This window comes from Pinus tabuliformis, chromosome X, assembly GCF_031772625.1.
Source record: "Pinus tabuliformis cultivar Carrire ecotype Pingquan chromosome X, CPIR1, whole genome shotgun sequence".
Lineage (NCBI taxonomy): Eukaryota > Viridiplantae > Streptophyta > Pinopsida > Pinales > Pinaceae > Pinus > Pinus tabuliformis.
Window position 1 is genome coordinate 44,639,595 of NC_142308.1, and position 288,358 is coordinate 44,927,952.

The 288,358-nt window shown below is 38.8% G+C and overlaps 1 protein-coding gene across 3 annotated transcripts; it reads left to right on the plus strand.

Annotated features, from left to right (window-relative positions):
- The first annotated feature begins 2,609 nt into the window (after positions 1–2,609).
- Positions 2,610–148,338, plus strand: LOC149138243 (uncharacterized). 3 transcript variants are annotated; one of them, XM_089448795.1, is made up of 6 exons: positions 2,611–3,595; positions 5,958–6,157; positions 6,879–6,972; positions 147,513–147,570; positions 147,693–147,736; positions 147,905–148,338. In XM_089448795.1, exons 1-6 carry the CDS (start codon positions 2,918–2,920, stop codon positions 148,052–148,054), a joined length of 1,224 nt encoding a protein of 407 aa, XP_089304921.1. In that variant the 5' UTR covers positions 2,611–2,917; the 3' UTR covers positions 148,055–148,338. The 3 variants fall into 3 exon arrangements, 1 of the variants encoding a protein (XP_089304921.1); XR_016264594.1 differs by lacking the exons at positions 147,513–147,570; positions 147,693–147,736; positions 147,905–148,338 and adding exons at positions 87,536–87,828; positions 87,945–88,189 and having other exon boundaries at positions 2,610–3,595; XR_016264595.1 differs by lacking the exons at positions 147,513–147,570; positions 147,693–147,736; positions 147,905–148,338 and adding exons at positions 87,536–87,828; positions 88,011–88,189 and having other exon boundaries at positions 2,610–3,595.
- The last annotated feature ends 140,020 nt before the right edge of the window (positions 148,339–288,358 follow it).

Sequence of the window (288,358 nt, forward strand, 5' to 3'; positions counted from 1 at the left end):
AGGCTTCTCTCCAAGTTTTTTGAGCATAGGAATAAAATCTTAAATCAAATTAAATAATTCGTTTCTTTAGGTCCGATAGACCAAAGTTTGGTCTCAGTGGATGTTAACCATCATCATCATCATCAATAGTTTTAATTTGTTGATTGTTGGGATTTAGAATTTGCATCTCTACTATTTATTAGTTTTTTGGTTCAAGCTATCCGTCTCTACTATTTATTAGTTTTTTGGTTCAAGCTATCCATCTCTACTATTTATTAGTTTTTTGGTTCAAGCTATCCATCTCTACTATTTATTAGTTTTCTGGTTCAAACTATGCGCTAATGATGAATTGCACTATGTGGTTTGAAATCGGTCCTCATTAAAATTGGTATGTCATTTTTCCAGAAAATATTTTGTATAAATCATGAATCACAAAAGCTTACATTCTAAAATTATTTTAAAATTTATTTTCGATTTTTAAATTGTTTTTAATTGAAAATAAAAATTAATTAAGTGAAAAATAAACTATTTGAAAAATTATTTCCAACATATATATATAAATTATAAATATATATATATATATATATTTTAAATAAATAAACAAATTCAAAATAAACATGGATACCAAATTTAAAAAAACATATACTTATATATTATGTCCAATATATTTATATTTAAAAATATTAAAATAAATATTTTTAATTTTAAATAAATGATGATGATGATGATGGTTAACGTTCGCTGAGACCAAATAATGATCTATCGGACCTAAAAAGACAAATTATTTATTTTGATTTAAGATTTTATTCCTATGCTCAAAAAGCTTGGAGAGAAGCCTCCCGAGTTCACTATAATTTTGGCATTGTAAAAGGCTAGGAAGGTCAGTATTGTAACAAAGGTTGTGAAATTGAGATCTAATGTGGTTGTATGCAGGGCACTCTAAGAGGAAGTGGTTTTCATCCTCGATGCTCCTATTCTCACAAATATGGCAGATCCTTTCCATCCATGGCGTTTTAGGAACTGCCTAGCGGCCAGTTTCACTATGGAGCTCATGAGAATTCGTTCTAATCTTTGCTATATTAATTTTCTTCTTTGAGCTAGTTAGAATAGAGAGATACTTTTGATCTTCAAGGGTGGGGTTGATGACCTTCTTATAATAACTTAATTTTCTTTTAGACGCTAAATCTTTCTCACACCACAATTTTTCTTTGAACTTAGAAGTAACAATATCTTTAATGTTATTTATGTTTTGCAAAGCATCATTCTCATTGATCTCCCAATAGTTTAACCAGGCCCTTGTGTCCTTATGCCATCCTCGGTTAAGCCTTAGGTGGTTTTGGCTGGAATTTAAAGCTAGCTTAGGAAGTCTATGATTGTCTATGTTATTGAGCTTGTGCTTGTACAACAGAAACCTGAGCATAGCCAGGCTCTCAATAGGAGAAAGACCTGCTTCTATAAGGAGAATAGGATAGGGTGTATTACTTTTAATTTTCAGGTTATAAGCTATAAAACGCTTCTGAATTTGCTCAATCTTCCTCCATGATTCTCTGGAGATGCTGCAGCCCCAAACTTCACAGCCATATAAGATAACAGGAGTGACTAAAGTTTCAAAGAGGAACTTCTTTTTATCCCACATTACGAGGTTTGCTGTTTTACAATTATTTTCAAGACCAAAATAAGCTTTCCATCCCCCATTGATCCTTTTCTCAATGCTATGGTTCCAGTTGAGCTTGTGATGGATATCAATTCCTAGGTACTTGTAAGAATACACTTCCTCTAAGTTATTATTGTCATACATAAAATTAGCGCAAGTGTCCTTCTTGGATTTGATAATCATAACTTTTGTTTTGTCAGTGTTAACAGTCATACCCATGGTAGAGTAGAAATCCTTAAGAAGCTTTAGTTGCATAAATAAACAAATTTAAAATATAAGTTTTAGGGGTTTACGTAGTGCATTATATTATATATCATTTTGGTATTCAACTGCTTAAGTAAGTGGGCTTGATTGTGGGGAAAACTCCACAATTAAGCGCACTTGATCCAGAGGTGATCTGGGATGGGTGACCTCTATTGACGTTATGTGATTCATTTCACTAGTTTTAATCCCACTTCTTCACCCCTATGGGTATCACGGATGCAATGAGTGCTAAGTGAACTATTCAAAATGATATGTATATTCAAAACAAATTAAACACATATACTTATATAATTTTGTTTTAATTTTATTTTTTGAAAATCATATTATCTATTGTTAATTTTGAGATTTTATTTTAACTTCATTTAAAAAACATATTATGCAGAAGTTATTTGAATTTGATAATTTGATTATTAAATTAGAGAACAAATAAAATAACAAAATAAAAATCATCATTTCCAATCAAATGTTATAATACCTCAATTAAAAAAAGCAAAAGCCCAAAAATACAAAAAGTGATATTGCCACGGTATGACACTTACCTTTAAAATAAAATAATTTTATTTTAACCAAATAAAAATACTTACACTACCTAAAAAATATATATATTTTGCCACATTTATTTAACATCAAATAAATAACATTAAAATTATTTATTGCATCACATAAATAATATACAGATGTCCACCATAGCCTATACCTGTGAACAAAATCACCAAATATTAGTGTCACATCACCCCCTACACTTTCAACAACCGGCACACTACCAGCACCGAACAGCGATTAACTTTTGACTCCTCCCACCATTTCCCAAGGCCGGAAAATGGAGATGGGGATGCGGCGTCGCAGTGATTAGAGACTGCTCACGGGAACGCTCCACCAACATCCACAGACGCAGCACAATAATAACAACATCAAGGGAGGACAGGAAATCATTACCGGCAACCATTACAATCTCAATTCAAACCCAGTGCAGAAAACGGTGAGGCTATCCTCTTCCCTGAATTGGATTGTGATAACCTTATGGCATCGCCCTCAATTCAATTCCAGAACCCCAATGAGAACCGCCCGCCCATGGCCCTCAAGAGATTAGAGACACCTAAGTCCTCAAGAGCTCACAAGGAGGCTCTCTGGCCCAACACCTCCATCGATGTCTTGCTCCTAAAGTTCGAAGACACGTGCTTCAGTGTCAGCCGGGGCCGATTCGCCGATGCTGTCAACGCTGTCTGCAGCGCTAATTACAGTGGAGTCCAGTGCAAATACAAGTGGAATCGCCTGAAGAAATCCTATAACAAGGCTAAATTGCATGGGGAGACCTCCAGGTTTGTGCACTATAAGCGTGTTGAGCGAATTGTGCAGAAGGCTTCGGGGGAGAAGCTCCATGAAGATGATGAGGAGGAGGAGGAGGAGGAGGAAGAAATGGCTTCTGAGGATGATGGTGTGGATAGCATCTGTGAAGCAGCCTCCATTGAATCCAAGCCCAGTTCGGTTTCTATGAGTGCCACCGAGGATGATGATGTGCCCAGACGACCTCAGAAGAGAGGGGTGACCCTCAAGTCATTTGGGAATAAGATGGAACAGAGCATGAACAACCTTGCACAGTCCATGAAAAACATAGAGAAGACCAGGACGGATAAAATGATGAAGCTTCTTGATGCCCAGATGGAGATTACCTCAATTCTAGTCCAAAACAACAAAAGGGTATCTTTTGTTCTTAGTATTCTTATTGTCCATTTTCAAAGTCTCTTTGTTTCCTTGCTGGGGAGTGAGAAATGGTGGGTTTGCGTGCCGTTTTATCCAAAATAACAAAATGCTATGCATAATTTTAAACGTAGCTAAAAACCATGTCTTCCCACTACTCCGGGTTCAAACTCGATTAACTCTGTCTTCACATCTCTTATAAGCTACCACCTACCACCGTTCGAGCTAGTTTGCTTTCATTCCACATGTACACGATTTCAGCATTTTCCATGTATTCGTTGAAGTCAAGTTTCCTATATCTTTGTGTTTTGGTTATAAATTTGTATTTCATTTCATTCCCTTAATAAATTCGAATCACCGTCAGTGATTCAAACCCACACTTATACGTTATTCACTGTTGGGTGATTCAAACTTGTAGGAGGATTAAAAACCTTGCTGAAGTCACATATGAATGCAAAAAAAAAAAAAAAACCCCAAATTGGAACTATTTCTGCTGACAAGGTTTTGCCAAGTCTGATTGGAACTCTTTAATTCCAGACTCCAGCCAAGCCGAGCCATGTTTTTCAACATTTTTAAATATTCATATTGCCCATTTTCAAAACATTTGTGCATCGTTGTTGGGGAAATGGATAATAGTAGCTTTGTATGCAATTCCGTCCAAAACAACAAGATGATATGTTTCAGTATTCTTAATGCCTATGTTCAAACTATTTGTGCAACATTGTTGGTGAAATGGTTTTATGGCGAGGTTGTATGCAATGGTGTCTAAAACAACAAAGTGTTAGGTTTAATTCTTTGTATTTTTATTGACCTTTTTCAAATCTCTATGCCTAAATGTTCGGTGAAGTGGGTTGGTGGTTTTATATGCAATGTTGTCCAAAATAACAAAGAGTATTGTTAGCATTCATTTTCAAATTCTCTGTGCTCCATTGTTGGGGAAGTGGGCTATGGTGGCTTTATATGCAGTGTTATCCAAAACAACAAAATTTAATTCTGAGTATTGCTACTGCCCATTTGCAAAATCTTTGTGCTTCATTGTTGTGAAAATGGGTAATAGTAATTTTGTATGCCTGTACAATATCAACATGATATGTTTAATTTTAAGTATTCTTGCTACCCATGTTCAAAATTTCTGTGCATCAGGGGGAAGTGGGGGTTATGTTGAATTTGTATGCTCTATGCAATGCCGTCCAAAACAGCAAAATGGTAGGGCTGTTTCTCAGTATTCTTACTGTCTATTTTCAAAATCTCTGTGCCTAATTTCTGGGGAATTTGGTTATGGTGGGTTTGTCTGCGATGCTGTCCAAACAAACAAAGTGGTATAGTCAATTCTGAGTACTCTCTTTGCCGAATTTTTTAAGTATTCTTGCTGCTCATGTTCAAAGTCTATGTGCATCAGGGGGGAGTGGGGTTTTGTTGAATTTGTATGCACTATGCAATGCCGTCCAAAACAACAAAATGGTAGGGCTATTTCTCAGTATTCTTACTGTCTATTTCCAAAATCTCTGTGCCTAATTTCTGGGGATTGGGTTATGGTGGGTTTGTCTGCGATGCTGTCCAAACAAACAAAGTGGTATAATCAATTCTGAGTACTCTCTTTGCTGATTTTCAAAACGTCTTTGTTGGGGAATTTGGTTATGGTGGGTTTTGGATGCACTGTGCAGTGGTCTCCAAAACAGCAAAAATGTGTTTAATTCCAAGTATTGTTACCACCCATTTTCAAAATCTCGATGCTTCTTTTTCAGGGAAGCCAGTTATGGTGGCTTTGTTTGCAATGTTGTCCAAAACAACAAAATTGTAGGTTTTGATAACGAGTATCCCACTGCCCATTTTTAAAATCTCTGTGCTTCATTACTGGGAAAGTGAGTTATTGTGGGTTTGTATGCAGTGCTGTCCAAAACAACAAAAGAATATGTTTAATTCAAAGTAATCTTACTGACCATTTTCAAAATCTCTGTGCTTCATTGTTGGGGAAGTGGGTTATGGTAGGTTTGTATGCAGTACTGTGCAAAACAACGAAAGGGTATGCGTACTTTTTAAGTATTCTGTGTCTATTGTCAGTATTGTCAAAGTCTCTGTCATTGCTGGGAAGTGGGCTATGGTGGGTTTTGATACAATATTGTCAAAACATCGAAATGGTAAAGTTTATTTCTAAGTATTCTTAATGCCCATTTCCAAAATCTCAGTTCTTCATTGTTGGGAAATGGGTTATGGTGGTTTTGTATACAAATGCTGGCAGGTAAATGAAAATATTGCTTTTGGGAAGTTAAGGGATATGAGGTGGAAGGATAGCTAGAAATTATGTTATCCATGCCCTGCAATTGTGTGAAGAGTTCATCTTTGCTACACGATGAAATTGCAATTAAAACCAAGTGACGGAGTAGCTGCAGGCAGAGCTTGGTCAATGAATGAGGCGGCTTTGATGTGCCAACAACAAGGACTGATTTCTAGTTTTGTCCCTCCGTTGAATTTTGCAATGGTAGATAAGGGGGTTTATAGATCAGGATTCCCCAACCATGCAAACTTTCCGTTTCTGAAGACCTTGAAGCTTCGCTCTATAATGTAAGTAGTATGGATTGAACTCAAAATGCTTTTCATTCTTATTGTTTTCAATGAACGTTGTCAGCTATGCTTTACTGTTTGTTTCTGTTAATAGTGAAGAATGTTCTTTCTTTGTTTGGAATTCACTAGAAGAAAATGTAAGGGTATTTGGCTATTCAGACACAGGAAAAGAGGGGGATAACTAAGATGCTCAGGTTCTATTCTTTGTGCAATTAATGGACATGAAAACAATCATGGGAAGATTCAGAGGTTTTCTATTTCATTTGGCTTTATTGACTCTAATCCATTTCTTTGAGGGTTCGTCTGTGTCAGTTTTGGTCTACCTGTTGTAACTTGTAAGCACTTTCTGTTTTTCTTTCCAACAGGAATTTTTTTTCTTTTTTTCTTTTCGTTTTTGTATGTATGTATATTCTAACCTGTGATAGAAATATACATATTACTCCCCCGGCCGGGGTCAACAGCTAAATCCCTGGTATTAGCAAAAAATGAGTCAGAGTCTTCTTTGGTTACATCTTTCCTTCATTGAGCAATATACGTTAATACTTTCCAAAAAAGGATTACAAAAAGGTCTCCAAAATTTCTGTCAAAGTTGTGAGCACTTTTGTTTTCATGACAACTACATTTAATTTTTTGTGAAAATTTAGATAATACAACATTGCAAATGGCTGACGAAATATAGAACAATATGCTAACAAAACTGTCTACATTGAATGTACGCCAGTTATCTCTGTCCCGAGCCTTGTCCTGAAATCAATATGAAGTTTCTACGAGCTGAAGAAATTCAAATCTTCCAGTTTGGAATAATATGCTATAAGGTCGGTAACTTTCAAAAACCAACCTTCTTTCTTTAATAAGAGCTGTTATATGATAACTTTCTTTTGTCTTGTTTACACGCTTCGAATGCAATATTTTTCTGTTGGAAAACATATCCAAACGTACGTTAATAACCCTGTAGCCTTATTCAAATTAATTCTTATCAAGTAACCGCATACCTTGTAAATTGGACCTCTTAGTGCTTCATAGAGTAAACTGCAAGGCTATTCTAATTTCTAACTACTGTGATAAGTAGATGCACTAAAGCTCAACTGTTATGATATGCTTTATGATTGTATACTCTAGTTTGGTAGTTTCAAGTTATCCTGAAGTATGTTCTCAATTAAAGTTGTCAGATGGATAGAGGTGCAGAGAGTCAGCTTTCACTCTCTGCCTTTCAATATTGGTTTGTGTATTTTTCTCCAGTGCTTTAAGGTCTTTGGATTTCATGGTGTTTGTGGTGGCTGTTCATCAAGTAGTTGGTTGACATATAATTTAGCAGCAATCAAAACAAAAAATGAGTCAATCACTTGCACATAAAAATATCTTTAAATGAAGTGATCAGGTGAACATAACGAACATATCAGGAGAAATACAACCACAGTTGTAAAACTAAAATTGCAATGCTGATATCAAATTGATGCCTAAGTTGCCTTAATAACTCTTTGTAATATAGATTCTAACAGTGAGAAAAGATCAAAGTGCAATTTTCCTTGTAGGTAGTATGTCTACCAAACCTTTGTGTCAATTTTATGGGAACATTTAGATCGTGTGGAGAAAGATCAGAACACAACATTTACATGATTTGGGGATCAAACACAGTTTTATATTTATATTGTGGACGTTGCTACAGCAGATTTAACATGCCGAGCGAATTAGCTTTGTCAAAATCCTACACAGTGCTCTATATTCGTGGCTGCTGTTTCTTTTAGAACTTTGTAAAATCTATAGCAAAGAAGAGAAAAATGTAAGGAGAGTTAATCTTGTCGAGAATTTCTAAGTTTTCTAGCTCCCACCCACCTTTTGGTAACTCTTGATATGACTGCCTTTTAAAGATTGCTCAGGTACCTCTGTGACCATCTTGGCTACTGCCTACAGGCTACAACTTACAAGTAATTTTTGATGTTTGTAGTAAATTTCCTCTTATGCCACAAGCACAAAATAACCTTTGAGCTGTTAAATGTTGTTTGTGAGTAGTCTACCCTAGTCTGTGTGTAAGGCACATTGACCCTAGTTTTGGAGTGTTGGCTATGGTGGCCCTAGTCTTGATGTGTAGGCTATGACATCGCTGGTCTAGGGTTAGGGTTTTGTCAATCTGTTAGTATAAATATGTTCATTTTTCCCGAAGTAGAACATCATTATACCATTATTTATCTTATTTCATTTAGAAAGCATCCTTCCTTCTATTTTGGTGTCTAGGTGTTCCCATTTATCTTTTGGGGCAAGTAATGTGCAATCCATCACGTAGAAGTAGTTTGCTTCCCCCATATTTTGCAAGATCTTTTTACATATCTTATGTATTTCAGATATTTTCTGAATAATTTGCAATGCTTTTTCTGAATTATGCAACTTATATTACTTCAAATGAACACCAAATGTACAACAGATTAACCAATTTTTAACATTGGAAACTGGAATTGGAATTGGTTGAGGGTCAGATTAGACCAGAGGCAGAAGGTGAAGTGGTTTATGAAAATGTACATAAAAAATGAAATTTTTAATAAAAAATATACGTATTCATGTACGTCAATGTAAATCTATGTTGAAAATAGTTGTTATTGATGTCAAAGGCTGTCCAAATCAAAGAAAAGTTATATAGTCAAATGACATATTTCGAGACCTTTCCAATGATATACGACATACCTTTTGGAAATATTGTTTTTGGGTTTTTGATGCCCCATTTGGATACCCTATCTTTGAATGCATTTTACTCCAATTTCCTAGCTCAAATGGGACCATAATATATATGGTTGGAAATCTTATTTTGAGACCTTTCTAATAGTATATGGCATGCCTATTAACTCTTCACAATTGAGGAGAAATGCTTGTTTGAATATTTATTATAAATTCTACCAGTTGGCTTAGCTAGTGCACAAGTCAGCCCAACCAGTGGGTAAGTTGGCCTTGCTTGTGGGGGTCAAATGCGCTATATATAGGCGTTATGTGGAAGAACCTAGGACCAATGTTGCAAACATTGCGATTGTGATTAAATCGGTGAGGGTCTAAAATCGGAAAAAATCGTAAAAACCGGGAAAAAATCGGTAAAAATCGGCAAAAAATCGGCAAATACAAAAATATTCATTTTTTTTTTCAATTTTTTTAATATCTAAAGCATCCACGACGTAAAATAAATGCATTGACACATAAATATGAAAAGAGAACTAATATATAAGATGTGTAATATCATGTTTAGTGCTACATCACACATAACAGTGAATCATGCCCTGAATAGTAAGTCTTAAGTCCCAATTCAGCCTCAAAATATCAACAAAAAATCTAATAATGTATCTCATATCATGAGTCATAATGTCATATACAATGAAAGAACCAAATAACTAATAATATTGATTTCCTCTGCTCCTCTTGCGAGAAAATGTAACAACTTTCCCTCTAGATGAAGAAGGCGGCGGGGCTAACAGTGGACTTTGCTGTGGTCTAGAAGCTGAAGAACTAGGAGCTATAGGAGGTAGACCATGTCTTCTACTGGTGACAAGGGTAGGTGGTGTCACCTCTTCCTCCTATTGCTCCTCCACTTCCTCCTCTACCCTCTCCACTACCTCATGCTCTAACCAATCAGGGGCCGACTCCATGATAGGCCTCTCGGCGTCAACCCTCCATGCAACAGTTGTGTCAATCCCATCCAATGAGATGGCCTACACATCAGGTGTCCTCTCAAGTTGCTCTACCCACAATCGAAAATTATAGTAGATGTAGACTATGTCATTAAGTCGCTGGGACTCCAACCTGTACAAGGGTCATAAATTAGTAAATTTTAAATAATAAATTAATAATTATAAAAAAATATTATTTAATGAATTCAAAAAATTAATTGGAAATTTGGAATATTTTAATTTTTAACCTATTGCACTTTTTGGTGTGTATTTTTTCAAATACACTCCAGTTGTGCTCGCTTCCCGAGGAGCTACATGTTTGGTTGAACACTCAAATGGCAAGCCTTTGGAGATTGGGTACTTACCACCATAGCTTCTCTACCATGCATCTACAACAAATAAGATAAACATAAGAAAAAAATGAAATTTGAAAGTTGAACTTTTGAGGCAAAGTATGAACTTGAAGAGACAATGAAATTTGAAACAAACTAAAACTTACCTGACATTTTAGTCTTCTTATCCACAACAATCATGTCAAAGATAAATGTGCCACTTGCCATCCTGTATATCTCCATTTCTTTGGAGATTTCTGCATGTTATGTTGGAGATGGTACCATCCTTTGAACACAAGTGACGAATCCATCTATGACCTCAATGTCAAATAAGAAACCACATGAGTAAGAAAATGCGGGGTTCAGGTAGACCCCTGCAGCATGAATGGGATGATGGAGTGTACTGTTCCATCGCTCATCAATCACTTCCCATAGGAGTTGTTTTTCAAACCGCTCATCCCCCTTATCATCATAGTAGCTCCGAATGGATTTTTTGGCCCTATCCATGGCCTCATACAAGCAGCCCATTGCGAATTTGTCTCCATCAACTAATTGAAGAACCTTTACCAAAGGTTCAGTAATGCTACACGTCTTGTACTCCCACTCAGAAGCTTTCTTGGCATGAAACTAACCTGCATATGGCCTCTCCCTCTGGCTTATGTTTATATGACAAAGCACGCTACTCTTCTGAAATGGAAGCACATTTTGTCTCCATCAACTAATTCCCAAAGGTTCAGTAATGCTACACGTCTTGTACTCACTCAGAAGCATGAAACTAACCTGCATATGGCCTCTCCCTCTGGCTTATGTTTATATGACAAAGCACGCTACTCTTCTGAAAGAAACATTTTCTTCACATCCCACATAGAATTCATGAGGGATTGAAGAGATATGAAACTGGTGGCATATTGTGTAATGGTAGGGCGCACCAACTCCTTGTTGTTGGTGAATGTTCTCATCAAATGAAGCATAAATGCATGATTATATATAAATTTTGTCATGTTTTTTTGATGATTCAACAATATGCTTGACAAAATGAATTTTTCCTATGTCCTCCAACATCAAATCAATGCAGTGTGTAGCTCAAGGTATCCAAAACAAGCTAGGATGCCTCTCCATAAGCATTTTGCCAGCAACAACATAATTTGCAGCATTTTTTGTTATGACTTGGACAACATGTTTTGGACCCACCTCTTGAATGAACACATCCAACAAATCACATAATAACTGTGCATCTTTGATATGTGTAGATGCATCAACATATTTCATAAACATTGTCCCCTTGGGACAATTAACCAAGAAGTTAATAAGGGTTCTACCCTTGTGATCGATCCAACCCATCTGACATCACAGTACATCTTGTGTGTACCCATGATTCCCTAAATTCCTCCAATCTCTTAGTGTAGTCAACCTTTTCATTTTGAGGAATGCGCCCTCTAAAGTCATCATATGAAGGGGCTTTGTACCCTGGGCCAACAATAGCAATAACATCAACCGCAAGCTGGAAAAATGGATTGCCCGTCCCTAGCAACGTTGAAAGGAATATCACTTCAAAGAAAAAACTTGCCTAACAACTTGTCAGCTTTTTCCTTCTCCCTTTTTTTAATAACTGACGAGATAGATAGTTGTGCACAAGTTGTGGTTCTAGGAGCAAAAAATGATGAGGTAGCTACAGGGTTGGGTGTAGATGCTGATGGTGAAGTAGAACCATTTCCACTCTCACGGTCACCTCCCAATCCTGACACTCTACTTCCATGCTATTTGACTCTTCAGAGCTGCCTTGGACAATTTGGTTGTCTCTATTTTTTCTAATGATTTGAGGGCTCTTCAGATGATTTCTGGATTTGTATTTGAGCAAGGCCTTACTTCATGTCCAGGAACATGTGCAAGGTGATACTTCAATCTGTATACCCCCCCATCATATGATGTCCACATAACTTGCAAGTCAAATTTGATCTGTCAAACCTTCTACCAGGTTCACAAATTCCCACAGAGGGTCCAATTTCCTTGGCATGTTTGTAACTTTGTTGAATCTTGAGTTTTAATGTAAGATTGAAGTTTGAAGTTTGAACCTAGGGCACAAGAAGAATTGCAAGTTAAACAAATGAATTTAAAATTTACATATAATATTTTGAAATTTTGACAAAAAAACCCTCAACTCAATGCAACAATAATGGCAAAAAATACACATTCAAATCCAAGCAAAAATGATGGAAAAAAACTAGGGCACAAGAAGAAATTAAACAAATAAAACTAACAATCAAGATTTTGCATTTTTGACCGTAAAGAACCCTCTCCACTAAATGCAACAAAAATGACAAAAAAAACACACTCAAATCCAAACAAAAATCATAGAAAATAAATGGGTGATAGAAACCCAAGGAAAAACAAGAAAAAAAACAAAAAAAAGGGCCAAATTTGATGCCCATACCTGAAAACCACGCTCTATTGAAGAAACTTGGTCCAAACTTGAATTTTTTTTGCTTGGGATGTTAAATTTCTTCACTTTTCTCCTCTTTTGCTTTTGTAGATGAGTTCTCCTCCTCCTTAGCTCTCACTCTTGCCCTCTGGCTACAAATTGAGCAAAAAAAACCGAATTTAGCTTTAAAAGTTTGTTGTTTTCTGCCTCAACGATTTTTTACCGATCATATTGTGTTTTTTTTGAAAAAAATCACTGATAACATCGGCCAATAAAATCCTTTCTTTGAAAAAATCGCGATGTTCGCAACAATGCCTAGGACTCTTGCTCAAACCAATTTGGGTCTGTCTAAGCAAGCAAAGGAGTAGTTATGAGCAATGTTGCGAACATCGCGATTTTTTCAAAAAAATGCTATTTTTGTGGTGACGATTTAATTGCCTGATAAAATTGGCGATTTTTTCAATTTGAAAAAATCGCGAGCCAAAGGGAAAAAATCGCTGGGCCATGCAGTAGAGCGATTTTAAAGTTTATTTTTTTCACTCATTTTGCAGACAGAGGGAAGAGGTGAGAGCAAAGGAGGAAGAAAACTCATCTACAAGGGCAAGAGAGGTGAAAAGTGGAGGAATTTAGCGTCCTAAGCAAAAAAATTTCAAGTTTGGACCAAGTTTCATCAGTAGGGCGTGGTTTTCATGTATGGGCATCAAATTTGGCCCTATTTTTTTGTTTTTTTCTTGTTTTTCCTTGGATTTTTATCACCCATATATTTTTCATTATTATTGCTTGGCTTTGAGTGTGTTTTTTTGTCATTTTTGTTGCATTTAGTGGAGAGGGTGTTTTTGGTCAAAAATGCAAGATCTTGATTGTTAGTTTTATTTGTTTAATTTCTTCTTGTGCCCTAGTTTTTTTCCATGACTTTTGCTTGGGTTTGAATGTTGTTTTTTGCCATTATTGTTACATTAAGTTGAGGGTTTTTTTGGGTCAAAAATTCAAAATGTTGTATTTAAATTTTAATTTCATTTGATTAACTTGCAATTCTTCTTGTGCCCTAGGTTCAAACTTCAATCTTACATTAAAACTCAAGATTCAACAAAGTTACAAACATGCCAAGGAAATTGGACATTTTTTGGGAATTTGGTGAACTTGATGGAAGGTTTGACGGATCAAATTCGAGTTGCGAGTTATGTGGGCATCATATGACAGGGGGGGTATATAGATTGAAGTTCCACTTTGCACAAATTCCTGGACATGAGGTAGGGCCTTGCACAACTATAAATCCATAAATTATCCGTAGAGCCATCGAATCATTGGAAGAAATAGAGACAACCAAAGTGACCAAGGCAACTCTAAAGAGTCAAATGGTAGGGGGTGGAGTCGCAGGATTGGGAGGTCACTGTGAGAGTGGTACTGGTTCTTCTTCACCATCAGCGTCTACACTCAACCTCATAGTTGTCCCATCATTTTTTGTTCTTAGAACCACACCTGGTGCACAACCATCTATCACATAAGCTCTTAAAAAAGGGAGAAGGAAGAAGTTGACAAGTTGTTGGGTAGGTGTCTTCTTTGGAGTGATATTCCTTTCAGTACTGCAAGGAACAATCCATTTTTTCAACCTGTGATTGATGTTATTGCTATTGTTGGCTCGGGGTACAAAGCCCCTTCATATGATGACTTTAGAGGGCACATTCTTCAGAATGAAAAGGTAGAATGCACTAAGAGATTGTAGGAGTTTAGGGCTCATGGGCACACATAGGATGCACTGTGATGTCAAATGGTTGGATCGATCAAAAGGTTAAAACCTTTGTTAACTTTTTGGTTAATTGTCCCAAGGGGACAATGTTTATGAAATCTATTGATGCATCTGCACATATTGAATATGTACAGTTATTATGTGATTTGTTGGACATGTTCATTCAGGATGTGGGCCCACAATATGTTGTTCAAGTCATAACGGACAATGTTGTAAATTATATTGCTGCTGGCAGGATGCTTATGGAGAGGCATCCTAACTTATTTTGGACACCTTTTGCTGCACACTACATTGATTTGATGTTGGAAGACATAGGAAAAATTCCTTTTGTCAAGGATATTGTTGAATCATAAAATAACATTACAAAATTTATATATAATCATGCATCTGCGCTTCATTTGATGAGAACATTCACCAACAACAAGGAGTTGGTGCGGTTTGCCGCTAGCTTCATATCTCCTCAATCCCTCCTGAATTCTATGTGGGATGTGATGAGAATGTTCTTTTGGAGGAGTGGCGTGCTTTGCCATATCGCTGCAAACTAGAGGGAGAGGCCATATGCGGGCGAATTTCATACCAGGAAAGCTTTTAGGCGGGAGTGCAGGAAGTGTGTAGCATTACTGAATCTTTGGTAAAGGTTCTTCGATTAGTTGATGGAGACAAGGCCGCAATGGGCTACTTGTATGAGGCCATGGATAAGGCCAAAGAATCCATTCACAACTATTATGATGATAAGGGGGATGGGGTTTTGAGAAACAACAACTGATATGGGAAGTGATTGATAAGCGATGGAACAATACACTCCATCGTCCCATTCATGTTGCATGGATTTACTTGAACACTACATTTCTTACTCATGTGGTTTTTTATTTGATGCTAAGGTCATGGATGGATTCTTCACTCGTGTTCACAAGATGGTGCTATCTCTAGCAGAACGTGCAAAAATCTCCAAAGAAATGGAGATATATAGGATGGCAGGTGGCACATTTAGCTTTGACATGGCTATTGTGGATAGGAAGACTAAAATGCTAGGCAAACTTTAGTTTGTTTGAAATTTCATTGTCTCTTCATCCTTTGCTTCAACTTTCAAATTTTCTCTTATGTTTATTTTATTTGTTGTAGATGCATGGTGGTAGAGTACCCAATCTCCAAAGGCTTGCCATTCGAGTGCTCAACCTAACATGTAGCTCCTTCGGATGCGAGTGCAACTGGAGTGTATTTGAAAAATAGACATCAAGAAGCGCAACAAGTTAAAAATATTCCAATTATTTTTTGAATTCATTAAATAATAAATTTTTATAATTATTAATTTATGACCCTTGTACAGGTTGGAGTCCCAATGACTTAATGACATGGTCTATGTCTACTACAATCTTCGATTGTGGGTGAGGCAACTTGGGAAGACACCTGATGTGGAGGCCATCTCATTGGATGGGATTGACACCATTGCTGCATGGAGGGTTGAGGTCGAGAGGCCTATTATGGAGTCAACCCCTGATTGGTTAGAGGAAGAGGTAGTGGAGGGGGTAGCGGCTGCAGAGGAGGAGGAGGAGGAGGAACAACATGATGTTCAATTTTTTTAGGGATTCATTGTTCTTTGCTTTTATAATTGCATTACACTATTAACACATTGAATTCACCCCACAACATCATAACATCATATGTAATTCTGTAGAAAGAACAAAACAACAATGCAGCGAAAACATAAGAAGAAAAGCATAGACACCAGGATTGGTCGAAGACTGGGGCAAAACCCCACAAGGGGAAAACCTAAAATTCTTCTTCTTCTTCTATTAGATTTCATCAATTGTTAAGCAGAGATACAAAGTAAATCTTTATCATTGTAAATCATATCAGGCCATCTCATGCCAATCCATAAGGGTTCACAACTACGTTTGAGAATAATATGAGATACAAGAACACTGCTTCCTGCTCTGAATCAGAGTTTCCCTTTATCATGATGCCATGCCATATCTATGTTATTCTGCCCGACCATTACTACAATGCGTGCCAATACTATTCTGCATACAATGTCAATTCAATGTACTCACATACAAACAATCACTGTAATATTGTCATCATATATAGCAAGGTTACATAAACATGGATACTGTGAGATTCTAGGTTTCGGCATATATCTAAGAGATTCCACAAAACATTAACATAGATGCTACTGTTGGAATACGTATATGCATTTATTATTCAATTTCTGAAGACACCACTATTACAAATACGATGATGTATATATGTGTGTGTGTGATATTGCTCTGGCTATACTGGAACTGTTCTACATAAACCAACATTGCTCTGGATGATGCGTTCGGAATGAAAGTGCCACAACAATGCTGTGTTCTAAATATAAGAGCCAAACCAATATGTATATAGGCTGCCAAACCTACATTGTGCTCTAATATGTTATGAGAAGCCCTTTCATATCAAATTCATACATTCTTACAGAAGACTGTATTTGATACATAATGATGATGTGAATCGACACTAATGGTGCGATTATAATCAACAAGAACCTGATGCCCATATTGTGTAGAAAAACCAACAAGAGAATGAGACATGTGAGAACCACAAATTATCTTATCTGTGAAATCATGTTGCAGAGATGTGCCTAAGCCAAATGGTGATATGTTAATGCGAGGGTTGCAAGACTACAAAGATACACAAACAATGATATTTGCAGAGATAATACAGGGATGTGAGATGAATGAGAGATCAATGGTAATTCCAACTAAAAGAGAGACATGAAACCGTTCTAGGGCAAGACAAGAGGAGATTATAGTAAGATAGATTCAAAACGAGAGGATAATTAATTACTGTGAGACTTTTTAGAGCAAGACAATCACTTTGATCAAATATACAAGATGTTATAAGGCTGATATCATATACAAGAGAATTTCTAACACAAAGATATAAGAGACCTGTAGCAGAGCGAGATCCTTGAAGCTATGTGAGAGCCTTGTAGCCTTGAAAGAGATTAGATGATTGAGTGCCCTGAGGTGCCTCAGATATGCCAAAATATAGAAGCCGGAATGCAAGACCTGAAGTGAGAGAGGAGACTTGAGAGACCTTTGCGTCATTCCTCAAAGAAATAGATATCCGAAAATCTCAGTCAGATCTGACCCAATCAAAATTTCAAATCATCCGAAGTTGCAGAACAATCTGAATCCATCATACCCAAGTAACTAAGGTATTTATAGTTGATTCAAAGTGAGGTGAGTCGACATGACCATAATTGAAGGCAACATAAATTTAATTTCGAATTTGAGGCCGACTTGATGTAATGAAGAGGGAAATAGTTAAAATTCAAAATTTTCCTCAAATCAAATCAATAATAATATTTTGTTTTAGTCAATTCTTCCTTCAAGGGTTTGCTCTTGGGGACTTAGGGTTTCCCTTAGGGAAATTCGTCCCGAGGCTACCAAATTTTAACACTCCCTCTCAGCTAGGGAGGAATTTCCACCTGCATCGGAAATTTCTTCTTGGATAACATGACTCAATATAAGAAGGCAGGCAATTGCATCATCGTTACATTTTATCTCACGCGCAATCAATTCTTCAAACCCCACTAATCTATATCAAAATTACTTCCATATTATCACATCTTGTCCTTTGATCATCCACTGAACAATCTCGATCTAAAGAATAAGAAGTATCATCATAAGGAAGCTCATACTTCCACCTCATTAACTCAAACATTATCATAGGGGAGCATTCGACTTCCTCCTTACATCAATTCGTTCCTTTAGCATGGTCAATAAGCCATATCTCATCTCAGCTCCTCTCTATCTGTTGAACAATTTGGAATCTAATAAAGAAGAAGAATTTGACATCAGGCTCAACTCACAACAACATCAGAGAGCTTAGCTCAGTTCGGGCCATCCTACTCCACCTGGAACCACATCGGGGAGCCTGGCTCAACCCTCTATCCAATATCCAATGTCAAGAAAATACAAATCTAGTATTTGTCCCATGCCTCATCTCTGCTCAATCCAAGAAGAAGGATCTCCATAGGGGAGCACACAACTACCACCCTATATAACTGCTAGCAGGGGGCCAATGCTACTACTCAGAAATCATTATCATCATTGTCATCATCAGCATCGGGGAGCCATGGATACTACCTGGAATCAAATACAATGGGTGAGATCAACCTACCCCAAGTGTAGGGATCACACTCTATCCCAAAGTCCTTGACAATAGGTGAGATCAACTTACCGGAGGTAAGGATCACACTCTACCATATTGTCTATGATCATCCATCTTAACCCTAAAGAGTCAGATGGTTGAACACATGCATCCACCAACTTGGGCGAGATCCACCTATTGCAAGGGGTAGGGATCACATTCTACCCCAAGTCCCTCTACCCATTGGCTGGATGGGAGAGGTTATCCCACAGAGTGGGCAAGACGCTAACTGGGGCATACTCTGAATCCCAGGTCTCAACATCCTATCGGTTAGAGGTATCTTGATTCTCATCCCCAGGAGCCTTATAGCTCCATTCCTCACCCTGGGAGCTCAACCAAGGGAGGAGCACTGCTCAGTGTTCTTGATCAACGAGCACCCTCATTCGGAGGGTCACATCCATCAATCCAAGCTACTCTCAGAAGACCGGGGAATGTGAAAGGGCATTTCTATATCACATTTGACATTGGCTTCAAACAATTCATTGCAATTCTTTTGAGCAACAGTTCTTTTGATTTCTGTTCTTGATCAACGAGCACCCTCATTCGGAGGGTCACATCCATCAATCCAAGCTACTCTCAGAAGACCCGGGAATGTGAAAGGGCATCTCTATATCACATTTGACATTGGCTTCAAACAACTCATTGCAATTATTTTGAGCAACAGTTCTTTTGATTTCTGTTTATGCAGGACATCAAATCAAACATTATGTTAGATACAAGTTATGAAGACAAGAATACCATATTCATCCTTTCACCCTTTCACACAGGGAGGCAACAACCAAAGGCCTAAGCTTATCTCATATAACATCATTGTTTTAAATCCATTAAGATGTCTTTGTCCTAGCGACATTAGCAACAATAATTCATCAATGCAACCCAACAAGCAATGATTCTGAAAGTACACTTCCTCTAACTGGAAGTCTTCTACTATTCTTACTCAATGAGTGGATCCTGAAGCTGCTTGAGGTATTTTGGTCCTGTCATCAACCAACTATTAGCTCTAAATATTAAAGACATACCATTAATAGGATGTTCATCAATCCAAGTTCACGAGACTTGCTCCAATTCGCAATAATGGGTCTACCACTTCACCATAGCTTCTTCATCATGGAAGAATGCCAACTTCATAATCATCTAGCAACAAGTGTTGGAACCTTATCACAATCAACTTTTTCTAAATGAGAGGCCTAGACATCATCTTTCTAAACTTAAGCCTTATGTTCCATGTGATATTGTTGTCATGCATCAAATCATGTTATTGTTAAAGCATCATTGATTAATCAGGTCATATAAAAAGAAGTGTCATATCTACAATATTTGACAAGCTTTCATATGAAAAGGTGATTACTATGTCAATAGCCATACTACAAGATTACAACCTTCTTAATGCTAAAATTATTGTAAGTTTATATCAAGGTTAGTCTATGCATCATATTGCCATCTGAATCTGATTCAGACTAGGACATTCATCACAAGCATAGAAAATACATCTATGCAGGTAGTTGAGCAAAATTTGATTTGATGCACATAAGAGTTGCTTTATCAAGTATAGCTGCAATAATCCCACTTATCAAGGGTACTTTGTTAAGATTACGAGTTATAGTTTACCCCTCTTGTATTGAAACCATCCTCCCTTTTTTTATGGTGACTATCACAAGGGTCATGATGCAGGGCTACTATCAACGTTATTACCCTATGCCATCTCTATAGGATATACTCTTGCATCACTTGTCTTTAAGACACATGCCAATATTAAAGTTATATCAAAGCTATTGCCACTTTAGTTTACTGTTACATCAAACCATTCTAGGTCTGCGAAATCAAGTCATACTTGATGGATACTTCAACAAAGTCAAGATGTATTGGATGTTCACGCGGATTATTGTAACAAGTCATTGTTACAGGACTTACTTGTAAGCTATCATATGGCAACTTCCATAGCACTGTTGTATAGTAAATCACATATGGTGATAGATCCAACATAACTACAATAATTATATATTTGAGTTTGTTGACACCTAATCACCAGGATTGGGTGAATAAATATAATTGATGTAAATAAATAATAAGAGATATGAACAGTCATCGGGAGATGAAGTGAACAGTCTCCCTCATGTATATAATAAAGAGCAACCTGAAGGAATAATATGAATTGAATTTTGTGGAGTTACTACCTGGCCTGACATGGTATCAGAGCCAGTCCTATTTTTAGTTTTCTTGCCCTTGTAACTCCATTTCTGCCTATTTCCTGTTCTGCCATATTTCAGAACTAACACCCCTGACCTGGTAACAGTGAGTTATCAGAGAGCGTTTTTCGAAAAGTGTTCTCCGCATGATTGAATGTCCTCAGCTGAAATCCTGCGCTCATCTCTTTACAGTCTACCGCCTTTGATTTCAAGATGCTGGTCGCGGTTGATCGAACTCGTGCCATAGTGTGAGTCATTTTAATTATACGCTCATCTACATCTAGCTCTACATCTCGCTCATCTACATCTAGCTCTACATCTTGCTCATCTACATCTAGCTCTACATCTCGCTCATCTACGTCATCTGCAGCCTCCGTCCATCCTGGTGTGAGAGGCCAACCAGGAATGCCTCCGCCACTTCTCGCAGCACCGCCAGCGCAGAGAGTCGGAATCGAACGTTGCTCTTCTTGAAGTCACGGGCGATTTCTTTCAGGAGTTGGGTACCCTTATGATGCTTTAACCTCTCACGCAGGGTGACAACAGTAGACTTCATCGTTGCTGCACTTTCCCTCGCACCCTTTGTTTTCCTCGGAGCCTTTGGTGCCTTCCTCGGAGCCTTTTGTGCCTTCCTCGGATCTGTATGGAGTGAATCACAAGATCTGGTTATGTATGGAGGAACGCTATGGTCTCAGAGGTCTAGTGTTGTGAACGCTATGGTCTCATGCTGTATGGTCTCAGAGGTCTAGTGTTGTGAACGCTATGGTCTCACGCTATATACCTCTGATATATACCTCTGTTGAAAGCGTTGTACAATTTTTGTGTATGTACGCTGACATATATTTAAGCTGCTCTAGAATATGTTTAGGCTGGTATATTTAGGCTGCCATATATATACACAGTTACTCATCATATATTTACGCTGCCTGCCCTATATATTCTATACTTTAACGTTGTCCAGTTGAATACGTATTGACATTTGAATTTGCTGTCCGGTCATATCAGAATTATATTTTTTCCATTAGGAGTAGAAAAAAAAAAAAATTGCAGCAAAAAGTTTTTTGTTACAGTATGCATTCAATCATATCCATTGTGGGAATAGTTCTCACTGGCAAGGAGAACTATCCTGAGTGGTCCCGGATGATAAAACACACCCTCATTTTCAATGAGTTGTGGAAATGAGTGTGCATTGGAGATAGAGACAAAGAGCCAAAACAACATAACTCAGACAAAGAGCTCGCCATTTGGGAAAATAAGAACAACAAAGCTTATGCATTAATCGTAGCATCTGTAAACGAAGAGGTGAGTCGCCATATTTCCCCATTTTCAACTGCTTTCGAAGCCTTACGAAAGCTTAAAGAACTCTATGACTCACATTCTGCACTTGAAGTTGTTCAACTCATGATTAAACTCCACTCTTGAATTGCAAAATAATGATCCTCTTGCTCTTGCATCCGAAGTAAATTCTATAATGCATGATATCAAATCCACTAAGGTTGAATTGGATATTCCTCTTATCGCTTTTCTCAAGGCACTTTATCCTACTTACTCCAATTATTTTGAGTCATTGCAAGCAAATGGAAATCTCAAAGATATTACCTTTGACTCTCTTGTGAAAAAATTTGCTGAAAGAGAGAAAGCTTTTGGAAAGAAGATAGCCCTTGAATCTTCTAAATAGGCTGTGTGCCTTCCTCATAAAGAAAAGAATCCTGCTCAAGATTCTTCCAGAGGAAGAGGTGGTCGAAGAGGAAGAGGAAGATACTTAAGAGGCAGGGGGGCAAACACTCTTAAGGAGAAAAGGCAGATTTGCACTGCATACGTTGCAAAAGAAATGGATCACATGATGCCTCTACATGCAAGTTACCATGGGACAAAAGTGAGCAGCAAAGAAACCAAAAGAAAGGTAAAACTAATGACACAGACAAAGGTAAAGCACCTGAATCTGCTCATTATGTGGTGGCACAATGTAATATTGGAGTAAATGAAGATTTATTGAATGCTTCACTTGCTTCTTGGAAAAATGATTGGTTGCTTGATTCAGGAGCAACTTGCCACATGACTCACAGAAAAGATTTTTTTGAAGAATTTATTGACAATGTTGATGGAGCAGTATACTTTGCAGACCAATCAAAAATCAAGCCATCAGGGCTTGGCACAATTAGGCTTAAATTGCTTGGTCTTCTAGACTTTCTTCTGCATCATGTTCTATATCTCCCACAACTGAATAGAAACTTGCTGTCCTTGGTCCACATCCGCCAGCAAGGTCACTCCATTCATATGTTTGATGGCAAGCTTGAAGTGAGAAAAGCATCTGACCACTCACTTGTCATGAGGGGAATAGAAGAAGAAAGGCTTCTCAAGCTGCAAGGTACCTCTGCTCGTGCACAACATTTCTCATACAATCCTCATTATGAAGAAGGTACACTTCCATCAAGTTTATTATGGCATGCTAGATTTGGACATTTGAACTATCACAGCCTCCGCTTGTTGAAGAAAAATGGTGTTGCTGGTTTGCCTACAATTCCTAGGAAATTTAAGCAATGTGATGCTTGCATTCTAGGAAAACATAACAAACAGTCTTTTCATGATTCACATTCAAGAGCACATAGAAAACTTGAACTCATTCATTCAGATTTATGTGATCCAATGCCTGTTCCTTCTGCAAATGGAAATAAATATATGATGACATTTATTGATGACTACACCAGAATGTGTTGGGTTTATCTATTGAAGAACAAATATGATGCTTTTCAAACATTCAAGAACTTTCATAAATGGATTGAAAATGATGCACAATCTCATATTGGGTCTATTCGCACTGATAATGGAAAAGAATACACATCAAATGAATTTGAAAACTATCTTCGCCAACATGGGATCAAACATCAAACGACTGTACCTTATAATACCCAACAGAATGGTGTAGTTGAAAGAATGAATAGGACAATCTTAAATATGGTACGCTCCATGCTCTTCTTAAAAAATGTAAAAATAATGTTTTGGGCTGATGCTGTTCTATGTGCTGCATATATAAAGAATAGATGTCCATCTAATGCTATCAGAAACAAGACTCCCTATGAAATGTGGTATGGGCACATTCCTTCGGTAAAGCATTTCAAGGTCTTTGGTTCCACCTGTTATGCCTTGATACCAAAAGTACATAGAAGTAAACTTGGTGCAAGAAGTCGTAAGTGTATCTTCTTGGGGTATTCAAACACCTCCAAAGCATACCGTCTCTATGATGAAGTCAATAAAAAGTTTGTTGTATCTAGAGATGTAATTTTTCTTGAATCATCCAAAACTGACAATGTTGTTGAGCGGCAACTTGATCGCTTGGATAGATTCGCAAATGCAAAATCATTTCAAGAATTTAATAATCAGATTCCACATCTTGAAGGGGGGATTCCTATACTAGATCAACATGTGGAATCTTCTTCTGAAGAACTCTCTCCCCCGCATGAAACTCCAACAACGGATGATGCTTTAAGTGATGTGATTGATAGAATTGGGAGACTCAATCTTGATTCAGTCCCAACTCAATCAACGGAGCAGCCTGGACCATCTGAGAAAGGTCCCCCAAAGTGGCTGACAAAGACACTTGAAAGTGTTCATCCTGATGAGGTTGGAAAAACAAAAACTAGAAATTCAAACCGGCAAAATGGAGTTGATATAGATGACTCTAATTCACCTGTTGATATGGATGTTTCTTATGATTGTGAATTGAACTTGTTTATAGATTTTGAACCAACTTCCTTCAAAGAAGCTGCTTTTCATGATGAATGGAAAGAAGCAATGCAAAAGGAGTATGATGCTATCATAAAGAATGGCACTTGGAAGCTGGTTGATCCTCCATTAGGAACCAAACCAATTGGCTGCAAGTGGGTCTACAAGAACAAGTATAAAGCTGATGGCTCACTTGACAAGCACAAAGCCAGGCTTGGGGCAAAAGGTTTTGCACAGAAGGAAGGGGTCGATTATGAGGAGGCTTTTGCCCCCACAGCAAAATGGGCTGCAATCCGGACACTCTTTGCCCTAGCAGCTCAGAACGGTTGGAAAGTCCATCAAATGGATGTAAAAACTGCTTTCTTGAATGGAGATCTAAAAGAGAATGTTTTTATGTCCCAGCTTGAAGGATTTGCTGTGAAAGGACATGAACATAAAGTATGCAAACTTGTGAAATCCTTGTATGGCCTCAAACAAACACCGCGAGCCTGGTATGAAAAACTAACTGAGCATCTTCTGAAACTCAATTTCAAACATTATGATCTTGATGATGCAACTTTATTTGTCAAGAAAGTTGGCAAAATAGTTGTATATCTTGTGGTATATGTAGATGATCTTTTGATGACAGGGAACAATGAAAGCTACATTGCATCCATAAAGAAGGAATTGGGGAAAAGATTTGAAATGACTGATTTGTGCTATGTTCATTACTATCTTGGTACTGAAGTAACTTAACATCCAAAGTCCATATTTCTTTCTCAAAAGAAATACATTGGAGATCTGTTGAACATGTTTGGCATGACAAAATGCAATCCTTTTACTACTCCAATGGAACAAAACTTAAAGCTCACATCTATTGAAGGAAAAGAATTTGAGGATGCAACAAAGTATAGACAGCTTGTAGGAAGTCTCAACTGCCTAACTACTACCAGACCATACATTTCGTTTCCTGTTGGAATCCTCTCCAGGTTTATGCAAAAGCCTTGTGAAGGACATTGGTCTGCTGCAAAAAGAGTTCTAAGGTACTTGAAGGGAACTCAAGACTTTGGAATCAAGTATACACAGGTGGACGACTTCAGTTTGATTGGATACTATGATTCAGACTTGGATGGAGACAAAGAAATTGGAGTATCTACTTCAGGATATGTTATGAGTCTTGGATCAGGAGCTATCTCTTGGAGATCACAGAAACAATTAGTTCCCACAGATTCCACAACAGAAGCAGAATACGTGGCAGCCGCTGAGGCAACAAAAGAAATTGTGTGGGTTAGGAAAATTCTTGAAGATTTGCAGGGAAAACAAGTACAATCAACTCCACTCATGATTGACAATACCTCTGCAATAAAGTTGGCCAAGAACCCAAAGTTCCATGATCGAACGAAGCACATCAATACTAAATATCATTTGATTCGACATCATGTTGAGGCCAAAAAAATCGATCTCCATCATTGTTCCACTAATGAGCAAATTGTAGACATCTTCACCAAAGCGCTTGGAAGAGAAAAGCTTGAACGATTCAGAATGATGCTTGGACTCACCAACATCCCTTCAGATTAAGGGGGGGAATGTTGACACCTAATCATCAGGATTGGGTGAATAAATATAATTGATGTAAATAAATAATAAGAGATATGAACAGTCATCGGGAGATGAAGTGAACAGTCTCCCTCATGTATATAATAAAAACCAACCTGAAGGAATAATATGAATTGAATTTTGTGGAGTTACTACCTGGCCTGACAGAGTTCAAGTATTCCACGCAACTTGCCTATATCTTGACATGGCTAGATAAAGTAGGATCTTGAATCAGAAGGTAACTCATGCCAACAAAAACTTAGACAGGTTGCCAAATTTACTAGGGTAATTATTTTGAAAAAAGAAAGTCATCAACTCCCTCTCCAAACTTTTTCCTGGACATTTCTTCAAAAGAAAAACAATGTTAGCTAATAACGTATGTATAAATCAAAAGAGCAAATATTAGGGTACTTATCTTAATAGAGAAGGAAGCAATCGACTTCCTTTTAACCATGTAACAAATGCGTATGGGCTGTCAAGATTTCAGATCCTTCCAGTGATCACATTGTTTCTTATTGGAGACCAACCCAACTAGGGTTTCTTAAAACAATTACTGATCATACCCTATCACTTCTTGAACATTCCTTCCAAATCCTAAATTCTTGCTAAAATGAGGTTGCCTAGGGTTTCCTTCAAACGCTAGCTATCTTTAAGGTCTTTGCCATCTTCATCTCTTCCACACTTCTTGATTCATCATCGGTGACTACAAGGGTGCGATCTTCGATGACTTTTCTTCATTTCAGCTCGGAAACCATGTTCAATTTTCTTAGGGCTTCATTGTTCTTTGCTTTGATAATTGCATTACACTATTTGTTGTAGCATTTTTTGGTTTTGATAAGATAGAATAAATTAGTCAAAAAAATGAAAATATGTTTACAAAATGTTAAGATAGGGTATGGACAAAAAGAATATATTAAATAAAATGTTAGGAAATATTTTCATAAATATGTCCATATCAAAGAAAATGTTAGGATAGATGCCCCAAAAATCAAGGCAAAAAACAAAATGTTAGGTTAGAGAGAAAAGAAAAAGAAATAAACTCTGAAAGTGTGCGAGTTCAAATGCCACTACTATTTTACTTTTTTCTGCAAAATAATGGTTGTGTGCAGCTTGTCATAAATGCCACAACCCATGACAGTCAAATAGTTTACTCTTGACTGTTTCATGCTTTAAATTTCATGTTTATAGTTAGAGAATAAAGATCTAGCCAAACTGTTTAATCTTGGCAGATCAATAGTTAGGTAGAGAATAATAAGGAGCTCATTAGTTTAATTTGAACCCTTGGATGTTATAAAGTTAGAATTAGATAGTTTGTTTGTTAAAAGAAAAGGGAAAAGAAAAGGGTTTGCTAGCTTAAATACACCCATTAAGTGAAGAAAAATGTTAGAATAGGCAAAGGGTAAGTAGAAGAAAGGTTGCTCAAGTTCACAATTGATTAGTTAACTTCCCCCTCATTTCATCTCATTTTCCACTACATACTTATTAATTTCCCCTTCCCAAATGTTCTCCAATACTAAAACCTTCAGTCATAAAGGCTCAGAGCATTTCTCTGACTTATGGTGGGACTGGACCCTCAGCTTGATGACTTAAGAAGGAAAGGTGTTAAGTTCCCTTATAAATCATTCACCCCCCTCACAAAACCCCTTTTCCTAAGGTCAAGTTCTCTTGCCTAGGAAAACCCTTTTATAAACATGTTTTATGTAAAGAACCCACCAAATACATTTATCCTAAAGTACGAAGTGTATGGAACGCACATAACATTTCATATACCTAAGTACAATACCCTTTCCGCTCATTTCACCGCATATTAACTTTTTGACTTTATTATATAAATTTCTGAGAAACCCATTGTCCCATATGTATTTAACTCCTTTATATAAATTAACTCCGCCCCTTAGTTTATTTTATAAACTATATTACTACCCCATATCCCACAAATATATTAAAACCCTGTCCACAGTCTTTAAGCCTGTATTAAAGCGTCCCTGATGAGATTAAGTCCTAAGAAAATCTTATGCTGCCGGTAATTGGACCCATGGGCCCCCCAAAACTTTATGTCTAAATTGCTGCGCAGCTTTGCCTCCCAATCACCGTTGATTATCCCTCCCCCTCATCCAACGACCCGTGATGATATCGGCCACGCCCGATGTCCATCCTTTACCTGCTCGATAAGGCGGTTTTCCCCTGGACCCCCGACGCTACGTGTCACATGATAAGTGGAATCGGGCGGCCCTTCCCAAATACCGCCCGCACCACAAAAGCGGTGCGATGGCCCTCCTAAACTGCTTCCCCCGTCTAACCGAAAAACCGCCACTGTTCATCAATCAGTGAACCCGCTAAATTTTTTGAAAAGTTGAACGTTTACCCGTTCAAACGCTAAACCCTTACCTTCGCTCTTTTTAACCGTTTACACATAAAAACCCGTATAAACCCTCCTGCGCCACCCTAAGCCTCTACAACCCATATAACCATTGTTTACCTTCCGATAACACTCCAGACTCCTTCCATAGACCTTTCAACTCGAAATAAAGCCATTTCGGCCCTCTCTGCCAACCTGTGTTTTTCTTAACGTTTGTTGTGTTTTGCAGGTGATCATATGAAATTTGTTGTTCTAGGTTTACAAGAAAATGAATTCAAAATCCTGCATACAGTTAAGGACAAACGACACAATCCAAATTACTTAATGCTGAGACATAAAAGCTAAATGATTTTCTGTTGAAATTTTACACAGTAAAAACTTGAAATGCACAGCAAAGGTAAAAGGACACAGTAAAGGATATTCACAGAGGTCAAAGTGTATCAGATAAAAGATCATAAGTGAACATCACATCCAGCGTAAAGATCAAACAGACAAGCAACTTAAAGGGAAAAATATAAAAAACCAAAGCCAGCAGAACCTAAATAACAGGGACAACAACAAGCAGTTCAATAGCTGTCTCTATCTTCTTGCATGAAGATTCTTCATTTTCCTAGAATAAATCCTTAAACAGTTTAGGATATTTTCTTATTTTTGTATAAATAACTCTCTTCTCAAGTTATCTAGGGGTTCATTGTTCGTTGGTCATTACTCACTATTCAGCTTTGAACCTGGTTGCACCCTTGATGAAGCATTTCTAGACATTTGATGTACTTGACTTTTCTGGAACCTCAATACGAAGCAAAGGATTCTGAATTTTGTTTTGCACAGTTTGTGTTTCATGTAAGTTTTTCCAGTATTACTCATTATGTTTTTCTTCATATTCTTATGACTTTACAGAGATAACTAGGTAGGAATAATTGTGTTTCAATCTATTCCTATAAGCTTTCTGAAGTGATAATCATTAAAGAGAATGGATTAATGAACTGTCTGTTTAATTAATTCCCTCTGAATCAATAAATCATCAGCATCTTGTTGTAAGCATAAGCATATTCTCTAAAACCTTCTGAACATTGGTCAGAGGTTTTCATACTTATGATTATGTAATTGTCTATCTGAGAATTATGATAATCATATTATTTTTTGTTTTCTGCTCACCACTATTCAAGCTTTATCACTGTGTGAAATTTTATAGCAGCCCTTTACTGAAATATTGATATTATTGAAAGGGTTAGGTATATCAGTTCTATATTTGTTTTATTCATTGGTTTCCCAAATCAAAACAAAAACCCCCAAAACATTTATCTCAGATGCTCTGGCATTGATAACTGACCACTATTATCTCAGAGGTACAACATTAGACTGGCCTCTGGCATTGATAGCTGACCACTATTATCTCAGAGGTACAACATTAGACTGGCGCCGTTGCCTGGGAATCGAATTTCATTAAGTTTTCCTGGGGCAACGATATGTATTCTATTCCTTTAAGGTGATTAAAGGTCTAGAAAGGTTAAAATCTTTCACCTGGCGACTCCACTCTCTCAAACTGGCACCTTTTAAGCACACCAGATCTCGTTCAAAGGGTAACCTAGTTGATCCTTTGTCAGATCCTGAAAAAATTATGAGAAAAGCTAGTTCTAAAAGGGGACATCAACCCTCTTCTTCTTCTTCTTCTTCAGTCTTGCATTCTGAAGATTTACCATCATTTGATCCTTATAGTAACATTCCATCCAGTCCAGATTACTCCCACCTATCACCTAGGGTTGCTGAACTCTTGAGGAGAGGAGTTGATTTTAAATCAGCATTCCTCATTCATTCATTTGAAACTCATCCAAAACCCTCACTACCACCAGGATCTCCTAAAACTGAATCTGACTTGGGTGTTAATTTACTAGAATATAAACCAACAAATTTCATATCCCCTACCACTTATTCGTTTCCTCCCACTTTTGGACAACCTGAAGTTTCTACTTCTGAACAACTCGAAGAGCCATTCTCAGTGTATTCAAATCCACTCTTTGAATCAAAGGAAGGTATTCATCCACAGGTCCAAAAGTTAGTTCTTGGGACTCCTTTGAAATCACTCAGGAGATCCCCTCCTTTTTCACCTCCAACTAGTTCTTCAACCCCTTAATCACCTTCTTCAACTTCTTTTTCATCTTCTTCAACTTCTTCATCCACACAAACACCTCATACACCACCTTCCACTATGGCTTTCCAACCTATTGTATAGGCTAGATATGCAGCTTTAGGCTTACCTCCTAATCTCGATGCATTCCCAGCTGGATACTTGAAATACCTTCCCAGTTATAATGGAGAGACTGGTCCTTCTGCTGAAGACCATCTTCAAGCCTTTTTAGACTTTGTAGATAACATGAATATTGAATGAGAAAACATCTACATGAGATTGTTTGTACAATCACTTGAAGTAAATGTAAGAATCTGGTTTAGACAGTTACCTGCCAATACCATTAGAAATTGGGAAGAGCTTACAACTATATTTAAAAACCAGTGGGGTATGAAAAAAGATCCTCTTTACTTTCTTGCTGAGTTTGATGAACTTAAAAGAAATTTTGGTGAACCTGTATCAGACTTCATCAAAAAATTCAATAAACTTTATCATAAAATGCCCCTGATTGTAAACCCCTTGTAGCAGCAACAAAGTCTAGATTTTCTAAAGCCTTTGATGATGATTTTGCTGTTATGCTGAGAGAGAGAACTTCAAGAACTTTTGAAGATATGAAAACAAATGCTATTGAGGTAGAAGCAAACAAGGCTGCTTCAACTACTTTGAAAGCTAAAAAGGAAAAGGCCCAAAGAAAACTCAAATCGACACCAGAGGCTCCTAGTTCCTCTAAGACTAAAATTGAAGATTCTAAAATAGATGAAATAACTTCTCTTCTTAGAAATCTATCTAATAGAATTTCCAAGATTGAGACTCAACCTAGGACAACTCAACAAACAGTTTCCAGACCTCAAAATCAAAATCAATGTCAGTATCAAAGAAATCGACCGTTACGAATTCTTCAGAGACCTAGTAATGATCAACAGGTTCCCACTCCTTTGTTGATAGATGATCAATAATCTGATGATAATAATATGACCATCACTGAAGATATAAATAATTTGGATACTTCCTCTGATCAAACAGTTATCATTCCTCTCTCACAACAAAATCAGGTTCAAGAAGATCAAGAATCTTCACAGGTTTCAAAATACCATGCTTTCTCTGAATTTTTAATTGCAGAGTTGAACAAAAGATATGACCTTAGGCCTAGGCTTGGCCTGGGAAGACCTCCTAAGGAAACTCCAGTCATTGAACCTCGTGCCATAGCTGCTCAAACTCAAACAACTTTTATTCGACCATTAGAATAGCCAATTGATATTCCTCAAAATGACAAAAATGCATTGACTACTTTTAATGTTGAAAAAGAGTTAGAAAGAGTTAAAATTCCAATTCCTCTTTCAGAACTTTCTAAGAACCCTGGGTATAAAAATTAGGTCTCCAAATGGATACAAAATACCTCGGTTGATGTTGAAGGTGATATCATTAGTCTGCAAGATGAAAAACCAACAGTCGGTTTTGGCCCAAGCTCAGATATGATAGATGAAATAGTGCCTCATTTCTATGTAACTCTTAAGACAAATGATTCCATGTTGTATAATTGTATGCTTGATTTTGGAGCATCACATAACCTCATGCCAAAAACTATCATGGATCATTTGAAACTTGACATAACTAGATCCTATCATGACTTGTACACCTTTGATTCTAAGAGGGTGCCTTGCTTAGGATTGATTAAGGATTTAGTAGTCACCCTAGCCCAAATTCCAGTGAAAAGTATAGTACTTGATATAGTTGTCACAGATATCCCTCCCAAATTTGGAATGCTCCTTTCAAGGTCTTGTTGTGCCAAATTAGGGGGAACTCTTTAGATGGATATGTCTTATGCTACTATTCCAGTTTATGGGGGAGAACAACTAAGATTATATAGGGAGGTGAGATTTGTACACACTGTTTGTAAAACAGACCAGCCAAGGAACCATCCCATTTATGCAATTGACCAAGATTTTGGTTGCTTTCAACTCTCTTCAAACCAAGTGCATGAAACACAAGTTAAAATTGAAGATGTAATTGAAAGTCCAGTACCAAATAAAACTGATATATGGAAACTATTCTTTGATGGCTCCTGTACAAAAGATGGATAAGGAGTTGGAGTAGTTTTAATATCACCAGAAAAAGAAAACATTACCCAATCATGTAAGTAAAAGAATGTTGAATGAATTAATTTCGAATGAGCAAACAGCTCAATCATAATACAGAGATATTTACAATAATAGAAACATCAGGTTTCTATGTAGAATATAGAAACACTTAGTTTCATCTAAGAAACTGCTAAAAGAATACAAATAGCAACAGCTAAAAGGAATGAGCATTAAATGCTAAATAGGGATATTCTAATACCCTCCCTTAATGCTCAATCTATTTACAACACCAATAGACCCTCTGAATTTTACAAATTTATCAGGACCAAGAGGCTTGGTGAAGATGTCGGCGGGCTGCTCTGTTGTGGGAACATATTGCAACTGAACTGAGCCGTCTTCAACAAGCTGGCGAATGTAGTGGCAATGAGTTTCCACATGCTTTGTTCGTTCATGAAAAACAGGATTCTTGGCAAGTTTGAGCACTCCCTGATTATCACAAAACAAAGAAGTAGGTCCTGTCTGGGAAACATGCATATCTGCCAGCATACGTCGAAGCCAAACTGCCTCACAGGATGCCTTAACTGCTCCCCGATACTCGGCTTCTGTTGAGGAGAGAGCCACTGCCTGTTGCTTCTTACTAGTCCAAGTAACAGCACCGGATCCTAGATTAAACACATACCCAGCTGTAGATTTACGGTCATCAACCGAACCGGCCCAGTCAGAATCAGTGTAACCACTGAGAATAGAATTGGAACTTCGAGTGTATAGGAGGCCATAATCAAAAGTGCCACGCACATATCGTAGCACACGCTTTGCTGCTTGCCAATGATCAGCTTTAGGAGCGGACATGAAGCGAGAAATGTAGCTTACTGCAAAACTGATGTCAGGTCTGGTAGCAGTAAGATAGATGAGACTGCCCACTAATTGCCTGAATAAAATTTCATCCACAAGGGGAGAGGATGACTGAGCTGAAAGTTTGAGCCCTGGTTCCATAGGAGTCGTGGCCGGTTTGCAATCCTGCATTCTGAATCTGTCCACAAGATTTTTGGCATACTTGGACTGAGAGAGAAAGATCTGATTTTCAGTGTGCCAAACTTCAACCCCCAGACAATAATGAAGAAGCCCCAAGTCTGTCATCTCAAAAGTTCTGCATAGATCTTGTTTGATCCCATGGATCAAATGTGCAGAGCTGCCAATAATGATAAGATCATCCACATAGACAACCACAAACAAGATATCATCACCAGTATGCTTGATGTACAGGTTTGCATCAGAAGGGCTCCGCTGAAAACCCTGATCTGTCAGGTACTGATCAATTTTCATGTACCAAGCCCGAGGAGCTTGTTTCAATCCATAGATTGCTTTAGCTAACCGACATACTTTCTGTTCTTGACCAGCGACCTTGAATCCTGGAGGCTGCGTCATGTAGACTTATTCTTGGAGATCACCATTTAGGAAAGCACTTTTTACATCCATCTGATGAACTTTCCAATTGAACTGAGCTGCTAGGGCAAGAACAAGCCTTATGGTACTCATCTTGGCTGTAGGAGCAAAAGTCTCCTCATAGTCGATGCCTTCCTTCTGTGAGAATCCTCGAGCCACAAGCCGAGCTTTATACTTGTCTATGGTTCCATCAGCTTTGTATTTCACTTTATACACCCATTTGCAGCCTATGGGCTTTTTGTCTGCAGGAAGATCAGAAAGTGTCCATGTGTGATTCTTCTGAAGACTCTGGAATTCGGCTTCCATAGCCTGTTCCCACTCAGATGTACCCTTAGCCTCTGAATAGGTTTGAGGCTCAAAAATACTGTGCAGGTTAGCCATAAGAGCAAAATTGACTGTAGACTGTTGTTTGTTCTTATGTCTAGAAGTTCTGCCTTCAAGGAGCTCATCATCCCGGAGATCACCAATGGTTTTAGCCCACCATTTTGGCCGAAGAGTAGAAGAAGCAATAGCAGGAGTAGAGGAACCAATATCAGGAGGAGGTGGAGAAGACTCAAGAGCAATAGGGGCCGCAAGAGGAGGGTTATTTTCTGGAGGAAGCTCAGATAGAGTATTATCAAATACTAATGCTACATCATCCCTCCCATCAGGTGGACCGACCGGAAGAAGAACACTGTGAGGCTGATCCTCAGAACACTGCTTAGAAGAAGAAGACTGAAAGAATCCTCTGTCTTCATCAAATACTACATCCCGACTGAAGCTAAGACGACCAGTGGCTATATCTATCAGCCTATAGGCCTTGTGATGATCACTGTACCCTGTCATCATGAGTTTCTGGCTTTTGGAATCCAACTTAGATCGCTTAGCAGCTGGAATCCAAACATATGCAACTGAGCCAAATACTTTGAGATGACTGATCTTAGGCTTACGACCAGACCAAACCTCTTCAGGAGTCTTCCCTGTAACAGCCTGAGTGGGTGATCTGTTAAGAAGATAAACAACAGTAAATACTGCTTCAACCCAGAATTTGTTTGGAACACTCCTGTGTTGTAGCATGGAACGAGCCATTTCAACAACCGTGCGATTGCGACGCTCGACAACACTATTTTGCTGAGGAGTGTAAGGAGTGGTTAATTGACGTTTGATGCCATGAATATCACAGAAGTTGGCAAACGCTGAAGAACAAAATTCCCCCCCATTGTCGGTCCTAAGGGTCATGATGTTACAACCAGATTCTTTTTCCACTAAGGTTTTAAACTTCTGAAAGGTACTAAGAGCATCAGATTTATTTTTAAAAAAATATACCCACATCTTTCTACTGAAATCATCTACAATAAGTAAAAAATATTTGCAAGCAGTGATAGAGGCTGTATTCATAGGACCGCAAATATCAGCATGAAGTAACTGAAGTACCTTAGATGCGCGCCAAGATTCTCCATTTTTGAATGAAGACCGATGTTGCTTTCCCGCTTGACAGGCGCTGCATACCCCCAACTGCTGAGTCTGAATATCAGGTAATCCAGACACAAGTCCCTCCCGAGAGAGCTGAGAGAGATACTGCATATTGAGATGCCCATATCGCTGATGCCATAGAGTGCTGATAGGAGAGATACGTGCTGCTAGAGCCACTTCTGGAGAGTCACCGGTGTCAAGTAGCCTGTATAGACCATGATCCTCTAGGCCAACAGCAACTGTTAAACTAGTCTCCCTGTCAATAATGGAGCACTTGTGGGTACTGAACACTACATCAAGTTGAGGAGAATTCCTCATAATCTGGCTGACAGATAGCAGATTAATTTCCATACCAGGAACATAGTATACATTCAGAAATATAAGTGTGCGCCCACCAGACTGAATTTGAACTGTACCTCTACCAACTACTGTGTACTTTTCACCTCCGCCAAATACCACGGAATCACTGAAAGGTGAGAAGTCAATAAACCAGTCACGCCTGTGAGAAAAATGACGTGATGCGCCAGAATCAATGTACCATGCAGAGGAAGGAACAGGATCTGAAGACCTTTTAGCCATAAAGGCGTAAAAGGCAGACTCTGTCTGCTCGGAATGTTCTGCAACATTTGCTGTCTGATGTGGCCCTCCCTGTTTCCTCTGTTCAGAAGCAATCCTCTGTCGACAATCTTTCTTCATGTGACCGAACCTGTGACAGTAATTACACTGCACACTTTTCTTCCGAGCAGGATCAAAAAGCTGAGAGGAGCCTTTCTGCTGAAAGGACTGAGAGGACTGATATTTTGCAGAAAATGCATTTTCCGAGGACACTGATGAAGCACTACTACCAAACTGCTGTTTCCAACGATCCTGCTGCAGAAGTTTGGTACATAAATCTGGAAACTTCAGATCAACATTTGTGGTGGTAATGTTGAGTGTTTCTATGAAGTGTTCATAGGATTTCGGTAGACTTTTCAAAGTAATAACTACCATATCTTCCTCCTCCATGGTCCGACCAATGGCTTCGAGCTGATCTCGAATGTCTTTAATTTTGTTGAGATGTCCCTGTAAAGACATATGTTCGTCCATCATGATGGAGAACAACTGATTTTTGAGAAAAAAAGCTCTGCTTTTGTCAGATGTCTCATGCAGTTCTTTCAACTGTTGCCAGATTTCAGCAGCTGTCTTGCCAGAAGGGATTTGTGGTAACTGATCATCAGCGATAGAGAGCTTGAGAAGCATAACAGCGTCTCGATTTCGATCATCAAATTTATCTTGATCGGTCCCAGCTGTACTGGGACGAAGCTCTTTGCCCAAAATGAGTTGATCAAGACGCCTGTACTCAAAAATGGTCAACATTCTTTGTTTCCAAATGTTATAGTTGCTGCCATTAAAGCGTTGATTTCCTTCTAACATCAGATTGGTGAGCGTGGCCATTTTCCCAAAGAAAATACAGAAGTCTGACACACAAGAAAATGTAGCTGCCTGTTTATCCTGGTGTAATTTAAAAAAAAACAGACTTGGTTCTGCTAGAAAAAATATTTACCAGCAAAAATATCTCTCCAGTCTAAAAACAATAGTAATACTGCTGAAACTGTCCCCTTTAATCCTGCTGCAAAAGTCCCCTTCTTTAATAAATGTGACAGGTCCAAATCATAAAATAAAGTTTGAGGTTCCTTTCTCTGTCCAGATCTGAGTTTTGTCTTAAGATAAGCACAGGTCTGAGAATACAGTTTCCCACAGGTTTGCTTCAGGTCCGTGGAGCTCCACCATAATCCGACCCCACAGCTAGCACCATAATCCGAGCGGCAACAGATAATTTCAGGTCTGAGTTTGTAATGGGAACACACTGCTGATTTGGAACAGATAAAAAACGCTGATTGGGAACACACTGAGCGGCAACAGATAAAAAACGCTGATTGGGAACACACTGAGCGGCAACAGATAAAAAACTCTGATTGGGAACACACTGCCGGCAAACACTGCTGATTGGGAACACACTGCTGATTGGAACACACTGCCGGCAAACACCGCTGATTTGGAACGCTGATAAAGCAAATACGAAGATCTAAAAATGGGCCCACGTGAGCTGTCAAAGCTTCACGTCTCAGTTACGTGGTATAGTTCCACAGGTGTATACGCTTGTTTGAAATATCCACGGTATATACGAGCTTTATATATATACACGTTTGAAATATATTCCGAGGCGTTTGAAATATATCCACGGGTTTGAAATACAATGAACCAACACACGCGTATCCACAAATATCCACGGGTTTGTTTGACAGGGTTTCAAATATATATCCACGGGTTTGTTTGACAGCGTTTGAAAATAAAAAAAAAGACAGTTGCCCGCAGATCGAATTTTCAGACCACGACTCCGATTTTCAAAAAAAAACAAATAAGTTTTGAACGAGAGAAAACACCTGGATCACGTTTGCTGAGGAATTCCACGTTGAGTTCGAGTAGCCGCCAGGCGAAGAAGAAGATAGCCAGATTCACGATTCCAAGCAAACTGGCCAGCCAAAAAAAAATTCCGCTCCCACGAAAAGAGTCACCGCCACAAAGTTATTTCCTTAAAAAAAATGATCATGCAGGGGAAGAATCCATTTCTGTATCGAGATGGACGACTGTAAGCTTTTATCACAGCGAGCAAAGCCGAGGCTAAGACTCAGTGAAGGCTGCCTGGCTTACAGAGGGCTCGACCTTAGAAAGGACTCAAGAGATTACGATGCAGAGAGAATTACTGTTCAGGAAATCTCTTAACCTTGCTCTGATACCATAAAAGAATGTTGAATGAATTAATTTCGAATGAGCAAACAGCTCAATCATAATACAGAGATATTTACAATAATAGAAACATCAGGTTTCTATGTAGAATATAGAAACACTTAGTTTCATCTAAGAAACTGCTAAAAGAATACAAATAGCAACAGCTAAAAGGAATGAGCATTAAATGCTAAATAGGGATATTCTAATAGTAAGCTCGACTTTGAAGTTACAAATAATGCGGCTGAATATGAAGCTTTTCTTTTAGGATTGCAATTAGCCAAAAGCTTAAAGGTTCGAAACTTAAGTGTTTTTACTGCTTTAGAGCTTATTGTCAAACAAGTGAGAAGTATTTGCCAGACTAAACATCCTAGACTTAGGTCGTACTGAAATGAAGTATGGGATTTAGTTGAGAACTTCTTTGATGCCTTTAATTTGACTTATATTCCAAGAGATCAGAATATTCATGCAGATGCCTTTGCTGTTTCTGCTAGTTCATTTAAAATTCTTGATCAGACTAATGTACTCTACCAAATACAAGTCAAATATAGACCATCTATCCCAAACAATCTGAAACAATGGCAAATATTTGAAGATGATGAACACTTGAAATCTTTTCTGCAACTTGTAGATCAATTTTCTCTTCTACAAATTGATGAAGATAGATCTGAAATAAATGAAAATACAAGTGAGAATGATACTTCAGATTTCAGTTCAAAAATTGCTGATCATAATATTATTCAATTGTCTAACAATTTTATTCCAAAAGGCTTGATACCTTTAGAAAAATTGTTTGATCAAAATGATGTTCTTCGAAATCCTCAGTCCATTTCTTCTGAAGAGGACATAGAGGAAATTAACATTGGAACAAATGATGATGTCAAAAGCATCAAAATCTGTGCATCTCTAGACCCTGAGATCAAAGCTCAGTATCTTAAGTTACTTCAAAATTATAAGGATGTTTTTGCATGGACTTATGCTAATCTTAAGACCTATGACACTTCATTAATACAACATAAGATTCCTTTGAAGCCAGAAGCAAAACCTTATCAACAGAAACTTAGGGGGATAAATCCAGCCCTTCTACCGACTGTAGAAAGGTAAATTAAGAAAATGCTAGATATCCAGATCATTCTCCCTCTTAGATATTCTAATTGGGTTGCAAATTTAGTTCCAGTTAGGAAAAAGAATGGAGAAATCCGGCTTTGTGTGGACTTTAGAAATTTGAACAAAGCATCATTTAAGGATAATTACCCTTTGCCCAGTAGAAAGGTAAATTAAGAAAATGCTAGATATCCAGATCATTCTCCCTCTTAGATATTCTAATTGGGTTGCAAATTTAGTTCCAGTTAGGAAAAAGAATGGAGAAATCCGGCTTTGTGTGGACTTTAGAAATTTGAACAAAGCATCATTTAAGGATAATTACCCTTTGCCCAAGATGGATTAGTTACTTCAAATGGTTTCAGGAGCACAAAAACTTTCTATGCTTGATGGTTTTTCAGGTTATAATCAGGTGAATGTTGATCCAGCAGACAGGGAAAAAAGCAACCTTCACTACACCCTGGGATACATTTATGTACGCTAGAATGCCATTTGGCTTATAAAATGCTGGAGCAACATTTCAGAGAGCTATGGATGTAGCTTTCATGGGTCAGGTAAACAAATTTTTAGTTATTTATCTTGATGACATTACTTTTTTTTTCTAAATCTGATCAGAAACATCTAAAGCACTTGAACAAGGTTTTTGACAGGTGTAGGAAATTTGGGATATCATTGAACCCTAAAAAGTCTTTGTTTGCTATTAAAGAAGGAAAATTATTAGGCCATATAATCTCAAAGGAAGGAGTGGTAATTGATCCTAAGCGTGTGTCTGCCATTGAAACATTGACCTTACCTAGAAACAAGAAAGAAATTCAAGCTTTTCTGGGTAAGATTAATTTTTTAAGGAGATTCATCCCGAATTATGCAGAGATTGTAAAAGATATAACTGACATGCTCCGAAAGGATCATGAAGTTAAATGGACTGACTCTTCCAGGCACACATTTGATCAGATCAAGAAAGCTATCTCTGAAGCTCCCACCTTGGCCAGCCCTGATTATACTAAACCATTCAATATCTTTTCTTTTGCCTCAGAAACAACCCTTGTTGCTGTCCTATTACAAAAGAATGAAGATTCCCATGACCAGCCCATAGCCTTTTTCAGTAAGGTTATGAGAGATGCCGAGCTTAAATATGACATAATCGAGAAGCAAGCCTATGCCCTCATTCAAGCCCTGAAATCTTTCAGGATGTATGTCCTACATTCACCTATTACTGCTTATGTTCCTAATGGTGCTGTAAAAATTGTTTTAACTCAACTTGACACTGATGGGAAAAGAGGTAGGTGGATCACTCAAATACTTGAGTTTGATCTAACTATCAAAACTACAAAGCTAGTAAAGGGCCAGGGATTAGCCAAGCTTCTAGCAGAATCCAATTGCAAAGTGCTTGGAATCAATTATATTTTAGAAGTACAAGGGAAGAATCCACAAGAACCTTCTGTCCTTGCACAAGGAAAGAATCCATAAGAACCTTTCCTAATTCTACAAGGGGAGAATCTACAATAACCTTCTCTTCAACCTGAAGAAAAGAATCCACAAGAACCTTTACTTTTAGATCAGATTAGCCCTTTACATATTGATGACAAATTTCTATTGTCAGATTGGTATAAAGACATTGTAAATTTTCTCCTCCATTTGGAGTGTCCAACATCATTTTCCAAAGCCCAGTGTAAAAGTCTTAAATTGAAAGCAGTCAAGTACTACATCATAAATGCCCAGTGTAAAAGTCTTAAATTGAAAGCAGTCAAGTACTACATCATAAATGCGAATTTGTACTGGAAAGATCCACTAAATATTTTGTTATTATGTTTAACAAAATCAGAAACTGAAAGAATCATTGATTAGTTTCATACAGGGTTTTGTGGATGACATTATGCTTGGAGAGCAACACCATACAAGATATTAAGGGGAGGATTTTATTGGCCAACATTGTTCTTGCAAGTAGGGGCAAAGGTTAGAGGTTGTGTTCCTTGTCAGATGTTTGCTGGTAAACAGAAACTAGCAGCTCTTCCACTAGTACTATCAATAATCTCAACACCTTTCCTTCAACACCTTTCCTTCAATGGGGATTAGATTTTATTGGAGAAATCCATCACACTTCAATTAATCAGCACAGATGGATTCTCACAGCAACAGACTACTTCACTAAATGGGTAGAAGCAATTCCAGTGAGAAATGCTACTAATTTAGTAGTAATTAAATTCATTGAAGAAAACATCTTATCTAGGTTTGGTTGCCCAACTCAAATTGTCACAGATAATGTAGCAACATTCTCTAGTGTTAAAATGATTGAGTTTTGCTAGAAATATCAGATTCTGTTACATCATTCAACTCCATACTACCCACAAGGTAATGGGCTCACAGAATCCTCAAATAAAAGTCTGGTAAGGTAATAAAAAAGACTCTAGCTGATCATAAAAAGAGCTGGGATTCTCATTTGATTTAAGTAGTATGGGCAAACAAAATTATTCCAAAGAGATCGACTGGAAAATCTCCCTTTCAGTTAGTCTACGGGAAAGATGCAATCTTCCCTACCAATTTGGCCTTCCTTGTTTTAAAATTCCTACAGGATTCAACAGATGAACCTGATGATTTTTCAAGGAGAATAAATCAGATTATTGAACTTAATGAAAACAGAGATGAAGTTCAATACAAATTGAAGAAATATCAGAATAAGATGAAAAGCCTGTTTGACAGAAGAGCCAGGGAAAGGGACTTCAGAGAAGGTGACCTAGTTCTAAGATGGGACTCCAGGAGGGAGGAAAAGGGAAAGCATGGCAAGTTTGATAATCTATGGTTTGGTCCATTAGCAATTGCTGAAGTAAAGGGTAACAACACCTTTGTGTTGCAAAATCTTGAGGGACAATATTCCACTTATCCTGTAAATGGAAGGTTTCTCAAACATTTCATTCAGTACTAAGAAGTTGGGATACATTTCATTGTAAAAATTCCGGTTTCTTTTGCTTTTCAAGATGTCAGTGTGATTTTTTACAGCAAAGACTCCAGAGCCCGAGGAGAAGGCACATGGATCTGCAGGTTCTCTGCATTCTATAGGAGAAAGCAGTCCCCAGTTGGAGCCGATGTTGTAGCATTTTTTGGTTTTGATAAGATAGAATAAATTAGTCAAAAAATGAAAAATATGTTTACAAAATGTTAAGATAGGATATGGACAAAAAGAATATTAAATAAAAATGTTAGGAAATATTTTCATAAATATGTCCATATCAAAGAAAATGTTAGGATAGATGCCCTAAAAAATCAAGGCAAAAAACAAAATGTTAGGTTAGAGAGAAAAGAAAAAGAAATAAACTCTGAAAGTGTGCGAGTTCAAATGCCACTACTATTTTACCTTTTTCTGCAAAATAATGGTTGTGTGCAGCGTGTCATAAATGCCACAACCCATGACAGTGAAATAGTTTAATATTGACTGTTTCATGCTTGTTTCATGTTTATAGTTAGAGAATAAAGATCTAGCCAAACTGTTTAATCTTGGCAGATCAGTAGTTAGGTAGAGAATAATAAGGAGCTCATTAGTTTAATTTGAGCCCTTGGATGTTATAAGGTTAGAATTAGATAGTTTGTTTTTCAAAAGAAAAAGGGAAAAGAAAAGGGTTTGCTAGCTTAAATGCACCCATTAAGTGAAGAAAAATGTTAGGATAAGCAAAGGGTAAGTAGAAGAAAGGTTGCTCAAGTTCATAATTGATTAGTTAACTTCCCTCTCATTTCATCTCATCTTCCACTACATATTTATTAATTTCCCCTTCCCAATGTTCTCCAATACTAAAACCTTCAATCATAAAGGCTCAGAGCATTTCTCTAACTTTTGGTGGGATCGGACCCTCGGCTTGATGACTTAAGAAGAAAAGGTGTTAAATTCTAGTGTTGCACTAATCGCGATTAAATCGGAAAATCGCGATTTTTTCAAATGGAAGATATTTTTTTTTGACAGAAACGGGTATGGGGTGTTTATATTCCTCTTGGGCTAAATGCCAAAAAACTGATTACATAGAGGACTTCTGTGTCCTAGTGCAAATCACTTCTGTGAGTGAGCATGCCTCTAAAACTTGTAGACTTCTTCCTTGATATAGCGTCTATATTTTCGATTTCTGAAATTACAAACAAATTGCTTTAAGAGCAAACAGTAAAACATGGCAACGATCAGATTAAGGGATGGGATCCCATGATTCTTCTTCGTCTTTCTGCTTGATCCCTGTTGAGAGGAGAGCAGCTTTATTGGCCTCTTTGTCCGCCTCTTTGTTAAGGGCTCTCAGCACATGGAAGTAGTTTAACTTCTGGAAGCCTTTTCCAAGGCCCTTAATTCTAGATATCAGTCTTGCTAGCTTGAGGTTGATATCATTGCATTTATAATAATTTGGGAGTCACCGGTTACATCAGCTTCTTCAATATTTAAGTCTTTGAGGAATTTGAGGCCTTGAAAGAGGGCCAGAGCCTCAGCTTGAACACTGGTTGTATGTCCAAGCCCCCAAGCGAAGGAATGGATTTTTTCCCCATATGGATTCACAATGACCCCTCCTACACCAGCTTTGCCCGGATTTCCCTTTGCTGCCCCATCAAAGAAGAGAGAATGCCTTGAGTGCGTTTTGAGGCAATCTTGAAAGTCATCTTCAGATTTTCTAATTTGCCAGTTTTTGATAGGGAGAACGATTATGACTACTGGTTGGAACTGCAAGTCAAGGAGGGAACCCCAAGTAATGTCCTGTTGGCTAAGGTTAGTATCGTCTTTAATATCAACTAAGCATTCCTTGATTTGGCATTTAATTTTGATTTCTAAAGCCTTGCTGTTCTGTTTAGTGCTTCTGAAAATTCTTCTATTGCGTTCAAGCCAAATCTGCCAGCAAATAATCTTTGGAAGAGTGGCCCATGCTATTTTAATTACCTGGTTTTTAGGAGGCGGACCTGGGTATCTAGCTGCCCAATTGGAGAACAAGTCCACAGTGGAACAAGGCATCAAGAAGTTGGGATTCAGTTTCTGAATGAAGGAGAGCCAGATTTGCTTGGAGAACTTGCATTCAAGTATTAAATGAGCAGCTGTTTCAGAATTTTCTTTACACAACGAGCATATGGATGGCCTGTGAAATCCTTTTCTTTGCAAAATATCATACGTTAGAATTCTTCCATGGCAGAGTTGCCAAGCAAAAAAATCGATCTTGGGCCATGAGGGTATGTGCCAAACTCCTTGCCAAGGTGCTGGATCAGGGGCAACGTATGGTCTCTCATTTAGCTTAATGTAACCCATGGAAACAGTGTAACCTCTGTCAGTCGATCCCCATCCTTTCAAGTCCTTTTTCCTCATTTGCGTGGGTGCCAGGCCGTGGAGATGCTCTAGCAGCGTGGACCATTCACTGCGCAGTTGGTCCGGCACTTCAACGCTTTTCCAACCTGCCCAAGTTGAATCGCGCCATAGAGATATGTCCCATAGAGTGCGCAACCCTTTTCTGTCCATCCAGGAGCGCAATTCTCTGCTGGAAGTTCTGTTTTCGATAGAATCCATGTTCATTATTCTGTCAGTCCAGATGCTAATGTTTCTGCCGTTCCCAGGGATCCAGAATGAGTGCGTTTTGATTAATGGGCCTGCTTTTGCATACAGCTTGAGGAAAGGCGAGTTTTGCAATTGGATCTCATTCTCTAGACATCTTAACCGAGGTCCTCTGAAATATTTTTTCCATAGAGCTAGCTGGGCCCATCCAGGTTTGGGCGTAATGATCTTCCAAATGGTCTTTGTTGCCATAGCCACATTCTGCTGACATATATTTTTGAAATTCAATCCACCTTCCCACAGCGGCTTGGTAATAGTTTCCCAGCTGATTAGAGGAATTTTCGTTTCATTCTGTTTTCCACCCTTCTTGAAAGACCTGCGCATAAACTCATCCATTTTGTTTAGAATCGTTACTGGTGCGAGAAGTCCAGCAAATTGGAATAATGGGAGGCTGGAGAGCACAAATTTTATAAGGACTGACTTGCCAGCAGCGTTGAGCCAGCGGTAGCCCCAGGTTTGGATCCTAGACTTGAATTTTTCAAGCTGAGGATGCCAGTCTTTGATTGAAAGTCTCTTATGAAAAACAGGGAGGCCCAAATATTTAAATGAGGTCCAGGAGGAAGAGGCTGCAAAACCCAGACATCTAGAGATGGCAGAGAGAATCCTGGGCGAGGTGTTCCAGCTGTATATGTGACATTTATTCTTGTTAAGAGCGCTGCCTGAGACCTTACTGAGGACATCTAGGGCAACTTTAAACTTAGAGGCAGAGGAGAGGGTGGCGCTGCCTAACAGCAGGGTGTCATCCGCAAATAAGGCATGGTATATGCTTTTGACCCCTCTAGCTATACTCAGTCCATTGATTTCCTGATCTTGCATCTTTTTGTCTAACAGAAAGCTGAAGACAGAGGCTTGGATGACAAAAAGCAGAGGGGAAAGGGGGCATCCCTGCCTAAGACCTCTCGAGGCTTTGAAAAATTCAATGGCTCTTCCGTTTACAAGGGGGGCAATCCAAGGCTTTGAGATACATGCCCGGACCCAATTTATGAAATTTGCTCCAAAACCAAATTTGCACATGACTTTTAAAAGAAATCTATGATTAACTCGATCAAAGGCATTTGCTAAATCGAGTTTGATCACCATACCTTGTTCCTTTCGGAGAAGACTTGAATGTATTGCCTCTTGAACGAGAGTGAAGTTGTCCATGATTTGCCTTCCCTGGATGAAGCCTCCTTGATTTTCCGGAATAATTCTTGGCAGGATGGGCTTCAATCTATTTGCAATGACCTTGGTGATTAATTTGTACCCAGTGTTGCATAATGAGATCGGGTGAAATTTGCTAAAGTTGTTGGCGCCTTTTTCCTTTGGTATGAGAGCTAAGAAGGCGGAGTTTGTGCTGCCTCCTATTTTCTGAGAATTTTGAGACTTTTGTATCATTTTGAGAAGGTCCTTTCAACAATCAACCAACAGACTTGAAGAAACCTGGCGGAGAAGCCATCTGGCCCCGGGGCCTTGTCCAGATCCATGTCAAAGAGGGCCTTTTTAACTTCCTCTTTGGTGATTTTGTCCTCTGTAATCTTGTTCATATGAGGAGAGATTGCTTGAGGGATAATGTCTAGCAGCTCTTGGTGATGGAGCGACTCCTGTTCATCACTGTACAAGTTTTGGAAATGAGAGAAGGCTGCTTTCTTGATGTCTGCGAATTCCTTGTGCGTGTCATTATCTTCCTTGATCTCAGAAATAGTGTTAAAGCATTTCCTAGCCTAGGCTTGCTTATGAAAGAAACCCGTGTTCCTGTCCCCTGCTTTGAGCCACAGGTTTCGAGATTTTAATCTCCAGTATTCTTCTTCGGTTAAGCAGGCATTATGATAGCTCTGTTGCAGCTGAGTTTCTTGATCTATCATCTCCTCTGTGATTGTGGCACTCCCCATGTGGATTTGATGAGAGGCAAGAGTGGCTTTGATGACTTTCCTATCTGTTGCAGGATTGGAGTGGGTTTTGGCCCAATGTTTCAGGACTCCTTTAACCCTTCTGAGCTTTTCCTCCCAAATGAAGAAGGGTGAACCTTTGACAGGCTGGCTCCAACAATCTTTGACTGTTTTCATGAAAAGAGGCTCCTTTACCCAAAGGGGACTAAATCGAAAGGGGATGGGGCCCAGATCTAGATGGGCAAGGAGCTCTAGCTTTACAGGCTTATGATCCGAGACGCTGCTAGCAAGAATGTGCATTCTGGGTTCTAGACCAAGTAACAGGAAAGAGCTTTGAATGAAAAATCTATCTAGCCTGGCAGCAATATGTCCAGGGCCTACTCTTTTGTTAGACCAAGAGAACTTACCTGATGAGGGTTTGATATCCAGCAAGTCCCAATCTTGCAAGAGATCCTCCGCCCATTCTCTTGCCGGGTCTCGGACTGCACTTCCTCCCCTTTTTTTAGTCGAGTGAAGTGTGAGATTGAGGTCTCCAGCAATGATTGTATTTTCCAGATTTGTCAGGTCTGCCTGTCGTCTTATAGTGTCCCAGCAATCCTTTTTCTCTCGGATATCAATTGGAGAATATACATTGAAGAGGCTGAAAATTTCCTTTGTGTCAAGATTCTGTATTTTTAATAGCAACCAGTGAGTGTTGCTCGCTTCAAAGATGAGAGCATATTTATTGGAGTTCCATAGTGTATCAATCGCTCTCGAGGCACCCCTGGCTGAGATTGCTCTTGCTTCACTTTTGGGCCACACATTTTTGCTTGCTTGTAGGAAGATTTTGTCTTCCAGCTTGGTCTCCTGGACGAGAAGTATGTCTGGGGCTTCTGTTCTTATTAGATTTCTTATGGCTTCTTCCTTAACTTTGCTCCCCATACCTCTGCAATTCCAGGAGATGACCTTCATTATTTATGTTTTTGGTGGGCTCCCTTGGAGCCTTGGGGCTGATTTTTCATCATCTTGGGCTTTGAGGCTAGCAGTTTTTCCAGAGTTGGTTGGCTGCCCTGTAACTTATCTTTGTAGGTCTGCTGCTCTCTTTTTTCTTTGTCTGTTTTACGGCCTCTTGTAGATCTTCTTACCGAGGTTTGGGACTCTCCTATTTCTCCTTCTTCTTCTGACTCATCGGTTTCCTGCTCTTCTTCCTCATCCTCTAGGGCCATGCCTTTGGGGTTTTCAGCTTCTTTGGGGGAAGCTGGAGGTGTGCTTTTACTTGAAGAGTCTGGTTTTTGGATTTCTACCTCTGGTGTGTCTTCTGTCGGCTGGCTTAGAGGGTCAAATTTGTTTTCTTGCACCTTTTTGGGAGGAGGCCTCTGGGCATTAACCTGGAGATTGCCTTTGCCGGAGGGTCCACCCTGTTTCTGCCCCTTGTGGTTGGCTCTTGCTCGCCTGACTTGATTCCAGCCCTCTTCATTCCCTTTCTCTGGCTCTGCATTGGTCGGACAGTTTCTAGCGAAGTGCCCATAAACGTGGCATTTCCTGCATTTGAATGGCAGCTGTTCATAATCCAAGATCTGCACATGGGACCAACTGCCGACTTTGATTTTGATTGCCTTTGGCAGACCCACCTCTAGATCTACCTCTACACAGATCCTGGCACAATCATATTGATCCTTGTTGCTTGCCCGATCTATGAATTTCCCGAGGGAGTTGCCAATGTGTTTCAAGGAGTCCCAGTTCCAACAGTGATCTGGCAGATTTGGGAGACGAACCCATACCGGAACAACCTTGGGGACATCGACCGCCGGGTCAAAATCCGGGGTCCATTTGTTCAGGTAGAGACCCTGAGGACCCATGAAGTATGGCCCATTTCGAAAGATCAGATCTTTGTGTTCTTTGGAGGTAAATTCGAAAAGAAAATACCCTTGCCCCAGAAAGTAAGAGGTAACACTTTGATTGATCAGGGGCGCACAATTCCTGTTGACCCATTGCTCTGTAGTTTTCGGAGAGGGCCAAAGTCCCGTGAATTGTCCAATAAGTCCACGTTCCGCCAGCGACAAAGCTACTTGCATGGGGGTCTCCGGAGGCAAAGAGATCTCAGGAATTTCATCGAGTTTCTTGACGAATTTTGAGGCATCACTTCTTTTCTTCGGAGGCAAACCTGCCAGGAGTTGATTAAAGGCATCAACAGCAGGATCAGAAGGCGGATCTTGGCCCTGTGTCTCCATATGGTCTGGCTTGGTGCCGGCCGCCACAAGGGCAGCCACGCAGCAGCGGCCACGCCCTTAGATCCGAGTCAGAACTGATACAGGCAGGCCCGTAGGGAGGAGAAGCCGCAGAGAGCGGGGAGGATCGCAGGTTCAGAGCCTGCAAAGAGCGGATCTCGTGGGGAGCCGAGGCTCGCAGTTGCAGAGCTCCCTGGTCGCTTCCGCTCGATTTTTATCAATTTTTTCAAATGGGAGATATTATCAGCCGATTAAATCGCAATTTATTATTATTATTATTATTTTTGTTTTGTTTTGTTTTTATCGGCGATTTTTATGAAAAAATTACTGGATAAAAATAATAATTATAATAATAATAATAATATATATATATATATATATATATATTTTTTTTTTATGAGGAGGAAGAGGTGACCCAATCTACCCCTGTCACCAGTAGAGGACGTGGTCTACCTCCTGTAGCTCCTAGTTCTTCAGCTTCTAGAGCACAGCAGAGTCTACTGCCAACTCCACTGACCTCTACATCTAGAGGGGCAAAGGAAATCAGTAGTATTAGAATTTAGTTATTTGGTTCATTTCATTGTATACGACATTATGACTCATGATATGAGATACATTATTATATTTTTTGTTGATATTTTGAGGCTGAGTTGGGAGTCATGAGTCAGGACTTACTATTCAGGACATGATTCACTGTTATGTGTGATGTGGCACTAGAAATGATATTAAACATCTTATATATTAGTTTTTTAATCATATTTATGTGTCAATGTATTTATTTTATGTTGTAGATGCTTTAGATATTAAAAAAATTGAAAAAAAATGAATATTTTTGTATGTTACGATTTTTTCCTGATTTTTACGATTTTTTTTTTTTTTGTTGATTTGTTGTGTTCTTGTTTATTTGTTTTTGTTTTGTTCGATTTTTCTCCGCGCTGAATTAATCCCAGTAACGGTTAGTGCAACATTGTTAAATTCCCTTATAAATCATTCGTCCCCCTCACAAAACCCCTTTTCCTAAGGTCAAGTTATCTTGCCTAGGAAAACCCCTTTATAAACATGTTTTATGTAAAAAACGCACCAAATACATTTATCCTAAAGTACTAAGTGTATGGAATGCGCATAACATTTCATATACCTAAGTACAATACCCCTTTCGCTCATTTCACCGCATATTAACTTTTTGACTTTGTTATATAAATTTCCGAGAAACCTATTTTCCCGTATGTATTTAACTCCTTTATATAAATTAACCCCGCCCCTTAGTTTATTTTATAAACTATTTTACTACCCCATATCCCACAAATATATTAAAACCCCGCCCACAGTCTTTAAGCCTGTATTAAAGCGTCCCCGATGAGATTAAGTCCTAAGATAATCTTATACCGCCGGTAATTGGACCCATGGGCCCCCCAAAAACTTTATGTCTAAATCGCCGCGCAGCTTCGCCTCCCGATCACTGTTGATTATCCCTCCCCCTCATCCAACGGCCTGTGATCATATCGGTCGCGCCCGATGTCCATCCTTTACCCGCCCGATAAGGCGGTTTTCCCCTTGACCCCCGACGCTACGTGTCACACGATAAGTGGAATCGAGCGGCCCCTCCCAAATACCGCCCGCACCACAAAAACGGTGCGATAGCCCTCCTATACTGCTTCCCCCGTCTAACTGAAAAACCGCCACTGTTAATCAATCAATGAACCCGCCAAAATTTTTGAAAAGTTGAACGTTTACCCGTTCAAACGTTAAACCCTCACCTTCGCTCTTTTCGCCCGTTTACACATAAAAACCTGTATAAACCCTCCTACGCCACCCTAAGCCTCTGCAACCCATATAACCATTGTTTACCTTCCGATAACGCTCTGGACTCCTTCCATAGACCTTTCAACTCGAAATAAAGCCATTTCGGCCCTCCCTGCCAACCTGTGTTTTTCTTAACGCTTGTTGTGTTTTGCAGGTGATCATACGAAACCTGCTGTTCCAGGTTTACAAGAAAATGAATTCAAAATCCTGCATACAGTTAAGGACAAACGACACAATCCAAATTACCTAATTCTGAGACATAAAAGTTAAATGATTTACCGTTGAAATTTTACACAGTAAAAACTTGAAATGCACAGTAAAGGTAAAAGGACACAGTAAAGGATATTCACAGAGGTCAAAGTGTATTAGATGAAATATCAAAAGTGAACATCACGTCCAACGTAAAGATCAAACAGACAAGCAACTTAAATGGCAAAATATCAAAAACCAAAGCCAACAGAACCTAAATAACATGGACAACAAGCAGTTCAATTGCTGTCTCTATCTTCTTGCATGAAGATTCTTCCTTTTCCTAGAATAAATCCTTAAACAGTGTAGGATATTTTCTTATTTTTGTATAAATAACTCTCTTCTTGAGTTATCTAGGGGTTCATTGTTCATTGGTCATTACTCACTATTAAGCTTTGAACTTGGTTGCACCCTTGATGAAGCATTTCTAGACATTTGATGTACTTGACTTTTCTGGAACCTCAATACGAAGCAAAGGATTCTGAACTCTGTTTTGCACAGTTTGTGTTTCATGTAAGTTTTTCCAGTATTAGTCATTATGTTTTTCTTCATATTCTTATGACTTTATAGAGATAACTAGGTAGGAATAATTGCGTTTCAATCTATTCCTATAAGCTTTATGAAGTGATAATCATTAAAGAGAATGGATTAATGAACTCTCTGTTTAATTAATTCCCTCTGAATCAATAAATCATCAACATCTTGTTGTAAGCATAAGCATATTCTCTAAACCTTCTGAACATTGGTCAGAGGTTTTCATACTTATGATTATGTACTTGTCTATCTGAGAATTGTGATAATCATATTATTTTTTGTTTTTTGCTCACAACTATTCAAGCTTTATCACTGTGTGAAATTTTATAACAGCCCTTCACTGAAAAATTGATATTATTCAAAGGGTTAGGTATATCAGCTCTATATTTGTTTTATTCATTGGTCTCCCAAATCAAAACAAAAACCCCCAAAACATTTATCTTAGATGCTCTGGCATTGATAGCTGACCACTATTATCTTAGAGGCACAACACTATTAACACATTGAATTCACCCCATAACATCATAACATCATATGCAATTATGTAGAAAGAACAAAACAACAATGCAGCGGAAACATAAGAAGAAAAACATAAACACCCGGATTGGTCGGAGACTAGGGAAAAACCCCACAAGGGAGAAAACCTGAAATTCTTCTTCTTCTTCGATTAGATTTCATCAATTGTTCAACAGAGATACAAAGTACATCTTTATCATTGTAAATCATATCAGGCCATCTCAGTCCAATCCAGAAGGGTTCACAACTACGTTTGTGAACAAATATGAGATACAGGAATACTACTTCCTGCTCAAAGTCAGAGCTTCCCTTATGATGATGCCATGCCATATCTATGTTGTTCTACCTGATCATTACTGCAATGCTTGCCAATATTATTCTGCATACAATGTCAACGCAATGTACTCACATACAACCAGTCACTGTAATACTGTCATCTTATATAGCAAGGTTACATAAACATGGATACTGTCAGATTCTACGCTTCAACATATATCTCAAAGATTCCACAAAACATTAACATAGATGCTACTGCTGCAATATGTACATGCATTTATTATTCAACTTCTGAAGACACCACTGCTGCGTGTGTGTGTGTGATATTGCGCTGCCTATACTGGAACTGTTCTACATAAACCAACATTGCTGTAGATGATGCTGCTCGGAATGAAAGTGCCATAACAATGTTGTGTTCCGAATATAAGAGCCAAAGCAACATGTATATAGGCTGCCAAACCTACGCTGTGCTCTAATATTTAATGAGAAGCTGGAGTGATCTCATTCATATCAAATTCATACATTCTTACAGAAGATTGTATCCCATACATAAAGATGATGCAAATCGACACTAATGCTGCAATTATAATCAACAACAACCTGATGCCCATATTGTGTAGAAAAACCAACGAGACTATGAGACATGTGAGAACCACAAATTATCTTATCTGTGAAATCATGTTGCAGAGATGTGCCTAAGCCAAATGGTGATATGTTAATGCGAGGGTTGCAAGACTACATAGATACACGAACAATGATATGTGCAGAGATAATAAAGGGATGCAAGATAATGGGAGATCACTGGTAATTCCAACTAAAAGAGAGACATGAAAGTTGAAACCGTTCTAGGGCAAGACAAAACGAGATTATAGTAAGACAGATTCAAAACGAGAGGATAATTAATTACAGTGAGACTTTTCAGAGCGAGACAATCACTTTGATCAAATATACAAGATGTTATAAGGCCGAGATCATACGCAAGAGAATTCTAACACAAAGATGCAAGAGACCTGTAGCAGAGCAAGATCCTTGAAGCTATGCGAGAGCGCTGTAGCCTTTAAAGAGATTAGATGATCGAGTGCCCTGAGGTGCCTCAGATATGCCAGAATATAGAAGCCCGAATGCAAGTCCTGAAGTGAGAGAGGAGACTTGAGAGACCTTTGCGTCATTCCTCAGAGATAGATATCCAAAAATCTCCATCAGATCTGGCCCATCTGAAATTTCAGATCATCCGAAGTTGCAGAACAATCCGAATCCATCATACCCAAGTGACTCACTGACTAATATGGTTGGGTATTTATAGTTGATTCAAAGTGAGGTGAGCCAACATGACCATAATTGAAGGTGGCATAAATTAAATTTCGAATTTGAGGCCGGCTTGATGTAATGAAGAGGGAAATAATTAAATTTAAATTTTTCCTCAAATCAAATCAATAATAATATTTTGTTTTAGTCAATTCTTCCTTCCAGGGTTTTCTCTTGGGGACTTAGGGTTCCCTTAGGGAAATTCGTCTCGAGGCTGCCAAATTTTAACACGAGGAGGAGGTGACGCCACCTACCATGGTCACTAGTAGAGGACGTGGTCTACCTCCTATAGCTCCTAGTTCTTCAGCTTCTAGAGCACAACAGAGTCCACTGCCAGTTCCAGCCCCAGCCCCATCGCGTTCTTCATCTAGAGGGAAAGCTGTTACATTTTCTCGCAAGAGGGGTAGAGGAAAGTAGTAGTATTAGTTATTTGGTTCATTTCATTGTATATGATATTATGACTCATGATCTGAGATTCATTATTATATTTTTTGTTGATATTTTGAGGCTGAGTTGGGACTTAGGACTTAGTATTCAGGACATGATTCACTATTATGTGTGATGTAGCACTAGACATGATATTACACATCTTATATATTAGTTCTCTTTTCATATTTATGTGTCAATGCATTTATTTTATGTTGTGGATGTTTTAGATATTAAAAAATTGAAAAAAGAACGATTTTTTTTGTATTCGCCGATTTTTCCTTGATTTTTTCCAATTTCGGACCCTCGCCGATTTAATTCGGATCACGATGTTCGCAATACTGGTTATGAGGTTCATACCTCATGAACCAATTGAAATGAAGTTGAGTTGGAGAGGTTTTCTGTGTGAAAGGTTTTTGGCACTCTTTGGGAAGGTTTTTGGTCCTAATTAGGAGAGTTGCAAAGTTGTTCTAGAGGCTGAGTTTCAGCCTTGTTGAAGGGGAGTTTTAGCCCTGTTGAAGGCCGAACTTCAATCCGGTTGAGGCTGAGTTTCAGGTCTGTCCTATGGGCCGAATTTTGGTGTTTGAAGGGCGAGTTCAAACCTAGTTTGAAGATTGAGTCCTTGAATTTTGAAGGCCAAATTCAGGTCTAGTTTGAGGGCCGAGTTTTAGTGCATTGAAGGCCAAGCTTAGGTCTGGTTTGAAGGCTGATTTCTGGTGTTTTGAAGGTCGAGTTCAAGTCTGGTTTGTGGCCAAAGTGGTAGTCTTGTTGTAGACCAAGTTCTGGTCTGATTTTTGAGGTGGTCGGGCTCTGTTGGAGAATTATTGCAGAGATCTTTGGAGGCTGAGTTTGGTTGGCTAAGGTAGTGCTAAGGGAGCTATTAGTTGAAGTAGTTGTGATGTTAAGGTGATGATAGGGCCAAGCCCTATTATGGACAAAGGTGCAGTAAGAACAGGGCTATCATGGACATTTTTTGTGGTATGCTTGTGGGTTGCATAAGGTGAGTATTTAGTGGAAAGGTTGATAGGCCATAGGAAACAGACCTTCAAGGGTGTAAAGGCCTGTTTGGTTCTAAGTTTGTTGAAAATCCCTATGTAGTAGAAAGAAATCCACAGTGTTGAGTACAAGCTGCCAGGGGTGCAAACCTTCTCTTTGAACATAAAATAAGCCTAAGTAGTGAAAAATAAGCCTAAGCAGTGATGGTTGAATAATGAACAACAAGAGTTGAGGAAGTTGAAGTGATAGATGGGCATACCTTTTTTTAATCAAGTAGAATGAATTGACATGTAGGATATCGAGTTTAAAGAGCCAAGTCAAGAAGCCTAGTTGAAGAGCAGAAAGTTAAGGTGTACAGGTAAAGTGGCTGTGATCAAGCTTGAAGGTGCAAACTTGAGGGTTGCATAGTTAGATGACAAATCACTGAAGAATTTGTTGAGGACCAAAAGTTATTGATGATAGATCCAAGGAACAACTTGAAGACATAGGTTGGTGCCTATAGTTTGTTGAGTTGGTGCTTCACTGTGGGGGATTGGTGTCTCCTGTACAGTGTAGGGTGGTGCCTACATTTGTTGAGTTGGTGCTTAGTTAGGGGAATGAAATCTCCTGTAGATTGGTGCCAACATTTATTGAGTTGGTGCTCAACGAGGGGATTGTAATCTTTTGTAGGTTGGTGCCTACAAAAGTTGTAAGTTGGTGCTTACTTTGTACAAGGAAGTTTACAAAATATTTACAAAGAAAATTTGTATAAGTGTTTCTTATGTAAAGATTTATGTTTCATGATTTATGTGCATCAAATGTTTTAAAAGATAAAATTAGTTAAAAATAATGAAATATTGATTCACCTCCCCTTTAGTATTTGCAAAAATTGGTATTGGAGCAGGTTCCTTCAAACACTGCGTAACAGCTGGAAAGTAGACCTTAGAAACATAGATGGCAAAGTAAAAAAGGTGTGACTCCAAACCCCCGAAAGAACTCTCCTCCATAGTCATGAATAGAAAATCTTTTAAAGAAGATGAAGACAATCAAAAGAGATAGTCAAACCTAGAAGAAATTTACACCATTTATTTTGAAGGCTGGAGTGAACCACTTTGCATATTTTAACTGAGGTCCTACACTTAATAATTAAATGAATATGTTGAGCCCAAATCATAAGGTACACTGAAACAAAAGAATAAATCACCGGGGCATGTGATCTAGAGCCCATAAATCAACATTGATGAGCTTCTTGCAATGGTAAAGGGAATATTGGAATCATCTAGAAGTTTTGCTTGGTAAAATTTGTGGTCAAATGCACAAATACATAAAGGAGTGTTGATTTTCTTAGTGCAATTAGGGTTAGCACAATATTTCTGAAATTTCGATAATTACTTTTGATGTAGATCTTGTTTTAGCGTATTCCAATATATCATTCAACAATTATACTTCAGAAATTCAACCATAAAGAGCAATAAAACAATAGAGATCACAACACACAAGAGAAGACAAGATTTGCCCTGGGAAAAGCCACTACGGGGAAAAACCCAACGAACTTTTCAATAGAGAAATTCTTCTTGTTCAATGAGAGACACAGCTAGACCTATGGTCAAACCTGGTCTTCTCCTCCAAGTCAAGTCACCCAATTTGATCCTGCACTTCAGAAATCCGGCCTTCCTGCAATAGCTAGTTGTCCCAAAATTTCAGCCCTGCAACAATTGCCCCAGTAACCCAGAAATTTCAGCCCCTGCAACAATTGGCCCCAGAAAAGTGCGAACCATAGAGAGAGATTCTTTCACACGTGTGAGTTGTTGAAAAGTGTGCAACAAGAAATGCTTGTTGAGAGTGCAACAAGATGATGGAGCTTAGTGAAAAGAGTCGCCTTCACTAAGTGGGCCCGCAGGCTATTTTTGGCGCAAGTCTATTTTTAGACATATGGATCATGTCTATGGATTGCAGGTTGCTGTTTATGGATGATTGATCAAGTTGGGAAAAAATAGATGGACTTCTATTTTTGATGAAAGTGTGAGTGATCACAGTGTGAGTGATCAAAGTCAAAAATAGAAAAGTCAAATATTATTATCTCACAATAATATTTGGACTATAAACTTAATCTTATTCTCTTGGAGCACTTCAGGATGAGCTACGGATGTGGTACATGCAGATCCCAGAGGGAAATACGTGGTTACCTATGGGATGACTAATATTTGCATGCATGACTTCAGTTAGAACTCAATCAGTTGAGTTTGGTGGAGTTGATGGAGTTGTGTTCAGTTTAGCTTTGTTAAACTGGTTGTATTTAGTCTAACTGATCAATAGACTAGAGATGAGTTGGGTGAATTAGTTATTAATTAATTCACAAGTTATTAACTCATAATACAACTAATGAATACATCAGTTAACTCAGTTGCATGTCAGTGCATGTTCAGTTCAGCAGGGACAGGTGTTAGAGAATCAGATTGCTATCAGTTGTGACTATAGTTGTGCACCAGATCTTGCACAATAAAGGGATTGCGTATGCCAATGAGTTTGCTCACGTATTTGCCCACATTATAGCTTGTGCTCACGTCCAACAAAGTGTGAGTGACTATTTTGCAGGTGAAAAACGAGTTTGGTGAGCCATTCTCATCAGTTCTTGAGCAGGTATTGAGCTGGAGAGGCAGGCAAGCAGTGGAATAGATTTGGAGATCAGATCTGAGGTGTATTGTGTGTAACAGGTGGAGCTAGTACTGGATTGCTTGTGATAAGCATTGTACTTTGTAATGTTACATGATTCAATCAATATAATATACAGATAGTGTGGGGTTTTTAGCGAGATGCTTTCCCCGGGATACATACTGTGTTAATGAGTTTGATTGATGCTTCTATGTGCGCCTGTGAATGTTTCTGCTTCTGTAAATTGATGATCAACGTAGAGGAGATTATGTATTATACATGTTCCGCTTATAATTGTATGATTAGGATAATCTCCATTGAATATGTGTTAAATTATTCAAAAGTTCTACATGAGTTGCTAGAGAGAGAGAAAGGAGAGAGAAAACTCACCTTCTTTTCATCCTTCTTGTCCTTTGCTTACTTGCCCAAAAATTGTCTTGTGCGAGAGAATGTGAATTGCCAAATGGAGGAAATCTAACTGCTTTTATATAGTAGTTTGTCTAGGGTGAATGGACGTGTCTCTTGGCTAGGGGTGACTTGACTTGTACATCTTTTAAAAGTTGCAATGGGACTTTGACTCAAACATTTTTTTCGTTTGACTCAAGCGTTTATAAATATGCTTTACGATGAAAAATACAATTACATCTAGTGACCAAATGTAAATTATGAAGGCCAACCATAGTTACAAATTCAACACTCCCTCTTAACTATGGATGTATTTGTAATCACTGTCATAGATGTTCTCAAATTGAACAAATTCTCTAAAGAAAAGGTTTTCCATTATTACCAGCATCATCATCCTCTAATGGCCATATCTAAGGCGGTACCAAACCCATGGCAATGTCATCATCCTCTAATGGCCATATCTAAGGCGGTACCAAACCCATGGCAATGTCATCATCATATCAGGGCTCACTCCTCTAGAGTGATAGGTCCTTGAATCCCTTGGCCTCTACCTAGGCCAAAAATGTTGAGACCCTCAACTAGCAAGCACTCGCTCACATTTCCTTGTGAGCACTCTGGGCCAAGACCTCACGCAACCCCTTCTTAGTTGGTGATCGGGTCTAGATGCTGAAAGGACCTCACTCCACCCTACCCGGTGTGTGATCAAGGTTCAAGACCTCACTCTACCCTTCCGGGTGTGTGATTAGGGTCTAGATGTCGAAGGACCTCACTCCACCATAATTGGTGTGTGATCAGGGTCTAGGACCTCACTCCACCATTTTTGGTGTGTGATCAGGGTCCTCCTCCAAGAGACACTCACTCAAAACTACTTGTTGAGCTCTGAGGGTCTCTTGGACCCATTCTCCCTTTCGGAAGAATGTCCATCCATGTTGTAGACATATCAACACTCCTCAACGAGAGGGGTAATCTCCAAGAGCCCCAACTTCTCTTTGAAGTACACGAACTTGTCTCTCGGCAATGACTTCGTCAGAGCATTAGTTGTCTGCACATCCGCTCATCAGTGGAGATGTATTCGAGTCTTATTGCTCTCCTCTACACCATGTCACAAATGTAGTGGTACTTGATCTCAAGATGCTTGGACTTGTCATGGAACACGAGATTGTCTGTAAGCTTCACACAACTTTGATTATTGCAGTGTATCATTGTTGGCTCCAACTCTTGGCTGAACAATCCTACAAACAACTTTCGAAGCCATACTGCTTCGGTACAAGCCTCATTGGCTGCGATGTACTCTGCTTCAACAGTGCTGAGTGCAATCGATCCTTGCTTCGTGCTCATCCACGATATCATAGCGGATCCCAAACTGAAGCATATTCCTGAGGTACTCTTCCTATCCTTAACACTTCCTGCCCAACCAACGTTTGTATATCCTTGAAGCTGTACATCCTTGTTTGCAACATACCTCAAGCCATAGTTCATTGTACCACGCAAATATCTCAAGATGTGCTTTGCTGCAATCCAATTCTCGTGTCTCGGTTCTACTTGGAACTGGTTGAAGGTGTTCATAGCGAAGGAAATGTCGAGCTCGGGGTTAACCAAATACATCAACATACTAATCAACCGCTGGTACATAGATGGATCTACCAATTTGGAGTCGGAGCCTCTTAACTTCTTTAAGTTAGTCACTATGGGAGCTGCCATGGATTTGCAATCCATCATAGCGAATCTCTAAAGGATCTCTAACAAATACTTTCCTTGACCAAGGAAGACTTCACCAGGTTTCTGCCATACTTCTAATCCCAAGTAATAGTACATTAACCTAAGATCCTTCATATCGAACTTAGAAGGCAACTGCTTCTTGCATTGGATGATAAGAGGCTAGACACCTGTTTGAAACAAGTCATCAACATATAATAATAATATCACAGGTGAATTCTTCACAACCTTAAAGTTTGGATCGACGTCGCTTTTAGTAAATCCCAGTCTCATCAGATCACTATTGATACGACCACACTAAGCTCTTGGAGCTTGCTTGAGTCCATATGAGGCCTTTGTCAACCTTCAAATATGAGACTCCTTTCGATATGCCTCAAATGAAGAAATTTCGACCCCCACTTCGGTTATTAGTTTTCCTTATCACTCCATGCATTTAGTTTTAAATCCAAGCATGATAAAAATTCTAAAAGCTGGAAATGACAATATTTTTCTGAAAACACAAATTTAGAGATTTCAATACTGCTGAAATTGAAGAAATAAAACATAGCAAAATTATGACAGCCACACAGAGAAAATAACACAGTGATTTTTGGTCAATGTGACCCTGGAAAAGCCCCCTACAACTCTTGGGGAAAACCAGTTTGAGAGCTCTTCTTTATTTCTGAAAATGCTTTTACAGAGAAACTGAAATACATAGTGAAAATTCCAGCAACCACAAATTACAACTTATCTCGATTTCCGTGCTTGAATTCCACCTCGAAAAGCGTGCCAATCAGCAAAAAGCCAAAATAGAAAATTTTCCAGCAATAAAACAACATTAAATGTTGTACGGTCTGCCTCGAAAAACGTGCCCAAAACTTGTTGTACAGACTGTACAAACCATACATATTTCAGCAATACGACTGCCTCGAAATTCGTGCCCAAATCTGGTTCAAAATTTCGTGCCCTTGCTGCTGTCCCTCTTCCTCGATATCTTTGTTTTTCTATAGCTGTATGGTTTTGCCTTGGGATGTGTGCCAATAAATGCTGCTGCTTAGATTTGCTGAAATGTCTTCTTGTTGCTCTCCTTCACTTCCTCACTGCTCAAAAATTTTCTTCTTGCTCTCTCCTCTTTCTCTCAAATGCTCATGAGAGAATGAATGATCTTTTCCTCTTCTCTTCTCCTTTTACTCTCTAAATGACCTCTTGGGTTACCCTAAGATCTAATGGTTGAGATTTATTTAGATCTAGGGATGGGAATAAATGTGCATTTAATTCTCACTTTCTTTTTTTTTAACTCACCCACTTAAATAAAGACCCACTTAGCCTTTTATTTCCATAGTCACTTTTTCACTTTCTAATTCTTCATTGACTTTAATAAAGTCATTTTTAAATTAGAATGTAACTTTACCACTTATAAAGTCACTTTTAAATTAGAACGTAATTCTACCACTTATAAAGTCACTTTTAAATTAAATTGACTTTACCACTTATAAAATTACTTTATGAGAAAAGTACAAATAAATTTGGACACTTTTCCCTAGGCCGAAGATCAAAGCCTTAGGGAACCACTTGTCTTTTGGTACCCAAATTTTAACACTCCCTCTTACCGAGGAAAGTGTTCCTCACCACTCCCATCTTGTCTCGGAAGTAGACATGCTTGCTTTGTGGCAAGGCTTTGGTGAAAATGTCCGTGACCTGCTCATTTGTGGAAATGTACTCAAGCTTGACAGCTCCCTTTTGGACATAGTCTCTAATGAAGTGATACTTGATCTCAATATGCTTTGACCTGTCATGAAAAACTGGATTCTCCATGAGTTTTATGCAACTCTGATTATCACAGTAAATTACTGAAGGTCTCAATGCCTGACCAAATAAACCAAACAACATCTTGCAAAGCCATATGGCCTCTCAACTAGCCAAACTAGTAGCGATATACTCTGCCTCAGCTGAGCTCAATGCAACTGACTGTTGTTTTCGGTTGATCCACGACACAACTGCCGAACCCAACCCAAAACAGCACCCGGAAGTACTTTTCCTATCTGAAGCACAACCTGCCCAATCTGAATCCATGTACCCTGCTAGTCTTACTCCATCACCCTGTCTATAATCCAGACCAAAATCCACAGTCCCCTGCAAATAACGAAGAATGCGTTTTGCAGCCATCCAGTGCACTCTCCTAGGCTCACACATGAACTGACTCATAGTGTTAACTGCGAAACATATATCTGGTTGAGTGTTGACCAAATACATCAAACAACCAATCAACTGTTTGTATAGAGTAGGATCCATCAACTTGGAATCAGAAGCGTGAAGCTTCTTCCAGTTAGTGATCATAGGTGTAGACATGGGTTTGCAGTCCTCCATGTGAAATCTGCTAAGAATATCCACAATGTACTTCCCTTGTCTTAGGAAGAAATGCCCCTCCTCCTGCCACACCTCCAATCCCAGAAAATAATGTATCAAGTCGATATCCTTCATCTAAAACTTTGAAGCAAGATCTCTCTTGCAACCCTCAATGAGTCTCTCTGCACCAGTGATGATCAAGTCATCAACATACAACACTAGAATGAGAGGCTCCTCACCCACCACAATGAAGTATAGGTTCGGATCAGCCTCACTCTTTGTGAAACCCAACTGCTGCAAGTATGTATCAATCCTAGAGTACCAACCTCTAGGAGTTTGCTTCAAGCCATAGAGTGCCTTTCTCAATCTGCATACATGGGACTCCTTCCCATGCACCTCAAAGCCCTGCGGCTGCTCAATATAAACCTCCTCCTGAATGAAGCCATTGAGAAATGCGGTCTTCACATCCATATGATGGATCTTCCAACCCATCTCTGCTGCAATCGATATAGTGGAGCGAATAGATGTATACCGAGCTATGGGAGTGAAAGTCTCCTCATAGTCAACTTCCTCTACCTGTGAGAACCTTCTCGCCACAAATCGAGCTTTGAACTTCTCGATGCTGCCATCTGCAACATGCTTTATCTTGTAGAGCCATTTGGAAATAACAACTGATTTACCTTCAGGCCTCGACACTACCTCCCAAACATCGTTATTCATAATAGAAGAATACTCCTCCATCATGGCCTCTCTCCAGACCTGTTGGCTAGCTGCCTCCTCATAACTAGAAGGCTTGGAGTCAACAATGCTTGTTACCAATGCCATGTAACTACAAAACTGCTCAGGTTGTTTACTCTCTCTAACTTGTCTCTTTGGCCCAACAATTGATGTGGCCTTGCGCAAGGTATCTTGAAGCCACTTGGGCTTCCTCTTCCCTGAGCATACTTCTCCCACTGGAGTGAAAGAATCCTCATCATCATCAGAAGCCTGAATCTGTGCCTGTAGATGCTGAAGTACTGTGCGACCTGTCCATTAGTGGACTACCCTGTGAACTGCTCTGCAGATTGCCCTGCATGCTGCCCGAAGAACCGCCCACTTGACTTTAAGAGTCACTGCTCACGGATGGACTTGACACTCTAATTGATGTACCTCCTAGTCCTTGACCACTGGATCCTTGTGACTGACTCAGCTGCTCCTGAGGGTCTGGTGACTCTAGATACTCTAACTCCTGTGACCTCCTAAAAGCTCTCTCCTCGAACTTCACATCCTGCCTGACAACCACTTTCCTTTGCGCAGGAATATAAATTTGATAAGCTTTCGAGGTCTTGCTATAACCCACAAAGATGCCCTTGTCTGCAGTGGGCTCTAGCTTGGTCTTGTTTTCCTTGGGGACATAGGAATATGTAAGGCACCCAAAGATACGAAAGTGCCCAACATCAGGCTTCTTCCTAGAAAAAACCTCCTCCAGAGTCACATTCCCCAAGGCACGATGTGGACTCCTGTTCTGCAAGTACACAACAGTGTTGCAGGCCTCTGCCGATAAAAATAAAGTTAACCCCTGATCATGAAGCATGGCTTTGGCATCCCCTACAATGGATATGTTCTTCCTCTCTGCAACCCCATTCCGCTGGGGGTTGTAAGGAACTGTGAACTCCCTCCTAATGCTTGCCTCAACACAAAAATCAAGAAACTCACCAAGGGTATAACCCCCTCCATTGTCCGACATGAGGACCTTGATCTTCCTACCTGTCTGGGTCTCCACAAGAGCTTTGAACTCTTGAAACTGCTTGAAGACCTCACTCTTGGTCTTCAAGAAATAAATCCAGGTCTTCCTGGAGTGGTCATCAATGAATAAAACATAGTACTCATAGCCACTCAAGGATACATGAGACATCTGACCACTCACATCGGTATGAATCAAGTCAAGGATCCCGGTCGCTCTGCTGTCACTGTTGGGAAAAGGGGATTTGGCAAACTTCCCCATAGCACATCCTCTGCATACATCAAGGTGATCAGAACTGAAATCTGGCACACCAGTGGTGATCTCCCGCAATGTACTCAAGGCCCCATGATACATGTGCCCCATCTTGCGGTGCCAAATCTCACACAACTTTGAACTGCTAGATCTGCTGTCGGTCCTGTCTCGGGTGCTGCTACTCAATGCCATTAGGGGCTGGAATGAGAACTTGTACACCTTGGCATGGCGCACACCAATCTCTCTAGCTGAAGAAGCTGGAGTTCCCCTAGGATATATAAGCACCTGCCCTCTCTTGAACAACACATCATACCCTTTGTCCTCAAGTGTTGAGATGAATATCACGCTCTTCTTCATTCTAGGCACATATAGAACATCTGACACTTTCAAGGGAGGTTTGGGTCCCCTATCAAATGTCAATGTCCCCACACCAACTGCTCTAACAATGCTGTCATCTCCAAGTACTACCTCCATATCAGTATCACCCTATGAAAGTTCTAAGAAGTACTCTCTGACTCTTGCCATGTGGCAGGAAGCGCCATTGTCAACATACCAAATGCTAGAAGATGCTTTGCGAGTAGCAGGGAATGCACACTCCCTCTGAACCTGTATGGCAGGTGATCCTGCACTAGTGGCCTCACAAGCTATGAACCCAAACTCCCGATCAAAGCTATCTGAGAAGCTCTCTATCTCTGCAGAAGCTGCCATGGGTTTGTCTTTCCCTTTTTTGTTCTTATTCTTCGGACACACAATAACATAGTGTCGCAACTTTTGACAATTCCAACATTTGACTTTGGAATAGTCCTTTTCCTTTCTGCTGCCATGGGTTTGTCTTTCCCTTTTTTGTTCTTATTCTTCGGACACACAATAACATAGTGTCGCAACTTTTGACAATTCCAACATTTGACTTTGGAATAGTCCTTTTCCTTGTTTTGCTGCTTGCCTTTACCTTTTCCTTTGCCTCCATTGTTGGAGGCTTGCTTCTTTGCTCTACCCTTCTTGCCTCTTGCTAACAATGCCACATTGTCATCCTCCTCCACCTGTTTGGCTGTCCCAAGATGGTTCTTTCTGATCTCATTCTGAATTCAATCATCCCACAACCTCTCCCAATCGGGAAAGGTTCCCCGTGCAACAATGCCATCCACAAAATTCTCCCAAGTCTTGGGAAGACCATTCAAATCAATCCTCACCAACTCAGTGGGTGCAATGATCTCACCTACAACTGCGAACTCATCTTTCACTGAAGTGATCTTTGTGAGGTACGCTGTAGCACTGTCAGCCTTAACCATTTTAATGGCCTTTAGTTTCTCCTTCATGACCATTTTTTTATTTTCATTTGAGTTTGAGTTCTGGTAAAGACTGGTCAAGGTTGTCCACATCTCATGTGCGTAAGCCTTTCCTCTCACATGAGGAATGACATGATCTTTCGTTCCTTCTAGAATCAATATTTTTGCCTTAGCATTCTTTTTGTTAAACTCTGCCAACCGTACAGGGTCAGCGAGTACTACTATTGGATTCTGTGTGGTATTTACCATAATGCCCCAGACTTCTGCTTCCTCAAAGATGCTCTGGATTCTCTCCTTCCATGCACTGCAGTTGTTTTGCCCATCCAACTGCTCTTCAACTCTGAAACCTAAAGACGCATTTCACTGTCCTACCAAACTGAAATTTTCAAATTTGTGGTAAAGGTTTCTGTTTTCTGTGTAAAAATCAGTTTGCTATAATTTTCACTTTGCTGTCCCAAACTGCACTTTTCAGCCAACCAGGCTCTGATACCATGAAAAAATTTCAACCCCCCACTCCGGTTATCATTTTTTCTTATCACTCCATGTATTTAGTTTTTTAAATCCAAGCATGATAAAAATTCTAAAATCTAGAAATGACAATATTTTTCTGAAAACACAAATTTAGAGATTTCACAACTGCTGAAATTGCATAAATAAAACACAACAAAATTATGACAACCACACACAGAAAATAACACTATGATTTTTGGTCAATGTGACCCTAGAAAAACCCCCTACAACTCTTGGGGCAAACCAGTTTGAGAGCTTTTCTTTATTTCTGAAAAATGTTTTTACAAAGAAACTGAAATACACAGTAAAAATTCTAGCAACCACAAATTACAACTTATCTTGATTTTCGTGCTTGAACTCCACTTCGAAAATTGTGCTAATCAGCAAACAGCCAAAACATAAATTTTTCTAGCAATAAAATAATATTAAACTCTATACGTCCTACCTCGAAAAACGTGCCTAGAACTTGCTGTACGAACCATACAACTTTCAGCAGTACGATTGCCTCGAAATTCATTCCCAAATCTGCGTCGAAATTCATGCCCTTGTTGTTGTCCCTTTTCCTTGATTTTTGCGCTGTCCCTCTTCCTCGATATCTGTGCCTTTCTCCTGCTGTACAGTGTTGCCTCGGGATGCATGCCAATAAATTCTGCTGCCCAGATTTGCTGAAATGTTTTTTTGCTACTCTCCTTCACTTCCTCACTGCTTAGAAATTATCTCCTTGCTCGCTCTTCTCTTTCTCTCAAATGTTCATGAAAGAATGAATGATTTTTTCCCCTTCTCTTCTTCTTTTACTCTCTAAATGACCTCTTGGGTTACCCTAAGATCTAATCGCTGAGATTCAATTAGATCTAGGGATGAAAATAAATGTGCATTTTATTCTCACTTTCTATTTTTTAACTCACCCACTTAAATACAGACCCACTTAGCCTTTTATTTCCATAGTCACTTTTTCACTTTCTACTTCTTCATTGACTTTAATAAAGTCAACTTTAAATTAGAATGTAACTTTACCTCTTATAAAGTCACTTTTAAATTAGAATGTAACTTTACCACTTATAAAGTCATTTTTAAATTAAATTGACTTTACCACTTATAAAGTCACTTTAGGAGAAAAGTACAAATAAATTTGGACACTTTTCCCTCGGCCAAAGATCAAAGCCTTAGGGAACCACTTGTCCTCTGGTACCCAAATTTTAACATCAAATCCTTGAGGTTGCTCTATGTACACCTCTTTCTCAATTACTCCATTGAGGAAAGCAGTCTTTACATCCATCTGGTGTAGTTCCCATCCCATGGAAGCAACAAGTGAAATGATGGATCTAATGGAGGTGTACTTGGCAACTGGAGCAAAAGTCTCATCATAGTTTCCTCCCTCTTTCTAGGAGAATCCCCTAGCCACGGACTGTGCTTTGTATTTGTCAAAACTCCCATTTGCAACATGCTTAATCTTTATATGATCTTTTGGTCTTCACATAGCCCTCTATTTAAGCATGTGCCATGATCTACATCTTCGTCTAGTCCTGATGATGAACCACACTAGCTGGTTCAAAACACGTCAGCAAAATTTTCTCTTATGTGCTAAAAAGACTCTTCTTAATGTAATATGGATCACAGAAGCCTAAATTCAGAAAATGCTTAATCTTGTAAATCCATTTGGAAGTCACCACCAACTTCCCTTCAGGCCTTGGCACAATTTCCCAAACATCATTTTTCATGATTGATTGGTACTCATTATTCATTGCTTCCTTCCACACTTGCTGACTAACTACTTCTTCATACGTAGAAGGTTCTTCGTCAATGAGTTTTGTCATGAGAGTTGCAGAGCTGGAGAACCTTTTAGGTTTCTTCACCTCTCTAGATATGCCATCAGGAGCTGCATGTCCGTTTGCCTCTTCCAATGTGGATCTAAGCCGTGCTAGTCTCTTCTTGATCTCTGGAACTATGATTGGTTCTGCTGGATCTTCAGGCCCTTTTGGCCTTCTGGTACATTCTATAGAACTTGAGTGCTCCTCGCTTGAGGCCGTTTGCTTTACTTCATCCAAGGAATCTATGGAGACTCCTTAGATTTCCAATATGCCACTTTCTCATCGAAGGTGACATCCCGACCGACCTCAATCCGTCACTGCTCTGGAATTTATATTTTGTAGGTCTTTGAAGATTCACTATATCCAACAAATATGTCTTTCTTTGTTGAAGGCTCAAGCTTGTTCCTCTTATCCTTAGGAACATGGATACATACAGGACAACCAAAGATTCTCATGCGCCTAACCTCTAGCTTCCTTTTAGAGAAGGCTTCTTTAGGAGTCACACCTTCAAGAATTCTATGAGGACTTTGATTTTGAATGTACACATGTTAATTTTAGTTAACAATGGTATGTTCTATGCTTAGCACAATTACTTCAATGTTTTTTTAGCAGCGCAATGAGAATTTCCAATAGCAATCACATTAACCATAAATCACATTGATAGTAACTTTAGATAGAACATGAACAATAAAAGCAGAAGAGAAGCCAAGACAAGAGGACACCAGATTTGGCGGATGCTAGTGAAAAACGCTAAGATGGGGAAAACTCTTTGATCAATTCTTCGTATTATTATATCAAATGTTCAATAGAGAGAGAGAGTACAAAATTGACTTGCCAAATGACGATTAAAGCAACCCTGTCAAATCTAAAACTTTCTGCAGCAGTCAACAACCCTAGCTAGAAAGTCAATGCTGGTAAAAGAAACAACAAACTGTCCTCAAAGAAGCTCGGTCATACCCAGTCAAACTCAACCTGATAAGGTGGTCAAAGTCAGCCCAAAACAGTCCTGAAAATAACGATCAAACTTGGTCAAACTCTGCAGTCAGTCCTGCTGTAAACCCTGTAATATGTCTGCGATCAAAGTCAATAAAATGCGTTGAGTCTTGTGCCAATAGATGCGGTCTGCCAAAAATGAAATTCAGGCACAAAAACTATAGTCAAAGGAGGTAAAACCACTCCTAGTCAACGCTAGTCAAACCTACAACAATCTCTGAAATTTCGGCCCGGTGATTTGTCTTGCAATTGTCCTTCTGTTGCCACTCGTGTGAGGAAAAGAGATGCCCAATAAGCTGTACGAACCAATCTGATGATGAGAGAGTAGAATGTGTGAGTGAGTGAGGTGCCAAATGAGGATGGAGGTCTCTTATATTTATACAAATCGTTGAGGGTCAAGAGACATGTCCATTGGGCTTCATGAGCCTATATGATGATGTGGCCGAACTTGACAATTTACACATGTGTGGGCATAAATTCAAAAGCACATTTCTGCCTGATGATCTTTGGGTCGGTTTTGGTTCTCGCGAAAAGAGGAATTCAATGGAATCTTCATCTCCATCAAATGAGTTGTCCAAAGTGGAATTTGGCCCTAGTTGCCATTTTTAACAACACATATGTCCATGGTGCTTCACCCCATAAGAACAATGACAAGTCCAAATCATGCATCATGGCCTTGATAGATTCTTTAATGGACCTGTTCTTTCGTTCTGCTACACCATTTTGTTGTGGATTATAGGGGACAATTAACTCCCACTTAATCCCAGTTTGCTTGTAGAAAGCAACAAGCTCGTTCAAGGTGCATTCTCCTCCATTGTCAGATCTTAGTATTTTGATCTTTCTACTTGTCAAGTTTTCCACTTTAGCTTTGAATTCCCGAAACTTATCGAATACCTCATCTTTTGTCTTCAAGAGATATATCCATGTCTTACGGGAGAAGTCATCAATAAATGTCACATAGTACAATGAACCACCAAGCAATTTTACGGGCATCGAACCACATACATCAGAATGAATCAAGTCCAAGGCTTCCTTAGATTTGTTGTCACTGTTTGGAAATGGTTTCTTGATGTTCTTTCCAAGAGCACAACCTTTGCATACACCATCATTCTTAATTTGTAGTTTAGGAACCCTTGATACTACTTAATTTAGGCAATGCTCTAAAATGAAGATGTCCATACCTTTGGTGCCATAACTCACTTGGATCTATTTCGTCATGTACTAGTGCTTGATCTAGTTGACTTACAAGTCTATATAGTCTTCCATCACGAATCCCAATGACCCTAGCATCATCTATACTAGATCCCTTTGACCAAACAAGTACTTTGCGATCCACAAAAGCAACCCTATCTCCTTTATCTTCTAAACAAGAAACAAAGACAAGATTCTTTTTCAAACTTGGTACATAAAGGACATTGCTGAGATGCATGTTGTTACCAGATTCCAGCTCTATGGAAGCCTTTCCAACTCCTTTGACTGCATAGCTGTTATTGTCTCCCAATTCAACCCTTTGAGACAATTTCTTTTCTGTCATGCTTGAAAGATTCCCACGCTCTCCAGTCATGTGCCTTGATGCTCCATTATCTACTAGCCACATGTCATCATCATCTGCAAGGGAACCTGTCAAAGTGGAATAGTAGAAGAAATCCTTTTCACCTTTAGTCTTCTTTGGTTTTTCATCTTCCTCAACTTCTGCTACAAAAGCATGTTGTTTCCATTTTCTTTTCTTGTTAGCCATATTAGGACAATCTCTCTTGAAATGTCCATATTCTTGACAACCATAACATTGTATCTTTGATAAGTCTTTCTTCTTCTTAGAGGAAGAAGATCCCTTTCTTGACTTTTTGTGTTGAGGTCCAAATTTCTTCTTTCCCTTGTTCTTGAAACGAGCTGCAAGGGCTTGAACTTCCTCATCTTGATGATCTCTAGTCATTAATCTTGCTTCTTCTTGAGCACATGATGTCCATAGTTGTTCAAATGTAGGAGCTTCCTTCCAACTGCTTATACCTGCTGCAAAGGCATCCCATGATCTAGGAAGACCATTGAGTGTTGTAATCACTAGTTCTTGATCAGGGATGGATTCTCCAATTGCTTGGATCTGATCTCTTATTTGAGAAATCCTTACGAAGTAAGAAGCCACAGTGTTGTCGTTAGTCATCCTTGTACTTCAGAGTTCATTCTTCAAGCTCATTGATTGACCCACATTCTTGATAGTGTAGAGATTCATTAGGGCATCGTACATCTTCTTTGAGGTATCAAGTTTTGCAATGTAGGGAACCAAATGATCCCTAATGGAGTCTACTATGATGCTCATAGCATTGATGTCATCTTCCTTGAACTTCGATTTTCCTGCATCATCTTCTAGTTCAATAACTTTCCCCGTAACAATACCCAAAACCTTGCTCTTGGCAAGAAGAATGTCTATTCTAACTTTTCAAAATCTGAAGTTTGATGCTCCCTCTAGCTTGTTTTTAGATGTAGCCATCGAAACCAATCTACAAGAAGAACTTGAATAAAATGCTTTTGAGGGTTTTGTCAAAGTGATCTCAATGTTCCTTTCTCCCTTCACCAAGACTCTGACACCATGTTGATTTTCTTAGTGCAATTAGGGTTAGCAAAATGTTTTTGAAATTCTGATAATTACTTTTAATGAATATCTTCTTTTAGCTTATTCCAATATATCATTCAACAATTATACTTCATAAATTCAACCATAAAGAGCAGTGGAAAAGTAAAGATCACAACGCACAAGAGAAGACAAGATTTACCTTGGGAAAACCCATTACGGGGAAAAACCCAACAACCTTTTCAATAGAGAAATTCTTCTTGTTCAATGAGAGACACACCTAGACCTATGGTCAAACTTGGTCTTCTCCTCCAAGTCAAGTCACCCAATCTGATCCTGCACCTTGCTTTTGATCTTGCACTTCAGAAATTCAGCCTTCCTGAAATAGCTAGTTGCCCCAGAATTTTGGCCCTGCAACAATTGCCCCAGTAACCCGGAAATTTCGGCCCCCTGCAACAATTGCCCTAGAAAAATGCGAACCACAGAGAGAGATTCCTTCACACATGAGAGTTGCTAGAGAGAGAGAGGAGAGAGAAAACTCGGCCTTTTTTTCGTCCTTCTTGTCCTTCTCTCACTTGCCCAAAAACTGTCTTGTGTGAGGGAATGCGAATTGCCAAATGGAGGAACTTGAGCTGCCTTTATATAGTAGTCTGTCTAGGGTGAATGGATGTGTCTCTTGGCCAGGGCCGACTTGACTTGGAGGGAAGCCGACTTGTAACTTTTGGAGCCAGTGTTTTCATTTCAAAAATTCAAATTTACATCTTTTAAAAGTCGGAATGGGACTTTGATTCAAAATAATTTTTCTTTTGACTCTAGCATTTATAAATATGCTTTACAATGAAAAACACAATTACATCAAGTGACTGAATGCACATTTTGAAGACCGACCATAGTTACAAATTCAACAAGGAGTACTGCACTGCTGTTTTGGAATCAGATCTGTAGGCACCCATCAGTTTGCTGACTTCTGGAAGGGACAGAGATTCAACTGAATTAGTAGTCTGTTTGTAGCAGCAGCTAGAAATATATGCTTCCTAAGACCAAGACTCAGCAATAAGACTTTTCATTAGGCATTCGACATATTTTCTTCAAGCCCTTCTTGCTGTGCTATGCTTAGGTCTAATCACCTTCAGAAAGTCAATTCCATCAGTCACGAGGATAGTTTGTTTGTTTTCCCAGTCCATTACCAGCCTATGTGATACACTTGGGTTTAACATGGGAATGGTTTGTAAATGGAATCTCTGCACTAAAGTAATGATAAACAGCATATAGAAGTCATATAGACTCACTTTATAAGCAGTGGGTTGGACAGACGTTGATCACTTGTCCTCGGGACTTTATTTCGATGTATATGCCTGAGTCTGCTGAGTTTTGGAGCAGATGATTTATAGAAGTGGAAAGGCTGTTTGAATCTCGTCTTCATGTACACACTTTAAAAATTGAAAAACAAACATTTGGCACGCTTCAGTGTCATCCATACCCAGGTGACTTTTCAGATCCCCAAAGGCCTTATCGTTGTTGTGTCTTATTGGGCTTGCAGTGTAAACAAGATATGCCTATCCAAGAAGGAGAACAGTTTGACATAAGGGTAACTGTGGATAAATTCAGCCATTCTGTCAAAATGTACACACTATGGAAATGGGGGCATGGAGTAAACATGAAGAGATCAGTGGCACCATTGACTTCCATTGCTTCTTGGATGTGATGAAACGAAACTTGAAGGGAGGGAGCTTCGATGTTCATCTCAGGGATGCCTTCAAAGCCCTCGACAAAGTGGGCACTGACAAGATTTCTGCCAGCGAACTCCAGAATATTCTTACCAGAGTCAGGGAAAAGTTGGAGCCATCAGAATTTGATGAGTGGATTCGAGAAATTAAGGTTGTTTATGACAGAAACATCTCCTATGAAGATTTGATCACATTTTTGTTGCAGGGTTCTTTTGACGACTTGGGTTCAAATGTTGATGATTGATGAACGCGTATACCTCTTCTTCCGGGCAACGATGTGTTGGTGTGAATTGGCCCATCACCAGTTTTGGGTTTGATGACCAGAGGCTCAAGCGGCGAGCCCCAACCAAAGTCCACCATGGCATGGTCAAGCTAGCAAGTGGGTAGCCGTTATTGTTGGTGGGACCTTGTCAAAGGAGTGGGTCAACTGAATATTTGAAGGAGGATTATTCAAACTAGAAATTCCACTCGGGGGATTGACCCACTTTGTGGGTGTTTTATTATCTTTATTCTACATGTGACAAAGCCACGTTCCTTTTTAATATTATTTAATGTTTATGCAATTATTTTTTAGCTTCTAGAAGTACGACTAGCTCTAGCTTTTTCAATGTTAGATCTAGAATCTCCATGTAAATAATGTTATTTTAATGTAAATGAAGTCCTTACCTCCTCTATATAAAGGAAGGAGTTCCTCATTTGTAATTAATGGTTGGATAGTGGGAGTATTCCTCTCACTGGGGTTTAATGAAAATATTTCTATTGAAGTTTCAGATTTATTATGTGATGCATGTTTCAACTTAGAAGGCCTTTTTTTCTTGGTTCTATTTGCAGTATTTTAACGGGTTTAAATTTGTAAGTGATTCAAAATCACCACAAGCCTTAGTGAGATAGATCCACTGAGGGGAAACATTGTCATGTAGAAGGCGGTGTCAAGGACATAGGTCTTCATGTCCCCTTTGTTGGTGTGAAGTAGTCATTGAACCTCTCTAGATAGATCTTTGTGGGGTTTTCCTTAGTAAATGCTTGGCTTGTTTCATGCCATAGTCAATCCTTGGCCTGAGGGCAATCCTATTGAGGAATCCTCTCAAGTGGGTTTGACATTGCAAGCTTACCTTGATTGGTGAGAAACTACCCATCCTTAGATGCTAGTATTTCTCCCTCAATCTGTTATTTCTGGGTAACCAACCTGAGGGTCATTCTTCTTGATATCCTCTCGTCCTTAACATTCCCTTGACTCCATCACCCTTGAATATTGGCACTGATCTTCACATCCCTCCATCACCACTAATTTCCCTTTTTCTTTAAAAACTTATTCATTCAATTGAGGTTACTTGTGGTATCACCTTGCTCCTTATTGTTTATGCCTTAGTGATCTTTAGGGGAGTCCCCCTCGAAGCCAGAGGAGAGCTGGCCTAAAGAGGGAAGGTGGGTCGCTGAGGTGACAGTGGGTGACCTATCGAGGTTCCACTTGGATTGTACAGTGTGGGTTGGAGCTTTCATCATTGTAATGTACAATTTAAGAGGAAACAGGCCTCTCAAGAACAAAACCTCCATGATTAAGAACTTTGTTTTGGATTCTTCCAGAATCCATAGTGTGTCAAGCTAATCTTTGGCAACCTCAAACCCTCATTTTATGCTTGGAAAAGGTGGTAGAAAGGCTGGAGTCTTGTTCTGAGAGGTATGAATGTGTCAATCTTACCTTTTCTGCTCAGGTTTCGTACTGCCCATTCTGTTTATACAGTTTTTAGTATATTTTGTAGGTGACCACATGTTGATATCTCCCAGAATGTGGGTGCCTGCATTTTGCTTCAAGGCAAGGGATGATCTTAACTTTCTCGTGAGGATGATCCCAGCTTTGGGATTGAAACATCAAGTTTCAAATCAAATGAAACAGTGTCCACTTTGCTTCAATTTTGACTGTATATGCATAATGTCAAGGTGTGAGCGTATTCTCAAAACATGGACAACTTGCACATAACATGGCTCAAGAGGTCTAAAAATCATATTTGTAACTGCAAGGAGGGTATGAAATGGTGTGTATCTAGTTCAAGATGCAATCTGGTATAAGGATGACCAAATTGGTGTTATAATTCTATGGGTCCAGATGGGTTCATGATGAGAGCTGGCTGGTTCAGTACAGAAAGTGTAGGGGTTGAACTGTCTGAATTGGGTGGTTCTTTTTCTGGTTCAGCTGTAACAACACTGGTCTCGTAGATTACAACTTACAATGGATAGATATAAGAGTTACAATGGAAAGACATAAGGATTCTATTTTGGAAGGGTGTAGATTTTGTTTTTTTGATTAAATTATGCCATACTTTTCTTTCCTTGTGCCATTTGTGCCATTTGAAACTTTATGAGAAATTTTTTTTGGCGTAAATCACATGATAATACATTTGTCGACGCGTTTCGAACCAACGAGTGTGGTTCATCGTCAGGACAAGTTGAAGAATCAGATCATGGCTACATGTTAAATAGGGATAGCAGATCTTCCAACGGCTAGGTTTGACTGGAAAACGGCTATATTAGATTAGACTAGACAAACGGCTATAATTGACCAAGAAACGGCTAGATTTGACTAGTTAAATTATTTAATTATAATAATATTATTAGATAAATAGTTATTCAATGTATTAGGGTTGATATCATTATATTTTATAATGTTCTGAATGTCATTAAAGTTTAGAATGCTACAAACGAAAATTATTTTAATACTTTTTGGTTGGTATTGTGTGTTATTTTAAGTAAAATGTTAATCAAATTTGAGTTAAAAATAATAAATCTAGGGAATATTAATAATAATAATGAGTAAAATGTTAACAAATATTAATAGATCTAGGGATTATAACTATTAGTAATTGTATGGATTTAATATTAACTAAAATAATAATATTAATTATTATTATTATTATAATAATATTATAATAATATTATTATTCTTATTATTAATGGTTTGGGTAACTAATTAATATAAATTTATTAGTAAAGCTATCTAATGTGAACATAAACTTACTACTTAAATTTAAATAATTATCTTATACTAGATAATTTTAACCCATTCAGATAGTCATGAAAAGGACTATCTCATAAATATAAGGAAAAGAAAATGAGGGAGATTTCCAAAGAGGACCAAAAACTCAAATAAGAATTAAGGATAAAGAAAACATGTTAGTTAGAAGCTTCACTATAGGATAATAAGGGAGAAAAAAAGGAAATAGAAATTAAGTTCAAGTCATTAATAGAGGGAGGGGAGGAAGGGGAAGAAACGACTAGGAAGAGAGGGTAGGGATCCAATGACCACTGATCTTTCAACCGTCATCTCTATTGATATTGCTTGGCCTTTTTTCAATTTCAATGGCTTCTCTAAATTTTCGGTGATGGAACTGCACAACCTTAGCAATAATTTGGGCCTCCTCAATACAAACATGATGTTTAGTCTTTTCCGCATGCTCCGCTAGTGCGGAAGACTCGGTTCTCCCATGTTTTAGGTCTGCTGCGTGCTCATTAATCCTTTGATTAATAGAGTGACCAGTTTCACCAATGTAGGGGGTCCCACAGGAACAAGGAATAATATAGACACCCTTCATGTCCTTAGGGTTGACAGGATCCTTCACTGATCGGAGGGAATTACAAATGGTGTTAAGGGGTCTAAAGGTCGAGGGGACATTATGCTTCTTAATACCATTTGAAACTCTGAAGTGGTATTAAAGACAACCATTTCAATCTAGGACAGGAGCTTAAAAATAGTACCTTGTGTTTCTGGAGCTAAACTTTCGCTAAAGATAGCAGATTTGAGTGAGTTGTATTAGAGATGTTGGACACCTAATCCTCAATGGGTTAGTGTGGAAGCTGAATAGACAAAGTAGTCCAAGAGACCTTGGGATGTGAAACCCAACAGTCACAACAATGTACTATAAATGTATATCAGTTGTTAATAAAATTGTAATCTCATGTTTTATCTTTCATATTTCTGGTTGCCCATGTGTGTTTAACATGGTATCAGAGCGGGCGATTGCTGGTCCTGCTCCAATTTGAGCCACTTGTTTTGTGGTCTCTATATATATGTCAGTTCTGCGTTACCTGACCTCTGACTCTGCCTTATTCCCCTCAGACCTGAAATAACCTGCCTCTGCCAGCACTGCACATCTGTCCATATTGTCAATTTTTACAGCACTATCATTTCTTGTTTTAGCGCTGAGGTCTGATGGTGCCACTGCAGAGATACGCCACCAGCTCCTGGTATGCGTATGGTTCGAAGTTGAATGTATTCTTTTGATTTGGCTGAGAAGAGCTTTGGTATACAGCGCTTGCATATGCGTTGAACTAACATGGAAGGGTCTCTGCGTTTGGGTTCAATCTTTGTAAGACAGCACACAGTTGGGATGTAATATCCACGGCAATTGCAGAAGTTAATTGGAAAATCGAATTACAATGTTAAGCAATGCATTGGAGCGTTTGAAGGATTGATGGAGGAGGTGTTAAATTGGGTTGAAGACTTCAACAGTACTTGGTGGTCTGTAATCGAATAACTTCGATTGGACAGTGCTGAAGAATGTATCGATTTGGTAAATGAAGTTTTAATGTTCCAAATTTCATTTGCTATTAACACTATTCTAAATCCAAAATCATGGAATGCTAAAAGTATTGGTAACACCATCCATATTTTGCCTGTTGACCACTACTGGTCAACTGCCCATGCAGTACACCTCCTTTCTGTTGGCAGAGAGGGGTAGCACCTGATCAGCATGTCCGTGCCATCCTGCCATCATCAGCAGCTTGATCATTTTTTGTTGTAAACCCAGTCTCCATGTATAATTGTAAATAATCTTAGCAGACATGAGTCATGTATGTAATTTGCCTAGGTGGACCTAACTTTCTGATGATAATCTACGTCCCGGAAGGTTTTTCGTCTCACCGATCCACGGATCGGCAGAGTTTTCCTTCAAACCTGACCCCAAAGCCGGGATTGATTTTGTCATTAGAACTTTAGGAGAAACCTAGTGTGTTGATCTGCTAGATTATCGTGGTGTCGCAAAGCTGGGTGATTTATGAGGGTCCGTATTAAGTGGGCTTGTCCCCTTGAGATATAAATTGTAAAAGTCATGATGTAATGTGTCCTGAGGTTCGAGAAATGTTTTAAATCCCCTCATGAGTCCTAAGTCCTAGGTCCTAGGTGATGTTTCCGAAAGGCTTAGTTCAGTGATCCATTTTTAAATGAATTAAAAAATTAAAAAATGAAGCAAAAACCCTAACTAATAAAATAATAATATTTTAAGTTAATAAATCGACGGATGAGATCAAGAGATGTCTTGATCCTCATCAACGGTCGAGATCATTTCTACATGGATCACTCGAACTAGCCGTTAGGATCATTTCCTTTATATAGGGTCTTAGGGGGTCATTTCAAATCATCTGATCTGTGAGTCAAAGACTGAAGAAGCTCTCTTGTAAATTTGTTTCGGGTTAATAAAGAAGACTTTGGGGTCCATATCTTGCTGGTGTTACTCTCTTGAAATGCTGTGAGATTGTTTTAATTTTCTGCATATGTTATTTTCAGCTGTTAATAATAGCTTTTGTAGAGTATTGTGGGTACAGGTATCTTGCTCACTTGCTAGGGTTTGGGTGCTGTTAGGGTTTCTGAAGTAATGGCAGGTATCTCCATTACTTCCTGAGATCTAGCAGCATTCTTGCCCTCTTTACTGATGGTTGTTTCTGAGCTGTGCAGAAAAACCCTTGCTGAAGAAGATTTGGTGGGCGTTAGGGGAAGTTCTCGGCTGAACCAGCCAACTCCCACAAGCATTTTCTGTTGAGCCCAGTGGATTTGATCCTGGGTCTATCATTCGGTTTTATTTTTTTGATCTGCATGAGAGAATTTTCTGAAGTTTTTTCACAGTGACAATCTGAAATTTCTTTTCTCTAAAATTTTCATGTTCTTATTGTTAAATCTGGCTGTGAAGGGGCTAAATCTGTACATTAAATTAGCTGATCTAGGGTTTCAATTTTTTTTTTTTATATACAGTTTTGATTAGGGTTTTTCGTTTCTTTTTTATTTTGCAGGATTGCCGTCAAGGTCGATACGCCAACACACTGTGCATGAGCAGCAGATTTCAACGAGAGGTATTTTTTGGTTGCTGGTTTATTATATGCGTGAGATTGCGTCCTACCTACAACCCTCAGAACTTGGATCTGTCACCATGAATTCAAGCAAGTCTTCCACGTCTCAGCATTTACAAGCCAATTCTGCTGCCAACAAATTCTCTGCATAACCAAAGACAGAGGGTGACTGCGTGGGCATCGAAATTTTTATATATACGCCGGCAGTTGTATATCTTTTGACGGCTCAGAAAACGATTTCCTCCTTCCGCCGTCCAAGTGTGGCTATTCAGCGTGGAAAAGGTTCAGCCGCCTTTGACGTGATCCGCTGTCGCCGCCAGTATACCTGCATTTCCAACTCGATCCACAATCAATACATGTTTTCAACACTGATTGAACCTGCATCTGAGCTACAGTTCACGCCTAGTGCAGCATTATGCTAGCAACATCTCGTGGGAATGACTGTATGAAAGAGTTACTCCAGAAATCGTGTTCAAGCTGCCGACAAAAACGCCTTGTCATCAGGCCATCACTCAGAGCGTAAAGCTAAATCAAACGCCGGGGCTGAGTCACGCATCAACGTTCCAACTGCGCAGGGTTACGGTCTCATCGCCATCCCAAAATCGTGTCCCTATTTGCCGCCGAGAACCGTCGGAAATTTCATCTATACGCCATCACCTGCAAACCCTGCAAAATCGATTTCAAATTCTTCGTGGCCGCCGACAGAGGGTAAGCAGGTAAAAATCGCTTCATCGATCCTCAGGTAAGTATAGACTTGTTTCATATCTGACATCGACTGTGTATCGTTGCAAATTGGGCACGCGTTCAATTTTTTACGCCTTATGTTTTTATCGCAGGCCATCACTCAGTTATATCGTGGGTCACTGCTTTTCGTTTGCGTGGTTTCTTTTTAGGGTTTAGTCGTTTTTTTTTGGATTCCGATATCCATTCGTAATAGCCTTTTTTCGATTTTGGTTTATTTCTATAGATTCTAGCTTTAGATTTAAAAAATTTTATATAGTTTTGGTTTAATATAGACTTTAATATTTAGTTTTTGTTTAGATTTAATATTTTTAAAGTTTGATCTTAAATTAAATTGAAAATCATAAAAAATTAAAAAAATTTCGTTTTGTTTATTAGATTTTAATTAGAATTTCTTTTTGTTTATTAGATTTTAATTGTATTTAGAGTTTAGATTTTTACTTCATTTTTAGTTTTGTTTATTTTAAAATCCCAAAAAACAAAAAAAAAATTATTTATGTTTTAGACTTAGGTTTTATTTTATTTAGATTTTAATATAGTTTTAAATTTTCTTAGTTTAGAATTTTAATTTTAATATTTAAAAAAAAAAAAAAAAATTCGAAAAAATATAAAATTTTCGTGGAAAATTATTTTTACCAGTCTCAGTGGTTTTCATGTATATCTTTCATGCTGGGATCTAAGTTTTCAAGCCGAGATGCGAAATATGATATCTGGTTAATAATTTACAATTCTCGTGGTGGTTTTAAGCGTTCATCTTTTCGAAGTTTTCAATTGCTGGATATCGTTTTGGTCATGTGATTTAGCTGATGATAGATGGTTGCTGTTCACGGTCCATGTTTTTTTTTTATCATTTAACAAGTAATCGTCTTATCCGCAATCTCTCAAGGCACTGGTCTGCTCAATTAATTAAATATTTCAAGTGCTTTTCATATCGTGTCTCGTGTCTCCCAACCAACTGGTCGACAGTTGGCCTCATCATCTCACAGGGTCTACCCCCCTTAGCCGCAGGAGACAGGCTTAAACGGAGGGATCGGGGATCAGAGTGACAGCCCCCGGTCTGAGCGTTGTCGTGCCAATTTGCGCGACAACACTGCCTATAAGCCATTAGACAGTGAATTAACATTTGAAATTGCAGAAAAAGACCACAAGCCAACGAATCTGGCAAACTTATTAAACGAAGGCGCTGAAAGATTACAATCTGGCAAAGTCTCAACAATAGTATTGCAGTAGTCGTATAAGGTTAATTGTAATGTTAATGACAAGGTATGAAATTCTGGCATTCAATTTTAAGAGCTGGTAAGCAGAATGGGAAGGGCGCACTTATATATTTGATATTGGTTCATTTAAAATAATGTTAAAATTAAATGATGGGGCATTGTCTCATTGACTTCTGAGTATATGAAATCAGATACTAAAACCCATATATAAATGATTGTGGAAATGATTCAAGAAGAAGATTTTGGGCTTAAAACCAGAATTACAAGGGCTATTGTATTGAGGTTTGGTTGAGACAAAACTTTGTGCAATTTAATGTGAAATGGAAACCATATAGATAATGGCCCAGAGTGAGTGAAATGCCAAGATTTTGATTGAATCCAGCATATGTGAATGTAATTGTGGTAATGAATCTGAATTATGAGAGCATTCGAAGTTGATGGGATTGATAGTTAAAATATGAATGAGGATGAAGGAAACTTCACATACAATGATTGATTTTTATTGAGTTTTCATGAACCATGAAATATGTGAACATGTGTTTGATAAGCTTCCGCATGCAAATGATAAAATGTGAATTTGCTACGAATTGAAAGGTAAGCTTCCACATATTAATTGAGATTGCCAGTGATAGAAATTTGCCAGACATTGAGATACTGATTGAGCATAGGCAGAGATGCATGTTCATATGCATGTGCTACTATGAAACCCTTGAAATTGCAATGTTGACTTAGTTTATATATCTGCATTGTTCCACATAAGATTATGAGATTATGTACAATTCTTTCTCTGGGAATCTGTAATCCCACAATTGTAGCTGTTCCACATGTTATCATGAATGGTTACAATCGCTATTGAACTTGACTATTCTTTTCCACTGGTCGAGAAAGTGAAGGAGTATTTGAAGGATTCAAGCAAGTTTGCAGTTGCTGCTGCCCCAGTGTGGCTTTGTATTTAAAATTCATTATAGTGCATTAATTCCTTGCTTCAACTGCTGCATAAAGAGTTTGGTGGGCTGATTGTAATCTTTTATGGAGAAAAGTTTTGTCGGTTGTTTTGTCAGAACATAATGCTGGTCATGAGTAAACTCTTATTTTCATGTAATGGATTGTAATCGGTGCTTGCTGGTTGAACTCTGATCATTTGCTACACATGTATAAAGGATATTGCTGTGTACTGTGAGTAGTATTACTTTTCTGCACTGAGTAGTAGTTGTAAGGTGTAAATCTGACATTGAAAAAAAAATGGCCAGAATGAGTGAAGTATTAGAGTTCATGAAAACTCTTATACAATCTACTGTTGATGACACATTACAAATCAGCAAAGGATCTCTCTCAGAAATTCAGACATGCTTATATAATGCACAGGAAAAGATCGATTTTTTGCAGCTTGAATCACAGCTACAACAAGAAGAGCTACATCGAAATAGACATCATTCTGAACTTGTTTCTGTTCAGAACATTGAGACTGCAACCCATCAACAGCAAGACAATAATATTACAGTTCATTCAGATTTAGTACCCCATAAAGCAGCAGTTGTCTATGCAGATGCAGAAACTCAGCCTACACTTCCCAAGCCCATCATCAGACCTTGGGAACAACTTGTCCACAACAAGCACAAAACTGGTCTTGGATATGACAAGGACTTGTCCTTTCATAGTCCAAACTACTCAAAGCCCATTCAGTTTATTCATGATAGTTCAGCTGCTCCTCATGACAGTTCATATCGAGTTGTTCCAGATTCTGCCCCTCTTCCACAACAACAACAACAACAACAGATCGTGAGATGCCAACACTGTGACCGAGTTGGCCATTTGAAAGATCACTGTTTTGATCTTCATCCATGTAAGCACTGTCATAAAACCAGTCATTCTTCACACAGATGCTTCAGAAATAAACGTCCTGCAAGAACAAAGATTCGTCTTGGATGGATCGCTTCTTGGCAATGGGCATCAACAGCCAAGAAGATATTCCAAACACATGTCAGAACTTGTTCCAGAGTATTGAACAATCTTGCAGTTGAGTTTTCTCCATCATCTCACCTTGTATCTGATAGGGGGGGAAATGATGGTCATCTACAAGCTTCAAAGTCACATCAAGCGAGCCTGAGCCAAAACCTGCCACACCAGTTTCAGAGTTGTAGCCAGAGACAGATGCCCGTGAACATGCCTTCAATCGGTAATCTGGGACACTTCCTCTAGCAGAAGACTTCAGCTTCTTGCCAGTTTCAGAAGAATTCCAGGAACAAAATTGAGAACACTTCCTCTAGTAGAAGACACCAGCTTCTTGCCAGATTTGGAAGAGTTCCAAGAATTGCATTAAGCATTCCAGAGTTGTTGGTCATCCTTAAACCATCACAGGTTGAGACTTCCCTTTTCAGGTTGAAGTTCTCCCTTTTATGCGGGGTGAGACCTCCCTTTATTGGTTGAAGGTTTCCCTCTTCAAAACAATAGGAGCACTTCCTCGAGCAGAAGACTTTAGCTTCTTGCCAGTTTTGGAAGAGTTCCGGGAACTGCACTAAGCGTTCCAATGTTGGTGGTCATCCTTAAACCACCGCCCTTTATACCAACATTTCAGAGAGCACATTCAACCTCTGCCATGCATTTTTGCACATTTTGTATTACAGCTCTCTTCTTGGACTCATACATAACCCTTCGGATTAAGGGGGGAATGTTGGACACCTAATCCTCAATGGGTTAGTGTGGAAGCTGAATAGACAAAGTAGTCCAAGAGACCTTGGGATGTGAAACCCAACAGTCACAACAATGTACTATAAATGTATATCAGTTGTTAATAAAATTGTAATCTCATGTTTTATCTTTCATATTTCTGGTTGCCCATGTGTGTTTAACAAGAGAGTAGACTTAGAGAGCTTTCCTTACATGTATGATTTTATATATGGTTGAGCTAAATCAAAGAAGTTACATTCCATGGATTTTCAGCATCTGAAAATGTCCTAGATCAAAGCCGAAATCAGCAGTCTATATTGTTGAAGGCATATATATTTATGATTACCATAAATTTTAGTCTGACCTATTACACCATAAAGTAGAATTCAAGAGCTTCCCAACTGTATATGAGACACCATACCTCTGATTAGAACTGAAAGCATAACAGTCCAAACAATTTAAGCTTCAAAACTATTCAAATTGAGGGTCAAAAAACAACAGTTTCGCTTAATGACTGTACCTTTTTACTGCTGCAAACAAATTCAGTGGGACTGGCATCAGAACTAATCCAACCAATGTTCCACCAAGTTTCAAGGATGGGCGATGCAGGAACAAGGAGACGCATAGGAAGAACGTGTGGGAGCACCTACAAATTTTAGGGAAATTCAGGGGGGACAGGGGGATGTCGTGGTATATTATAAACATGATTTAAATTCAAATTCAATAATACATTGATTCATACATCATAAATGATTGAATGAAATAGAAAGTAAAATATCGTATACATTGATCTCAATTCGTCATTCATCGTTCTGAATATACATTGATTTAAATTCATCTTTTATCATTCTAGAATCTACATCGATTAAATTCATCATTCATTATTCTAGAATATGATTATTACTAAGAAAAATAGTAGATACTAAAGTCTAAAAACTAGAATAGTAAATTGAAATTACTCAAACTCAAAAATAGTAAAAAGTGATGAGTCAAAGACTTGGTCCGAGGTCATCAGTATCTAGAATAAAAAATCAAAGGTTAAAACTGAAAATGAACAATTGACAATAAACCAATGTTGTCAAAACCAGACCTATCATTGAATCGGTGGACCCCAAAACTGGGAACCATGAAAAGAATACAGACCAAAAAACGGATACAACCAAAAAATACATAATTATTCAAATTTTGAAAAAAAAAACATAGATATTCATGTGCATCCATATGAATTCAAACAATTATACACAAATATGCAAAGTTTCTCATATATATGACAAGCTAAGTAGCCAGGCAGTCCAAATAGGGGCCGTGTCCTGTATTTCATGTGTTGGCCACATGCCAAACACGTGTCAGATACTTGCTCTCAACATGTCTCGAAAATTGGACACAAGTCCCCCATGTGAGCGGCATTAAATCATGCTTTTTGCCTTCTTTTCTTTGTCATTTCACTCAGCAAGTTGGAGCTGTGAGGCAATTTGAAGTGCAGTTGAGGGCTATTGTGGAGTGTTAGAAGGGACTCCAAGTGTTTGGGAAAGTGGATTTGTCCACCAATCTTTAAGCTTTTTTCCTACAATAGTCCATTGTCTTTCTCATTTCATAGAGATTATGGCTCAATTATCAAGGGCAGCTGGTAAAGGTCAAAGGAAAGGGAGGAGTTTTGGCCATTTTGAAAAAGGAAAATCAAGCTTCTTCAAAAAAAGATCAAGGATAGTGTTTTAGATGATGGCTGGTGGGAGAGGGTAGATCTTACCTCTAATATTATGGAAGCTACGTATCATCAATTGGGATCCTGATCATCATTATCACACTCTAAGCATTAAATAAGATAGAAAAAGCTTAACATGTCAAATTGAGATTTTGTTTGAGTGATGGGTACATTTTGACTAAGGTCATGATAGAGGAGTTCAACAATCAATGCCACCAACATTGAGGTACATAGAGGGCTTGGTGCTCTTGATTAAATGCTGTTTCCATACCCTCATACATGATGCAATCCCCCAATCTTGAAATCCCGAAAACTGTTAAGTTTGTTGGATTTTGAGTGGGATTTAAAATTCTACTTTCTCCATATGAAATCCATTAAGGTTGGAACCACTCTCAAACATCTGAAACAATTTATGGTAATGTTAAATATTTAAGTTATTTAGCGTTACCATTAATACATAGCATTAGTAGGGCCTTAAGGTTGAATATTAGGATTTCCCACCCATAAATTATTGTTTTTAGGCAAAATTTAGGGGGGGACGCCCATCCCTTTTTGAGGAGGCAAGCACCCATTTTGGGGAAACACAAACATTTTCCCCTATGTTTCCCCAAAAGGGGGATGTGACGAAACATTTCCTTGAATGTTCCCCAACGCACACCAAACTTTGGGGATGCATTCCCTTGGAACATTGATCCAAACAAGGGTAGAAAACAAGAGTTGGGGTTATAGTGAGGACAACTTATAATTGACAAAACCAAATTCGATGTGACTAGAGCTTTTGTAAAGTGCATGTCCAGAGCTTCTTTTCAATTCAATATTGTAGGTTTTGGTGTAGAGCCAAAGGAGATACTCCCTGTTAAAGCTAATGCTTCATTCATAATGTAATTCAAACACTAAAGGAATTTTCTTCATGGACAATGCTTCTTTATTGAGGTAGAACGAATTTTATTTATGATCACTAATTCTAAGGCCAGAATTGTGATATCTTAGTTTCGACCATTGAATTATAATATGTTAGTCATATATAATTCGAATGACGAGGTCAATGTGATGGGAGTCAAGCCATGTGGGCTGATTTAAATGCTCCCATGTGTAAAAATTTAACTGCATTGTAAATATTCCTAGTGCAGAGCTTATGGCCAAGGTTTGACTAGCGAATGTGCTCGAGTCGCCACAGTGGGCTAAGATTATAGTATATTTTTATGTTTTCCATTGTGTGTTTTTGCTATGAAAAAGAATGTACGAAAGAAATATACATCATGATATAAATCCACCAAAAAGGTTGCTTCAGAAGCAACAAGGGAACCATGATAACACAAGGGGTGAAGAGGAAAGGGAGTGCATAGGTGATTTGACTTGACACTTGTCCTTGAGAGTTGTAACACCCCTACTTGACCCCTGGATTGTAAATAATATGTACATGCAAAACTTAGCCTGGTGAGCCAGAAGTAGAACATATTAATTAGGTTGGTGAACCAATGATTTCTTTTGAGGTCGGTGTGCCCATGTGCATGTGTGTTTATATGTTTTGGGGCTGGTAAGCCTGTGTGCATTTGTTTCTTTATTTGTTTTGAGGCTAGAAAGCCTGGTGTTGTAAATATGATATCTCATGCATGTTAATAAAAGCATTTGGGCTGCAGACCGAATCAGACAAAAAGAGTATGGGGGGCTAAGACTTCCATGGGTATAGAAGAAGGGGCTCATGTAATTTAACAATCATTAAAGTGCAGATGCTTATAACAAAAGTCCATTAAGTGACTTTATGAAGTGCCAAGTGTTAGTGAAAAGACTTGCACATAAAAGGAAAGATGTTGGACTATGAAGCTACTGGAAATTCGGAGAGGGGGGTGAATCAGTGGTTCTCTTCAATTACTTAATTTTAACTTCACAGAGCATTAATTATTATTAGCATTAAAGCAAAACATAAATTAGCAACACCATTCAACAGTGCACAACATCCAAGATAGCACACACGAGATTTTTAGGTGGAAACCCTTTCGGAGAAAAACCATTGAACACTTTTTAATATACTTGAAAAAATTTACATCAATTAGGAAGCTCCAACTTCCAAGATTTTCAGCATCAACTAAAGGAGGCTCCAACCCCCTCGTTTACAGGCTCCAACTTGAAGGAAGCTCCAACTTGAAGGAAGCTCCAACTACCTGATTTACCAACTCCAACTAGAAGGATGCTCCAATGCCTTGATTTTCAGCTCCGACCGGAGGGACGCTCCAACGCCCTGGTTTTATCAGCTCTGACTGAAAGGATGCTCCAACACTTTGCACAAGCTCCAACCTGCCCTATCACCACCCTGCTGCCCTGAAGTGTTTTCTGGCTCTGACCTGAAGGAGACTCCAATCTCCTGCCTTGCACCAGCTGCACCGGCAACAACCACCCTACTGCCCTGAAGGTAAGATAATAAAATAAAATGGATAACTCTGCTACTACTCTCAATCAATCACTACTCAACAACTGCTCCGATCACTGCCACTGTTGTAATTGCTGTCACGGTCACTGTCAATGTAGCTGCCACTGTTAATGTAGCTGGCACTGTTGTCCTCAACACTGTCGCTTGTATGGCAACACTCACAGATGGATATACATGAAGATGCACATGAAGCTGTTGCTTGAACAAGTATGCCAAGCTGCTCTTGGCCCCACACTGTTGCACAAGATGTCACAAGATATATCGTTCAATGTGCTGCTTCACCAACTGATCTGAAGGATGTCGACACCGTAGTCCAATGATGACGCAGCCCTATATGCCACAATCAGACCTGTGACCTTATTCCAACTGTCTTTGCTGCCACCTTAAGAGGTACACTGTCATATACCTTATCACTGCTCAGTTGTTATCAAATGTAAAGCAATGTTCCTGCATATTTAATGTTGGAAAACTCCTAATGCAATAAACATTAACATAATAGTGACAATATCAAGATAGCATACATACAAGTTCTCTGCATCCTTTGCATCATATCAGGTCAAACCCATGGAGCAATGTCATTACAATGATCGAATTCAAAAGGATATTTAATAAGAACCTTGCTGATGTATCCTTCAGATGTACTAGCTCCTGATGTATACTAGCTTCAGATGTACAATAATGAGCCAATCTATTTCCAAACTGTCAACAACATAAATTGAACCATTTCACTGCTGCCCCAGTCGGTGCATATAAATGATAGTTTGAACATATGATTTCCTGATTTATACCATGAACCGGTACAATGAAGATCTGCCCCTTTTAATCTATAATAAAATAATCTTATGTTTTGTAGCAGAGGTGTTTGAGTTCTGATCATAAAAAGGACATTGGACTTATCTGCTTACTTGATCACAGATCTGGTTACTCACTTGCTGTCAAGAGTATGATGCTGCCTTTAAGTCTGCCTTACAACATTTCCAAGTATCAAGCAAAGCACCATTATCATATAAAAAGGATATCAAGGGTTTAGTGTTTTGGATCAAGCTTATGAAGAGACCCTTTACTTCTTTTGAGCTGCAGAGAAAAAAGCCTTAAGTTTGGCCTAAAGAGACACTTATTCCAGCGAAGACACATAGGTATGTACTATGTAGTGAAGAATGCACCCCAAGATACTTACCTTTTCTATGGCAAAGAAGGGTGAGAGACAGTTCTGCAATTCAGCCCTAAGAGACCCTTTTACTCAGCAAAATTTTGCAACCCAAAACTCGCCCTAACTCTGCCTTGTCGTACCATAATCCAACAAAAGTTCTAAAGTATATATTGACAGAGATATCAAAGAAATCTAACCTATTCAATGGCCGAGAAGAGCCGTAACTTGGCCTGATATTACCTTCAAAATTCAGTGGATTCTTCATCAATCAGCAACATAAAACACTAAACAACCATATCTTTATCCTGGCTGCAGTTACACTTCTATTGGAGCCGCAGATACACTTCTGTTCAGGGTCGCAGATGAGACCTTATTTAGAGCTGAAGCAGGACTCAAGATTTGCTTAAATAAGCTCACAGATCCGCCCTTTTGACCAGTGAAGACATGTCAATATTCACTATTGAATTAAGTGCGTGTTCACAAGCTGAACATCAAATTATAAAGTTTTATTGCAATTGATTCATCTTATTCCAATTCAAATTAAATGACAGAGGATACACTATTGGATGGAGAGGCTACGACGCTTGGTATTGCGTATATGGTATGCATATGATTCTTGGTGGCTGTGCTGTAACGTTTATATAAACTTTGTGTATAAATCACCATGAATACGCTCCCATCGTAGTAGCTCATGTCTGTAATATTGCATGGAATTGACTGGTGTCCAAGTCACGAGTAGTGTGCTTGCATCCTCACACAGATATATCTTCAATTTGCAATATATACCTGATGTGTGCTCTTACGTACTTTGCGCCCTTGTATCCAGAGTTGAACCAACAATGTAAATAATGGATAAACTGCGTTCCCTCTACAGTGATGTCCTCAGAAAATTCCTCAGATCTGCTTCAGAAAGCCCACGAAAACCCAGATAGAGAGATAAAATTTTAATGCCCAAACTGTCTGCAAAAATTTGGCCTGCTCCTTTAGTTAGACGTGACAAAACTAGGCCTCAGAAACCGCAGAAGACGTGCTTGACTACTCCAGGCTGCAGATGTATTTCAGAGAGATTTCACATTTGAATGCCTAAGATTGTTGTGTAATGGAAGGGCAAACGACTGCTTTAAATATTATTCGTTGAGGTATCTAGGTGGGAGCCGACTTACACTTTTGGAGGGAGTCGTTAAATTTCAAATTGAATTTTGAATTTGACTTGGAACCAAAAACCCCTATGAACAATAGAACCAAATTAATTTTTGATAATATGCCCTTGAAAAGTCTCCTTTCTTGCAACCAAATTTGACCTCAAAAATATTTAATTAAATCCTTCAATAAAAGCCCTTCTTGGCCTCACGATTGAGCAATTTTCTAGCCAATGATGAGCTGCCACATCATCTCATTTTGGGGACTTTGACCACAAGAAGGGGGCTTCAATCTTTGATCGAGCATATCTCCCCAACCAAGATGAACCACGAGGCATGCCATATACCGTTGGAATCAGCACGACGAGGAGAATCGAATGATGATGGTCTCGCAATCAAAATCACTGTCCTGTACATCCATTTACCTCAACAATTGCGGGGCATATAGTGCTTCCTAATGCGTCTTGTCATTTGGAGCTTCCAATCAATGCAAACTAGACATATTAAGAGCGTTGAAGGATTGATGTTGGCATCAATGACAACACCATTCAATAAAGGCAACTAGTTAGAGTTGGATACCTGGGATAGCAATAGGAACTTTTGAAGCCATAATGCTCTCGACATCCCTATTTGGTCGAATTAGATGCTCTAGAGGTAGTGGCACAACTTGAGGGATTGCAGGTGCAGAGAAGGGTGTGCACCTCTTGGGTATGGGCTAATGGGGGATGTGAGCCTGGAGGTTGGAGGTTGCTAGGATTTGATATGAGGGCCTAGAGTGTCCTTGGGGACCTTGGAGGGCAGTAGGAACTCTTGGAGCTGCAGGACTCTAAGAACATCCCTATTGGGCTGAGTTAGACACCTTGGAGGTAGTGGCATAACATGAGGCACTGTAGGTGTAGAGAAGGGGGTGCACTGATTGGGTGAGGGTTGATGGGAAATGTGAGCCTATAGGTTGGAGGTTGCTGGGGTTTGATACCTTGGCCAGTTGATGGTATTAGACATATACCTATATTTGGGTGAGCTATTGCCCAATGGAGTCGAAACCCCAACTCGAGGGTGATCTGCTGTTGAGAGAAAATGAACAATGTGGTCTACAACTGGGAGGAATGTTTGAAACTTGTAGCTAGTTGGAAATTTTACGAGATAAGTACCACTGCTAATATTTAATTAATTATGTATTTTCCTTTGTGTGTGTGAAGAATAAAATAAATAATTACATGCTTGTATATGAACAATTGCATGTAAAATGAAAAGGGTATCTCTCAGGAAAATTGGTCACATTGGTAAATGGCATAGAGATAAGCCTCAACCGAAGGCTAGAGGTATTATTATAATTGAAACAGAGGAAAAACCATAATTGTTATTTACAGAGTCACCGAGTATGGTTTTCCCCAGTAGGTGGCTAGAATACACTCGTAGGTGACCAGTAGGGGGATGAGGATGTTACAAGTGGTATCTGAGCCTAGGGTTACAACTTACAACACTTGGCCTATATGGGTTGAAAACCATTTTAGGGAGAATCACAAGTTGTGGGCCAACCATTTGGTAGAATTTTCAGGGACTAGAGATGGGTGAAATTCTCAAATCGAGACGAGATCCACAAGAAAGATAAAAATAAAGGGTAAATTTATGGTTGCTAGCTCAAAATCTCTGAACTAATGGGTGAATTTTGGCAGTGGAAATGCTAAAAACCCACATAGACAGATATTCTGGAAAATAACCATTATTGATGGAAAAGGATATATATATATGGTCATGTCAGTAATGAGGTGACAACTGAGTTGGCAGGTAAGGAGGCTGGTTGGCGGACAATGGTGTGACTAGGCATGATTGGGCGAATGTGGTGTGCTAAAGTGTTGTGCTTTTCAATGCACAATGCGCACCATGACTGTTGATCGCGGGCAATGGGAGTCATTGGATCCATTGGGCGTTTTCTGCCCTGTTAACCAACTAGCAAATTTTTATTCGGTGTGAATATTGGTCGTCTGATGTGGTGATCCTACACTGTTAGATCCATCGGGTGGATGGTGCACTATAAACATCCATGGTAGTTTCCACCTAATGTGGATTATGGGTTGTTGATTAAGGGGGATCATGATCATTAGATCCATCGGGTGCGCAACTCATCGTCAACCTTCGCACGTGTTTCAGCACGATGTAGATCTGGGTTGTCGAATCAGGGAAATCTCAACCATTAGATCCATCCTGTGCGCGACTCACCATAAATTTTTACGCATGTTTTAACCCAATGAAAATCTGGGTCATTGATCTACCTCAAGATGAATGGTCAGATCTATGAGGGAGCTAGTCGATCGCCATGTGGAAAAGTGGGGAATGGACCTTGCATATAGCTATATCCAATCCATGACTGCTACGTGGAAGGCCCCATGTGGATGATGGGGCCTAGGTGGGGACCGACATGCAAAAAGGGAAGGTTGCATGTATGCCAAGTGTTATGGGAAACCATGCAAGCTAGTTCGTGTCCAATGGGAACTAAAAGTTGAGAATATACAGGCAGGTGTTTTATAATGAAACAGGGGGCGCACAAGGGAGGTTTGTATCTTTGAAGACAATTACAAAGCAGCTTTGATTGGCCCAAGATAGTAAACCAATCGAAATTTTAGCAAACTTTTCCAAATTGTTTGCTAATTTTTTGTGTCATCTACTTGTAGGGCATTTTGAGGGCCTAAACGACGTTTTCAGGTAGTGAAAAACCATGACAACCATGTACAAGCAATGTTTGAAGTTCAAATAAAAGAGCTCAGAGAGAGCTTTCCAACAACATATTACAATCACGAAATAAAGGTAGTATGAAAAAGTTATGACTAAAACAGTGTGGAGGAAAAATAGGGTATATAGTCACTTCAAAAGGGCAGAACTATACAAGCAGAGCTCAGTTTGGGGCACCGAAGTAGACAATAGGAAGCTATGAGACAATAGAACGTAGCCATGGATCCAAATTTGAAATTTGGGTAAATAATTGTTTGGAAAAATTTGAAAGAGTTGTTGTAATAGAACAAGGAAAATTGGGGTAAATGGGCCAAAACTTTCAAAGGTCATAACTTCCACCTCGGGACTCGGATTTGAGCAAATAAATAGTCTATAGGAAGCTATTGAGAAGGGGAATATGCTTATCAACCTAGAATTTTGGTTCAAGGTAGGAAATTTCCCAAAAATTTCAAAAAAAGGTTACAGGTGGTCTACAGGTTAGGACCAACATGGGGACCAAAAGTATGGGGGGTGCTCAAGGGTCTTGTTACCACAAGATCCAACAAGTCCCTAAGGGGGGAACCTACGGGACAACTGCTAGACTATGTGACAACAATGGGACAATGGCCCACTCACCACAACTAAGGTCCCCTGCTCTTTACAGACTTTCATCGATGGGAGGAGTCCTAGTATGATTGTGATCACCTATTAATAGATATTCTAGGTTTGAAGGTGCAAGGTGATGGAGCTAGAGTTCATTCGAAGAGAGGCTCAATAAAGGTACAAAGGTTCAAAGAAGCAAACCACTCCACTCTCTAAGAAAAACCCTAGAAAAGAAGGGACAAGACCTAGGGTTTTGAGGTTTCTCGATGGTAATAGGTATTTACAAGGTCAAGGCTCGATAGAAGAAGGGGATTCTTATGATTTATTCCAATGACTACTAAGTTAATACAACCCTCAAAGAAGTCTCCAAGGTGAGAGAAAAAGACCTAGGTTTTCCCTCTTGGAGCAGCACTCAGGGCAAGAGATTTTATGGATGAAACTCAGATGGATGCCCACCAAACATGGAGCATAGGTAGCCTAGACCCTAAGTTTGATGTTTGGACCCTTGAATTTCCGAAAAATCACCTCCCTAAAATTTCGCTGCAAGCCCTAGATTTCCGCCCTACCTTTAAGGGACTGAAATTTAGGAGGAAATAATATGGAGAAAGAGGAGCTTGATCACCAAAATCTTTGGACTAGTGCCTAGTCCTTTGGGCAATGGAGTCTTGAGGCGCTTAAGATAAGATAAAACGTCTTCTAAGGAGGCTCGAAATTGATGCTCTGGATACCAATTTCAAACATTTACCCTCTTCAAGATATAATGGAGTTTTATGAGGAATTCAAAGACATTCATTCACTAGGAACATTCATTACATGCCTTGCATTGGATAACATATGCAATTCTCTACTACAAAATTTTTCCAAATTTAATCTTCAACAATTAAGGTGCAAATTCACATATTCTAGAGCAACAATTCCATATATTAAACAACTTTCAAAGAAAAATTCCATCAACATTAAGCACTTACAAAGAGACATGCAATATATCCATCCATCTTTTAAGAAGAAGCTCCAAAGAAGAAAAGTGAATCATCTTCCACACATTGAAATGCATCAAAAGAGTCTCTAATAGCTCTAAAGAAAAAGTGCGAGTTATTTTACAAGAGAACCAATCCAAGTGTGATGATGATCTCTCACAAATGAAAGTGAGTTCTATTTATATGAGACCTTAGAGGTCGAATTATTAGCCTAAGGCCCCCTAACATTATAAAAATGTGCAAAATACAAGCCTTGGTCACAAGCTGACCAAGTAGAATTTTCAAATTATACATTAGCCTTCCAAATACTAGCTGAGTTGATGATGTCATGTTGATGTATGGCCGTTGGAGGGCCACGTTGAGTCCTCTAGGTGCCAAGATGCGAAAGAGGCCTCCATAAATCACCAATTAGGGGGTGGCCCCTAATTCTCCATGCAAGTCATCATGTGGGGCTCCAAAATGGTTTTGGGGCACAAATTCTAGTCTCATGGGTCTCCTTATGATAGATAAGCTTGTATAATGCTCCAATTGAGGACTCCGATGATGGTGCCTGCCCTCCCATGTCTCAAGGGTGAGAAAAACCTCCTCTGGGCCTTGGATCAGTTGCCACTCCATATGGTATGCTGGTTGGGCACACTGGTCCAAGTGCATCATCTTGTGAATAATGTGGGGCAATAAACAAACTGCTGAAGGTGCTGAGGCTGCCCATGGTGTGAAATGATGCTTTGCACATGATGGAGTTCCATGGCTCTCAACACATCCCCTATGGTGTCAATATGATCCTCTGGTGGACTTGGGCCCCAATTAAGTTGCCCAACCCATGATGAAACCACCTGCCAATTACATATAATGTCCAATGCACCTCCTCACCTTCAGGTACAATAATTCATTAGTGCATCTAAGTGAAACAAGCTTGTTTATCAAGGGCACAGTGAGACTTCATATGGGGTTTCCCTTCCAAATTTGGGGCTTTGAGCTCAAAGTAGTGTTACCTCCCTAGGTAGGAGTGGTTAATAAATGACCCTATTAGGTGTTCCCAACTCTTAAGGGGAAAGAGAGGTCCAAGGTACATCCTTCAAATGATGCCATGGGTACAAGGGTGGTAATGATGAGGAATGTCCACATATTTGGGCATACAAATGTAGGAGGGAGCAATCGTGGATACATGAGTTATCCTAACCTTTGTTTCTCTACCCTTCATCATTTGCCTTTTTCCTTTTCTTGGTTTTTCTTTGTATTATTGCTCGAGGCTCCAAGAAATGAGAGCATGCTGCGTGTGATTTAAGTAGTTATTACCCCTTTAAAGTGGAGCAGTTCATCGCCCACTAGGGGTTGGGACGTGCATGGGTTCCTTAATGCTGTGGGGGCACTCATGGGCCCTAAGAACCAGGTTGATGACCATAATGATAAGGGTATAACTCATGTTTGGCTTTGGCCCACGTGTTATTTTTAATGTCTAGACCATCTTTTGCATTTTATAATAATCTTTTCTTTTGTTTCTTGCTTGTGGCCATGCTATTCTTTTAACCTTGTTTTAGTTGCATCAACCTCCAAGGAAATGTTTCTAGGCCCGACCTAGACATGTGGACAAGGGGAGGGGGTGTCAGTGCCCTATGGACCTAGTGGTCATGTGGACCCGGAAAGGGAAGATGATGAAATAGGGCTTGTAATGTGCAAAGGGGAGTGAGAAATGTGGAATGAGAAAACAAGACTGTGCTACCAAAATCGAGGTTTCCCAAGTAGTGCCCTTCCTAAAGCTATAAGCCAATAGGGGAGATCCCATGGGACTAGGGTTGAGGATTAACCCCCCATTTAAGGTGAGGGAACAAGACCCTGGTCAAAACCCTTTCTTCTTCCAGGTCACCCAATAATCCATGCCCAGAATGCCCAATGAAAAACAAGCATAAGCACCCGATTGCACAATGAAAAACATACCTTTCGAGTTGGAATGCCCACCTTTGAACATATGCTCTCGATAAATGGGCAAGGGGACATATGACTGATTCAGGGAGTGGAAATCAAATGGCACAATACATCGGTTACACCAGTGGCTGTAGGGATTGTTGGCTGCCGACTGAAGAGATGTATACGAATTTTTTTTTTCCTATGGGGTCACCCACTTTTGGTGGGTAACAAGTCTGACAACCATGAAGAAGAGGTTAGAGCCATGAACATTAGCAATTGGTAGGCTAAAGGATAGAGATGTAGAGGAAACATGAGGAATCTCAAAATGGAGGTGCTCAACTACAGAGCTGATAATGAGAGATTGATGAGAGAACATTAACAAATTAATACTCAAATTTTACAGAGCTTGAATAAATTACATATGAGGATGAAATACAAATCTGATTCTATGTAAGCAGAGGAACATGATTCAGGAGTTACGGGGAAAGATGTTGAAGATTCAAGGCGCTCTAGGAGTACTGTTGTGTAACATAATCATGCATCAAGGAGGTCAACTAAGAGAGCTTATGTTTCCTTAGAATCATGAAGTAGTCCAAGCATATCACCAATAAGGCATCCAAGAAGGAGACTCGACTTGGATAGTTAGCAAGGTGAGCTCAGGAAGATCATCCGAAAATTCCTGAATCTAACACATCGGAAGCCCCTACTACAATTATTGGTTTACAATCTCCTACTTCTTCTTTATATTAACAAGTTGTTTAACTGCATAAACATTGAAGTAAACACTATTGCAGCCTTCACAAATGTACAAATCACTGTTTTCAAAACTGGCCGGCTCGGAACCGACTCAGCCAAATTGGTCCGAGCCAGGCCAAAAAATATTGGCTCGGCCGGCCGAGCCAACATTAACCCGACCGGGTTAGAAAAAGAGTCATAGCCTACAGAATCCGGATGAATTGCCCGGAATAAATTAAGTATCATCAATCAAAAGATTCAATTTTCTTTCGAAAATTGAATTCACTGTGACATTTTAACATGTAAACGAACTTTATGATTATTGGCTGTTTGAAATTTGAATCACAAATGATAGACTAGGAGCCTACAAAATCGGAAATTGAATCCCATAGAAAACTGAGTTTCACCTTGCAAAATGTATAGTTTCTAAAACACAACTCGAACATCAATATTTGCTGGCAGACGTGTTAGTTGCAATATTTGCTGCAGAAGTGTCAGTTGACTAGCTGCATATAACACATCACCAAATCCCACTGACCTCACAAAGACCACAACCTTTCACATCTCTTTTGAAAAGTATTGACACAAAGGTGTCAATTTTAAGCCTAAAGGAAATTTAGAAACAAACATAATTACAGTAATAGAAGAATCTCTCCGTTCGATCAAGTACAAATTAATATAATTATAAATCCAATAATTTGTTCATTTTCTCCTTCTTGTCACCACACCTTCTACAATAGTTGTTCTGATCCATGAAATATCATCAGCAATGGCTAAGTTTTATAGAATAATTGGCATCCACTCCTTTGATGCATCATCCAATAGGCACAATTTATGCCCCATGCACAGAAATGTTTTTCTCTATGCATCCTCCTTTTCTTGCAAACATAATTCAAGGATTAATCGAACATCCAAAATAGAACATGGAGATTAAGGGTAAGTTAATAAAGCCACTTGAAGTGGATGAACAGATTGACACTGCTTAATAAAAAAAAAGCAATTTCATCCTTACTGTGCAAATTTTTGGATTGAATTTCATCCTTACTGTGCAAATTTTTGGATTGAATTTTCTGTGTTCTAATAATCATAATATCTTGCATCATTTGTTATGTGTTTTTGTTTTGATCTTGATTCTCTATATCATCATCATGTATGTATTGGACAGTGCACTGGGTGCCATTTTGATATAATGGATATATACATGAGCCTTCTTTGATCATATGTTGTCTTCTATCTATATTTTAATGCTGTGTGTTTGGAAACATGAATGAAAATCTTTAAAATTATGTTTTTTTATAAAAAAATTAAATATTTAATGTATTTTTTACAACGACCGAGTCACTGAAATCGAGCTGGCCGAGTTGACACCGAGTCGGAGTCGGAGTCGATCCTCGGCCGAGGCGGTGTCAGAGTCGGAGTTTTAAAACATTGATACAGATCATTCATTGAAATAAACAAAGACAATAACAAAAGGGAAAACATTATTTTTGGACAAACGTCCCAAAAAAAACCCAATTTGGGAAAACTTGTGCAACATATAGAGGGTTTGTATTATTAAGCAGATTTTGTGAATACAACTAGGGTGCCAGAAATGGCTCACCCGATAGAGAATATCCTTGGCAGTAGTACCTCTATTCAGAGACAGATATTCCGGCAAATCAGCAAGCAGATGATCAAACCCCACAACGACTCTGGCTGTCCCCTATGCTGGACAGCGAAAGCTGCTCCAAGCACTGCTTTGGAACTATGTCACTCCTTTAGGAGCTGCGTCACCCTCTCCCGGTTCAGAATCTGCTGATATGCTCCCAGTCAACCCCACATAATCTCCCCAACGTTGTCTCTAAGGCCTAGCGTCAACCTCTACAGCTTCTGCATCATCTGCGTCAGACTTCTATGTACTCTGCGTCAACTCTTCGACCACTACCTCAACCCTTCTAGGGCCTACGCTATCTCTCCCAGCACTGCGCTGCCTTTCTGCTATGTATTCTTCTTCCTCAGATGAAAATCCCTTGCTAAACTGCCCCTCACTGCAACTCTGATCACTAACTCGATTTCCTCAACAAGCCTTGCCCCAGAAAATCGAATTCGTTGATCACTTGATGTATATTCAACTGAACCTCAAGCCTCTCTTATACTTTTCTTGTTGATGAATCAACGACCGAGATTAAGTCCCTAATCAACGACTAAGATTAGAACTAGCTTGATCCTCGTCACTTAGAACTTTCTCACCCATATTTTATTAATACACATTAATATTTTTATTTTCCTAAGTTTAGACTTAGGAACCCATTAAAAATATTAATTATTTTAATAACTCATCTAGTTGGAATTTCTCCAAACGTTTTTGGGTCTTGGAGATTTCATGTGCCTTAGCCTCTCCACCAATTTTCAAGGCTAGACACATCCGATGCTACCCAAAATCAACACCCCCTCTTAGCGAGGAATGTGCTCTAGCAATGCTTCACCATAGAAGCATCACACTGATCCTTTGCATCAGTCCTCTGTGCTGATGCTTGGCCTACTCCCCCACATCCACTGCACTGCTGCTTCCTGTACTGTTGCTCATGACACTACCACTGCCACTGCTACATCTGTACTGCAGCTCCCTCTCAACATGTTGCATCATGCTGCCCATAGCACTGTCACTGCTAATTGCTGCACTGCAACTCAGTTACCGAGAAGTAAGTAACTGACTTCACCCAAATACTGACATCCTGGTCAGTCTGGAAGCCTCGTGATGCTGAAGCCACCTCTACTGCTATCCTGTGCTCCCTCTGCTGCCACTGCGCTGCTGCAACCTCTTCTGTGCCTCTCGCATTGTTGCAACCTCCACTGCGCTGCTACAAACTTCTGCACTCTAGCACTGCCTTGTTGCTCCATCACACCTTGCTCCACTTGACACTTGTCATCATGCTACTATCTTAAGGGCTCCCGTAGCCTGATGTGATCCAAGAGTTTGGGCACCTCAAGAATCTTGCCCCTGTATGTAGTCCTCTCGACTACAACTCCAGATCACCCCACCTCTTCTCTAGAGGTGCATGAGCACTCATGGCACAATCGTCATCAGTCTCGACATCCTTCTTCGCCTTTGCTGGAGTAGCCTTTGAGTCAGAAGCTTCTCCCTTGCCTTTCTTTCTGGGGCACTGAGAGGCATAATGTCCCAGCTCCCCACAGTTGAAGCACTTGACCTTGGAGATGTCTTTCTTCTTCCTCTTCTATAGCCCCTACTGTCCCGCTGATGTGAGTGATGTGTCCTCTTTCTCCTCCTTCTTGCTTCGAACTCCCTTACCACTACTCCCCGCCTTGGTCAATCTCTTGAGCTCTTCCTGTCGAAGAGCTACCCACATCTCCTCCCAACTGGGGAGAGTTGCTCTGCCCAAAATGCTTTGGACAAACGTCTCCCACTTAGACACTGCATTTGGGGCAGTCTTGATTAAGAACTCTGGATCTGGAGTAGACCCCACGGAAGTAAGCTGGTTGCGAATCCCCTGCAATCTGAGAAGGAAGGGATCTATCTCCTCTCCTTTCTGCATCTGATATGACCTCAGCTGATTCTCCAATAACATCTTCCGTTGCATGGAAGATCCCTGGTATAAGGTGGTCAGGGTGTCCCACATCTCCTTTGTTGTTTTCTTCTCAGCAATATGTGGTATGACATGATCCTTGACCTTGTCTAAGGTCATGCATTTCGCCTTCACCTGGGCCTCCTCATACTTCTTAGCTGCATTAGCGTCATCTGGGACAACTACTACTTTCAAGGCATAGTCCTTGATGCGATGTTTATCCAGGATTGCTAGGATCCTAGCCTTCCAAATGACAAAATTGGAAGCCCCGTGTAATTTGTCCTGATCCCTCAATATGTTCACTGCCATCTCTGCTTCTCTTCTCTAGACTCCCTCTGAGTCCTGATTTCCCTCTCTCCAATCCTCCGGACAATCGTCGAATCACTCCTCTCCAATCCTCCTTTGCCGCTGCAACCCGGATCTCGATTTCTTGGCTAGAAATCTGTCTAGGTAGTGCTTCCCTCTAGCTTGGTTCAGTTTCCTTAGACACTGTTATGTACCGATAGAACCAACGTCCATCCAGCTCTTCAAATCAAAATCTGCACAACTCCCTTAGCCCTGGCAACTCGAAGAATCTGAGCCCTTCAGGCTCTGCGCAATATCTGTGTGGGCTAAATTTTCTCCTCCCGACCAACTGCCTCAATCCTTCTTGGCTCAGAAAGATGACATGGCTCTGCGTGAGCCTGTTCTGCCCTCCTCTACCTCTGCGCTGAACCTTCTCCTTGCTCAGAATGCTGACGCAGGCACTGCGTGAGCCTCTACGTCACTCCACCTCTTGCCTCTTCAGCTCTGTAACAACGTTGTCTCTTGGGACAACTACTTCTCTGCTGCAAATTCTCAGATTTCTCGGCTAGTGTCTTCAGTCGCCTATGATCTACAATCCCTCTGATACCATGTGAAAATTCCTGAATCTAACACATTAGAAAACCCTACTGCAATTAGTGGTTTACAATCTCCTACTTCTTCTTTACATTAACAAGTTATTTAATTGCATAAACATCGAAGTAAACACAAATATACAAATCATGCACTGAAATAAACAGAGACAATAACACAAGGGACACCGTTATTTTTGGACAAACGTCCCCGGAAAAACCCAATTCGGGAAAACCGGTGTAGCATATAGAGGGTTTGTATTATTAAGCAGATTTCATGAATACAATGTGCCAGAAATGGCTCATCCAACAGAGAATATCCTTGGCAATAGTACCTCTATTCAGAGACAGATATTTCGGCAAATCAGCAAGTGGATGATCAAACCCCACAACGACTCTGGCTGTTCCCTATGCTGGACAATGAAAGCTGCTTCAAGCACTGCTCTGGAACTGCATCACCCTCTCCCAGCTCAGATCTGCTGATTTTCTCCCAGTCTGCCCCACAGAGTCTCCCCAACGTTGTCTCTGAGGCCCAGCGTCAGCGTCAGCGTCTACGGCTTCTGCGTCACCTGCGTCAGCCTTCTGTGTCCTCTGCGTCAACTCTTCGGCCTTTGTGTTAGCCCTTCTAGGGCCTGCGCTGTCTCTCCCGGTACTGTGCTGCCTCTCTGCTATGTATTCTTCAACCTCGGATGAAAATCCCTTGCTGAACTACCCCTCACTGCAACTCTGATCACTAACTCGATTTCCTTAGCAAACCTCGCCCGAGAAAATCGAATTCTTTGATCACTTGATGTATATTCAACTGACCCTCAAGCCTCCTCTTATACTTTTTCTGTTGACGAATCAACGACCAAGATTAAGTCCCTAATCAACGGCTAAGATTAGAACTAGCTTGATCCTCGTCACTTAGAACTTTCTCACCCATATTTTATTAATACACATTAATATTTTTATTTTCCTAAGTTTAGACTTAGGAACCCATTAAAAATATTAATTATTTTAATAACTCCTCATCTGAGTGGAATTTATCCAAATGATTTCTAGGTCTTGGAGATCTCATGTGCCTTAGCCTCTCCACCAATTTTCAAGGCTAGAGCACATCCGGTGCTACCCAAAATCAACATATCAAACCTCCCACATTTAATGGGGAGCACAAGAAAGGAGAGGAGGTTGAAGCTTGGTTGTTAGAAATTAGAAAACACCTTTAGCTATATGATTACTCATCCAATTTAGAGGCGCGAACTACAATCTCACTTGAAGGGGAAAGCAAATTTGTGGTGGGAGCAGCTCAAAGAAGTAAAACATTTGGATGAAAAGAAGATCTCGTGGAGGAAATTTAAAAAGTACTTCCAAAGAAAATACCTATCTTAGCATTATTATGAAAGGAAAATGCAAGAGTTTTTCGAACTCAGTTGGGGAACATGACCATGGAAGTTTGTGGTCGGGAATTCATTGAATTGTTGAGGTATGTTGATTTTATAAAGGATGAAAAGCCGAAGATACAAAAAATTGTGAGTGAGTTACCACCATTTTATGGTGGCATAATTAAATTTGACGAACCATGGACTTTAGATGAAGCTATGAGGAAGGTAGGGTACCTCTATGAGCAAGACAAAAATAAACTAGCCTTCCAAAAGACTTGGGATGAGAAGAAAAGAGCCAAGATAGAGCAAAGGAAGAAGGGGTTCAAAGCCTCAGTTTTCAAGAACAATCATCAAGCAAATCAACGAACTCAACCAACTTGTACTGAGCCAAAGTGGACTAATTCATTAAGAGACCAAGATTCCAGCCAATTAGGTGTTAGGGTTGTGGAGGAGAGCACATGTATAGGGACTGCAAAGAAGGAAAAATGAGGTTTGTGCACCACATCCAAGGAACTGATACAATGGAGGACGTGGGTAGAAGCATGCCCACAATCTATGCAACATTGGACAATGGGCAGGTTGAGCATCAGGGGCACCTGATTGAAGTGGAAGGTAAGTTTAATAATCAACCCATTGCTATTCCAATTGGTTTTGGAGCTAGTCATAGTTATCTTGATCCTAAGTTGGTTGAAAAATTTAACTTGAAAAAACCCAAGAATTGCAAGTCTTGGTTAGTTCAATTAGATACAAGAGCTAAAAGGAGAATAATTGAACTTGTAAAAGAATGTCCCATCAATATGAATGGATTAGACACAAATGCAAATTTAATAGCATTGGGAACATATGATTGCCTAATTGGCATGGATTGGTTGGAAAAACATCCTGTAGTATTAGACTATTACAATAAAACAGTTACTTGCCTTGATGAAGAAGGACAATGAAGACAAGTGAAGGGAATTCCAAGGCTAATTTCTATGAGGAAAATATCGCCATGCAACTGAAGATAAATTTTGTAAAAAGGGTGTCAGATTTATGCAACCCACATGGGGGAGATAGTTGAGGATCAAGAACCAAGCCTTGTGGACCACTCGGTAATTAAGGAATTGAAGTTGTGTTTGCCGAAATTCTAGGGTTACCGCCGAAAAGAGACAATGATTTCTCTATAGACTTGGTACATGGAGCTGCAACATTGTCCAAAACACCATACAGGATGAGCACACAAGAACTTAAAGTATTACAAATGCAACTAGAAGAGCTCTTAAAAAAAGGGTACATACGCTCAAGTGCGTCACCTTGGGGTGCCTCGATGCTCTTTGTTAAAAAGAAGGATGGTACACTAAGACTATGTATTTATTTCAGACAGCTGAACAAAGTCATAGTGAAGAAAAAATACCCTTTGCAAAGAATAGACAACTTGTTTGAGCAACTAGGGGAAGCTAAGGTCTTTTCCAAAATTGACTTGAGATCAAGGTATCATGAGGTAAGGATTAAGGTAAGTAAGTGCTCTTTTTATTGAAGACAAATTCATTATTTGAGTCATATCATTTTAGAGGAAGGGATAGCTGTAGACCCAGAAAATATTAAAGCAATCAAAGATTGGCTAACACCCAAAAATGTGATTGAGGCGAGATTTTTCATGGGTTTATCTGGCTACTATAGTAGATTTATTGACAGATTCTCAAAATAACCCATCCTATCACTTCCTTGCAAAAGAATTGTGTGAATTTTGAATGGTCACATAAATGTGAAGAGGCCTTTCTACATTAAAAAATGCTATTAACAAGTGCACCCATATTGTAGATAACTGATCCAGATGAAGATTTCATGATGTGCACAAATGCATGTAAGGAAGGGCTTGGAGGAGTTTTCATGCAAAATGGGCATGTGATATGTTACGAATCTAGGAAACTGAAGGAGCACGAAAGGAACTATGCCACTCATGATTTGGAGTTGGCAGCCATTATACATGCCTTTAAAATATGGAGGCATTACCTCATGGGGAAAAGGTTTGAATTATGAACTGACCACAATGGTTTGAAGCATTTGTTTGGACAACCAAATTTAAATGCCAAACAAATTAGATGGCTGAAATTTTTGGCAGATTATGGCTTTTAAAATAAGAAGATAAAAGGTAAGGAAAATAAGGTGGCTGGTGCCCTCAAAAGGAGAGTCCATATAATGTACGCTATAACCATAAGCATATGTAAAACTTATTTAAAAACCAGAATTTTAGAGGTTGAAAATTTAGATCAGCACTACAAAGAAATAGGGAAAACGGACGAAATTTCCAAGGACTAAGAAATTTAGTGTTGAATGAGATACATAGGTTACCTTATGTTGGACATCCAGGGTACCAAAAGACAATCTCTGTAGTTGTGAAACAATATTTTCTGGCCATGTATTAAAAAATAGGTGGCTAATTATATAGCCAGGTGTTTGGAATGTCAAAAAGTTAACACTGAACATAGGGACTCAGCTAGATTACTACAACCAATACCCATTCTTTAGTGGAAATGGGAAATTGTTTCTATCGATTTCATTACAAATTTTCCCAGAACTGCGAGGCAACATGATTCCATCATGGTTGTGGTGGATAAACTCGCTAAAGCTATCCACTTTATTCCAGTGAAGCCAATTCATAAGGCACTAATTGTTGCAGAGATTTATATGAAGGAAATCACTAGACTATATGGTGTGCCCAAGGGAATTATTTTAGATAAGGATCCTAAGTTTATATCTAACTTTTGGTTGGGTTTATTCAACGGATTTGGAATTAATTTAAATTTTAGCACAACATACCTTCCAGAGTCAGATGGACAAATAGATAGAGTCAATCAGGTTACTAAAGATGTGTTGAGGATGTATGTGATGGACAAACCATCGAAATGGGAGGAATACTTGCACTTGGTAGAGTTTGCTTATAATAATGGGTGTTGTCGTGCAGATTGACACGACAACGCTCAGACCGAGGGCTGTCACTCTGATCCCCGATCCCTCCGTTTAAGCCTGTCTCCCGCGGCTAAGGGGGGTAGACCCTATGAGATGATGAAGACCAACTGCCAAACAGTTGGGCTGGGAGACACGAAACACGATATGATAAGCACTAGATGGATTTAGAAATTAAAAGACCAGTGCCTTGTGGAGTAAATATTTAATCGCTTAATTGTCAGATGCTGCAACAATAACCATGCAGAGCAAGCACCTATCATGAAAGCTAGAACGACGCAAGATATCAGTTGAAACAATAACGTTCTTGCAATATCCAGTAATTTAAGAAAATTTTCAATAGATGCTTTAAACAATCATGCAAATCATAAATCATTAACCAGATATCATATTCGTGTCTAGACTTGAAAATTTCAATCTCAGCATAAAAGATATAACATGATAATTCCCTAAGTAAAACAACTGAAACTGGCAAAAATATCCACGATGCTTTTATGCTTTTCAAATATATATATATATATATATATATATATATATTAATCTAAAATTAAAACTTAATTAAAATCTAAATAAAATAAAACCTAAGAAAATTCTGAACTAAAACATTAAATGAAAACCTAAGTCTAACACAAAAAAATCTAAATTAATTTAATCTAAAACTTTAATATAACAAGCCTAACAATTAACTACACAAACATATAAACCTAAATCTAAAAAAAAACTAAACATTTAATGAGAAAAATATAAAACTTTAAACTAAGAAACAAAAAAAATAACCTACGTCTGACCCCTTTTTTATTTTTTATTTTTCATATTAAAAGCAAAATTTAAAACTAAATTGAAATCTAAATAAAATAAAACCTAAACTAAACTAAAATATAAATTAAAATCTACGTCTTTAAATCAAAGTCCCAAATGATAACTTATTTAAAATACCAATTAAAAGCTAGAAGAAATAACATCGAACTATAATCGAACCCTAAACCTACACACAGAACTCCAATACGCATTATATGACCACAAAAAATTTGATTTACTTGCTGCGGATATATGTCTATATCGTAGACCCAAGCCGCTGAACGATTATAGCCACCGGAGGAAGGAAATGCGTAAATGAAAATTTTGATACCGTGCGTGAATCGATGGCTTACCAGGCGTGATCGAGGGATGGGCACGATTCTGCTTACCAGCAAAGGAAATTTGACGGCGGTGAGATCTGGGTGAGCGAGGAGCGCACAGATCTGGCAGCTTATTTAGTCCCGCAGTGCCCCCGCTAGACCAGACAACAATTGAATGCGGAGATCTGAGCAGCAACGACAAAAGGAAATACGATTACTCGCAAGCCGAGAAGATCCTCACGAATGATGGCGTGATGAAATTAAGAATCTTGAACGTTTGCAGATCAAATAGGAGCTTGGCGGCAGGATTTTGCATTGACGGCAGAGACAACAGGCAGCTGTAACGTCTTTCGAATGCTGATGCCCACGCTGAAGACTTTGCTCATCACTGTAAGAGCCTTAAACCATTTCTTGAGACCAGCAACCAGACGGCAGTGAGGAGAACACGTCGGTATTATGCAGTGAAGGGCATAGGTGAAAGGCTTTAGTCGTTGCTTCATTCACTTGATGCCCATACGCAGAGAATCCAACACACGTTCACAAGAACTCTTGGATTGTTCTGGCGGTGACAGCGTGAGAGGTGTATGGTGTATTGCTGACTTGTTAGCCCACAACTCCCATTGTTGACGGCCCAAAATTTCGATCAGGATTTTTCAATGTATGCTTTGCAGCTCCTTGCTACCGAAAAGCTAATCCTGGACCTGCAAAAAGAAAAGAAAACTAAAATAATATATGCCAGAAACTAACCTAAAAACCCTAATGAAAACTGTATAAAGCAAAAATTTGAAACCCTAGATCAACTTGACTAATTTACAGATTTTGGCCCCTTAACAGCCAGATTCAGCAATAAGCACAGAAATATTTTAAAGAATAAAAACTTCAGGTTTTCACTGTGAAGAACTTCAGAAAATCTCTCATGCAAATTAAAAAAATAAACTGAATGATCCAGGATCAAATCCAACTGGTCTTAGCAAAAAATGCTTGCGGGAGTTGGCTGGTTCAGCCGAGAACTTCCCCTAACGCCCGACAATCTTCTTCAGTAAGAGTTTTCCTGCACAGCTCACTTCAACCATCAGTAAAGAGGGCAAAAATGCTGCTAGATCTCAAAAAGTAATGGAGATACCTGCCATTACTTCAGAAACCCTAACACTACTCAAACCCTAGCAAGTGAACAAGATACCTGTGCTCACAATACTCTACAATAAGCTATTATTAATGGCTGAAACATAAAATATGCAGAAACTAAATTAGCTCACAGCACTTCCAGAGAGTAACACCAACAAGATTTGGACCCCAAAGTCTTCTTTTATTAACCAGAAAACAGATTACAAGAGAGCTTCTTCAGTACAAGACTCACAGATCCAATGATCTGAAATGACCCCCTAAGACCCTATTTAAAGGAAATGATCCCAACGGCTAGTTCGAGTGATCCATGTCGAAATGATCTCGACCGTCAATGAGGATCAAGACATCTCTTAATCTCATCCGTCGAAATTGTTAATTTATTATTAAAAATAATATTTTGCATGCATTCACTCAAAATATTATTATTTTATTATTTAGGGTTTTTGCTTTATTTTATAATTTTTTTATTTTTTTTATTTTATAATTTTTTACTTATTTTATTTATTTTATTAAATGGATCATCGAACTAAGCCTTTGGAAACATCACCTAGGACCCAGGACTTAGGACTCATGAGGGGATTTAAAACATTTTTCAACCCTCAAGATACATTAGATCATGACTTTTACAATTTACATCTTAAGGGGGAAAACCCCTTTATCATAGACCCTCATAAATCACCCAGTTTCTGCGACACAACTATAATCTAGCAGATTAACACACTAGGATTCTCCTAAAGTTCTAATAACAAAATGCATCCCGGCTTTGGGGTCAGGCTGAAGGAAAACTCTGCCGATCATAGATCGGTGAGACGAAAAACCTTCCGGGACGTAGATTATCATTAGAAAGTTAGGTCCACCTAGGCAATTTTACATAAACGACTCATATCTGCTAAGATTATTTACAATTCATACATGCAGACTGGGTTTACAATTAAAATGATCAAGCTGCTGATGACTGCAGGCTGGCACGGACACGTCGTTCAAGTGCTACCCCTTTCTGCCAAGAAAAGAGGGGGTGTACTGCAGGGGTAGTTGACCGGTAGTGGTCAACAATGGGTACCAAGCATCTTTGAAGATGAGCCCATTTGAAGCTTTGTATGGCAAAAAAAGCAACACGCCTGTGAGTTGGGACAATCCAGTTGACAAGTCCATTGTTGGTTTAGACCTACTGAGGGAAATGGAAGAGCAAGTAACAAAAAATAAATAGAAGTTGAAGGTTGCCCAGGATAGACAAAAAAACTATGTAGATAAGAACAAGTTAAAGTGGGAATTTAAAGTTGGTTATCATATTTTCCTGAAAGTGAAGTCAAAGAAGAGTTCATTAAAATTGGATTGTTGTGCGAACTTGCGAAGTTGGCAGCTAGATATTGTTGGCCGTTTGAAATTCTCGAGAGGATTGGTCTAGTTGCATATAAGATTGCATTACCAACATCCATGCATATTCATAATGTGTTTTATATTTCATTGCTTAAAAAGCATGTTTGTGAAGCTAACGATGTAATTGGTTGGAATATGATTCAGGTGAAGCCTGAGGGAGACTTTTAGGTCCAACCAAAGCGAATTTTGGACAAGAAAGTCAAGGTGCTCCGAAATGGAGCCATTGTCTTACCTATTTTTGGTCCTGAAGATGCTACATGGGAGCATGAATATGTAATGAGGGAAGAGTACCCTTATCTTTTGGATAATCTTGTTGTATATATGTGTATTTATTATTGATTGAGGACACTGCATAAATAAGAGGGAGGAGAATGTAACACCCCTGCTCAACCCCTAGATTGTAAATAACATGTACATGCGAAATTGAAGTTGGTGAGCTGGAACACATTAATTAGGTTGGTGAGCCAAAGATTTCTTTTGGGGCTGGTGTGCCTGGGTGCATGTGTTTTTATGTTTTGGGGTTGGTAAGTCCATGTGCATATGTTTCTTGATATGTTTCTTGATATGTTTCGAGGCTAGAAAGGTTGGTGTTGTAAATATGATATTACATGCATGTTAATAAAAATATTACGGCTACAATCACGTGCATGTTAATAAAAATATTATCGCTGTAGATAGAATTAGAGGAAAAGAATACGGGGGGGATAAGATTCCATGGGTATAAAAGAAGGGGCTCATATCATTTAACAGTCATTAAAGTGCACATGCTTATAATAAAAGTCCATTAAGTGACTGTTACACACAAAGTTCGTATACTCAGAAGAATGCTTTGATACCATTCTAACGAACAAAGTTCATATACGCAGTGAAATACTCAGAATATTTGGTATATAACAATGTCCATCATGGGACAAATAATATATTATATAAGAATATTTGAATACAAGTGAGATGATTTGATTGCAACTAAGGGTCCTGTATATATAGCTAGGCAGGTACCCTTTCACGAACGGTCACGTCCATTAAGACATGCCTCTTCAATACTATTTATTAGTTAATCAATCATTATTCATTATTATTATTTGTATCATTTTTATATATATTTTATTCATAACATTGCCTTCCTCTTCAAAAAGCTTTGTCCTCAAAGCTTATTGCTTGACAAGGCATGTCATCTATTTAGTTGTCTTTTAATATTTTCCTATCTTTCGGAGTTCTTCGAATTGTCATCTTCGTTGAATCATGATGATAGGATCCTTGGAGTGATAAATAAAATTGTCGAATTGAGAAGGGATCTAACCATCCTAAATCAATTTTCTGTGGAATCTTGTGGTTGCTAGAAACCTATGATGAATTATTATAACAGGCCTGGATTGTACAAACTTCAGTGTTTTTTGGAACATAAGTATTTTGTTTATGTTTCGAGTGATACAAATTTGTAGATTGATTGAGATGCTTGTTCTTATGATTCAGATGTAGATAAAGAATTCTTTTGGTTTGTCTTTCCTTTTACATGTGTGTGGCAATATTCTAATTTACTTCAAGTTCCGATGGTGTTGAGTTGGTTATAAATTCTTCACTTGGAATTTTCATCGTCTGAACTGCAACATCTGAGTTTGTTTTTTCTTGAATTGGCTTGTCTTCTTCTTGAGTTGTGATATTCACTGGATCAATATTCATTCATTTCTCTTCAACTTGAATTTTTACATTTGAAGATTTCGATGCTTCCTTCTCAATAAGGTGTTGTACCTTGTTTTCCAACGACTTCTTGTCCTTTTTAAGCTTCTTAATTTGAGTTAGTAATATGGTCTTTAAGCCGAGAAACTTCTTCATTCTTGTCAACCGTGATTTTATCAATTTCTTTTTGCATATTTTGTATTGCTTTTTAATTTTCTTGAAAAATTACTTTTGAAATATCTTGTATGTCTTATGGTGTTACTGAATATGAATTTAATGTAATGCCTTGCAATGTTATTTTTTCCTTCCTGTAGGAAACTATCAAAAACTTCTTTTTCATATTTTGGATAAAAGACCATAGTGATTCCATGCAGGGTGAACCCAGAATAATGTCACCTTGATCGTTCTATAGGGTTTGAACAAAGAATTGTGATGTAAATGTATAGTCCCTAATGTTTAATTGTAAATCGGTTATGACATATTTGTTTTTTGTTAAGAAAGTCTAGGTTTTCAATTATATTTGACTCAAGAATCACTAATTGGTTTGCGATTTTAGGGTTTCTAATTTTTTTACCTTTGGCAGGTGAGATAGAAATAGTGACATTTTTCACTGCAGGAGTCCCGTTAATTTTAAATAGCACTGGAATGTAGTTAAATATAGTTTTTGAAAATCTTGCTTCCTTTATTTCAAAATTAGACTCCATTGTTTTTTCACCAGAGATTGACCCCATTCTAGTTTTAATTCCCTTTTTTTAATATTCTTTCAGTAATAAAAGCTTGTTCCTTGGCTTTAAAAACTCCTTTATGTAAACTCTGTAATACAATACTATATTTCATAGATAATCCTTATATTAATAAATTTCAACTCTGAGCTTGTCTCCATTGACTACTTCTATAAATTTAAATATCTTATTTTCCCTTATATTTACTTTTAAATTGTATATAGCTCTTTAAACTTTAATATAAGCTCTTAAACTAATTATTTCCTCACTTATGTAACCTTTTGAAAGGGTGTGCTTTATTTAGGTGATTGAAAGGGCGCTTGATTATGAACGTGATGCTTCATGAACTCAATTGCATGTGCGCCTTCCCATCAGTTCATAGCCGAATTTGATGAATGCACGTTTTTTTTCTTTTCAAATTTGACGGCTATGCTTCTTTTTTGTGTAGTGAAAACCTTACTGTGTTATGCCCAACGCCAGGGCTAGACCGTACGAACAGGGAAACAGGTACAACAACAGTTATGGTTGCGGCGGAATATGCAGGGAGGTAGGGTGAACAGAGGAGTGATGTGCTGTTGTGACGACTAGGCAACACAAGCAACTATGGTGGCGGAATTCCTTGGCAGTGGTGGAAGGAAATGGTAGTGGAGATTGACGGATACAGTTGGTTGAAGCTATGATTGGTAATTGATCGCTAGTACAATGGAAACGACAACTATGGTCTTGCAGAGCCGGTGGTCTGGCTATTTGGCACGGTGGCAGCGACTGCTATGGCCGCAATGAAGGCGACATACGGGTGTTTCAGGGGACTGGGCAAGAGGCAATGGCATTTGAAGCAATTTGCGGTTGTGTACGGTGGCTCTGACGACTGGTATGTTTGGCGGGCTGCGACAGTAGGTAAGTTTGTTATTTTTGTTATTTTGTTTTATATATATTTTTAAAATATTTTTTTTCTTTGTTTTTTTTTCCCCTGGGAAAAAGTCGTAATTTTCATTAAGGTTAAGAAAATTACATTTTGCAGATGCCGAAGCATATTCATATGCAGGCTTTAGCCTGTCGAGTTCATTTTATAACTGCTATAAACAAAATATCTCCACGCAGGGAGCATTTCAAAAATAAGTCAAAACTATGTTCAAAATTATGGCTGGCTCTTCGCAGAGAGCAATATATACTGCTGAAATAAACCAAAAAGATGTACTGATCTGCTGTATCTACATACTGTAATAAGCAAAAAACTGCAGGTGAATATAGGCTTTATAGCCCATCATTCCAATTGTTCATCAAAAGGGCGATGATAATACTGATAAAAAGTGCCGTCAACCTTTTCTTTGTTTTTTTATATAACCTTTTATTTATTTTATAATTTTGTTTTTTGTTTGTTGAGTAAGACTTTTTTTTAAATTTTTTTTCTTTGATCTTATTTTTTTTTGGTTATTCTTTTCTTGGTCTTTATCTCTCTTATATATATATTTTATTCTTTTATGGCCGAAGGCCTAAAATGGCGAAAACCGACATAATGGAGAAACTCCAACTATGTAGCGAAACGCTTGTTCACATGAAAACAAAGTGGATGGCCAAGGGTCGGAATTAGACTGGCTTTGTGCAGTAGTTGAGCGGCCAGAGGATCGAACAACTTTGATACTAATGTTACGAAAAAATTTCCTACACACTCTGATACCAATGTTACGAACAAAGTTCGTATACTCAAAGGAGAGCTCTGATACCAATGTAATGAACAAAGTTCGTATACGCAACAAAATACTCAGAATATCTGCTATATAACAATGTCCATCATGGGACGGATAATATATTATATAAGAATATTTGAATATAAGTGAGATGATTTGATTACAACTTAGGGTCCCGTATATATAGCTAGGAAAGTACCCTTTCATGAACGGTCATGTCCATTAAGACATGCCTCTTAAATACTATTTATTAATTAATTAATCATTAATCATTATTATTATTATTTATATTATTTGTACCATTTTTATATATATATTATTCATAACAGTGACTTTATAAAGTGCCAAGTGTCAGTGAAAAGACTTGCACATAGAAGGAAAGATGTTGGACTATGAAATAGTTAGTTAGAGTTTGATACCCAGGGTAGTAGCAAGAAAACTTGGAGCCATAGTGCTCTAGACATCCCTGTCCAATTGAATTAGACACCCCGGAGGTAGTGGCACAACCTGAGGGATTGCAAGAGTAAAGAAGGTTGTGCGCTACTTGGGAATGGGATGATAGGGGATGTGAGCCTAGAGGTTGGAGGTTGCTTGGGTTTGATATGAGGCTTGGAGGGTACCTATTGTTGAAAAGTGTAATTAGGTTTGGTCTTCGTAATGACGTGTAATTATGATTTTATGTAATTGATGTAAAGAAGAAAATAAAATTATTTTTGCAATGCTTGTCTCATGGGTTTCATGAGCAAGGAATTTTATTTTATAGTTAAGACTCCCATTGTGAGTCTTTAGGATTGGTCATCAAGTCATAAAGTCTAGGAAGTCAATGTCATATGTTGAAGACATGTTACATATTGTAAAAAGTAATTTTAATGACCCTCCAAAGACCTTGTCACAAGATATTTTTCATGTCAGCCTAAAGGTATTTCTAGAAAGGCATGTCTGCCTTGTCACTAGGAGAAGTCGACTTATTTGATGGGCAAACCACTATATATAGGCAACTCGACCTTCATTTGGAGACAATAATTTGGTCAAGCATATCTGAAGCAAGAAGAGGTGCGAAACATCAAGGAAGATAGCCTCATAACCAGCGAGAAGAAGGAAGGGAAGAGTGAAGTTTTTGGCACTGTTTTTAGGGTTAAATCTCTTCGCACGTGTGGCAAAAAACTAGGGTTTTTGTAGCAATTATATCAGTCCTTAAGAAATTCATATAAAGGGTCTCCATTCCAGCTCCTTTGCTAGCCGAAATCACCTAAAGAAGTCTTCAGGATAAGAAAAGAAGGAAAGGGTCTTCACTATATCTCAATCAAGCTCACACGTGGAAATTGCAATAGTACAATTAGGCTGAGAATTGTAAGATTGTGGTAGGAGGCCGAAAATTCAGAGTGGCCGAAGTTAGAAGTACTATAAGTCAGTTTGATCAAGTGTTGACTTGGGCAAGAAGAAGCAATAGTGAAAGGAAGGATCTTGTGACTTGGCCTTGGAGAGGAAAATAGGTCAAAGTTCTTGGTCTTGGTATTCGTCAATTGAAGTCTCTATAAGAAGAAGAATTCGTTTGGGTTTTCCTCTCAAGCTGGATAAGTTTTGGCCCTGGGTGATTGCCTACATTTTGTGTCTCGTCTCTTTATTGTTTATGCTTTGGTAGCTGTTTGATGAAGAGAATACTATAATAATCTAACTAAAGAGAAGATCCTAATCTAAAGTAGTAAAAAGCATTCACAAGCAGTTATCATTAGAAGAGAAATCACCTAATTGCTATGCCCTACATTTCTCAACATGGTATTAGAGCTAAGGTGACAAAATCACGGAAAGGGCATCTCATCAAGGGACACTCAAGCATTCAAGGACCAAATCTCAAGGAAGGCATCAAAGCGAATCTAGAAGATCATCTTGAAGTCAAGATCTACAAAGAAGTGTCAAAACCCTAGATCGAAGAAGAAGTCTTCACCAAAAGAAGTTATGGGATTCTTGCTCAAGACATCATATAAAAAAGGACCTCGAAGACCCTATTTCCACTCAAGAAAGGAAGAACTTGGCTCATCCAAGGGTAGATAGATAAAGGGCATTGTCATCATCAAGGCAATCTTTCTCTCTGAAGCCAAGGATTTCATCTCAAAAGGAAATCCTTATCCTTGAAGAAGATGATCCAAGAAGCATCGAGACATCATCAAGAAGTCATCAATCATCATCAACAAAGGGATCAAGTTGAAGAGTTCATCTTCACTTGACAAGTAAATATCTTTATTCCTATAAATTAAATTTAGTAAAATGACTTCATTTTGCAAGGAGATCAACAAGTTGGTTGGGTCATCGAACTTCCTTGCATGGAAAAGGAGGATAGATTTAGTCCTCAAGGAAAATGAAGTTATTGATCATGTCAATGGCAAAGTCTCCAAACCATCTGAAGAGAAAGCACTATCTAAATATATGAAAAAGGATCTAAGGGCTCAAAGGATCCTTATAGAATCCATCAAGGATTCCCTCATCCCATATGTAGCAGAGTTGGAGACATCAAAAGAGATATATGATAGGCTAGCAAAATTATTCTTTCAAAGCATGATAAGAAAAATCATATCATTGAGATCTGATCTATGCAAATTGAAAGCATCAAAGGATGAAGGGATATCTACATGTCTCACAAAAGCATCTCTAATAAGGAATCAACTTCAAGATCTAGGAGAGATGATATCCGATAAAGAAATGATTACCATTGTTCTAAATGCTCTAACTGATGAACAAGGAAACCTTGTATCAAAGGCCTATGAAGAGGAGAAAGCTATCCCATTCAATAATTTGTGGTCACTATGCAAGAGTGAAGAAAACAAGTTAAAGGCAAAAAGTGATACAGATGAGTAGGGTCAAACATTTACTGTTGTGTCAAGAAACAAAGGGATATTTTTCAAGTTTGGTCCTCAGAAAAAGAAGAAGATCAATATGTCTCAGATCTAATGCTATGGATGTCAAGGATATGGGCACTTCAAGAGAGACTGTCCTAAGCTCAAGAAGGACAACAACAAACGAAGAAGGGAAGAAGCCCATATCACTAAAGAAGAGGAAGAAGCTGAAAAGAAGAAATTCAAGGAGGAAGTAAAATATCTCTACTATTATTGAGATAAGTTTTCCTCACCTAGTTCTTCTCAAGTTTCTGTTTTTCTGTTATGGAATATAACTATCATGATAGGAATCATTAGAAGCATGATAGGATGCATCATGGCATCATAGAAGCATTGAAAGCAAGAGCTCATGACATCATCATAGAAAAGCATGGAAGATAGCTGAAGTCTGTGGCAGTCACCTATGGAAGTATATAGCTCTTGGTAACCTCAATTGAAGCATAAGTGGCACTTATGGGAAAAAGAAGAAAAAGTTATCTAGCACAAAGCTCATCATACATTAGACAAAAGGAAACATTTGCTGGATGAGGATACTCAAGCTCCTCTATTAGAATCTTCATCAAAAGGTTCACCAATCAAAAGGAAGCAAGTGTTTCATTAAGAATTCCAACTTGTGGGAATTCATGGGATGATGGTATGATGACAAAAGAGGTGAAGCAGATCAAGGGATTGAATTTCTTTCAATCAAGGAAGCTCCTGAAGGAAGTCTGGATGACATATAGGAAAATAAGGTATGTATGCTTACATTCGATATTGTAGAGTCATGTCATATGGTTGCAGGTAATATGGATATATGTTGCTCTATCTCTAGAGCATAATTAAAAGAAAGGATCTCCTCCTATGAAAGGATGTAGGAAGGCATGGGTCACACATTGTCTAGATGAAATCACCATAATATGTCACCATATGAAATATGAGGTGGTGGACAATAATTGGAGGAACTATGATTGGTAGTTCCTGGAGGGAAATGTGTGAAGAAAGAAAGGAAGAGATCGTGAAATATGCAACTATGAAGAAGGCAATCAACATGCGAGGACTGGGAGATTTGACTATGATATCTCTATGAAAGATATGAAGACTTTGATGAAGTCTGAAAAAGAAAGAGACCCTTAATAGTATATATCTTTTGGAGATGTGTCAATATGTATGCAGGATGTTGATGCGAACTAGAAGACGTCATGATGAAAGACCATCACAGAGGTAATTTTGATTTAATATTCATTCCTTATTTTTGGATGATGTCTGGATGGGCTTATGCAGCGCTGCCAAGGGAAGAGCTATGGATATCTTCCACCACTGATGTCCATGTAGTAGGATGAAAGATTCTTAAGAAAACATGGCATGAAGAAGGCAGCATGGCATGAGAAAAGGCTAGATAGGAATTGTTGGATCACTTTCCCATGAAAGGAATATTGACATGACTGACCAATGTTACTTGGGAGCGGGAGCGGAAGCGGGGAGCGGGAGCGGAAGCGGGAGCGGGAGCGACCATTTTCAGAAGCTCCCGGTTTGGGAGCGAATCCCGGAGCGATTTTTTAAAAATATATATATATTTTTTATATTTTTTAATTTTTGATACATATATGTCAACAAAAACATGTAAAATGATGAATTAGATATAAAAAACATAAAAAAGCATAGATTGAACCATATAACAACAATCATCTAGAAGTTATAATCTTCATCAACCACGTCCGCAAGTTAGTAACATAGTAACATACAACATATTGAGTCTCATGATTCATCAATCTTAAAGTTTCAAGCTTTCAAAATTCAATATATAACATTTATCATCATTGATCACCAAAGTTGTACTTGTAAGCTAAGTGTAACCATTACAACAAATAATATCTAACATGAAATGAAATGTTATAAAATGAAACGAAATGAAACAACTTTCAACTTTCATGAAGCATCATATTCATAATTCATTACTAATGAGTTATAATTGCCAACTTCAAACTTAAATTGTCATATATTGTTTAAAAAAATATCATAATAAATATGAAAGAGTCAATAGTTATAAAAGCTATTAGAAACTAGAGAAGAGAAGTAAATCTATTATCTATTTCTTATGCTTGGGCCTCTTGCCACCACGAGAAATGTCTAATTTTTTAGTCTTGTTGCAAAATCAGGATCTTTGTCATTAATATCACCCTCCAAGCATTAATATCCAGAGGTATCTTTGTCATTACCTTTGTATCTGTATAGGGATCTTTGTCATTAATATCACCCTCTAAGCATTAACATAAGATAGAAAAAGCATAGCATGTCAAGTCAAGATTTTGTTTGAGTGATGCGTACATTTTTAGAACGGTCATGATAGAGGAGTTCGACAACCAATGTCACTAACATCAAGGTACATAGAGGGATTGGTACTCTTGATTAAATATGAGTTCCATACCCTAATACATGACAAAATTCAATGGAAACATTGCAATCCCCCAATCCTGAAATCCTGAAAAACTGATAAGTCTGCTGGATTTTGAATGAAATCTAAAATTCTACTTTCTCCATATGAAATCCAATGAGGACGAAACCACTCTCAAACATCCTGAGTCATTTCATGGTAATGTTAAAAATTTAAGTAAAAGGATGAAAATGAAAATTAAAGAAAATGTCACTTTTACTTTAAGAATTTAACATTACCATGAATAGCATATCAATACTAGGGCCTAGACTTGATCATTAAGTTGCCCCACTCAAAAACTATTTGTTTCTTTCAAAAAAAATTGCATTTCGAACATTACTACAAAAAAAAAATGCAAAAAAGGCAAAACGCTCCCGAAAACGCTCCCGAAAAGGCAGGGAGCGAAATTTTTTTTAGGGAGCGCGCTCCCGAAATCGGGAGCGATTTCGGGAGCGCGCTCCCGACCCGCTCCCGCCCGGAGCGCGGATCGGGAGCGGGAGCGAGAGGGGGGGGGGCGCTCCCCCGCAACACTGTGACTGACTCATGGATGAAAGTGATGGATGGTCTGTGCCCTACAAAGAAGTCCCAAAAACATGGAGACTCCTAAATAAAGAAAAAAAGCTCATGAAATCACGAGGAGGAGTTCTTCAAGCAGCTGGTTGTCCCATCATCTCCACCTAAAGAGTTTCTGTGGGTCGTGTTACCGCTCAAACTAGCAGGGGACTTAAAGGGGATCCCTAATGGGCAAATGTTGGGCCAAGGGCAACAAATGGAGACTTAGCCCATTGTCACCTCAGTTAAGTCTTCCTTCTATTTACGGACTTTCAACGATGGGAGGAGATCCGATATGTATGGAGTCACTAGCCAATGGATATGAGTGACCCAAACAAACCCTTTCCTAGAAAAGTTTGAAGGATGGAGCTTGCTTGCTTTCTAAGCAAGGTACAATGTATTCTAGGGAAAGGAAGAGAGGATTTTGAGGGTTAGGTTTTATGGGGTAAGACTTGTGAAGGGGTTCCCCAATCCTTAAAATCCTTGTTTAGAATTGGTATCTCGCATGGTTGTTGAAGAATGATCTTTTAAAGGAACGGGACCACACGGGGCCAAGTGGACCTGGTCTAGGGTATGAGGAAAGAATGTGGCAACCAATGATATTCTTACCCTCAATAAGGTGGGGAAATGATCAAAGAAAGAATTTTCACTTGAAGATGTTGTTTTGACCCTATGAGGTTTCACTCTTGGGATGGCAGGGCAAGTTTTGATCCCAGAGCTATGGCTTGGCTTTTCTCCCAATTCCACGGTCGGAATGGATTCAAAATTGGAGGAGAGCTTGAGGAAAGGCCAACGCAGGAGACCCTAGGAGTTCTAATTTTTTGATGGCTAGCTTGTTAGGAAATTGATGCCCTAGGTACCCCAACTTGGCTAGAATTGGAAGGAGGTCAAAGAATATGAGTTTTAGTGACCAAGCTTGGTAGATCAGTGCCTTAATCTTTGGGAGAATGGAGTCTATGATGAATATGAGTAGCATTTCTTGGTTCACAGTCAAGGAGGCCTCAAGATCACTTTGCTAGCCTTTTGGGTCAAGAAGAAGCAACCTCGCAGCTTTTATACTTCGATGTGCAAGAGGAATGCCTTATCAAGGTCAAATTCTTTGATAGAATTACCCCTAGGAGATTTCGCTCATATTACATGGCCCATACATTGAGAGATGCTATAATAGAGACAAATTCCACAATTTTAAGCAGTAAATGCATGCAACAATTAGCCATAGAACAACGAAAATCCCAGTCCAACATATATGACAAAAGTAAACAAGAATAACATTAAAAAGCATGTACTTACATGTAACAAAGTATATCCAACCATTCACAATTGACAAGAGAGAAGCTCCAAGAGAAGATAGACTAATATCCACACATAAAAAATCACCCATAAAGCTCCAATTCATCCTCTAGAAAATGTGTGAAAATCTCAAGAGAGAGAAGTGATCCAAACCAAAGTGATGATGAACAAATGAGCTCATCTCACTTGTATTTATACACAACTTAACCTCCTTGGCCTACATAAGCCCCAAAAATAAAATAATGTTCTAATAATTCAACTTTTGGTGACAAGCCCACAAAACTAGCTCATAAATGAAAAAGTAAGCCTCTCAAAAGTTAAATAATAATCTATGCATGTCGTAGGGTCCTCTAAGAGGCCTAATGAGGTCCATGGGTGCCACAATGAAGAATAGGACCCTCAAAAGTAGTGGACAAGGGGTTGGCCCCTTGTAATAACCTGTGGTGCTCCAAATGACATGTGGGGGCACACAAGTGTCCTCATGGATCTCCAAACAAATCAAAGATGCATGTAGATCGCTTGGAAGGGCTAGGATGATGGTGTAGGTGATGACACATCATTGTGCAAGTCCTGGTTCATCTGGCAAGTGTATGGTGCAAATCTGGGGATCAGGTGCATTTTCCTCGTCCAATAAGTGAACCATGAGCAATCTCTGAATGGCTGTGGGGATCCATGGAGTGTTGTCTGCTGCTGTGGAGGCCTATGGCTCTCAACGCACACCCTACATTTGCCATTGTAGCCCTCTGGAGGATTAGGACCCCGTATAGGGAGACCAAACCCAAGATGGAGACCATCTACAATCTTGCATAAGATCCAATGCGTCCCCTAGTCTTCCAGTATGACAAGTCCTTAGAGAAATCGAGTAAATGAGCTTACCAATCATGGACCACAGGTGGAGACTTCATAATGGCTTGCTCTTCCATAATGGGCTTCGGGATGTGCCAAAGTCTCCTAAACTCCAAATGGAGTTAACGAAGAATCATATAGATGGTTTCTACTTCTAAAGGGGATAATATATTCAAGGTACATCCTTCAAAAGGTGGTGGCATGTGACAGATAGGTGAATAAAGTAGGGGATGAGATGGGGTAGCCCTGGGCCACATGCTGGGGTACAAGGGTAGCTCATAAAAGGGAAGCCCCACTTGGGTTTATAATGTATAGGAGGGAACAAACATGGTACATGAGGTGCCCTGACCTTGATTTTTCTACCTTTCTTTATATGGCTTTTGCTTTTTTATGATTTTCTTTGATTAATTGCTCAAGGCTCAAGGGGTAAGAGCATGATGTATAAGATATAGCAGTGAATACGCCCTTTTAAGGTAGGGTGGTTCATTGCCCACTAGGGGTTGGGACAATCATGGGTTCCTATACGATGAAAGAGGTTCATAGAACCTGTAGGAACTAGAGTGATGGACATGATGATGGGGTAGAAATCATGTATTGGCTTTTGTGCACGTGCTAAATGTGTTTGTCCTGGCCATCTTTTGCATTTTGTGGTACATTCCCCTGTTGAATGTGGCCAAATATGCTTTTATCAGTGTTTTTAGTTACATCAACCTCCGGGTTTCATTTTAGGCCATGACCCAAGGTGTGGATAAGGGCAAGGGGCAAGCTAACCCTATGTGGATCCAATGGAGGAATGTGGACCCAGGTGGGGAGAAATGAATGAACGGGGTAATAATGAGTGGAAAGAGGGTAATATAAGCGGATAAGGGAGCGAGACCACACAACCAAAATCATGGTTTCCCATGAAATACCATCCCTAAAGCCAAATGGTCGGTAAAAGAGATCCCACGGGACTAGAATGCAACGTTAATATCCAAAAGGGTATAGGGGACAAGGGCACAAACCTAACCCATTCTTTCTGTTGAATCCCCCCATTAATCCATGCCTAGAAGTGTCCATGATAAGCAAACTACAATACTCAATTATTAAATGACAAGGCATACCTATAGGTTCGGGAGCCCCACCTTCAAACATACGATCATGGTAGATGGACGAGGGACCACATGGCTAGCTTAGGTGGTGAAGAAATGGCACAATGAGCTAGCTGGTGGCTGCAAGGGGCTGTTGGCTGTCGGCTGAGGACCATCTTGGAGATTTTTTTTTTTTTTTTTTGCCTCTAGGGATATCACCTACAAAATGGTGGGTAACAGGTCCCTAATTAAGAGGGAGTCTGGAAACAAGTTTCTAACTTGGTAGAAACTTGGAGGAAAAATTCCTAACCCAAGATGGAGCTTAGGTACATTCCTTTCGTAAGAATGAGTACATTCCTTCATTGGAATAGGCATATCCTCCCTAATTAAGAGGGAGTGATAGACACATCATTCTTGTCTTCACTTGGGAAGACAAAATGGAGGATTGGGTGAACATTTGGTATCTGATGCTCTTTGAGGATGAGTTAGGGCATCCAAGATAAGAGTAGTCGTAGAGGACCAATATTCTTTGATGACTGGGAATCCAAGATAGGAATAGTCCTGTGGAACATACTCTAAGAGAACTCCGGTGGGGTATGTTCTGAGAGAGACAATGTGAGGATCTCTATACATCATTGGTCTTGCCAAGATTGTGATCTGATCTTGTGGAGAGATAGAGTTGTTAGTAAAGGCCTTGCTATGTGACAATGTTGGTTGATATGATGCTATACAGATGGGTTACCAATCTGACTTTTATGAGAAATTCTTGAATACCTCCCTAGGTAAGAGGGAGTGTTGAAAAGTGTAACTAGGTCTGATCTCATAATGACATGTGTAATTATGATTTTATGTAATTGATGTAAATAAGAAATAAAATTATTTTTGTAATGCTTGTCTCATGGGTGTCAGCCTGAAGATATTTGGCCTTGTCACTAGGAGAAGTCGGCTTATTTGATGGGAAAACCACTATATATAGGTAGCTCGGCCTTCATTTGGAGATAAGAATTCGGTCAAGCATATCTGAAGCAAGAAGTGGTGCGGAACATCAAGGAAGATAGCCTCATAACCAACGAGAAGAAGGAGGGAAGAGCAAAGTTTTTCGCACCGTTTTTAGGGCTAAATCTCCTGGCACATGTGGCAGAAACTAGGGTTTCTGCAACAATTACATTAGTCCTAAGGAGAGTAATCTAAAGGGTCTTCATTCCAGCTCTTTTGCTAGCTAAGATCACCTAAAGAAGTCTTCAGGATAAGCGAAGAAGGAAAGGGTCTCCACTATATCTCAATCAAGCTCACGTGGAAATTGCAGTAGTAAAGTCAAGCCGAGAATTGCAGGACTGTGGTAGGAGGTCGAAAAGTCAGAGTGGCCGAAGTTAGAAGTACTAGAAGTCAGTTTGATCAAGTGTTGACTTGGGCAAGAAGAAGAAGCAGTGAAAGGAAGGATCTTGTGACTTGGTCTTGGAGAGGCAAATAGGTCAAAGGTCTTGGTCTTGGTATTTGTCAATTGAAGTCTCTATAAGAAGAAGAATTCATTTGGGTTTTCCTCTCAAGCTGGAGAGGTTTTGGCCCTGGCTGATTGCCTACATTTTGTCTCTTGTCTTTTTATTATTTATGCTGTGGTAGCTGTTTGATGAAGAAGAATACTATAATAATCTAACTAAAGAGAAGATCCTAATCTATAGTAAAAAGCATTCACAAGTAGTGATCATTAGAAGAGAAATCACCTAATTGCGATGCCCTAGATTTCTCAACACCTGGAGGGCAGAGGAACTCTTGGAGTACAAGACTTTGAGAACATCCCTGTTCGGCCAAGTTAGACACCTTGGAGGTAGCGGTACAACTCGAGGGATTGTAGATGCAAAGAAGGGAGTGCACTGCTTGGATGAGGACCGATGGGGGATGCTAGTTTGTAGGTTGGATGTTGTTGGGGTTTGGTACCTTGGCCGGTTGATGGTACTAGACATGTACTTGTATTTGGGTGAGCTATTGCCCCATGGAGTTGAAGTCTCAACTTGAAAGTGACTCGTTGTTGAGAAAATGAACAGTGTGGTCTATGGTTGGGAGGAACGTTTGAGGCCTGCAACCAGTTGGTCATTTTAGCAAATAAGTGCTATTTAATTAATTATGTATCGTCTTATCCTGTGTGTGTGAAGAATAAATTAAGCAATTACATGCTTTTATATGAGCAATTGCATCTAGAGTGCATTTAGGCATTCATAACACCCATACAAGAAGTCAAATGAAAAGGGCATGTCCCAAGAAACAAGTCACGTCGGTAAATGGCATAGAGATAAGCCTTAGTCGAAGGTTGGAAGTATTATTATAATTGAAATAGAGGAAAAACCATAAAAATAAAATTACAGAGGGTCACCTAGTATGGGTATGCCCTAGCAGGTGGCTAGAATACACCTTCAGGTGACCATAAGGGAGACGAGGACGTTACATGTGTTGTGTTGATTTTCTAAGTGCAATAGATACTAGTGCAATATTTTTGAAAAACTAATAATTACTTTTGATGTTGATCTTCTTTAAATTAATCCAATATATCATTCAACAATTATACTTCAGAAATTCAACCATCCAAGGACAGTGGAACAATAGAGATCACAATGCACAAAGAGAAGACAAGATTTACCCTAGGAAAACCCACTAAGGGGAAAAACCCAACAACCTTTTCAATAGATAAATTCTTCTGTTCAACGAGACACACCTAGACCTTCTATTCATTAACTAGGTCACACTTGGTCAAACCCTCCAACTCAAGCCTCCCAATCTAATCCAACACTCCGCTCAGTTGACCTGCCCCAAAATTTCGGCTCTCCTGCAACTGCTAAAATCCTAGAAATTTTGGCCCCCAACAACTACCCAGAAATTTTGCCCCCTACAACAGAAACCGCCCAGAAATATGCGAATTGGAGAGAGAGAGACTATCCACACATGTGAGCTTGATAGAGAGAAAGTGAGATGCAATTCGTCCTCCTTTTCGACCTTCTTGTCCTTCTTGATGTTCACTAGGATGCCCAGAAACTATCTTCTTGAGAGAGTGCGAATTGACGCCTTGAGGAGGAGGTTGCGCTGCCTTTATATAGTGTTCTCCCTGGGTCAAATGGGTGTGACTCTTCTTGGGCCAACTTGACATGGAGGGAGGCCAACTTGACATACTTGGAGCCAATAATTTCAAATTCAAATTTTCTCCTTTTAAAAGTCCAAATGGGACTTGACTCAAAAGATAATTTTCTTTTGACTTTAGCATTTAAAATATGCTTTACAATAATCAATATAAATGCATCAAGGGCCAAATATACATTATGAAGACCGACCATAGTTACAAAATTCAACAACATGAGGTACTACATCTCTTGCCCATGCTTCGCTACAAATCTCTCAAATCAATCCAACTTAAGTGGTCCTTTGGATGTTTCCTCATGCCTTTTTTGGAACTTGTCTTATCCATGCCGTTTCCGTTTCGTTTCCGTACGGAAACGGACCTTGGACCCACGTTTCCTGCAACTTAGATCTTAATTATGGATCTATTAAGCACAAGGAGGGATTAAAAAAACTCAGTTGCAAACCTCTTGCTGCTAAAAGTGTCTTGAGACTTGGACTAAGATGGATCTATACTAGTTTTTTTTCTACATTATAGTAATCAATTAAAAGAAATAAAATGTTTGCTTTTTATTTTTTATTCTATTTGACATTAAACATTACTTTTTGGTCTTTTTTTTCCTAGTTCATTAGCTTTACACACCTGAGTGACACAAAGATCTCTTCTGCCCCAGGCTATAAGAGCACCTTGCTTCTCTCTATGCAATAATGATATAACAAATTTCTAAGAAATCTTTTCATGCAATATGTGGCAAATAGGTCGAATTTTTGATATTACAATACTTTTTTCATCATTTTATTGATAGCTAAAATTGCTGCTATTGGAGGTGTTACTACTCTGTTTAGCAGATCATTGAAGATCGTATAATTTGCTATGGTTGGCACACAAATAGCGTGGAGGCTCATTGTCACCTTAGCCTAGTCCTCATTCTGCATCAACTCCTACCACAAGGCTATGGAAGGTTTTTATTGCTGTCTCGCTGGCTTAATATAAAATCCACACTGTAAAATTATCTAAACCAGCCTAAAAGTGTTGAAAATGTAACTAGTGTCTGTCCTCATAATGTAATGTAAAACAATCATTGATGTATTTATTATATTCATTTTTGGTCAAAGCATGTTCTTCATGCTTATAGAGTCAGAAAGAAATTATTTTGAGTCAAAGAAAATGTACTTGAGTCATGTCCCATTTGGACATTTGTAAGAAAAATAGTTTTTAATTTTTAATATTTATTGAGTCAAAGTCCACCAAAATGTACAGGTTAGCCTAGTCCTCCAAGAGCCACCTAGGTCCTGTTCGACCTCCTTCTTCTCACTAATCATCATCATATACTTCTTCTGCACCCAATGGAGGAGTAATAGACCAAGAATTAGAGAAAGAGCAAGGCTGCTTGGGAGTGGGGAGTGACATTTTCAAAAGCCCCCGGGTTAGAAGCAATTTTGGGAGCGAATTTTATATAATATATATTTTTATATATTTTGATGCATATATGTCAACAAAAACATGTAGAATGATGAATTAGTGATAAAAAACATAAAAACATGGATTAAACCATATAACATCATTCATCTAGTGGTTATAATCTTCATCAACCACAGGGCCTTAAATTACAAGTTCTCATTTATATAGCATGTAAGGGTGCACATAACCAAAATAGCATCGAGTGCAATCCATCTCTGAACCGAAAATACATCAACATGTTGATTTGGGGTAGCATCGGATGTGCTCTAGCTACGAAAATTGGTAGAAAGGCTAAAGCACATGAGATTTCCAAGACTCAGAAATGGTTTGGGCAGAATCTAACCAGTTTGGGAGATATTAAAATAATTAATATTTTTAATGGAGTCCCTAAGTCTAAACTTAGGGAAAATAAAATATTAATGTGAATTAATATAAAACTGAGTTAGAATGGTCCAAAAGTGATGGATGAAGTCAGATCTAATCTTAGCCGTCGATTAGGGACTTAATATCGGCCGTTGAATTGTCAATGAGAAAAGTATAAGAGGAGGTTTGAGGGTCACTTGGAGAACACACCGAGTTGATCAAGAATTCGATTTTCTGGGGCAGGGTTTGCTAAGGAACTCGAAAGAGTGATTAGAGTTGCAGCTGAGGGGCAGTGAATGCAGTAGAAGAGAGATAGAGATAGTACTAGGAGCATCAGCGCAGAAGCCGGGAGAGGGTTGACGCAGAGCCAGCTAGAGGCCATGCAGAAGCAACAAGAGGCCATGCAGAGGCAGGCAGGAGTTGCACAAAGCCTGAGGAGGGCTAGCGTGGGAGACACAGAGGCTCCAGAGGCTGAAGCAGAGCCCCGAGAGGCTGACGCTGGGCCAAATAGGCTGACACTGGGCTAGAAAGGTTGACGCAGACCCTAGACGCTGACGCTGGGAGATTCGTGGGGCAGATTGGGGCTGATATCTGTCTCCGACTGAGAGGTACTACTGTCGAGGGCATTCTTTGTTGGGTGAGCCATTTCTGGCACCCAGATTGTATTATGAAACTGCTTCATAATAAAACCCTCAGATAGCTGCACCGGTTTTCCCGCATTGGGTTTTTCCGGGGACAATTAGTCCAAAAATAACGGTGTCACTTGTGTGCTTGTTTTTCCTTCAGTTGATGATATGTATGTGTTGAGACTGTACTTGTATTTATTTTCAATATTTAGATGGTAAATAACTTGTTAATTAACAAAACAAGTAGGAAGAAATAAATCAGAAAGTACATGAAGGATTTCTAACACTGAGACTTAGAATTTCCAACACAACAAATAGACTCTTGATGGCCTCTAATATCCAAAAATTCATGCTACAACAAATACCTACTTATCATCAAAGTGATTGTCTATCTTGGGATCTTTGTCATTAATATCACCTTCTAAGAATTAACATAAGATAGAAAAAATGTAGCATGTCAAGTCAAGATTTTGTTTGAGTGATGGGTACATTTTTAGTAGGGTCATGATAGAGGAGTTCGACAATCAATGTCACTAACATTAGGGTACATCGAGGGCTTCGTGTTTTTAATTACATGACAAAATCCAATGGAAACATTGCAATTCCCCCAATCCTGAAATCCCAAAAAACTGATAAGTCTGCTAGATTTTGAGTGAGACCTAAAATTCTACTTTCTCCATGTGAAATCCAATGAGGTCGGAACCACTCTGCCAAAAAATTATTTCAGCTACTAGATAAGGATTTTAAAGGTTAAAATATCTTATTTTAAGGTACAAATGTAATGATAAAACGCTTAAAACAAATCTGAGCAAATATAAAGCAAAATACAATACTTGATGTGTGAAGCGTCGTAGAGTACCTTTTTGTTGAAAATCTGCAAACTGAAATTTTATAACAACAACGTATATTTGCAGATCTGTAGACAAAAGACTAGATATACTGATGTAAAATATGGTAAATAAAGCTTAAAAAATCAGTTATATCTATTCCCTTGGTTAAGATCTAAATTATGCACTTTTCTCTAAGGGTTTACTAGTTAGAAGGATAAGGAAATTAAAGCAAGCTAATAAAATAAAACAGAAATAAAAATGTAAAAGGAAATTGTTTTAGATTTTTTTATAAATAGATGGTTGAATGGTGAGGCTTTACATTTTTTTTCTTAGTAGTTTGCCAAATTGTGATCACAACCTTCTTTTTGTCAGTTTTCCCTTGAGGACTAGGAGTGAATGAGGAGTTGGGATTGAAACTATCCTACTCAAACTAGTCTAAAATAACCTGTAATAAATCTAATCCCACCAGGAGGATCTACTCCTTCAAGATGCCCTAATTGCTACAGCAATAGTGCCACCAATATCCCACAAATCTGGTTGAAGATTTCCCCTAGAGGGCTTGTCCAACACTTAGATTTATGTCTTCTTGATAGTGGGTTAAGGGTGAGATGAGAATCCCCCCTTCCATGTTACCGCCTGTAGCTTAATGGATTACAATTCATTATAGCAACTTTGTGATAACCAAACTATACCTGCAAGTTAGTCTATTAAGCATAAAATATAGGGCAAAGTTAAGAAAATAAAATATAAAACAATCAATCCAATACACAAGAGAGAGTAAATATAAAACAACGAATCCAATACACAATAGAGAGAGTATTTTGCAAAATGGTTTCTTATTGCATAGCATAAAATGATCTCACAGTCAACAACCTCTAATGGGAGGAGGAGCTAGCAATTTATAAGTTTCATTGCTAATGGCTAGTTCTTTCCTCCATTAAAATAATAATATTTGACTTGTCATCCACAATATATGTGGAGACTAAGTTGATTCACGAGACAAATGATATTTTATTACATTAAAGAGCTTTGAGTTTGCCCACCAAGTGGGTTGAATTGCCTTCCACAATCCCAAGGAGTCCAACATTCCACAAGAAAATGTTTGGAAGTCAACATGAAGAAGAATAGTCATAGTTGCTCCAACATCCACCTAGAAGATGCCCAATGTTCACCTTGGAATTTGACTTGTCTTGGTAATGAAGTTAATCACCTTGGAGATTCGTACTACTTGTAGAAGACTAATTACTTGACTTATAACAGCTATTTCTTGATCCTTATGCTTATCATCTTGGATATAGTAACCTCTAGCAGCGATATTGACCTTTCCAATAACTATTTTTTAATCCACTTGACTTTTTTATGCATTTCCATGTCAAATTTCCACCTCCTTGAGATCTCTAACGCCCTAGCCTTAGCGAAACGTTTCATGCTATTTTGCCTCTCTTGCCACTTGCTACCACATCATATGTCGAGTCACCCCAAATGTCTAAGGCATTGCCACATAAGCTTGGTCAAACCTTGGATCTTCAACGCCCTTGAGGATAAATTTTTTCTTAGACATGGGTTTTTTTCCTCTTGGCGAATAGATGACTTTGGACATAATGCATGTCCAAAATGATGCAATGCTCTAGCAATTCTACCCCTGGAAAGATGTGCACCCCTGTTTACTGCCTTTAACCGACCATAACTTGAGAATGCCTCATGCAAATGGAAAAATTCCATGTGTTATGTCATCCTTTCACTGAGCTCTGCAATTTGATACCACCTTGAATTTTTGACTTACGAGACTACTTTGCCATGGGAAATGAGAATTGCTATAGGAAGTGTGAAATTGTCGCTAACCGTGAGATTACCATATTTGAGAAACATTTGAGGGATATGACACCAAGTCAAAGCCACCTATAGACTCGATCAACTCATAACCATGTGGAAATACATAGGTGCACCTGACATGGGCTGGACTAGCCCCTACGCTAGTGACCACCTCTACAAAAGGAAGCTTTTCTATGATACCGGAGTCTAGGATAGAATCTTACAATCATTGACGCTACCAATCCAAGTATCACAACAAACTACTGTGCACAACGGAACAATATACAATAGTAAATCTACTAGTGCACAAATATATACAACTTTTTACAAATTTATACAACAACCCAACTTCGTTATATTAATCAATTGATAATACAACATTCTAGGGCTCTCGTACCATGGATAATGGCCCTCATACATCCACCAGTACAAGAGTACAAGAACAAGATACACTGACGATCGGACTGATGTAGTGCACAATCACAACTGCTTTGTCATATTCTGAACACACTATGAGTCCTTCGCTCTCGTTCTGTGGCACTGCCTCTATCAATGCACCAGCTCGTTTAGGCTACTGAACTTGGTTCTCAAATATGCCCTCTAGGTGCTCATTAGTCCATCAATGATCCAACTCATAGGGTCTTCACGCACACTAACTGCTCCTTAGTCCTTCAAGGCCACAACACTTTGCGTCTTCTTGCCCACTGTTGCTCCTCAGCTACTTAGGGACTTCTTCCCGCTATTGTCTTCCTGCCTTGCTCCAATTAAGACAAACATGTTGAGAAATCTAAAGGGAAATGATTAGAGTGATTTCTCTGCTTGTGATGTCTTTTTACTTATCTTACTTATTAGCTTCACTTATTATTACTATGTTTGTGTATCATAAAATAGCTACCAAAACAAGAAGAACGAAAACATAGAATATAGGCTGCAAGCCATGCCCAAAACGTCTCCACTTGAGAGGAAAATCTACAAATCTCTTCTCTTCCTTATAGATTCTGCAATTGATGAATTCCAAGACCTTTAGACCAAGACCAATACCCTCCAAGACCAAGACCAAGTCCAACCTTTCGAGATGATGTGCTTTCCTTTTCCAAGTCAAACCCAGTCACATCTCTTCCGGTAGCACAACTTCAACTTCCAGCTGTAGAATTTCGGCCTCCACTGCAGACCTAAAATTTTCGGCCCTCCTGCAATTGTTGCGGCCACACGTGTGAGCTTCTTTTAGACTCCCAGGACTTCCTTAGACCTTCGCTTGACTTTATCTAACTTCTGGAGCTTGTGGATGGCTTCTTGTGACCTTCACTTGACCTTCTTGCCTTCTTTTCTTCAAGATCAAACTTGTAGAGGAAAACCCTAGATCTGTTGCAGAAACCCTAGCCTTCCTTTGCACGTGTGAGAGAGAAATAGCCCAAAACCAAGTCTTCTTCGTCCTCTTCTTTCTTCGTTGCCTTCTTCCTCTTCTTCCTTCACTTGAATGAGTGAGAGATGAATGTGCTCCAAGGAGGTCGAGTTTCCTCCTTTATATAGGCTTCTCAAAGGTGGACGTGGCTCCTCAAATTAGGCCAACTTGTCAGCTGTTAGGCCAATTGATCTTGGAGGGTATTTTGACACTTTTAAGGACAAAAATAATTTTCTTTACAAGTTACAATGTGTCTGAAGGGGTCTTCAACTTATGATAATGACTCTTTTGACTTCTTGACCTAGGACAAACCTTAGAAGCACTCAATGGGTGCTGTACCTATAAAATAAAAGACCTTGAGAATGAAACCCATGCTCCAAAAATAAAAATAATATTTTTCTTTCATTTTACAATTTACAAGAATCAAAAGTACATTTCATATTTATGAAGACCGAACCTAGTTACACATTTTTCAACAAAACATAGGATAGGAGGGCTGCCACCTATCACTGCAAGATGTCCTCCCACAATGAACTTGGGTTGTACAATATTACTTCTCTGACTGATCAGACCTTGAGCTCCTTCAATCTCTGCCTCATCTAGCAGCCCTAGTGTCCTTCGTAAGGTCTGCACTTAGGGCACACTTGGTCCACTCTTACGCTGCCCTCCAATAGTCCACGAGTGTCCAATACTAATGTCCAATCTAAACTACTCATCCACTAACATCTACTCAACTCAAACACATCAACAAATACATACCTTTCACTCCTTATGGGTTGATGTAGTACTGCTGTAAGTTTGGAGCATTGTTTAGGGCTGTTGTTATGCTACAACAACTCCTTTTTTCTCATTCCAAACCTCCTCCACAGTTGCGATCTCCTTCCTCCTTGTTCTTTCCTTCCTTTCCTGGCTGTTAGGGCTAATACCAGCCCACTGTTAGGGCTAATACCAGCCCACTGTTAGGCCTACCAGCCCTCACACACTTGGTCATCTAGCTCAGGAAGGACTACGACCCATACAAAGGTCTGCCCTCTCTTGTTTTAAGGCCTTTCGGTCCTCTCCACAAGCCACTACAGCCTCAACCTAGGTCTGTAATATCTCAAGGACCTGCGATTACCACAAACAAAAGGAAAACCACTCTCAAAGATCCTTAAAACAACCCAGAAATCCCTGAAACAATTCGACCTACTATTCAGATCCACTCGGTGTTCAAACAGTGATGAGAATATGTCAGACGAGCTTCTTTCTCCTACCTTGAAGTTTGCTTCTGATTTGCGGCCTCCTTTGGTGATGTATTTCTATGAGAGATGCACTTTGGATGTGTTTGAAATGCCTCTCCACTCTCCTTTATTTATACACAAACATGTGGTGTCATTGCACTTTCTTTGGGGCACATTCTAACCCTAAGCCGACTTGCTCAATGTGCCAAATTAACCACCAACGAAAAATAAATTCATAACTCATGTTCTAGACCTCCGATTCAAGTGATTTTCGCTGCCCCTTGCTTCTCCAGGGATCCTCTAACACCTCCAAGTGTCAAATCACTCAAAGTCCACTTGGTTTTGACCTAACTCCTTTGGGTGCAAAACCCCAAGCTTGGGTTCCAAGCCCACAAAGCACTTTTGTGGCGCTCCAACCTCCAAACCCCGAACCCTAGGGCTTGGAGTACCTCCCAAGCTACCAAATCTCAACACTCTTAACGAGGAAGGTACTTCCAAGACTAGGAAGTAACTTGTCATCGTAACTGTCACTGCTCGCAACACTCGCCCAAATCCCGGCACCCATAACTACAACAAACCTTGTAGCATGGACTATGCCTTTCTCGGAAGTGTCACTGTCACTGTCACTGGAAGCCTCCTGCTTCTTCTTCTCCTAAAATGTCTTTCAGTCTTTCCATGATTCCCTCTTAGTGTCGGAAAATGTAACTATGTTCGGTCTTCATTAATGTACTTGAGTCATCATGAAATGTACTTGTCAAAGATTAAGAAAATAATGTTTATTATTGTAACAATGACTTATTAAAGCATGGGTTTCATGCTTGGGTCATCATTATATTAGTCAAAGTCCCCATTGTGGACTCCTAGGATTAATATTGAGTTTATAGAGTCATTGTACATTCAAAGAGACCCTTCTTGGGCTTTTGAATCATGTAAAAAGGTTTAGTATTGAGTCAAATATGATTTATGTACCCTCCACATCAAGTCGGCCTAAGGACCCTAATTCGAACCACTGAAGCCTATAAATACAAGCTAGTTGAAGTCATTTGGAGGATCATCTCTCAAGCTAGTTCGATATCTCAAGAAGCCAAGTCTGTTGCCGAGAAGTTGAAAGGAGTGCGAGTTTGGGGAAGTCTAAGGAGAGGAAGAAAATCGAACTTTTGGTGCCTCTCTCTCTCTGTTTTGTGTTCTGGAATGGGAGATCGAAGTCTCTTAAGTTTTCGCTGTTGTCGGAAGCTGCCTGTTGCCGAAAGCTATTGCCTAGTCAAAGTTGTTGGAAGGGGTTGAAGATCTAGGAGGTTGACTTGGTGTGGAGGGAAACTCTGGCCTTGGCCTAGGGTGAAGAGTCTTAAAGAATACTATTGAAGGGAAGAATTATCTTGACTGAGTTTCCTCCTCGAGGGGGGTTTTGCCCTGGCACATTGCCTATATCTTGTATCTCTTGTTTTGTGATCTTCATACACATAATATGGTAATTGCTTGATGAAAGATGAGATAATAAAAGTGAAAGAAGCCAACGCACTCACAAGTAATTATCAAGAAAGGAGAATCAAACCCTAATATAACTACTTTGATTTTCCAACATGGTATCAGAGCTAAGGTCAGGAAGAGTCGAAGATCACTTTGTTGGCATGGATTCTCCCTCTATGATGAACTACATAAGAATGGGTTGCAACACTGCTGGAAGTTGGATCAAGAAGGTCATCTACTACTTGTTCAACAAGGTCAAGAGTTAAGGATTCTTGGCTACCCTTACAGGTTCTCTTACTGATGACAATGCATGGATCATTGATAGTGGAGCATCGAGACACATGACAGGTGAAAGTAAGCAACTTCATACACTATCAAAGGAGCCATCTTCTCATGCAGTGGAATTGGGTGACAACAAAAGCTATGCTGTTAGAGGTCTGGGATCAACATCGTTGAAGCTGGATAATGGATCGAAGCTGCATCTCAACAACATTCTATATGTTCCAGGTTTGAAAAAGAATTTTCTTTCTATTTCTTGTTTAGAAGATAAAGGGGAAAGAGTTGCTTTTGTTGATGGAAAAGTATTGGTTTGGGGAAAAGACTCTAGCATTGATAAAGCTAGGGTTATTGGAGTTCGTGAAGGAAGTCTTTATCGGGTCATTACACCACCTCCTCAAGCTTTGGTTCATATGGAAATAAGTCCCATTGAGCTATGGCATAGGAGGTATGGTCATCTACATTACAAGGTCATCCCTACTCTTAGTCAACTGGTTCATGGTATTCCTAATATGAAGTTAGATCATGAAGGTGTGTGCAAGGGATGCTCTTTGGGAAAACATACTAGAAAGCCATTTCATAATAGTGAAACTAGGTCTAAAGAGATATTAGACTTCATCCATTCCAATTTGTGTGGGCCCATGTTCGACAAATCACTTGGAGGTCATCTCTACTATGTGACATTCATTGATGACCATTCTAGAAAGACATGGGTCTACCTCCTCAAAACCAATGTTACTTGGGAGTAGGAGCAAAAGCGGGGAGCGGGAGCGAAAACGGGAGTGGGAGCGACATTTTCAGAAGCTTTCGGTTTGGGAGCGAATCCCGGAGCGTTTTTTATATAATATATATATTTTTTATATTTTGATACATATATGTCAACAAAAACATGTAGAATAATGAATTAGATATAAAAAACAAAAAAAACATAGATTGAACCATATAACAACAATCATCTAGAATTTATAATCTTCATCAACCACGTCCACAAGTTAGTAACATAGTAATATACAACATATTGAGTCTCATGATTCAATATATAACATTTATCATCATTGATCACCAAAGTTGTACTTGTAAGCTAAGTGTAACCATTACAACAAATAATATCTAACATGAAATGAAATGTTATAAAATGAAATGAAATGAAACAACTTTCAACTTTCATGAAGCATCATATTCATAATTCATTACTAATGAGTTATAATTGCCAACTTCAAACTTAAATTGTCGTATATTGTTTAAAAAAATATCATAATAAATATGGAAGAGTCAATATTTATAAAGCTACTAGAAACTAGAAAAGAGAAGTAATTCTATTATCTATTTCTTATGCTTGGGCCTCTTGCCACCACGAGAAATGTCTAATTTTTTAGTCTTGTTGGAAAATCAGGATCTTTGTCATTAATATCACCCTCTAAGCATTAATATCCAAAGGTATCTTTGTCATTACCTCTGTATCTGTACAGGGATCTTTGTCATTAATATCACCCTCTAAGCATTAACATAAGATAGAAAAAGCATAGCATGTCAAGTCAAGATTTTGTTTGAGTGATGCATACATTTTTAGGAGGGTCATGATAGAGGAGTTCGACAACCAATGTCACTAACATCTAGGTACATAGAGGGATTGGTGCTCTTGATTAAATACGAGTTCCATACCCTAATACATGGCAAAATTCAATGGAAACATTGCAATCCCCCAATCCTGAAATCCTGAAAAGCTGATAAGTCTACTGGATTTTGAATGAAATCTAAAATTTTACTTTCTCCATATGAAATCCAATGAGGCCGAAACCACTCTCAAACATCCTGAGTCATTTCATGGTAATGTTAAAAATTTAAGTAAAAGGATGAAAATGAAGATTAAGGAAAATGTCACTTTTACTTTAAGAATTTAACATTACCATGAATAGCATATCAATACTAGGGCCTAGGCTTGATCATTAAGCTGCCCCACTAAAAAATTAGTTGTTTTAAAAAAAAAAAGCATTTCAAACATTACTACAAAAAAAAAAAATACAAAAAAGGCAAAACGCTCCTGAAAAGGCAGGGAGCGAATTTTTTTTTAGGGAGTGCGCTCCCGACCCGCTCCCGAGTCGGTCCCGCGCAGAGTGCGGATTGGGAGCGGGATCGAGGGGGGGGGGAGCGTTCCCCCGCAACATAGCTCAAAATTAAAGATGAAGTATTTGATAAGTTCAAGGAGTTTAGGGCTGAAGTGGAAACCCTAACCGAAAGAAAGATAAAAACTCTGAGGTTTGACAATGGTGGGGAATACACTTCTAAGGAATTGATTGCATATTGTAAGGAAGCAGGTATTAAGAGGGAGCTCATTGTTCCCTATTATCCCAAACAAAATGGATTGGCTGAAAGGAAGAATAGGTCAATTGAAGAAGGCATTCGAACTATGCTCCTTGATCAAGATCTACCGAAGTTCTTATGGGGAGAAGCAGCGATGACTGTCGTATACATTCAAAATAGAAGTCCTCATAAGAGTCTTGATAATACAACACTCGAAGAAGTATTCACAGGAAAGAAGCCGAGTGTGGATCACCTCCGAATCTTTGGAAGTCCAACATATATCCATGTTCCAAAAGACAAGCGAAAGAAGTTGGACTCTACAAGTATCAAGGGAATATTTGTTGGTTATAGTCTTTCATCAAAAGCATATAGTGTTAGGATATTCTGACACATAGGAAATAGTTAAGTATAACTTGGTCTAGTGTAAAGTTAGTAAAGTGTGTTTCTTTACTATGTACTTTTGTAACTTACAATCCGACCGTCACGATATGTTCTAGACATGAAGTGATCTGACGATTCATTCTCTCCTCGGTATTACCAACACTTGATCCGTGGCTTAACACCCGATTGGTCCATGATATCTACTTAAAGAGCATGGAGGGTCATTTGTAGGGTGACCGTTCATGAGAGAAGCTTATGTAAATTTTCTTTCATTTATCAATAAATTGCCTGAAGTGGCTGCGTTGGCTCAGGCCATGGATTGTTTCCCTCTTTGAGGGTTTTAACCATGTCAAGAATACTAGTGTATTGATCTGTGATCTGTTTGTGAGCGGTGTCCTTTGGTGTTCTATATGAGGAACTTACCTTGTAAATTCCTACATATAGAATCTACATAAAGGAAGGAAGGCACATTGAAGTAAGCATGGATGTCATATTCGATGAAGATCAAGCATACAAGAAATAAAAGGATATTCCTATTGATTATGATGACGAAGAAGTTCATCATTAAAACTCTACTACAAATCTCAAAGAAGAAGGGCCAAGTGAGCCTATTCAATTGGTGGTTGTCCCAACCACAAGGAAGAGGCCAAATTGTTGAAAGCTACATTAGAAGATGTTGAAGGACATGAAGTTGCGAAAGGTTCCTTCAGGGAAAGTAAGAAACCAAAGAGATATTCTAGCTATGCTGCATATATGACTAAGTTAATTGAAGACAAACCATCTACATTCAAGGAACCTGCGCATGAAGAGGTTTGGAAGAAAGCTATGCAGGAAGAATATATATCCATCATGAAGAATGGGGTTTGGGAGATCATTCCTAGACCTAGTGACAAATCGGTTGTCACATCTAAGTGGATCTATAAGATCAAACACGTTGTTTATGGAAATATAGACAAGTACAAAGCAAGATTCGTTGCAAGGGGTTTCTCTCAAAAAGAAGGCATGGATTATGAATAAACCTTTGCACCTACAACAAGGTACACTACCATTAGATCATTGGTTTCATTGGTCGCTACAATGGGGTGGAATATCCATCAAATGGATGTTAAGACCGCATTTTTAAATGGGACCATTGATGAGGAAGTGTACATTAAACAACCGAGGGATTTGAAGTGAATAGCAGGGACTCTCATGTTTGCAGACTTAAGAAGGCCCTATATGGTTTAAGCAAGCACCTAGGGCATGGTATGCAAAGATGGCTGCATATTTACTTAGAATTAGGTTCGTGAAGAGTTCTGCTGATCCAATCTCTACATCAAGGTCGTGAATAATGAGCCCATCATTATTCTACTATATGTTGATGATCTATTCATCATAGGTGTAGAGCGAAGAATTCAAGAATGCAAGAAGATGTTGGCCGCAGAATTTGAAATGAAGGATCTAGGATTGATGCACTATTACTTAGGTCTAGAAGTATGACAGAGACCTGGGGAGATATATTTGGGGCAAGGAAAGTATGTCATAAAGTTATTGTAGAAATTCGGGATGATGGATTCCAAGTCGATGACTACTCCTATGATCACCAACCTCAAGAAGTTGAGGAGCTCTGACTCTAGTCTCGTGGATCCTACCTCATATCAACAGTTGGTGGGTTCCCTAATGTATCTGGTAAATACTAGGCCAGATATATGTTTTGCAGTGAACATTCTTAGTTAGTTTCAGGTTGCTAGTTCCTCCGCAGCTGAGAGGAATTAGTCTACATATAACTTCATCCACTCTATTAAGAGGAATAGACTCACCTCTAGAAGAGAAGAGAAGCTAGTAGCAGTGCATAGTGCCCTCCGTCTTGCATGCAGGAGGACACCAGATTATGGATGGGACCAGCTACACGATGGGATGTGGATCCAGAGGAGGATGCACGGATGGATGAGGAGGATGGACTAGATCAGATACAATATGGTTTGGTTGGTGTGCCATTGGTTACTCATGAGAGTGCGTTAGATTCAGAGACAAATAGTGACATTCCCATTGATGATCCTGATGCCTCCATGCAGCAGATGGATGTAGAGGACCAGTCATTGGAGCATCAACACACTCCTTCATGCTTATTAGCTATTTGATCATGATGTTCGTTTCTTTTCGCTGTTTTTCATTGTTCTAGTTTTGAACTTTTGACTCTAGATACGGATGACTAAGTCCTTTGACTCTTTTAGTATTTATTAATATTATTTAGTACTTTTTGAGAAATTTACTAGTATTTCATTGCTCAGTGCTTTCTATGTTTACTTTTAGTTTAGTATTCTATGGCTATTTTAGACTTCAACATAATATCATTGTCATTGTCATATGATGAGGTTACCTTTTAATATTTATCGTTTTTGAAAATTTGATGTGCATTGCATAATTTTAATTGTCAAATGATGAATTTATTAATTTAATTTAGATGTACCTTACATCATGCCAAATGATGATTCATGAATTTAGATGGAACATTGCATAATGTCAAATATGATGGATTCAATTTAGTAATTTTTAAATTTACTTTTAGAATCTAGATTTATAATGCAGATATGTCAAATGATAATTCATAAATGATAATGGCCTAATATGCAATGATCATCATATTTAGTCTTTAGATGTACATTGAGAAGATGGATTATTATTGGGATTTTTTATTATTATTAAATTTTTAATAATTAATAATTTTATAATTTTTATGACTTTGACGTCCCCTTGTTTACTTGAAAATTCCCTAAATTTTGGGGTTGCTTATATATGCCCCCCTTGTGCGTATCCTCGCTCTTACGTTTCCTTGTCCCGGAAACTCAGTGGAACATTGTGTATTTTCCTTTAGAAAAGGAAAATCTTACCTCGCTTTTGCCAGACCCCAACCATGGGAAATAATGCATCAGTGCTAGGTCCTTCATCTCGAATCGGAAGCCAACTCCCTCTTACATTAATGAATAAGAGGGTTTGCACCTGTCAGAAAGAGATCGTCCACATAAAGTACCAAGATGAGAGGTCTATGATTCTCAATCTTAAAGTAAAGGTTCGGATCGACTTCACTTCTTGTAAATCCCAACTTCATTAGATAGTTGTCGATCCTCTCATACCAAGCTTGGGGAGCTTGCTTCAACCCATAGAGGGTTTTCTTCAACTTGCATACATGTGTCTGATGATCTTGAACTTCAAACCCCTTGGGGTGTTCTACATAGACTTCCTCCTTAATTGAATCATGTAAGAAGGCGGTCTTGACATCCATCTGGTGTAGATTCCATCCTTGCGAGGCAGTAAGGGCTATAACCGAATGGATGGTGGTATATCGGGCAATAGGTGCAAATATCTCATCGTAGTCCACACCTTCCTTTTGAGAGAAGCGTCGAGCAACAAATCTATCTTTGAACTTTTCAGCACTTCCATCAGCTCCCTGCTTGATCTTGTAGAGCCATTTCGAGGTGACAACGAATTTGTCCTTAGGTCTAGGGATCACATCCCAAACATCATTCTTCATAATCGACTCATACTCTTCGTTCATACAATCCTTCCAAACTTGGTGCTTCACAACTTCTTCAAATGTGCAAGGCTCAGATTGAAAAATGGTGCTAATGGCAGTTAAGTACCCTTGGTACCTATTCGGCTTCTTACTTTCACAAAATGTCCCCCTTGGACCAACATGTCTCTAGGCATCTTTGAGAGTTTCCCTAAGCCATGAGGGTCTCCTTTTCGAGGAGGAGGGCTCATGAGGAGGTGGATCAATGGGATTTATTGGTCCTTCAACATCGGGCATCAAATCATCCCGTGGTTCTCCCTATTTTCCTGAATCTGCTTATTTGTCCTTCCTTGGAATAGGAAGGTTACTAATCTTCCCAAGGGAAATATCTTCATCGAAGGTGACATCATGACTTATCTCCACTTCTCTTTGACCATGCACATAGATTCTATATGCCTTAGAAGTTTCATTGTAGCCCACAAATGTTCCTTTCTTCCCAGATGCGTCCAATTTGCTTCTCTTTTCTTTTGGCTCATGAAAATACACAGGGCTACCAAAAATTCTAAAGTGAGAAACATCAGGTTTCTTATCAGTGAAAACTTTTTCAGGAGTTTTGGAGTCCAACGCTTGATGAGAGCATCTATTTTGAACTTACACGACAGTGTTTGCAGCTTCCACCCATAAGAACTTCAGAAGGCTTTGATGATGAAGCATGGCACAAGTGGCATCTATAATAGAACGATTCTTCCTTTCAGCAACACCATTTTGCTCAAGAGTATATGCGATAGTAGTCTCCCTCTTAATGCCAACTTCTCTACAATAGTCATTAAACTCATTTGATTCATATTCGGTTCCATTAGTACTCAAGATTTTGATCTTCTTCTCGGTTTGATTTTCGACCAAAGCTTTGAAAGAACGAAACCATGAGAATACTTCGTCCTTCTTCTTTAAGAAATATATCCAAGTTTTGCGAGATAAATCATCCACAAAGATAGCATAATATAAACATCCTCCCAAAGAGTTCACGGGCGTCATACCAGATAGATCATAATGAATCAATTGCAATACGTCGATGGTATTGCTATCACTTGAGGGGAATGGTTCCCTTGTATGTTTTCCTTCGACACATCCCTGACAAACATCTTCATGTTCTACTTTAAATTCGGGCATACCTATTACCATCTTCCTCGCATTGGGTAGGGCTTTATAATGAAGATGAGCAAACCTTCGATGCCATAATTCGGATTGAAGAGATGTATTGCAAGACATAGCTCCTAGTGGACTTCCTCCAACTTGATATAGGTTGTCAACCCTGAATCCAAGAGTAAATTCTCTTTGAAATTTCTTTTCCAAACATATACCTTTCCATCAATGAATGGCACCTTAAATCCTTTGTCCTCCATCACTGAGGTAGATACCAGATTCTTCTTTAGATCAGGTACATATAGTACTTCTTGTAGATGAATGGTGTTACCTTGATTCAATTGAAGAGTAACATTCCCAACTCCCTTCACGGGATAGGTGGCATTGTCTCCAAGAATGATTTCCAAATTTGTGTCCTTTTCTATCAGATTTGAAAGAGCTTCTCTATACCCAGTGAAGTGCCTTGAGGCACCACTATCAATCAACCAATTTCCCAAAGTATTTGGTGGAGAGGCAGTAGAGAGGGTAGATATAAGATAAAATTCTTTTTACTTGTTATCAACAACATTAGATTCATCATACTTGGAGTTTCTTGATCTTTTCGGAGAGCAACCATTTCCATGTTGAGTAGCGGGAGCATTCCTTTTTCCTTTGTTGTTAATCCTGCCATTCCTTTGATTGTTGTTGCCCTTGAAATTGTTGTTGTTGTGGTTATCATCATCATGAGTTGTATCCCTTCTATTAGGACACTCCCTAGCATAGTGGCCAAACTTGTTGCAAATGAAGCATCTTCCCTTCCTTCCATTTTTGAATCCTGGTCTTACTTGACATTGCTTCTTTGAACCTGCACTGTTCTTTTTTTAGCATGAGCGGAGAATGCAGTAGGATCATTCCTATTTGAAGGCATATCCATTTCCATCATCCTTGTTTCTTCTTGAGAACATCTAGTCAACAATTCTTCAAAACCTGGAATCCTGTCATTGTTGAGAATAGTAGTGTTGAACACATGCCATTCATGAGGGAGTCCTCCAAGGGCAATGAGAGTGAGGTCCCTATCAACAATAGCTTCTCCAATCGAAAGAATATCATTTTTGATCATAGTAATCCTCATGAAGGAGGATTGAATATCTTCACCTCTTCCCTTCGTTATGTCCTTCAATTTGTTCTTGAGAAAGAGAACTTGGTTTGCATTGCTAGCTTTGAACATGCCAACCAACCTGTCATACATTTCCTTAGATGTGTTCAAATCGGAGATGTATGCAACCAAATGCTTGCTAATAGAATCCCTGATAATCTTCTTTGCTTTGACTTCACCCTTCTTGTACTTTGTCTTCGTGGCAATCGGTGCATTTGAAGGAGGTTCAAAAATCTTTCCCTGCACATAGTCCATAACATCTTGCTCTTCCAAAGTCAAATCAAGAGACATCTTCCATGCATGATAATCAGAGTTATCATTGAGCTTGTCATCAGGCTTGAAGTAAGATGCGAAGGCCATTGACTCTTGTCCTTGTCCAACAAATCTTGGTGATTGCTCTTCTCAGTGATTGCTCTTTTCACTCTTGCTTGGGTTTTGTCTTCACCTCAGCTCTGATACCATGTTAATTTTAGATAACAATGGTATGTTCTATGCTTAAGAGCAATTTACTTCAATTTTCTTATTAGCCCAATATCAATTTCCAGATTAGCAATCACATTAACATGATAGTAAATGCAGATAGAACATAAATAAAAATAGTAGAAGACAAGCCAAGACAAGAGGACACAAGATGTGGCGCATGCTAGGGACAAACCCTAATGTGGAGAACCCTTTGATCAATTCTTCCTATTATTCTTCAAAAGTCAACAAAGAGAGTAAAATATGCAAAATTCACTTGCCCAATCAAAGTCAAATCTGTCCAGTCAAACAACAGCCACAGGAAGCCTTAACCAAAAAGTCAACGCTGGTCAACATGGCAGAATTTCTCCTTCAAATCAGCTTGGTCAAACCCAGTCAACTTGGCCTCCAACAGTCATCCGAATCAACCTAAAACAATGCCGAAAATGATAGTCAAACTTGGTCAACGCAGAGGTCAAATCTGCGATCAATTCCTTGTGTTCAACACTGGTCAAACAACTTTGTTTGCCTTGATTTTTGTGCCCTGAAATGTGGCCTGCCCAAATAGAAAATTCCCCAAGAAAAACATAGTCAAACTTGGTCAACTACAGCTCGGTCAACGCTGGTCAAACCCTTCCTGCAATTCGGTCAACGCCCAAAACAGAAAATGCAGTGTCCTTTGCACATGTGGAGAGAGAGAGAAGGTTGCCCTGAAGTTGTACGACCCAATCAGATGAGGAGAGAGAGATATGTGTGAGAATGAATGATGTCCAAATGAGCTAGATGCACCTTCTATTTATATGCAACGTTGAGGATGAATAGAGTTAGACGTGTCTTCTGGGCTTCTGACTCTACATTAGATTGTTGGCCGACCTTGACAATTTGTCCATAAACAAAATAAATTCATAATTCCATTTGTAAATGTCAGAATGAGATGATCGTTAGATCAATCCTACACCTCTTGGAAAGAGGAATCCAATAAAAATATCCTACGCCTCTCGGAAAGAAGAATCCAATAAAAATATCAGCTGCATCATATGCGCTGTCCAAGGTGGAGTTTGGCCTTAGTTGCCAAATTTAATAGAGACCAATGGAAGGAGCACTATTGGAGGATGCTTTAGTCTGAAAGTTGCTATGATCTCATGGATGAGTAGGAAGCAAGATCACATTGCATTGAATAGTGCTGAGGTAGAATATGTGGTGGCATGTGAAGTAGGAAAAGAGGTTGTTTCGTTAAGGAAGCTTCTGACAGATTTGTTCGAGAAGTCTCTGGGTCCTACTGTGATTAATTGTGACAATCAAAGTTGTATCAAGATGTCTGAAGATGCCGTGTTTCATTCGAGGACGAAACATATCAATAATAAGTTCTACTTTATTAGGAGCTTGGTGCAGGATGGGATTGTGAAGTTGGAGTATGTCTCGACAAATGAACAAGTAGCAAACATACTTACAAAGGCTCTTCCTAATAAGAAGTTTGAATATCTAAGGAACCTGCTTGGTTTGGTAGATATTTCTGATTGTATTAATGATAAGAGTGTGGAAGAGTTTTGTTGAGGCTTTACGAGTGAAGCATTTCCTGGGAAGACATCTGGCCGACACTTTGTGTTGATGTCTGGGTCCCGAAGTTGAAAAGGTGGTGTTGGTTATTGAGCTCTATTTTGGATACACACCTGGATTTTTGGGTTGGTGGTTAGCAAGTAAGCCTGATGGTACCTAAAGAGGCTGAAAGCTTGAGTCCAGCCCATTGTTAGGCCTACCAGCCCTCACACACTTAGTCATTTAGCTCAGGAAGGACTGCGGCCCATACAGAGGTCTGCCCTCTCTTGTTTTAAGTCCTTCCGGTCCTCTCCACAAGCCACTACAGCTTCAACCTAGGTCTGTAATATCTCAGGGACCTGCGGCTACCACAAACAGAAGGAAAACCACTCTCAAAGATCCTCAAAACAGCCCAGAACTCCCTCAAACAATTTGGCCTACTACTCAGATCCACTCGGCCTTCAAACAGTGATGAGAATATGCCAAACGAGCTTCTTTCTCCTACCTTGAAGTCTGCTCCTGATCTGCGGCCTCTTTTGGTGATGTATTTCTATGAGAGACACACTTTGGATGTGTTTGAAATACCTCTCCACTCTCCTTTATTTATACACAAACATGTGGTGTCAGCACACTTGCTTTGGGGCACATTCTAACCCTAAGTGGACCTGCTCAATGTGACAAACTAACCACCAGCCACAAATAAATTCATAACTCATGTTCTAGACCTTTGATTTGAGTGATTTTCACTGCCCCTTGCTTCTCTAGGGATCCTCTAACACCTCCAAGTGTTGAATCACTCAAAGTCCACTTGGTTTTGACCCAACTCCTTTGGGTCGAAAACCCCAAGCTTGGGTTCCAAGCCCACAAAGCACTTTTGTGGTGCTCCAACCTCCAAACCCCAAACCCCAAACCTTAGGGCTTGGAGTATCTCCCAAGCTACCAAATCTCAACAGGCTCCTCTAAAACCATGAGTCCACATATAAGCTCACCTAAGGACCTCCAATCCTATCCAGAATGAAGGAACCCAAAATGAACTCAATGGGACAAGTCATTGTCTAACCATAACAAGACTCACTCAACATGACATAGGGTCTAGGATGCCTAGAGGGTCTCACATGGTTACAATGGTGTTTAAGAATGCTCAATGAACATATAGGTACCCCTGCTGAAATAGGGTTAACAGGAGGAACTGTGCATTCATTAGAAGAGGGAATGTTTAATTTTCAATGGAAAGTGACTGCTGTCCTGCCCCCATTTATATTTGGACATGGTTACAATGGTGTCTAAGAATGCTCAATAAACATATAGGTACCCCTCCTGAAATAGGGTTAACAGGAGGAACTGTGCATTCATTAGAAGAGGGAATGTTTAATTTTCAATGGAAAGTGACTGCTGTCCTGCCCCCATTTATATTTTGGCAGACACCACCTCCCAAGATCAGCCCCGTTATACATGATGGGTGGATTGCTATCAATTGCTGATGAGCTGCTGTAATAATTGGAGGATGACATTGGAATAAGTGAATGCATGGAGGCCTACATAAATATGGGTTGGCTGCCATAAACTAGGCCGCACTACTAGTTACTAATTTATGCTTTTCTACCTCCACTCAAATAAATGAAGGGCATATTGTTATTTATTATTGATTAGCTGCTTCAAAATACTGAGAAGGCAATTTGTTGTTTCTTTACAGTAGTGCTGGAAAACTTCACATGTTGAAACTTCGCTTGCCTAGCTGTGAACATTAGATAATTGCATTAAGTTCTTAATCAATAGTTGAAGCTTGAATTCATTGTTCTGAACTTGGTTTCTGATCCATCAATCTTCTCAGTTTTATGTCTGCATTTTCAATTTTTTAAACTTTATTAATATGTCAGTGGATTAGAGAAATTGTGTGGTAATCTTCAAATTTATCTTTCTTCTTGCCAGGATCCTAAAATGGATATATCTGAGGATGACATACGCGATGCATTGAAGATTTTACTTGGTAGGACTAATATGATTGTGATGTTACATAAGCAAATTCTCATTGAATTCTGGCATGCTTCTTTAGTAGTTTTCCCTTCCTATTTGACTTTGAACTGGTAACTCTGGTATGTTGTGATACAGATATAAGAAACCATCCTCTATTAATTCATTGCAAAACAGGGAAGGTGTGTATAACTGCTTTAGCCAATAGGCCTTTCTCTCTTTTGCTTTCGACTACCTTTGATAATGTGCACGAATAACATGTGTGTTTGTGCATAACAACATGTTCATTTTCCTATCTGATAATATTCTTTTCAAAACTTAGGGCTTGCTAACAATTTGATTTTGCGCAGCGCCCTACGAGTTGTTTGGTAGGATGTTTACGTAAAATGCAGAATTGGTGCCTTGCATCAGTGTTTGATGAATATGAGCGATTTGCTGGAACAAAAACCCGAGTATCAGATTTGCAATTCATAGAACAGTTCAAGGTAGCAAATAAATAGAATCACAGTTATTCCTCGACAATTTTCTCAATTATCAGGGGTTAAAATCTGGGGCCTGTGGCAACTTCATAACAAATATGATTTGCATTTCACTGAGTGCTGTGAAATGAATGCAAAGGGCAAGTAATTTCCTTTCAACATTGCTCAGGTTACAATATTATTCATTGAGTTCAGCTTGGAGATAGTTTCTTCGGCTGTGCTATATGGTTCATTTACCACATGTGAACGTTGATCCTTGGTCATGGAATTTAATTATTTATTTAGTGGCTAATAATTGACTGTTAGAGTTTCCGATTTGATGTCAACGGCATTGAAGTCAATGCCAGTTCTGTTGCCAGCATAAAGATAAGTGTGCAATTCTGTTGCACCTATGACGAAAATCTTTAATTTTGTTTACACGTTTACCAGCTCCAAGCTTTAATCAATTTCCATCACTGTTTGAGTGGGCAGCTGTTTAATATGAACTTTGCATATGATCAATAGTAGATTTTTGTGTAGGTTGTGCCAAAGTACCCTATATTTTACTGTGTCAAATGAGATGTTTTTGAGGAAATCGAAGGGCTTTTCCCAATGTGAGCCATACAATGCTGTTGATCTTATTCTAGGCTTCCATACCAGCTTGTATATCAAACATCCATGATGAAAAGTGCAGATTTCAAAGGGTATATCAGGCAACATTTCAGTGAAAGCAAGATTTAGCCCAGCACTTTTCTCACCGGGATCTTCAAAATCACTACTTACCTATTACAAGAGTTTTCAGCATGGGGCCTTACAAGATTTCACAAGGTGGTCTAGAGCTAAGTTTCTTTATGCACATTAACGCTTTTTTTTCTTAATCTAGACTTTGGAGGACAAAGTTTCTAAGAATATACAAAGCATAAACCACAAGATTGTGCATGTAACTTTTTTTTTTAAATAGAAGGCTATTGTTTAAAAAAAAGAAAATCTATTGCAAAATACCATAGCTTCGTGACGTTTGGATCCCTTATATATACACACACCCAAGGTTTATTTCAATGGGTTGAACCATCTACCCAATGGATGTTGTTGAAGGGAACGCCAAAGGCCATAGGTTCAAATCATAGTTTAAAAAACTGGAACTGGATTGAACTGAATTCAATGGATCAGAATTGAAAAAAATAAAATAATTAACATTTAATGTAAAAAAACTATTTTTAAGATTTCAAAGCATGATTCAAATACATTAGAGACAAAATATTCAAAGTTTGCTCATCGATATACCATATAAGTGTGCATATATCAAAATAAGATTTCAAAGCATGATTCCAATACATTAGAGACAAAATATTCAAAGTTTGCTCATCGATATACCATATAAGTGTGCATATATCAAAATAGCACCAAGTGCAATACATGATCAATGAGGTTCTAAATGGCTTCTAGAGTTCAAAAACAATGCTACAACTCAAGCTGTTAGGCCAATGGCCTACTTGAATTCACTAATCAATGTGATCACTCATCAAACTTTTGTTAGTAAGTTTTGTTTGTATGGTTTTTCCTCTAGCCTTCACCCCCTCAAACATCTCAAACTTTTAGGACCTATCACATTATATGGTGCATCACATGGGGTTACTTGGCCTCTTATACCAGCCAAGTGTTGTTTAAACCTATGGGTGCCTCCCCCTCTCATTGGACACTTGCAATATTTGCATAAAGTTTTTCCCTCAACAATATCGCCTAAAACCATACAACATTTTTGGCTTTTGGAGCCATGGTAGATGATGACATTTCATAGTTGAAGGGAAAAATATTTGCAAAGAGAAAAAAATGCAACCAAGTAAAATGCAAAACTTATCACATATTTGAAAACAAAAAAGAGGCACATTTAGTCTACGAAGCCTCCTCCCAAAGATGCCAACTCCACTAGACAACTTCAAACCAGTGCTAAGATAACAAAGAACCTCCAAATTTTTTGTTGTTGTAGAAGTCTCCAAGTTCTATTTTTCTCACAAAAACATGAAATGAGAAGTGTGAGGTAAATATGAGCTAAATGATGCTTTTATAAGTTTAGGTGTCCACAAATTGGAGGGAAATTGCCCATGGTTTCCTTAGAAACCACCCAAAACTCCAATTTGTGGGCCCGCAGCATCATTGCGTGTGCTTTAGATAACCCGAGCCAGTTGAAGACAAAACTGACCAGTTCAAACTCGTCGGTATTAGTTAGGTACAACATTGGCTAGTTTGGTACTTTATTGATACCAATGTTACAAACAAAATTAGTATATGCAATAAAATATTTAGAATATCCAGATATAAGAATGTCCAACATGAGATGAATAATATATTTGTATAAGAATGTTTGAATACAAGTGAGTTATGAGATACTTACAAATGAGGGCCCGTTTATGTACCTAGGCAAGTGCCCTTTCATGAATGGTCATGTCCTTAGAGAAATGCGTATTTTATATTAATCACTAATTATTCATTATTATGATTGTTTATATATATATTATAATTGTCTTCCCCTTATAAAAGCTTTGTCCACAAAGTTTATTGATGGAAATGCTTGATATCCTTTTGTGCCTTGAATGCCTTCTCGTCTCGGAAATGTCATTGATGATACAAGATGATATGCACTTTTAAGTGTCATACAATATTGTCGTACTTTGAAATGACCTAACCATCCCAAATTAATCTTCTGTGGAATCTTGAGATTACTAAAAACTTGGGATAAATTTTTATTACAAGACTGAATTTTATAGACATTAGTGTTCTTCAGAATGTTACTTTATTGTTTTTGTTTTGAATGACACTGATATGCAAAGTGATTAAAGTGTTTTTGTTTGTGATTCAGATGTCGATAAGTTCTTATTATTTGATTTTTCCTTATCATGCATGTGGCAATTTCTTAATTTACTTTAGGTATTGATGTTGTTGAATTGGTTACAGAATCTTCACTTCAAATTTTCACGTCTGAATTGCAACGTTTAAATATGCTTTTCCTTTAACTAATTTGTCATTTTCCCGAGTAGTGATATTCACTGGATCAACGTTCGTTCATTGTTACATCTAAAGACTTAGATACCTTTTTCATGATAAATTCTTCTACTCAATTTTCAATGATTTTTTATCATTTTTAAATTCCTTTAATTTATTTTAGTAATTTCTCGTTGTTGTCCTTGAGGCAAGTAACTTCTTCATTTTTGTCTGCGATAATCTGGAATATAAGAATGTCCATCATGGGACGAATAATATATTTATATAAAAATGTTTGAATACAAGTAAGATATGCGATAGTTATAAATGAGGGTCCATTTAAATACCTATGCATGTGCCCTTTCATGAATGGACATGTCCTTAGAGACATGCCTCTTCTATACTAATCATGGGAAGTTTCCTTCCACTTTCCACACTTACTAAAAATGAGTAACATAGAAAAGGTAATCTAACGACAAAATACAAGAATGAGGATCTAATTTTGTAGGCATTTAGATCAAGAAAAGGTTGATGATTAAGATTTATCCAATATATATTAATTGTTATTATGTGGTCTTAAAAGCAATCTCAACTAATAAAAGCCTTGGAGTCAATTTAGAGACAAGAAACTAGAAAATATGACAAAGCTAACTACCTTAACGGCTAGAACTAAAGTAAGCAATACAACTCCATATTGAAATGTTGGCATAAAACTAACATGGACATTTTTATATGAAATGAAAAATGCAATGAATAAGAGACAATTTGGAATTCATTTTTGTTCATTAGTCGGAAGCCCCAAAGTTGTTAATAGATGGATGACGTGGAGGCGTGATCAAACAATGTTGAAAGACATTCTTTCATCCATACTACCTATTGATTCGGTGTTACGTACCTGATATGTCAAGGTTTGGTTTGTTGTAAAAAGAAAGGAATGCAAGTAAAAGAGAGAAAATGGGATTAGGGACATGTCCATTGTGATATTTTTAAGAGAGCAAGAACTTAATAATTATGTTTGGGTTTTGATTGGGAAATACTCTCTTATTGAAAAAAGACAAAAAATATGTAAAAGTTAAAAGAAATAGGAGAGATGTTCGTTGTGGTATTTTCAAGATTAAGTAAAAGGTTAATAAATGTTTTTGGGTTTTCATTGGAAATACTCTCTATGCTTTTGAAAAAGGAAAACAAAGATATATACATGAAAATAAAGTTGAGATAGAAAAGAGGGAATATGATTATAGGAATTTTATGATTGCAATGTAAGATATTTGATGCAACTTGATTTTAACTCACAAAGCTTATGGAACTTTTGTTCCAATGGTTTGTCAAGCACTATGGATTTTGCATTATAATATAACATAATTAGTGAGTTTTGTGATGCGCTTGTTAACAAAACTAATAAGAAAATATGTTTATTGTAAAGATGAATTAATATAGAGATGCAAAGTTTGTATTCTTTGTCAAGATTAATTTTAAGCATGATGAGAACAAACTCACCAAGCCTATGATGAGGTAAAATTTTGGCCCCTTAATGCAAGTGTCATCCCTTGATTAATAATTTGAACACCTCAAGGCCATTGAAGAAATATAATGCTACATATTGTGTGCAATGAGATGGAATTGAAATCAATGGTTATCAAGCCAAATTCATAGGGTAGCAAAATGGTCATAAGTTAGGATAGAGATGATGGTGAGGGAGAAAACGTCATAATTGAAGGTGGGAATGGTTGTGCCGAGGAGGAAAGCATACAAGAATCACATACTTAGAAGTAGATAGGAGGTTGGTTGGGCATTGGGGTTAAAGGTCATGATGGAAGATATGATACAGGAGCATTCAGCTCAACATCATTATTTTATTCTAATAGACATAGGGGGTTTTGTGTTTCAAAGAAGTTGGTTTCCTAAGCACTGAATTAAAGTAACTATTAAGAGTTTTGAGTGATTTTTTGTGTTTCAAAGAAGTTGGTTTCCTAAGCACTGAATTAAAGTAACTATTAAGAGTTTTGAGTGATTTTAATGAGAGAAGCTAGAATAGGATCTAATTGAATATGGTGAGACAAAATTGTAAATATTCTCAAATGTAGGAGAATATGAGAGATTTAGGATAGTTGAGAGAATTGAGGGATTGAGAATTGATTGTAAAATTCAGATTAAGAGTTAGCTCATGATTTTGTGGATTTGAGACAATACTTAGGGATGAAAAAGAGATTTTAGGATTTTGTTGAGAAGCTTATGGATCTAAACCAGGAATTGGTTTTAGAATCCCTTTCTGTATAAATGTAAACTTAAAAGGCATAGACAGAGGTAGACAGAGATAGAGAGAGAGAGAGGTAGACATTTAGCTAGTGTTTGTAATCCTACGGGCAGATAATGAACACGCAGATAATGAACAGAGGCCATTAAATTAGAAGATGAGGTTAAGGAGAGATAGGGAGTCTCATTATGTAATTGTTTGTTGATATATATATGTACAGAGATTCAATTTCCATTTGTATAAGTGTGTGGTTAAGTATCAATGGTGAGTGATGAGTGAGTTAGTATATTCTGCATAACAGAGTTGCAAACGGAGTTCGGCAAACACACAGAGAGAAGCATGATGAAGAGGATCTTGATGGTTGGTTTAATCCATTAGAGGGATCAAAGTCAAAACTCAGGCGGAATCGTGTAGTAAAACAACATAAAGGTTGAAACCCCGAAGAATACCAAAATCACAGAAACGCTGAAGGAATAGCGTAAACCTTAAGTAAACAGAGTAGCGGAGGAGTAAGGTATCCCTGTACAGCAACCGTTGGATCTAATAGATCAACAGCCGGAATCAAATCGCAGAGGGTGGAACATCGGGATCGCATTGCAATCTTTCAAAGGGAGGAAGCGATTGCGACATGCGATGCATAGCCGGACCCAAAACCCTATCGAATGTAACCTAGAACCCCATCGGGTTCGAAATACATGTCGGATCGGAGTCTTAAAGTGGAAGAGTTAAGCACAAGGATCAAGCGATAGTCGATAACGATAGATTGGAGGCATCGGCGATCGAAGATCGGAGGAGGAGTAGCACAGCGGAAGGATTGATATGGAAGGGTGGAACTGACGATATATGAATGCGGGTGTATAGTTTTTGAGATCCGCTTATGTGGTTTAGAGCGGAATTCCAATGTATTTCCTTTGTATTTCGTTAAAGTGTTGTGCCGAGTCTTTTAAGGCTTAGGCATTATTTAAACGCTTTCGATAGTTGCATATTGAAGTCAGAGGGGTGATAAGAGCATATATGTGGTATGACCATGGTAAACTGCGATGAGCGATTGTGATAAGGGAAATTCTTGGGAAATGTGCAAAGTCCGTATTAAGGCGGAAAATGTGAGTTCACATATGTTTTACGTGTATTCTCTTATAGGAGAATTATAATGGATTAAAACGCCGATAGAAAGGATTGGAAGGGCTAGACTGTGTGGTTAATAAATAAATCATTCCACATGAATTCTAATTAAGGGGCCCTTAACCCATTGTTCAGTTATAATGAATCTTTGACCGGATGGGCATATAAATTCCTGGGTAGAAAATGGTTTATGCATAGGTCTATATGCATACTGTGGGTAAAGCAGGGGTAACCCTGCGTCATTTGGTATCAGAACAGAACAAAGAAATTATGTGTGAAAGTTTCTTTAAAAGAATTTAGAATAGAGATATGTGGAAAGATGTGTATGCAGGCAAGGAAGATCAGATTCTAATATGATAGTTAAGCTTTGCCAAGATAACGCCGGAAGATTGGAAGAAGGAATCAGATCCTAAATCTAATTGACAAGAGCTGAATGTTGAAAATTTGTGCGGTGGAAGCATGAAGATTTTCTGAAACCGATTTGCAGGAGTGGTGAGATCCTAAAGGTAGGTGAAGGTATGCAAATTTGTCTAATGATTAGCGGATATTAAATGACTGAAATTTTAGAGCAAGATTACAATAGTTAAATTGTAAGGAGGACTTTGTAAGTTCTTGAAGTAACAAAGCTTGAAGACACAACTGAAGGCTAGTGAGAAGAACAGTCCATTCAGAAGTGCAGGTGAATGGGAGGACAAGATCAGACCGAGATCTTAAAGAGGAAGGTGAGACGATTGCAATAGCCTAAGAGCAAGGAGTGCTCAAGAGAAGCTGAGAACAACTTCCAATTGTGGTTGGGTAGAAGTTGTGAGGCAACTCCACAGTTGCGATTGTGGATAGAGTTGTCTTAGAGATAACAATTCCAACAAAAGAAGTGTTGGGTAGAATTGTTAGCTAGCAAGAGGTTCGAGGAAGAACCAGAAAAATGCCAACAGACTGAGCTCAAAGGAGAGAAGCTTAGTAAGGCATAGAAAGCAAGGAGGAGACTTGTTACTACAGGGGTATTGTTGTAGCTCACAAAGGTAATTCCACAGAGGATGTGATAGAATTGCTAAGGGAATGAAGGAAGCTGGTAAGAGTTTCTAAGTGAAAGCAGAAATGTGGCAGAACCTTGAGGAATTCCAACAAAGATTGGATAAAGAGGACAGTTGTGTTCTTGGAAAATACAGAGGAGTTGAAGCCTCGAAGGAGAAAAGAGAATTTCTCAAAGGAGGTTCCAGAGATAGAGAACCAATTGCTTGCCAAAAGACTAAGTACAGAGGAGAGCTTGGTGAGGTAAGTGGCAACATGGCATACTTGCTGTTGTAGAGGCTTTAGTGCAACTCATAGTGAGTGAGTGAGGAACTTATAGAGATAAAGAGGATGATGACTAGTGACAGTGATAATAGAGGTTCTGAAAGAAACCACAACCAAGGGCAGAAAAAAGGAGATGCCAAGGCAAATGGCATACAGAGACAGTTACGTAAAGAAGAATATGAGAGGGAGAAGGCTGAGATAGCATTTCAGCTTGAAGTATTAATGGAAATGTTGCATAGAAATGAAGCGTACCAGAAATATGGTTACATCAGAGGCAACAAGAGGAGGAATCAACAAGTGAATATGCAGTTAATAAAGGCGATGAGGGAACTTGAACAGAGTTTAGATGCCAAATTGGAGACAGAGAAACTCGAAAGAGTTGAGCTACAACAAAAGGAAGATGCTAAAGAAGATGTTAAAGTTTTGATATGTGAACCAGAACGTGGACCATTACTTTTTGAAAGTGATGAAGAGCCAAAGGAGTTGAATCATATGAATGATTGAAAGCAGCCAGAAGACTTGATGATTGAAGCATCAAATGAGACTGAAAGGTCTTATATTTTTAAAATTAATGATTTGTGTATGATTGCAGGTTTGGAAGAAGATAGGGAGTCTTTTAAAGCTGTCAAAAACATGAAAGAATACCTTCCAGAAGATGAAAGTTTTGAAGTAGAATATGACAAGGACACTGGAAAAGAATCAGTTCGCTACAGTGGACATGCGCTGAAAGACATCATTGAAACAAATGATGAGAATGAGAGATTAGCTGACAGTCTCAAGAGTTCTTTGAGTTTGAATCAACATACTGATGTGCTGACAAAGGAGGAGAGATCCAAGCAGCATACTGCAGTGTTGCCAAAGGAAGAAGAGGTACAGAAGCCTTATATTTTTTATTATGATGATTGTCTTATAATTGAAGATTTTGTTGCAGAAACTGGAACATATTTGGCACAGGTGGACAGTGAAATGAAAGAAGAAGAGGAAGAACATCTACTGAAGGATGTTAATAAAGATTTAGTAGAGGAAGAAGGACCATGTGATGATGGGTCAATAGCAAATGAAGAAATAGGAGATTGTGTAAAATTTCCAAAGTTTACTTTAAGTAAAATCATTAAGTTATATAGAGAGTTAAGACTTTCAAAGGAGGAAGTTAGAAAAGCAGAGGATAAGTGTTCAGGGTAAATTGCTGAAGAAGGATGACAAAGAAGTTGTCATAAATAATAATCAAGAAGAAGTTGACAGGTGCAAAAAACAGAAGCAGGAAATTGTTTTGAAAGCCAATATAGCAACAACTAAAAAGGTGCAAGATAACAGTAAAGAAGAGGGTAATGATGAAAAAGAAGCGATCATGATAAGTGAAGAACAAAAAAAAAGGAGAGTTCATCAATTAATAGATGAAAACAATCAACAAACTGAGGATATACTGGACAAAGAAATTGAATTGATAAGAAGGTTAATGATGAAAGTGTCTTAGAAGAAGAAAACAACAAGGAAAGAGAGGAGTGACAACAAGAGGAAGACAGTGGCAGACTATGAAAGCAAGGCAAGTGGAGCATTGCAGCATAAGGTATGGAGACCCGGAGAACAACAGCAGACAACAACAGTAATAGAACAATGGACAAGCAAAGACAGATTACAAAATAAAGTCTGGGACCCAGGAGGAATCAATTATCCAGTCTTATGACCAGGAGGCTATAAATTTTCTTACTTGGGGAGTTTGATGCAAGAGCATTCAGCTCAACATCATTATTGTATTCTAGTAGACATAGGGGGTCTTGTGTTTCAAGGAAGATGGTTTCCTAAGTACTAAATTAATGTAATTATTAAGAGTTTTGAGTGATTTTAATGAGAGAAGCTAGAATAGGATTTAATTGAATATGGTGAGGCAAAATTGTAAATATTCTCGAATGTAGGAGAATATGAGAGATTTAGGATAGTTGAGAGAATTGAGGGATTGAGAATTGATTGTAAAATCCAAATCAGAAGTTAGTTCATGATTTTGTGGATTTGAGAGAATCCTTAGGGATGAAAAAGAGATTTTAGGATTTTGTTCAGAAGCTTGTGGATCTAAACCAGGAATTGGTTTTAGAATCCCTTCCTGTATAAATGTAAGCCTAAAAGGCATAGACAGAGGTAGACAGAGAGAGAGAGAGAGAGTTAGACATTCAGCTAGTGTTTGTAAGCCTATGGGCAGATAATGAACAGAGGCCATTAAATTAGAAGATCAGGCCAAGGAGAGACAAAGAGTCTCATTATGTAATTGTTTATTGATATATATATGTACAGAGATTCAATTTCCATTTGTATAAGTGTGTTGTTAAGTATCAATGGTGAGTGATGAGTGAGCTAGTATATTCCGCATAACAGAGTTGCAGACGGAGTTCGGCAAACACACAGAGAGAAGCATGATGAAGAGGATCTTGATGGATCATTGAATCCATTAGAGGGATCAAAGTCAAAACACAGGCGGAGTCGCGTAGTAAAACAACAGAAAGGCCGAAACCCCGAAGAAAACCAAAATCACAGAAACGTTGAAGGAATAGCGTAAACCTTAAGTAAACAGAGTAGCGGAGGAGTAAGGTATCCATGTACAACAACCGTTGGATCTAACAGATCAACGGTCGGAATCAAATCGCAGAGGGTGGAACATCAGGATCGCATCGCAATCTTTCAAAGGGAGGGAGCGATTGCGACATGTGATGCATAGTGTTAGGGTTCCACCCTAACCCCCTTATTTATGTAATGGGATCGAGTCATAGTCAAGAGTCAATAAAGACCATATTAATAATTGTAAGTGGTTAACCCGCAATTAATGACGGGACCACAGTTAGTTGCAAATGGGCCGTAGTATTAGATAGATGGTATTAATAAAACCCATGGTATTGATCCATGGTATTGCATGTATGAGTCATATATAAAGGATAGAGACTCCCTGCGAGGAGCATCGTGTCTTATTTTGTATCGAGCTCTGCTCTATTGGAGGTTGCCCCCTCGAAGAGGCCAGTGAACATTGCTTTCTGAATAATAAAATATTTGCTGTTGTCTCTCACTATTCTATGTTCTGGGTATCTTTCTTCGCATATTCTGTATTTGGGTATCTTTTTGCAGGTTAAGAGCATAACAAGTGGTATCAGAACACTTTCCAGGGCCAGTGGGATCTCCATTTCTTAGCAATTATTTTTTTGGCTAGAGACATGTTCCGACATCTTTAAACCACGGGATCTGTCGTTGAGCGCATAAACCTGTGGATTTGGGGAGGCGTGCACGCAGGAAATACAAGAGGTGGTCACGCTTGTTGGACTCCCTTGTAACCCCTGTGGGTACCCCTTCGAGTAGTAGCGCATTAAACAGAACCGCGTACAGACTGTCTTCCAAGTACCTTCTGGGTATATCGGAAGCCCCTTAGTTCCTCTGCAACCTCGCCTTAGATAAACCGTCAGCCATCTTGCTACTACAGTACACCGAGAACAACACTCGGAGAGATTACTCGCCCGTACGATAAGGTAGTCGGGTTGTACGGCTAAGGGTACGGTTGATCCTCCTTAGTTAGAGCCCTGAAACATTGGGCCGAGTACTTGTTGTGGGGAAAAATGGCCTATGCAGGACGATCCTATCCACCTAAGGTGTGACAGTGCCTTAGCAACAAACAGAAACAACTATTCTAGTATTCTTCCTTTATGAATTAAGAATGAAGATAGATGGATGGACTAACCGGTGTCTTCCGTTTGTCCCTCGATCCGGTTTCTCTTCTCTTTGGGAGTTCCCAGCTACTTGCCTTCTCGCTCGCCCAGCTTCAACAGGTTTTTGCAAGATCACAAGAAGAGAACACTACACAAAGACATAGATTCATATTCATAACTAGTTCAGTATTAGAAATAAACTAAACATACTAATGCAATCATACATCAAAGATACATCAGTATATAGGAGAAACCAAGATAGCTTTATTGATGAATAACAAGGTTCAGGAAGAGATACAACCCAGAGGGCTCCAATCCAGCATCTCTTTCCCAGCAAATGAAATTCCTATCTTCACCTTCCTTCAAAGCATTAAGCACCCAATGATTCCAATCTCAAACCAACAACAATTCTTTGCAATAACAAAATTCCAGCCCCTAGATCTCATGGAGGAGAGATCCATATATAGATGTTTGGAGAGAGGATGAGTCAGCTTGAGATCTGACTAGTGTCCTCTCCCTCTGTCAGTTCTTGCTTCCACTTGGAGACTAAGAGTCTCTTACTCATCACTAGTCGAATTCCTTGAGGCAAGTGTCATTGGAGAAGATTCTGGAAGCTTCCAGGGTCTTTCCACCTCGTTGAATGAACTTGCCATTTGTCACTTCCCGCTCAGCGCACCCTGGTAGTGCTTCTACCTGCGTTGCAGTGCACCCAGCCAGTGCAATCTCTACATTTCAGTGCAGACAGCTAGTGGAGCCTCTGAATTGATCCTGAATTGACTTGTTTTTGAGTAGTTTCTGGTGGAGAACTTCTGTGAATTGCTGTGGTTTGTTAGCCTTGTTCCTCTAGGGGTAGGAACAACATGTTTAGGGACTTTGGATCCCTTGGATTATGGACATTTCATGCTCAATGCTGTAAGGCACAAAAATGTCTATAACAGTTGCCCCCTAAAGTATGAGGCCGTTTATCGGGTGAAATGCTTTATCAGGAGGATCCGAAGTTCATTCATTGCTGGGAGGAGACCTGTAATACAATACAATAAAATACATTATTTTTCATACTACTTTCATGATATAGCTGAGGCGGGCATTCCCATGCTCAACTTTATAAATTCATTTTTCTGTACATAGAACAGACAATCGTCTGATGGTAGACTGATAATTTTGATGAAATTATCATCCTTTGTGTAGGATGATTATCTGCTGCAATGATGTACATGTCAATGTCTTTATCTTTCCTGAATATATATCGCAGCCCGGATGGATGAAACTAGATCCGGGGTCTTCAAACTCGTTCGATCTTCACTCTAAGTACAAGTCGATCCATGTGAGAAATGTTCTGAAGTCGAACATGGAAAGACATCGCTTGATTACCGGTCAATGAGGTAAACCGTTAACAAGCGCGAGAGGAATCACCGATAATGATAATGACCCTCAAGGTACTGCAGTACAATTCACGTGGTGTGAATAAAGGACTTGGCGTCGAACACCACGCAAAATCTTTCGGTCGAAGGTCATTGATGTATACCTGTCGCTGGAAGTGAGAAACTTGCCATTGAGGCATGCAAGCTTCAAAGTACTGAAGGGGTTGTTCCTAGATCAACTTCTTGGATAATGAGCTGATGTCGACAAGAAGCGATCCGTCAAAGGAGGGCCTTAATGAATCCCACATCAGTGACACGGAACGGAGCAAATGATTTTGATGGAGGTGAAAACGATCTGATGATATATGATTCAGGGTGGCGGTCATGAAAGGATGAAGGATAATGTATGGCAGTGGATGGGACACGGTTGACTTTTCTGAACGACTTCTCTTGAACATATGGCGACACTAATGCGATGGATCGGTAGCATTACCCCAAATATGGATGGTATGGCGAGACCATGGTGATGTGACCGGTGAATGAAACAACCCAACCCGACTGTGGTACGGAGGAAAAGTGTCATGTTCAAGAGCGACTTGCTACCATCAAAGTTTTCTTGAGTTTCTCCCAATTTTTCCCCAGTCATTGCTGACCAGTACCTCTTTATTTTTCTCAAGCTTGAGGAGGATAACATATGCTTGTTCTATAACTTGCCCTTCGGGCAAGCCCATCACTATGTTTTAATGAGCCTAGCGATAGTGAAACTCGTTCTCGTCTAAAGACAAGTTTGTCGCTATTTAATGCTTTTAACGAGTCTAACGACAAAGATAACTCGGTCCTTTTCATTTTTAGAGAGTCTGAAAAGGTACGTAAAGTTAACTCCGAAAGTCCTTTTTCGTCATCTAATCCCTTAAGTCTGAAAAAATATAAAACAATACAGAAGGGATGAATTTTCGATAGTTTTAACGAGCCGAACAAAACAAGCGCTCGATCTTTTTGTGCAATAATCCCTCAGGTCCAAAAAGATTAAAATCTAGAGGAGGGATAACACTTCCGGTCGCTTAAACGAGCTGGAAGGCCAAAACTCGGCAATCTTTTCATATTTTATGAGTCAGATGAAAAGAGCTTAAAGAAGACTCGTCTTTTGAGGAACGAGTGATAAAACGAGTTAGCAGCGGATTCCAGGTAAGGGTTGGAATTTTCCAATCACGGCAGTGTCACAACGATGGCTAGTGAAATCACTCTTCGCAGCTGTTCCTCAAAATGGGTAAACAATCAATATGGAGGTGAACGATCAGCCAATGGAAAAGTGGAGGTGATGGGCAAACACGACCAAGGCTTTAATGGCTGATGATATTACATTCACTGTGGTTATTTACCGGGATAGTTCATTTTTTAACGAGCTTAAACGCGGGTGGAAACATTTGCTCGGTCTTATGTTTATTTTTTAATGAGCATGAACTATGCGCTAAAACTGCTCGGATCTTGCGTTTATTTTTTAACGAGCATGAACTGTGTGCTAAAACTGCTCGAATCTTGCGTTTATTTTTTAACGAGCATGAACTGTGTGCTAAAATTGCTCGATTACCCAGTCATATGATAAGAATGTCTCATTGAAGGTGCTATTTTTTATGGAGCTTCATCTCACAAAGCTTTGCTCCGGATCCTTTCGTTATGCAAGTTCGAAAACGACTAATCCTACGAGTTTAAAGGGTTAGACCTACAGGTTTAAAGGGAGGACCTAAAAATTTAAAAAATAAATAGCCGCCCCTTGCTTGCACTCCAAAAGGTTTGCATGCCCCCAGGCATACAGTACGATTTCAAGGTTACCTCTTCTTAGTCCAATAAAACATTTGTTTTATCGGGAGAGGCCTACCTCTTTCAGGTTACCCAAAGATTGTCTCGTTAATCTTTCAAACAAAACACTTCTTCGACGGTGTCTACCGAGATAGACAAAGGTGAATGACCTTAGTGCCAAACACGTAACTTTGACAAAAGAATCTTATTCTAGAATAACCCTCTTCCAGCATGGGCGGGGTACAGACTAGTCATATTCTCCCGCGGAAACCTACCCTATACCCAAAGTTTTCCTGCCGAAGCAGACCAGGACGCATGCCCCCTGGGTTCCAGTCATATCCTCCCGGATTACTCGCGCTCATCAGAAGGACGGACCGTGGGTTGAGACATTTCTTGCGTGAAGAGACCATTTAGGGATGGTATATGACTATTTGCGATGCGTGATCCGGGAAATGAAAGCTGGTCCACGAGCTTGACCACTCTTCCTTCGTGCGGAAAACACATTACTCTAAAGACTGAGGAGACGATGGATCCCATGCAATATATATAGTCTCGTCCAAGGAGTAGGTTATAATCCAAGGGTCCTTGAACGACCATCACGTTCATTTGAACGGTCTTCCCTTTCAATGTGATAGGCACATTGGGGAGGATCCCTAAAGGTCGACTGGTTCCTTTATCAAAGCCTGTCAGATTTCTCATTTCAGGCAAAAGCGCTGGCGAACCAAGCGCTTTCCAAGCAATAGAGGAAAGGATACTCACAGATGCCCCCTCATCAATGATGGTGCCAACCATTACCATTCTGTATATTTGAACGATAATTCTGAATGGTATGCTTGCTGGCAAACGGGGTCTGCCTAGTTGGTTCCAGTCGAACGAGACAACTAGGTTGCTTGGTGGTGGGACCGAATAGACGGCCGGGTATGGCTATGACGAAGTTCCTTCCTGCGATAAAGGAATGGGCAAATTGCCCCCTTGTTCGTCAGAGTCTGTGTTGATGAAGAGAATTTGGACAGTGTCGTCTTTATTCTCCTTTGTGACGGTATCATTCGAAGATAGAGCCTCTGAAGGCAAAACCGGGTCAACTGCCGCTTCAACCTTTTGACTTTCGTCAGGTATGGAATCAGACGGTTCGTCTTCAATGATAAGTGCTTCGGCTGACCACCTGAGCAGGCCAGCCGGGTTCTCAACTAGTGAAGGACTTGGCAGGAGTTTTTGATATCCAGGAGGAAGTTGCGCCCGTAAAATCGGGCGATCTTCCAAAACTCTTTTAGCCTCGTCTAAGAAGGGACAACGGTGGATGGCATGGTCGCCTTCACACAGTTTGCAGGGAAATCTAGCTTTCCTTCTCTGTCCTGTGGCTTCACTTTCACTAGTTGACGGTGTGCTGTCAACATGGCTATCAGTGGTTGACGCCACCGAATTGTGCAAACGGGGAGACCAGTCCCTTAGTATCCGAGGGATGCAGGGACAATCTCTGTGGAAGTGGTCTCCCTTGCATATGACACATGGCGATTTAGGCCTAGTCAGTGCTGTGTGTGGATTTTTGTCAGACGCCACTTGTTTGCCCCCAGTCGCTTTTGGCTCCTTCTTCTTCTTCTCTTTCTTCTTCTTTTCCTTCTTCTCCTTAGGAACTTGGTTTTTTGTTTTACCAGTTCCGTCAAGCGAAGAGGAAGGAGGAGAGGAAGAATTAAATGAAGTAGAAGGCTGGTGGGTAACTCTGGTCTGGTCTAACTGTTGATTCGACAGTTCAGGAATAGTGGTGTTCTGAACGACATTGGTCGAGAAGAGCCAGACCGGCAAGCCAATTGTCAATCCTGGAAGCGACAATGTGGCCATATGGGGCGCACCAACATCTCCCCAAGAGGAGAAGGGACTAGGATTTCCACCAAGGGGAATTCCTTGGTTGGTGTGCTCCATTTTCTCAACCTAAAGATCAATGCAGGAAGAAGGGGTGATTGTTCCGTTTAAAATAAATTTTAACGACGCTTTAGACACAACTTGCTTTTTCAATTTTAAAGAGTCGAGAAAAAGCTAAAGATGACTCTAGTCTCCTTCGATGTTTTAACGAGCCCGAAGTGACAAATGTTCGGATGGACTTTTTCCGTTATAGAGTCCGAAAAAGGCCAAAAGGAACTGCTCTGGAGTTCTAGGTAGAGGGTGTGCCAAACTTTTCGCAAAACCGCAGAATACTTTTTAAGGTACGGGCGGTCGATCTTCCTGAATGCTGTGTTCAGTGCATTGCGATCAGTAGGGTGGCCGACACGGCTTCCTAAGGATAAAGGTTTTATGCCTATAGGGGTCTCCCAATATATACTAGACGGTACGTGGGAGCACAATCCGTACTGGCGCTATCATCCCTCAGGAGGAATCACCCACCATCAGCAAGATCGACAGTCACCAGGCTTTACGACGTCGGAACACGTCTCTAGCCTAGACCTCTATGTTGTGCGTTGAGTTACAAAGCGTTGTTAAGTTCATTCAATTTATTTTAGGTTGATCTTTTTAGATGTTTTCCTTTTGAGGTTCACCACGAGATGTATGATACAATTCCTAAATGCAGTCTAAAGATGATAACAAGTTTTATCTCTTTTTCAACAATGAAAATCCTAGCTACAAAGGGAAAAGAAAGACACCATCTTTTCTCAAAGAGCAATCAGCACACTCTAATGCACTTTTCCTAAATCAAGCATGCAAACTATCAAGATGCAAATGCACAATGCAGGTGTTTGTTTTCCGCTTTCTTAATATTGATGCCTAAAAAGAAAGCTTTTTGTACAACTTTGAATTTGCTTTTAAATGACAAATACAAACAAGTTTACTTTTTCGAAATCAGAAAGGGTAGAAGAGATTACAACACTTAACGATTTTCGAAATGAACACTTGTTTCGACACTTAAAAGAGACAAACTCAAACCAAAAGCAAAAATGAATGTATAACCAACTGTAAACAACCAATGAACTCTCTCCTAAGATCACAATCAACAGATCTGAATCAAGGGCTACAGGATGACTATTTCACTCTTGCAAAGGAAAACTGCAAATGACGCCACAAACACATAAAAACACTCACAGTCTTTTTGTACAAAAGGAGGCGGAATTTAAGCAGAGAAAAGGAGTTATCAGACAGGTACCTATGCTGGTTATAGGCTGCAAAAATCAGAGATCAAAACAGGGCAAAACAGAGCAGAGAACCCCAGCTGCACAAGGCCCAACTGGATCAACGCACCCTCAACACAGAGGTTTTGACATTCAGCGCAGGTAGCCTTCACGGGACCTGCGTTGAAATGCAAAACCTCTTCACAGGGTCTGCGCTGAAGGAGAAACGAGAGTTCCTCACTGGGTTTTGGGTCACAGTTTGCTATTTAATCTACAGTTTCAGGCCAAATCAAAGCAACAAGCAAGGTACAATCAAAGGGATGCTTTGAGGAAGGGCTAAGATCTATCACAAAGGATCATCAAATCATTTGTGAGTCCATCGTTCAGATCATAGACAAATCCAGTGATTGGATCAAAGCAGCAACTGTCTACTTTGCATCTGAGAATAGCAGATGCAGTTCGATGGTTGCTGTTGAGTCTATGAAACAAACAATGATAGAGACACAAATAAAATGACTAAACAGATTTCCCCAGCGGAGTCGCCAATTTGTTGTGGGGAAAATTGCCTATGCAGGACGATCCTATCCACCTAAGGTGTGACAGAGCCTTAGCAACAAACAGAAACAGCTATTCTAGTATTTTTCCTTTATGAATTAAGAATGAAGAGAGATGGATGGACTAACTGATGTCTTCCGTTTGTCCCTCGATCCGGTTTCTCTTCTCTTTGGGAGTTCCCAGCTACTTGCCTTCTCGCTCGCCCAGCTTCAACAGGTTTCTGCAAGATCACAAGAAGAGAACACTACACAAAGACATAGATTCATATTCATAACTAGTTCAGGATTAGAAATAAACTAAACATACTAATGCAATCATACATCAAAGATACATCAGTATATAGGAGAAACCAAGATAGCTTTATTGATGAATAACAAGGTTCAGGAAGAGATACAACCCAGAGGGCTCCAATCCAGCATCTCCTTCCCAGCAAATGAAATTCCTATCTTCACCTTCCTTCAAAGCATTAAGCACCCAATGATTCCAATCTCAAACCAACAACAATTCTTTGCAATAACAAAATTCCAGCCCCTAGATCTCATGGAGGAGAGATCCATATATAGATGCTTGGAGAGAGGATGAGTCAGCTTGAGATCTGACTAGTGTCCTCTCCCTCTGTCAGTTCTTGCTTCCACTTGGAGACTAAGAGTCTCTTACTCATCACTGGTCGAATTCCTTGAGGTAAGTGTCATTGGAGAAGATTATGGAAGCTTCCAGTGTCTTTCCACCTCGTTGAATGAACTTGCCATTTGTCACTTCCCGCTCAGCGCACCCTGGTAGTGCTTCTACCTGCGTTGCAGTGCACCCAGCCAGTGCAATCTTTGCATTTCAGCGCAGACAGCTAGTGGAGCCTCTGAATTGATCCTGAATTGACTTGTTTTTGAGCAGTTTCTGGTGGAGAACTTCTGTGAATTGCTGTGGTTTGTTAGCCTTGTTCCTCTAGGGGTAGGAACAACATGTTAGGGACTTTGGATCCCTTGGATTATGGACATTTCATGCTCAATGCTGTAAGGCACAAAAATGTCTATAACAGTACTACTGTCAGACCCTTATGTATATTGCGATCTGTAGCACCTGACACTCCTCGAGACCATAGTTCCCTTTTCTATCTGGAGATCACACATCATCTCTGCCAGATCGGCGCGCAAAGAGGTGCAGCAGCAGCAGACATCAGTCCCGCAGTTCCAAACCAGCCATTCCGATCTATTAGATCCATCAAATCCGCAACAGTAGTTTGTTCCACTGCCCAGAGATATCCGATCCGCCATTCAGATCTCTCAGATCCACCATATCTGAGTATTGTGTCGGGTTCCTATACCGGGGTATAATTTTCGCAGGACTTTTGGCAACATTGACATTTTGAGGATTTGGCGATTGCAATATTCATAAGGAAGGAGTAAAAATCCGTTAGGAGTTTTCAGAAAAAAGAAAAAAAAAGTCTGAGATCTCTCGGGGCGCTTATTGGTGATCTAGCCCATTAGAATCAGGACGACGAGCCGAGCACGGTGGTACCATTCAATTCTTAGTGAAATTTTTTTTTAGGCGGTCCCAATTTTCAAGAACATCAGGTCAGTGCATGGTAGAAACTAGAGCTCAAGCTATGGCCAATGAAAGGATGGACAAACTTGAAGAATCCTTGCAATCCCTCCGAATTCAGCTTGACCGACTACATAGCATGATCCCGAGCATAATCTCGAAGGGCAAGGAGGAAGCCCACGAGGAGGAGTATAATTGAAATGGACACAGTGAGGGTGAGTCTAGCCACTCTCCTCACGTCTAGCGCACCCACCAACAATCCCGTCAGCGACCTCCCAAGTTGGATATGCATAAATTTTATGGTTCTCACCCGGCAGCATGGATAACACAAATGGAGCAGTATTCCAATCTGAATAACATATTAGATGATGAGACTCAGCTTATGGTGGGGAGCATGTACTTGGACAATGAAAGGTGGCAATGGTGGGAATGGCATCAACGTTGCAATGGACCTTTTCGGGCTTGGACCAAATTCAAAAAAGCTCTTACAGACCGCTTTGACCGGGAATCTTCTTTTTTGGGTCGTCTTACTAAGCTCCGACAGACTGGCACAGTGGATGAATATATTACAGCCTTTGAAGCCTTAACCTTCCGCACTTGGGGTCTCTCAGATGTGTTCTACACAGAATGCTTTATCAGCGGTCTTAAAGAGGCCATAAAATCCCAAGTCCTACTGCACCACCCTCCCACATGGACGGAGGCTTGCAAGGTAGCTCGTAACGTGGAACGTGCATTAGTAGCCCAGTATAGTCGCCCAACTTTCTCTGCTAAAAGTCGCCCCCCACAGGCTCCGAACACGACTCAAACACGTAGGGTCCAAAAGGTGTCACCTGCAGAAATGGCCGAAAGAAGAAAGCAAGGATTATGTTACTACTGTGATGAAAAATACTCCCTAGGTCATAAATGCAAGGAGCCCAAATTTTTTCAAATTGATGCCACTGACTACAGCTCATCAGAGGAAGATCCACCATTTGAGGAACATGAGGCGCTAGATGAGGACAACCAAAAGGACAATGTCTCTGACGAACCAATTATTTCGCTGCATGCTTTGGTAGGGATTTCTTCACCTCAAACTGTCAAAATCAGAGGTTTTATTAAACATCGCCCAGTAGTAGTCTTGATTGATAGTGGAAGTACACATAATTTCATCCATCAAAAAGTCGCGGAAGCAGTGCATTGTTTTGTAGGAGTAGTTTCTAACTTCCAAGTCCAAATTGCGGATGGGGGCACAATGAAATGTGAAGGCCGATGTGAAAATGTCAAACATCAAATGGGGGATTATCAGTTGAAAACCCACATGTTTGCCATACACATGGGAGGATGCGACATTGTCCTCGGCGCTGAATGGCTCCGCAGTCTTGGGCCAATCACAATGGATTTCCAGGGGCTATATATGAGTTTTAAGCATAACAACTCCACACATACCCTCCATGGATTACAGGCGGGAGCTCCCTCTATCATCAGCTTGCATAGGATGGAAAAATTGCTAAAAAAGGGCCATCATGGAGTTATAGCTCAATTTAATGCCATCCAGGCAGTGGAAACCAAGTCTCTGCCGATTCATCTTGAGATGCAACAGATTTTAAATAACCACTTGCTGGTCTTCGATAAGCCTCATGAGCTTCCACCCTCGAGAGGGGAAAATGATCATAGCATCACCTTGGTTCTAGGGGCCCAACCCCAAAATGTGCGCCCATACAGATATCCGTTCACCCAAAAGAATGAAATAGAAAAAATAATCAAGGAACTTTTAGAAGCATGTGTCATTCGTCCCAGCATTAGTCCTTATTCATCAACGGTGGTCATAGTGCTCAAGAAAGATGGGGAGTGGCGGATGTGTCTAGATTTTAGGGCCCTCAATAAGTTGACAGTCAAAGATAAATTTCCCATTCCAGTGGTTGACGATTTGCTGGATGAACTCAATGGGGCTCAATTCTTCACTAAGATGGATATTCGCTCAGGCTACCACCAAATTCGCATGAAGGAAGTAAAAATTCCAAAGACTGCTTTCAGAACTCATGAAGGCCATTATGAGTTCCTGGTCATGCCATTCGATCTTTGTAATGCCCCCTCTACTTTTCAGAGCCTTATGAACCACATTCTCAAACCATATCTCAGGAAATTTGTCCTTGTCTTCTTCGATGACATCCTCATCTATAGTTGCACTTGGGCCGCACATCTTCAGCATGTAGATCTACTCTTGCAACTGCTCCGCAAGCATAAATTATTTTTCAAGATGTCCAAGTGTTCGTTTGGCATGGAAGAATTTGAGTATTTGGGCCAAATTGTGGGGCGTGAAGGTGTCAAGGTGGACCCCAAAAAGATCCAGGCAATGCAGGATTGGCCTCAACCTAAGACCTTGAAGAGCTTGAGAGGATTTTTGGGTCTCACAGGCTATTATCGTAAATTTGTCCGCAACTATGGTCGCATAGCGAAGCCCCTCACTCAACTCCTGAAGAAAAATTCATTCTTCTGGAATGAGGAAGCACAACAGGCATTTACAGCTCTCAAAAATGCCATGTGTTCCACTCCAGTCTTATCACTACCTGACTTCACCAAATATTTTGTCATTGAATGTGATGTTTCGAGTACAGGTATTGGGGCGATCTTAATACAGGAAGGGCGACCTTTGGCCTTCACAAGCCAACAACTAAGTGGGAAGAATCTGGGCCAATCTACCTACGAGAAGGAAATGATGGCCATCTTACATGCAATAGAGACCTGGCGACCTTACTTATTGGGGTGACGTTTCCAAATCCGCACAGATCATCATAGTCTTAAATACTTTTTGGAGCAACGCCTATCCTCCCCACAACAAAATAAATGGCTCGCCAAAATGCTGGGATATGATTATGAGATCATTTACAAGAAAGGGAAAGACAATAGTGTAGCAGATGCATTATCTCACAAATTTGAGGAGGAAAGTTCTCTGCTAGCAATTTCCCTCCCCATTCCAGAATGGATTGAAGAGGCTTGCAGGGAATGGTTTTCACATCCCGGGCTCTCCCAACTCATTTCTCAATTGCAGGTAGATCCAAATTCCACCAAGGGCTACTCGTGGCAGGATGAGATTCTTCGCTACAGGGACAGAGTTGTAATAGCACCAACATCCACCCTCAAAAGTCGCATTTTGGCAGAATTGCACTCATCCCCCATTACAGGACATTCAGGCTTTCAGAAGACGTATGCTCGCACCAGAAGATCATTTTTTTGGATAGGCATGAAAAAGGATATCCTTACTTTCGTAGCAAAATGAGATGTCTATCAACACCACAAAGGGGAGACTGTCAACACACCAGACACGTTACAACCGTTGCCCATCCCGACATCAATTTGGACGGAGGTTTCTATGGATTTCATTACAGGTCTTCCAAAGTCAGGAAACAAGTCAGTCATCATGGTGGTTGTGGACAGACTTTCGAAGTATGCTCATTTCCGTGCCCTACCCCACCCGTTTACACCAACTTTGGTCACTCAATCTTTCATGGATCAGATCTTCAAATTGCATGGCATGCCCACTTCTATTGTGTCCGATCGCGACCTGATCTTCACCAGTAATTTTTGGTAGGAACTCTTCAGGATACAAGGCACTCAACTAAAACTCAGTACTTCCTATCATCCGCAAATGGATGGTCAAACTGAAGTGGTTAACAAATGTCTAGAAACCTACCTTAGGTGTTTCACTTCATAAAAGCAACATCTTTGGGTACAATGGTTACCTATGGCTGAATGGTGGTATAACACCAACTATCATGCCACCACCAAAATGACTCCCTATGAAGCAGTATATGGTCAACTCCCTCCTTCCCCTAATTCTTATATCAAGGGGTGCTCAAAAGTACAAGCAGTGGATCAACTCCTACAACACCGCGCAACCATGCTCGCCCATCTTAGAGAGAATCTTCATCAAGCTCAAAACCGCATGAAGCAACAGGTAGACCAACATCACTCAGAGCGCCAATTTCAAGAAGGGGATCAGGTCTTTTTGAGGCTGCAACCATATAAGCAAACATCACTCAATGACAAGGGTTGTAAAAAACTATCCCCAAAATTCTACGGACCATATCAAGTACTTCAGCGCATTGGAGAAGTGGCTTACAAGTTGGCTTTGCCACCTACTGCAAAAATCCATCTAGTTTTCCATGTCTCATGCCTCAAGAAAGTGATTGGGAACAATTGCAGAATTCAAACCAGTCTACCTGAATTGGACGACGAAGGGTCAATCTAGCTCCAACTTGAACAGGTCCTAGACACACGAGACAGGCACCTGCGGGGCTGCAAGATTAGGGAAGTCCTCATCAAGTGGAAAGACACCTCTCCGGAAGATGCAACTTGGGAACTAGCCGCTATTCTTCAGCAGTTTCCGCAGCTTCAGCCTTGAGGACAAGGCTAGTCTTAAGGGGGAGGGCATGTTGGGGTCCCACCCTAACCCCCTTATTTATGTAATGGGATCGAGTCATAGTCAAGAGTCAATAAAGCCCATATTAATAATTTTAAGTGGTTAACCCGCAATTAATGACGGGACCACAGTTAGTTGCAAATGGGCCGTAGTATTAGATAGATGGTATTAATAAAACCCATGGTATTGATCCGTGGTATTGCATGTATGAGTCATATATAAAGGATAGAGACTCCTTGCGAGGAGCATCGTGTCTTATTTTGTATCGAGCTCTGCTCTATTGGAGGTTGCCCCCTCGAAGAGGCCAGTGAACATTGCTTTCTGAATAATAAAATATTTGTTGTTGTTTCTCACTATTCTATGTTCGGGGTATCTTTCTTCGCATATTATGTATTTGGGTATCTTTTTGCAGGTTAAGAGCATAACACATAGCCGGACCCGAAACCCTATCGAATGTAACCTAGAACCCCATCGGGTCCGAAATACATGTCGGATCAGAGTTTTAAAGTGGAAGAGTCAAGTGAAAGGATCAAGCGATAGTCGATAGCGATAGATCGAAGGCATCGACGAAAGGAGACCGGAGGAGGAGTAGCGCAGCGAAAGGATTGATATGGAAGGGCGGAACCGACGATATATGAATGTGGGTATAGTTTTTGAGATCCGCTTATGTCGTTTGGAGCAGAATTCCAATGTATTTCCTTTGCATTCCGTTAAAGTGTTGCGCCAAGTCTTTTAAGGCTTAAGCATTATTTGAACGCTTCCGATAGTCGCATATCGGAGTTGGAGGGGTGATAAGAGCATATATGTGGTATGACCATGGTAACCTGCGATGAATGATTGCGATAAAGGAAATTCTTGGGAAATGTGCAAACTCCGTATTAAGGCGGAAAAGGTGAGTTCACATATGTTTTAAGTGTATTCTCTTATAGGAGAATTATAATGGATTAAAGCGCCGATAGAAATGATTGGAAGGGCTAGACTGTGTGGTTAATAAATAAATCATTCCACATGAATTCTAATTAAGGGGGCCTTAACCCATTGTTCAGTTATAATGAATCTTTGACCGGATGGTCATATAAATTCCTGGGCAGAAAATGGTTTATGCATAGGTCTATATGCATACTATGGGTAAAGCAGGGGTAACCTTGCGTCAAGATACAAGAAGCAATAAATTTTTAGAGCAAGGATTTATTCGATTCAAGGACATAAAAGATGGTGAAGCAAGGACTTCAGATGGAATCACAATGTGATTTCATTATATCTATAACACCATCATGGATATCTAGTACTATTGAGCGCACATGGAGATCGATTTTAGCAATTTGGCAAAGTTCCCAAAGCAATTTACTAACCTTGTGTTCAAAAAGTTGCTAGATGTGGAGATGGTTGGTGACTACCAAAATGTAATGAAAGCAAATATGGAAAAACTTAATTGAAATTCATTGGTGTTGTGTAAGGAATCAAAGTAATTTAATATGAATACAACTTTATGAAGTGAATTTTGTATATTGGTTTCCATTGAAAGTGAGGTGACATTTTGTTAGCAATTGTGGGGTTACTGAGGGCCAAGATGGCAAGAAGTAGACCTAGTTAGTGAACATAAGAGTTTAAAATTTTACTTTTGTAAGAAAGTTGGAAGCTAAGTAGAACACAGGGGAAATCTATGTAACATGTGGAATATATTGTTGGAATTCACAATTTTGCTAAGAAAGGGGGTGAATTAGTGTAATGCCATTTTTTACTTATTTAATGTCATCACAAAACATTAATCTCATAAACTGAACAAGTAACACAAGATATATGTGAAAAACCTTATGGGAGAAAACCACAACTTTTTTTATATGAAAGATGTAGGCACCAACCTACTATTACATCAATTTGTAGGTATCAACCTACAAGAGGCACCAATCCCCTCTGTAGCTTTATAGGCATTAATGTACAAAAGAAACCAATCCCCTTTGCTACTTTGTAGGTACCAACTTGCAGGAAACACGAATCCTCTCTACTATGTAGACACTAACCGAAGACATCAATCCCCTCTGTTGCTTTGTAGGCACCAACCTACAAGAGACACCTATCCCCTCCGTTGCATGATTTATAGGCACCATCCTATAGGAGACACCAGTCCTCAATGCTACAAATATTTATAGGCACTAGCCTACATGTTTGCTTTTTCAAAATGTTTGTTAGTTGCTTCTACTTTCTCCAAGTCTGCTTGTTGATTCTGTCTTCACCAGTTATATTAGTTGCTTATGCCTTCACTAAGTCTACCTACTGCTTCTCCCTTCAGCAAGTCTACATCTCCCAAAACTTGTTTCTTTTTCACTTCTTCCCAAGAATGAATTTGCACAACATGCCACATATCTAATTTTGCAAATATGGTAGTGAAATTTCTACCTTAGGTACGTAGAGATCTATTCTCTGTATCATCCAAATTTATTGACTAAAATATCTCAGAAAGAAAGTTATAGAAAAAATGACAAGCTAACATGATTGAAGTATGTTTCATGAGCGTTCAAGAATGCTAACTTCTTTAAATCATATTTTTGAAATTGTAGCGAAACATGTTCTATAGTTTCTGCCACATGCACCTTGAGATCTTTCCTCTATCTCCAAATTTCAGATTTTGAAACATCATAGAAAGAGAGATATAGCTAAAATATCAAGCTGACATATTTGAAGAAAATTTCAGGAGCATTCATGAAACCTAACTTCCTTAAAGTATATCTCCAAAATTATAGCAAACCAAGGTCTGTAATTTGAACCACAAGTACATGATAATCTTCTATTTGTATCCTCCAAGTTTGGTCTAAAACATCCCAGAGAAAAAGTTATAGCAAAAATGCCAAGCTAACAAGTTTGAAGAAGATTTTAGGAGCATTCAAGAAGTCTAACTTCCTTAGACCATATTTATGAAATTATAGAAAATTAAGGTATGAAATTTGAACCACAAGTACATGAAGATCTTTTATATGTATCCTACAAGTTTCACCTCTTAAAACATCTCAGAAGAAAAATTATAGCAAAATGCCTAGATGAATCATTCACCCCATAAATCACATTTTTGCTTCTACTTTTACACTCCAAGAATCACCCCAAAAGTTATTCCTCAGCTCCTCTTGCGACATTAAATCTATTCTTACTTGAATTGTATATAAATGAACTCATATACCCTTTATTTATAGTGTTTGTATGTTCACTTATGGGGATGACTTGTAAAATTGGTTGCATTGGCCGGCTTGTACTTTGGTTGGGTCATCTTGATAAAATATTTCATATCTCCTCACTCATATGGAATTAGAGGGAGTGCCATATACCATTGGAAAGGTCGCAAAATAACCATTCCAAACATATATCTTATGCTCCCATTTGAGCTAGGTAATGTTGCAATGGTGTTGTCATTAATGAAAACAAGGTGTCATTAATGTCAAAGGGGACATCTGTGATAGCAACAATGTCTCTTATGTGTCAAAGCAAGCAATATGACAGTTGGATATTTTGTGTATCCTCATCAAGTGGATTCAAGGAAGCTTGGATTTTATTGGTTTTTTTCACAAGGATATTATGACTTAATGATTCTACAAAGAACATGTTGCATAGTCTTCGTCGAGACCTTTCCAACAACATATTCCACTTTGAAAACTCCTCCTGGATGAGAAGTAATGGCCACTTGAAATTCAACAATGATTAAGGGCCCCAAACTATAGGCAAAAACTCCAAAATTTCATAGTGTGCAACTCTTAGATGGATCCATGGTTCAATGAATGAATTAATGGTAGATTGCAACAGAACTTGCATAATATTTAACCAGCGTAAAGAGTGTGCACCTTTTCTCATATCCAATGGCAAAGATGGATAAATATGCACACCAGTTAATTGAAGGACAATGAACAATCCAAAAGCGACGCATGGAAATGATCAATTGGTCAATGACATGGACACCTACACAATCAACATAAGTGCCACATAATGACAATCGATTGGATGATGTGGCTTCTCTGCATTATCAACAAATGACATCATCATCATGACATGGAAACTCCTGAGATTGACGCATGGCAAACATATTGACATGTTTTGATTGATCAAAGGCTCGAAATTAGGTGACACGTGGCAACCCTTACGATTTACCAAATAGCATGATGATGTCATGCTAACATCATCATGCTCGTGACCATGGAACCCATGCCAGGGTCACATGGATTTTGAGCTCAAATATTAAAACAAGGTCATATGGTCTTAGTCTCTTGGTAAAAGAGGCTAATCCCTTGGATAAACGACAAATGACAAGTTGTATGGAGGAATGGTCGGCCCTGAGGTCGAACCTCGACCACCCACCATGTACATATAATAGTGACCTCATTCACAACTAAATAAACAATGAAAACACATGATGTGATACACGGTTCAGTGGTGAGTTTGATTGGTAGCTTGGTTTGTCTGGTGCGAGGTTGAATCCTTAGGCGCTTGGATTGTAACAAAGTCTTTGCGGAATTTTTTTGGTAGCTTGGTTTGTCTGGGGTGAGGTTGAATTCTCAGGTGAGTGGATTGTAACAAAGTCTTTGTGAAGTTTGATTGGTAGCTTGGTTTTTCTATGACAAAGTTGAATCCTTAGTTTGTGACAAAGCTTTTGGCAAGGTGGCCCAGTGATCCCTTGGGCGAATTGTATATGATATAAGCTCTTGCCCTCGGTGGAAGTTTTGAAATGAAGTTTTGATATGAGCAATAGACACAAGCTCTCAGCCTCTATGGAAGTTTTGATATGAAGTTTTTGATACAAGCTCTCGACCCCTTGTTGTGACATAGGCTCTCGACCTTTGTGGAAGTTTTGATACTTTATACAAGCTCTCGCACATTTGTGGTGACACAGGCTCTCGAACTTGGTAGAAGTTTTGATACCAAATCTCATTTGGACATTTTAATATGATGTTTCTGACATAGGCTCTCGGTCTTTGTGGGAATTCCAACTTGGAAGTACGAGCTCTTACCCCTTGTGGCATGGCATAACTCGGTTGATTGATCTCTTGAGCGAGACTCTATAACACAATTAGAGTATTTCAATGGCACGATTGATCGAGCTCTCAGATGAGCCTCTATAACACAGTCATAATAGCTTCTTGGAATAATTAACATTGTAGCTTGATTAGTCGAGCTCTCGGGTGAGCCTCTATAACACATTCTGAGCAGTTTCTATGGCATGGTTGATTGACCAAGCTCTTAGGCGAGCACTCCATAACACTATTTTGATCATTCATGCGACATGTTTGATTGGTTGAAGAGTATAGTCATAATATTTATGTGATTTCGTGGCCCTAAATCCAGTCATATGACAATGCCTCATTCTTACATTCGACATGCTGAATGGGTCAGTCATGTATGGTTTGTAAAGCAAAGGTCGTAGGTTTAAGACTTGATAGTCTTGGGAGGAATTTGTTTTTGTAATGGATTCTTGGCATGTCAGTTATGTCCAAATTGTTGAATCATTAACTTTTTCCGGTGAGCTGAAACTTCTCTTTTGATTAGCGGGCCTGAAATTGCCTAATTTCTAGAAGGGTTAATTTTTATATATTGTTTGTATCGTTTTTGAAGGCTTTTGGGGTCATACTAAGTCCAAATCGAATTTCGAAAAAAGCTCCATGATCAAGGTTCAAAAGTGATTTTTTTGAGGCATGAAAATCTTTATTGACATACTCTTGATGAAAGTATTTGAGTACCCATGAGTGGTTTGCAATATTTTTTAGTATATCGGGGTGCAGTTTCTGATACAATTCAAATGTGACCAAGTTGGTGAAAAGGTTGAAGCAGAGATTTTGTGATAGGGCATTAACAATATTATGAAAATAATAGGTTATTCAATTTGAAGATTTATTTTGTTTGAAGAACAAGTGGATTTAGTTTGAAACATTTTGAAAAGAGGTCCAAAAGGAGTTGAAAAATGAGGTGGGTGTCTCCATCGAGGTTGGAGCCTAGAGCAAGTTGGAGCTTGAACATCATCGAGGTTGGTGTCATAATTAGGCTGGAGATTAGAGAAAGTAGGTGTTAGGGTGGATCAGGAAAAGTTGACTCGGTCAAGTTATCGTGATTTTGGGCTCCAAGTTTATGGTAACCCATGGTTTTTCCCATGGTATTCATCTTTGATGTAGCCTATTTAAAGGCCGATCAAAATCATGTTAAGTTTCCTCAGTGGCCACTAGGAAAAAAACAACGGTGTCTTTAGACACCACTATCTCTGTTGGTGCTCTGTAATCCTAACATCTAGTATGAGCTGGTAAATATCAAAGCCCAGTATCACAAAAATCGTATGGTGTCCAGACCGTGAAAGTTAAGGAGAGATTATGATTTGAAAATGGGGCTCTAAAGGCTTATTGTCTAGCTTACAAGAACTTCTCCCACTTCCAAAGCTTGAATTTTCCCAAGTCTATTTGATTAACCAATGCGGAAATAAGAAATGCTTGAAAATATGGGTGTATGCTTGTATTTGTTTTCAGCTGATTATTTACTTTAGAATCTGTTGTTTGTGCTGATATGTGAGTGTGCTTAAACTGATATATAAATGCATATAACAGTAGATAAAGAAGTAGTAAAAACAAACACATAAGGCAACAAATTAATTAGGAGTTCGCCCACACTCTTGGGCTACATCTCCGTGAGCTCTAGTTAATTCAACTAGGCTCTCTAGGATTATGGTGTAAGTCTTTTTTACAAACTCTTGGCCCAAATCCTGCTGTTCTACACAAGAAAAGTGGGTTCAGACACCATTTAATCCTTTCTAGCTCTTGAAGCTTTGGCTCTTGGCTCTTGGTTCTGGCTCTTGGCTGTTTGGCTCTTGTTCTGGCTCTTGGCTCTGACTCTTGGCTCTTCGGCTTTGGCTTCTTGGCCCTCTGCAACCTTCAGCTCCCTGGATTTTCACTTGAACTTCAAGTGACCCCAAAGGCTCCCTCGGCTGCTCTTTTTCTTTTGCGCTGTCTCAACACTGCCTCCTTGGCTTATACGCTTTAGCAACTCGGCCACCATCAATAGTTTAGCAGCCCTGCGCAGTAGCTCTTTGGCTCTCTATCACTTTGCCCTCTCGGCTCTCTAATGCTACTAATTTTAGCATTCAACAACAAACAATATCTTGGCCACCGTTCAATAACCCAGCCCCATGTGTCTTTGACATTCACGACTTAAAAGCCGAATCGCGCTACCTGTTGGTTTTCTCTTTCAGGCTTTGCAACTTCCGGCCATGTCTGCTCGAATCCCTTCTTTCGGCATTTACAGTCATTGCATAATGCTTCACATGGAGGTGGCCACCTATTCTGTAACGGGTGAGTGTGTCAGGTTCACTGGAACGGTTGTTTTTTTTTTTTTCGTTACTCCAAGAATGCCCGCAACACACGACTTTCCGCAAACGCATTGTCCATCTCGAACTTCAAATCTTGCACAGTTTGCCTTATAACCTCATCAAATCTGGTTGTCCATTGGATCACATCTCTACCATTGATTTGGAGGTCCCAGATCCTATGGTCATCGTTCATATCAGGCGGTTAAGTAGCTCGATGTTTACTTGTCCGATGTGAGCAGTTTTCTCTCTCTTCCGCCGGACACGTGGCAATTGCTGTGTGGCATCGGGCGGGACTCAGTTGAAATCGCTTACCGCTCGAAACCCTTCCAATATCCTGTCGGTCTTTGTGGAATTCCCGCTCCGATGGAACCAAAGCACTGTTTTCTGCGTTTAATAATTATTTCGGGTCCGGGTGCTTGGGGATTTCCTTCGATGAGAGGTTTGCCTTGCGATATGCGATTGGAATCGATCCCCGGTGACTGAAGTTGTCTCTGAATTTGCCAATTTGCGATAGTGCGCATTACCATGGGCCAACGGTTTGCACGCTTGATCGAAGGTCCTTGCTGATCCGCGCTGATCACAAATTGCAACTGTCATGAGGATTCCTTCGATAAGCTTGATCTCCACAAGATTTTAAATCTTTGGCATTGTTTTATAGAGAGTTCATGAAGACTTAGAGAGTGTATCCAAGATCCATGTTGGATCACGATCCATTTTGGATCACGCCTTCCCACTAAGAGAACTTTTGGTCTCCAAAAGACTGATATGCTGATTTGAACAGTACATGAGAGTACCTCATCCCCTTCTTTCAGTCTCCATACACTTTCCTTGGATAGTTCCTCTGAACTAAGGCCTTTGACCACTCTCCTTCCTGGATGTGTTGGTCCTCCCGGGGAAGAACTGTTTTCCCCCTTGACTTCATGCAGAACTCCTACCAAGAAGTTTACAGAAGGTAGTCTGAACTTCTCTTCCTTGATCATTGATCCAAGGTGGCTCAAACAAATGTGAAGTTACATCTGCTTCACCAAACTTTCATTTGTACCTGTTTGACAAGTTGTCAACAACAACTGTTAACAACAATAGGATTTCAGACAACAACTGTTAACAACAACAGGATTTCAGACAACAACTGGATGGTTTAAACTCCCGCTTCAACAAAAGAAACAGATTTTCACATCTTGTGAATTACCTCCATGTCTTTACATCTGCATACAAATGATTGACTAGATAAAAAGCCAATAAAACATGCCTTTAAAACAAATGACCCTTCAAGTCAAGCATGTGGAAAAGATTTCAAGGATTCTTTTCAAAAGATCAAACACTTCATCATTATCTCCATCTTGGAGACCAAATCAACTTTTTCCAAGTCAATATCAACATTACATGTATGCCAAAGCAATCAACCATTCAAGTTAATTACACATACATGTTTAAATACAAGGAAACCATCAACATTCATGTGTTCATGCATATCAAGCTTATGCATGCATTTCATCCTTCACTTTCGCTTAAGCATACTGTACTTTCGAAGTTGAAATGAAATATAATGTTGCAACAATAAAGTGAGTCTCCTACTCAACTTTTCCATTCACGTTCTTGGTAAAATCCTGCAACTTGCATTCCATCAACAAAGAAATGCAAATAGATGCATCAAATAAAAAGATATGCAATCTTTAATTGGATAAGAACTCTAACCATTTCTTACCAATCCATTTCAAAGGTGCTACCTTTGTCTGCACATCAACATCAACATGTGAATCATCTTGAAACACATCAATCATGGAATCTTCCTTTCCATTCCTTCCATTCTTTCTTTCCACCTTCTTCAAGTTTCGTGGAAGCATTGTTGGATTCAAAGTCCAACACTTTTCAGCAATGTGTCCTTGCTTATGGCAGTAGGTGCAACACTTGTGCATCCTCTTGACAGCATGTTTTGCCTTGTTCAATGGACCTTTGGCTTCTTGCTTCCTTTCCTTTAAATGTTTCTTGTATGTGGCCATTCTCTTCCAACATCTAGAAACATTATGGTTATCCAAACCACAAAAGGAACATGCAATTCTTTTCCAATGCTTATATGGAAATTTACCATGCTGAACATAATGAAAGGAATATGGTTAGAACCAGATTTATACCTTTCTCTTTCACCTTTATTGCCTTCATGAGGAGGTGAAATGAATGAAGAAGTAGCTCCCTTTGGAACACCATCAACCTCTTTAATGTTTTCAGAGTTTCCACAACTCTCTAGTTCAAGTGCATGCTTATGAACACCTGCAGCTTGCAAATGATGTCTCAAGCTATTGCATTTTCGACGAATACAATCTTCACACTCTTGAGGTAGAAGATGGAAATGAAACTCCTTCTTGGAACTGTTTCAATGATCTTCATGGCAGCTTTGGAACTTTCTCCATAAGACTGTCCATGGCCAAGACCCAAATACTTAGGCCTTTCCTCAACCATTATTGGCTCAACAATACCCTGTGCGTGTTTACCCAAGCCTTTTCCTTCATAGCCCATCTTGGACATTAAATTGGAACCTATGCCTCTGGTATGTTTTTCAAAAGAACCAATATAAGCATTCTTAGAATAATTTGAAGACAAACAAGAATTGTTTACCTCTTCTTCAAGTTTATACTTGACCAAGGCTTCTTTGGCAAAAAAGAGATGCATCTCCAACTCATGCATCCTTTTTAGGTTCATATTTTCAATATGAAGTTGCCTCTCCATTTCCTGCAATCTGTCAGAAAGCAACTGCTTCTCTTTCTTCATGGAATTCAACTGCTCTCGAAGTCCAACACTCATTTATCTCACCATGTCCATCATGATGAACAAGTATTGCTTCATGTCTTCATCAAAGACTCTTGTGAAGAAACAAGAGTTTGAGGACTCACTTGTCGAAGTTGTCATTATCAAAATGGACAAAATAACTTCAAACAAGATTAAAAAAAGAGCTCATTCAAGCAATCTTTTGCAACAAACCTCTTGTGCTTCAGGGATTGCTTTGAGGTCCTTTGGGATAAGAAGAATGCATTCTTCCCTTTTTTCCTCTCCTGGACTAAGCTATCAATAGCTTTCCCTTCACCTCTGCAAACTCAAACAATAGTCAGTCTGCAAACAAGCATACAATCAACCTCTGACTGTTTAAACACCTTTCAGACAAGCAATCTTTGCTCTGTCAATCAAGCATTTTTATATGATACCACTTGCTCTGGTATAACCAGTTCTGATATAACCTTGTTTGAAGGTGGGGTTAATCAAACCTGGCTCTGATACCACCTGATCTGAAAATGGGGATCTAAAGGCTTCTTGTCTAGCATACAAGAACTTCTCCCGCTTCCAAAGCTTGAATTTTCCCAAGTCTATTTGATTAACCAATGCGGAAATAAGAAATGCTTGAAAATATGGGTGTATGCTTGTATTTGTTTTCAACTCATTATTTACTTTAGAATCTGCTGTTTGTGCTGATACGTGAGTGTGCTTAAACTGATATATAAATTCATATAACAGTAAATAAAGCAGCAGTAAAACAAACACATAAGACAAAAAATTAATTAGGAGTTCGCCCACACTCTTGGGCTACATCTCTGTGAGCTCTAGTTAATTCAACTAGGCTCTCTGGGATTATGGTGTAAGTCTTTTTTATAAGCTCTTGGCCTAACTCCTGCTGTTCTACACAAGAACAGTGGGTTCAGACACCATTTAATCCCTTCTGGCTCTTGAAGCTCTGGCTCTTGGCTCTGACTCTGGTTCTGGATCTTGGATCTTTGGCTCTGGCACTTGATTCTTGGCTCTTCGGCTCTGGCTTCTTGGCCCTTTGCAACCTTCAGTTCCCTGGCTTTTCACTTGAACTTCAAGTGAACCCAAAGGCTCCCTCAGCTGCTCTTTTTCTTCTGTGCTGTCTCAACGCTGCCTCCTTGGCTTCTACGCTTCAGCAACTCAGCCACCATCAACAGTTTAGTAGCCCTGCGCAGTAGCTCTTTGGCTCTCTATCGCTCTGCTCTCTCGGATCTCTGATGCTACCGATTTCAACATTCAGTAGCAAACAATAGCTTGGCCTCCGTTCAATAACCCAACCCCCTGTGTCTTTGACATTCACGGCTTAAAAGCCGAATCGCGCTGCCTATTGGTTTTCCCTTTCAGGCTCTGCAACTTCCGGCCATTTCTGCTCGAATCCCTTCTTTCGGGGTTTGAAGTCATTGCATAACGCTTCACGGGGAGGTGTCCACCTATTCTGTAACGAGTGAGTGTGTTAGGTTCACTGGAACGGTCGGTTTTTTTTTTCGTTACTCCAAGAATGCCCGCGAAACACGACTTTCTGCCAACGCATTGTCCATCTCAGACTTCAAATCTTGCACAATCTACCTTATAACCTCATCAAATCCAGTTGTCCATCGGATCACATCTCTGCCGTTGATCTGGAGGCCTCAGATCCTACGGTCATCGTTCATATCGGGTGGTTAAGTAGCTCGATGTTTACCCGTCCGATGTGAGCGGTTTTGTCTCTCTTCCACTGAACGCATGGCAATCGTTGTGTGGAATCGGGCAGGACTCGGTTGAAATTGCTTACCGCTCGAAGCCCTTCCGATATCCTTCCGGTCTTTGTGGAATTCTCGCTTCGACGGAACCGAAGAATTATTTTTCGTGTTTTATAATTATTGCGGGTCCTGGCGCTCGGGGCTTTCCTTCGCTGAGAGGTTTACCCTGCGATATGCATATCGGAATCGACCCCCGGTGACTAAAGTTATCTTTGAATTTGCCAACTTGCGATAGCGCGCGTTACCATGGGCCAACGGTCTGCACGCTTGATCGACGGTGCTTGCTGATCCGCGCTGATCACAAATTGCAACTGTCACGAGGATTCCTCCGATAAGCTTGATCTCCACAAGATTTTAAATCTTTGGCAAGATTTTATAGAGAGTTCCTGAAGACTTAGAGAGTGTATCCAAGATCCATGTTGGATCACGATCCATTTTGGATTAGGTTAAAGGAAGATGTTGTGAGGAAATGTTTTCAACAAGTGTCGTTGATTTTTTTCACGACTGAGAGGTTTACCATCTGAATTTGAGGCCAAAGAAAGTTGTAAAAGAATAAAACCAACATCCGTTGAACAAAGATGACTTGAAGGGTCAATAAAAACTCATTTAGAAGAAAGATCAACGTGGAAGATCTAGTGACTATTAAATCCAAGATTTTTATAGTAAAAGAAACAAAATAAAAATTGTGTGGCGACGTTCTGTGGTAGCTACCATAATAATCTAAGACAACAATGTGGCCTCAAACATCAAGTGCGATTGTGTAAGAAGACGACATGGAGGAGTGAGTGCATAGGATTGCACAATTGATGTAAGGCTGGAGGAGAGCGATCCTCTGTAGGATAATGGTAGGAGAGGTGGTTATAGACGTGATGGATATGAAGGGGACATATATTTTCCTCAAGAGAGGTTGTGCAGGCCACCAAGGTATGTGCACTGAAAGGTTGGGCTCGCGCAGGGTCCCTGAAGGCATGTGAGTGCGTGCCAATGGAAGTGTTGCAAGTCCTCATGTCAGCAAGATTAAATTATGGATGTGTAAGATATAGAAGTGGAGAGAGTTTTCGTATGGATGAGAAAAGAATGAAGATGGAGTCAAGAGTGCTAATATTTAATGAAGGAGCGAGTGTGTGTGAACACCCTATGGGTTTTGGTGCAATGCAGACATTTCCTTAAGAAGTTGTAAAACCTGATTTTTTAGGCAGACATTTTACACGAGAGAACACATAGCTTTAAGGTCTTAAGAGCTTGCTTGGGCATACATGTAGTGCAAGTGGCACATGGAGTAATAAAGTTGTGGAATGGACCACTTGGAGAGGTACTAGGGTGGCAGGTGTATTGGTATCCTGGATTGGGGGGGAGTGTGAAAACTCAAATGAGATTGTTGTTGAATGGGACCGGGCCAATCTCCTAGAGTCAAGTTTAAGGTGGGGGGGTGGCGGTTGTTAGGTTGGATCAAGTAAACTTGACTCAATTAAATTACCCGTGATTTTAGGCTCCAAGTTTATGGGCACCCATGGTTTTTCCCATGTTGTTCATCTTCAATGTAGCCTAATTAAAGGCCGATCAAACTTATTTTAATTCACCTCAATGTCCACTGGGAAATAAGCAACAGTGTCTTTAGAATCCAACATATCTCTTAGTGCTATGTAATCCTAACAGTTGGAGCTTGCTCAACATGGAGGTTGGTGCTTCAATCAAGTTGGAGCCTAGAGCAGGTCAGATCTTGCTCATCATCGAGGTTGGTGCCTTAATAAGGTTGTAGCCTACAATGAGTCGTTTCTTGCATTATTTTGAGGTTGGTGCCTCAATCAAGTTATAGCCTACCCCGCAAGTAGTAGATTGCATATTTTTGGGGTGGGTGCCTATAGCAGGCCAGAGCCTACAAATTTATGCAATGAATTGAAACATTTGAAGAAGAATAATTTGTAGTTTTTTCTTGTATGGGTTTCCACGTAAAAGCTTGTGTCTCTGTGATGTGATGGTAGCTTTATGGTGTACTATTCTATATGTTGATATGCTGCTTATGGTTATGGTTCATTGCAATATGTGATTGTTTGATTATGCAAAGTTATGAAATGGTAAAGTCTCTCTCACACTGATTCATTGGCACCCCCCACCTTCCCCCTTATTGTGATATTTGGTCCAACAAGTGGGATCAGAGAAAGTTACCATTAGAACAATTAAAAACTGGAAGGTTGAACTTAAGAGAAGATGGCCACAATTAGAGCATAAAAAAAGGCTCCAATATTTGATGGATCCAACTATACCTTTTAGAAGATGAGGATGCATACCTATTTCATCTCCTTGGGAGCAGATGTTTGGGCAATCGTGGAGACTAATTATAAAGTTCTTAATTCTATTCTAATCGATGCAATTGATAAGGAACTCTACACATCTATTTCCCAAGCCAAACATGTTATATTAAGAAGATTAGTAGATTTATAATTTTTTAAAGTAATGCAGTGTAAATAATCACATGAGGTATGGAAGAAGCTCCAAACTTATTATGAAGGGGATATGCAATTTAGAGAAGTCAAGCTACAAGCTCTTAGGGGCCAATTCGAAAGTTTGAAAATGGAAGAATATGAGGATATTTATTCATATTTTCTTCGAGTAGACAATATTTTCAACCCCATTGGATGTCTCAGTGAATAAGTCAAGGATAGTTCTGTTGTTCGAAAAGTTTTAAGATCTCTTCCATCAAGATTCAATCCCAAAGTATCGACCTTTGAAGAATTGGCAGAGGTAGACAAATTGGCTGTGGATATGCTTCATGGAACTCTCTTAACATATGTGCTAAGAATAAAAGAGGACAAATTGGGAGTCAAGGAAGTAGCCAAAGAAGAGAAAAGGCAAGAAGATCAAGTAGACTCTAACTGTGATGGAGAAGAAGCCAGGTTTGTTTGAAAGTGAAAAAAAGGAACCGACAAGGTTAAAGGTAAGCTTCCTTTCAAGGGCTTTGAATGAGGAAGTACATGTCATTATGCATCTAAATGTCCTTATGCCAAAATGAATGATAGCGATGATGAGTCAAGATTCAAATCCAAGAATCAAAGGAAGAAGCAAGCCAATAAGAATAATAATTTATACGCAAAAGAGAAACGTGTCAGTGAAAGCAATGAAAGTCTCATTGATGAAGAAAGGGGTGAACTATTGTTCATTCTTTAAATTGAAGAACCTGAAGAATAAGTAGGCTATGAGGGAGAACTTAGAAGCACGTTTAAGGAAATAAAGATTTTTAGAAAGAAGGAAGGACAACTGATGCAACAACTTCAAGACAAAAATCTAAATGAAGACATTATTCTTTCTCTCAAAGTCAAACTAGAAGAAATAAAAAGTATAAAGGAATTTATTTCTTAACAACTAAATGAGAAGGAACAAATTTGTGAAAGACTAGAGGAGGAAATTTTCCTCTTGAGAGAATAATTGGAGCAACTCAAATCAAAGTTTCACAAAGGTATTGAATCCCTAGATCACATTCTCAACTTGTAGAGGTATTCTCTCATTAAAATAGGGCTCAGTTATCAAGAAAATTGTAAGGCACCCAAGAAAAATTGTCTCCCAAGCTCATCAATTGAAGATAATCCCAAGAAGTTCAACCAAAAATTCATTGCATCTAGCAGTGAATGTCTTGAAGATCCAAAGCAAGAGATGAAATAGGCCAAGCATGTTCATTTCAATGAATCTCAGGATAATTGCAGAAAGGAGCAAACTATAAGAATTTAGAATGAAGAGAGGGGATCTCTTATGACAAGGAATCCTTACAAATGATCCACAAGCAACAATAAAGCATGTGTTGAAAATCAGAAAATGAATAGGGATCTTCACAAAGGATCCACAAGCAACAATGAAGAGGGTGTTATAAATAAAAAAATGAATATGGCTCTTCCAAGGAATAACTTCAAAAGGTCAAGATTTGTCTCTACGTTCATGTATAAAAATAAGTTTTTTAGTTATTGTTTCTCATGTGCAAAGTTTGGCCACAAAGCACATGATTGTAGGACCTATGATGTGATGAGGTATAGAGGATATGGTCAAGTTCCTTTATGGAGGCATGTGGATCAAATTAGGAGAACGCCTCAACCATCTCCTCAAATGTTGAATGTTACATATGTCACAATGAAGGTCATACAACATGAGACTACAAAATCAAGTCAAGATGGTTCAAAAGAGAGGGACTTTCTATCAATCCAAGAATTAGCTCCACATGATGGAGAAGAAGACAAGAAGCACCAAGGTTGGATCTAATCCCTCAGATCTAACTTCTTGGTGAAGGCTTCTTCAAGGCTATCATTTGAATCAGAACTTGAAGAAACAATTGTATGAAGGTAGAATAAACACTTTAAGAACAACGTATGAATAGTGACAGGGAAAGATTTGGTTAGTATAACTTGATGGGAAGTAAGGTTGATGGTAGGCATGTTCTATTAGATACAAAGGAAGATGTATAACAACATTAGGATATGGTATCAGGAGGAGGCTTTAAACATGTTCGCATAATGGCATTATGATTCTATAAGTAGTAGTAGGAAGATGCACAATACAGTCTCAGGGGGATATTTTATTAGGTCCACAGGATCATAAAGGAACAAGAACAATTTGTGAAGGTTTGATAGTCATTTAGACAATGCATACATTGATAGATATGGAAGATGGAAGAAGAAATATGTAAGGAGTCTTTGCGGAATCAGGTTCACACATGATTATGGACGACTTTGTCCCTTTTCCATTGATGTCAAAGTGGGAGAGAATACAAACATTAATACAAGAAGTTTGAGAGAGAATTTTCACAGTCACATAGGGGGAGACTTTCACACTGTAGGTATTAACCTCGTACAAAAGTTACCTGCATATGAATTCTAAAAACAAAAAATAAACAATGGCGAGAGAATAAAACATAAAACATATATACATAGAGATTTTCCCCTAGATCCAAAAACCGAGACTACCAGATTTATTTTTCATTATATTCCTTTCAATGTTATAATACATATATATACACGCCGAAGCATCCATAAACCCCAATCCATTAACCTTGGATTAGAACATAATCGTAGTTCCCTTGACTGGATCTAAAAAATACCATGGATAGAAAACCATCATGCCCAAAACCATGTGAGAAATCCATGCACACAACCATAGGTAGGTCCGCCCACCTAATATAGGGTCCAAACTTTTTTTCCCAGGCCGCTACCCCAGATCCTATGTAGAGGAGCTACAACCCCCCTGCATACCCCCCGACAGGGGGGGGGGCATGCGACCCCTCGTGACCCTCCTGCTTCGCCTGACACAACATACAGGGGGGGATTCTGCCCCCCATGTGTGTGGTAGTTGTGGAAATAATATAACACACACCCAAAATTCTCCCACTTGTTGTTTCTTTCCACATGAGAGCTTAGTCATTGATCCATCCCTGCAACGCCCATTGTTTCTCTACACCAAGAGAACTTCTCAGTGCTGATAAACTTTGTCAATGCATCCGCAATATTCTTCAAAGTGTTCACCTTTACCAACAACATCTTTTTGTCCTCAACCATATCCATCACAAAGTGATATTGAACATCAGTGTGCTTTGTCTTTGAATGATAAGCAGGGTTCTTTGCCAATAAAATTACACTTTGGCTGTCACAGTCTATCCTTATAGCTCATTGTACTAACCCCATACTTGAACACAATTTTTGCAACCAAACTTCTTTCTTTCTTGCATGAGTGGCTACCATGTATTTTACCTCTGTAGTTGAAAGTGCCACTACAGACTGTCTCTTACTCATCCAACTAACTGCACCTCCAAATAGGCTAAACAAATACCCACTTGTAGATCTTCTTTGATCCAGATCTCCATCCCAATCTGCATCGACAAAGTCACGAATGTCCAAAACTTTGTCCAATCATGATCTTCCTTGGTAGCACAAACCATAATCACTAGTGCCATGTAAATATCTGAAAACCCACTTCACTGTTGTTCAATTCTCCTTCCCTGGTTTTGATATAAACCTGCTCAATACTCCCATTGCATGTGCAATGTATGGTCTAGTACAAACCATTGCATAGATCAGGCTACCGACTGCACTTGCATACGGAACACGAGAGATGTCCTCTTCCTCCTCTTGTGTCTTGGGACACTGTTCAACAGATAACTTTACACCTACAGGAATAAGAACCTTCACTAGTTTACTATTATTCATATTAAACCTTTGCATTATTGTCTCGACATACTTCTTATGGTTTAACCAAAGCTCCCTCATTGCCTGATATCATTTAATTTCCATGCCCAAAATAGAGTTTGCAGCACCAAGATATTTCATGTTGAATTTGGAGGACAATTGGGTCTTCAAATCCCGGATAATTTCTTTGTCATTTCTAACCAACAACATATCATCCACATACAAGACCAGATAAATAACATAGTCACCAATTAATTTAAAATACACACAGTGATTTGCTTTGCTTCTGGTGAAGCCAAGTCCCCATATAAATGTACCAAATTTTTGATACCACATTCTTGGTGATTGTTTTAACCCATACAAAGACTTTTTTTAACTTGCATACTAGTTCTTTCTTACCCTTCATCGTAAAGCCTTCAGGTTGCTTCATGTAGATCTCTTCTTCCAAATCCCCGTGAAGAAATGTTGTCTTCACAACCATTCGTTCTACGTCAAATTCAAAAGCAACATCAAAATATAAAAATAATCTAATAGAAGCTACCTTGGCAACAGGAGAAAAAATATCACCAAAATCAATTCCTGACACTTCGGAATAACCTTTTGCTACCAACCGAGCTTTGTATTTCTCCACCTTGCCTTCTGCATCCATCTTCTTCTTAAATAGCCATTTGATTCCAATGGGTTTCCTTCTAGCCAACAAATCCACCAAATCCCAAGCCTCATTTTGTGTAAAGATGTCATTTCATCAACCATGGCCTCTTTCTAGAGTTTTCCATCCTTTGAATCTACTGCCTCCCTGACAGTTCTGGGATCATCATCAATAATAGACAAAGCAAAATTTGAATAGAAAATAGATGGACTATACCTTTCTCGCTGCCTTCTTTCTCGAAATGATCTTCTCATAGTTGGAGTTTGTGGCTCCTCATCTTCTGATTCCTCTTTTGCTGTAAAGTCTGATTCTTCCTTCTTTAGCTCAAACTCTATATTCTCAGGTTCCTTTGGTACAAATTCATGTTTAATAACATATTTCACCTCTCTAAACACCACATCTCAGTTGTACAAAACCTTCCTTGTTTCCGAGTTCCAAAGCTCATAACCTTTTAAACCATCCTTATACCCAATAAAGATGCACCTTTCAGATTTACTATCCAACTTTGTTCTTTTCTCCTTTGGAACATCTACATATGCATCACATCCAAATACCCTCAAATGTGAAAGAGAAGGTTTTTTACTAGTCCATACCTCTTGTGGAGTCTTATCCTCCAACGCTGATGAAGGTGATTTGTTGACTAGGTAACATGCAGTTTGCACCGCCTCTGCCTAGAATTCCTGTCCTAACCCGACACCACTGAGCATGCTTCTTGCCTTTTCCATCAACGTTCTATTCATTCTTTGTGAAACTCCATTTCGATAAGGTGTGTATGAAGTAGCCTTTTGCCATGCTATACCACACTTCTTACATAACTGTTCAAATTCATTCTTGCAAAACCCCACCATTATCTGTCCTTAGCACCTTATCTTCTTCTCTGTTTGGTTTTCCACTAGAGCCTTAAATTCTTTAAACCTATTAAAGAATTCATATTTCTTCCTGAGGAAATATATCCATGTATTCCTTAAGAAGTCATCTATAAATGATACATAGTACATAGACTTACCCAGTGATGGAACCGACACAGGTCCAAACACATCACTATGCACAAACTCTAATATCTTTTTCGTCCTCTTAGCACCAGAGGGGAAACTCACTTGATTTTTCTTTCCATATACCCAGTTTTCACAGAAATCAAAATCTAGAGAGAAATTAGACATACCTTCTACCATACCATTACCACGAAGTATTCAAAGGCCCTTCTCTCCAATATGTCCGAGCCTTTGATGCCATAGCATGGTCTTTTCTCTTGAGGCCACTAGATTTTCTGCTCCACTTTCAGGAACCACAAAACTGTTGCACCCATCAATAACAGTGCTACCCTAAAGCTTGTACAAAGTTGCAATCTGAACTCCCCACATCAATACCAGTTCTCCTCGAACCATCTTGCAGGTATATTTCTCGAACACTATTTTTACACATGCATCATCCAACTTGCTTATAGAAATAAGATTTCTGGCCAATGCAGGAATATGCAGAACACCCGGAAGTGTTCTAATACTTCCACCTTGTAACTTCAACTTGACTTTTCTGCGACCAATGATTCTAGTCTTCCTGTCATCCCCTAAGAAGACATCACCACCATCATATTTCTCATACTCGCAAAACCACTCTCTATGGGGAGTGAAGTGAAAGGATGCACCTGAGTCAATCAACCATGCCTCATGATATACATGTGTACTTGAATAAGAAGCCAAGTACACATCCCCACCTTCATCTGAGGTGGTCTTTTCTTCTGAAGAAGGAGCATCATCAGATCCCTTTCCTTTCTCAAGAGCTTTAGATTTACAGTCCCTCTTGAAGTGTCCTTCCTTTCCGCATTTCCAGCACACCTTTACAGGTTCTCCTAGAGATTTAGATCTCTCTCTAGATTTAGATCTCCCACTCGAGGGATTATTTTTGTTTATGTTATGAGACTGTGCTCGTACAGAAAAGGCATCACCATTATGGCCCTCCATATTTTTCCGTCTCATCTCCTCCGATAGCAAGGATGAGACTATTTCATCAGACTGCAAGGCAGTTGCATTGATACCTATTGCAAAAACCAGACTATCCCATGAATCTGTTATAGAACACAACAAATTGATGCACTTATCTTCATCTGAAATTTTAATATCAACATATAATAATTGGCTTACCACAATATTAAAGGCGTTCAGATGCTCTATCACGAGTCTCCCTCTTTCATTCTTAGGTTATACAACTTTCTTCGTAGGAATAATTTATTCATGAGAGACTTAGATTGGTACAAAGTCCCTAACTTGTCCCATAAAGCCTTCGTCAAAGCTTTCCCTGATACATTCAGTAATACTGAATCTGAGACACACAATCATATTGCGTTCTTTGCCTTCCTATCCAACTTCGCCCAATCTTCAGTTGGCATTGCTATTGGTTTAATACTTGGATCTATTGCGATCCATTGATCTTTATCCACTAGCAGATCCTCCGTCTTGAGTTTTCTCAACTCAAAACTCTACCCATTAAATTTCTCGATCTCTATCTTTCCACTACTCGCCATCTTCATTCATGAGAAGAATCGATCCCGCAGATCTCCTACTGAACAAGGTCTACCATAGGCCCGCACAAAACCCCTCAGCAACAGAAGTCAAAACAACTCTGATACCAAATGTAGGTCTTAACACCATAGAGAAATTACCTGCATACGAATTCTAAAAACAAAAAATAAACAATGGCGAGAACATAAAACATAAAAAATATATACACAAAGATTTTCCCCTGGATCCCAAAACCGGGACTTCCAGATTGATTTTTCATTATATTACTTTCAATGCTATAATACATATATATATACATGCCGAAGCATCCATAAACCCCAATCCATTAACCCTAGATTGGAACATAACCGTAGTTCCTTTGATCGGATCTACAAAATACCATGGACAGAAAACCATCATGCCCAAAACCATGTGCGAAATCCATGCACAAAACCATAGGTAGGTCCGCCCACCTAATATAGGGTCCAAAAACATTTCCTGGGGTGCTGCCTCGGACCTCATGCATGGGGGGCTATCGCCTCCTTGCATACCCCCCGATAAGGGGGGAAACAACCCCCCTTGCTACACCCCGTGCAATGTACATGGAGGACTACTGGCCTCCTGTGACCCCCCCTGCACGTGGGGTAGTGTTATGTGGAATTTTGCATCTACGGATAAACAAAACTTCCCTATGTGGGTAGCCACACTTAGAACAACAGATTTAAAGAGTTTAACCTTTTCCTATAGAGGATAAATAAGACGATGGACCTACTTGTTATCTTTCGCTTCCCTTTGTCTCATTTGAATAGCTCCCATCGCTCCTTTTCGAACTGAATCTGATTGATAAGTACTTGCAATCATAAACAGAGGAAAAAAACCAATCAAAGCAAGAGATATATCTACTATAAGAAAATGGAATCAAAAAAATTTACACATATAATCATAATACATAAAGACAATAATATGGGAAAACGTGTAAACAACTTTATTAAGTAGAAGGAATAGTTACAACCAAAGAAGTCCAATCCCATGTCACTCATCCAGCTTGAGTTCCATCCTTCATCACACCAAAAGCACAACACTCCGGAAGCATAACAATACTTGTTATAATCTCAAACCTCGAACCAACAATATCTCCTTACAAATTCGCAAAGTCTAGCCCCCTGATCACTACGATGAGTGCTTAATTTATAGGGAAATGGAGGTGGTTTTGTCATAAATTGGGCATTGAATGGCTTTCCAATTTGGGAGTTAGTTTCCATGGAGGAAGGGATGAGAGGATAGGAGGTTATTTGATTCATTCCCTATCCAATTTTGAGCTCATAGGAGATGATAAGAGGTGGGGATCTTCTAGAATGGTCTAGAATGTAGGAATATTCCCAGAACCCTATGAAGATTTCGCTCAATCTCGCCCAATGCAGGTCAAAGTGGGCCTAGGTGCTCTGCAGATTAGGCTTGAATGGGCCTAAGTGCTCTGCAACGCAGTTACCCCTGACCAAGGCTGCGCTGGTCCTTCAAGGAGTCATTTAAGAATGTATTTAGGCCATGAAACTCTCAGGAATGACGACATTCAATGTGATGACTTTTCTAGGGCATGTAGAAACTAAATTAGTGTTTGATGAGCCCTAAAAGTACTGATCTGAATGATGGGAGTGATGTGCCCAAAAAGACATGTAACAGTTGCCCAAATAGTAATGTCAAGTGTTATGCTTTACGATGTGATGAGGAGGTTCTAAAGCGAATGGTGACCTGCATCAATTACAAATTATACACAATATCATGATATTTTGGATTTTTTATGAATCGCTGAGGGAAGGCTAACCCATGCTCAACATATAAACTTTCATTAAATGTACATATATAGTCGTCTACAGATATAGACCCATGATGGGATGACCATCAGTGTAAAGCCATCATACAGTTGATTTAGTACTTTCTCGAAATCGCAGCCCGGATGGATGAAACTAGTACCGAGGTATTCTATCTCGTTCAATTGTTCGCTCAAGTACGAGTCTAACCCATGTGAATATGTGATCTGAAGTCAAACATGGGAAGACTCCATCTGATTACCAGCCAATGATGTAAGCTGTTAACAGACGCGAGAGAGATCACTGATAATGATAATGATTCTCAAGGTACTGTAGTACATTTTGCATGGTGTGAATGGATGTTTTGATGTCAAACACCATATAAAGTCTTTCGGTCAAAGGGAAATGATGTCAACCTGTCACCGGAAGCAAGAAACTTGCCATTGATGTATGGAAGCCCCAAGGTACTGAAAGGGTGTATCTAAGTCAACTTCTTGGATAATGCGCTGATGACGACAAGAAGCGACTCATCGCAGAAGGGACTTGATGTATCCCACGTCAACTATACGAAACGAGTGTAATGATTTTTGGAGATAGAATGTGACTGACGACACAAGGTTTAGGAATGGCAGTCATGAAAATGAAGGTTTATGAGTATTGCAAATGATGAATTCAAATGAGTGACTTCTCTTGAACATGTCGGTGACAATGAATGAATTGGAAATATTGACCCAAAACCAAAGTGATGGATGGTATGATAGACCATAGGTATGATAACCATCAAGCAGAACCCAGCCCAAGTAGTCACAGAGATGAAGTGAAAGTGTCATGTTCAAGAGTGACCTACTACCGTAAAGTGGTTTACCCCCTTTCCCATTTTCCCCAGTCATTGCTGACCAACACCTCTTTAGTTTTTATCAAGCTTGAGGAGGATAACATATGCTTGTTGTATAATTCCACCCTTCGGGTGAATCCATCGCTATGTGATGTTTTAACGAGTCTAGCAAAGGTGAAACTCGGTCTTGTCATGATGGACAAGTTTGTCGCTATTTGATGTTTTAACGAGTTTAACGACAATGATAACTTGGTCCTTTTCATGTTTAGAGAGTTTGAAAAGGGACAAAAAGAAAACTCCACAAGTTCTTTTTCATAGATTTGTCTCTCAAGTCCGAAAAAGCGTAAAATAATACGAGAGAGAACCTATTGACCATGTTTGATCAACGTATTCATTTTTCGTAAATAATCTATCTCAGTTCAGAAAAGGGTTAAACTTATACTGAGTAGATGTCGTTTCCAATCTATTAACGAGCTAAAAAGGACAAGCGCTCGACAATCTTTTCATATTTCGAGAGTCTGAAAAGAGCTTAAAGAGGACTCCAAGGGGGTTCCTTTTTCGATGTTTAACAGAGCTCGAAAAAGAGATAAAAGTATGCTCTGTGGTCAAAGTACAATTCGAACGTGCACGTCAAATTCACTGTATCAACTGTAAATCTGTTCAAAGCAACACCAAATAGATCAAACATACCTGTTTCATTGGTAAAAATAGGTAAGTACTAGAGTTTATTCATTTAATGATCATAAAATAAACATAAAACAAGAATTTACATTGTCATTTTCACCATTTGATATTTACCATTCAGTTTGTGCTCTGAACAAGTTTTTTACCTCAAACTTCAGCAGTTGATTTCAAGAGATTTTGCGGATCATTTCTCGTGCCGTCCAGACCAGGTAGAAGATCTACCCCTTCTCTTTCTTTTCGTGTCATTCTTTTGCTGTTTCAGGCAATTTTTTAAGGTTTTTAGGGCTCCTGGGGTTAGTATATTTCTTCCTGGGATCAGTGCAGCCTTCCACATCGAAAACTACGCTACAGAGCACCCAAACAGAAGAGTACCTACTCTGCAACATACTCTCTCCTTAATTGGGCTGCGCTAGGCGAGTTTCACAAATTTGTTTCACCTGTTTGGCCAAAATTTCTCCAGTTTTTTTGCATGAAATGGATCCTAACTAAGCTTATGGTTTGATTTCAGGCTTTCATTGGATCAAAATGTCTATTACTTGGTGAGAAAGAGAGCATGAAGAATAAGAAATGGTTGCCCTAAATGCCAGGTACTGTTGAGGCCCTCAGAAACTGTGGGTGGCTCAAATACTTAAGGTTGTCCGGAATGAGGCAACAATTAGAATTATTGCAGTTCTTAGTTTATGCATGGGATCCAACGGATTAGGCTTTTCACATAAGGGACAAAGTGGTCCCTATTGTGATCATATGTTTACTTTCTTATCGGGTTGTCGAGACGTGGTGCCCCCATTTCTCTTTCAGGATTTGCCCGTGGGGGTGAATCGTTGAGGGACTACATTCGAAAGTTTTGTCGGCCAGGTACACAACCTAGCAAGAATGGGAAAATAAACATCAGGGATGTACATGATTCTCCTTTGAGAATAATCCTTTTCACTATCTCAAAGTTGGCAGGCAGTGTGACACTTCATTTGGCGAATAGATCATACATGCAATATGCACTTGAGTGTCTTGAGCCAACTGTGTTCAACTGGTGTGACGCCATACTTTCTTCACTGAAAGAGCAGCTGACAAAGGTAAAGAGAGGTAAGATGAAGAATTTTAGCTATGGATCGCTCTTAATCACTTTTACCTTAGAGAGAATTCCATTGATGCAACCTCAACATGTAACACTAGGTGTAGCTGGTCCTAGAGATCCATAAATGCAGAGGTGGTTTGAATTGATGGCTAGACATGTTGGTCAGTCATCAATCAAATTTTCTACTGCATTCTTTAGTTGGCTCGATCGACAACACATTGTCATCGAGGAGCATCCATACACAAGGATGGATTTTCGTGGAGATCCAGAGTTGAGTTTACTAGTGGGCGCTCAACGAGGAGTTATAGGTAAATTGTTTTTGAACAAATGTTTTTGATTTTTAAGTTTCTACATGTTTTTATGTTTTTGATGTTTCCAAGACTAAACTAAAATATTTCTCATGCATACATATATTGGTACTGTTCGAGCTATGGGACATCAAGAGGAGGTAGGTGGACCAACACGGAGAAATGTTGGGAGCGCAGTTCTCCAGGATTTGGATTTGACCGAGACATTGGTAGAGTTGCAGGATCATGTAGAGGGGTTAACCCTCGGTATTCCGGATATCCAGATCGAGGAGTTACCTATGAGGCTGCAACACCATACTATTGGTGTTCCTAGCCATTGGATGAGGCTATTGCGCATGATAGCTCAGGCTGTGACCTGTTATCATGAGCATCACTAGGTCTACTTAGGATGATTTTTGTATGCATTTTGAGTTTTTAGGTTAGATGACCAAACATGTCTTGGACACAAATTTTGTAAAAACTTTTAAAACATCTATCTATTTTTAATTTCAGAGTTTTATGTATGGTTATGTGCAATCCTATTCAACTAATGATGTGAATTGAAAATTTACTTTTACATGTGTCACAAATGTCTGTTTAACACATAGTTCGCTAATGAATTAGTTAATGTGTTAAAGTTTTTGGAAATATGTTGATATTGAATGTACTCAAAATGTCTTTCCAAAAGACGAACTCTAAGGAACATACGAAGAATAGTTGAGTTTTCAATGGTATAAACACTTGTAAGTTGTAGTACGACGAGTTGTCAGTCCAACCTAATGATGATTCAGCGAATGCTAAGTGAAATGGCATCAGAGAGAATTTTGATCAATGCTCTATACTGAACGATATTGTTTGTAGAACAGCCAATACAAATCCCTTGAAAACTCACTAACTCACCACTTGGAGCGAAAATGGCCGATGCTGCAGAAGATAGGTTTTGCATACTACGACTAGCACCATCAGCGTAACCAATAAACAGTTCCAAATATTCTGACATCTGCAACAAATGCAAAGCAGATTACTAACCACATAAAAACTCTAAAAGACACACTGACACACACATGTAATTAAAGAATATATACAATTATTTTTCTACACTAAATTAAGCATAGTAATGTTTGAGATACAACCCATTTCGGGGTTGCGACAATGGAATTCCATCATAATCCACCAACTCGTAAGCACCTTTTTCCAAAACATGTTTGACAATGTAAGGGCCCATCCAGAGTGGTTCAAATTTCCCTACTCCTAGTTTATCATCTTCCTGATCATAAAGCAAGACCAGGTCTCCTTTTGAGAAAATGCAAGGCTTGACATTTCGGTTGTATTGCGCCTTGATTCGTTTCTTATGTGCTTCGTTAGCCGATGCGGCTTCACGACCGTTTTCATCCAGATGGATGAGTTCTAAGAAATGCGCTTCTTCATCAGAAGTGTTGGGTAACAGGTCGATTACGAGTTTAAGAGATGAAATTTCACATTGTATCGGCAAGATTGCCTCTAGACCATACACCAATTGAAAGGTTGTGAATCTAGTTGCATTCCTTATCAAGGTTCGGTATGCCCATAGAATAGAGTACAAGATTAAATGCCAGTTTCGTTTATGAACCACTATCATTCTTTGAAGCATTCACTTAAGGACTTTGTTGATGGCCTCAACTTGTCCATTAGCTTGCGGATAATAAGGAGTAGAACTATCATGTGAAAGTCCTAACTTGGCAATTAACTCAGTCATCATGTGATTGCGAAAATGCGACCCATGATCTGTAACTATAGCCTGTGGTACACGAAACCGGGCAACCACATGGTTGAAAAAGAAAAGTGTAACCGTCTCGCCACTATTGTTTAATATAGGCATCGCCTTGGCCCATTTTGTGAAATAGTCAACGACGACTATAATATACCCATGCCCTCGGACCGAGAGAGGGTTACATGTCATGAAGTCAATTCCCCATTTAGAAAATGGTCCAATAGCGACGACATGATGCAATGGTGCAGGTGGTAATCTAGCTTTACGGTCATAGATCTGCCATGCATGACAACTTCTTACAACAATAATGTAATCTTTGAATATGGTAGGCCAGAAGTAACCAGCACGGACAATTTTATGTGTGGTAGCATAATCAGATAAGTGTCCACCACAAGCACATTAATGGCAATCATTCAAAAATTTCTCGGTTTCCTCATGTGTGAGGCACCTCTGTAAAATCGTATCGATACCACGACGGTAAGGAGTGTCGCCAATGATCAGATAATATTTCGCTTGGTATTGGATACGTCGCTATTGCAAGCAAGAGGTATCGGGCCGGAGAGTTTGGGTCTAGAGATAAATCAGTATATCTCCATACCATGGGTCAGATGATGAAATTAGGAACAAAGACTCATCCAGAATTGATGGTTTTGATGTTGAATCAATGGTATTCGAGGGAAGGTCGCAAAGAAGCTCGGCGAAAACTAGAGATTTCTTTGATTTGGATTTGATGAATTCCAAATCAAATTCCTACAAAATGACGATCCATTTTGATTATTTCCCCCCCAACAATTGACGTGACAAAATATATGTCATAGGGTTGCAATCCGAAATGACAGTGGTCTTTTGGAGCAGGATATAATGGCGAAATTTTTGTATAGCTTGAACAACAGCCAAAGCTAGTTTTCAACGTAAGAGTACTTGACTTCTGTATCATTGAGATTGCGACTCAAATAATCACAATGGTTGTATTTGCAGCAGCTAGATACATGAAGTAGTCGTTTCGATAGTTCAGGGAATACATTAATGATGCTCTAATAAAAGTATCTTTAAGAGCATCAAAGGAAGCTTGCACAACCTGATCCCAATGGAAGGGTATCCACTTTTTCAAAAGACGAGTAAATCCTTTAGCCATTTCAACATAATTGGGAATGATCCTCCTCAGAAATTTAGCCTTCCCTTGGAGTCTCTATAACTTTAGTGATTGGAAGGTGGAGGCAAGTCAATAATTGCCTGAACCTTAAGAGGGTCGAGTCAAATTCCTTCCTTAGACACTACGAAACCAAGAAAACGACCAGAACCAACACAAAACACACATTTGTGTGGATTGAGTCGTATTTTGTAGTGTCGGCACCGTAAAAATATAGCTCTCAAATGCTGCGGGTGATTAGTCCACTTTCATGAATGCGCAAGTAAATCATCAAGGTATGGTTGAACAATGTGTTTGATGTCATGGAAGGCATAGTTCATTTCCCTCTGAAAAGTGGCCCCTGCGTTCTTCAAACCAAAAGGGAGTTTCCTGTAAGCGAATGTGCCCCATGGACAAATAAAAGCAGTTTTAGATTGGTCCTCTAGGCGGATATTGATTTGATTATAGTCGGAAAAGCCATCCATAAATGAAAATATTTCACATCCGCCACATTCATCAATAATCTGGGTGATAAAGGGAGTGGGATAATTGTCTTTTGGACAAGCCTGATTAACATCCCTATTCTAGAATTTAGACTTCTGTGATCCATATTAATTGTAACAACATTTTCGATAAAAATCACACAAAATAAAATCCCGTCGACGCGTTTCGAACCAACCAATGTGGTTCATCTTCAAGACAAGATGAGGAATCAAATCTAGGAAATGGAATAAATAGATGATGAGAGCAGCTAATTAGCTGTTACAACTAGTTTGACTAAAAATTGAAATAATTAATTAAGCCTTTGACCCATAATTAAAAAGAATTTTAATTTAATAATTAATATTATTTTTGAATTAAGAAACAAATAAGATTAATAAAATAACTTCATTTAATATTAATTAATATTAGTATTATTAAATTATATTACAGATATAATATCAATAAGAATTTTGAGATACAAAAACTATAATAATAATAATTAATTAATTAAATAGATTTTTTTTTTATAATTATTATTAATCTATCAAAATTTTAAATTAATAACTAATATTATTTTTGGATTAAGAAATAAATGATCAATAAAATAATTTTATTTTAATATTAAATAATATCACTATTATTAAGTTATATTACAGATATAATATCAATAAGAATTTTGAGATAATAATTAATTAATTAATTAAATAAATAATTAACTAATTTTAAACTTTATTATTATTGATCTATCAAAGAAAAAAAAGAAAAAAGAAAAAAGAGAGATTGAAAAAGTAAATATTAGGAAGATAACCAAGAAAACAAGAAAAATCTAGGAAGAAAGAGCAGGGATCCAACACCTGCTAATACTCCAACCATCGTCTCTGTTCAGATTGATGGGTCTTTGTTCGATCTCTAAGGCCTCTCTGAATTTCTGATGATGAAAGTGGTCAATCCTAGCGATGACCTTTGCCTCTTCTATGCAAATGTGATGATTGGTTTTTTCCGCATGTTCAGCCAATGCGGAGGAGCGAGACCTTCCATGCTTTATGTCTGCAACATGCTCACAAATCCTTTGATTTATTGACCAACCAGTCTCACCAATATAAGGAGTCCCACATGAACAAGGAATCATATAAACACCCTTCCCATCCTTAGGGTTAATAGGGTCCTTGGCCGAACGAAGAGAACTTCGAATAGTGCGAAGGGGTCTAAAAGAAGAAGGAATATTATGCTTTTTCAGGATCCTCATGATTTTATCTGTGGTCCCTTGAATAAAAGGAAGATGAACCCTGGAAGATCGATCCTTGGGATCAATCCTCTTCTTAGGACCTCTTTCCGCATTAAGGAAAGCTTTACGACCCTGGGATTTACTATAACCATTATTAATGAAGACCTTAAGGAGGTGAGCTTTTTCATTATCAAGATGATATTCATCAGAAACTCTCAGTGCCCGAGTGGCTAAGGTGTTGAGAACACCTAGCTTCTGAGCAGGGAAATGATGGGAATTAGCATGAAGGTATTTCTCTGTGTGAGTTTTCTTCCGAAAAACTTGATGAGAGAAAGAACCGTCATCCTTTTTTGAAATGAGAACATTGAGGAAAGGAAGGCTGCCATTAACTTCAACTTCCATGGTGAACTTTATGGAATTTGATTGATTATTAAGATGCTGGTAAAACAACTCTAACTTCTCTTTCCCATGAGACCAGACGGCACAAGTGTCATCCACAAACCTTTTCCACAGCTTAGGTTGAAAAAGAGCTGAAGATAAGGCCTTAGATTCAAAGAACTCCATAAAGAGATTGGCAACAACGAGGGAAAGGGGAGATCCCATGGTAACACCACAGGTATTGTCCTTATAATCAATGCACACTCGTATTGTCCCTTGTTTCTTCATGACAGGAACAATATTGGAAACCCAATCAATAAGAGGAACAAGGTATATGAAACCAGCATGCAAAAGTTTTTCAACTTCTGTTTTAATGGTATCAACCTTCTTTGGATGAATAGGAGGGAGGCATTGTCGCACTGGTTTGACATCATTGATTGGATGATTCCTTCATCATGTTCAAATATACTAGAGTCAATACCTGACATTTTCTCATATGACCATGCAAATATATCTCAGAATTCACGAAAGAGAGCACGATAAATATCAAGTTCTAATAGAGAATAAGATTTGCCAACATGAATGTTTTCTACAACTTTAGGTTTGGTCGAAATATTGATAGAAATAGTTTCTTCGATATTTGACAAGTTTTGCTCAGAATCTACTGTATCTATAAAAATAGAATTCAAAAGAAAATCAACAACTGAAGGGTTATTAAGTTCATTTGAAAAATCTTCTATGTGATTTGGAAGATGGGAACGATTATGATAATCTTCCCATGGTTCTTCTTCTCCCATCATTGATTGGATGATTCCTTCATCAGTAGAAAATATAAGTGAAAAAGGATTAGAAGAAGTACCATATTCTAACGAATGATCTACCCATACAATTGGCGAAGATGGATTTGGGTTCGCTGCGCAAGCCATAAATATTGATTGCTATTCAAGCTCAATGGGGCTTAGCGGCATGATTTCATTACTACTATCAACTTCAGAATTATTGGTTATCTTCCTTAAATCAGATGAAGTGGAACATATCATGTTGCAAGTCTCAAATTTTGCCATTTCCACCATGTTTGATGGTGATGGTAATGAAAAAGTACCCATTAGGGAAGAATCCTTGAAGAGACCTACACCAATTGTTGGAAATAATACTGAGGGGGGGGGTGAATCAGTATTATCAGATCAATAAAACTTTTTCATTTCTATACTTAGATACATATACGCTACTTCATTCAAGGGAACCCGCGTGTATACACAGCTGTGTCTAAAGCAACTAGCATATATCCAAAATACTTATGATTCAGTTAATCCATTAAATGTTGATCTTTAGTTAGTGCATCAGAACTTCATTAACCATATGAACAGTAAGCAGGTGCAGTAAAAAAAGAACAGATCATCACACAAAAGAAGCACACATGAACACCATGATATAAGGTGGAAACCCAATGTGGGTGAAAACCACCTGCTGCAATTCGTTTCTATCTTCCTTTATTAAGAAACTTCTTTTACAATGTACTGGTGCAGTCCTTTACTAGCACGCAGGCTACAACCTGCAGAAGGCTACAATCTTCTCTCGTTCTCCAAACTCTCCTGGAAGGGAGATCCAACCCCCTTTGCTCTTGTACTAGCTAAGATACTAGTACATAGGCACCGACCTACAATCTTATCACCTCCAGGTACCACGTTTCATACATTTTCAGACTGGATACTCCTGAAGCACAACACATAATCTGAAGGCCACGTTTCATCAAATTTTCATACGGGACCCATAAATATCATTGAAGCACTAAACAGTCAATACTAGCATCATCAATTTCTGAATCACTGAAACACTGAAACCCTGTCAATAACACAGTCACCAGAACACAGAGCAGATAACAGAACTCTGCCATAACCATCAAATCCATCTGCAATTATCCTTCATAATGTATCCGCTACTATAATGAATCAAACCCGCGTACATACGCACTTTTGCCAAAGACAACCCGCGTACAGATCTAAAAATAATTTCTCATAACTTGCAGCTGTACCAGACATCAGTCATACTCATAACACTTATAGAACAATACATGCGTCAGTATGTAGATCTAGAATAAGCATCATAAAGATAGTTCATTTCAAACCATTTGATCTCGATCTCTCCTTAGATCTTGTTCTCCATCAACTGGTGAGATCCCTCCTTAGCTCAGATCAAGAAATGCATCATCAACCCATAACCTGCATCCTGGATCTCATACTTCTTCGGATATTCAAGACTTTTCAGATACCCTTGCCTAATTATCTTTTTCTCCTTTTATAGTCTTAGGCCTTGCTCAATACCATGGTCCAAAACCATAATAAATCAATACCAAGAGCCCAATACTTGGGATCAACACACTTGTCGAGATACCATGGTCCAAAATCATAGGTTCAAATACTGAGGACTAACTACCACGGACCAAAAGTAAGCTTTTCGACATGTACGCTCTTTTCCGTGCATAAAACTGCGTGTATACCCTACTTGGTATATAGCAAACCTGCGTATACGCGACTTGGTATATAGTGAACCTGCTTGTATACCCTACTTGGTATATAGCGAACCTACGTATACGCGACTTGGTATATAGTGAACCTGCGTGTATACTCTACTTGGTATATAGTGAACCTGTGTATATACTCTTCTTTCTTCATTCTTTGTAGTCTGATCATCAATTCTTTGCTATTGACCTGCTGCACTATAATCTGTCATTTTGCCATCAAGGACAACACTTGTCTCATAATGCCAACAATCTCCCCCTTTGGACTTGATGGAAAAGCTAACTTGTCATACTTAGAACTTGATCTTCTTACTCCTTTGAGCTGTCCTACATCCCATGCATTTAGTCACATCTGATATCTCTTTTGATGATTCATTAAGTGAGATGTTCTTCTATGGGAGGGTTGCCATCAAGTACACCACATGCATCATAATGCCAACAATCTCCCCCTTTGGACTTGATGGCAACAACACCAAATCACTCTCCCCCTTTGACATCAAGGGCAAAGGGCGGACCAAGATATTCTCTTCCTTTGCTGAACATTCCGCTATCCATACTCCCCCTGAGTATCTGCCGAGTCTCTGTACTGCTGAAGTGTGTTGTTCATGCTCTTCCTGACTGTAGACAAGATCTAAAAAAAGATGTTCTTCAAGAAGAACCACGACTTATACATCTTAAGAGACCTTCCTATCACCAAAAGACTCAATACATACATCCATTTCCCAACTAAGTGTGGATATACTAGAATTGACTCATCCACCCAACCAAGTGGGGATACATCAAAAGTTTACACATGATAAAACAAGAACATTACATCTTCATCCTAGGCATAGTGGGGAAACCAATATAGGCCGTTACATGACCTTGACACCATGAAAGAGATACCACAAAAGAGATATATGACATAGAGATGAAATATCAAGACTATGCAAATCATCAATAACTACTATCAGCAGCATCTGTCAATCACTGTATATATCAGCAATCATGTTCTCCTTCTGATCTTCTTTCTGCAGCTGATCCACCTGAACCAAAAACAGCTTGAGTACTAGAACCAAGAGCTTCTAAGGTAATGCCAAAAATGCATTATTAGAAGATTATCTGCTCCCCCTGAACCTGTGCCAGATGGACTCTGACAGACCCATATCAGACTCTCTACAACCAGAGTCTGTCCCTGCTGATTTCCTTCAAAAACTCCATATACGCGTCTGTACCTGCATAAATCGGCGTATGTACGCGGATACCCCTCATCCAACTCGCGTACACCAATTTCCATATCAACAACCTATAAATGTCCTGTAACAAGATATGCCTGAACATAGATGTCGACTCATCCTTTTAAAACATCATCATGAAATCATTCACATTATATCATATGTGAAACCACCATAGCCATTTCATCAATATCAAGCTCTACATGATCCAAGTATCATTACTTGGGAACATCTGCATCAATCAACATATGTAAGTATCAACCTATCATCATATAGATACAAATTCATCATCATGTCTCCAACAAAGCGACTTTGAGTAGTCATCCATGTATCAGCACTATGTATCTTGAGCTCAAGCTCTTTTGACAAAACTTCTTGATATCATCAACAGCAACAATGAGTGCCTGCATCATAACTGTATGATCTTTATGCATATGACAACAACAGTATATGAGTGACTCATCATCAAGTGAGGAAGATGTGTATTCAAGCTTTGTACTTCTCCTTAACCTTATGAAGATCATCATGTAAACGCCATATATGCATTATCAAAGAATCAACCATAAATCTGATCTGAATATCTACTATGTAACCCCAAGCATCATATGAGATTTTATCATAGACAACTCACAACCACATCATAGCAAGATATATCATTTAGCCATATAAACATCATCACCAAGGCTATTAACCATAATGCCAACAATGCATTATTAAAGGCATATGCTCCCCCTCAACCTGAGCCATCTGATTACTGTTAGATCTGATCATGCATATATCAGCAATAAACATCAAGACATCATCATCATCAAGTTAGGATCAAAACACTTCTAAACATCTTTACAAGTATCAAAACTTTTTTACACATCCTCAGCAGACTGTAAACATTATCAAACAGAGCAAATAATGGACTGAATCATATCAGACACTTTTTCTGAACCTGTCCCCACTGCTTTTCCTCAGACTGACATATACGCGATTTTGCAGTGTCTAACTCGCGTATATACGCGACTTCCATTTATGAAACTTGCGTATGAGATTCAGGACACTGAAGTTTTATACTTTCAGCTCCCTCTGATTCTGTTATGTCTGTGATGTGCTGTGTCTGAGTACATTGTGCTGTGCCACATCTTTCTGACTGTACTTCCTTCTTCTTCCATATCTTCAAGTGTGATGTTGTTTTCTCCTTTTGGTGTGAAGTCCGTGCTTTGTTCCTGCATTCCTTTGCTATATGTCCAAGCTTGTTACATGCATAACATCTTACATGTTTCATATTCCTCCTGTAGCAATCAGCAGCTTTGTGACCAAACATATTACAAGCAAAGCAATATCCATTAAAGTACCTTGAATGTGATGATCTTTCTGCATGATGGTCTTGAAACCTTCTTCTTCTACATCTAGCTGCAACATGTCCATAACATTCAACATTATTCATAGGAGGAGTAAAAGATTTTCTTTGAAGAATCTCTTTCCTTGATTGTTGATGGGGTTGACTTCTCATCTCTCATATCTCCTTGTTGATCATTTTAGATTTCTCTTTAGAGTTCCTTGCCTCACCTTGTGAGATAGATTCACCTTCAACAGATTCATGAAAACCAAGACCTGTCTTGATAGCAGGAGACCTTTGACTACTAAGAATATCATCCAAGGCTTTAGTACTATCTTGAAATTGCAACAGTTTATTCTTTTCTTCTAATTTACCTTTCAAGATATTTACCTCAACTTGAAGTTGTTCTTCCTTTTCTAGAAATTTCTTCTTCATGTCTTCTTCAGCTTTCCTTCCTTCTTCCAACTGATGCCTTAGTTTGAGAATCTCCTTTTCTTGTTCTTCATTCAGATCCTGCTGCATTTGACGAATTCTAAAGGCACATTCCAGTTGAGATTTTAAGCTGATATCTTCATTTACCGGTTTTTCAATAGCTTGGAGTAGATCTTTATTCTGCTTCTTTGATTCTTCAAGATCTTCCTTTAGCGAGCGGATCGTGGCTTCAAGACTTTCATAGTAACTGGATCTATCTCTGAGTTTCTTGATGGTTGTGCTTCTTTCATTGACTTCATCTCTTAATGATGTCACTTCACCTTGCAACTTTTGACATTGATTTTCCTTGTCTTTGAGTAACTTTCTTACCTTGTTTCCTTCCTCTGATTGAGCTTTTAGTTTGGTAACTTCTTCTTTGAAAGCACATTCCCTTTTGTTCAATAGATCTTGTTGATCTTTAATTTTGTCTGCAAGCCTTCTAAATACTGCCTCTATTTGATACTTTTCTTGCTCACCCATAAAAGCAAATTCAGTTGCTTCACTATCACTTTCATCTTTTCCAAATGGATAGATAGTTGGAACATCAGAGGATAGCAAATTCATACCTGATAGTTCATCTTCATTCTGAAATGATTCTGAATCTGATTCTGAACCTGAAGAGCTTCTTATACCTAATCCCCAATCGATTCTCCCACTGTCATAGTTCTTCTGAGATGTATTCTTCTTCTTAGGTGCTTTCTTCTTAAGCTTCTTTCCCATAGTTCCACGGATCTCCTTCAAGCGATCAAGCTTCTACCAAAGGACCTGCTCTGATACCAATTGTTGGAAATAATACTGAGAGGGGGGGGGGGTGAATCAGTATTATCAGATCAATAAAACTTTTTCATTTCTATACTTAGATACATATACGCTACTTCATTCAAGGGAACCCGCGTGTATACGCAACTGTGTCTAAAGCAACTAGCGTATATCCAAAATACTTATGATTCAGTTAATCCATTAAATGTTGATCTTTAGTTAGTGCATCAGAACTTCATTAACCATATGAACAGTAAGCAGGTGCAGTAAAAACAGAACAGATCATCACACACAAGAAGCACACATGAACACCATGATATAAGGTGGAAACCCAATGTGGGTGAAAACCACCTGCTGCAATTCGTTTCTATCTTCCTTTATTAAGAAACTTCTTTTACAATGTACTGGTGCAGTCCTTTACCAGCACGCAGGCTACAACCTGCAGAAGGCTACAACCTTCTCTCGTTCTCTAGACTCTCTTGGAAGGGAGCTCCAACCCCCTTTGCTCTTGTACTAGCTAAGATACTAGTACGTAGGCGCCAACCTACAATCTTCTCTCCTCGAGGTACCACGTTTCATACATTTTCAGACTGGATACTCCTGAAGCACAACACATAATCTAAAGGCCACGTTTCATCAAATTTTCATACTGGACCCATAAATATCATTGAAGCACTAAACAGTCAATACTAGCATCATCAATTTCTGAATCACTGAAATACTGAAACCCTGTCAATAACACAGTCACCAGAACACAGAGTAGATAACAGAACTCTGCCATAACCATCAAATCCATCTGCAATTATCCTTCATAATGTATACGCTACTATAATGAATCAAACCCGCGTAGATACGTGCTTTTGCCAAAGACAACCCGCGTACAGATCTAAAAATAATTTCTCATAACTTGCAGCTGTACCAGACATCAGTCATACTCATAACACTTATAGAACAATACATGCGTCAGTATGTAGATCTAGAATAAGCATCATAAAGATAGTTCATTTCAAAACATTTGATCCCGATCTCTCCTTAGACCTTGTTCTCCATCAACCGGTGAGATCCCTCCTTAGCTCAGATCAAGAAATGCATCATCAACCCATAACCTGCATCCTGGATCTCATACTTCTTCAGATATTCAAGACTTTTCGGATACCCTTGCCTAATGATCTTCTTCTCCTTTTATAGTCTTAGGCCTTGCTCAATACCACGGTCCAAAACCATAATAAATCAATACCAAGAGCCCAATACTTGGGATCAACACACTTGTCGAGATACCATGGTCCAAAATCATAGGTTCAAATACCAAGGACTAACTACCATGGACCAAAAGTAAGCTTTTCGACATGTACGCGCTTTTCGTGCATAAAACTGCGTGTATACCCTACTTGGTATATAGCGAACCTGCGTATACGCGAATTGGTATATAGTGAACCTGCTTGTATACCCTACTTGGTATATAGCGAACCTGCGTATACGCGACTTGGTATATGGTGAACCTGCGTGTATACCCTACTTGGTATATAGTGAACCTGCGTATATACTCTTCTTTCTTCATTCTTTGTAGTCTGATCATCAATTCTTTGCTACTGACCTGCTGCACTATAATCTGTCATTTTGCCATCAAGGACAACACTTGTCTCATAATGCCAACACCAATGTTTTGAGGAGATGGCAGGGGTCCCTGAACTGATGGAATGCTTCGAGTAGCCTGTGAACTAGAGGCAAAGAAAGCGAGTTGATCGATAATTGTGATTCCATCTTTATGAGGGATTGTAATCATACGAAAGTATGTCGAAACCACAACAACCATAGCATATACCCACGATCTTCCTAGCAAAATGTTGTAGTCAAGGGGTCCGTCAACGACCTCAACTTCAACAGTTACTGTTTCCCCCCCCTAGTTTAATTTGTAGATTACTCAAGATTCCACAAGGCGTATATGTGCGATTGTCAAAAGCTTTTAACATTGTTGGTGACTGTGACAAAGGCGATGAGCCAAGTTTTTTCCAGCAATTCATTGACATAATACAAGTAGATGCACCCTCGTCAATAATCGTTTAGTGAATAAGTTTATTCAAGGCATTTAATTGAATCAAGAATGATAGTTGTGCTAGTAACTGTGGTGTATAACTGGTTGAAAACCACAAGATTGGAATCCGTTGGATCAATTCCACCAATTGCTGACAACAAAGCCTACTTCTGGGAGGGACAATTTTGAAGCACCTCAAGCATCGACATAGCAGAAGGTGATTGAGCCAAATCTTCTAATATGTTATAGTTCTGTGCTGCTCGAATTTGAGGGTTAAATGTTGATTTATGTACAACTCCCTTAGGGGGTTTTATCGTTAACTCTGGTGCAATAGGTGGTGGAATAGGATGAGACGAAGTCGAAGTCAAAGGATTAGGATGATCAGTGGCCTGGTTATTTGACAACAACGATTGATTTCCATAAACTTTACTTTGTGTTGACACCAAAACATCAATTTTAGGCTTAGAGGCAGATAGCATAAGCACATGGGAAGTGGAAGCATGATATGTAGCAACCATATGTGTCTCCGGGTTTGAAAATGATCAGTCATCACTACGGATGTACTATAAGTCTTAAGAGGCTTTGAGACTTCAGAGCGGTGAGGAAAATCTCACATAAAGTGCTCATCGTTACAGATTAAACATGTGTAAAGAGGTTTCCTAGCTGAAGGAGAGGAATCAGATGATTTCTCTTGAGGGGGATCGTTTTGTTTCTTGTTGTTTTCCCCTTCTTCTTGCTTCCTGGTTGCTTTTCATTCTTGCCTTTGTCAGATGACACGACATTAATTTAGCAAGAAATAGTGTTATCAGATGCATTTGAAGTTTGATTGGAAATGGAAAGTGTTTGACCAGATGGTCTACCTGCAATTTGTGTGCTCGAAGAACCAATCACACCATCACTGGCATGAGAGTCCTTAATCGATGGTGGTGGAGGAACAGTATAAGCTGGTTTGGGTGCATTCGAGATCTTGTCATAGAGCGTGCCAGACTGTGTATAAATCAAGTCTAAATATTGGGCACGAGCAATTACTTGCTCTTCAGTGATAACTCCACCTTTCACCACATCCTCAGTGATAGATGACAACAAGGATTTTATAAACCACTCAGCTAAAAGATGATCAGGAACATAAGTTTTGACCATTCAACGACGATGATGCCACTCATGAATATGATTAGAGATATGAGTAGCAGTAGTCTGTTTAAAGTTGGTCAATAGTTCCGTTCTAGTTTCATATCGTATGGGTAACTGGAAGTGGGTTAAAAATGTGGTAGCTAAGGATGTAAAGTTATCAAAAGAAGCTCGTGGTAACTCAATGTACCACTTCGCAGCTGGACCAGTAAGCGTTCTATGGAAACGACATAGTCTAACCGAATCATCATTTAGGGAGTTTGATGAACACCATAAATGAAAAGTCATGACATGGTTGTATGGGTCTTCTCTAGGGTTTCCATTGAATTTCAGAATATCGGAAGGTAATTTATGAGGAATAACTGGCCACCAAGGTGCATAAAGAATTGGATCATTTGTAAGCCGTTTAGATCTGGTAATTCAAGTGTTACAACAAAAGGCAACTGTTTATTGAGGTTAGGTTGAGCATAACCAGGGCAAGATGGGATTTCTTGAGCAATAGGCCTTTGCATACCAACATAAGGCATCTGCTGGATTTGATGCTGTTGATATTGGGGCTACCAAGGTTGTTGGAGAAACTATTGCTGTTGTTGATACAACGGTTGGTTCCCACCAATGTAAGCTTGAACATGTTGTGAATACACTAAACCAGTGTAAGTCTGAGTCATTCCAGTAAAAGGTAAACTGGCTTGAGGTTATTGGACTCTAGGCACAAGTGGTTGTTGTAAAATTGCCTGAGAAGGCTGAATCTGTAAACCTGAAACTTGGGGGTCTGAGGTTGAAGGACCAACTTGCACAGGTTGGGATACAACTAACTGAGCTTGTGACCGCGGTAAAGCAGTAACAACAGGCATAGTAGGTATGGATGAGACAGATTGCATAGGTTGTGATGGATATACAAGCCTAGGTTGAACGAGCATTGTTGGTTGCCACTGACAAATAGTCTGACCTAAATACGACGGCATACCGACATATGGTTACCCCCCAGAAAATGGAGGATAAGGAGATTGTGCATATTGTTCTCCGTATGGGGGTAATCCAGTGTAAAGTGGATATATTGGATGGTAACCATATGGTCCAACTTGATATTGACTTGATGGGTCAAGTTGTTCAGTATTCGTTAATGAAGAACCAGATAAAATTCTTGTAGAGGACATGGGTAAAGACCAAGGGCTAGAAGAAACACCTGAGTGGGTTCCAGATAAAGATTGGTAACTCGATGGGATGGACAGAACACCATACAAATGTGATTCAGGTGTTGTAGTAAACATTGAGGAGGTTGCAACAGAAGATTATGTTGCAGCTATAATAGATGGTACAGTCTGGGATGTTGATTCTGCCATAGTCAAATGTCCAAATAAATTTCCTAATGAATAAATGGGTGTCTGAGAGTAATCAAAATCAAAAGGAATAGTAAAATGAGGAGTATGAGGATAAAGATAAAGTCCAGTTCCAAAATGGAATGGAGTTCTGGGTGTTTCTTCCTCAGGTTCTTCTTCTATTGAAATCAAACCAGGTGGAAGGATTTCACCATCAGGTCCATAATAGATTTCGGGTATTTGTTCCTGAGGTAAAGGGGAAGTCTCGATAGTTACGGATATCTGAGGATGAATCGGTCAATCTTCTTTCGGCATGGTAACAACTTCTGATTGTTCAACTTCAAGCCAAGTGTTCTGGTAAAACAACAACAGGTTCAGGCTGGGCTTCTTGAACAACTTCTAGTTCAGAAGTAACTTCTGATTGAACGGTGAAAGGTTCAAGATCAACTTCTGGTTAAACAAATTCAGGTTTAGAAGTAATTTCATGTTGAACAACTTTAGGTTGAGGATCAACTTCTTTTTGGACAACTTGGGTTACCGTTTAACTAGGTTCACTTATAGTGTCCTCGGGTAATTTTGGAAATTCCACTTCAGTAATAGATGTACCAGTGATTGTCAGAGTATCTGGGGTCAAAATACTTACCGGTATAGGTGTTTATGGTAATTCAAATGAAGAACCAGAAGTTTGGGATGTACTGGATTCAGTTAAACGAGATCACTTTGACCGGATAGGTGTAGCATCAGGTGGTAAAGGCAGTTTACTCGTTGTTCTCCGTGAACAACAGGGTAAGGGTTGATGTTCCTCCACGATTGCTGATTCATTTTATTACAAAAAAGAAATAAACAAAATGGGGTAAGCTAGGCAAAAGGATTACCAAGCAATTGTGAACTGCAGAATACCTCCTAGTGAACCTAAGAAGTACGGGCAGACAATCTCCATCAATGCCGTGTTCGATGTATCACAGTGTACAAGGCAACTGACTCGGTTATCTAAGGATGGATAACAACCTAATGTAGTCCTCCCATATATACTCGAAAGTACGTGGAGGCCCAATCCGTGTTAGCGCTATCTAATGGAATGAGGTATCACACTCGGAATGTATCGCAGACAAGTTAGCGACAGCTGCTATGTTTTATGATGTCGGAACACGTCTCTAGCCTAGAACCTCTAAATGTTTTGCGTGAGGTGACAATGATTCATTAGGTTAATTGAGATTAATTTTAAGTTGATCTTGATTAAGAATTTGCCTTTCAAGGTTCACCGCGTGATGTCTTTGAAATTCCTAGAATGCAACTAATATGATAAGCATTCTTTTCATTCAATTTGATCAATGAAAACCTTAACTAGTAGGGATAGAGCAATTAGATTCTTTCAATCAAAGAACAAAGAGCACATCTAATGCAATTTCCCTAAACTATTCCTATAAGCACATACAAACTTTTTCAATGTATGATGCAAGTTTTTATTTTCAATTCCCTTAATGTTGAGATGAACAAAATGAAACTAATGCACATAAAATCAATCAATCTTTTTTCCAGAATGAAGACTTTAGGATAGTTCCTTTTTGAAAGAAATGAAGACTTTTACGACACTTTCTTTTCAACAAAGATTAATCGACTATAAGCTAACTTTGACAATGAATTGATAATGATAAAGAAATCATTTAAGAAATACTAAACAATCAAGGCCAAAGTAGGGCTGAGAAAGGAAACACAAATTGATTTCAGAGACACAACAATCATTGATCTTCTAGCAAGCAAAAACAGAAGGAAATTTGGAAAAAACTAAGCCCAAGGTGGGATTTTTGACCTAAGGAGGATTAGCGCAGCCCTGAATGGGAGACAGTGCGCTTTAGAGCATTGTCATCAAGCCAAGGGTGCTCTGTGTCTAGACCAAGCCTGTGATGGTGCTGGAGAGGCCATTCAAGGGACTTCAAGCACAATTTTTTACCAAAAAACACTTCAAAAAGGCTGAAATAAGATCAATGGAGGAAAGTAAAGTCTACTAGGGTTTACTAGGATGAAGGTAAACTACCCAAAATGATGATCGTTCCCTAGTATGGTTGCCAACTTGTTATGTGGAATTTTTCATCTATGGATAAACACAACTTCCCTAAGTGGGTAGCCACACTTAGAACAACATATTTAAAGAGTTTAACCTTTTCATATAGAAGATAAATAAGACAAGGGACCTACTTGTTATCTTTCACTTCCCTTTGTCTCCTTTGAATAGTTCCCGTCGCTCCTTCTCGAACTGAATCTGCTCGATAAGTACCCGCAATCATAAAAAGAGGACAAAAACCAATCAAAGCAAGAGATCTATATACTATAAGCAAATGGAATCGAAAGCATTTACACATATAATCATCATACATAAAGACAAGAATATGGGAAAAGGTGTAAACAACTTTATTAAGTAGAAGGAAGAGTTACAACCAAAGAAGTCTGATCCCATGTCACTCATCTAGCTTGAGTTCCATCCTTCATCACACCAAAAGCACAACACTCTGGCAGCATAACAATACTTGTTATAATCTCAAACCTCAAACCAACAGTATCTCTTTACCAATTCTCAAAGTCCAGCCCCCAGATCACTATGATGAGTGCTCAATTTATGGGGAAATGGAGGTAGTTTTGTCATAAATTGGGAATTGAATGGCTTTCCAATTTGGGAGTTAGTTTCCATGGAGGAAGGGATGAGAGGATAGGAGGTTATTTGATTCATTCCCTATCCAATTTTGAGCTCATAGGAGATGATAAGAGGTGGAAATCTTCTAGAATGGTCTAGAATGTAGGAATATTCCTAGAACCCTATGAAGATTTTGCTCAATCTCGCCCAACGTAGGTCAAAGTGGGCCTAGGTGCTCTGCAGAGTAGGCCTGAATGGCCTAAGTTCTCTGCAGTGAAAATACTGCTGACCAAGGCTGCGCTGGTCCCTCAAGGAGTCATTTCAGGATGTCTTCAGGCCAAGAAACTCTCAGGAATGATGGCATTCAATGTGATGACTTTTCTAGGGCATGTAGCAAATGAATTAGGGTTTGATGAGCCCTAAAAGTACTGATCGAAATGATGGGAGTGATGTGCCAAAATAGACCTGTAACAGGTAGTCATGGAAAGAATATAACACACACTATGTAAGGGGGAGTTTGATGCATGACAAGGCTTGACATCAATGACCATCAATGTCTAAGGGTGTTTCCATCAATGAAAAAGGGGGAGATTGTTGCACATGGTGTTTTCATTGATGAAAACAAGGTGTCATTGGTGTCAAAAGGGACATTCAAGATAGTAGTGGTGTCACTAATGGGTAAAAACAAGAAACATAACATTTGGACATCTTGCATATCCTCATAAGGTTGATTCAAGGAATCCTGGAGTTTATTTGTTTTTTCACAAGGATAGTATGCTCTCATGATTCTCCAAATAGTGTGGTTGCATAGTCCTCATTGAGACCTTTCCAACAAAATATCCCATTTTGAAAAAATCTTGTCAGATGAAAAGTTATGGCGACTTGAAATTCAAAAATAATTAAGGGCCCCAAACTATAGGTCAAAACCCCCAAATTTCATAGCATTAATAAATATACAACTCTGAGACATATCCATGGTTCAATTAATGAATTAATGGTATATTGCAACAAAAATTGCATGATCTTTAGCTAGCTTAAAGAGTTTTCACCTTTTCTAAGATCTAATGGTGGAGATGGGTCAAGATGCGCACAGGTTAACTGAAGGATAGTGACCAATCCGAAAGTGACGCATGACATTGCTCGATTGGTTGATGACATGGACACCTGCATAGTCAGCATAAGTGCCACATGGAGACAATTGATTGGGTCAATAGATGACATCATCATCATGTCATGGCAACATTAGAGATTGACATGTGGTAGATAGATTGACATGTTTTGATTGGTCAGGGGCTTGAAATTGGGTGACACATGGCACCATTTTATAGGCTGCCACATGGCATGATAATGTCATGTTGGCATCATCATGTGTGTGACCATGGACCCCAGGTCATGGTCACATGGCAAGGTTAAGGTATGGTCACATAGGGTTTGAGCTCGAATATTAAGACAAGGTCGTATGGTCATAGTCTCTTGGTAAAATATTCTAATCCCCTGGATATACACCAAACGCTGAGTTGTATGGAAGAATGGTTAGCCCTAAGGTCGACCCTCAACCACACACTATGTATATATAAAAGTGACCATGTTCATAACTAAACAAGCAATGAAAACACATGATGTGTCACATGGTATAGTGGCGATTTTGATTAGTAGCTTGGTTTTCCTGGTGCGAGGTCGAATCCTCAGGTGAGTGGATTGTAACAAAGTATTTGTGGAGTTTTATTGGTAGCTTGGTTTGTCTGGTGCAAGGTTGAATCCTTGGGCGAGTGGATTGTAATAAAGTATTTGTAGAGTTTGATTGGTAGCTTGGTTTGTTTGTGGCAAAGTTGAATCCTCGATCTCTGACAAAGCATTTGGCAAGGTCGCTCAGTGATTCCTCAACCAAATTGTATGTGACATAAGCTCTTAGCTTCTGTGGAAGTTTTGATATGAAGTTTTGATACCAACACTCGACATAGGCTCTCAACCTCTGTGGAAGTTTTGATACGAAGTTTGTGAGCCAAACTCTCAACCCCCTATGATAACACAAGCTCTCGACCTTTATGGAAGTTTTGATATGAATTTTTTGATACTAGCTCTCCTCTCAACCTTAGTTGAAGTTTTGATACAAGCTCTTGACTGGATGTTTTAATACGATGTTTTTGACATAAGCTCTCGGCCTCTATTGGAAGTCCAATGTGGAAGTACGAACTCTTGGCCCCCATGGCATGGCGTAGCTCGGTTGATCAAGCTCTCGAGCAAGACTTTATAAAATAGTTAGAGTATTTCAATGGCATGGTTGATTGATCTCTCAGAAGAGCCTCTATAACATAGTCAAAGTAGTTTCTTGGCATAGTTGACGTTGTAGCTCGATTGGTCGAGCTCTCGGGAAAGCCTCTATAACACAGTCTAAGTAGTTTCTATGGCATGGTTGATTGGTCGAGCTCTCGGGAAAGCACTCCATAACACAATTTTTTTCATTCTTGCAGCATGTTTGATAGGTCAAAGAGTATAGTCACATAATATTTATGTGATTATGTGGCTCAAAATACGATCATATGACAACGCCTAATTTTTACACAAGACATGGTAAACATGTCAGTCGATCATGATGTATGGTTTGTATAGTATAGGTTGTAGGTTCGAGATTTGATAGTCTTGGGCATAATTTATTATGTAATGGATTCTTGGCACACTGGTTATGTCCAAATTGTCGAATCATTAAATTTTTTTGGTGACTGAAAACTACTATTTTGATTAGCACACTCGAAATTGCCTAGTTTGTAGAAGGGTTAATTTTTACATATTTTTTATATGGGTTTTCAAGGATTTTTGGGTCATACTAAGTCCAAATCAAATTATGGAAAAAACTCCATGATCAGGGTTCAGAAGTGGATGTCTTTATAGGCATGCAAATTTTTATTGACATACTCTTGATGATGAGAATCTCTTTTGATTACCTGTGAGTTTCTTGCAGTATTTTTGAGTATATGGGGGATGTAGTTTCTGAGATGAGTCAAATGTGATAAGGTTGGTGAAAAATTTGAAGAAAAACTTTTGTGACAGGGCATTGATAACAATATGTTATTCAATTTGAAGAAAAAGTGGATCCAGTTTGAATTTTTTTGAAAAGAGATCCACAAGGAGTTGAAGGAGGTGGGTGCCTCCAACGAAGTTGAATCCTAGAGCAATTTTAAGCTTACCCATCATTGAGGTTGGTACCTCAATTGGGTTGGAGCCTAGAGAAAGTCAGATCTTTCTCATCATCAAGGTTGGTGCCTCAATTAGGTTGGAGCCTAGAGTAGGTTGGAGCTTGCTCATCATCGAGGTTGGTGTCTCAATCAAGTTGTAGCCTACAGTGATCCATTTCTTGCATTCTTTCAAGGTTGGTGTTTCAATCAGGTTGTAGCCTACCACAAGTAGTGAATTTCATATTTTGGAGGCGGGTTCCTCTAGTAGGTTAAAGCCTACAAATCTATGTAATTAATTGAAGCACATGAAGAAGAAAAATTTGTGGTTTTCTCCTGTACGGGTTTCCATGTAAAAGATCATGTCTCTTTGATGTGATGGTAGCTTTATGGTGCATTGTTGTATAGGTTGATATGTTGTTTATGGTTATGGTTCGTTGCATTATGATTTTTTGATTATGAAAAGTTATGAAATGGTAAAATTTCTCTCACATTGATTCACCCCCACTCCTTTTAGTGCGATCGTTGGTCCAATAGGTAATTGGAGTACAAATTCCTTCAAGGATAGGGTATCCAAATGGGGCATCAAAAGTCCAAAAATAATATTTCAGGAATCTTCATTTTTCAATCTTTATCTTAGACATAAGTAGTTTCCTTCTATCTTTGACATCAATGACAACAATCTTTCCAACAATTTTCGCCTTTATCATTGATGGAAACCCTTAGTTAATTATGTAATAATACTGTAGAACTCCCTCTATTTGCAATTATCCTTGTGCCTGCAAATTTTCCCCCTTTGACATCAATGGAAAAGGGTGCTCCCCCTGAACTTGTGCTTTTCCTTATCTGTAACTCTTCTTTTGTATGCAAATTTTGTTAGTGACTGCAACTCTTTCTTTGTCTATAACTTTTCTTAGTTTCTACAACTCTTCCTCTATTTGAAACTTACCTTATTGAGTACACCTCTTCCTATTTTGAGATTTGAGACTTGTGCGACATGCATTGTGTTGAAATGTTTCTAGATCCATCACATTGGGTTTTTTATTATCGACATTTCAAACCATCATATGTGGTTCATCATCAGGATGAATGTAAGATGAGAAAAAATAATCCAACTGGGAATAATATAAATATAGGAAACCTAAAGGAATAATATAATATTTTAATAATAAAAATAACAATAACCTTTACCATCTAACTTCTTACCTTATATTTATACGTTTAGGGTTTTTTCTGAGTATATTATTCCTTGTTGGTTCCTTTATCATTATTCCTTTAGATTTCCTATATTTATATTATCCCGATTGAATTAGTCTTTCTCATATTACATTCATCCTGATGATTAACCACATATGATGGTTCAAAATGTCGATAATAAAAAAACCCTATGCAATAGATCTAGAAGAATTTCAACATAACTCTTCTTCTATCTGCAACTTCTTGTAGAAACTGCAATTGTTCCCCCTGTCTACTATCTCTCCTTATGTCTACATATTCTCCCTTTGATGAACAAATATGGATTTCACTTCTAATTTTGATTCCCCCTGTCAAGGTCGTGTCTTTATGTATGCAACATTATTTCTTTTGTGCTTTTGAGACTACTCCCCTTGTGATTGTGTTGTATATGAACATCATTTTTGTCTTATGTAGTGCACCTTGTGAATTGCAGTTGGATACTACTCCTTTTACTGAGAGAAGAGGGGAGATCACTCTTAACATCTCTCTAAGATACTCAAAAGCTTCTATAGGATGTGGTTTGGTAAATATATCTACAACCTATTCTTTTGAAGAAATGTATTCTAACTTGACCTTCTAATATGCTATCTGTTCTCTGATAAAGTGATATTTGATGGGGATGTGCTTGGTCTTGGAGTGTAAAACAATATTCTTTGACATACTGATATCACTTGTATTATCATAGATAATGGGAATAGGTTGATTAGTATTTATCTTCATATCTTGCAAAGTTTGTTTCATCTAGAGAAGTTGAGTACAACATGTTGTTGCTACAATGTATTATGCTTCCACTGTAGACAGGGAGATAGAAGTTTGTTTCTTACGTAGTTAGGAAACTAGACAATTTCATAAGTAAATTGCTCCTACACTGATGTTTTTCTTATCATCCAAACTGTTATCACTCTAAAGTTTTCCTTGGCTGTGGAAGGAAACTCAGTGAGGAAATCTTTAGACTGCTTTGAGATTGAAAGCTAGCCCTTCAATCTGGAGAGGGATTTCTCCTTAACTCTATCGCTCAAGGTCACTTAAGCAACAAGTTATTAAGCTCATTGGCCAATTGGTAGCACATGAAATTGGTTTGGGAAGGAAAGAGAAAGATACCATTGGGCATGGAGTCTTTAACATGAAAAATATGCTTGCTACAGGTTGTATGAAGAATTTTAACAAAGATAATATAGCTTTAGCTTTCTTACACAAATAATCAACAAGATATGGTAGAAGACAATAGAGAGTAAACCTAAAAAATAGAGCAACCATATGATTTTCATAAGTGACATCTAAATTGAAAAACACATGAGTAATTTGAATAACATGAATATGAGCATTTGCTAAGAATTCCAATTCATAAATTCTTTATTCAAACACTAAAGATTTACTGATCAAAGTTTTGACTAAGGAGAAAATAAGCACAATAGAGAATTGTCAGGAAACCTTTCACACATGAATCTTTGTAAATTGCACATGTAACATTGTTTGCAACAAATTCTATTAATATAAAAGGTATACACAATACACAAGGTTTCTCCAAAAATTTCCAACCCTTATTCTATCTTTTGGAATAGATTTATAGAGAACTATTTACAAACTAAAATAATAATTCTAGGAAGATATTATTACAAACTATCTTTAAGAAATATACTTGATCTCTTATCCTATATTTAATATGTATTTAAAAAAATAAATATTTAATGCATTTTCATCTTGAATTTGCGCTATATGACAAACTACTTGAAATAAAAGTGGAACTATAGTTGATAACATTGCTAATTGTAGCTGGTAACACTGTTGGAGAAAAGGAACAAATAGATAACTGATTTCTTGCCACAAAATATGGTAACCCCAATCTGGTGCCTTGGAAAACTGCTGAAATATTTGTTATTGTACTTAGAATAAACCATATTCGTATCCCTCTGAACTGATCCTGAAAAATTATGATAAATGTGTGAAATATTCTCCAAATAACTCCATCCAAACTAACCCTTTTATCCTTGTAAAAATCCTATATAAAATCTGAGCACTGGAAAAATAACTGGCAGATGCTATGGGATGAAAACTGTGAAAAACGTTGACAAAATAACTATTAGCGTTTTCCAAAACCAAATTGCTTAGGGTTTTGACAAATTAACTGGTAGCGCCCATTGACAAAACATAGGAAAATTCGCTGACAAATAATTTGACAACGATTGTTCAAAACTCTTAGCTAAGTGTTTTTTCTGCTTCCAATAGAATATCTATATTTATATTTTCCCTCCCATTCTTCTTAACCCTGGCCTTGGGGCCTTGCTTTACCTTTTGCTGCTGTTTTGGCTTCTTATAGCTAGACCCTTTTTCCTTGTTTATCACCATGTCTTTCACCTGTGAATCATCTAACTCAATGACTTGGTTTGCCAGGGCATGCTTTTGTCTCAATTTGAATTTGAGTCTAAGCTTGTTTATGGGTCTAGTATGGGGCTTTCGCATCCCATAAATCTCAGCTAGAGTTGGTTCCCTTTTCCCTTTCCCTTGCACAGAGTCAGATTCCCTTGTTTCAATAGGTTCGTCTTATACAAAATTCACCGACTCATCTGCATGAACTTGGTATGGAGGGTCTGTAACTTCCATTTGTCTTGATTCCTGAGGAGGAGATCAAGGTTTTTCTCTCAAGGATCTTCTGGTTTTCCTGGTGTAAACCCTATTTAATGATGGCACTAGAACAAGGGTTTCAGGCTGTAATGCTTTCCTCTTACTTATGTTTTGAACATAGGAGGATTCACCTGGGGTTTTTATGGATTTGAAAAAACCTCTTCATTTCCCATGCTTGTTGGCTTTAGGATTAGGGTTTAATGTTTCAACAAAACCTCCCCAAAATAGAAGATGATCTCAAGTTCGACCTACCTTCTTTAGGAGATTTACAACTATAGTCTTGATGAGACCCTTGTGGAAAAGGTTGTGAGGAGATAATTTTGAGTTAGCTCTAATTTTAGTTTCCATTTTCTTCAAACTCATAAATAGAGAGTAGGTCAAATTCATTCGGACTTGACCAACAATGTGAGCCAACAAATTAAAGTGGTACATACCCATTCGGTTATAGCATCCTTTGCAGGTAAAATATCTCTGAACAATGGGGTTATGTTTCGTGCTAGTTGGTTTTCAACCAAAACCTATGCATTCCTCATGTTGATGCTCTTCTTTGAGGAAGAATGGAATGTCAATCCCCATCAAAGTCTGGTCTTTAAACCATCGATTGGTGAACATGTTGCTGCAGTGGCTATTTCTTCGGAAACTAGGAAGGTAAGGTATGTGATGCGAGCTATATAACCATCAAATACTACTGCAAACACAAGATTCATGTTTTCATGAAAACCGTTAAACCGGAAACAACATTCCTCCCATACTTCCCATCTAAATTTCTCTTGGAGTTCTGGGATGGCCTGAAGAAGCTTCGAGCCTTCGGGTTCGTTTCTACACAGGTGGCCACCTTTGGCCATGACAGTTTTAAAACAACAACAAAAACGACGAAACAACCAAAGGATTTGGTAGCGCAACTTTGGAACATTCGGAAATGGAATACATTGAACCTTGTTTATCATTACCCGAACCCCTTGATTTGCTAACCGTCCGGTGGAATAATTACTCATCATTTCCCTCGTGCCCGAATGATCACCTTCTTCTCCACTCCTAACTAAATCTGACCATACGACGACATAATCAACAAGACTTACGTAAAACGCTGACTCAGATCCATCTGTCACCTGCCTGAAACTGGATGCGTTGATAACTGGTTTGATAGTGCCACATGTCATTTAAATATTGGTTGTGCTGACAATTAGTTTGGCAGCGGCATCTTTCGGTCGAGGAGTGGTTCACTGACAATTGATTTGGCAACACTAAATGTCTGAAATAAAATACCTTCATTTCCATTTAATTGGTCAGCGATTCTATCGAATTCGTTTAAAACAACACTGCCAAATTAAATGGCAGCGCACTTGATCTTTTTGTTTTTTTGATAAAAAACTTTAAAAACAAGACCCAAGACATTGACTTGGAAATTTTTACATTGACATTAAACTATGATAACACACACTACCTTCCCAATCAACATTTATATATGTTGTTAGGTGAAGTCTTTACTTCTTGAATACCATGGGCCAAAGTCCAGGGTGTCATTCAAATATCTGAAGATTCTTCTCACAACTAGCACACGAGTCTCTTTTGGAGCAAATTAGAGCATTCCACCCAAACCAAAAACTTGTAAGATATCTAGTTTTAATGTTGTTAAATAGAGCAGATTGTCAATCATTGACGTGTACATAGTTTGATTTGCATCAGGAGATTCATTTGTTTTGTTCAACTTGAATCCTATGACTATAGGAGTGATGACCAATGCACAATTTTCCAGGTCAATTTTCTTTAGTATTTCTTTTATATACTTTGTGTTCAAGAGATAAATATAATTTTGTTTTATTGAGTTACTTGCAATCTTAGGAAGAATAAAAATTCTCCTAACATAGACATCTCAAACTCATTTTGCATTTCTATTACAAAATGTTGACTCATTATATTAACATTGCTTCAATAATTAATGTCATCTTCATATACCACAATAATCAACAATATTTCATAATAAATTTTGATATGGAGATGTTTTTTTTTGCTCCTCTTTTGAAACCGTGTTGTCGTAGATATTTGTCAAGTCTTGAGTATCAAGCCTTAGGAGCTTGCTTTATACCATACAATTCTTTCTTCAATCTACGGGCATCATTTTCATTTTTTGATAATTGAAATCCTTATGGTTGTTCAATATATACTTATTCCATTAAATCGCCATTCAGAAAAGTGTATTTGACATCCATTTGATAAATTTTGAACTTTATGAAACAAGAAAATGCCAAAAACATTACGTAGTGTCAATTCTAGCTACAAGATCAATGATTTCTTCAAAATCCACACCTTCCACTTAAGCACGCCCTTTGTAGATTAATCTAGCCTTATTTATTACTACATGTCCATTCTCATTTAGTTTTTTCTTGAAGACCTACTTAGTCCCAATTATATTATTATCTTTTGGTCTAGGAACAATTTCCCATGTATGTTTTTTCTTAATTTGGTCTATCTCTTCCTCCATACTATTAACCTAATGATTATCTTCACAAGATTCAACAAATTTCTTAGGTTCTATCTTGGACAATAAAGCAAATTTTGCATGCCCTAGTGTGCTTGTCAATTGTCTTATGGTTTGAATCCTTGACTCCTTATTTCCAAGGATTTGATTTTCTGGGTAAACTTTTTTAACATACCTTGAGGGAGTCTTTTGATGTGGAATTTCGGCCTCTTCTTCCTCTTCCTCTTATTCTTTTTGTTCTTGTTTCTCTTCTAGTTCATCCTCTTGGGGCTCATAGTTGATTAGATCATTTGATATGTCATGTTGTTGTTGTCTACACGTTTAAAGAGATGCCTCATCTATTCTCACATCAATGCATTCACTATTTTGCAAAGTCTTTTGTCATAGCATTTATATTCTTTACTCTTGGAGGAATAACCAAGCATAATTCCTTCATATTCTTTGGAATCAAACTTTCCCAAGTTTTTCTCATTTGTTTTGATGTAACATTTACTTCCAAAGAATTTGAAATGTTTTAGGGAAGTTGGTCTGCCATGCCATAGTTCATAGGGAATCTTGTTGTTTTTTACTCTAAGATGAGCTATATTAAGAATGTTGACTATTTTCTGAATTGATTCTCCCCAAAAATTATTTGGCACTTTTGAATCATGAATCATTGTTTTGTGAATTTCTTGAATACTCATGTTTAGTCTTTCAACTATACCATGTTGCTGAGAATTTATAGCTATTGAAAATTGTTTTTCAATCCCACGTTTCTCACAAAATTCATTGGATATGAATTCTCCTCCTATATCTGATCTTAAGCACTTAATCTTCAAGTTCATCTCATTTTTAACAAGTTCTTTGAAGATATTGAACTTATCAAAAGCTCCAAACTTTTCTTTTAGCAAACGAACCCATGTCATTCTAGTATAATCACCAATTAAGAGAATGAAATATCTTTTGCCCCTTGGAGATTTTCTCATGGGTCCATAGAGATATTTGTGAATAAGTTCTAAAGTTCTTGTTGTTGAATACTCCTTTGCCTGCCTTGAATTGAATGTGTGATTGCTTTCCAAATTGACATGACTTGCACACAATATTCTTTGTTTTTGAATTTTTGGGTATATTTATTACAACATCCTTCTTCCTTAGATTGACAAGCTAATCAAAACTTAGATGACCCAGTCTCCTATGCCATAACCAACTCTAATCCTTTTTTCCCATGCAATAGTTTTCTTTTCCTCCATCCATTACATATACGTTGCTTGAGGTTCTAATCGCCTTCACAACAATTTTACCTATATCTACATTTTTTACTTTATAGTGATTTGAACAAAATAGGACTTATATTCTTGGTCACACATTTGGATAACACTTAAGAGATCATGTTTAAGATCATCAAAATATAGTGTTGGCATTATGATGCATGTGTTATACTTGATGGCAACCCACTTGTAACATAACAACTCACTTGTATATGGTAACTAGATGTATCTACGTAACTAGATGAATCTACAGGAGAGATATTAGATGTGACAAAATGCATGGAAGTTGTGCTTACAGATGTGACAAAATGCAGGGCAATTCAAAGGAATCAGTTCAGAAGTAATGTACATTGGCAGATCACATTATAAAAGGTCTATTCAGAGAGAACAAAGTAATGGTACAAAAGAATAGGATGAAGGAACAAAGGACTACAGATCAAAATCACGAAGTTGAAGAAAAATGACATTTTCAGGTATGTTAAATTGTATATGCGGTTTCACTATACAAAAAGAGTGTGTACATGCGGGTTCACTATACAAAAAGAGTGTATACATATGCACACACTTTCATAGAAGAAAAAGCGCGTATGGGATGGAAAATTAAGGAAATTAAGGTGAAAGAATACCAAGGGCCAATACCATGGTATTAGCCCACAATATTGAGCAGAGTAACAACTATTTGATCCTGTTTAAGAATACCATAGGCTCTAGGTATTGAGAAAGGCTAAAACTACATAAGGAGGAGAAGATCAAAGGGCTAAGTTCACAAGGAATGAATATCTTATGAAGTGTTAGATCAAAAGAAAATATGCATGTTATGGCTTTCTGATGCTTTGCTGGATCTGAATTAAGTATGCTCCTGAGTGTTTGATGATGGATGGGATCTAATGATGGATCAGGATCATAATGAATTATCATTATGTGATCAAATAATGGATAGGCTAGATCTGATTGCTAACACATGTTTTATCCTTTATAAATGATGATTTGGGTATGTCTGAAGTCTGGAATTGCAGCGAAGTTATAAGTAAGTATTTGCAGATCTATATGCAGGTACGCTTTGGTGAAGGTGCGTATACATGTTGGTTCGGCTCTTCCAAGTAGTGTATGCAAAAGAAAATCTTGATGGTTAGGTATGATTGATATATCAGATCAATGCTGTTGTTTTATTGTTGTCTATCAATGAAGTCTTCTTAGATCTAAAAGTAAAACTGAATGCATAAAGAGTTTGTGTCTAATTGATTGATTGATTGAGTAAGAAGGGTGATACTTGCTGCTATCTGTTTAGAACTTTGTAAATTGATAGTAGATTATCAGAATGTTACTGATTGGTACAATTTGTGGTTCAAAAGTTTTATGATTCAGTATCTTTAGAGGTATACATAGGTTGGACTGAAGGAAGTAGCGTATACATGTCGGTTGGCTTCATTGAAGAAGCGCATACAGTCTGACACATGATTTTTGAGGTGACAATTGGTTCTGGTTGTTGATGCAGTGTTATGGGTTCAGATCTATGTACTAGTTATAGTGATCTATCTGTTCGAGTTGATTGATTAAAGTTTGTTAAGTTTGAATGAATGGTTGATTCATTTGTGTTAGAGGTTCAATGATTATTTGATTTAGTATGTCAGAGGTTTCAGTGATTGATTGATTCAGTTATGGTTGATTCAGAGATTGATGATTGAGTTTCAACGATTGGTTGATGTAGATGTATTTGATGGATGTAATGTAGTGGGGATTGATTTTGAGGTTCAATGTTACTAATGGGTCCAGTGTGAAAATTTGGTGAAATGTGGCCTACATATTGTGTTGTTGTATACCAAGAGTATCCAGTATGAAAATTTATGAAATGTGGTCCTTGGAGGATGCTGAAGGTTGGAGCCCCCAGTAAGGAAGTCGAAGCTTCCTGCCAGTAGTGGCTGGGGATTTGATCAGGGGGTTGGAGCTCCCTTCCAGTAGCAGCTGGAGAACAAGTGAAGGTTGTAGCCTTCTGTAGGTTGGTTCCTACATACTAGTAAACATATCGGTTAGTATAAGAGCTAGGGGGTTGTATCTCCCTTCCAGTAGAAGCTGGAGAATGAGAGAAGGTTGTAGCCTTCTGCAGGTGGGTGCCTGCATACTGGTATGAGTCTGCACCAGTACAAGATTGTAAACATATTATTCTTTATATTAAAAGAAGACAAAGACAACAACAAAAGGTGGTTTTTCTCCTGCATTGGGTTTCCACCTTAAATATTGGTGTTCATATGTGTTGCTTATGTGTGATTATTTATTCTGTTATTACTGCACATGGTTACTGTTTAATGTTTAATAAAGTACTGATGCATTGATTAAAAATCAACATATGATGAATTAACTGAAGCTTAAGTTCACTGGATATACGCCGGTTGCCTTAAGAATAATTGCATACACACATGAGTTACCTTCACTGAAGTAGCGTATATTAAATCTGATTATGGAAATGAAAAATTTATTGATTTGTAAATACTGATTCACCCCCCCCTCTCAGTATTATTCCCAACAATTGGTATCAGAGCAGGTCCTTTGACAGAAGCTTGATTGCTTGAAGGAGATCCATAGAAACAATGGGAAAGAAGCTAAAGAAGAAAACACCTCAAAAGAAGAAGACATCTCAAGGGAACCGTGACAGTGTAAGAGACGATTTGCCATTATGTGGAAGAAACTCCTCAGATTCAGAATCACCTTAGAATGAAGAAGAACAAGCAAAAGAATTATCAGATACAAATTTGTTGTCCTCTGGCGATACATTTCTATATTTATTTGAAGATAATGAATGTGACAACGAAACAATTGAATTTTCTCTTATGGGTGAAAGAGAATGAAATCAAATAGAGGCATAATTTAAAAAGCTCACAGACACAATTATAGATCAAAACGATCTAATTGATAAAAGGGAATGTGCCTACAAAGACGTTACCAGATTAAAAGCCCAGTTGGAGGAAGAAAACAAAGTAAGGAAGCAGTACAAGGAAAAGGAAGATCAATGTCAAAGGCTGCAGGATGAAGTGACATCATTGAGAATTGAAGTGAATGAAAAGGACACAAAAACCAAGGAACTTTTAGAAAGAACCAGCTATTGTGAAGGTCTTGAAGGTATGATCGTTTCTGTAAAAGAAGATCTCAAAAATTCAAATAATCAGAATGAAGAACTACTCCAAGCATTTGAAGAACAAGAAAATGAAGTTATCGAATTAAGGCAACAAGTGGAAGAAGGAAGAAAAGCTGAAGAAATCATGAAGAAGCAATGTCTTGAAAAGGAAGAGCAATATCATGTTGAGGTAAATATCCTAAAAGGTAAATTAGAAGAAAAGGATAAACTTTTATGAGATAGGACTAAGATTTTGGCTGATATTCTTAGTAGTCAAAGGTCTCCTGCCATCAAACATGGTCTTGGTTTTCATGAAATTGTTAAAGGTGAATCTAGCTCACAAACTGAAGCAAGGAACTCTAGTTCAAAATCATAAATGCTCAACAATGAGATAAGAGGTCAACCACATCAACAACCAAGGAAATAAATTCTTCAAAGAAAATCATTTATTCCTAACCATGGAAGTGCTAATCGAGTCTTTCCTCTAATGAATAATGTTGAATGTTTTATATGTCATAATTTTGGAGACGTTGCAACAAGAGGCAGAAGTAGAATGGTTCAAGCTAATAACCATCACACAAAAAGATTATCAGCTTCCAGGTACTTCAAGGGATATTGTTTTTCTTGCAATATGTTTGGTCATAAAGCCATTAATTGTTATAGAGGGAATATGAAATATATAAGATGTTATGCTTGTAACAAGTTTGGGCATATAACAAAATAATTCAGGAGCAAATTTTTGCCAACATACCAAAAGGAACAAACATCATCACACTCCAAGGTATGGAAGAAGAAGGAAGTACAACCAGAAATATGTGGCATAGCTCAGTATGCAGATAGAACAGACTCAAGAGGAATTGAAAGTATGAAATTTCAGCGTTCTAATTCTCATATGCAGTTATCATGAAGATAAGTCACGTATTAAAAGCTGCACAGTCGCGTATATGTTGGTTTGATGAAGAAGCAATGGGACAGGCTTAGAAAAATGATCTGATATGGTTCAAACAATTATCAATTATCTTTTTTGTTTTGATGATTGATGACTGCATTCTGTGGATGTTATTTAGAAGTGCTTTTTATCCTCACAAGTTATTGATGACTTGATATATATCTGGTTGATGATGATGCCTTGATAGTTCTTATTGATATATGCAATGATCAGCACTGGCAGCGAATAGTTGGCACAGGTTCAGGGAGAGAATATGCTATGCTTCTAATAATGCATTGTTGGCATTATGTTTAGAAGTATTTGGTACTTATGTTGTTGAAGTGATTAAATGATACATCATGCTATGCTGTAGTCATGAGTTTCCGATGATGAAATCTCATATGATACTTATATTACTTGAGACACATAGTTTCTATTCAGATCAGATTTATGGATGATTGTGTATAACCTTTTTGATGATGCATATAATACAGATGATATGTTGCTCACATGGTGATCTTAAAAAGGACAAGGAGAAGTACAAAGCTTGAGTACAAAACTTCATTATTTGATGATGAGTCACTCATTTCTGTTATGTTGTTGTCATCATGCCTTCAAAGATGCATAAAGTTCATATGGTGCAGTTATCATGCAGGATTCCTATAGTTCTTGGCTCTCACATGGTTGAGGATTGTTGCTATTAATGGTATCAAGAAAGCTTGACAATTGACTATAAGTTTAGAATTTAGACTTCTGTGTGATCCATATTAATTGTAACATCATTTTCGGTAAAAATCACATAAAATAAAATCTCGTCGATGCGTTTCGAACCAACCAGTGTGGTTCATCTTCAGGACAAGATGAGGAATCATCACATTTGCATAGAAGAGGCAAAGGTCATCTCTAGGATTGACCACTTTCATCATCGGAAATTTAGAGAAGCCTTAGAGATCGAAAAAAGGCCTATCAATCTGAACAGAGACGATGATTGGAGTATCAACATGTGTTGGATCTATGCACTTTCTTCCTAGAATTTTTTGTGTCTTCCTGGTTATCTTCTTATTCTTTCCTTTTTAGTATTATTATGGTTATTTATTTATAGTTATTCATTTATTTTTATTATTTTTACTATTTATCTATCAGAATTCTAATTTTTATTAATAGTATCTCCATAAATTTATTTCTTATTATTTTTATTTATTTATTTACCTATTAAAATACCAATTCTTATTGATATTATCTCCATAATAATATATTTTCTTCGTTAAAACTTCTATAAAATCGTTTTTTTTACAAATATAATTTAATAATATTAATATTAATTAATATTGAAATGAAATTATTCTATTGATTTTATTTATTATATAAATAATATTCTAACTTAGTTAAAAAATGATATTAATTATTAATTTAAATTCTTTTTAATTCTTGGTCAAAGCTTAATTAGTTATTTCAATTTTTTAGTCAAACTAGCTATTATTTTCTAATGGCTAGTTAGCTGCTCTCATCATCTATTTATTCCATTTCCTAGATCTGATTCCTCATCTTGTCCAAAAGATGAACCACACTGGTTGGTTTGAAACGCGTCGACGAGATTTTATTTTATGTGATTTTTATCAAAAATGTTGTTACAAATGACTATAATCTTATGGTTTGCTAGATACATATTGCTATCTCTTTGATGGATACACATTATCCTGGATACATGGATGATTACTTAAGTTGCCTATTGATAAATATTGTTGGTTGGTAAAGAGAATGGTGTTATTACATGTCTCATGAAGACATAGCCATTTGAAGACATGGATATTCAAAGACATGGCTTACTTAGTCACATAATGATGATGACTTCCTACTTTATGATGATAGGTTTGATACTCACATATGTTGACTATCATGGTTGATGCTTATAAGATGTGGGATGTTCCCTAGTGATGATACACGGTTGAGATATTGAGGGTTCTTGTGGAAAGATCATGTAGTTCTTGATGATGATGTTATGATCATAGATGATGACTATGGCGTTTTCACATACATATGACATGATATGAATGATTCTGTGTTACTACTTGGAGATATGACATATGCTTAATTGATTCATGGAAGATTATGATAAGGCTCTTTCTACTAAGATAACAAAGCAAGTTGATCTTGATGAGATCAAGAGGATGAGTTGATATCTATATGTGGCGTACTTTGTCACAGATTGATGATATTTACCTTGTCATATCTTGGGAACTGATGATGGACATATATAGGTTGCTAGTTTGGATGTTGCTGACAGATTCTTATGGTGCAAATCATATATGGTGTATGATAGTTGATGATTACTATCAAGGTCTTGTTTAGATCTTTGGTCTTTTTTATAAATTTCATGTATATCAGTCGATGTAAAGATTATATAAAGGCCCATGATGTAATAATATGTCTCTGTCTATCATGGTCTTTTAATGAGTCCTTTTTGGTCATATGATGTAATTTTTACCCCCACAATGCATGGGAAGGATGATGTAATAATTGCTATATCTCAGTCATGTATAAACAATTGGTATATCCTCACTTGGTTGGGAAGATGAGTCAAATTTGGTATATCCCCACTTGGTTGGGAGATTGATGTATGTATGAGTCATTGGTGATAGGAAGGTCATATTCACATAGTTGAGTTATAGAGTCATGTTATTCTTTTAGAAAATATTTTTGTAGACTCTGCATGTGCTCAGGGGGAGAATGCATGGTATAGTGCATCTCAACATGTACAAAGGGGGAGTTTAATCCGAGAATTCAACATGTGCCTAGGGGGAGCATGATCAATGTTCATACTCAGTTGTTCAAACATGGAAGTCTTCATTTTTGTTAGCCCTTTGCCCTTGATCTCAAAGGGGGAGAATATCTTGGTCTGTCCTTTGCTCTTGATATCAAAGGGGGAGAGTGTTTTGGTGTTGCTTGTTATCTCTAACAGTTTCTACAACTTGCGGTAATCAACACCATTCTGGTTGCCATCAAGTCCAAAGGGGGAGATTGTTGGCATTATGATGCATATGTTGTACTTGATGGAAAATCACTTGTAACATGACAACTCACTTGTATATGTTAACTAGATGAATCTATAGGAGAGATATCAGATGTGACAGAATGCATGGAAGTTGTGTTTACAGATGTGACAAAATGCAGGGTAGTTCAAAGGAATCAGTTCAGAAGTAATGTACAATGGAAAATCACATTATAACAGGTCTATTCAGAGGGAACAAAGCAATGGTACAAAATAATAGGACGAAGGAACAAAGGACTACAGATCAAAATCAAGAAGTTGAAGAAAAAGGACATTTTCAGGTATATTAAGTTGTATATGCGGGTTCACTGTACAAAAGGAGCGTGTACATGCAGGTTCACTGTACAAAAAGAGCATATACATATGCACACACTTTTATAGAAGAAAAAGCGTGCATGGGATGGAAAATTAAGGTGAAAGAATACCAAGGGTCAATACCATGGTATTAGCCCACAATATTGAGCGGAGTAACGACTATTTGATCCTGTCTAAGAATACCACAGGCTCTAAGTGTTGTTTTGGTCCAAGGTATTGAGAAAGGCTAAAATTATATAAGGAGGAGAAGATCAAAGGGCTAAATGCACAAGGAATGAATATCTTATGAAGTGTTAGATCAAAAGAAAATATGCATGTTATGGGTTTTTGATGCTTTGCTTGATCTGAACTAAGTATGCTCCTGAGTGTTTGATGATGGATGAGATCTAATGATGGATCAAGATCATAATGACTTATCATTATGTGATCTGATAATGGATAGGCTAGATTTGATTGCTAACACATGTTTTATCCTTTATAAGTGATGATCTGGGTATGTCTGAAGTCTGGAATTGCAGTAAAGTTATAAGTAATTATTTGCAGATCTATACGTTGGTTCGCTCTGGTGAAGGTGCGTATACACACTGGTTCGGCTCTTCCAAGTAGTGTATGTAAAATAAAAGATTGATGGTTAGGGATGAATGGTATATAATATCAGTGCTGTTGTTTTACTGATGTCTGTCAATGAAGTCTTCTTAGATCTGAAAGTCAAACTGAATGCATAAAGAGTTTGTGTCTGATTGATTGATTGATTGAGTAAGAAGGGTGATCCTTGCTACTATCTGTTTAGAAATCTATAAATTGATAGCAGATCATTAGAATGTCACTGATTGGTACAATTTGTGGTTCAGAGTTTTTATGATTCAGTATCTTTAGAGGTATATGCAGGTTGGGCTGAAGGAAGTAGCGTATACACATAGGTTGGATTCATTGAAGAAGCGTTTATGGTCTGACACATGATTTTTGAAGTTACAGTTGGTTCTGGTTGTTGATGCAGTGTTATGGGTTCAGATCTGTGTACTGGTTACAGTGATCTGTCTGTCCGAGTTGATTGATTGAAATTGATTAATTTTGAATGAATGGTTGATTCAGTTGTGTCAGAGGTTCAGTGATTGTTTGATTCAGTATGTCAGAGGTTTCACTAATTGATTGATTGTGTTGTATATGAACATCATTTTTGTCTTATGTAGTGCACCTTGTGAATTGTAGTTGGATACTACTCCTTTTACTGAGAGAAGAGGGGAGATCACTCTTAACATCTCTCTAAGATACTCAAAGGCTTCTATAGGATGTGGTTTGGTAAATATATCTACAACCTGTTCTTTGAAGAAATGTATTCTAACTTGACCTTCTAATATGCTATCTATTCTCTGATAAAGTGATATTTGATGGGGATGTGCTTGGTCTTGGAGTGTAAAACAATATTCTTTGACATATTGATAACACTTGTATTATCATAGATAATGGGAATAGTTTGATCATTATTTATCTTCATATCTTGCAAAGTTTGTTTCATCTAGAGAAGTTGAGTACAACATATTGTTGCTATAATGTATTATGCTTCCACTGTAGATAGGGAGATAGAAGTTTGTTTCTTACGTACTTAGGAAACTAGACAATTTCATAAGTAAATTGCTCCTACACTGATGTTTTTCTTATCATCCAAACTGTTATCACTCTAAATTTTTCCTTGGCTGTGGAAGGAAACTCAGTGAGGAGATCTTTAGACTGCTTTGAGATTGAAAGCTAGCCCTTCAATCTGGAGAAGGATTTCTCCTTAACTCTATCGCTCAAGGTCACTTAAGCAACAAGTTACTAAGCTCATTGGCCAATTGGTAGCACATGAAATTGGTTTGGGAAGGAAATAGAAAGATATCATTGGGCATGGAGTCTTTAACATGAAAAAGATGCTTGCTACAGGTTGTATGAAGAATTTTAACAAAGATAATATAGCTTTAGCTTTCTTACACAAATAATCAACAAGATATGTTAGAAGACAATAGAGAGTAAACCTAAAAAACAAAGCAACCATATGATTTTTGTAAGTGACATCTAAACTGAAAAACACATGAGTAATTTGAATAACATGAATCTGAGCATTTGCTAAGAATTCCAATTCATAAATGCTTTATTCAAACACTAAAGATTTACTAAAGATTTATCGATCAAAGTTTTGACTAAGGAGAAAATAAGCACAATAGAGGATTGTCAGGAAACCTTTCACACATTAATCTTTGTAAATTGCACATGTAACATTGTTTGCAACAAATTCTATTAATATCAAAGGTATACACAATACACAAGGTTTCTCCAAAAATTTCCAACCCTTATTCTATCTTTTGGAATAGATTTATAGAGAGCTATTTACAAACTAAAATAATAATTCTAGGAAGATATTATTACAAACTATCTTTAGGAAATATACTTGATCTCTTATCCTATATTTAATATATATTTAAAAAAATAAATATTTAATGCATTTTCATCTTGAATTTGCGCTATATGATAAACTACTTGAAATAAAAGTGGAACTATGGTTGATAACACTGCTAATTGTAGTTGGTAACACTGTTGGAGAAAAGGAACAAATAGATAACTGATTTCTTGCCACAAAATATGGTAAACCCAATTTGGTGCCTTGGAAAGCTGCTGAAATATTCGTTATTGTACTTAGAATAAACCATATTCATATCCCTCTGAGCTGATCCTAAAAAATGATGATAAATGTGTGAAATATTCTCCAAATAACTCCATCCAAACTAACCCTTTTATCATTGCAAAAATCCTATATAAAATCTGAGCACAGGAAAAATAACTGGCAGATGCTATGGGATCAAAGCTGTAAAAAACGTTGACAAAATAACTATTAGCGTTTTCCAAAACCAAATTGTTTAGGGTTTTGACAAATTAACTGGTAGTGCCCATTGACAAAACATAGGAAAATTCACTGACAAATAATTTGACAATGATTGTTCAAAACTCTTAGCTAAGTGTTTTTTCTGCTTCCAATAGAATATCTATATTTATATTTTCCCTCCCATTCTTCTTAACTTTGGCCTTGGGGCCTTGCTTTACCTTTCGCTGTTGTTTTGGCTTCTTATAACTAGACCCTTTTTCCTTGTTTATCACCATGTCTTTCACCTGTGAATCATCTAACTCAATGACTTGGTTTGCTAGGGTAGGATTTTGTCTCAATTTGAATTTGAGTCTAAGCTTGTTTATGGGTCTAGTATGGGGCTTTCACATCCCATAAATCTCAGCGAGAGTTGGTTCCCTTTTCCCTTTCCCTTGCATAGAGTCAGATTCCCTTGTTTCAATAGGTTCGTCTTATACAAAATTCACCGACTCATCTGCATGAACTTGGTATGGAGTCTGTAACTTCCATTTGTCTTGATTCCTGAGGAGGAGACCAAGGTTTTTCTCACAAGGATCTTCTGGTTTCCCTGGTGTAAACCCTATTTAATGATGGCACTAGAACAAGGGTTTCAGGCTGTAATGCTTTCCTCTTACTTATGGTTTGAACATAGGAGGATTCACCTGGGGTTTTTACGGATTTGAAAAAACCTCTTCATTTCCCACGCTTGCTGGCTTCAGTATTAGGGTTTAATGTTTCAATAAAACCTCCCCAAAATAGAAGATGATCTTAGGTTCGACCTACCTTCCTTAGGAGATTTACAACTATAGTCTTGATGAGACCCTTGTGGAAAAGGTTGTGAGGAGATAATTTTGAGTTAGCTCTAATTCTAGTTTCCATTTTCTTCAAACTCATAAATAGAGAGTAGGTCAAATTCATACGGACTTGATCAACAATGTGAGCCAACAACTTAAAGTGGTACATACCCATTCTGTTATAGCATCCTTTGCAGGTAAAATATCTCTGAACAATGGGGTTATGTTTTGTGCAAGTTGGTTTTCAACCAAGACCTATGCATTCCTTGATGCCAATCCTCATGTTGATGCTCTTCTTTCAGGAAGAATGGAATGTCAACCCCTATCAAAGTCTGGTCTTTAAACCATCGATTGGTGAACATGTTGCTTCAGTGGCTATTTCTTCGGAAACTGGGAAGGTAAGGTATGTGATGCGAGCTATATAACCATCAAATACTACTACAAACACAAGATTCATGTTTTCATGAAAACCGTTAAACCGGGAACAACATTCCTCCCATACTTCCCATCTAAATTTCTCTTGGAGTTCTGGGATGGCCTGAAGAAGCTTCGAGCCTTCGGGTTCGTTTCTACACAAGTGACCACCTTTGTCCATGACAGTTTTAAAACAACAAAAACGATGGAACAACCAAAGGATTTGGTAGCGCAACTTTGGAACAATCGGAAATGGAATAGGAGATTTGAATGTACATTGAACCTTGTTTATCATTACCCGAACCCCTTGATTTGATAACTGTCTGGTGGAATAATTACGCATCGTTTCCCTCGTGCCCGAATGATCACCATCTCCTCCACTCCCAACTAAATCTGACAATACAACGACATAATCAACAAGACTTACGTAAAACGCTGACTCAGATCCATCTGTCACCTGCCTGAAACTGGATGCGTTGATAACTGGTTTGATAGTGCCACATGTCATTTAAATATTGGTTGTGCTGACAATTATTTTGGCAGCGGCATCTTTCGGTCGAGGAGTGGTTCACTGACAATTGATTTGGCAACACTAAATGTCTGAAATAAAATACCTTCATTTCCATTTAATTGGTCAGCGATTCTATCGAATTCGTTTAAAACAACACTGCCAAATTAAATGGCAGCGTACTTGATCTTTTTGTTTTTTTGATAAAAAACTTTAAAAACAAGACCCAAGACATTGACTTGGAAATTTTTACATTGACATTAAACTATGATAACACACACTACCTTCCCAATCAACATTTATATATGTTGTTAGGTGAAGTCTTTACTTCTTGAATACCATGGGCCAAAGTCCAGGGTGTCATTCAAATATCTGAAGATTCTTCTCACAACTAGCACACGAGTCTCTTTTGGAGCAAATTAGAGCATTCCACCCAAACCAAAAATTTGTAAAATATATAGTCTTAATGTTGTTAAATAGAGCAGATTGTCAATCATTGATGTGTACATAGTTTGATTTGCATCAAGAGATTCATTTGTTTTGTTCAACTTGAATCCTATGACCATAGGAGTGATGACCCATGCACAATTTTCCAGGTCAATTTTCTTTAGTATTTCCTTTATATACTTTGTGTTCAAGAGATAAATATAATTTTGTTTTATTGAGTTACTTGCAATCTTAGGAAGAATAAAAATTCTCCTAACATAGACATCTCAAACTCCTTTTACATTTCTATTACAAAATGTTGACTCATTATATTAACATTGCTTCAATAATTAATGTCATCTTCATATACCACAATAATCAACAATATTTCATAATAAATTTTGATATGGAGATGTCTTTTTTTCCTCCTCTTTTGAAACCGTGTTGTCGTAGATATTTGTCAAGTCTTGAGTATCAAGCCTTAGGAGCTTGCTTTATACCATACAATTCTTTCTTCAATCTACGGGCATCATTTTCATTTTTTGATAATTGAAATCCTTATGGTTGTTCAATATATACTTATTCCATTAAATCGCCATTCAGAAAAGTTGAATTGACATCCATTTGATAAATTTTGAACTTTATGAAACAAGAAAATGCCAAAAACATTATGTAGTGTCAATTCTAGCTACAAGATCAATGATTTCTTCAAAATCCACACCTTCCACTTAAGCACGCCCTTTGTAGACTAATCTAGCCTTATTTATTACTACATGTCCATTCTCATTTAGTTTTTTCTTGAAGACCTACTTAGTCCCAATTATATTATTATCTTTTGGTCTAGGAACAATTTCCCACGTATGTTTTTTCTCAATTTGGTCTATCTCTTCCTCCATACTATTAACCTAATGATTATTTTCACAAGCTTCAACAAATTTCTTGGGTTCTATCTTGGACAATAAAGCAAATTTTGCATGCCCTAGTGTGCTTGTCAATTGTCTTATGGTTTGAATCCTTGACTCCTTATTTCCAAGGATTTGATTTTTTGGGTAAACTTTTTTAACATACCTTGAGGGAGTCTTTTGATGTGGAATTTCGGCCTCTTCTTCCTCTTCCTCTTATTCTTTTTGTTCTTGTTTCTCTTCTAGTTCATCCTCTTGGGGCTCATAGTTGATTAGATCATTTGATATGTCATGTTGTTGTTGTCTACACGTCTAAAGAGATGCCTCATCTATTCTCACATCAATGCATTCACTATTTTGCAAAGTCTTTTGTCATAGCATTTATATTCTTTACTCTTGGAGGAATAGGCAAGCATAATTCCTTCATATTCTTTGGAATCAAAATTTCCCAAGTTTTTCTCATTTGTTTTGATGTAACATTTACTTCCAAAGAATTTGAAATGTTTTAGGGAAGTTGGTCTGCCATGCCATAGTTCATAGGGAATCTTGTTGTTTTTTACTCTAAGATGAGCTATATTAAGAATGTTGACTATTTTTTGAATTGATTCTCCCCAAAAATTATTTGGCACTTTTGAATCATGAATCATTGTTTTGTGAATTTCTTGAATACTCATGTTTAGTCTTTCAACTATACCATGTTGCTGAGAATTTATAGCTATTGAATTTTTTTTTTCAATCCCATGTTTCTCACAAAATTCATTGGATATGAATTCTCCTCCTATATCTGATCTTAAGCACTTAATCTTCAAGTATCTCATTTTTAACAAGTTCTTTGAAGATATTGAACTTATCAAAAGCTCCAAACTTTTCTTTTAGCAAACAAACCCATGTCATTCTAGTATAATCACCAATTAAGAGAATGAAATATCTTTTTCCCCTTGGAGATTTTCTCACGGGTCCATAGAGATATTTGTGAATAAGTTCTAAAGTTCTTGTTGTTGAATACTCCTTTGCCTTGAATTGAACGTGTGATTTCTTTCCAAATTGACATGACTTGCACACAATATTCTTTGTTTTTGAATTTTTGGGTATATTTCTTACAACATCCTTCTTCCTTAGATTGACAAGCTAATCAAAACTTAGATGACCCAGTCCCCTATGCCATAACCAACTCTAATCCATTTTTCCCATGCAATAGTTTTCTTTTCCTCCATCCATTACATATACATTGCTTGAGGTTCTAATCGCCTTCACAACAATTTTACCTATATCTACATTTTTTACTTTATAGTGATTTGAACAAAATAGGACTTATATTCTTGGTCACACATTTGGATAAAACTTAAGAGATCATGTTTAAGATCATCAACATATAGTGTTGGCATTATGATGCATGTGTTATACTTGATGGCAACCCACTTGTAGCATAACAACTCACTTGTATATGGTAACTAGATGTATCTACGTAACTAGATGAATCTATAGGAGAGACATCAGATGTGACAAAATGCATGGAAGTTGTGTTTACATATGTGACAAAATGCAGGGCAGTTCAAAGGAATCAGTTTAGAAGTAATGTACAATGGCAGATCACATTATAACAGGTCAATTCAGAGGGAACAAAGTAATGGTACAAAAGAATAGGATGAAGGAACAAAGGACTACAGATCAAAATCAAGAAGTTGAAGAAAAATGACATTTTCAGGTATGTTAAGTTGTATAGCGGTTTCACTATACAAAAAGAGTGTGTACACGCGGGTTCACTATACAAAAAGAGCGTATACATATGCACACACTTTCATAGAAGAAAAAGCGCGTATGGGATGGAAAATTAAGAAAATTAAGGTGAAAGAATACCAAGGGCCAATACCATGGTATTAGCCCACAATATTGAGCAGAGTAACAACTATTTGATCCTGTTTAAGAATACCACAGGCTCTATGTGTTGTTTTAGTCCGAGGTATTGAGAAAGGCTAAAACTATATAAGGAGGAGAAGATCAAAGAGCTAAGTTCACAAGGAATGAATATCTTATGAAGTGTTAGATCAAAAGAAAATATGCATGTTATGGGTTTCTGATGCTTTGCTTGATCTGAACTAAGTATGCTCTTGAGTGTTTGATGATGGATGGGATCTAATGATGGATCAGGATCATAATGACTTATCATTATGTGATCAGATAATGGATAGGCTAGATCTGATTGCTAACACATGTTTTATCCTTTATAAATGATGATTTGGGTATGTCTGAAGTCTGGAATTGTAGCGAAGTTATAAGTAAGTATTTGCTGATCTATACGCTGGTACGCTTTGGTGAAGGTGCGTATACATGTTGGTTCAGCTCTTCCAAGTAGTGTATGCAAAAGAAAATCTTGATGGTTAGGTATGATTGATTTATCAGATCGGTGCTATCGTTTTATTGTTGTCTGTCAATGAAGTCTTCTTAGATCTGAAAGTAAAACTGAATGCATAAAGAGTTTGTGTCTGATTGATTGATTGATTGAGTAAGAAGGGTGATACTTGCTGCTATCTGTTTAGAACTTTGTAAATTGACAGTAGATCATCAGAATGTCACTGATTGGTACAATTTGTGGTTCAAAGGTTTTATGGTTCAGTATCTTTAGAGGTATACACAAGTTGGACTGAAGGAAGTAGCATATACATGTAGGTTGGCTTCATTGAAGAAGCGCATACAGTCTGACACATGATTTTTGAGGTGACAGTTGGTTCTGGTTGTTGATGCAGTGTTATGGGTTCAGATCTATGTACTGGTTACAGTGATCTATCTGTTTGAGTTGATTGATTAAAATTGGTTAAGTTTGAATGAATGGTTGATTCATTTGTGTCAGAGGTTCAGTGATTATTTTATTTAGTATGTCAGAGGCTTCAGTGATTGATTGATTCAGTTACGGTTGATCCAGAGATTGATGATTGAGTTTCAACGATTGGTTGATGTAGATGTATTTGATGGATGTAATGCAGTGGTGATTGATTTTGAGGTTTAATGTTACTAATGGGTCCAGTGCGAAAATTTGGTGAAATGTGGCCTACATATTGTGTTGTTGTATACCAAGAGTATCCAGTATGAAAATTTATGAAATGTGGTCCCTGGAGGATGCTGAAGGTTGGAGTCCTCATCAAGGAAGTCGAAGCTTCCTGCCAGTAGTGGCTGGTGATTTGATCAGGGGGTTGGAGCTCCCTTCCAGTAGCAGCTGGAGAACGAGTGAAGGTTGTAGCCTTCTGTAGGTTGGTTCCTACATACTAGTAAACATATCGGTTAGTATAAGAGCTAGGGGGTTGTATCTCCCTTCTAGTAGAAGCTGGAGAACGAGAGAAGGTTGTAGCCTTCTGCAGGTGGGTTCCTGTGTACTGGTATGAGTCTGCACCAGTACAAGATTGTAAACATATTATTCTTTATATTAAAAGAAGACAAAGACAACAACAACAGGTGGTTTTTCTCCTGCATTGGGTTTCCACCTTAAATCTTGGTGTTCATGTGTGTTGCTTATGTGTGATGGTTTATTCTGTTATTATTGCACATGGTTACTGTTTAATGTTTAATAAAGTACTGATGCATTGATTAAAGATCAACATATGATGAATTAACTGAATCTTAAGTTCACTGGATATACGTTGGTTTCCTTAAGAACAATTGTGTACACACATGAGTTACCTTCATTGAAGTAGCATATATTAAATCTGATTATGGAAATGAAAAATTTATTGATTTGTAAATACTGATTCACCCCCCCCTCTAAGTATTATTCCCAACAATTGGTATCAGAGCAGGTCCTTTGGCAGAAGCTTGATTGCTTGAAGGAGATCCATAGAAACAATGGGAAAGAAGCTAAAGAAGAAAGCACCTCAAAAGAAGAAGACATCTCAAGGGAACAGTGACAGTGTAAGAGACGATCGGCCATTATGTGGAAGAAACTCCTCAGATTCAGAATCACCTCAGAATGAAGAAGAACAAGCAAAAGAATTATCAGGTACAAATTTGTTGTCCTCTAGTGATAGATTTCTATATTCATTTGAAGATAATGAATGTGACAACGAAACAACTGAATTTTTGCTTATGGGTGAAAGAGAAAGAAATCAAATAGAGGCATAATTTAAAAAGCTCACAGACACAATTAGAGATCAAAACGATCTAATTGATAAAAGGGAATGTGCCTACAAAGAAGAAGTTACCAGATTAAAAGCCTAGTTGGAGGAAGGAAACAAAGTAAGGAAGCAATACAAGGAAAAGGAAGACCAATGTCAAAGGCTACAGGATGAAGTGACATCATTGAGAATCGAAGTGAATGAAAAGGACACAAAAACCAAGGAACTTTTAGAAAGAACCAGCTATTGTGAAGGTCTTGAAGGTATGATTGTTTCTCTAAAAGAAGATCTCAAAAATTCAAATAAGCAGAATGAATAACTACTCCAAGCATTTGAAGAACAAGAAAATGAAGTTATCGAATTAAGGCAACAAGTGGAAGAAGGAAGAAAAGCTGAAGAAATCATGAAGAAGCAGTATCTTGAAAAGGAAGAGCAATATCAGGTTGAGGTAAATATCCTAAAAGGTAAATTAGAAGAAAAGGATAAACTTTTACGATTTCAAGATAGGACTAAGATTTTGGATGATATTCTTATTAGTCAAAGGTCTCCCACCATCAAACATGGTCTTGGTTTTCATGAAACCGTTAAAGGTGAATCTAGCTCACAAACTGAAGCAAGGAACTCTAGTTCAAAATCAGAAATGCTCAACAATGAGATAAGAGGTAAACCACATCAACAACCAAGGAAAGAAATTATTCAAAGAAAATCATTTATTCCTAACCATGGAAGTGCTAATCGAGTCTTTCCTCTAATGAATAATGTTGAATGTTTTATATGTCATAATTTTGGACATGTTGCAACAAGATGCAAAAGTAGAATGGTTCAAGCTAATAACCGTCACATAAAAAGATTATCAGCTTCTAGGTACTTCAAGGGATATTGTTTTTCTTGCAATATGTTTGGTCATAAAGCCATTAACTGCTATCGAGGGAATATGAAATATATAAGATGTTATGCTTGTAACAAGTTTGGGCATATAGCAAAATAATTCAGGAGAAAATTTTGGCCAACATACCAAAAGGAAAAAACATCATCACACTCCAAGGTATGGAAGAAGAAGGAAGTACAACCAGAAATATGTGGCATAGCTCAGTATGTAGATAGAACAGACTCAAGAGGAATTGAAAGTATGAAATTTCAGTGTTCTAATTCTCATATGCAGTTATCATGAAGATAAGTTGCGTATTAAAAGCTGCACAATCGCGTATACGTTGGTTTGATGAAGAAGCAATGGGACAGACTCAGAAAAATGATCTGATATGGTTCAAACAATTATCAATTATCTTTTCTGTTTGATGATTGATGACTGCATTCTGTGGATGTTATTTAGAAGTGCTTTTTATCCTCACAAGTTATTGATGACTTGATGTATATCTAGTTGATGATGATGCCTTGATATTTCTTATTGATATATGCAATGATCAAAACTGACAGTGAATAGTTGGCACAGGTTCAGGGAGAGAATATGCTATGCTTCTAATAATGCATTGTTGGCATTATGTTTAGAAGTCTTTGGTACTTATGTTGTTGAAGTGATTAAATGATACATCATGCTATGCTGCAATCATGAGTTGCCGATGATGAAATCTCAGATGATACTTATATTACTTGGGACACATAGTTTCTATTCAGATCAGATTTATGGATGATTGTGTATAACCTTTTTGATGATGCATACAATACATATGATATGTTGCTCACATGGTGATCTTAATAAGGACAAGGAGAAGTACAAATCTTGAGTACACAACTTCATTATTTGATGATGAGTCACTCATTTATGTTATGTTGTTGTCATCATGCCTTCAAAGATGCATAAAGTTCATATGGTGCAGCTATGATGCAGGATTCCTATAGTTCTTGGCTCTCACATGGTTGAGGATTGTTGTTGTTGATGGTATCAAGAAATCTTGACAAATGACTATAAGTGTAGAATTTAGACTTCTGTGATCCATATTAATTGTAACATAATTTTCGGTAAAAATCACATAAAATAAAATCTCGTTGACGCATTGTGAACCAACCAATGTGGTTCATCTTCAGGACAAGATGAGGAATCATCACATTTGCATAGAAGAGGCGAAGGTCATCTCTAGGATTGACCACTTTCATCATCGGAAATTTAGAGAAGCATTAGAGATAAATAAAAGACCCATCAATTTGAATAGAGACGATGATTGGAGTATCAACATGTGTTGGATCTATGCACTTTCTTCCTAGAATTTTTCGTGTCTTCCTGGTTATCTTCTTATTCTTTCCTTTTTAGTATTATTATGGTTATTTATTTATAGTTATTCATTTATTTTTATTATTTTTATTATTTATCTATCAGAATTCTATTTTTTATTAATAGTATCTCCATAAATTTATTTCTTATTATTTTTATTTATTTATTTACCTATTAAAATACCAATTCTTATTGATATTATCTCCATAATAATATATTTTCTCAGTTAATACTTCTATAAAATCGTTTTTTTTTACAAATATAATTTAATAATATTAATATTAATTAATATTGAAATGAAATTATTCTATTGATTTTATTTATTATATAAATAATATTCTAACTTAATTAGAAAATGATATTAATTATTAATTTAAAATTCTTTTTAATTCTTGGTCAAAGCTTAATAAGTTATTTCAAATTTTTAGTCAAACTAGCTGTTATTTTCTAATGGCTAGTTAGCTACTCTCATCATCTATTTATTCCATTTCCTAGATCTGATTCCTCATCTTGTCCTAAAGATGAACCACACTGGTTGGTTTGAAACGCGTCAACGAGATTTTATTTTATGTGATTTTTATCAAAAATGCTGTTACAAATGACTATAAGCTCATGGTTTGCTAGATACATATTGCTATCTCTTTGATGGATACACATTATGCTGGATACATGGATGATTACTTAAGTTGCAGATTGATAAATATTGTTGGTTGGTAAAGAGAATGGTGTTATTACAGGTCTCATGAAGACATAGCTATTTGAAGACATGGATATTCAGAGACATGGCTTACTTAGTCACATAATGGTGATGACTTCTTACTTTATGATGATAGGTTTGATACTCACATATGTTGACTATAATGGTTGATGCTTATAAGATGTTGGATGTTCCCTAGTGATGATACACGGTTGAGATATTGAGGGTTCTTGTGGAAAGATCATGTAGTTCTTGATGATGATGTTATGATCATAGATGATGACTATGGCGTTTTCACATACATATGACATGATATGAATGATTTTGTGTTACTACTTGGAGATATGACATATGCTTAATTGATTCATGGAAGATTATGATAAGGCTCTTTCTACTAGGATAACAGAGCAAGTTGATCTTAATGAGATCAAGAGGATGAGTTGATATCTATATGTGGCGTACTTTGTCACAGATTGATGATATTTACCTTGTCATATCTTGGGAACTGATGATGGACATATATAGGTTGCTGGTTTGGATGTTGCTGACAGATTCTTATGGTGCAGATCATATATGGTGTATGATAGTTGATGATTACTATCAAGGTCTTGTTTAGATCTTTGGTCTTTGTTGTAAATTTCAAGTATATCATTCGATGTAAAGATTATATAAAGGCCCATGATGTAATAATATGTCTTTGTCTATCATAGTCTTTTAATGAGTCCTTTTTGGTCATATGATGTAATTTGTACCCCCACAGTGCATGGGAAGGATGATGTAATAATTGCTATATCTCAGTCATGTATAAACAATTGGTATATCCCCACTTGGTTGGGAAGATGAGTCAAATTTGGTATATCCCCACTTGGTTGGGAGATTGATGTATGTATGAGTCATTGGTGATAGGAAGGTCATACTCACATAGTTGAGTTATAGGGTCATGTTATTCTTTTAGAAAATATTTTTGTAGACTCTACATGTGCTCAGGGGGAGCATGCATGGTATAGTGCATCTCAACATGTACAAAGGGGGAGTCTAATATGAGAATTCAGCATGTGCCTAGGGGGATCACGATCAATGTTCATACTTAGTTGTTCAGACATGGAAGTCTTCATTTTTGTTAGCCCTTTGCCCTTGATCTCAAAGGGGGAGAATATCTTGGTCCGCCCTTTGCCCTTGATGTCAAAGGGGGAGAGTATTTTGGTGTTGCTTGTTATCTCTAACAGTTTCTACAACTTGCGGTAATCAACACCAATATGGTTGCCATCTAGTCGAAAGGGGGAGATTGTTGGCATTATGATGCATGTGTTGTACTTGATGGAAACCCACTTGTAACAGGACAACTCACTTGTATATGGTAACTAGATGAATCTATAGGAGAGATATCAGATGTGACAGAATGCATGGAAGTTGTGTTTACAGATGTGACAAAATGCAGGGTAGTTCAAAGGAATCAGTTCAGAAGTAATGTACAATGGAAAATCACATTATAACAGGTCTATTCAGAGGGAACAAAGCAATGGTACAAAATAATAGGACGAAGGAACAAAGGACTACATATCAAAATCATGAAGTTGAAGAAAAAAGACATTTTCAGGTATGTTAAGTTGTATATGCGGGTTCACTGTACAAAAGGAGCGTGTACACGTGGGTTCACTGTACAAAAAGAGCGTATACATATGCACACACTTTCATAGAAGAAAAAGCACGCATGGGATGGAAAATTAAGGTGAAAGAATACCAAGGGTCAATACCATGGTATTAGCCTACAATATTGAGCGGAGTAACGACTATTTGATCCCGTCTAAGAATACCACAGGCTCTAAGTGTTGTTTAGGTCCGAGGTATTGAGAAAGGCTAAAAATATATAAGGAGGAGAAGATCAAAGGGCTAAGTGCACAAGGAATGAATATCTTATGAAGTGTTAGATCAAAAGAAAATATGCATGTTATGGGTTTTTGATGCTTTGCTTGATTTGAACTAAGTATGCTCCTGAGTGTTTGATGATGGATGAGATCTAATGATGGATCAAGATCATAATGACTTATCATTATGTGATCTGATAATGGATAGTGGTGGGCTCCAGTATTGTAGCAATAATGCTACAACTCCTGGGGCTTCCTATCTCTAATTTTATCAACCTGGTAGTTCGTACAAACTTGGAAGCGACGGTGCTGTATGCACAAGTACTAGCTCTTGTCGCAGCTGTCACTTGGTCAGCTGGCACAAGTCCGCTAGGGCTCAAGCCAACTTCTATATGCTCTCAGAAGAAGCTTCCTAAATGATGGACAAAGGCTATCTCAAGGGAAATTGATCTACTTTGCAAAAATGAATTGAAAGCCAACCAAAGCATGGAAACCCTAGTAAACCCTAATCTGACTAGTTTAACCTCTATGGTGCAATAGTGAGAGTGAAAATGTCTACAAATGATGCCATTACTTCTAATGATGTGAAATGCATGAACTCAAACTACTTCTATGAAAAAGAACATTGTTTTTGTATTTTTGCTTAAGTGGATGGAGTGATTATGAATTTGTTTCTTATTAGGGTTTGGCTGTGCAGAGGTGGTGCGAAGGGAGAGAAAGCTTGGGAAAGGTCAGGATGGCTAGGAGAGGTCCCAGAGGGTCCCTAGCATCAGTCCATAGAAGTCTACACCGTTCAGATGCTCGGCAACCAAGTTTGCAGGCTTCTACAGGATGTCTGCAGGGGATCCTACAGGAAACTAAGGAATTCTACAGGAAGTCTGCTAACTTCTACAGGATGTGCTGTAAGTGGAAGTTTTGGGTGATGGTGAAGTGATGGAACGGTTTGGGTGGATAGGTAAGGTGGAGATGGAACTTGTGATGGCTCAGGGGCAGAGGAACGAGATGGAGAGAGAGTGCACGGAGTTGGTTGGTGGATAGAAGGATGGCAGCAACGAAAGGTCAAAAAGATGAAGCTACGTGGCAATGGATGAGTTAGAAGGTAAACGAGCTGAATAGAGGCCGAGTAGGTGGCTTGAGGAGAGGTTAAGAAGAAGAAGAAGGGAGTAGAATGATATGGAGCAGTGTAAATAAAACAAATGACTTATGTCTTGCACCAAAAACGAGAATTCATTAACCAGTGCTACCTGTGCTATTAAATCAATAAACAATGATGTAAATCATGAAGAAAATTCGTGCATGGAATTGCAATGACGAAGTATGGCTCAAGAGAAAAAGTGCATGGAAGGATCCACGATTAAACCGACTGTGTTGCAGCTTGCATGAAGGTAGAAAAGACTGCATTTTTTTTGGTGGTTGGTATAGACTGCACCCCAATCCCTAAACAAAGATGGCAGTGATCTCTAACAACCTTTTCTTGGAGCTCCAGTGGATTACAAACCTCCTATCCGAATCTAAACAGCTGAAAGTAATTTAATCATAAACCAATCCTACTCAATCCTATTAAAGAAATCAAATCAGCAAACTGTGTTCTTGAAATGCATATCAAAACAAGTAAACAAAGTGTTGGAAAGAAAGGTAAATAACACTACAAGAAGAGGAGATCTATTGCTCTCAGGTTGGGCCCTAACCTGAGAGCTATAGCTCCCTTAAAAGCTCAGAATTAGATCCAAATCTGCTTGCCTTTATTCATAATCAAAAGTCTAATGTCATGCCAAAACTGGCTTACAAAAACAAACACCGAGCTATGCTCAAAAATTACAATATCAGTCCAAAAGTTCAAAAAGCTCCTAACAAAGGCTACGGCCTTCATATTTATACAAAATGAAGATCAAGCTGGCTTCCTCCATTCGTGGAGCTTGGCTGTCCAACTGAAAGTCAAACTGCTGTAAAACTGCTGATCCTGTAGAACGTGTTGGCTGCCTTTAAGCTCGGTGGGGAGAGCTGTTAGAGCTCGGAGTGAAGGTGAAAATCACGAGGAGGGTCATCAAGACTGTGGACAACCTCCCTATGAACCCGCAATGTCACCTTTGCTGTCTCCTTGTCTCCTTTTGCATGGTCTTTTGCTCTCTTTAATGCCAAGAACCTGAAATCATCATGTATTAGTCACATAGATATAATGCCTGCCCTTCTTCCTACAAAAAACACGAATATACTAAGAAATGAATGCATAAGTGGTAAAATATGAATGGTTGAGGAAGGTAAGTAGGCCAATATGAGCCCAAATTGTACCAAAAATTAGGGCTCATCATCACCCCCCAGCTAAACTATTTGCTCATCCTTGAGCAACTTAGTCCAAATCTTCATCCTTCATCGCTTTCACTGCTTCCCTTGCATCCCAAGGCTCTGTGGTAGTGTCCTCTTTGTTGATATGAAACCCTGCTTTCCTGTTCACCTCTTCCCATTGTTGACTGTCATCCTCCTCTGTATTGCCTTCAGTCAACCCTAGCAGTAGTGGTGGGCTGAGTTTAAGGCCAATCCAGCTGGCCTGGAGGCTTTGCATGGATTTCTTGTAAAGGTCAACCCTTGCCAAAGCTTCCCTCATCTGAATGGGGGTATGGTACTCTCGGATTTTCAAGCTGTGTGCCAAGGTATTCCATCTGCGTGTACATGCTTGGGCAGCACTTTCTCCTAACAACCTTTCCATGTCTTCAAAGTGAGCTATGGCTTGGGCCTGTTGGTCCATAAATCTCAAGAAAGCTGTGGGATCAGTAGCCAACTGTTGGTGGGCTGAGATGAGTGCCACCGGATCCTCTGGTTCTGCTCGAATGAACAGTGGCTCGCTCACTTCTCGGTTCATGACCGATTTTGCTTTAGCTGCTCTTTGATCCTCATGGTTTAACCATGAAGCGAATGCCATCAATTTCATATCACCCAAGGCAATATTGGGATCCCAGGAGACTTCATTAGGCAAAGCCAAATTGTGGAGGTAAAACTCTGCTAATTTGGCTTTGTCTTTTGACGAACTGGTACTGCACAATTCAGAAAATTGTTGTGGGTTTTGGATATGTGAAATACCTCTTTGTGCCAAGGTGTTTATTTGGAACTGCAGCCATTGATCTTTTAAGTACAATCCATAGGATTTTGCAGGTTGTCTGCATTGTATTGCCTCCATGGCCCAACTGGCCATGCAGGCCAATTGTGCTTCTTTTTGTTGCAGCTGTTCTTTTAGAGCTTGCACTTGAATTTTTGTTTGCTGTTCTGCTTCCTATAGAAGTGTCATTGGCTCTTCAAGACCGGTGGCCGGCTCCTTTTTGCCTTGTTGTTCTTTTGTGATGTCTTTGGAGGATGTTCCTGCCCTTGCCCTTAGTTCCTGTAGCTGCAATCTCAGCTTCTGATTTTCTTCCTGTAGAAGCACACGTTGGCAATTAGCCACATGTTTAGCCATGGTGAATTCACTCCTGACCTCCTTGAGTTGCTCTTGTAAAGGGTCTATGTCCGCCACACCCTTTGATTTGGCGATCTGCATCCATGTGTGGGAACAGACTCTTTCTTCCTCTAATGCAAAAAATAAGGGTACAGTAAATTTCTGCGGTATGATTTTGCCCGCCTCTAAAAAGGTGTAGTATGAACTCAGACTAGGCTAAGGGCTGGGCTCTGGTATATGTACTTCTTCTGCCTCTTCAGGTGGCTCTACCTCACCCTCGTTTGGTGGTGATGAGGGTCCTTCTCCTTCCCTCTTCTCTGTTTCCTATAGCCGGGCCAGAGTGTCCTGTAGAACATTTTCAGCTTCCTGTAGCCAAGTTTTTTCAGTCAACAGGTCTAACCTTTCTTGCGACGTATTTTTCTTTGGATTCCCCTTCTCGTAGGTGACTGTGATCCTGGAGGGTGACTTTTCCTTGGGAGAAGCAGGTGTATCTTCGATGACAATCGGGCTGCTGGACGGAGGCTGTGGCTTGCCCGTCTTTATCCTAACACTTCTTCGAGATTTAAAGTATAGAGGGGTCTCCCTCTTCCTCTTTTCTTTTGGCTTAGGTGGCGTGCTGAGGCCAGCTAATACAGCTGCTGCCTCTCGTGCCAGAATATCCACCTTCTTCTCTTTGGGTTTCACCTTTTCGGGGCTTCCTGTAGAGGCCCCTGTTTTGGTAATTTTCGGGCTTCCTGTAGAAGACCCTTTTTCCAATTTCGGGCTTCCTGTAGAAGACCCTTTCTCTGTTTTCGGGCTTCCTGTAGAAGCCTGTTTCTGCTTTCCTGTAGACACGGGTGTCATCACCTTTTCTTGCTTTGCTGCCTGGGTTTTGCCTTTTTCTTTGGTTGCAGGTGCTGATGAGGTACTTGGGCTGATGTGGACCACCTCAGCTTTGTCCGCTCTGCTCTTCAACCTCTTTTCTCTTGCTGACAAGATGGGTGTGCCACCTTTTTCTTTGTCATCCTTTTCCTCATGCTTCTTCTTTTGTTCTTTCTTCTGCACTGTGGTCGGGGTCTTCTGGCCTTTTTCTCTCTTTCCCTCGGCCACTGCTTCTTGTTCCTCACTGCTGGAGGAACCCATTTCTTCAATCAACATTTTAATGTCTCCATCTCTTGTCAAATTCCGGAATGATTCCCATGAGAGGGGAACCTTATATGAATGCAGCGCATCCTCCACAAGAAGCTTGATCAACCCATGGTGGGCTATCTGATCTGGTATGCCCTCTTTTAGCTTTGTGGCACACTCAATTAGAGACTGCAACAGGAAATAAGGAATGCTCAGTTTTTGTTCTACAGGAAGATCAATTCGGTGCCTCAATTCAGTGAGCAACCGAAAGTGATATGCATACACGATGCTAAAACAGCCTTCACAAGTTATATATTTCATGATTTGCAAGCTGACTTCATTCCATGGTGGCAGCAAGCTGGTTCTTCGCACCCCATTTTTGTCCTCTGAGAATTCCTCCTCAGGTGGAAATAATTCTTTCTTGGCTTGCTGGCTCAACTTTCTTTCTTCCTTATCCCATGGCAAAGCCATCGGAAGTTCAGTAATCCGACTGATATATTGCGGGGTGAGCTTGAGGCTTAGACCTCTGAAGTTCACTGTGGCCAGTGTCTTGGATTTCGGCTTCAGAGCCTGCAAAAATTCTTCTGCCACTTCATCATCGTACCCCTGCAATTTGTCACAAAAAGATATCCATTGAACCCGTGTGAAGAGCTCTACCACTTCCTGGTTTTCCCTTAATTTGGTTGAATCAGTGGGTTCTCGTCTTATAAAACCACCCGGCATGATAAAACAAGTTTCTTAACCAGAGGTGGTGATTGTGGAAGAGATTCTGGTTTACTGAGACAGAGCGTAGAATGTCATGCACATAACCCAAAAAACTTATCCCTGAGGACTTAACACAGTTTAATTACTCGACATCCTGTAGAATGACAGTATAGGCACAACAGACAACAATTTCACCGTTTCTCTATGACCAGACTGTGGACGACAATTCTGCCACCTTTAATAACCATTTGCATGAAGAGTTCAGGGTTACCTCTTTAATTGGCCACCTTTTTACGTGAGGCACCCGCTTTCCTGTAGAAAACTGCGTTCCTGTAGGATGACAGCGTTCCTGTAGCATGCAGCGCGCGATTTTCGGGAGAGACTGTAGTCGGTCTGCGCCTTGGGTGTGCTTCTCAATCGCTCTGATAGCCAAAGGCTCGGCGTATCACACTGTAGAAGGATCAGGATGGCCGCTCGAGTTCAAACCGGTGGTCGATAAATGCATGAATGCAATCTAGCCGATTAGATTTTGAATTCGGCGGAATCCGTGGCGCGGGGGTGAGCTGTCCCCGCCGGACCGTTGGGTGACGTCACCCCATCATTCAACTGTGCGTTCACTTGCTGCCGCATCAATTCCCGCGGATCTGCCGCTGCCCCTTCTGTTGAACTCGTTTTCTCGACGGGATTTCTCTCACGTGCGTGTTGCCCATTCTTTTTGTCACGGCCGCTGCCCATACATCCAACTAGACTATTGACTGGCCGACGTGGCCGGCCAACTGACCATACTGCCGCTCAACCCATTCACCTTTACACTTAAGCAATCAATCAAAGTAACATTCATGCAATCTGATGGAAGGAAGGGTCGAGACACTTACCTGCGTGGCTGCACACGATGTTTCGGCTCTTTGGACGCTGATGAGTCGATTTACCTGCTGCTGGCGAACTTACACAGGCTCGGAGGTCCATGTTCATGAGCTGCCGTCGATGGATGGGATGCTTCAGTTGCATGCGCCCACGTTTCACTTCATATGGCCTGCGCGGTGAATGGTATCCACTCCAGCAGGCTTAACTATTACAGGACTCCCGCGGGATGTCTTGGAACAGTTCTTCCTCCTTGGGTGCATGCTGCATGACGATGGATGGCCTCACGATCATGCTCTCGGAGCTTCGGGCTGACTGTGATGAATAAGGTGTGAGATCTCTAGCGCTTTTTCCATTTACAATTTGCTTTTCCTCGAGACTCATCGATCTGCTTTGCTGGTGCAGGTACTTTGTTGCATGTTGACAAGGATGGTGGAACAAGATAACAACAATGTGCATGGTTGACAACAGTGGCATGCATGCGTCCAAACCGATCCTTAGCCGTTAGATCTCCTCATGAAATGAATTCTGGCCCGTTCTGAGCTTCTACAGGAAGCTTCCTGTAGAAATACAGCGCTTCCTGTAGAAAGGATGCGTTCCTGTAGAGAGTCTGCACCTTCCTGTAGAAGATCTGCATCTTCCTGTAGAAACTCTGCATTTTCCTGTAGAAAATCTGCGTCTTCCTGTAGAAGACTCAAGCTGTAATAAAATTGCACATACCTTGGAGAAAATGAGGATTCTTGGAGGAGGTGCTGGTGAGGTGTCCTGGCTGCATGATGAGGACCCTTGGCTTTGAGTTGAGAGGCTTCCTCTCCTCCATAGAACACCTGCATGCAATTTTACATAATGAATCTACTGACCTTGTTTTTCTTTTGTTTTTTTTTCTTTTTTTTCTTTTTTCTTTTTGAAAGATAACAGGGGCGCCTCATTGAGGTTTTCACCCTTGCCATCTGCCTTAAGCGCCTCAAAGAGGTTTTCACTCAAGGATCTTTTTCCAATCTCTTTTTTTTTTTGAAAAGACAATAGGGGCGCCTCAATGAGGTTTTCACCCCTACCACCTGCCTTGGGCGCCTCAGAAAGGTTTTCACCCAAGGATCTTTATTATTATTATTATTTTATTTTATTTTTTAGATTCTTCGGGGTATGCCCAAAGCAAAGGCAGAACCATTCTCTATGACCAACACTGCCTTCTCCATAGCTTTGATGAACTCTTGTCTTGAGGGAGGCTTCCTGTAGATCTTCAATCGATGCCCATTGACAAGCATGTGGATGGCTTCCTCATCAATGGTCCTAATAAGCACGAATCCATTGTCATGACATTTTTCCACTGAATATGGCCCTAGCCATCTGGTTCTCAGCTTCCCCTTGAAATCTTTGTATCTGGAGTCATACAACAAAGCCCAATCTCCCTGCTGAAATTGCTTGTCATGGAGATGTTGGTCATGCCACACCTTTCTCTGAAGTTGAACCACTTCTGAGTGAAGGAGGGCCTGCATTCGGTGCTCATCCAGGCCATTGAGCTGCAATAGCCTTTTTTGTTGTGCATGGCTGAGATCTAGGTCCAGCTGAGCTGCCATCCTCAAAGTGTTGTATTCAAACTCAATGGACAGCAAAGCTTTCTTCCCATAGACTAGCTCATAAGGTGTGAAGCCGGTGGTGGTCTTCCAAGTGGTGTTGTAAGCCCATGTGGCTTCAACCAGGCGATCTGCCCAGTCCTTTCTGCTGCTGCTCACCACCTTAGTCAAGATCCCTTCTAATGCTCTATTGGTGACTTCCACCTGCCCATTTGCTTGAGGGTGATAGGGGGTGGAAGTCCTATGCTTGATCCTTTGATGAGCTAGTAGATCTTCAACCAGGTTGGAGGTGAACTGGCTCCCTTGATCAGTGACCAGCTCTCTTGGATAGCCAAACTTATAGAAGATGTTTTCTCTTAGGAACTCGGCCACCTTTTCTTCTGTTGCTGCTTTGATTGCTTTGGTCTCTGCCCACTTTGTCAGGTAGTCAGTGCACACAATGATGTAAGACCTTTGCCTCGAAGGAGGGTTGATTGGGCCCACAAAGTCCATACCCCACTTCTCAAATGGCTCAAGAGTCACCTGAGGTTGGAGAGGCATCTCATCCCTTTGGGTCGGTTTCCCCATTCTTTGGCATTGGTCACATTGGCTGACATATCTTCTGACATCTTGATGAAGTGTGGGCCAATAGTAGCCTGCCTGCAGGATCTTGAAGGCAGTTCTCTTTGCTGCAAAATGTCCTCCACAACGCCCATCATGACAAGTGAGGAGGATATCAAAGACTTCCTCCTCCCTTACACAACGCCTTAAGATCTGATCGGGGCCAAGATTGAACAGATTGCCCCCGATCCAAGTAAATGAGGCACTTTTTCTGATGATTTTGCTCTTCTCTCTGGAAGATAGGTGCGGAGGGAACTGTGCTGAAACACGGTAGTTTTCTATATCATAAAACCATGGAGAGAGTACTGAAATAGCAAACAGATGTTCATCGGGCATCTGGTCATCCACCTTTCCATCCTCATCTGCAGACAAATCCAATCTAGATAAAAAGTCAGCAACAACATTTTCTCTACCTGGTTTGTCAACAATGGTCAAATCAAACTGCTGCAATAAAAGTAACCATCTAATAATACGAGCATTCACATCTGGTTTATTCATTAAATATCTAATTGCAGCATGGTATGTATGTACAAAGGTTTGATAGCCAGTAATATAATGTCGGAACTTGTTCAGTGCATGGACCACAGCCAAGAATTCTTTCTCGGTTACAGTGTAATTCAGCTCAGCTTTGGACAAGTTTTTGCTAACAAAGTAAATGGCATATGGAAGTTTTTGCTCAACTTGTCCTAAAGCTGCACCTATGGCTTTGTTCGAGGCATCGGTGCGGATGTGGAAAGGTAGGGCCCAGTTTGGACCTCTCAGGATTGGGGCTGACACCAACTTGTCCTTCAATTCATTTAAAGCCCTCTGACAATCGTCAGTCCATTTAAACTCCACATCTTTTGCCAACAGGCCAAACAATGGCGAGGCTAGCTTGCTGAAATCTTTAATGAATCTCCGGTAGTATCCTGCTAATCCCAAGAAACTCCGAACATCCCTTACCTTTTGAGGAGGTGGAACCTTCTTGATGAGAGAAATTTTGTTAGGATCCACCTGCAACCCTTGGCAAGAAATGGTATGGCCTAGCACGGTCCCTTCAGTCATTAGGAATTCACATTTTTTAGGACTAAGGGACAAGTTCATCTCGATGCATTTGGTTAGGACTTTTCCCAGATTGGACAATGCTTCCTGAAAGTTGGCCCCATAAGGAGTGAAGTCATCCCTATAGATTTCCATTGCATCATGGACCAGCTCCGAGAAGATGCTCAAAACAGCTCTCTGGAAGGTAGCAGGAGCATTGCATAGCCCAAAGGGAAGGACTCGGTAGGCAAAGGTACCCCAAGGGCAAGTGAAGGTGGTCTTATCTTGGTCTTCCGGGCTGATTTGGATTTGGTTGTACCCGCTAAACCCATCCAGGAAAGAGAAGAACTTCTTTCCTGCCAGTCCATCCAACACTTGATCTATGAAAGGTAGAGGGAAATGGTCTTTCTTGGTAGCTTTGTTCAGTTCTCGGTAGTCCACACAGATTCTCCATTTCCCATTTTTCTTGGGAACCAACACCAGAGGGGACACCCATTCACTATCTGAGATGGGGTAGATGAATCCAGCATCCAACAGTTTTTGCAATTCTTCCTTGACAATGTCCTTAAGGGCTGGATTCATTCTCCTCTGGGGTTGCCTAACCGGCTTACAATCCTCTTTGATGTATATGTGATGGGTACAAACCGAAGGATGGACTCCTTTCATCTCCTTATAGCTCCAAGCAAAAGCATCTAGGTGTCTGGCCAACAGGCTACACAGCTCCTTTTCCTGGGAAGGAGATAGGGAGGAGCTGATCTTCAACGTTCTCGTAGGGCCGAACTCCACATTCTTGACTCTGGGAGTGACAGGGTTGGTTGTACAAAGATCCACTAAAGTGCTAGCTTGGGCATCCTCCACCAATTTCTCTAAGGATAGTGTACTGGAAGGTGGATTCCGGATCAAGGTCTCAATCAAGTCATCCTCGGTTGGGGGGTCTCTTCTATTGGTCTCTAAGGTGCACAGAGGTGCTGAGTACACCTCGTCTTCCTCTCCTTCCTCTAACCAGTGTGGTAAGTCATGCTCTAAGGAGGGTTGGGCAGGAGGGTATAGGACTAGCTGCTTGGACATAGGACCATTTTTGATGGTCACATTTCATGCACGACAACTTATGTAAGCATCTACAGTGGCTAACCAAGGCCTTCCCAAAATGAGAGGATATCCAGTAAGCTTTGCCTTGGGTTGCAGAACCAAGAAATCTGCAGGATATTCCCAAGAGTCGATAGAGACCAAGACATCCTCCACAATCCCTTCGGGAGTCACAGTGGAGCGATCTGCTAATTGCAGTACTGTCGAGGTCTTCCTCAAGGAACCCTGAAGATTGAATAGCCTTTGGTTCACTTTCCTGTTTATCTTCCTCATCCTCTGGGGGAGGAGGTTGGCGATCTGGTAGAGTCTTTCCAGATCGAAGGTTGATCTCCTGGATATCCACAACATAGGTAGGGCATGAGGTTTCCCCAGTGTATACCTGCTGGGCCTGTCTATTGTTGGGGTTCGGGTTCGGTTGAGCAGGAATTTGAGGTTGCCTTGGAGGAGCAGGAGGTAATGGCTGAGGTTGAACCGGTGGTGGAGGCAAAATGGCAGGAGGAGTGTTGTACTGGGGCCTCCACCCCGACTGAGGTGCATTCCACTGAGGCTGTGGCTGGGCATGTGAATGATATGAATGAGAAGTAGGTTGAGTAGGGTACTGAGGTGGATAAGACCATGGAGGAGGCATGGACCAGGAAGGATGAGCAAGGGGACCCCAGGAAGGCATAGGAGTTGATTGGCTGGGGCTGTAATAAGCTTGAGGTGCCCCTTGCATTCCCTGCTGATAAGGTCTAGATCCTTGTGGCCTCCTTTGGTTGAGGTAATAGAGAGGTTCAGTGGGAGCTTCTGTCCCTTGGTACATGGCTTTAAACCCAGGTAAGGTTGGACACTGATTTGTGGGATGGTCCTCTTCACAAACGAAACATACTTCAACCGAATGCAATGGGCATTCGTTCTTAGGGTGTCTCCTTGTGCACCTAGGGCAGAAGACAGCCAAGGCTCTCTCAGCTTCTTCTTTCTTCTGCTGGATTCTGAATGTGTCCAGTTGCATGGCAATGGTCTGTCTCACCTCACTCTTGAGATCTTCTAATTGATTTGCAAGCTCATGTTTGGAGAAAGGGACACTAGTTGCGAGGAGGTTTCCCCTACCTCGTTTCCGAGCTGCCCTGGAGTGGTTTCTAAACACAGTCTTGATGTCCTCATAAGGCAGTTGGTAAATGTCCCCCCCAGCTAACATGTGAAGGGTATCTAAGAGGTCTTCAGGGACTCCTCGGAGCAGGACCAACTTGAGGGATTCAGGGTCAAGTGTGCACCTGGCCCGCTTATAGCTGAGTTGGAACCTCTCCTCATAATCCTCTAAGGACTCATCATTTCCCATGGTCATCCGAAAGATTTCTCCCTTGGTTTCCTTGGACCTACAATAATCCCTATACTTGGTATTGAAAGCTTGCTGCATCTGAGCCCAAGTGGTGATACTATTCCCAGGTAAGCCCATGAACCAGCGTAATGCTGCATCCTTAAGAGTTGAAGGGAAGAGTTTCAGCTTTTGCTCATCTTCAGTATAGTCATAGGTTCTACAAAGGACAACAAACTCAAACAGGAAGGTATCAGGATCTTCAGTAGTCAGTCCATGGAAGTGAGGCAAGGCGGAGGGGCTAATGTTCTTCATTTTCATCTCTCCATTGGTCTCTCGGATGGGGAAGGCACCTTCTATTCTCTCATCTTCTCTTCTATTGTCAGCCATAGCTTCAGATGGAGTGGTCTCTAACTCTTCTTCTACTATAGGATCTTTGTATATCTCGGGATGTTCACCTATAGGTTCTTCTGGGTCACTGTCACCAAAGAAGAGAGAAGGGTGACTCAGTGATGTGGTGGGGGTGTTGGGTAGGAATTTGCCTGATTTATCTCGGTTCCTACGAGGCATGAAATGGAAAAGACTTTCTTTTTTGATTGATTTTGCTTTTTTTCTTTTTGGTACCTGCAAAACTGAAACAGATTGATCTACAACTGACTATAAAGATGCAGAATTAAACTGAAAGCAAGAAAGAACTAATCTACTTTGCTCAAATGAAATTGCAGGAATGGAAATGCTAGTCTACGCTTGCAGAAATGAAATGCTAATCTATGAAATCAGGAAATGCTAATCTATGAAAGCAGGAAATGTCTATGCTACTTTTGCAGAATGGAAATGAAATAAACTACTTAGAAGAAGGCGAGAGTAAGAGAATAGAAGAAAAGCAACAATTACTAATACTCTGACGCTTCCCCGGCAACGGCGCCAAAAAGATGGTGGGCTCCAGTATTGTAGCAATAATGCTACAACTCCTGGGGCTTCCTATCTCTAATTTTATCAACCCGGTAGTTCGTACAAACTTGGAAGCGATGGTGCTGTATGCACAAGTACTAGCTCTTGTCGCAGCTATCACTTGGTCAGCTGGCACAAGTCCGCTAGGGCTCAAGCCAACTTCTATATGCTCTCAGAAGAAGCTTCCTAAATGATGGACGAAGGCTATCTCAAGGGAAATTGATCTACTTTGCAAAAATGAACTGAAAGCCAACCAAAGCATGGAAACCCTAGTAAACCCTAATCTGACTAGTTTAACCTCTATGGTGCAATAGTGAGAGTGCAAATGTCTACATATGATGCCATTACTTCTAATGATGTGAAATGCATGAACTCAAACTACTTCTATGAAAAAGAACATTGTTTTTGTATTTTTTCTTAAGTGGATGGAGTGATTATGAATTTGTTTCTTATTAGGGTTTGGCTGTGCAGAGGTGGTGCGAAGGGAGAGAAAGCTTGGGAAAGGTCAGGATGGCTAGGAGAGGTCCCAGAGGGTCCCTAGCATCAGTCCACAGAAGTCTACACCGTTCAGATGCTCGGAAACCAAGTTTGCAGGCTTCTACAGGATGTCTGCAGGGGATCCTACAGGAAACTAAGGAATTCTACAGGAAGTCTGCTAACTTCTACAGGATGTGCTGTAAGTGGAAGTTTTGGGTGATGGTGAAGTGATGGAACGGTTTGGGTGGATAGGTAAGGTGGAGATGGAACTTGTGATGGCTCAGGGGCAGAGGAACGAGATGGAGAGAGAGTGCACGAAGTTGGTTGGTGGATAGAAGGATGGCAGCAACGAAAGGTCAAAAAGATGAAGCTACGTGGCAATGGATGAGTTGGAAGGTAAATGAGCTGAACAGAGGCCGAGTAGGTGGCTTGAGGAGAGGTTAAGAAGAAGAAGAAGGGAGTAGAATGATATGGAGCAGTGTAAATAAAACAAATGACTTATGTCTTGCACCAAAAACGAGAATTCATTAACCAGTGCTACCTGTGCTATTAAATCAATAAATAGTGATGTAAATCATGAAGAAAAGTCGTGCATGGAATTGCAATGACGAAGTATGGCTCAAGAGCAAAAGTGCATGGAAGGATCCACGATTAAACCGACTGTGTTGCAGCTTGCATGAAGGTAGAAAAGACTGCGTTTTTTTTGGTGGTTGGTATAGACTGCACCCCAATCCCTAAACAGAGATGGCAGTGATCTCTAACAACCTTTTCTTGGAGCTCCAGTGGATTACAAACCTCCTATCCGAATCTAAACAGCTGAAAGTAATTTAATCATAAACCAATCCTACTCAATCCTATTAAAGAAATCAAATCAGCAAACTGTGTTCTTGAAATGCATATCAAAACAAGTAAACAAAGTGCTGGAAAGAAAGGTAAATAACACTACAAGAAGAGGAGATCTATTGCTCTCAGGTTGGGCCCTAACCTGAGAGCTATAGCTCCCTTAAAAGCTCAGAATTAGATCCAAATCTGCTTGCCTTTATTCATAATCAAAAGTCTAATGTCATGCCAAAACTGGCTTACAAAAACAAACACTGAGCTATGCTCAAAAATTACAATATCAGTCCAAAAGTTCAAAAAGCTCCTAACAAAGGTTACGGCTTTCATATTTATACAAAATGAAGATCAAGCTGGCTTCCTCCATTCGTGGAGCTTGGCTGTCCAACTGAAAGTCAAACTGCTGTAAAACTGTTGATCCTGTAGAACGTGTTGGCTGCCTTTAAGCTCGGTGGGGAGAGCTGTTAGAGCTCGGAGTGAAGGTGAAAATCACGAGGAGGGTCATCAAGACTGTGGACAACCTCCCTATGAACCCGCAATGTCACCTTTGCTGTCTCCTTGTCTCCTTTTGCATGGTCTTTTGCTCTCTTTAATGCCAAGAACCTGAAATCATCATGTATTAGTCACATAGATATAATGCCTGCCCTTCTTCCTACAAACAACACGAATATACTAAGAAATGAATGCATAAGTGGTAAAATATGAATGGTTGAGCAAGGTAAGTAGGCCAATATGAGCCCAAATTGTACCAAAAATTGGGGCTCATCAGATAGGCTAGATTTGATTGCTAACACATGTTTTATCCTTTATAAGTGATGATCTGGGTATGTCTGAAGTCTGGAATTGCAACGAAGTTATAAGTAATTATTTGCAGATCTATATGTTGGTTCACTTTGGTGAAGGTACGTATACACACTGGTTCAACTCTTCCAAGTAGCGTATGTAAAAGAAAAGCTTGATGGTTAGGGATGACTGATCTATCATATTAGTGCTGTTGTTTTACTGATGTCTGTCAATGAAGTCTTCTTAGATCTGAAAGTAAAACTGAATGCATAAAGAGTTTGCGTCTGATTGATTGATTGATTGAGCAAGAAGGGTGATCCTTGCTGCTATCTATTTAGAAATCTGTAAATTGATAGCAGATCATTAGAATGTCACTGATTGGTACAATTTGTGGTTCAGAGGTTTTATGATTCAGTATCTTTAGAGGTATATGCAGGTTGGGCTGAAGGAAGTAGCGTATACACATAGGTTGGATTCATTGAAGAAGCATATACAGTCTGACACATGATTTTTGAGGTTATAGTTGGTTCTGGTTGTTGATGCAGTGTTCTGGGTTCAGATCTGTGTACTGGTTACAGTGATCTGTTTGTTTGAGTTGATTGATTAAAATTGATTAATTTTGAATGAATGGTTGATTCAGTTGTGTCAGAGGTTCAATGATTGTTTGATTCAGTATGTCAGAGGTTTCACTGATTGATTGATTGATTTAGTTATGGTTTATTCATAGATTGATGATTGCGTTTCAGCGGTTGGTTGATGCATATGTATTTGATGGATGTAATGCAATGGTGATTCATTTTGAGGTTCAATTTTACTAATGGGTCCAGTGTGAAAATTTGATGAAATGTGGCCTGCATATTGTGTTGTTGTGTATAAGGAGTATCCAGTATGAAAATTTATGAAATGTGGTCCCTAGAGGATGCTGAAGGTTGGAGCCCTCAGTAAGGAAGTCGAAGCTTCCTGCTAGTAGTGGCTGGTGATTTGATCAGGGGGTTAGAGCTCCCTTCCAGTAGCAGTTGGAGAAGGAGTGAAGGTTTCAGCCTTCTGTAGGTTGGTGCCTATGTACTAGTAAACATATTAGCTAGTACAAGAGCTAGGGGGTGTAGCTCCCTTCTAGTAGAATATGGAGAAAGAGATAAGGTTGTAGCCTTCTACAGGTGGGTGCCCGCATACTGGTATGAGTCTGTACCATTACAAGATTGTAAACATATTATTCTTTTATATTAAAATAAGACAGAGACAACATCAGCAGATGGTTTTCCTCCCGCATTGGGTTTCCACCTTAAATCTTGGTGTTCATGTGTGTTGCTTATGTGTGATGGTTTATTCTGTTATTACTGCACATGGTTACTATTTAATGTTTAATAAAGTACTGATGCACTGATTAAAGATCAACATATAATGAATTAACTGAATCATAAGTTCACTGGATATACGTTGGTTTCCTTAAGAACAGTTGTGTACACACGCGAGTTACCTTCACTGAAGTAGCGTATATTAAATCTGATTATGGAAATGAAAAAGTTATTTTTTTGTAAACACTGATTCACCCCGCCCCCCCCCCGCTCTCAATATTATTCCCCACATATAGTACATTATGAGCTTTGGTCTTTCCCTTATCCAAAACAACTATCCTCTTCCCATTATTCTTGTTGCGACGTTATTGCCAAAGGTATCACTTCCTCCTTTGTCTTTATTTAGAGATAGAAACATCCTCTTCTCTCAAGAAATATGCTTTGAGCAACCACTATCAATGTATCATTGATTTCCTTGATTTTGAGCATATAACATGAATCTTCACTCTTTTTGGTTTTCTTGCTTCTTTTTCCAAATCTTTGTGGATTCTTCTTGATTGATTTGCTTAAAAGGCATTATTGGATTGATTTTACATCCACTTGCTTTGTGACCATAGTTATTGCATTTGTAACATTCAACATAATCCAACGGAGGAGCAAATGAATTGTTATCACCTACATAAGAATTATTATAATTGTTGCCTTTATAGTTATTCATTGAGGTATTATAAGATCCTCTGCTTCTATTTCTACTATAGTCACTTCTTACATAAGCTTTGTAATCTATTGCCTTGTGACCAAAATTATTGCATGAAAAAAAATGGCCATAAAAGAAATTTTGATACTTGGATATGATGAGCCTTCTTGGTGGAGAAATTCTTTTGAATTCAATTTTTGGGTCTTTACTTCCTTGCTTGGTGCTTCCTTTTTTATTTGCAGATTAGATCTTTGTTGGTCATTTCCTTCTTTCTTGTTTTCATTTTCACTGTTGATGGAATCATGTCTCTACTAATCCTTAGCTTCATTTATGACCTTGTTTGCATTGATGCTTGACCCTTTTAGCACATTGACATAAATTTTAGATTCTTCTTCCTTTAGTGTCTTTGAGCTCGAATCTTCTTTTAACATCTCATTATATTATTTAAAACCAATACATATTTTAATGAAAGGCGATCTCTAGTTACTAAGTAAATTATTCAAGATCTTAGAACTTCCTCCAAACTTCAGTTGATCATTTCTCAAGGAAACAATCTTAGCTTCTAGTTTTTCACAATGTCCCTCCTTTTCCTCCAATTGGCTTGTCACCCCTTATTTCATTCTCATTGCTTTTTCTAATTTTGTTTTAGGGATGTCAATATTTTTCTTTCTTTCATCATCATCCTTATCTTCATACTCCTGAAATAGCTCCTTTAGACTTTTTTTTATTATTGTTAGTCTCTTTATGCCTTTTAAGGTAGTAGAGATATTACCTTGAAAATATTTCTTATCTCCAATTTTCTCTTTTGCGTTTATCTTTTCCTTCTAGTTATATTTATTTTGTTGATTTACAATTTGAGCATTTAGGACTAGAAAATCATCTTCATCATAATTATTTAATATTTTGCATATGGACATTTAGAGATAAAATGACCTTCTTTACCACAACTGAAACAGAGTGGAAGACTACCTTTGCCTTTGTTGGTTCCTTTTGAGATAGATTGCATCACATTTGATTTTATTTTATGGTTTCCCAAGGCCTTGAGTGTTCATTCTTCTTGATGTTGGGAAAAATAATAAGAGGAGGGAGGGGGGTTGAATCAATATTTTAAAAACTCACAATAATAATTTTCTTTTTTGAATATGTATGCGACTTTACTGAACCTAACTCACGTGTGTACACGACTTTTGTAAAAGAAACTAGCGTATGCTTAGCAAACTTGTAAGGAAACTAACTCTTTATCTGTTAAACTTAAACCAGAATGTAAGAGATTTATCATGCATTTGATAAGTAGTAAGTAGGTGCAGTAAGAACATAATAAAGTATCATACATAAGCAACACACATGAACACCAGGATTTAAGGTGGAAACCCAATGTGGGAGAAAACCACTGCTATTGTCGTTTGTTAAAATTGGCAACTAGGGCCAAACTTCATGTGGGTCATCTTATTCATGGCTGATAATATTTTTATTAGATTCCTCTTGTCGAGAGCCGTAGGATTGATACAAATATCATCCGATTCCGATAAGTATTCATGGAGATATGAATTTATTTTGATTATGGAATTATTATCAAGCCGACCTACAACTCATGTAGGCTGAGAAGCCAAACAGTCGCATCTATTCAAACACCAACGTTGTGTATAAATACAGGAGGACCTTTCCTCATTTGGACTCACTCATCTCATCACATCTCTCTCTCTCTACTGCGCAAAAAAGAGTCTCTTCTCTACTGTGCAGAAAAGGGTCTCTCCCTCACACATGTGAAGCTGGAAGCTGCTAAAACTGAAGCTGCAACTGCAGAAGTAAAGATTGACCTGCATGTACTAGAATATATCCTCATATGAACTGCATTGTAGGTTCATCTGAACCTCCTCTGAAAGCTGCAACTTTTGGTGGTGGAATCAAGTCAGTCCAAAGGATGGTTTGCAAGATATCGACTGCCCTAGTTTGAAGCCGGAAGTTGCTGAAACTGAAGCTGCAACTGCAGAAGTAAAGTTTGACCTACGTGGACTAGAATATCTTCTCATTTGAATTGTGTTGTAGGTTCATCTGAACCTCCTCTGAAAGGCGCAACTTTTGGTGGTGGAATCAAGTCAATCCGACAAATGGTTTGCAAGATATCGACTGCCCTAGTTTAAAGCCAGAAGCTGCCAAAACTGAAGCTGCAACTGCAGAAGTAAAGTTTGACCTGCGTGGACTAGAATATCTCCTCATCTGAACTACACTATAGGTTCATCTGAACCTCCTCTGGAAGCCTCAACTTTTGGTGGTGGAATCAATCCGATCCGACGGTCAGTTTGTGAGATATCATCTGCCCTAGTTTGATGATGAAGCTGCTAATGCTGATGTTGTTGATCTAGGGTTTGCTACTGCTAATATAAATCAGATTTATTGTACTATTTCTCTCTATTGAATTATTGAAGATAAAAGAAGATTTGATCAAAGGGTTTCCCCACACATTGTGGGGTTTGTCCCTAGCTAGCCGCCACATCTTGTGTCTCTTGTCTTGGCTTGTTTTCTGTCGATCGTTTAATGTTCTATCTGCACTTTACTTTATGAACATGTGATTGCTAATCTATGGAATATAATTAGAAAAATAAGTAAACTATTATAAGCATAGAACATACCATATCTTAACATGGTATCAGAGGTGAGGTGAAGACAAAGCCCGAGCAAGAGTAAGAGCAATCACCGAAGAGAATATAGGCAAGGCTATCCTAAAAGAGCTATGGGGTCCTCAACACTCTTTCCTGCCGAAGACAAGCTCCATGAGAAAGCTGACTATCACGGATGGAAGATATCTATCGATCTAACCCTACAAGATCAAGGAGTGCTGGACCATGTAAGAGGCAATATTGTTAAGCCTCCATCAAATGCATCTGCTGTTGCCTGGAACAAATGGAAAAACAGAGAAGTCAAAACAAAGAAGATCATCCGGACTCTATTGACAAGCACTTGGTGGCCTACATCTCTGACCTGAACACCTCCAAGGAAATCTACGATAGAATGGTGAGTTTATTTAAAGTTAATGATTCAAATCAAGTTTTGTTTCTTAGAAATAAGCTGAGGGAAATCAAGAAGGATAAAGACGAGAGTATGCAAGCATACTTCTTAAGAATCACCGAGATCAAGAAAGATCTCCTATATATTGGGGAGACTATTACTGATAGGGAAATGGCACTCACGACTCTTGGAGGATTACCATCTGAATGGTACGTGTTCAGGACTACTCTTCTGAACAAACATGTAATTCCTGGTTTCAAGGAATTAATGGCTAGATGAATTCTAGAAGAAACAAGGGTAGAAGAGCAAGAAATGCCCCTGCCTAAAGGTCCTACTGCTGCCTTTTCTTCTCATGCTAAGAAAAGAAATAATTCTGGGACTAAATCAAAAGGAAAGGATGGACCTAAGGGTGGAAGAAAAGGATGATGTTACATTGCAATAAAGCAGGTCACTATGCAAGGGAGTGCCCTGATAGAAAGGACTCACACTGGGACGATGATCAAAATCCCTCTGATGGCAATCAAAGGAATGAAAAATTCAATAGCAAAGGTAAGAGGAGAGCTGGGAATCAAGGAAGAGGACAAGCATTCAAGAAGGCTAGAAATTCCAGGATGTATTAAATGCACCTGACCTTCGAAAGAACCTAGTGTCCATCTCGGCAATGGAAGACAAAGGCTACAAGGTAACCTTCAGCGATGGCAAGGTATGTGTATCGAAAAATAATGTTAAAGATGCCTTTACTCTTGGGTTTCATGTTATCAAGTCGATGAAAGTCAGGTAGGTGTCATGTCTTATGACACATCTCTTCAGTCCGAACTTTGGCATTGGAGGTTTTCCTACCTTCATTACAAAGATCTACTCGATGTAAGACATATGGTAACAGGGATGCCCGAATTCCGAGTAGAAAAAGAAGGTGTATGTTCGGGATGTGCCGAAGGAAAGCTCAAAAGGGGACCATTCCCCTCATGCCTAAGCAAGACCTCCGATATATTACAGTTGGTTCACTCAGGCATACCTGAGGTTGGCATTAAGAGGGAGACTACTACATCACATACTCCAGAGCAGAATGGTGTGGCACCGTATGATTGTGGAAGCTATCTCTATGATGATGTAACAATGCCTGATTTGGAAGAACCGATGGATCATATTTATCCACTTGAGCCTTCCTCTTCCAGGAAGAGGCTTTCATGGCTTAGGGGGATACTTGATGATGCTGAAAGACATGCTGCACCCCGAGGAACCTTCCGTGAAAGTAAGAAACCCAATAGGTATCAGGGATACCTGACCAGTATGAGCACAATCATACAAAATGAGCCTTTATCATTCTCAGATGCCGTTAAGCATCAAGTATGGAAGGATACTATGACCATTATGGAGAATGATGTCTGGGAAGTAGTTCCCAGACCCCAGGACAAGACAATTGTTACTTCAAAATGGCTTTACAAGATAAAGCTACAACAAATGGAAGTACAGAATAGTATAAGGCTCATTTTGTTGCTCGTGGTTTCTCCCAGAAGGAAGGTATAGACTATGATGTGATATTTGCACCTGTTGCCAGATATACGACCATCCGCTTGATCATAGCCCTTGTGGCTTCACAAGGGTGGAACCTACATCAGATGGATGTCAAGATCGTGTTCTTGCACGATTCGATCAAAGAAGAGGTCTATGTGGAGCAACCCAAAGGATTTGAGATTTAGGATTGAAAATCTCATGTATGTAGGTTGAAGAAGGCTCTCTATGGGCTAAAGCAAGCACCCCAAGCATGGTATGAGAGGATCGATAGCTACTTGATGAAGCTGGAATTCACTAGGAGTGAAGCCGATCCTAACCTTTACCTTAAGGTTGAAGATGACAAGCCTCTCATACTGGTGTTGTATGTGGATGACCTCTTTCTAATAGGTGCAGACCCTCTCATTCACAAATGTAAGAGGGAGTTGGCTTCTAAATTTGAAATGAAGGACCTAGGACCGATGCACTATTTCCTAGGACTTGAAGTGTGGCAGAAGCCAAGGGAAATTTTCCTATCTCAAGGAAAATATGTGGTGAAGATTCTGAAAATATTTGGTATGATGGACTGCAAGCCTGTGACTACCACAAGGATATTAACTTTCAGAAGTTATATGATAGTGATGTCGGACCAAATTTGGGAAATGCTTATGAGTTTCAAAAACTCATTCGCGTTGATGTTCTTGGTGAACCTCCATCCGAACATATGTTTTGCAGTTAGCATTGTGAACTCATATTTGGTTGAGCCTCACTAGATTGGTGCCAAGAATCTTCTGATATGTCTTCAGGACACAATCTCTCATGGATTGAGATACATTGCCGGAAATATGAAACTGCATGATTATTCGAATGTTGATTAGGCAGGTAGTGTGGAGGATCAATGGAGCACTTTCTAGTGTTGTTTCGATATAATGGATGAGCAGGAAGCAGAAGTTGGTTGCCATAAGCACCGCCGAGACCAAATACATATCTACAAGTATGATCTCGTATGAAGCTGCCTAGTTGGAGAAGCTCTTCAGTGAGCTATTTGAACACATACCACTGTGATTCTCTGTAACAACCAGAGGTGGGATTCGATTATTGAAGAATCCCATATTCGTCGATTGCTCCAGTAGATATACATCATCTGGGATATAATAAGTCAATGAGCAAGGAGGCTCCATCGCATTAAGATGATGTACATGTCGATACACCTTGTCAAAGTCCCGAGGAAAGATCTAATCTATGATTTTCCCAAACGACTTGGAGTCTTCAATAAACCCTTGTACAAGGGTCCTGCATGTTGCATACATTGAGCTCTGAGAGCTCCGAGGGCTTGCGGTTCTTACTGGAGCAACATACGACCACAGGGTGACTCACCCTCCCCCGGTGGTGCGCATTGGAACAAGATGATTCACTCTCTTGTGGGACAAGATGATTCGCTCTCTTGTGGAATAGGATGATTTGCTCTCCTATGTAGTAGGATGATTAGTACTTCTGTGAGGCCTGGATTGATGTGTTCTCCATGGCAGCCTGGATTGATGTGTTCTCCATGGCGATTATAACAGGATTGATGTGTTCTCCTGTGAAGACAGGATTGATTAGTTCTCCTGTCGAGGCATCCTACCCATGCAGTCTGGGACTCATGGGAAGTACCTCTCATCTGATCAATGAGCAGGGAAATGAAGTTAGGGACCATAGTAGTACCGATGGATGCATCGTTGTATCTACCATACTCCTTATGCTAGGATGACCTTCATTGATCTGGGATCAATGATACTGGTCTGGGACCAGTGGTAGGAGTTGTACCATACTATGACGCTGACTTCGGGTCGGTTGAGACTGGTCTAGGACCAGTGGTACATACTCTGAGACTGACTTTGTGTCAGTGCAGTACTGGTCTGGGACCAGTGGTACACTCTCTGAGACTGCGATACTGGTCTGGGACCAGTGGTAGGAGTGGTACCTACTATGAAGTTGACTTTAGGTTGGTTGAGACTGGTCTAGGACCAGTGGTACGCACTCTGAGACTGACTTTGAGTCAGTGGAGGATGATAATGGTCTGGGACCAGTGGAGTTGTACCATACTATGACGCTTACTTCGGGTTGGTTGAGACTGGTCTGGGACCAGTGGTACATACTTTGAGACTGAATTTGAGTCAGTATGATACATCCTTGATCATTTCTTCTTCTTCATAATTCAGACAAAAGCAGAGCAGAACATAACAATGCAAGAGCAGAGTAGAACAGAGCAGATCAATACAGATCAGTACAGGGTAGAACAAGACAAAGCAGAATAGGCAGAATATAGCAGAGCAGGGCAAGGTTCAGGCTGTACGAGGCAATGCATTTGATGGATGAATAGTAGTGACCGACATACAGATTGCAAATGAAGTTCTCCCTAGTTGAGAGGGAGTGTTAAAATTGGCAACTAGGGCCAAACTTCATGTGGGTCATCTTATTCATGGCTGATAATATTTTTATTAGATTCCTCTCATCGAGAGCTGTAGGATTGATATAAATATCATCTGATTTCGATAAGTATTCATGGAGATATGAATTTATTTTGATTATGGAATTATTATCAAGCCGACCTACAACTCATGTAGGCTTAGAAGTCCAACAATCGCATCTATTCAAACATCAACTTTGTGTATAAATACAGGAGGAATTTTCCTCATTTGGACTCACTCATCTCATCACATCTCTCTCTCTCTCTCTACTACGCAAAAAAGAGTTTCTTCTCTACTGCGCAGAAAAGGGTCTCTCCCTCACACATGTGAAGCCGGAAGCTGCTAAAACTGAAGCTGCAACTGCAGAAGTAAAGATTGACCTACGTGGACCAGAATATCTCCTCATTTGAACTATGTTGTAGGTTCATCTGAACCTCCTCTAAAAGTTGCAACTTTTGGTGGTGGAATCAAGTCAATACGACAGATGGTTTGCAAGATATCAACTGCCCTAGTTTGAAGCCGGAAGCTGCCGAAATTGAAGCTTCAACTGCAAAAGTAAAGTTTGACCTACGTGGACTAGAAGATATCCTCATCTGAACTACATTGTAGGTTCATTTGAACCTCCTCTGAAAGGCACAACTTTTGGTGGTGGAATCAAGTCAATCCGACAGATGGTTTGCAAGATATCGACTGCCCTAGTTTGAAGCTGGAAGCTGCCAAAACTGAAGCTGCAACTGCAGAAGTAAAGTTTGACTTGCGTGGACTAGAAGATCTCCTCATATGAACTACACTATAGGTTCATCTAAACCTCCTCTGGAAGCCGCAACTTTTGGTGGTGGAATCAAGCCGATCCGACGGTCGGTTTGTGAGATATCGTCTGCCCTAGTTTGATGATGAAGCTGCTAATGCTAATGCTGCTGATCTAGGGTTTGCTACTGCCTATATAAATCAGATTTATTGTACTATTTCTCTCTGTTGAATTATTGAAGATAAAAGAAGATTTGATCAAAGGGTTTCCCCACACATTGTGGGGTTTGTCCCTAGCTAGCCACCACATCTTGTGTCTCTTGTCTTGGCTTGTTTTCTATCGATCGTTTAATGTTCTATCTGCACTTTACTTTATGAACATGTGATTGCTAATCTGTGGAATATAATTAGAAAAACAAGTAAACTATTATAAGAATAGAACATACCATATCTTAACATCGTCTCAGTCTTCAAACTTATTAATATCAAAAACTTCTTACATTCTTGTATTGGTGCAGACTCATGCTAGTACGCAGGCACCCACCTGCTGAAGGCTACAACCTTCACTCGTTCTCCAACTCCTACTGGAAGGGAGCTCTAGCCCCTTGATCTGATTACCAACTACTACTGGTAGGAAGCTTCAACTTCCTCACTTAAGGATCCAACCCTCAACAACATCCATGGACCACGTTTCATAAAATTTCACACTGGATCCACCTGCTTTAATACATCAAAACTTTTAGATCAATTGAAGCAAACACCATTTTAATTCAAAGAAAACAATGAGATTACTGTAACCAAAACACAAAACTGAACTCATAATATTGCATCAACACACAGAATCAACTTCAACCTTGATCATTCATATGCCAACATGAATACGCTACTTCACTTAAGGCAACTCGTGTGTATACACGCTTTTATGTAGAACAACCTGCGTACAGATCTCAATATACTAAAAACTTGTAATTCTGAATCAGACACAGAGTTGACCAGATTTATTCTAAAATATTCTGTTAGCTTACAAAACCCTCATACAGTTAGCAGCATCAATAATATTTTCAACCAATCAACATGTAACCAAATTCAACTTCATCATTCAATCAGTTCTACTTCATACATTATCACTCAACCCAGATCAACATGAGGACATCATTGACATACAATAGAGATACAACAACACTGATCAGGTTGATCAGTCATTTATGAACAAAAACCCTTCCTTTATGTACGTGACTTTGAATAAACAAACCCACATGTATACGCGACTTAACCGAGACTAACCTGCATACAAATATGCAAATTTTAACCTAAAATTGCGGAGCACTTCAGAACTTCAGAAATACCCAGATCATATTATTCAGAGATAAAAACATGCATCAATACTTAGATCTAGTCAATCCATGAGCAGAACATACAATGGAAAGTCATTTCAGGTCTCATGATCCTGATCCATCATTGTATTCATTGGTGCATAATTATTTCATAACTATGTGTCAACTATGGAACTTAAAATGCAAATATACTTTAGATTGAAGTATTCATCAAAAACCCTTTGACATTCACACTTAGCACTTTGATCTTCACCTCCTTATATAGTTAGAGTCTTAGCCTATACCATGAGTCAAAAATACACTAGTGTGCAGGGTTATCTTGGACAGGGTCAAGTAACCATTACTGTGCTCAATATTGTGGGCTAATGCCATGGTAAGGACCCTTGGTATTCTTAAATTAGTGCACCAACATGTACATGACTTTGCTTCTTTGTACCTACATGTATACGTGACTTGGCCTTGACGAACCTGCGTATAGATCCTCAAATATTCACCTTGATCAAAATTCTGATTCCGATCTGTAAACATTTGTCCCATCATTCTATTATTTTGTTCCATCACTCTGTCACCTCTAAACTAGCTTGTGGATTCATCTAGTTACCATATACTTGTTCTGTTACAAGTGAGTTTCCATCAAGGAAAACACATGCATCATAATGCCAACAATATCCCCCTTTGAACTTGATGGTAACCATGTTGGTGTTGATCACCTCAACCTGTAGAAACCTGTTAGATACATCAAATAATCGTTATCCTAACACCAAGATACTCTCCCCCTTTGACATCAAGGGAAAAGGGCGTACCAAAGCTCCCCGTTTGGATTTGATTTGAACTATACTGTCCATGCTCCCCTTGAGCACATGCTGAATCTTCAAAAATATTTTCAAATGAAGAACATGACTCTATAACTCAACTGAGTATGACCTTCCTATCACCAAGGACTCATACTTACATCAATCACCCAACCAAGTGGGGATACATATTTGACTCAACCACCCAACCAAGTGGGATTACATTTTTGACACTACCACCCAACCAAGTGGGATTACATATTTGACATGACCTCAAAAGTCCATACATGACTGAATATGACAATTATTACATCATAGGTCTCCACATGACCTTTACATCAAATGACAAATATGACATTAATAACTAAGACCAAAATATCTTAATAGTATCATAATTCAACAACCATAATGCCAACAATGCATTATATTCTACAAGGCTAATGCTCCCCCTAAACCTGTGCTACTTGTTCATTATCAAAAACTCATTCATAAAATCATATTCATCAATCTGATAAATATCAATGAGAAAAACATAACTCAATACCATATCAGCATACTATACCCATCAACACCAAACCAAGAAAAATAAAATCATAGCTGTCAGTAGTATGCCAGAGGCTGATCTTGAGTCTGTCCCACTGTTTTTCTATCAGAGCAAAAAATATGTGACTGTTTGCAAAGAAACTCGCGTGTAGATGTGACTATACTTCATGAAACCCACGTACAGAAAGAAACCTTCTGAATTTTCACCTACAGACCGAGAAGACTAGATTAACAGAAAAATGAGGCAGATACAACTCCCAATTTCGGTCTGAGATATTCAAATGCTTCTTTGGGAAGAGGTTTAGTAAATATATCAACAATTTTTTCTTTGGAGGGAACATACTCCAATTTAACCTTTTTCTCAAGCACTTGTTCTTGTAGAAAGTGATACTTAATTGGAATATGCTTGGTCTTGCAGTGCATAAAAAGATTTTTCAAAATACTAATAACACTTGTATTATCACATAGGATGGAGATGGGTGGAGAAAATTTGATTTGTATATCTTGCAATGTTTTCATCATCCAGAGAAGTTGTGTGCAACAAGATGCAACAACCACATATTCTACTTCTGCTGTAGATAAGGCAATGGAACTTTGTTTCTTTTGAACCAAGATACCAATTGGGGCCCCATGTAAAATGCACCTCCACTAGTGCTTTCCGGTCATCAACATTTCCATACCAATCCGCATATGTGTATGCATAAAGGGTAAGATTTGCATCCTTGTAGATATTTGAATATTCTCTTTACTGCCTGAAGATGTGATTCCTTTGGATTGGCTTGTAAATGTCCAACAATCCCAACTGCATGCATGGTATCTAGTTTGGTACCTGTTAGATAAAGCAAACTTCCAATCATAGACTTGTACTCTGGTTGGTTTACTACGAGAGAATCATCATTAGGACTGAGGCTACATCCTCTCATCATGAGAGTACATACAAGTTTGCAATCTTCCATCCCATACTTCTTCAAAATCTGCTTGAGATATTTTGTTTGTGAGAGAAAGATGCCATCTTTTGTAATCTAGGTTATCCCTCGCTCACCTAATTCCCATTTCATTCGGGACCTATTAGACCCATCCATCTAGCCATCCAAAGCCAATCTTATAGTAAATAACTCTATCTGGCACGTGGGGCTTCACATGCTATACTCCTCCTCCCTTTTTCTAACTCTCCATTTCTTCCACCCCTATCTGGCCGGGATCCACACCCGGTTGGGAAAGTGATTCCAGAATTTGTGTAAGCAAGATCATATTTAAGAAACAAAACAGATGGTTGGGTCGAAAAAACTGCAACACAAGGCCACACGTGATGATACATATGATGAAACTGTTAATGGGAATCCCCAAAATAGCAGAAGAGAAACCCTAACTCTTTTTTTTTTCCACCCCATGTCCCTGCAGAATAAGACGCAAAGAACAACATCTAGATTTGGATATGCAAACAAGACCCCTGAATGGAATACTGGCTAAGACATCTCATGAAGCTTCCCAGAGATCCTAGAGGAGTCAAATAGGACCCCAGAATGGCATACTGGCTAAGATTGGTTCAACCGCCTAGAATGGGGGGTCAAAGGAAAGAGAAACTTGAGAAAGGGGTCTGCTTGAGCGCGTTTAAGATTTGTTAGTTTTTGGTGTGGATAACGGATCTAAAGACCCTCACGTTTCATACATTGTTTCCAATTCTTCATTTGTTTTGAATGGCCGGCTTCGACAACCACTGCTACAACATTACTCATGTGAAACCAACAACGGAATTCCAGTTTAGGGAGGGTGAGTTTAGGACGAGTTCCCGATAAGAGAGCAAGGATTGTAAGAGAGCTAGGATTGGCTTAGAACCATGAGTTCCCTCTGGGAGCCAAGCCATGATTGTAGGAAGAGCGAACCAAGACAAGAGCCAAGGATGTGTTATCAAGGGCGAACCCAAGAAAGGACGGTCCAAAAAGCGAAGTCTCACCCTTACTTCAAAGAAATGGTGAGATAGGCGATAGGGAGAGCTAGGTTTAGGATTTGGGAGTGGTAAGGGGATGCTTAATACGTGTCTCCACCAGTGAGATACCACTCTGGAAGAGCTAGAATTCTGTTGATGCCTCGAAAATCGCTGCAACAACATTGGGGGATAACCACCCGGTCCGGACCTTAAAAGCAGCTCCTTTTCCGTTTGGTGTGGTGGCTCCGACTGTTCATCTAGGTCCAGTTACCTTCTCCCTATTGCTATTGGTTTATAATGTATCTTTAACTACCAATAGACAGGGACATCAGATCACTTCTTCTTGCTGATCAGGCAAGAGAATGACCCTTAAGCTGATTTGGGTTTAGCCAAGCCACAACTAAAGTTTTGCCTCTTTGAGGAGAGGACTTAAAAGAATGTAGAATTTACTCTAAATGCAAGCTTATTCTATGATGCAAGCAAAAGAAACTAATATAAATCCTATCTTAATTAGGCAGATATATATCTAACCCAACTAAGAGCAAGATAATTAAAGTATTGGGATTTAGATATGTCTTGTTTATAATGAATATCAAGTTAATGAAGTAGTTCAATTAACTGATATTATGGATATCAGAACACATCCTGTTGAGACCTTTTAACTGAAATAATAAACCAACAACACTCAGGAAGTAGTTCACATAAATGATATTGATTATCAAATCAACAAATCCAATAACTAAACCATAATATGTGGAAATAGTTCACAACATATTACCATTCAATAAATCAGTTTTAATAAGGCAGATTTCTGAGTAAATAGTTACTCAGAAATCAGAAATTAATCCATAAGAACAAAGATACATGATAACAACATTGAGACAAACTACCCATATTGACAATAGTGCACAGACATGAATAAAATGACACATTCCTGTTACCATAAAAATGAAACTGATATTTAAAACAATAGTATTAAAAATACCAATTTATTGCATCCATTTCTCTGATCTTGGTCTCCAACAGTCCTTTACAATTTCTTGAACTTCTGCCTTCAAAGCTAAAGCCACAATAGTGAAAACTCTGCCCCTCATACATAATTCAAAACACAAAGGAAAAATCCTCAATAATTCCCAGATCTGAGATTTTCTCTCCTCTCTCCTACAACTCTAAATTCCTATAACAATAGTGCTTTCAGAAGTCTAAAATTGCAGAGGAGAGCCGCCCTTTTTACATTCTGCAATCTATTATTTATAATATTTGTGAAGGAATTTTGGAGAGGAGAGTTTGTTGAAGAGAAATCTGCCAAATATAATTTTACTTGCTCCTAATTCTGATCTTCAATTGCTGGAGCATTCTCATTGCTTGAAATCCTTTTCTCCATATCTTTTCCACTGTTTTCCTGCAAAAGAAATCAAAATAAATTAAAATGCAATCAAAATATCATTTCTGGCAATTAAATCAAACCCAATCAAATTCTATTTTAAATAAATAATTGAAAATAAAATATAAGCTCTGTATTGATGCTTGGAATGATTTGATTGGCAAAGGATATTATTGACCAATGGATCTGCAATTAGAAGAGGCTTTGGACAAAAGAAATTGAAAAAAATAACTCAGAAAATTGATTTTGTTTTCAAAATTCGGAGCCTGATCTTCTGTCTGATTTTTGACCCAATAAGTGATCAAATCTATTAGTGAAACCTCCTACAAAATGTTCTCTTTGATTTTCTCTTTCCAATGAGCCGTCCTGGGCCTCATTTGGCCAAGTAAAACTCATTCTATGAGCTTCCAAAGTTGATGAGTCAAATCTGGCATGAATCTGGAAATTCTGTTGCTGGGCTAAAAAATTGTAATTAAAAACTAATCCTAAATTAATCTCTAATTAATTCTAATTTAATTGCTAATTATAAACTAAACTATTTATTAATTTAACTAACTAATATTTAATTAACTATTTATAAACAAATCTATTTCGATTAAAAACTAATCAATATTAATCTAAATGATAATTAAATTTAAATTAATCAAATTAATTAAATACTACATATTAATTTAAATAATATAATATATATTACATATTATTTTAAATAATATAATATATTACATATTATATATTAATATAAACTAATTAATATTACACATATAAACCAACCATATTACCATATCTAATATATATATATATATATATATAAAATACTATAACATGGAACAAGTCGTTTGAACCAACATATAAAACTTGTTTTTATTCGTTTTCACTTTTCGGCAATCGGGGGAATGGATAATGACGTAAGCGAAATTCCCCAAGCGAAATTCCCCGATGTAATATCGGCGTCGAGAAGGTTTATCGGGTATCGGAGCATGGAGGTGTATCGGGGGTTTTCAAATTTTGTCATATGAAAACTCCCGATGCGATATGTGAACTTTTTAATAATCGGCGATCGGGGATATGAAGTGTCGGGGCCTTTTAAAATGTGTCAAGTTAAAACTCCCGATGCGATACAAACTCCCGATTGCGAAATATGTTTTTATATATATATATATATATATTTTTTTATATATATTAAATTTTAATTTAATTAAATTAATTATATATTAATTTAATTTAATTAAATTAAGATTTAATATCAATTTTTATTTTAGTTTTATTTTATGAGAGTTATTCTATAAACTACAGCCACTCTTAATAAAAGTAAAAATAAAAATAAACTACAGTCACTTCGAAAATTTTGGGTTTTCGAGATTAATAATTGATTTAGAAATTGGAGTAAACTTCTTTAATCTCGATACTTAATGATTTGGCCGAAAAATGAAAAATGTAAAAATGTTAGTAAAATTCTCTACGGGTTAATATTTAAAATGAATGCATTATTAAACTAATTTATCTACAAAACGCAATATTGTACATCTTACGCATTTTTAACCCAGGCTAAATAAATGATGAGACTTCAAAGGAGTGCCATTTTCAAACCAGTTGACCAAATGAGGCGAAACAAGCGTCAATGTGAAGCTTATAAAAAATCGATTCTAACAAGCAATCAAAACAAGAATCCAAAGAAAACTAAAAATTAACGAAAGCGTAGGGCAATTAACTAAAATAAAAATCCAAAAAGGTGCTTAGCCAAAATTTTTATAGAAAGGGTCCCCATTATTCGAAGTGGACGCATCAATAATGGGGGGTGTTGTGTTTTTACCACAACAAATTCTAACCTTGCATCAGGACCTACGGGCCAAGGGACAGTCTTAGGTAGACGGTTTCTATGGGGCCTTGGTCCAGTCGATCCAGTTGAACCAATAGATCCAACAACATATCTAGTAGCATCTCGCTCGCTAGCCAGCATCTCATACAGATAAAGATCCAGTACTAGTAGCAGAGACATGGACATATAAAGATGCAGAGACTGCTCTCTTACCTGCCTCTTTCGAGCCTCTCATTCCTTCCCAGTTCATAAATACCTTACATTATCTATTCATGCAAATATTGGTGACTGTGGTTCTTTACAAAGTCCATTCTATAAGATCTCTGAGAGGATAGGATAGCTGTTCATTGGCACCTTTGATGCAGTATCTATGAGTGTCTGTTGCCTTGTTGCACTTGTAGACCAAGAAAATAGGTTAGTTCCCCAAGTAAAGAAATTTTGACTCATAGATTCTTCATTACTTCCAAAGATGATATCATCAGCATAAACAACAATAATTAACAGTTTATCATCCTCAATTTTTGTGTACAGTTTTATGTCTGCAGATCCTTTTGTGAAACCTTGTTGTTGAATATATTTGTCAAGACGATAATACCATGCCTGCAGAGCTTGTTTTAGCCCATATAAATCCTTTTTGAGTTTGCATACAAGGTTTTCATCATTCCCCAGATTGAATCCTTCTTTTTGTCAATATATACTTATTCTAGATCTCCACTAAGGAAAGAAGATTTTACATCCATTTGATAAACTTTGAAATGTCGAAAACTCGGAAGTGCAAGAAAAATTCTTATAGCTTTAAGTCTAGCTACTGGTGCAAATGTTTCTTCAAAGTCTATACCTTCTTGTTGAGCATAACCTTTACAAACAAGTCTAGATTTGTTCCTAATGACCTCTCCATTTTCATTCAACTTATTTTTGAATATCCATTTTGTCCCAATAAAATTTTTATCATGAGGCCTTGGAACCAATTCCCAATTATCATTTGATCAAGTTCTTCATCCATGGCCTTAACCCAACATTCATCTTTACTAGATTGATTTACATTTTGTGGTTCAATGGTGGATAATAGAGCTAGATAACTAGGAGATCCTACAAGGGTTATTCTTGTTTGTACCCCAGATTCCTTTTCTCCTAGAATTTGAGTTTCTAGACGATTCTTTTGAACATACCTAGATTGAGCCTTTTCTTTGTCTGATGTGTCTTCTTCTACTGCCTCATCAATTTATTCTTCTATATCATTGCGATTTGATGTGGGAAAGCATTCATCATCATCATACTCTTTTTCTAATGTTACCTTTTTGGAATATGTGCATGCTTCATCAATCACGACATCAATGCATTCAACACTTTTCCGAAGTCTCTTATTGTAACATTTGTATACTTTGCTTTTAGATGAGTAACCAAGAAGTATTCCTTCATCTGCTCTAGCTTCAAACTTACCAAGTTTTTCATCATTATTTTTGAAACATTTGCTTCCAAAAACTCTAAAATTCTTTACAGTGGGAGGCTTACCATACCAAAGTTCATACGGAGTGTTATCACTATTCACATGAACATGAGCCTTGTTGAGAATATTTACTGGGGTATGTGAAACTTCACCCTAGAAGGTGTCAGGAGTTCCAGATTCATCAAGCATAGAACACGCCATTTGTTGAACAATTCTATTCATTCTTTCTGCCACGCCATTTTGTTGAGGAGTTCTAGCTACAAAAACTTGTCTTTTTATGTCATGTGTTCACAGAAATCAAAGAATCCATCTGATATGTATTCTCCTCTTCGGTCAGATTTGAGACATTTTATTTTTAGATATAATTCATTTTCAACTAATGCATTGAAGACTTTAAATTTATCAAATAATTCATCTTTGTGTTCAATAAACTGATCCAACACATTCTAGAAAAGTCATCATTGAATAAGATATAGTATTGTTCTCCACGAGGTGACTTTTTCCTTTCTGGTCCACATAAATATGTATAAGTTCAAAAGGCTTACTTGCTGATCCTTCTTTGGCAATGAATTGAACTCTGGTTTTCTTACCGAATTGACATGACTTACATATGGTGATTTCTAGTAGGGTGACGTTGGGTAGATCACTAACAACTTTGAGCCTACTTGATTTCATTATTTGAGAGAAACTTAGATGTCCCAACCTTCTATGCCATAACCAATTTTCCTCTACCTTGCCTAGGTAGCATTTTTCTTGGCCACCTTTCAATATATATAGATTACTCGGGGTTCTTGTTCCTTTTATTATGGTCTTTCCTGTGTCAAGTTCACAAACCACACATTCTTTTGATCGAAATACCACCTCGTTTCCTTGGTCACACATTTGGCTAACACTCACCAAGTTATGCTTTAATCCATCAACATACATAACATTACCATCTTTAACCTTTTATTTTAGAAAATCAAAACCTTTACCCTCAATGACAACATGTGAGTCATTTCCAAAAGTGACATTCTTTTATTTCTCTAAAGAATTGTATGAAATAAGTTTATATTTATCACATGTCATGTGTTCTGATCATCCACTATAAATGTACCATTGATTTTCTTGTCCTTCTATAAACAATGCTATGCCACAACTTTTAGACTATAACTCGCTTTTCCATACCTTAGAATTGATTGATATTTGCTCTTTTTGAGATGTTGGTTGTAATTTGCTCTTGCATTCAGATTCTTCATGTCCAAAGTTATTGCAAAATGAGCATTCAATTTCATATTTAAGAGGTGAGAAGTTATTATAAGTGTTCTTCTTGACTCCTGTCTCATTCCTTTGTTTTCTTGCTTCTCTAGTCATGATGGTTTTGTATGCAACACATTGAGCAACCTTATGACCAAAATTATGACATGAGAAACATTGTCCATTAAAGAATAAAATTTTGTGATCATATAAATTTCTGATGTTGTTTACCTTTTAACTGGTGCTTCTATTGTTGTTCATCCTTGGATTAGAGTGAACATGATTTACCTGTGGAATGCCTTTATTCTTTTGCTGAGGACTGAAGCTTTGTTGACTGGTTTTTGTTGCATTTAGATAGCTTCCGATGGTGGTTGAAGACTTTTCTGTTTGAGATGTTTCTCCAGTATATCCAAGACCTATCTTCATAACAGGAGAGCATTGTACCTTGATAATTTCATCTAAGGTTTCAGATCCTTTAGCAAATCTAAGATTCAAACTTTTTATTTCTCAAGTTCCTTTATGAGACTTACTACTTCACATTCTAACTTCTCATTATGCTTTTCCTTTTCTATGAGTTGATGCTTCAATGTATCTATGGCTACTTTGTTTTCTTCCAAGCAAATTTTGAGTTGAGTAATTTCTTTCAAAGAAATCCTTTTCCTCTAAAGCATTCACAAATTTATCATTAAACTCACTAATAGCTTTTTCAAAATCCATATGTAATTTAAGATCTTGATCAGATTCTCCTTCTTCATTATTTGACAAGCCATCACTATCTTCATGAGTATAATAACTTCTTTTATTGTCAAACCATCTCCTATTACCTTTTGCAGTATCCTTCCCTTTGTCATGGTTGTCTTTATGAGGACATTTAGCAGCGTAATGACCAACTCTACCATAAGAAAAACATTTGAATGGATGCGTACCTCTAAACCTTCTGGTGCCTAATTGAAGTTTCTTTACAAATTTCACCTCATCTTCTTCTGATATATATCCTGATTCCTTGTGTTCTTCCTTTTCTTTTCCTTTTGCAGATGCTTTAAATGTAGTTTCTCTGACTTCCGAGGGACCTCCTTTCCTCATTTCAAAAGTAGTCAGGATTCCGTGAAGTTGAACAACAGTAAGAGTCTACAAATCTTACTTCTCTTCAATGGAAAACACTTTTGACTGGAATTTAGGAGTTAGAGATCTTAAGATTTTCTCTACTAAAATGGTGTCTTTTATTTATTCACCCTAATTTTGCATGCAATTTACAATCTCATCTATATGTAGAAGGAAACTAGCAATACTTTCATCATTATGCATTCTAAGACTTTCATATTGAATTATGAGAGTTTGGAGTTTAGGACTTTTTACCATGGTATCACCTTCATAGCTTTGAATGATTTTGTCACATATTTCTTTTACTGTGTTTAACTGCATAAATTTGAAAAATTATGATTCTGTTAGACTTCCCAATAATGCATTGACAACTTTGGCATTGGTTTCATACGTCTTCTTTTCTGCTGCATCTGTGGGAACTGCGGTTGGATATTGGTAACTTCCTTCCACAATTGCCCAAACATCTACTCCAAGGGACTGAAGATAGGATCTGGTTCTTTTCTTCCAATATGTTAAACTGTTTCCGTTGAAGAGTGGTGATCTGATAGATTTCGTTCCATCTTGATTTCTCATCTTGGGAGATATTCCTTCAAGTGATCAAGCTTCTTTTGAAGGACCTGCTCTGATACCAATTGTTGGGAAAAGCACTAAGAGGGGGGGTGGGTGAATCATTGTTTTAAAAACTCACAATAATAATTTTATTTTCTGAAATATGTACGTGGCTTTACTTAACCCAACTCGTGTATGTACGCGACTATTGTAAATGAAACAAGCATATGCTTAGTAAACTTGTAAAATAACTAATTCTTTATCTGTTAAACTTAAACCAGAATGTAAGAGATTTATCAGGCATTTGATAAGTAGTAAGCAGGTGTAGTAAGAACAGAATAAAGTATCACACATAAGCAACACACATGAACACCGAGATTTAAGGTGGAAACCCAACGTGGGAGAAAACAACCGATGTTGTCATCTCAGTCTTCAAACTTACTAATGTAAAAAACTTCTTACATTCTTCTACTGGTGTAGACTCATGCTTGTATGCAGGCACCCACTTGCTGAAGGCTACAACCTTCACTCATTCTCCAGCTCCTACTGGAAGGGAGCTCCAACCCACTGATCTGATTATCAACTACTACTGGCAGGAAGCTTTGACTTCCTCACTTAAGGCTCCAACCCTCAACAACATCCGTGGACCACATGTCATAAATTTTCACATTAGATCCACCTGCTTTAATACATCACAACTTGTAGATCAACTGAAGCAAAGACCAACTTAATTCAAATAGAATAGTGAGATCATTGTAACTAGAACATAGAAATGAAATCTGAATACTGAATCAACACACATAATCAACTGAAACCCTGATCATTCATATTCCAATATGAATACGCTACTTCACTTAAGGCAACCTGTGTATATACACACTTTTCTATAGAGAAACCTACGTATAGATCTCAATATACTAAAAACTTGTAATTCTGAATCAGACATAGAGTTGACTAGAGTTATTCTGAAATATTATGTTAGATTACAGAACCCTCATATAGTTAACAACATTAATAATCTTTTCAACCAATCAACATGTAACCAAATTCACTTCATCATTCAATCAATTCTACTTTAGACATTATCACTCAACCCTGATCAAGATGAGGACATTATTGACAAACTACAAAGATAAAACAACACTAATTAGGTTGATCAGTCATTTATGGACATAAACCCTTCCTTTATGTACGAAACTTTGAAGAAACGATCCTACGTGTATATGCAACTTAATCGAGACCAACTTGCGTATAGATCTGAAAATTTTGACCTAAAATTGCGCAGCTCTTCAGAACTTCAGAAAGACCTAAATCATAATATTCAGAGATAAAAACATGCATCAATACTTAGATCTAGTCAATCCATGAGCAGATCATACAATGGAAAGTCATTTCAGGTCTCATGATCCTGATCCATCATTGTATTCATCGGTGCATAATTATTTCAGATCTATGTGTCAACTATGGCCCTTACAATGCAAATATACTTCATATTGAAGTATTCATCAAAAACCCTTTCACATGCACACTTAACACTTTGATATTCACCTCCTTATATAGTTAGAGCCTTAGCCAATACCATGAGTAAAAAATACACTAGTGCCGGTGGTAATCTTGGACAGGATTAAGTAACCGTTATTGCGCTCAATATTGTGGGCTAATACCATGGTAAGGACTGTTGGTATTCTTAAATTAGTGCTCCAACATGTACGCGAATTTTCTTCTTTGTACTTGCATGTATACATGACTTGGCCTTGACGAACCCATGTATAGATCTTTAAATATTCACCTTTATCAAACTTCTGATTCTGATATGTAAACCTTTGTCCCATCATTCTGTTATTCCGTTCCATCACTCTGTCACCTCTAAACTGACCTGTGGATTCATCTAGTTACCATATACTTGTTATGTTACAAGTGAGTTGCGATCAAGGACAACACATGCATTATAATACCAACATTTGATCATCACCACATGTATCTTCATCACTATCTTCTGATGAGCTAATATCTTCCTTGGAATAGAAACTGTAACCACCCCATCCCATCTTCACCCGCTTTTACAAGCTCTCTAGGGAAAACATGAGCTGAGAGTTACTATGGCATGACCCAACATCCAAGTTCCAGTTATGGAAGTGGGGTCTACTAATCGAAAACATACTGACACCCCCCAGGAGCATCACATCACCTAGATAGTAGAAAACATATGTTGTTGAGCTTGCCCCGAGCTCGAACTTTTTTTCTTAGACCCTACACCCTAGCTACACGCATGGAAAAATGTGCATGCAATTGGAAGGCTCCAACCACATGCACAAGGCTTCCTCCATGCAGTTTTAGCCAAAATCTCTTAGTTCATAGGGTGTGGCTGCGAAATCAATGCCATTTTTTTAGGGCTAGCCTACAAGCCACAACCCAGAATCTCCCAAAACTCTACAGAATCAACTCTAAAACAAACACAAGTATGCATGACTAATACTTAGGCTCATATCTCACCCAAACATGCCAAATACATGATAAACATTTCGAAAACAGATGGTAAACATAGTATTTGTAGGTCATGAATGCAT

Excerpts from the sequence above, each read along its gene's own strand:
- LOC149138243 (XM_089448795.1), top strand. The coding sequence starts at position 2,918 with ATGGCATCGCCCTCAATTCAATTCCAGAACCCCAATGAGAACCGCCCG. Across the intron at positions 6,158-6,878 it reads TTGAAGCTTCGCTCTATAAT|TTATCTCTGTCCCGAGCCTT; the intron begins GTAAGTAGTATG and ends AATGTACGCCAG. Across the intron at positions 147,571-147,692 it reads TGCATTGAAGATTTTACTTG|ATATAAGAAACCATCCTCTA; the intron begins GTAGGACTAATA and ends GTTGTGATACAG.